This window comes from Zootoca vivipara, chromosome 3 (assembly GCF_965207765.1).
Source record: "Zootoca vivipara chromosome 3, rZooViv2.hap1.1, whole genome shotgun sequence".
Lineage (NCBI taxonomy): Eukaryota > Metazoa > Chordata > Lepidosauria > Squamata > Lacertidae > Zootoca > Zootoca vivipara.
In genome coordinates, this window is record NC_142586.1 from 68168377 (window position 1) to 68440501 (window position 272125).

Below are 272125 nucleotides of genomic sequence, written 5' to 3' on the forward strand. Positions count from 1 at the left end.
TCGAGCATGCTCTGTCCTTTGTCCTCTTTAACCTGCCTCAGTCCCGCAGGAGCTTCTGCCGGGCCCCGCTTCGCCTCGCGCAGATCTTTGCACGCCTTTCTGGACCTTCCGGGTTCGAGTCACTGGCAGGTTCTCAGCCAGAGGCAAAGAAAAACCTCGCCTCAACTGACGGCAAGACAAGAACGCGAAGGGCTTCAGCTGCTGCTACCGCGCGTGCGCAACGAGCCCAGCTTCGCGGTATGTAGTGTCGAAGCTTCCGACACGGGCAACATTCTCGAGCTGCACATGCTCGTTGTTGACGCGTCGCCTAGCAACGGAGTCCCTAGAAGCGAGTTGGTGTTAGAAACAGGCCAATCTTTTCCCCCTCCCCTTCCCTTCCTTCATCCCGAATCTACACAGAAGCCTGCTGCGCGGGGGCTGAGGAAGAGCTGATGCAGGGGGACGGAATTTAGGAAGGGGAGGAGTGTTTAAAAAAAGAAAAGAAAAAAAGGTAGTTATCGGTTTTTTTGTTTTTGTAAATTTCCGTCCTCAAGTTTTTTTTTTTTAATTTCCCAGCCTCCTCCTCCAGCAGCCACCTGAGGTGATGGTGGCGGAGAAAGAGGGCTCCGGCCCCCAGAAAGACAGACCCCCACAACTGCAGGAGCCGCTGAGGCATACCAAAAGATGCAAGAAGCAGGTCAGCGATGGATTCACCGTCAAAGCCATGATGAAAAACACCGTGGTATGTGTGACCAGCCAGCTGCAGCTGGCTTTCGGTTCATTTGGGTCCCGTCCCCCCCGCCCCCTGGAGCCACACCGGGATCGAAGGGGCTGCAAACTCTTTCGCGAGAGGTGGGGAAGGGCCAGCCTGGGCATCCTTTGCACACACCTTCCTCCAAAGGAACTTCACACTCTACGGTGGTCAATGCCATTTCAGCTACACTTTAACCAGTCAACACTGTGTGTGTGTGTGTGCTGGATTTACGTACAAGCTCAATAAGCTATAGCTTAGGGCCCCACTCTCTTGGGGGCCCTCAAAAAAATTTAGAGGAAAAAACCCTGGATTCCCCCCCCCCCAAAAATAAGATAAAAAACAAATAAAATAAAACCTACATACAGCAACAGTGGCAAATGGCTTTAGATACCTATTAGGTCCATAAATTACCATATAGCATATATTCAACACAAAAAAGCAACAATTACCTTCATTAGTTTAGGGCCTCATCAAACCTAAATCCGACCCTGTATATATACACAATCTCCTGTCATCATAATATATCCCGCCACACCATACTGTTTGAAACTGTTGCTATAAAATCAGGTGATGGCAAACATTTGGGAAATCACCTCACCTGCAGATCTATGGCCAAAGCAGCTTTCCCTTCTCTGGTTTTAATTAGAATCATTTCTATTTCTATTTTAAAATCTCACGGCTTATTTTTATACAGGCTGGAGCTGTGGGCCTTGTTTAACTTCTATTATTATTATTATTAATTAAATTTGTATGCCACCTTATAAACCTGTAGATATCAGGACAAAGCTTGCAAATTGGTACTTCCCCTGTGTGTTACCACAAACATTGTTTTTAAATATTTCATCGAGCCCACAGAATTCTGTTTTTCACAAGGATTGCTATTCAGGTTGCTTTTAGGATTATCAAATTTTAGGCTTAAACTACACTTTCACAAAGTTTGGCAAACTACTGCTTGCATTTAGGAAGATTCATTGATGTAGAAGTGATAATTCAAACATTCTAATATTTTGAACAAAGTGTAGAGAATTACTGTGCAAGCGTATGCAAGTTTACTCAGAAAAAGTCCCACTACTATGGTCAATGGGGTTTACACTGTAGTGTGTTTACAGGCCTTAGGCTGCAAGCTTATAACATTTACCTAGCCGTAAATTCCATTGCAGAATATTTACATCTGAGTAGACCTGCATAGGATTGGCTAAATTATTGTTTGAGCCTACTCTTTCCTCAAAAGTAAGTCCTACTATTTCAGTGAGACTCGCTCTCTAGCCCATGTGCAGTACATCACCATCTCTTCTGTTAACCTGGGCTCCTTTGGGAAGAAGGGTGGGATAGAAATCTTAAAAAAAAAAAACAATAATGCTTTCTGTGGCACTTACAGGACGTTTCTATATGAAACAAGCCCTACTAAATTCAGTGGGACTTTCCCCCAGATAAATCTGTGCAGGTTTACAGTGTAGTGTGCAGGGCCGTCTTAAGCACCTTTGGCGCCCTGGCGCCGTGGTGCGACAGATCCCTCTGCCGCCCCGCCGCCACCCCGTTTTCCAGCACGACGGGCGGGCAGGCGGGCTTGCTGTGCGGCAGAGCGGCGGGCAGGCGGGCCGGCGCCGTGGCGCCCCCCCTGGCGGGCCGGCGCCGTGGCGCCCTGCGCCATCCAGACTGGCCGTAGAGCTGGCCCTGGTAGTGTGCAATCCATAAATAGACTGTCCTGCTATCTTTGTGCATATCCAGCAAACCCCACCCATTACACCTTACCCTGTATGAGTCACTTCTTTGAATGGGATCCTGCCCCTGTATTGCAAAGACATACTGTATTAGGATTCATGTATGTGTATTTCATATACAGTACAGTACATGTAAAAAAATCAAAGGCCTCTGGTTGAGACACTCTATGTGAGGTGTGAAACTATTTTTTATGCCTACTCTATTTGGAAGAGAAACATTGTAGCTGCTCAAGGCATGGCATCATAAGCAAAAGCATAGGACAATGCTTTTGATGGCAGGACATTATTGAGTAAAGGCTGCTGTGTGCAGAGTTATGTGTAGGTTGCACCCCTTCAGCCACTTCCTCAGAAGTAGTATCACTGAAGTCAATGAGACTATTTTGAAGCATGTGATTTGTAGCTATAAGTATCAGTTTGCCATCTATCAATTTTATAGCAGTCTCTCTGACTTTAATAGGACTCCTGTTACAAATGGGTTGATGATTTGATGCCTTAGCCAAAGAGAAGCTTCAGAGCAGAGCTGGAAATATTTCAAAAACCAAGTCCTTGGAGGGAAGTTTGCAGAATTGAAAGAGCCCTTGAAGGAATCTTATAATAGTTTCCAAATACTGAGATTCCCCAAGCCTGCATTGCCTGTTTTTAACAGCTCTGGGACAGCAAGTTATTATGGGCGATAGCGCCTCTTACCCCATTGTTGTAATAGTACATTATCCCACCTTGCTCCTCTGCCAGCAGTGTGACTTCATAATGTTTTAATGTGTACTATTAGTGTAATGAATTATATAATTATTATAATAAATTGAGATTGACTGTAATGCCAGAAAACTAAAGATATTGTTCAGTAACCAATAGTGTTCTTTGCATTAGAAAAAAAAAACCTGCTATATATTCCTTGAGAAAAATACTGTAGAGGCTAAATGTTGTGAGGCAATGAATAGTTTCTTCTAGTACAGTGGAACCTCGGTTTATGAACACCTCAGTTTATGAATTTTCGGTTTATGAACGCCGCAGACCCATCTGGAATGGATTAATTCACTTTCCATTACTTTTAATGGGAAAGTTCGCTTCAGTTTATGAACGCTTCAGTTTATGAACAGACTTCCGGAACCAATTACACCCATGTTTCAGTTTATGAACGCTTCAGTTTAAGTACTTCGCGGACCCGTCTGGAACGGATTAATCCACTTTCCATTACTTTCAATGGGAAAGTTCGCTTCAGTTTATGAACGCTTCAGTTTATGAACAGACTTCCGGAACCAATTGTGTTCATAAACCGAGGTACCACTGTAATAGAATAATCCTTGAACAAATTTAACATTGATGCAAGTAGTTTGCTGTAAGTTTTTGTGTTTGAGAGGATGGTTGCATTGTTTTTGCTTAATAATTTTTTTTAATCTATTTTTAATTGATAAAATACATGCCAAACAGAAAGTATTTTCTCAAAAGGGTCAATTTAGGTGCTTATTATGCTGAAGGGATGCTGCATAGAGATCTTTAATTGCCTACTTAAACACTGCATCTGCTAGCTTTTGGTCTAAGCAATGAACACAGTACAGTACAGTGCATAGTTTCTGGCCTTTTAAATGGATATATTGTTGCCAAGTAGTTATAAGAAATCATAAGACAACTAGAATTTGATAAAGAATCAAATATCTCTCCTATAGTGATACAGGTTTCAGAATTCCAGTTTAAAAAATGGACATAGTTTTCATATTGCAATCTTATTGTAGTGTGTGTATGCACATTCATAAACACAAAGCAGAAATGTACTGATTTTACTAAATTCCGTCAATTGCCACCAGCAAGGAGATAGCACGTGAACAACTTGCAAAGAGACTTAAAGATACCACTTGCAGGTGCCTTGCATTACAGAAAAGAGCGCTTGGAAACTTGGTAAGAAGCTTTAGGTTACCTCAGATATAGGTAATGCATTAAATTACAGGAAAACCTGCTAGACTAGTTATGAAAAAATAGAGCAGGTCAAGTGAGATACTGCCCCTTCATAGAAAAGAAGTCCTTCAGTCAAATCTTTCACCACATAACATAGAGGATGTATGTTTTTCCTCAGTCAAGAAGCCCAGTTCATCACAGACACCTTTCTTTTGTAACAGTTTCAACTGACTTTACATAAAGCAAACCAGTTTGGTGCTTAAAGCTTCCATAATACATTATTTCTCCCTTCTCAGTTTCTGACTCTCAGTAGGTGTCCTTTTCCTGGAATTTGCAGTCCTTTCCGCTAGTTGTTTTGCTAGTTCCAACACTGGGATGAAAGATGGTCCTTCTGCAACAGATAGTGTCCCAGTGGTCCAAATCCTTCCACTTTGGACTGACTTCCTTCATGTAGACTATTAGACACTCTCTGCCTCCCTTTCCCTTGGCTACATCTGCTCTTTATACAACAATGGAGGGAGGGTATCAGGTAGCCAGCTGCCACCACGCTGAGCCAGTTATGACCAGACCACACCTACAACTATTTGGGCTGTGGCATGGAACACTGTGAGCTGAAGCCAAAGTTGACCTTCCAATCCACACCCTCTAAAGACGCCATATCACAGGTCTGAGCAGCTGGGGAGATTAGAGGCTGTATCCCTTGTATGGGTCCACTTGTGCTTCTACCACTCCAAGTTTGGCAAGAATTAGGATCAACAGTAAAAATTCAGGGAATGTCAAGTTGTAGCTTAACAATATTTTTTAGCCCTCATGCTGGAGAGATAAGTTTTAAAATGTGATAGCAAACATTTCTGAAGGGTGAAGCATGTATGTGTAAGTAGTTGGTTTTTCCAATGCCCATGCAGTAAATAAAACATCCAATCCAAGTTTTTGCCATAAAAACTGTAGTACCTACACAACTTTAAAATGCATATTTAAAGGTTCACTTGTTCATCCTCAGTTCTCACTACCCTCTTCCCCTGTTTGATGTGCAGCAGAATAAGATTACTGCTGAACAGGTAGAGAAGGAGATTCAGCAAAGCGATGGTGTGCTAGCTGAACACCTGCCTTTCCATACAGATCAAGGACCTGCCAACAGCAGTGGTGGCTGGTGTTCATTGGAGCTGGTAGGGCAGAACATAGTGAGACCAGCAGTGGTAGGTGCTAGAGCCAATGACAGAGCCAACTAGTTCTTCTTTTGTCCCTACCCTCCTCCCTGCTGAGTTATACAAGGATGGCATTAAGATTAGGAGGGAGCTGATAGGTAGTCCCCCCCCCCCCAATCCTGAGCTGATTCCAAGTAAATAGACAGGCAGGTGGGCACTGGCTGAGGGCAGGCTGAGTTCGATGGAGCAGTGTTCCATTGGTCCTAATGGACCAGCCTTGACTGGCTGAGCACTTACATCTTGACACCAGCAAGACTAGGGGGCAAGACATGTCTTGTACTTAATGTTGGCCCCTCAGTTTATGCTTTAAAAAATGACTGCCAAGATTGGTCAGTGTGAATTATCAAATATGAAGAAGTACAGGAGCAAGACTTGCCCTCTTTGACCACGGCAATTATGTGTAAAGTTTTTTGAACAAATGTGTAGAAAATGAGGCCAAGCTGAACCACGTATAATGATGTTTTCCTTTTTGAGTCAAAAGGCCAGAGTTCTTATTTATAAAAGTGGAACAAATTGCCAGATTGTCAGGCTTTACTTTAGCTAAAAGCCTTTCCAACATGTTATTTCACCAACTAAACTGATATCTGAAATATTACGGATTGTTGTTGTTATTTTACTTAGTGTGGGAAGGGAAAGAGAGAGGCTTTTAAAACAATTTTAAGTGAGACTGCAAGACCAAGTGTCATAAATAATAGTTTGACCTTCTCCCCCCAAAAATAGCCTATTTGTACAATAAATGAAGCTCTGTAGCTTTTGGAGACTAGTGTTTGTGGTAGAAGTATTACTATTTGATAGTTCTACCGGTTGTAGTGAACACATCCTAGATAAAATGGAAGTGTGTTTAAAGTGATAAATGCAAAATTTTATTGCTGCAGAAGATTTTTCAAGTACAGAAATCTCTAGGTATCAGCAATAACATGTAAGGTGTATGAATTGTGTAACTTGTAGGTAGTCATATCTGGGGTTGGGTGAGCTATATGCCTTAACACACACAGTCACGATTTCCTTCATTTCTCCTCCTCGGTTCTTTAGTGAATTAACTTTGGCATTTCAGTGTTCATTCAATGCTTCAGTTGGTGTGGTTCATAATACAGATGTCGAAAAGAACTATTCTGGGCCTCGATCAGCTAGATTACTTACACAGCAGTGGGTTGCTACACATACATTATTATTTTTTTACTAAAAGCCCAGTTTAAGAGCTGATGTGTAGCACAATCCTATTTGGGCAATGAAAGAGCACATACTCTCCAACATTTCTCTGATTTAAATAGGCATGTCCCATTCCATAATGATAATTTTACTATTTACACCCCATACGTCTTACTTGGTTGCCCCAGCCGCTCTAGGCAGCTTCCAACATATATAAAAACATAATAAAACATTGAACATTAAAAACCTTTCCTATACAGGATTGCCGTCAGATGGCTTGTGGGTCGAATAACTCCATACCCTCCAACATTTCTCCAGTGAAAATAGGGATATCCTAAGGAAAAGTGGAACATTCTGGGATCAAATCAGAAACCTGGATGGCTTCTCTAAATCAGAGACGTCCCTGGGAAATAGAGACATTTGGAGTTTGGCAGCAATGTTGTTCATATTTAGCATGTAGAGTGTAATATCAGTGGCACAGAATTAGTTTGGAAGTCCATTGTATATCATAGTACTTCATAGTAGCTTAAGTGCATAACTGAAGGGTATAACTGAATTTGTGGAACCCTACCGTTGCATACTCTCGAGGCATATTTGTCCGCCTCAGTTCTCAGCCTGAGATGAATGAATATTCTCACTGGAATTTGTTTGGCTTTCTGTCAGATGTCTGAGGAAGAAATGGTGGAAGTTAGCATACATCATGGTCTTTGGCATTAAATGCTAGCATTGGTCTAACAGAATAAGCCCTTTTTTCTCAGTGCCAGTAAGGGGAACCATGTTTCAAGCCCTACTGTGAAGAATTCAGAATGTCAGGAATGAAATTTATGTGGTGCTGAAGATGGTATTCCCTCAGCCTTTTTGGTGACTTTCCAAGACTGAAATAATTAGATGTTAGATGATAAAGGAGTGAAAGTTCAGACTAAGATGGTATTTTGTAGTAGAAGAAAATTTCAAGTTTGCTGCTCTACTGTCCTCCCCCAAGTATGACTGCTTAAAACTATTAGCAAATGATCCATGCTATAAAATTGCTTCACTAAGGCAGCTAAAATGCAGGTAAGATTTTATATAGTTCTTTAAGGTTCATTCTACAGAGTAAACCAAATTTTGCAAAATAAGAATAAAATAGTTCTCTGTGGGACAAAGGCCACAATTTATCAACCAGATTCTAGATTACTTTTGTCAAGGAAGATTAATATTTTCTCTAATAGTGAAGTATTGATATGTGGGACTTAGTAAGCTTAGTGTGATAAACTGGTCTGTAGATAAGTTTAACTTTGCTGTCACCGACACCAGTTGGACTTGATTGTCATCAGGCTATCAGCACAGAACTGTGCTCGTGTCACACACAGCTACTGCAGTGCCGACCAAGACATGGATCACTCCCTGGTGGTGAGCAAGAGCAATCTCCAGCCAAAGAGGGCCCATAGTACAACGCATAAAGTGTGGCCTTGAATCAACACCGCCAGAACATCCATACTTCAAATTTGTGAACGCTGCTCTGGTTTTGTCGAACATGCTCTACTGAACCGCTCCAGAGATAGGTGTTGAAGGAAGGTAGGACAACATCAAAGAGGCAACCTACAACACAGCTATGTCCTACTTTGGCAAAAGAGAGCAACAGATCCCCAACTGGTTTGAGGCTGGCATAAGGGACATGGAGCTTGTTATTGCTGCAAAGTGTGAGGCTCTTGTGAACTACAAGTGTGCACCCTGTGAAAAGGCACTTGCTCCACTGAGAAAGGCAAGGAGTGGAGTGCCAATGGATTGCTAGCCAATTTGCCAATGACTACTGGCTAAAGCTGTGTCAGAGAATTCAACTCACTGCTGACACCGGTAACACTCTCACAAGCCCACATTCCCAACGTGTTCGGACGCCTGTCTTGGCAACAGCTACACTGGCTTGGCCATGTCCACAGAATGGAAGATGGGGGGATCCCAAGGACATGCTCTATGAGGAGCTGGCTTTAGGGACTAGGACTGTTGGCAGACCAACTCTGTGTTGCAAAGATGTCTGCAAACGGGACATGAAGGCTGGCAACATCAACCCTGCTATGTGGGAATCCCTTGCAGATGACTGCAGTGCCTGGAGACAGGCTGTCAAGATGTGTATCCATAGCAGCGACCAGAGGAGAAATGACTGCTGGGAGGAGTGAAGGGAGAAGAAACACTGTGGTATATCTGCAGCAGCACAACCGGATGCCTTCATCTGCCCCAGCTGCAACAAAGCATGTCTCTTCCTCTACACTGCAACTTTCTAACAGTTTGACTTCACCCTAAAGGTGCACTTCTCCATTGTCTTCTGAAACAGAGAGGTGCCAACAATTATTATGAAGAAAATAAGTTATGAAAAGTGCAGGATCTTAATATAATTTTAGTACTTGGCTAACATGTTGTTGGGTGTGTGTGGAAATGGAAGTAAACGAAAATAAAATATAAGTGTTACCTTATTTTGTGAGTTTTCCACCCAGGTATTCTGTGGTATTTCATGTCTTATTCAATACAGTGGATAAGGTGCCATCTATACTTGAAACAGTAGCTGGGCATCCAGTTTCTAACAGTGATCAAAACTGATTATTTTAAATGGGAATAATTTTAAATGAGAAGTGAATTGTTATTGAGTAATCTTTGCCAGTAACAGTCCTTTGAGTATCTTATCCCAGAATGAGAAGCTTTTCTCACATCTGTAGTGCTACTTCATTCTTTTCAATGAAGGCTTTAAGTAGGATTTAAGTAGGGTTGCTATATTTCAAAAAGTAAAAAACCAGGACACCCTGAAATTTTTTGAATTTTTTTTAAAGAAACCCCCAAAATTGTCAAGCTTTTTCCCTGGGGCTGGGAAGGGCAGTTTAACCTCTGGTTTGCTAGTGAAACTGAATTACAGTGCCGGGAAATGATACATGTCTAAAAAGTGTGTCACCAACATAAGCTTTAAGGAGTTGGCTAAATATCCAGCACCTTTCCTCATATGGTGATCCCAAGGGCAGGTATTGCTGCTTTAGGTTTAGTTATGGACACATCCAGAGAACCTGCCAGGGAATCCTAAGCACAATGTAATAAATAATCAAGCAAAGCATAGAGGAATAAATTTAGAAGTCTAGTATGGTGACATTTTAACAATTCATATGTGTGAATAATCCATAAATTTGGTCTATATATTTATTTTCAGATTCCATTAATCCTCCTCTGTCTTCTTGCCTCTGCGTAGTAAATGTCCACTCTGACCTAATTTATTGAATCCTTCACTAATAATAATGAGTATACAAAGTCCAAATAATTTTCACTATTTACATACGGTATTTCTTTCAGTACTTTTGTTTAAAATGAATTCTATATCTATAGGCAGATGCAGAAATGGAATGACATATTTTATTTTTGTTTAAGTCGTTGAAATTTTACAGAGTGTTACAGTGCTTCATAAACTGGAGACATATTACAAATACTAATGAGAGAGTTCATTATTTTGTCTCAAATTTTATGACAGATTTGGCTTGCTTTCTTAAGTAATAGAGCCTCGGTAACGAATTAAAAAAATAATTGAACAACAGGCTATAGAGATTATGTATTAATCATAATGGCCCTGGAGCTACATGGCAGAAGTCAAGTGCTTCTAATTTTCTCAGTTATTATTATTACCTTACGATAAATGTTGTCCTCAAGGTATCTTTCTGGTATTTAATTCTTGTATAGCGAAAAGGGTTTATTCTTTGATGGCCTGAGTAAACACACACGGTACAGGATTTTGTGCTCCCTTGTGGAGATTGCCCACAATTGCCTTGAAAAACTGCCTCTCCAATTTTCTTCAATTGAATATTGTGCAGCCTGATTCTAGAAAGGTCAGTGAGACTAGCAACTCACTTCTGCCTGGTGTCCTTGAAGATCTAGACTCATGTAACATGTGCAAACATTCCTCTTTCAGGCCCTCTGGAGAGCAGCTATCATCTTAGACATTGCTGTCTTTCCACCATTCTTTGATTGAAACTTATGTCGGCACCAATCTTAAATATGGTTTATGCTAGTTGGAGATTGCTGTTAATCAGGGATTTGAAACGCGGTTCAAAACTATTTTCAGATCACTGCTTAATGTTGAGTGCTGCTTAGCCTTAGCCATTGTATAGGTGAGGAGACATAATGTGATAAATGTTTGGGTTGGGGGTTGGGGTAGAGGAAGATTCCACAATTCCAGGAGCAGCTTTTAATTCGTTAACCATGGTTAAGAAATTGGGAGACTTAACTCTGCCGAACCCTAGAAAATGTTTCCCTTTCAGTGGCCACTTGCTGATTTTACTATCTCTCTCTCTATGGGCATCTGTACCAACCAACTTGCTTTCATTGTAACATGAATTACTGTATTAGAGAAGAGAAGATAATTGCACAGGCAGTACAGGAATCCTATCTTCTCTGACAGTGAAAAATTGTTGGGAAGGCATGCCTTTGCCCCTTCCTTGCTGGTGTTTGGCAGGTGCAGAGATAAAGCACCTGCTAGCAATTGCATGAATGAGACATGGTATTATTGTCTACCAATCTGCATAATTACAAACAATTTATATTATATGCAAAATATGTTATCATCTTTCATGGGGGCAGAGATATTGAAAGCCTATTCTTCAGGTGTGCCTACCAGAAAAAATTTGGACACATCTGAATGTAAATGCATGTGAAAATGAAATGCATGCCTGTGATAACCACAGTGTGCAATGCTTAGATAATAAAAAGGGTGGATAGACTTTTAACAACTGTCACTTAAAGAACTTAACCTTTTAGTTAAAAGGTTATCTAGAGAAAATTTTATCCTCAAAGGTAATTTTTTCAGTAAATTATAAAAGCTTGAAAGTAATAATTTTGTTAAAATAGTTTCATCAGCCTTAATAATGATATGCAAGGCTTCTAATCTCTATTTTTAAATATATTAATTTTCAGATGTTTTTAATCTTCTACAACTGTAGTTAATTTGTAGTCTGTAATATTGTTTTGCTTGGAAGAATTATTCTTCTCTGATGTGGGTATTTTGACCACATCCTGAAACTGAAGATGACAGATATTCAATCTCCTTTTTTGTTTTTTGTTTTTGTTTTACTGAATTCAGATTTATTTATTTAGAATTCTAGGCCACATTTGGGCTACAGGGCTAGGCTATAGTAATAGCATAATAATTATCATTAATATATTAGTTCATAAAATTATTGAAAAAACACGCAGTGTCAGTCATTTGCTAAAACAGGAAGAAAGTCCTTTTTCATCCCAATGGAATGAAAAAAAACAGAGCATGGCTGATTCACTTCCCTACAACTGGAAAAGTTCAATTTCAAATACGGTTTCATCTTACTTCAGGCGATGGAGGTTCCTGTGTTGTTGCTTAAAATTGGGCAGACAGAAACTGATGAAAGCTAGAAAAAAGGGAGGGATGAAAGGAATCTGGAGAGAGCCACCATTGTTCAAGGACTAGGCTGGACTGCATAGTTCCCTGTCCTCCCATCATTGCTATTTGGCCAGTCTTCTGTTATATTGAAATTTTAGCCATTTTTTAAAGTACTAATGCTGAAATCGGAATATATTATTTGAATGTTTTAGATGTAAAAAAATTACTTCACTCTCTTTTTGCTACAATGTGGGTTAAGCCACAGAGTCTAGGGCTTGCTGATCAGAAGGTCGGCGGTTCGAATCCCTGCAATGGGGTGAGCTCCCGTTGCTCGGTCCCAGCTCCTGTCCACCTAGCAGTTCGAAAGCACCTCAAAGTGCAAGTAGATAAATAGGTACTGCTATAGCGGGAAGGTAAACGGTGTTTCCGTGCGTTGCTCTGCTTCACCAGAAGTGGCTTAGTCATGTTGGCCACATGACCTGGAAGCTGTACGCCGGCTCCCTTGGCCAATAAAGAGAGATGAACGCCGCAACCCCAGAGTCGGTCACGGCTGGACCTAATGGTCAGGGGTCCCTTTACTTTTTAAGTATAGCTTTGCATTTGATATTCTGACTTCTAGCATCAAATGTGAACAACCACATTATCAAGCATGTGTTATCTCTACTGAGTATGCCTTGACCATAGTCTTCTGGTGATGAAAATGATTCTACCCAACAATCCACCTCCCATAGCTTGTGGAAACTCTTCTACTGACAGAGACACCAGGTTGTCCCCAGTATTGGGGCGGCCTGGCATGCGGCGTGCATGTGTGATGTCATACAAGTGGTGCACGTCATGCACTTCTGATGACAAAACATTGCATGATGCATGTGTGGGATGTCATGTGAGTGAACTGAGCACAACATCGCGTCATAGAAGGCTGAGTGCTCTGGAGAAGGATGAGTGCTCTGGAGCAGCCAGCCGCTGAAGCTATGACAAGCAATGTCATGCGTGACACATGCCAGGCCCCCTCAACATTGAGGGCGCCCAATCCCTTTCCAACAAAAATTGGAGTTGGCGCACTGTTTACTGAAGCCTCTGCTCTTCCCTGCCAGTCGTCATCTGGTGACAGCAGCTGTGGGAAGTGCAGCTGGAATAGCATTTTAGCAGCTATTCCTCACCCGACCTCCTTAATGTAGGCTACACATGGACAACAGTGTCATTGGCAGAGATTTGCTAGGGATATGGGGCCTCAGTGAATCCGTGAGGATGATCCTCACCCCATGCACAGAAATGTGTCGTGGGTTCTACTCACATTTGAAAGGGGGAGGATTGTGCCATATGTTGTTTTTCTGGCATGGTAGATCTTTGCATCTCCTATCTTCATTGTTAAAGTTAACAAAAAAAGAGAGAAACGACCTTTTGCTTTCTTTCTTTTTTACAAAAGGTACCTTACTAAACTAAGGCATTAATTACAGATAGTAGCAGGTGGTGTATTTTCCTTTGAAAGTTGTCACGTATTGGGCAGTCATTAGAAACAGGAGCCATATTTTAATTTATGGTATTCATTCAAACTTTAACTGCCCTTGATTAATAAAAATCCATGTGACAGTGCAGCATATCTCTGTTTTTAAGCTGTTAAGAAGAAGATAAAATGATTATAGCGTGCAGTAAATGTTGTTATGGCTCCAATATGTTTCCTTGGGGATCAAGCAATCTTCTGCTCTTTTCTTAAGACTGACCCTCTCACCTTGAAAAGCAGACATGAAGGAGAGCTGCAAATGCAAGACCACCGTCAGGTCAACCTGTCGTGAAGCTGACACGTCTCTGATATAAAACCCAATTTACTGTTGAAGAAGCACATCCATTATCCTTCTGATTTTAAAATAGAACATACATCAGCAAAATGATAAAAAGAAGTGCTTAAGAATTATGAAAGTCAAGGACTATTTCATATCAGAAAGTCACAACCTTTTTTTTTGCATTTTACTGATTAAAATTACACTTACCTGTAATGCTCCTTCTGTATATGTTCTTTTCTTCCTCTTCAAGGAAGCTAATAGAGTGTGTCAGTTTGATCTTTGCTAACTCTACCTCCAGAACTTAGTGACAGGGCTGGGAAAAATCTGAAGTGCCTGAGCACTCTTCTGCCTAAGAACTTAGCATATTTTATTCAGATCTCTGCAGAGCTAGCATTTAAGTGTTTGATGCTGGCTCCTATCTTATTGATAGTGGCGTGGTCCCTGGAAATATAGCTGTAGCACCTCCATATGCTTATATTTGTGAAGTCTCCAGGTTTACCTCCCAAGGACTGTTGAGGCAGGCTACATTTACAGAGCAAAAGGCTTAGAAAAACTATTCAAAGGTGCAGCCTGGGAACCATAGCTGCCAAGTTTTCCCTTTTCTCGCGAGGAAGCCTATTCAGCATAAGGGAAAATCCCTTTAAAAAGGGGATAACTTGGCAGCTCTGCTGGGAACTCAATTTACACAGTCTGGGGAAATTGATCCATGTTATGACAAAACAAAGCAAAAATGAGGCAGGCAACAAGACTCAAACAGCCACACCAACTGGATGTGTCCTACTAGTGAGACTACTTATCTCAAGTATTCCTGCTGATCTTGTTATTACCCAGAGCCAATCCTACAATTCTCTGGTTCAGAAAATGAAGGATAAGAACGTGGTGTCTTAATACCATGTGTGTGGGGTGTTGTTTTTGCTTCAGGTTACGAGCTCTGCTAACCCGGAAGTAGCTGCTCCTGGTTGTGAACTTTGCCCCAGGATACGAAAAAATCACGTGCCAGAGGCCCCATTAGCAAAAGCAAGCCTCAGGATAAGAACGGTTTCAGCTTAAGAACGGACCTCCGGAATGAATTAAGTTCATAACCAGAAGTACCACAATAATAATAATAATAGTAATAATAGTAATAATAGTAGTAATATAATAATAATAATACAGCAATTCCCAGCAACAGAGTTACAGTAAAGTTATATTTTTTATTAATATAAAGGAGGACAGCTAACACAAAGTAGATTCTGAGATATTACTGTATAAAAGTTTTAAGTCCATATGACTTTTAGTGCTATATCATTTCAAATACAGTGGTACCTCTAGATACGGACTTGTTCCAGGGTGGTTCGCACCCCGAAAAGTCTGTAACTAGAGCGCCACTTCTGCACACATGCGTGGCGTGATAGAGCACTCCTGCGCATGTGCAAAGCATGCAGAACACTTCTGCACATGTGCGAAGTGTGTAGAACACTTCTGCATGCACGTGTGTGGCGAAACCCAGAAGTATACACTTCGGGGTTTGCCGCATTCACAAGCTGAAAATTCGCAACATGAACCTAACATGAGGTATGACTGTACAGTATACATACATGCAGACATACATGTAGGAGTCTCAGAAGAGAACCCATTAATTACACTGATGCAGTTCCACTGAAATCAATAGAATTAATCCAGTGTAAGGAATCCAAAAACATTTATTTGTTTTCCAGGAATAATAATAATAATAATAATAATAATAATAATAATAATAATAATAATAATAATTTATTTATACCCCGCCCATCTGGCCGGGTTCCCTCAGCCACTCTGGGCGGCTTCCAACAAAACAGAAATTCTAAAATTCTAAAATACAGAAATCCATCAAACATTAAAAGCTTCCCTAAACAGGGCTGCCTTGAGATGCCTTCTAAAGGTCTGGTAATTGTTGTTCTCTTTGACCTCTAGTGGGAGGGCATTCCACAGGAATAATGCTGGACACAATAAATCCATGATATTCTCTCTCCCTTACCTTGCCCCCCCCATACACACAAACACATACACACATATACACAGAGAAAAAACAAGTTGTGTCTTTGTAATTCTTAAAAATGAAAGAGGACTTTCAAAGTAATAGTAGCTCAAGTGCAAAAGAATAGGAAATAAAAGAATCATTTATTGCTTCTCAAAGAGCTCTTTACCCTTTTACTTTTCCATAGTGGCACATAAGCCTTCTGAATGCTTTGGCTCCAAGAAATCAATAAAGCAAGGTTTTTTCTTTCTTTTTTGGTATTGAACAGAAATTTATTTGTGCTTGTAAATTTAGATGCCCAGAAACTTTTTCATTGTGAAAAGTCATAAGAGGATAGCAATTAACTTGTAAGGTGCTTCCCCCCTGCATGTCTCAATTACATATACAATATATTATTTTTATTTATTTATTTATACCCTGCCTTTCCCCCTAACAGATGGATTACAAATAAAAACAAGAACTCCTAAAAAAGAAAAAAACAATCATAAAATTTAAGATTGATAAAATCAAAACTATATATAAGAAGAAGATTTAACAATGAAAAATATTAAACAGTATTAATAAAATCCGGATTACATCACTTTGATCAACACTTCATATTACATATACAGATACCAACTTGCTTTCAGACTACCAAGTCTTTGAACAGTGGGCTGACAATTGATGGCATTTATTCTAGAGCTTTTCAGAATAAACAGTGGTGGTAAAATGGTTAAAATCAAATTCTAAACAAATTGCACTTTCATCATAATAGTTACAGTACCAAGTGAAAAGGTCAGATTTGAGAAACTCTAAATTATTGCAAACAGAATGTAAAAATATGCCATATTAAAAGTCTCTGGTGATAGTTATAAAATGCTTGGTTTTCTGTCTTCAGTTAAAACAAGGTCAGCCATTATATATGCAAAGGGTGTAACACCCACCAGCTAGTATTATAAAAAATCATGCATGCAAAATAATGAAAATGACATCAGTGGAAATGGCATTTAGGCTTTGCCCTTATCCAAGATTATTCTCTCAGTTCATTTACCTGTAGTCCAAATTTGTGCAATCCTAGTTAGCAAAAAGCAGCTAACAGATCAATCCTAAATCCCATTTATTTCAATGGGAGCTTACTCCCGATTAAGGGTGCACAGCATTACACCGATGGCTTGCCGTCATTTCCTAACACCGGATGAAGAGACGTCAATAAGGATCAGAATTACAAGAACAGTTTTGCAAAACTGTTTATTTCTAAAACATACTAATAGCATCATTTGCAAGACTTTACATTTAAAACCATATACAAAAATAAAAGATACAAGCCAGCAATACCATAAAACTTTATATTAATGCATGAATGAAATCTCTTCTCTCTCACCCCTTGTATTTGACTGTTCTACAAAGCAGTTTGCCAAAATACATAACTTTGCTTTCAGAAGCTTGTAAAGGTAAAGGGACCCCTGACCACCAGGTCCAGTTGTGTCAGACTCTGGGGTTGCGGCGCTCATCTCGCTCTATAGGCCGAGGGAGCCAGCGTTTGTCCGCAGACAGCTTCCGGCTCATGTGGCCAGCATGACAAAGCTGCTTCTGGTGAGCCAGAGCAGTGCACGGAAACACTGTTTACCTTCCCGCCAGAGCGGTCCCTATTTATCTACTTGCACTTTGATGTGCTTTCGAACTGCTAGGTGGGCAGGAGCTGGGACCGAGCAACGGGAGCTCACCCCATTGCAGGGATTCGAACCGCCGACCTTCTGATCAGCAAGCCCTAGACTCTGTGGTTTAACCCACAGTGCCTGCTGCTTTACAAGAACTTAAATCAGATATGATTAATTGTCTATTATGAATTCTATATAGTAATTGTCTGATCACATTTAATTGCAACTGCAACTTAGAATCCCCCCCTAAATACGGGAGGGTCTTGGAAACATCATACTCCCACCCTCCCAGGGTTGCGCAGAGCAACCTTACAAGCAAGTCTTAAGCTTGGATGCTGCTGACTACTTTCCTGCCCCTTTCACCAGTGGCAGAAGTGAATAATGCAACCAAGAGTTCCCATTCTTATTTGATCCATGGAGCCTTTCTATAAACCTCTGCAAAATTAAAGTCCCTTTACTCTTGTCAAGGGAGGTTCATATGCAAATTATAGAGCAATCCTAGTGAGGGACTGGGGAGGTGAAGGGCACAAGATCCATTGCTACAACACTCACACCATCTAGGGCAGAAGATAGGGACAGTTCCCCCAAGTTTTCACTGTGCCATCTCCAGGCTGGTGGAGCTGATGGACACGAGGAACAGGCTGCTTGGGGGGGTTCACAACCCATTGGAGCCAAAGCTGCCAGCCTGGTTCTCCAAAACATCCCATTTTGGGACTTTGCATTGCCTACTGCCAGTGGGAGAACCTCTTGAGGAGCTTATTGCCTGCCTGGGTAAAGTTGAGGCCTCTGCTATGGCAGAACCATCCCCAGTAGTGCTCCTCTTCACCAGTCTGCATTGGCCAAGACTTCATCTTGACCCAAACAGGCAATAAGTTCCTACAGGTCGTTTCCCTCACTGGCAGAAGCTGGTGTAGTGGCAAATAGGTAGCCTGAAGCAAGATGAGCGCTGCACCCCATAGTCAAGTTTGACTGGACTTAACCGTCCAGGGGTCCTTTACCTCTACCTTACTATACCACATTAACACATTTGTCAAACAGAGGCAATGTTATTAAAAATCAACTTGTAGTATGGATTTTGGTGTTGCTAAATCACACCTGGGGCTGTCTGAGGGTTTCCTTCGGTGTGAGTTCATGAAGAAGCTGAGGCTATTAATTGGATCCCTTAGTAGACCAAGCAGACATGTATACAGTACCAGTGATTGTAACATAGCCCACCCTGTGACCAGAAAAAGTAGTTAAAACAGTAGCAGAAACTCAACAGCAGTAATGGAGATGAATCAAGGGATTGTAAAGGCTGGAACTAGATCTGTGTTGGATGAGCATTGCTTTCCTTCATCAGCTTCAATGAAGAGTTGTTTGAGGCTGGTGGAATGAAGAGAGGTGAATAAGCTTTCTAGTATATAAGCTGCAAGACTTTGAGAAACTTACAGTACAAGAGCTGGTGATAAATAAGTGATAAACAGCAATGTGAAACACATTTACTTCTGTAGTATTCAGAATATAGTTAATACAATTATTGTCAACCATGTTGGCTCCCTGTACATTTCCGAGCACAATTCAAAGTGTTGGTGCTGACCTTTAAAACCCTACATGGCCTCGGTCCAGTATACCTAAAGGAGCGTCTCCACACCCATCGTTCTGCCCGGACACAAGGTCCAGTGCTGAGGGCCTTCTGACGGTTCCCTCGCTGTGAGAAGCCAAGTTACAGGGAACGAGGCAGAGGGCCTTCTCGGTGGTGGCGCCCACCCTGTGGAACGCCCTCCCACCAGATGTCAAAGAGAAAAACAACTACCAGACTTTTAGAAGACATCTGAAGGCAGCCCTGTTTAAGGAAACTTTTAATGTTTAATAGATTATTGTATTTTAATATCTTTCTGGAAGCCGCCCAGAGTGGCTGGGGAAACCCAGCCAGATGGGTGGGGTATGTATAAATAAATAAATAAATAAATAAATAAATAAATAAATAAATAAATAACAACCCTGTTTCCCGCGTAACACTTGACACCCTTTGGGGTTGTGCGATGGCTAAGTTCAGCCAGGACGCTTTAGTTTCAAATTGTTTTCTATCCACAGTATGATAAAGTAGCCACTGACAGAAATTCTGCAGTTGTTTCTTAAGCTATATCCTAAATAGTCACTATGCCAACATTTTTAGCACTTGTTTTTTGACCAACTTGAAATAATAATTTCTACTAATAAAAGTCACACAATTTCTATCTAGAGTAATCACAGTTTAAATGGTGCCATACTTGTTTTTTCTTTTGTTTATGTCAGAGCAGAATGCATATTTCATAGTAAATCTGCATTCTTCCTGTTTTTACACTGCATTTCAGAGCTTTGATTTGTAGAGTTGTTCTTAAAAGGTAAAGGTAAAGGGACCCCTGACCATTAGGTCCAGTCGTGACCGACTCTGGGGTTGCGCGCTCATCTCGCATTATTGGCCGAGGGAGCCGGCGTATAGCTTCCAGGTCATGTGGCCAGCATGACAAAGCCGCTTCTGGCAAACCAGAGCAGCACATGGAAACGCCGTTTACCTTCCCGCTGTAGCGGTTCCTATTTATCTACTTGCATTTTAACGTGCTTTCGAACTGCTAGGTTGGCAGGAGCAGGGACCAAGCAACGGGAGCTCACCCCGTCACAGGGATTCGAACCGCCGACCTTCTGATCAGCAAGCCCTAGGCTCAGTGGTTTAACCACAGCGCCACCTGGGTCCCTTAGAGTTGTTCTTATTTACTAGCTATTAATTAGGGTACTTTCCCTTACTTTAATGCACTTGTGGTGTTTAATTTCTTGTGAATGTTTATTTAGTACTGTATTCTAACAAGAATGAGAAGGATAAATTGTAGCACTTTTAGTGTGGGGCTGTCATATCGTGTGCTGTCACTTGAGCATTAAGTTGCTTGGCACATCTGCATTTTTATTCATGGGCACAGCTGTGCCCTGCCTCATGACCCTCTTCTCTTTGTGGCTCCTGCAGTAAAACCTTCAACCAACACTTTTTTTGGGGGGGCGGGGGGAATGCAAGAGCACAAAGGAAAAGGCCCAGTAGCATTTTAAGATAAACAAAGTGAACATTTGGGTTCAGTTCCTGCCCACCTAGCAGTTTGAAAGCACGTCAAAGTGCAAGTAGATAAATAGGTACCGCTCCAGCGGGAAGGTAAATGGCGTTTCCGTGCATTGCTCTAGTTCGCCAGAAGTGGCTTAGTCATGCTGGCCGCATGACCCGGAAGCTGTCTGCAGACAAACACCGGCTCCCTCGGCCTATATAGCGAGATGAGCGCACAACCCCAGAGTCATCTGCGACTGGACCTAACGGTCAGGGGTACCTTTACCTTTACTGTCTATCTTATTGTAGCTACCTATAAACATGGCCACTGACTGTAAGGTGTTACAAGAGGGACCAAGGACACTTAGCCGCCAACAGTTCAACTTCAAAGGCCTTGAGCAAGGTAGGCCTTGATTGGCATGGGCCACTTAGCCAGCCAGTAGAATGAGTGACACGTAGCCAAGACAGTGCCCAAGGTCTTGAGGACAGCCTCCCTTCTGTGATTGAGAATGGGAGAGATGGGTAAATGTGAAGTGACATTCCCCTTCTCCTAGGGAAGGAGAGATGTTGGCTATGCCTGTAAAGAGGAAAACACATCTAGGAGCTCATGAAGGTGGGCATACAAACACAGGCCCAGGTAAAGAGGCACAAGGCAGGAGGAAGATAGTGGTTTCATTGATAGGGGATGAACCAAATCATATGGGTAGAGCTTATTTCAGCCTAAGAAACAAAATAACCTGCAAATTTGTGGTGGATCATAATAGATAAATGGGAGGTGAGTCTATCTCTGTGTGTCTTATATATAAGCATTAATGTAGCAAATGCAAAACATAACTCGGGCTAGTAACTCTTTTCAGTACTAGCCCCCTCCCCTCTGTTCACATGGTACATGTAGATTTTTACTCAGGAGAAGACTTTCCAGGCCTCTGTATTTCTGCCCCCATTGCAGTGTGTGCCGTGGAATATGGTAGGTGGCAGAAACGTCTTTATGCAGTACCATAACTATACATCCCTTAAGTTGGTAACATGGGCGTACCCAGGATCAAAACTAGGGGGGGCAAGGGGAGGGGCCAAGGCACGGAAGGGGAGGGGCCACAAAGTGGGCGGGAACGGCGAACTCACGCTCCGCCGGGCTGTGCCCCTCCCTAGAAGCAGGGCTGGTGGGCGGAGGCGGAGCCCAGCCCAGCGGAGCACGAGTTCAGCGTTCCCGCCCGCCGCGCCGCGCTCTCTGGTTCCCTGCCGCGCTTGGCCTTGCCAGAGGGCGCGCCGGGGAGCTGGAGGGAGGGTGCGGCGCGGCGCGGCGGGAATGGTGAACTCGCGCTCCGCCGGGCTGTGCTCCGCCTCTGCCCACCAGCCCTGCTTCTAGAGTAGGGCAGCTGCCCTAACTTGCCCCGTGGTGGGTACGCCCTTGGTTGGTAAGGTAAACTTTAATTAGGATGTTTTTCATTCATTTTTGGTACTATTAAAAGCCATCCTTTTACGCATTGTAGCTTAATAAAGATAGCAAGGCAGAGTGAAAATAAAACATATACACACCAGTGCCTTGCATTTCTGCCGTAAAAATAATGCATACTATGAAGAAAAATAAATATGTAATCTGTCCTTAGCTTTTGCATGATAGCAGCAAGAGAATGATTGATATTAGGTTAGTCATTTATTGGTGGCTCATCTGGGTTTTATTTCTGATCCTGTCAGAGTGAAAAGAACTACCAGTTTTATTAAACCTGGTGATGTACTCCATACTTGTACTTTTATTACCAGTTTGAGAAGCTACAAAATATTGGCACTCTTTAATAACAAGCACTTGATGTTTCCTTGTGTCAGCAAATTTCTTAGATTAATACCTTCTGTTTGATTGATTGACGCCTACTGTGCATTTTATAAGGTTCTGAGGTACTAATTTCACAAGGCTGTTATAGTAAAACTTATGTGATTCCAAGTGTGTATGTCATGCACACACACACACACACACACACACACACACTTTACTTAAATCACAACTTCCTTCTGTGCTGCACTGATTAACTACAATATCTGCTTTCCTTCAAAACCCCTGGGAAGTTACCATTAGTTCTTTTCAATCAGACAGCTGTACAATCAAATATTGTACCATGCTAGTCCAATTCTTATTTCTATGAATTGGGTAGCTACCTATGATTTAAGATTATGAGTTTAATTTTTTTATAAAAAAATATGTCACCAGTTTTACTGGATAGCAGAGCAGAAAAACAAAACTGAAAGAAACAAAATGCCTCCTTTTAACTTTATGACCATCCAGTTAAGTGTTATGCCAACTTGCTTGGAGAGCCATAATGTATTACTTTGTCAAAATCATAGCTACCTCTAAATATTGTTCAGACTGCAAAAGCAAGTTACAGGACAAAGGATGTCAACAGATTTATAAGCAACAGAAGGATTAGAAAGATACAGTGCTGTGACAGTGCAAGTTAATTGCAACTTTAGTGATGTAGTCCTCCTTATGACCCTTAAATTGGTGCTTCAGTAGCCTAGCTGTAAATGGACACAATGTGCCCCCTTATTATTATGTTACTTGTTAATCACACCATAATGATTCTCTGAGCAATATGCAATAAAGGTTTATTGACTGCACCACTTTGGATGCATTTTGTGGAAAGTGGTATAGAAATCCTTAAATAAATGAAATGAATATCTAGAGCTTTATTTTGGGCACAATATCCATAACCTGGATAAGTATACAATTTGGGCCATAGACATTTCCCATACACCTTCTTATTACCTTGTATATTTAAATCCATATTTAACAGTGTTTCTAAAAATCAGTAGATTCCTTATAATAATAAGCACAGTACATAACATTGTCTTGAAATTTACTGTTTCAATAATCAACAAAATTGCTTTCCAACAAATTATTGTTTTGATTGTTGTCACAAACAAAATTTGTCAGCATTGCAGTGGATCACATTCATAAACTACTATTGAGTTGTAGAAGCAGTAGCTTCACCTGTAACCACCATTTGCAATTACATGCACACAGAGACAGGAGAGAGGGCACACACGGGAGAGCACCAGGTGTTTTGACACTAATATTAATAGTAACTCAAAGTCAAAAGTAAATTTCTAACTAGCAGTCTTTTTGACCACTTTCATTCATCACTGGATTGATAGAGATATAGGGCAATTTCCAGTTCTGTCCCCTCCATTGACAGAAGACCAGCATTGGTTACCACCCAATGTAACAGAAATAAATATATTTGATATGACAGAAAGGTATGTTATATATTTCTGCATATTTCACTACTACATTCAAGTTGTAGTTTAATATGATTATTCCCCAATTTATACTTTACAGGTTTGTCTGTTAATATTTTTTCAGTTGTATGCTGTACATTATATGCTGACATTTCACAGGCAATAGAGAGTAAGTTAAAAGAAAGAAATGTGAATATACTTCTAAAAACCCTTTATTATGTAGGAGCTTGCACTCTCTAAAGAATTTCACCATGTGCCAGTGTCATATAGCTCTCAAATTAAAATATTCATTGAGTGGAAGAGAAAGTGAGCTATAATCTTCTGATGGGGGAAATCTCAAAGCTGTGTTTGACAATAGAAGACTGGTGGAAGTGATCATCATTGCAAGGCATAGAAAGAAAAAGCCATCTCACTATGAGCCCAGGAACAGACTCTGCCACTGCTATCCAGTTGAAGTCTATAGAGAGAAAGAATACATTTAAACGCTGTGCTTTATTCCTTTCCAACTTTTCTCATTTGGCCAACACACATGTCTGTGGCCTTAATTGCTAGATGTGACAGTGCATTAGCCTGGCTGTCTCAGCTGCTCAGGTCTTTTATCAAACGCACTAAGACAGATGCTAAATAGTAAGTACTAAATTGAGATCTTTGATTCTCTTGAGATAGAGTTGATAAGAAGAAGCCCACTGGTGCTAATAAAAAATGTGACCCTTTTTACATTTAAGAGGAAGAAGTGGGTAGTGTTTTAAGAAGTGATATGCTAGGAGATATATTCATTTTTTAATCTTTTCCATCTTTGTAGCATGAAGTTGAAATACATTATAGTTGAAATAGTAACACTTTTCTAAGGATTAATTTGACCCAGAGTGTTCAGGACACAGACCTTTTCAGGACACAGAACTTTTTTCAGTGTCAGAGAATGACCCCCAAGTATGTGCCATGGTCAATGGCTTCCAATGTAAAATTAAGGGAAAGTTTCTGTTTTGCGGTGGCCAGCAGCAGCTCCCCTTCCTCTTCTACTCCGCAGCCAGCAAAGAACCCTTTTCTGCATCCGAGGTCCCCCTTCTCCAGAAAAGGATGCCTCATTTACTGGTTGCAGAGGGCAGAGCTGAACTGCTTCTCTCCTGGAGGCAGCGCAGTGCCACTGCCGCCTGCTGGCTTTTCACATTGACTTTGTGGGTGTCTGGCTCCCACAATTATATTATTGTGGGTGCCCAAGCACCCATGGCACCCTATGGAACTTAGTTGGGCACAATCCATGATTTGATTGACTGTCTGGGACTACTTGTGAGTATTCCATAGATTATTATACAAACCATGAGTTAAAATAGACCATGACTTAGCATTACATACGTGTAAACCAGGCCTGTTGATGTAGAATGTCATAATACCACATAAAAGAAATATTGGTGCTACTAAATTTGTACAGTATTACAATGAAGTTTCAAACAAACAGATTCTCACCCCCCCAATCCCTTTTTGTTTACAAATACTTGGACACAAAATACATATCCCCTGATCCAGCGGGAAAGACCTGGAAACATACAGTCTTCATGCTCATCTTTACCCTATTGAACTGGCTGGCTGTGTCTTTTAAAGTGATCCATATATGTTAGTGTGCATCATTAGTTATACAGGAATACAACTGGATCAGGGGCAATACTTCTTCTTAACAAAGTAAGTGGAAACCCAAATCTTAGGAAAGGAATATTGGATGTTTCAGATCTTTTTCTTTAAGTTCTATGTCAAACAATTCTTCAGCCCTGTACTCACATATCTGGGAGTAAATCAGACTTAAATCAATGAGACTGACTGCTGAGTAAACATGGTTAGTATTAGAGCTTAAGGGTTGTTATTGTTCAGGTTTAATTGAGTTTTAAGAAGTAATAAAAATGCTTTCGGGACCATCTGATTAATAAAAATCTGATATACAAGTATGTTTCACTGTTTATTTGATTTTTGTGTGACTTGCACATGAATCTTCTATACAGTTCTATTCAAAATGCAATTAATTAAAGGAGATTGTTTGGTTCCCAAATGGATGTTTATCTGTTACACAATTAAAGAACACCAGATGGAGGGAAAAATAACTTTGCTGACAAATGTGACTCTATAGTAAAGCCAGCTTAATCAAGCCAGTTGATTCACAAATGGAAACTTGCACAAATACGAATAGCCTGAACAGTTCGTTTTGTAAATTACACTTTCCTTCAGGCAACTTTGTCATATTTAAGTGCTGAGCAGCTATGACGATCTAAGCTAATGTTTAGGGCTAAAGGAATTTAGTGAATCAATAGGCAGAGGTGGTTTAACTGTTCTCATGAATGAAACTATCTCACACCCCATATAGTAATATAATAATAATTTATTATTTATATCCCACCCATCTGGCTGGGTTTCCCCAGCCACTCTGGGTGGCTCCCAACAGAATATTAAAAATTCAACAAAACATCAAACATTAAAAACTTCCCTAAACAGGGCTGCCTTCAGATGTCTTCTAAAAGTCAGATAGTTGTTATTTCCTTGATATCTGATGGGAGGGCATTCCACAGGGCGGGCACCGCCACCACCGAGAAGGCCCCTCTTCCTGGTTCCCTGTAATCTCACTTCTCGCAGGGAGGGAACCACCAGAAGGAGCTGGACCTCAGTGTCCGGGCTGAACAATGGCGGTGGAGAAAGGCATGTAGTGAGACAGAAGCAACAAGCATAAGACTCTTGTGGTGTGCTCTGATAAAACACATACACACTAATGCATGCTCACAAATGTAGGTTGGTTCAACTCAACACATACGGCTTTCTTGGCCTTGTCAGACAACTAAGAATGCCCACAACAGTTGGAGAGAGCACGAATGCCCACAGGCTCCAAGGTCACTGGCCCAAATAGATATACCTCTGATATTCTCACATAAGTTAAGGATGAAGCAGAGCTATGCCCCTGGGAGGAAATGGGTGAAGAGCAAAGTAACAAGAGTGGTAATACTGAAGTATTACCTTACAAATTATGTTTTAAAATTTGTTGTTGTTGTTGTTGTTGTTGTTGTTGTTGTTGTTGTTAAGATTTAAGGTAGCATTTCTTATTTATACCATATGCAGTAAATAAAGGCAAAACACTAAACAGACACATGTAAAAATAAAAAAAAATCATTTTTTTAGCTCTTGGATAACAAAGAAATATGCTAACATCTATAAAAACACAATGCCCTGTGAAACTTCCTTGAACACCTGTTAAATATTTGCTGTGAGACTCTTGAGTCGCCATTATAACTTTTTAGACGGGAGCATATTTTTATATGCTGTTTCATACATCTGCCTATAGGAATATCTGCAATACATGTGACTGGTGGGCCTATTTAAAGTCATTAACATGTGAGAAATATTCATCAAGTAAAACTAGTGGTTGTGTAAATTATGCTTAAGCGGTCTGAGACAGCTTGCTTCCTGGATTTTAATGTTTCATTTATAAGTATGGAATAAAAAAATGGTTTAGAGTACAGTATGTAGTCACATAACATATTTTTTGGAAAATGTTTTAGTACTAGTCTCTTTAACTGATGGGACTAATGATACTCCAGAAAAAAGCATAAGGACTATACTCGCTAATGAGGGTGCAAAACTGAATTTTTATTTATTTAGTTTCTATACTGCTCTTCATTTGTGGATCACAGGGTGGTTAAATGTTATTAATAAATGTTATAAGCTTTTGTAAAATTATTGCCTTGAAGTGAGACGAGCATCCAAGGAGCCTCATGTTTCACATGATTAAATCCCATTGTGTTGTATTGCTTTCTCCAGTTCTCTCTCTAAAGGGCTAGTTCTGTCCCCTCGGTTTATGTCCTCATTTGGGCACACTGGCTCGTCTGCTTATTTGAGATATGACATTTGAAACCAACCCATTAGGGTTCATTGTATAGGAGATAAGAAGAAAATGAGCTAACGTTTGTTCTTTGCACTCATTTAGCTTCTAACCAGATGTGTGAGATTTTCAGTGATTCTAAGACTGTTAGCCACTAACTTCCAATTAATCTAATTTGCATTAACTGGAATAGTATTATAATTTCCATTTTGCAATTGCGATGATTCACAGAAGGATCAAGTCACGTCTCTCTTTCTTAGCTGTGACTTTCTGCAAAGTGAACAGCTTAACTGTAAACTGCTCTAGTTATGCTTCATTATATAGTTTTGTCAGCCACAATCTTGAAAACTGTTGGTTCCCCCCCCCTTGCAAAACTTTCCCCTCCCATGACATATTGCAAACTAGTTTTGAAAATCCTTTGTTTTAAAAGCAGAGTACTATCCAGTGTGCTGCTCAATAAATTCCAGATTTGCCCCCAATTTTGCACTTTTAATCATGGCTAAGACTGCGATCCTATCCCCACTTACCTGCGAGTAAACCTGATTAAATCCAATAGGACTAAACAGGATTAGGATTTCACTATAATGCTGCAATCCTGGGCACATTATTTTGGAGAAAGTCCGATTGACCTCAGTGAAATTTACTACTGAGGAGAATTATATAGGATAGGGTTGCATATTTCAATGAAACTACTGGATTATTTTTTGCTCTTACTACTTTTTATGGGGCATGACCCTGAAGTGTGTAGTTTGTAGAACTATAACTTTAGCTATGACTAGGTATATTATGGTCAATATCGATAACATTATTAAGGGCAACTGATTAAAATTGATTGGAGAACCAGTGTGCCTTGTTCGTCTTACATAATTAAGTTAGAATCCTGCTTCCCAAATGCTCACTATCTTAGCAGAATGTATGAAATCTGCCAAGAGATTTTAGAATGGAGATGTAAATATTCTTCAATGGTGGGACTTCATGATCCTTAACTGGATTTCCAATCTATGGTTTACATAATAGGGTTTACACTGCCAACACTGCATGATAGTGGGAACCCCAAAACACCATGTTAAAGATATTCATGATGGTCTAAGGCCAATCTGCTACATCAGACCAAAGGCCCTTCTCCTCAAGCAACTTGTTCTCAGGCTGGCCCACCAGATGCCTGTAAGCAGGAAATGAGTACAACAACACTCACTTGTGATTCCCAGTAACTAGTATTTACTGTATTTACATACCACATCAAAGGTAGTACACAACTATTATTGCTAGAGGCCCTTGGTAGCCTTATCCACCATTAATTTGTCTACACACCTTTTAAAGTCTTGACCATCACTACATCTTGTGGTAGCAAATTCCAGAGCTATGTGCTTTTATCTGTCCTGAATCTTCATGCTTCATGTGATGGACCAACATTCAGCTTCATGTGATGGACCAAGGTTCTAGTTTTATTTACTCTTGCCCTGCGTTCGTTTACATATTTGAATACTGGTATTTAAAGTGAAGACATAGAATCATAGAATCATAGAGTTGGAAGAGACCACAAGGGCTATCCAGTCCAACCCCCTGCCAAGCAGGAAACACCATCAAAGCATTCTTGACATATGGCTGTCAAGCCTCTGCTTAAAGACCTCCAAAGAAGGAGACTCCACCACACTCCTTGGTAGCAAATTCCACTGCCGAACAGCTCTTACTGTCAGGAAGTTCTTCCTAATGTTTAGGTGGAATCTTCTTTCTTGTTGTTTGAATCCATTGCTCCGTGTCCACTTCTCTGGAGCAGCAGAAAACAACCTTTCTCCCTCTTCTATATGACATCCTTTTATATATTTGAACATGGCTATCATATCACCCCTTAACCTTCTCTTCTCCAGGCTAAACATACCCAGCTCCCTAAGCCGTTCCTCATAAGGCATTGTTTCCAGGCCTTTGACCATTTTGGTTGCCCTCTTCTGGACACATTCCAGCTTGTCAGTATCCTTCTTGAACTGTGGTGCCCAGAACTGGACACAGTACTCCAGGTGAGGTCTGACCAGAGCAGAATACAGTGGTACTATTACGTCCCTTGATCTAGATGCTATACTCCTATTGATGCAGCCCAGAATTGCATTGGCTTTTTTAGCTGCTGCATCACACTGTTGACTCATGTCAAGTTTGTGGTCTACCAAGACTCCAAGAACCTTTTCACATGTACTGCTCTCAAGCCAGGTGTCTCCCATCCTGTATTTGTGCTTTTCATTTTTTTGCCCAAGTGTAGTACTTTACATTTCTCCTTGTTAAAATTCATCTTGTTTGCTTTGGCCCAGTTGTCTAATCTGTTAAGGTCATTTTGAAGTGTGATACTGTCCTCTGGGGTATTAGCCACCCCTCCCAATTTGGTGTCATCTGCAAACTTGCTCAGGATGCTTCCAGTACTTCAACTGCTTCCAGTACTACAACATAACAGTTTTGTTGTCTTTTTTCTTGCATGTCCTAAAACTGTAGCAATCAGTGCTGCTTTCTCTAAGTTTTCTTCAGTTTATCTCCATAAATGGACATCTATTTTAAACTTTTTTCACCTTTCCTCAAATTAACAAAAAAAGGGACCATAGTTGATCTAGTAGCCCAAGTAACTGAAGGCTTTGAAAATCAATTGTATTTAAGTCCCCTTCTTGAATCACATATTTCTCCATGACAAATGTTCAGATGATATGTTTGATTCCAAAGGAGCAAATACAGATCTTGAATAATAAAATACTTGTCGGAGTACCTCTGGAGTACATTAATACTAATTGTCAACCTATAAAATGTGTGATAAATGAGCATTAAACTTTACTTTCTAGAGTTTCCTTCCCAGAGACATTATAAGGAAATGTCACTTGTAATTAATAAACAATTATTTTAATCTTCTATTACAACAGTGAAGAATTGACATGTGGTTTGCTTATTATAAATTGCTTTTAATATCTTGTTTTCAGATCTATTATTTTTAGGGGGTTTTGTGCCTTTCACTAGATGAGTGGATCCATGTAATGTTGCTAGGTTACCATAATTTCTTGGAAATTTCCTAGTTCCTTTCCTTTCCTTTACAGTATCTGATGAATGATTAATGTTAAAAAGTAGAACATGCTTCATTACAGGAAGCATCATAATTTATATTTTTAAGAATGTATAATTTTGCCCACTCCCCTTAGCACATATTTAGCACTTAATTTGTTTATGTCAAGTATAATATCATTTTGTTTATTATTATTATTATTATTATTATTATTGGTGGTAGTAGTAGTAGTAGTAGTAAAAATGTGCAGACACTCCCTTGCACACCTGCTGGTTGACTGAGATTACCCAGAGAGACCCTACTGGTGGTACTGCATGATCCTAAAATATGTCTTGTGCCACCTGGCATAGGGCCATCAGTGTGATAGTACCTGCCATGTGGAATTGGAACATTCTCCCTTAGGAATAAGTAACACATTGACAATATTATATATATATGTATATATCATTGATCACTGTGGAAAAACAGAAACTGTATTCTTATACTGGTTATTTTTCTACTCTTTTATTATATATTGCATGTTTTAATCATGTTTATAATGCTTTGACATTTATTAAGCAGGACATAGGTACTTTAAAGTGAATAAAAATGAATAACCTGTTATGGAGAGGATCATGTTACTCACAAGATTTTTGAACCATGTGAATACAGTCTTGTGATCCATAGCTAGAATAATCACATTTGCCTTAGAAACTACATCAGCTGGGAGTTAGCTCAGACTTTAAGATGAGACTCTTAATCTCAGGGTTGTGGGTTTGAGCCCCATATTAAGTGAAATATTGCAGGGGGTTGGACTATATATGACCCTTGTGATCCCTTCCAACTCTACAATTCTATGCTTTATTCCTGCAGTAATGCTGGATGGTAATGGACTTTGTTCTCTTCTTCCACCCACTCCTTTTAGTGTTAGAAGTTAACCTGTACTCGCACTTTGTAGCCAAACTGGAGCATGTATTTAATAAACAAGTATGTGCCTGGATTGACCTTTCTGTCAGTAAGGACCAATGATTTGGCCCTATGTAGAATTCCTTTGCCCAACCTTCATAGAACAGAACAGAACAGAACAGAATAGAATTGTAGCATTGGAAGGGGCCTTGAGGATCATCTAGTCCAACCCCCTGCAATGCAGGAATATGTAGCTGTCCCATATGGGGATCGAACCTGCAACCTTGGCGTTATCAGCACTGCACTCCAACCAACTGAGCTATCCAGATGGTCAGATGTCCTCTGAAGAGACACATCACTTTGCAGAATTGAATAGCAGATATTTACTGCCGTTAGGCCTATCCCAACCCTGACAGCTCCTCTTCACAGGCACAGTCTTGGGATGGGATGGGGATTAGCAACTTCAGTTATTCAAGCTGCTGGAGCAAATGCTCATCCATTTGGTGTTAACCTGCTTTGTTAATTTTTCATTCAGGAATTTTTAACTGAGATATCATTTTGGATGCAACTTTATGCCTATGCATAACTGCCCTGAGACCTGCAGGTATAGGGTGGTATATAAATTCAATGATGATGATGATGATGATGATGATGATGATAACAACAACAAAAACAACAACAATACGGTAATAATAATAATACACACCTACCCTGGATTTATACCGGAAATCTGTACTCAGTGCTTTTTTTCTTTAAAAAACTACTCTCATTTTCCTACTCATATTGCAATACTGCCCCTCAATGAGGCCAAACTTAGATTCACAAAATGTTTACGGGTATGTGTACCACTGCGTCCCCCCTGAAAAAAGCACTGTCTGTACTACCAACTCCCAATGTATAATTTACCTCCTCTCCTAGTACCTATTCCCAATGGGTATATTACCTCCAATGTGTGCTAAATTTTATGAACAATTATTCACAGATTTTGCATCTGATGATTAACATTTTCATTAAGACTGCTCGTGAAGTGAAATGCTACTGCAAACAAAGTCATATGTATTCATTTAAAAACCACCTTGTGTTTCCTATACCTGCTAATTCTCCAAGAAAAACCCTGGGACAAATATTCCATAGAAAACACTGACAGTGAATGTTTGACATTGGTGATGTGTGGCACACTGATTTCTTTGCCAATTTGGTTAAATCTCTAATTTAATCACAAGTATATTTCTTGATACATACAGACAAATTTTATATGATGGGTTTTTAATTTAATTTTTTTTTTTAGGTGAAAGGTCCCCCAGCGGCAGGAGCATTTAAAGAAAGACCAACAAAGCCTACAGCATTTCGCAAGTTTTATGAGCGAGGTGACTTCCCAATCGCCCTTGAGCACGATACAAGAGGAAACAAAATAGCCTGGAAGGTAAGTCAGGGCGCAGCTGTGACAGCCAGCTGCGCTTATTGAAGTGACATCTCTCATTGCCAAAAAAAACGTTGGCTTATAAGTAAATAAAGTGGAGTAATTTCTTAGCAAATAGAAGATGGTGGGAGAGCAGTTAGAGAGTGGCCTCCTGAGTCAGCCATCTACCTTGGCTAACAATTAAATTATATGCTGCAAAAAAGGAAAATGACAGAGTTGCTTTGCCTTAGAGAATTGTCTCCTGCTCAATTCATCTCTATTTTTATGAGGACCTGGCAACCCAGCCTATTTCAGGCAGTCCATCAAATGATGGAAGTGGCTGGATACAGTGAGCAGCAGCCATTTATCTCCCCCCAAATTTCACCTTCCTGCAGGACAGTTCCAAATGGAAGCTTTAATTACCTAAATGGATAGGTCAAGATTGCCTGCTCCCTTGAAATGCAGAGCAGAATACAAACGAAGGCAGATTCTCATTCCACGGCTGCACTCCCAGTCTGCAGCATATGTCAGACAGCGTAATCGCTGTCATACGTGCCCCTGTTAGAGGCTGACCTCCACTGCTGAAACCATTATGGTTCCGACATCTCTGACAAAAGGTTAATTGGCTTCAAAATAAATGTATTGCCTAATGACTTCATTCTAATGCAGCAGTGTTTCTCTCTAAAAGGCTTGGTGATGTTATTTGTAAAACTTGCCAATCTTTTAAGTAACTAGAGCAGGCTTTTAAATTTAATTTGAAAAATGAATGCTGATCTTTAACCTGCTCTTTCTATTTAATTATTTTGGTTATCAAAGAATGACTTTCCTTTTATGTATGTGTGTGTGTTGGGGTGACTGTGTGTGTCTCTGTATGCAATTTATTGGGCTGGGTTCAGATTTTTCTGGAAACAGAATTAAGAATAACAAAAAAATTGGGCATTCTTTGAATGAGGGAGAAAAGACCTAACTTATTATTCGAATGCTTATGTGGGCCCTGTGGAAAATGACCTTAATTTAAGCTGCTGTAGTTTTGTTAATAAAAACAAAAACAGATATGACTAGTTGGGTCACTGAGTGAATAATATTTATTATTTATGAAATGACTAAACAATTTGTTATGTACAAAACATATCAAACAATTAGATCCTACCTGCAAGTTTTTAATATAATTTAATGGATGCATTTGGCTCCATTTTTAGATGGGCACAACCAATGATCTAACAGAAAATTGTATTTCTGCTTGACATTAGTAACAGAGTAACAACAGAAAAAAAACTTTGTATTTACTTTCATGGTGGTAACATGCCATCCATTTTATAAGAAAAGCCATGTAGTAGATAATTGAAGAAATAACTGAGAATTGTAATGCATGCAGGGCCGTCTCAAGCATACCTGGCACCGTGGTGCGACAGATCCCTCCGGCGCCCCCGCCCCACCCCGTTTCCCAGCGTGGCGGGTGGGTGGGCACAGCGCGCAGCGCGGCTGCCGCCTGGAGGACCAGAGCCCTGCACAACCCAGCCAGGCTGTAGGGCTGGCCCTGGCCCAGGGGGCGCTGCCTGCCCCCTGTTGCGACGCCCCTGCGCACGGCGGAGGCGGCCCCAGGCCTGTGCGCCTCTGGAGAGCGGCCTGAAGCCGCTGAACAGCTGAGAGGCGCGCCTGGGGCGGCCTCCACCGCGCCTCTCAGCAGGCGCCACCACACCTGGGCTTAGGGATGGCCCTGAATGCATGCTTTCTTGTATGGTTGCATGTTGCTGATTATATAAAGTTTTATATGAATATTTATATGACATTATCAATTTATGCTCAATTGGTTGTATCCGGTGATAGCTTAAATGAGCAGAAGCATTTTCCAGTGAAGGCAGAGCTACCATTAGATACATCCAATATGTTTTATTTTTTCTTAAGGCTTATGATCAATACAATAATACATTTGATTTGAATGAATACACAAAGGAAAGGGAATGCAGGGGAGAAGTGGAGAGAAACAGGAATACAAGTATGAAAACAGTTTAACTTAAGTAGATAAGATTAAAGATTTTTTAAAGTATTATTTTAAAAGGGGGGAGCAAGATTCTTATTGTTCTGTACAATAAGAAATAATGGGTTTCTTCAGTATATTTAGTCACTGTTTGCCAGTGATACAGTCTTATTATGTTACCTTGTCCTAGGCTGCAAATGCCAGCAAAAGGTAATAAAGTAGGAAGCACCATGGAAAAGCTTCCGTTTGATCCTATGGCGGGCCCAGCATCTACCTTGACATCATCTGATGAGCTTCTGACTCCTTTGCATAATTTATCCATGCATGTGACAAAGATTAAGGCCTTAACTAATGTGCTGCAAGTCTCAGGGGGGAAATATCCAGCACAAGGTGGGAATGGAGAACCGAGAGCAGCAAGCCTCCTCTATTTTGAAGGCCTTACAGGCCTGCATTCCAAGATGGCAAACCTGATGGGAGAAGCTGCAGGAATAATCTTTGTTTAGTGAAGGTGAGACACGGAGCAGAGAGAGGGCACTCTACTACTTTTGTCCAAGAGGTGCTTGCTCTCCTGGAGAGATAAGTGTTAAGAGTATGCCCTGGTTCCTCTGTCTAGAGGCAAAATTTGCCTTAGGGCCATCCTTGTGAAATTATTGTGTTCCTCTTAATGAAGGAGGATTTACTGAGCTGGGTGTGATAGAAGAGTTATCTTGGGGGGCAGTTAATGATGTAATTAGGATTTCCCCTGATTAGCAAAATAGGCACAAATAGCTTTCACTGGGGTATGAAGAATGAATGGCACAAGAAAGAAATTTGACCTTGCATTCAGTTCACTGTTCTTTCTTTGGCGATCACTCATAGCCAAGTAAGATTGCCTTCCATGAAAACGGTGTTAACATTGAGTCCATAAGTGACTGTGGAGGCTAATTCTGGATCCACATGCCCTCCCACAGTGGGGACATAGGTTTTTGGGTGGGAGTTGATCATGGTGAGGGTTTGTCAAATGTGCCTTCCTCTTATCTTGTTTCTCCTTTGTGCCTTGAGTTCATGCTTCTTCAAAGTCCACATCACCTTTGGTAAAGGCTGTTCCCCAACTGGAGCATTCGCAGGCCAGGGTTTCCCAGTCATCAGTGCTTATACTACATTTTTTTAGATTGGCCTTGAGAGCATCTTTAAACCTCTTTCGTTGTCTACCAGTATCTTTTGTCTGAGTCACAAGAGAAGGCTTAAGACTTTAGAGACCTGTCAGCTGCATAGGACTGTTTGCTAACTCTCAATCTACTCTGGGGAACATCTAGACTGAAGAGTGAGAAAGCAGAGACTTTGCTGATCTGATGCACCTGTTTCAGGGTGTGCTTTGTGTGTATGTTAACAGGTTTACTTGCTCCTCTGTTGCCTTCCCTGGCTGGCTGCAGGGTTGTGAGGGGATTTGTAGGACAGCATTCTTTCTCCCAAGTTCTTTCCCTTGTCACTGTGGAGCAACACAACGAGGAGAGCTGTGTTATCCACGTGACCACATTTTCTGTTCCTTCCGTTGCTGCTGCCGTGCAATGCAGTGAGGAGAGTTGTGTTATTAGACTGGCCAATTTGTTTCCTGGTGCTGGGTTTTTTTATTTCTGTTGGTTTCTAACACAGTTCCCTTCTATAAGCCCTTGCTTTGTGGTGTGACATGCTGTTGTTAATCATATGTGTTTACAAACATATACCTGAAATGTGCAGTACAGGAACAACAGTGGAAGGCAATTTTAGTGTCGGTATGAGTGATTACTTTGCACTTTAAACTGCACTTTACCCAACAGAAAATTGTATTCAGAGTGCACTGGACTCCTCACTGACTTTACCAAAAACACATTTCAAGTGTGGACAAATGCTGGTACTGTGGCACATCTCCAACACCTTAAGTACACATGATGTGGTCCTGTCAGTGGTAACTCTCTTCTAGTCATAGGTCTGCACATGCATTAATCTAGTTCTAGAGAATTTTTGGGTGTGTGTGGATGTTAATGTAATATTGAAATATATTCTGGTCTTAAAAAGAAAAAGAAAGATATTCTGGTCCTACGGGACCTCACCAAAGAGAAATGAAGTTGGATCCTACGGGCACTGATGATGACAAGAGTATCTCTTGTTGCCCACTGATAGTGGTTGGAGAATGTGTTAAGAGTGACAGTGTATGAGTGGGCAGCTTTTCACAGGCAGCAGCGGGACAAGGTATTCTCTGGCATTTAATCTGACATTTCCCCTACCCCATCACCCTAGAATGCTTCAAAAATGCTTTTGAGCCATGCATAAATTTTCCTTGTGCTTCAGCATTCAAACAAAATGTAACTTCAAACTAGCAAAGTATTGCGTTAGAGGAACTGAGGAGGTATTTTCTTGAATTCTCACTTTCTCCTGCACCCCCCCCCCCCATTCAACCTCCCTTGCTCCTGAAAAAAACCCCAGAGCAGATTTTCAGGGGGCGTAGCAGGAATCAATAAAAATAGTCTCCCCTCTCTTGTATGAGTGGAGTCCCACTCTCAGTAAATCTTGATCTAAGCTTATGAGTTCCTTCATATTTTGGGAACATTGGTTTGTCTTTTGTGTGTGGGCATGAAGGTGGGAATATGTGCCTGATCAGTCATGCATTCTGGAGAGTGCAAAGAGCAACAGAAAGTTTTTTTTTTTAAAAAAATAACAGCAACCACAAAGCTCCAAAACCAATATAAATCACATTACAGAAATATAAATGCACATAACTTGTTTTGCCGGTGAGACCTGCTCTGAAAATGGAAGCTGCTGTGTAAATTTGTGGATCATCAGCTGGACCAGTGCAAGCGTACATGTGTGCAGTGATCATCAAGGCACCATAGAGAGTATGACATGATGTCTAGAGTTCTGTGTAAGCAGTTGGATAAGTGGCATTTGCACAACCACATTTATTTGTAAAAGTTAGTCTTACAAAATAAAGGACTAGCGGGGTAGGTGGAGGAAAATACTACCTTTGCCACAAATATTTCAGGATTCACATAACTATGCAATATATCACCATTCTGTTATTGTCCTTTATTTTTTCATTCTGTTTGTATGTGATGCATATCATGATTCATTTCACACTTGGTAAGTCAGTGGTCCCCCCGCTGCCCACCTGCCATCTATTTCTTGCAGTGATTTTTTTGTAAGAAGATGAACATTACTAATAGCGAGGCCACAAAAACCTTTTCAATCAGGATGGTAGGATGTTGGGTGGCTCTGAGGAAAGACCAAAAACCATCAAATATCTCTCCCTTATTAACTTTCTGTTTTTGCTGATCAGTGGGACATTTTATAGAGTTGAAAGGCGGTGGGGTTCTCTCCCTCACCCTTTGGCTGTAAATACAGCCAAAGGGCATGCTCTTCCATTTAGTTCAAAGTAAAATGCTTCTAATCAATTCTTTTTTATTTTTGTAAGTGCTTTTGTATGTGTTGATCAATTTTTGAAAATCACTATCTATTGATTCTTATAACTTTCCACTGTTGTTGTTCAATTATTTATGAACCCTATTTCCAATAAAAAATAACTTTAAAGCTACTGAAATGAATATTTAGTTGAACAAAAACAAGAGTCTTGTGCCACCTTAAAAGCTAACTGATTTTATTCTAATGTGGTTTCCCCTGCACAATCTGAATTAGCTATTAATTAATTTGGTTTTAGATAAATTATGTTGTTTCCCTTGCAAATTTCCACATAATGTCATAATTGAACACGAATATATATAGAAAGTTAATGGCTGTTTTCCAGTGTTCTCAAAACTTCTCCTGTGGTGTCTTTGGTTTAACCCCTTAGGTTGTAGTTACTTACCTGGAGTTAGCCCCAGTAAACAGATCTGAGATTAGGATATTGCAACCAAAGTCTGCTATCCTATAACCACTTGCCCAGGAGTAAACCCCATTGAACTCAATTAGATTTACACATGAGTAGAGATTTATAGTGCTGGAAGTGAATCCCCCCCCAAAAAAAAATGGTGTTGAAAGGCTTACAGAAGTCTTTTGAAAAGAGAGAAATGAAGCAGTGCACTTACTCAGCAGCAGTATTTTCTTACTTCTTCAGATATAATAAAAACAGGCTGTGATCCACAGGAACAGAGATACAAGACTTGTAATGCAACAGGAAGGGAAATGCTAGAATAAATACAGTTTCTTCACCTTGGAACACAATGCATCATTTCCTCTGCCTTTAGCTGATGCTGCCTCAGAGCTGCTGCCTCAGAGATGCCGCCTTGTGTAAGCAAACACACATAAGCAGATTTGAAAAGAGTGTGCTTGATAGTCAGTCCATGCAATCAAAATTCTCTGCAGTTGCTCTATGAACAGTTGTTGCAACGTCCCGGTATTTCTTAGCCGTTTCTTTTTTTCTTTCACGCATACCAAAATTACTTTAGCACATAAACTGGCTGGTTCCCTGACTTCTGTAATTTGTATTGTAAAATCAATTTTAGGTTTTTTTTGTCTTGCAAAATCAAACGACAGTGATTCGGTGCGGATGAATTATCAATCCACTCTTGCATAAGATAACTAAGGGCCAAATTTAGATTTTATTTATCTATATTATTTGACAAGATGTATATACCGCTTAATCAACAAAAACAATTTAAGCAGTTTTCATATAAATATAAAATATTCATTAAAAATTCTAATGAAATCAAAGTTTAAAAACAAGTTGGCAAATAAATGAAGCAAATCAGCAAATATGCACAATAAAGATACACGTTAAAAGTGCATGTTGCAATCAGGGCCGGCCCTACGGCAAGGCTGGGTGGCGCAGGGCTGCCAGACAGCTGTGCTGGGAAACGGGCCGGGGGCCGGAGGGATCTTCACACCATGGCGCCAGGGCGCCAGATATGCTTAAGACAGCCCTGGTTGCAATTATATGTGGATAAGAGTGCATCATTGGTTTTTTAAAAATATATAATGAATGTATGAAGGCCCCATTTGTAGGCTTGAATTTAGCTGTTAAAACCCTTAATTGCTTGGTTCCTGGAAATATTATCTTTTCCCATATATCTTGTTAAGGTCAAGCATTCATAGTTTTTATCTTCCTCAGATGATGGTGGCAATTCTCTGAGTGGATGTTTCATTATATGTCCCGGCAATATTGTTATACAATGAAAGAGGAAACAATCCATCAAACTAAGTATTTCTGACATAACTGAAAAAATTCTATAATAACTATAGAATTCAGAGTAATTATGTTTAGGGAAGTTTTTAATAACTGATGTTTTAATGTATTTGTTATATTTTGTTGAAAGCTGCCCAGAGTGGGCTTTCACTATAATAATATTAATAATAATAATAATAATAATATGATGATGATGATGCTTGGCACTAATGGTCACAGGAGGGTTTAAAAAAATAACAAAAAAATAACTATTCATCAACTATTCATCACTTCACCATCATTTTTGCTATCTGAGCCACATAGAACTTTCTCTTATTCTGTAGGGATGAATGTGATCCATGATACAATATAGGTTGTCTTCACCTATTTCTTCACTGGCAGGAAGTTATCTCTTTTAGAAAATGCACCTTGGGGGCTGAGACAACCCCTCAAGTTCTATTTCCTGCCAGCTCCACTGCATGTTGCATTGCAGGCACGGCAAAAGAGGCGGGAATGCCATATTGGAAGGGATCCCCCCCCCATTTGTTATTCCTTCTCTGTTTATTCCTGGCTTTCCTTCTGCTACTCCTGCCGGCTTTTCGCTCTTTCCCAGCCACATAAATCCCCCCTTTCTTCCTCTTGGCATCCAATTTTTCTTGGCTTTTAGTTTGGGGCTTTTGAGGACCCACCGGCTTTTGAATGTTCTAAGTGGAGGAGGACGCCTTGGAAAGGACTTCAGCTAGGTGGAAAGGGCCTCTTTTTGGAAAGCAGAGCTCAGTCACCCTGGCCGTGGAGGTTTGGGGGACCTAAAAGGTCACCTCCAGCAGTTCCAGTGCTCCCTGAAATCTGGTAAGCCATAAAAGGGAGGAAGGGGGACCGCTCATGTCTCCCCCTTCCCCCCTAGAATGCTCCCATTTCCATCCGGGTGGCTTGTCTGACTGGGAGAGGCCCTGGGGCTACCTGTAGCCCTCCCTGCTTGCCCCAGGTCCATCAGGAGCCCTACTATAGGGGCAGTCACAGGGGAAAGACCACAAGGAAGCATGCATGGTTGCAACACACTGTTTGTTCTTTCCTATTCTTTCATATTTATAATTCAAAACACTGAATGAAATGTCTTTCCTGCCTCCTTAAGTGAAGTACCATATTTGTTAAAATAGTGACACATACATTGATTTAACAGTTGAATAATCTGTTTCTCCTAAAGAACAAAGGATGTTGCCTTGGAAATGCCTATATTACTTTTTCTTTCAATAATGGACTCTGTTAAAAGTTGACTTCTGGCTGGTAGGAGTGTGTGTGTGTGTGTGTGTGTGTGTGTGTGTGTGTGTGTGTTGTGTGTATATATGGCCTATTAACGGAAGTGGATAGTTTACCTGACTTTTGTAGTGAACAGCAACAATTTCTCAATTATTAATTCTTCTATTCATCAATACATGTGGTTTAACTAGGATTATAGAGAAATTGCAGTGTTTTAGAAGCCGATTCTGTGGTTTTGTTTCTTGTTTACAGAATTCAAAGCTATCCTCTTATCTGATGCAAATTGTCATTTCTTGAAACTGCACAGGGTGAAAACCTCCTGTATCAGAAATAGCTTTAATTTAAATTTGTTAAATGACCTCTGAAAAATAGATGATTTTTTTCTTCTGCTGAATGGGCTGGTGCTCTCTGCCTGTATAATTTATGTGAGAAATTAGTGCAAATGGTTCACTTTTATGGAGCTGTGCTGCTTGTAGCAAGCCTGCAGAAACAATTTCCCCCCAAGCCTCCATCTGTTCTTCAAACCGGGGCATATGCCATCTCATCGAGCTTGAAAGTCAACTGATTTATAACTCCTGAAAAGTGCATAGATTGAAAAGAAAGGTCGGGTGCTGCTCTGTGACAATGATTTGTTAGGCACTTGGATAAAGACAATTCACATTACTATGGACCCAAGGGGAAACATGCAGTGTTATAAGCTTCAAAATGTGGTAGATTGGCAGCCAGGAGGAAAACAAATGGCCCCTCCTCTTTCAGTTAAAACAGCTACCTCTTCTCCAAAAAGGAAGAATGCCTGGCAGGTAACTGGTAGCATTGGGGCAACATCTTGTTATCGCAGTGTGCTTCAGACCTGATAGCCTTTTCTCCCCCAGCTACAAAGGCTGCCATCTACAAGTGTCTGAGCTTGTTGCACTCTAATCTTTAAACCGCACACGGAAGCATCAGTCTTGAAAGAGCTGCTTGTTGCTTGTCAGGAAGTAAATTTCTCTTCAGTGTTACCTGAAGCTTTGATAAATTTTTCGATTCTGCCTTGGAGGTGAATCCAAAGACCTGTCCCAATTAGAAACATAATGAATGGCTTGGTCTCTGTCCTATCAGCAATCATCCCCCTTCCTTTTACTCAAGGGCTACAAAGAAAGAAAGAAAGCATTTTGGCAGGTAGCAAACCAAATGAAATTGACAATGTGACCATCAGGAAAATCAATGTGTGTTTGATGTTTTCATTTGCGCTGGTGCAAAACTGTCTATTCTGATGTGACACTATTAGCGGAAGAATGACTTTCCAGATCACTTTAATCTCATACTGGTTATATTTTTAATCACCCTATACTCTCCTGGTGTTCATACATACAACAGATTTTAATCAGCCACATTGTGTCTCTTCTAAAGGCATGTCAGAGAAATGTGATACCATAACTACTTCTGTATTGTTGCAGTCTACAGTCATAGTGTTGTATTATACAACAGAAGATATCTTGGGCAATGGTAATTTCCAAATGCTCTTTTAAGTGTAGCTTAATAAAGGAGAAACTGGGCAGGTATGTTGACTTGGTTATCAAATGAATCCATTCACTTAGATATAATACTATCTTTATTACTAGGCAGGGTTGGCCCTTCCACACAAGATCATGGCAGGGTAGAGCTGAAGGAAGAAATTGGTGTCTGAATAGTGTACCAAGCCTTTTTAAAGTGGCAGGGGCACCATTTGGGCTGTGCTTCTGACAGCAAAATGTTTTGTGCCAGCACTGCTACCAGGCAACCCGAAGTGCAGTAGTTTTTAGGAGGCAGCATCATCATTTAGTCTCTTGAGAGTCTTAGTCTGTGTTGTCCTAATGTTGGAGTGGTCCCCCAGGATTATGTGTTAAATTCATTTTCGCGGATATCAGGAAAAAGCATAGGCTGTTGTCCCTCGTTCTTCTCCCCCCTCCCCTGTTCATAAAATAATGACTGTAGCATCCTACATTGCACTTTCAGACTTGTGAAAGCACAATTAGCAAGAGAATCCATTATCACGGAGGAGGCAACTATGATTCTCACCATTTCATGACAACTTTTCTGCTGCCTAGAGCAGGTGTCTTTTGCCTATCCTTGAACTCTTCATCATTCATACAGGACATTTGAACTGGCACTTTATTGCTGGAATTACAGCTGCTGATGCATTTGACTAGGGTTGTAGTATGTACAAAAGGTGCCATAGTATGTACAAAACTACATAATTAGTACTGGCAGTGCATCTTTAAATTAATGCTGAAGAAGAAGAAGGGAAAAAGAGTTTGGATTTGATATCCCGCTTTATCACTACCTGAAGGAGTCTCAAAGCGGCTAACATTCTCCTTTCCGTTCCTCCCCCACAACAAACACTCTGTGAGGTGGGTGGGGCTGAGAGACTTCAGAGAAGTGTGACTAGTCCAAGGTCCCCCAGCAGCTTCATGTGGAGGAGCGGAGGTGCGAACCCGGTTCCCCAGATTACGAGTCTACCGCTCTTAACCACTACACCACACTGCTGCAAGAACCACAAAGAGTTTGCCACTGCTGTTGCTTGAGAGAGACAGAGTCAAACTACCTCTGTCTTCATGAGCAAGGTGGGATTAGAATTCCTCTTTAGAAAGGGAGTCTGGCCCATATTCCCCCCATCAGAAAATAAAATATTCGCTGTTTTGTTCTCAGCCTGAGAACAAAGCCGAAAGGGATAGCAATAGTTTGCTTCCCACTGTTGTGGCAAAGTGAAGGGCTTTACTACAGACATTATAGCTGCATTAAACTACTGCTGTTCAAAAAGATAAGTGCAATTCACCTCTGGTTTCCTAGGAATGTACAAAAAAAGTTGATTGGTGCATTGCTTCCTTGCTGTGAAGCAATTTGCTGGGCAGGCATCAGAATGTAAGCACTGCCTTGCTGAATCACACCAAGGGTCCAGCATTCTGTTTCCAACATGGACCATTCAAATGTTTCTCAGAAGCTCACAATTACAACATAAAGGCAATAGACACCCTCCTTAGTTTTGTCCCCAGCTTCTGGTACTTACAAGTATACTGCCTCTGAGCATGGAGGTTTCAGTTTGTAATCATAGTCTAATTCTTGTATAAAATATTCCAGCTGCCAGTTACAATCCCATCTTGCAACTTCATTATGCTCTGAGTGCAGAAGCACACAGAAGCATTCATTCCCCAAATTGCTGAGGTTCACTTGACCATGATGCGAAACTGAGCCTTTAGTGTCATCACCCTGTGGTGCAATGAGTCTGTGTGTCTGGCTGTTAACCAGAACATTGGTGGTGCAATGTTCTGTGGGCAGTGGACAGAATTCCTTTATTACAGGGAGTTGAATTAGATGACCCCCGGGGTCCGTTCCAACTCTACAATTCTGTGATCCTACAACCTGTGGAACACCCTGCCAGTAGAGATTCTGCAGGTGCCTTCCATGTCAAATTTTAAAATGAAAACTTTTCTGTTCTGCCTATGACATGCAATTAAGAGCACATCACCCACAATGGTCTACTGATGTTTGTTTATAATTATTTTGCTTTTAACGCATTTTTTATTTTTTATGATTTAACTGTATGGTTTTATGGTTTTATATTGTTGTAATGTTTGCTATTAGTATGCCAGATTCTTTATGTGATATTAAACATAGCATAACTTTACTGCAGTATTACAAAGAAAACAACTGAAGAATTGATTAAGGTAATCTCTACATTCAACAACCATCTAACAATCCTTGACAAAAACTGTACATGTTCAGTTTTATCTTTTTATATTTCTGCATAGTAGTATAGCAGGGTATCTGATCAGTCATTTCTTTCTTCTAATTTGTTGCAGTATCAAACAAGAAATGTGTTTGCAATAATTTTAAGGCATAATCACTAAAAACTTCTTTAGTGTAATGAAATAAATTATGTGCTGGAGGACATATTAGATGCTTGAAAATTGGTATCACAGTTATAACCCAAGGCTAATGAATTAACAAGTTATATTTTAATTAAGTACATATTCAAATTAAATGCTCTAATTAAAGTGTCATAAGTCAGCCCTGTTTCTGTGGGTGATTTTTTTAAAAAAGGATATTATTCATGGGCAGGGAAGTGTACCTCATTTAAGGAGTTTGTTGTATTATTTTAAGTTCACAAAATGCTTCAAAATGGTCTATGGCCAGAAATATAAAATGGTTGGTAACAATAATGATCACTAATGTTCAATGAACATTCCCCCCTAAAAGTTATGTTTTGATATCTGCTAAATCAATAATGTCACTTGCAGGAGATTGCTGTGATACTTCTCTTTCCAGCTAGAAGCACATAACTGGACCAGAGGTCATGTTTAGTTAATAGGAAACATGGAGGTCACATTGCAAGTTCTGTGGCTGCTATTAGGTGGTACTGTGTGCAATGCAACAAGCTCTCTCTCTCTCTCTCTCTCTCTCTCTCTCTCTCTCTCTCTCTCTGTGTGTGTGTGTGTGTGTGTGTGTATCTCTGTGTGATTTTTGCTACTGTACTTAATGCCTGGGCTTGCATTAAGAGCTGATTTGTGTGACATATGGGTAGCAGGAGGAACTCTGTGTTGTGCAGGGTTCCCCCCCCCCCCAAACTTGGCATCTAATTTAAAATATTGTTTTTACCTCGCCACTGGTCCCTTTATACAGACCGTTCAACAACAACAACAACAACAATTAATAATAATATTTTTTTAAAAAAAAAACTTCAGGAACCCAGCAAACATTGTGCTACCACTGTGTGCACTTAGCCCCATAGCCATGCTACTGCAGCCATAGGTAAGTTAGGGATAGGTAAGTTAGGGACAGCTCTGTAGGGCTTATAGCAGGACTATATATTTGCTTTTGTATGCAGTTGGTGGTGCCCTGTATTCTAACATTCAAAGTAGCTAGAGCCACCAAGTGATATACTTTTAAAAGACGGCCATCTGAATTTAACTTTGCTTTATCCATAAAGTGCCTAATGCATATGTTGTTCTAGCTGTGATGCTTCAAGGTCTTTCCTGACCTGACTTTTTCCTGCTTGGCTTTTGACATATGGAATATTGGAAACATGGCAGTTGCCATTCCCAAAATGCATTAAGCAAAAAAATAGTTCAAAAATTGAATTGTGCCATCATACTTTTGTTCAAGGAATGGAACAAAAGTCACTTTCAGAAGTTTAGATCAATAAGTCATTTACCAGTTATATATAAGATTTTCACAAAAATACTAACCAACACACTTCAAGCAATTCAGATACAATCCACTAAGGGGAAAGCAGGCTTAGAAGCAATTACAGGACTTTCATCCATTTCTAAGATGCCCATTCATTATTCCCAAGATTCAATAAAAATGTATATTTACAGTTCATCCATTATAATGTAGGAAGTAAAATGTCATATGTGGGGAGAGGAAATTAAGGGAATCTAACCCAGTGTACAAGAATGCTGCAACAGAGACATAAAGAAAATAACATTAAAAGAGGATTATTGCAAGTGCATAAAGTATCTCAAAAATTCTTCATATCAGTATTGGGAGAAGATAAATGATTCTGTTTTGGTGAAAAGTAATCTCCCTGCCCCAAGAAGTCAATCAAGAATCTTTAAATTCATGAATTCACATTTAAATAGTAAATTGTACATCAATGTAAATTAATTAGTTATTAGAGAATCCATACAAATCAGGTGCCTCTTGCACTGATGTTCATACAGTACTTCAGTATATGTACAGTGGTGCCTCGCTTAACGAATGCCCTGCTTAACGAAATTTCCACTTAACGAAAGGATTTTTCGAGCGGAGGTTGCCTCGCTAGACGAATTCGTTTTATGAAAAAATTGTCTAGCGAATCGCAGTTTCCCATAGGAATGCATTGAAATTCAATTAATGCGTTCCTATGGGCAAAAAAAATTCAATGCATTCCTATGGGATTCGCTAGACGAATTTTTCACTATAAGAAAAGACCCGTGGAACGAATTAAATTCGTCTAGCGGGGCACCATTGTAGAATGATAACATACAAACACAAAATTTTATATAGTTGAATCAGTGACAAAGTAAATGAATGTAATAAGAACTTTGACATTTACATTATGCTGCATTGCACATTAATTAAATTCTGCAAATTCAAATTCAGAATAGTCATGTCGGTGATACTTTTAATGATGACATCTGCTTAACCCAGCTGATTTAAAACAACAACATCAGCAACAACATTATGTCTTGTATGGAACACATCCAAGAATTAAATTGAAGTAAGCAGAGGCTTAGCTTTAAAGATGAACTTGACTAAAGCAAAGCAATTTTAGCAAGCTTGTAATACAGCTTATAAATGCTAGCAATTTGCAAAAGAAATAAGCCAACAATTTTGAGCAGCATTTTTGACAATTCATGGAACATAGCTGAATAAAATCCAGACATCAAAACCTGAAAATTTGAGTATTTTTGGAATATGATTATGTACAACAATAGAACAATATCATTTTGCTTAAAAGACTATGAAATTATTGTGAAGTCTGACAGCTATACGACACCAGAACTTTGCAGACACTTTCACACTGCACATAAATATATGAAAAGTTGTATGGCTATGAAAAGGTATAAATGAATCAAACCCCAGACCAAAGTATGCAATCTCAGTTCAAGGGCTGAGATGTGAATGGCTGAACAGAAAATTGGAACCTCAGTCAAGAATGTGTAAAAAAGTACTTTGAACCCCATGGAAGAAAATTGAGTTCTAGGGCAATACAAGGTTACCCAAATGTCTTCAGTCAGCGTCCTTGTTTGACTAAATGTTCACAATACCATATGAAAGTTATTGCAGCATATGCATTTATTATAGATACCAATATCAAATTATATTTTTTCCTAACAATCTTCTGGTCCTCTTGGTAATTCTAAAAGATATATCTCTTCTCCGAGCAATTACGATGAGTTAAATTTTACATTTTCTGCATTTTCTTAAGATCTCACTCGTTTGATCCCGGAGAAAAAAGAAAGAAAAATAATCTTGTCTCACTTAAAGAAATCTCTCAGAGGACAGGTTAGAAAGTTGTTAAATTCAGTCACCAAAGTGAATGAAGCATAGTTAGCAAGAGGTTGTTGAATAATCAAGATATTTCTTCCCAGTTAAGCGGAATCCAACTGTCCAAATTAATAACCTTAATGAGCCCAAAGAGGCATTTTTCTCTACACCAGTTTTTAAATTAATGTTTGATTCCTTCTTTGCAGGATTTAAAGTAGATTAAAATATAGACTAATTTTTATAGGAGTTCATTTGAACTGAAGCCTCTGTTGTCTGTTGGTAGTGGGCTGTTTCCATTTGTGTCCTTCCACTCTTGGCAGGCTCTTTGTGCTAGCACAAGCTTCCATGAACAGGAAGGCAGGAGATAATTTCTGTATCACTTGTCTCCTTGTTACCTCCCATGTTTCCCAAAGGGTCTCTAATCAAATGAGTAATAGTGAATCAGCAGAAATCACCTCATGTTCCATTTGTGGAAGCCTCCACTGAATGAAAGAGCTTTCATTGAGTAGAAGGGTACAACTGGATACAACACTTTGTGTTTTAGTTTTCATCAAAGCAACAGCAGACAGAGAGTAGTGTTCTCACAAGTTAAAGGCTGTATTTGTTCCTCAGTTGCATCTCAGATCTGCAGATAGCTATGATACACATTAATTAGTAACTGTTAATACTGTTATGTGTTTGGGGGATTAGTCTGAATCACTTCTAGTTCCTGGTGTCCTGGATCCAGTAAGGGTTAAAATCTAATGGAGAATTCAATTGTTGAATTAGCCAAGCAAGTGTTGCAAAGGTAAAGGGACCCCTGACCATTAGGTCCAGTCGTGACCGACTCTGGGGTTGTGGCGCTCATCTCGTGTTACTGGCCGAGGGAGCCAGCGTACAGCTTCCAGGTCATGTGGCCAGCATGACAAAGCCGCTACTGGCGAACCAGAGCAGCACACAGAAATGCCGTTTACCTTCCCACTGTAGCGGTACCTATTTATCTACTTGCACTTTGACATGCTTTCAAACTGCTAGGTTGGCAGACTTAGTTATCACCTAAGTCTGGTTGTCAGTGTAACAAAGGAAGCTGCTCTGTGCTAGAGAGCAAATGGTGGGCTCCCCTTTCTCACCTGGCTGGTAGTGGGAAGGACAAAAGCCAAGGCAGTTGTGAGCTGAGGGCTAGAAGCAGGAAGAAGGAACAGAGTGAGAGCCATGCTTGATTTCTGTTTGATTCCAAGGCTGTGATCATGGGAGAATTGAGACCTTCTGCAGTGTCAATGCCACGAGCCCTTCCATCTTAGGCTCAGGTTGTATATATGTGTAAATAAACCATATATCCGAATGACACCACAGTCTCCACCATCCCTCATTCTAAGGAAACTGAACCCAAAGCACTTGGGTCCAAAGCTGTTTAGGACTTGGACCATCTTCAAGGGTACATGCAAGTGCATTGGAGTAGTTCAGGAAGGAGGCCTTAAGAAAGAAAATCTATTGGTAAGCAGTATTGGACAGATGCACTGCTCTGGTTTCGCCAGAAGCGGCTTAGTCATGCTGGCCACATGACTCGGAAAAACTGTCTGCGGACAAACGTTGGCTCCCTCGGTCAGTAAAGCGAGATGAGCGCCGCAATCCCAGAGTCGTCTGCAACTGGACTTAACTGTCAGGGGTCCCTTTACCTTTAATATAATTGCAGTTCATAATTCTTTAATATATTCCACATGAAGATATAAAAACACAAACTGGCAGTACAAATATCATTTTATTTGTTTGATATGCCACCTTGTTTGCTAACCTTACCTTATTGTGCGAGTATTCATGGATAAATATTTTCACTGTCGAAACAAAATAAAAAAATTCCTTCCAGCAGCACCTTAAAGACCAACTAAATTTTTATTTTGGTATGAGCTTTGGTGTGCATGCACACTTCTTCAGATACACTGAAGCAGAAGTCCCCAGGCACTTATGTAGGGAAAGGGTGGGGGGGTATCACTCAGAAGGGTGGTGGAAATGGGTGATTGACTGACTGATAGCTGTTGACGACTGTGAATGACTGCAAATGGTCTTGCATGAAAAAGCAAGAAAATTTTCACTGTAAGATATTTGAAGCGCAAATGAACTAATAATGCAGCTTATAGTGACAATGTTGAACTTCGCTTGTGTTAAATCACAGCCTCCCCCCCCCTTCTGTGTAATTGGTATTAAGTAGTTATTTGACATTTTTACATATACATACATTTCTGATATGCTTGGTATAAAGTTAAGTGTAAAAATACTCCAGGCTTAAGAGATTTTCCAATCTTAACTAAAGACTGCTGTGAATGCATCGTCTTTTTTCCTGTCCCAAGACTGTTTAAAATATTAGTGGGGAAGTATCCCTTCAGAATTCAGGAAAGCCAGCTCACTAACATTGTCAGCTACATGGGGATTATATGTAGGCTTCATAATATGTAAAAATGAAGATAATAATACTCATAATTTTATGTATTTTTTTGGATCCTAAATATGATGGGAAAAGATTTTCTTTCTTTTTCTTTTAAAAACAATTATAGATACAATTCTGATATTTGTAAATAGGGCCATTTTAGAAAAGATGAAGGCTATCAAACTGATCACAATTAATACTAATTTTGTGTCACACATTTTCCATATTTCAGTGGTCAATATTTTTAAAACTCCTGTATTAGCTCTCTCTTTTTAGCTTTTTCTTTTTAGACACACATTAAAAGTAAACATTTACCTTTTAAATGACATAGATTTTAAAAGATATGTGATTATTTAAATAAAAATTCTCCATACCTGACATTTAATGTACTGCTAAAACTTTCTACTCTTAATCCAAGTGGTTGTAAAACACATTCTGATATTAAAGTGGGATCCAGCTCAGGTCATTGTTCTCCAAAACTCATATTTTCTCACCTAATTTCCTCTACTTTGGCAAAGGATTTATCTGGATTCCTTTCAGTGCTTGTTTTTAAGTCTCCCGCTGGAGTTTTGATAAGAAATATTAAAGGAGGGAGAGACTTTGTCACCATTAGATGGCTCACTATGAATGTACTTCTGATGGCACCACCGATGCCCGCCCCCCTTTGCTTTTGAAGTCCCCACTGTGGGGATTGTTTTCGACAGTGCATGACTCATTCACAGGAAAAATGCCCAAGTTCTAGAATAGTAAGAGACCCAGGTCCTGCTCCAGGGACAGTGTTCCCAAACTGCAGCCGAAAGCAAAGAGTTCTATTTGCCTCCTGTTACTGCTGGCTCCTTTGTTTCTTGTGTCCTTGGCAGCAGCTGAAAGAACTGGGCTTGTAAGGCTTGGGTCCTGTTGTGCCACTTCAAGAAATAATAAGCCATTGTCTTCATTAAGCAAGCCTTGTTTTAGCAAACAGAATCCAAATGCTTGAAATGGGAACTTTTTTATATATAAAAAAAAAAGAGTGAGAGAAAGAAAGAGAAAGAATTAAATCAGGACTGCTTTGCAAAATTCCCTAGAGAAAACCGCTTTTTGTTTCCCTTTCTTAAATTGCCGCTTAGTGAGAAGATTCATATTCAAATAGGATAGGGTTGTGAATTGGTCGTTTGCACATTCTCATGCACCCAGGAAGTCTATGATTATGGCTAATTACAATGCCGAATGAAATACTAAAAAGAGCGCTCAATCAAATTGTTGTTCATGCATGAGGTAACTCAGGCCAGCCAATGGAGGTGTGATTTTTGGTAATTACAAACAGTGTGGCGAGTTGAAAATAGCTTAGTAAATCTATTCAAGACAAAATAAGGCCTAATTAATCACTGTAGGTTCTGAATTCCCAGATGATCAGCATGCTCTATTCATTTTGGTGCTCTTTTAACAGACTCCATCTACAGGAGATGAATGCCTCCCTCCTTACTGCCTACATTTTTGCCGGCTAGAGCAATGCAACTGTTTCAAAGTACTTGGAGCTTTCATTTGTACTGCAAACTATTTTTACAGCTAGGAGATGGAATGCTAGAAAAATAAACACAGCAATATTTGCTGTGTATTGGAGGTAATGTTACTGTGAGATGTTATCTGACATTTATTTCAGTGTGAAATGGAGGAGACTTTTGGAAAGTGTAGAATTCTGTTCAGCGGTAGCTGAATGTTTTGCCTTTTTCTTTCGAATATACCATTTAATTTGTGTTTCTAGTATGTTGTAGTAAGATACATGTTGCCATGTATCTGAATTTAGTACTATAACACCATGGGAAATTTGAGTCATGTTTATATTTTATATTCATAAAGATAATTTTTGATATTTTAAGAACATACTATCGTAAATTTAGTCACATACAACATTTACATTTTAAAATCAAGGCAGGCTAGTAGATAAGGGATAAAACATTTACCGCACAATTCTATACATGTCTGCTCAGAAGTCATATTGAATTAATGGAATTTACTCCTAGGTAGTATAATAATAATAATAATAATAATAATAATAATAATAATAATAATAATTTATTTATTTATACCCCGCCCATCTGGCTGGGTTTCCCCAGCCACTCTGGGTGGCATCCAACAGAATATTAAAATACTATAATCTATGAAACATTAAAAGCTTCCCTTTCCCCCCTTAATTGGATATGATGGTAAGCCCCCCTTTTAAAAAGGGAATTCTGATATCCCAATTCTCAGTTTCAGACTTCTTCCCTCATTGTCAGTTTGATTTTTCCTTAAAATAATTCAAACACTCTATGTACGGTAACATTCTTTTTGAATGACTAATAACATCATTGATAGACAAGGTGATGCATTTTTAAAGAAACCTTCTTGTCTGCAGTTGATTTTTTTTTTAAGGCTTTTGCCTAGGACTGCATTTTAAAATAAAATAACTGTATGCAAGAGTGCAATATTACACCCACCTCTTACCTGAAAGTAGATTCCACTGAACTCAATGGGGTCTACATATGAAGTAGACATGTATTGCAGTACACTGTAAAACTTTAAGAGCATGCATCAGTGTCTGCTTTATCATTCAGCTTCCTCCTCCTTCCATGTTCACATGCTACACTGATATGTCATTATCTTAGTCATAAGACCATAAGAAGAGCTCTGCTGGATCCAGGCCCAAGGTCAGTCTAGTCCAACATCCTGTTCTTGCAGTGGTCAATTAAATGCTTATAGGAAGCCTGTTTGTCTCCCTGCTTATTTAACTTATATGCAGAATTCATCATGTGAAAGGCTGGACTAGATGAATCCCAAGCCGGAATTAAGATTGCCGGAAGAAATATCAACAACCTCAGATATGCAGATGACACAACCTTGATGGCAGAAAGGGAAGAGGAATTAAAGAACCTTTTAATGAGGGTAAAAGAGGAGAGCGCAAAATATGGTCTGAAGCTCAACATCAAAAAAACCAAGATCATGGCCACTGGTCCCATCACCTCCTGGCAAATAGAAGGGGAAGAAATTGAGGCAGTGAGAGATTTTACTTTCTTGGGCTCCTTGATCAGTGCAGATGGTGACAGCAGACAGGAAATTAAAAGACGCCTGCTTCTTGGGAGAAAAGCAATGACAAACCTAGACAGCATCTTAAAAAGCAGAGACATCACCTTGCCTACAAAGGTCCGTATAGTTAAAGCTATGGTTTTCCCAGTAGTGATGTATGGAAGTGAGAGCTGGACCATAAAGAAGGCTGATCGCCGAAGAATTGATGCTTTTGAATTATGGTGCTGGAGGAGATTCTTGAGAGTCCCATGGACTGCAAGAAGATCAAACCTATCCATTCTTAAGGAAATCAGCCCTGAGTGCTCCCTGGAAGGACAGATCACGAAGCTGAGGCTCCAATACTTTGGCCACCTCATGAGAAGAGAAGAATCCTTGGAAAAGACCTTGATGTTGGGAAAGATGGAGGGCACTAGGAGAAGGGGACGACAGAGGACGAGATGGTTGGACAGTGTTCTCAAAGCTACGAACATGAGTTTGACCAAACTGTGGGAGGCAGTGCAAGACAGGAGTGCCTGGCGTGCTATGGTCCATGGGGTCACGAAGAGTCGGACACGACTAAACGACTAAACAACAACAGGAAGCCTGAAAGCACAACTTGAGTGCAATAGTGCTTAGTGGTGGTCGTTTCCCCAAAATAACTGTTTGTTTGCTGCCCTTTTGCATGTGGAGACCCTCTATCCCAGGCCTAGAAATAAATTCAGACATGACTCATACTTTTGGTTTGGTTTTTGGCAGAATTTAGGCCACAACTTTATTGATTACAAATCAAATGAGTGGTTGCATAGGCTCTGGGTTCGACTAGCTACCTAGGGTAGCACTGACTCAGGGCACACCTTGAGTCAGCAGCCAGGTGCACACCTGGGACGGGGTTACTCGACTGGTGCATGCCAACCAGGCCCTGATTCCCCCACATGTGCCCAGAACACTGGATTAGGGCAACCCCGCTTGGGGGGAATACCAACCATCGGTCCATGGATTCCCTTAAGAGGAATACCTGAATATATAAATATAGGGTGGTAAGGGATCATACCCCCCTATCAGCATGAACCAGAGCCTAGCCGCCAACCTTACAAGTTGTGACAATTTGCTATGTGGCAGGTGAAACCCAAATGGCAATAGCCAATCAGCCAAGTGTGGAAAATTCCTGCCGTGCCCCTGCAACAATGGCAGACCACATACGACGGCATAGCAAGGTCAAGCGAAAGCCCTAAAATTAGGGAGCGGTGGGCAGGTGTTCCGATGCAGCTCAACCGGAGAATGAGGATCTCTACGGTGAGTGCAGTGTTTAAATACTGGTCCATCTGACTCTTTGATTGGCAAGCCCTCAGCCCAATTGCACCCTGTCAGATGGACCACCAATAGGGTGTTGGCTGCTCCAACTGCTCCAACTGTCCCGCCCCAACACCTAGACCTGGTCTGCTGGGACCCACCGCAACACGTGCCCTCTCTTGCAGGTAGGACCCGATTTATGTTACTCCAGAATCTGACCATACCTAATGGTGGAACCAGCTCTTGTTCTAGTGGAATGAAGGAAAAAGAAAGAAAGAAAGAAAGAAAGAAAGAAAGAAAGAAAGACAGAAAGAAAGAAAGAAAGAAAGAAAGAAAGAAAGAAAGAAAGAAAGAAATCTGAGCAGTTTGGTGGAAACAGGCCAATGCATGTACAAACCTATTATTTGGATATGCAAGCTACTCAAGAGGAAAAAGCTTATTTCTGATGGGGTAAGGGAATCTCTAGATTTTGGCCTGTGTTGGTGAGATTACAAATAGTGGTCCAGTTCATGCATGTGAATGCATGAGCATCCAGGCACTCAGAACAAAAACTGAGGCTGCTTCACTCCTTCCCAGTGTGGTGTAGTGGTTAAGAGAGGTGGACTCGTAATCTGGGGAACTGGGTTCGCGTCTCTACTCCTCCACATGCAGCTGCTGGGTGACTTTGGGCTAGTCACACTTCTTTGAAGTCTCTCAGCCCCACTCACCTCACAGAGTGTTTGTTGTGGGGGAGGAATTGAAAGGAGATTGTTAGCCGCTTTGAGACTCCTTAGGGTAGTGATAAAGCGGGATATCAAATCCAAACTCTTCTTCTTCCCCTAACTGTTACTGTGCTAAACCATGATTTGGCTTAGTGTTACTTCTGAACCCAACTTGTGGTTTGTCTACTCCAGACAAACTACAAGCTGTAAACACAAGAACAAACCTTAGTTACAGCTTGTGGTTTGTCTGGAGTGAGATAAACCACAAACCTCGGTTCAGATGTAACCCAAACTAGCACCGTAGATGGACTTATATAATGTAAGTAGCCACACGCTCATGTGTTCATTCGGAGCCATGGTTTTGCATGTTCTGTTACATGCAAACTAGGCCGCTGACAGAAAACTCAGAAGGAAGAAAGTAACTGAAATTCCAGGATAGTATTTATATCAAATAATATGGATCCTCCATTTATCTAGTGTGCACCCTGGATAGTATTTTGGCCACTCAGACAGAGCACATGGAGTCGGCAGCAAAATCAATGTATTATCTTCATTTCAAACATTTTAAGTATTGGTTATTCTCATAGTTAATTAAATTTTGTACAAAATGCAGTATTTTGTAAATATACAAATTTTAGGATAAGCTCCTTTTCTGTCCAGCTATGTAAAAGACTGTAAGCTGCAGAATAAATGGCATTTATTTTCAACCTTTAACCTTTGCACCAGTAATCTGTCCACTAATCTCCTCTGGGACTACTTCTAACATTCCATACATGTCAGCAGTTTCACTCAAATCTCTTATATGCCACAGGCAGGGGGGAGGGGGGAGGGGTTTTTTTTTTTTGGCTAATATGTGGATCAGATAAAAATGGATTGAAAATTTATACTTTTGCTATCTGTTCTTTTTCAGTGAGAAGTCTCCCTCTCCTCCTTTTTTTATCTCTGCAATCTTGTGAACTGTCAGGGCCAGAAATGAGAAGGCTCTAGACTCTGGAGATGCAGGGATAAATAAAAAGCACAGGTCCAGTAAACTTTTTTTTCTTTTTAGCCTCTATGTTTTCTCTCCCCAAAATATGGTATGACCTATACAACCCACTCATAATCTTGCTGCTGTAAAGCTGCTGTCTCCTGATCTTCCCAACTGAAAAAACAATCTGAATAAAATGCTTCTTCCTTCTGTGTCTGCATGAGAATGCCTTTCATAAATGTTATTTACTGAAGCCTCACATAATAATTCGATAGCCATTTTTCAACTAAGGTTTAAGGTAATAAACCAGTTACCTACCTGTAACTGGTAATAAAATTGGCTAGGAAGAAAAGGGAGGAGTTATGTTGCAGGTTTGATGCTACACTCAGTATAAACCAAGTCAGGTTTATTAAAGTGGCCATTCCTTTTTTTTAAAATGGTGGCTATTAATAAGTTGCGGAAAGACAGAATGCTACATGTGGTGGAGGTGTTGCTCCGTGACTATTTTATAAAACACCTGCCTCTGTGATTGATAGGCTGCTTGGTCAAACTCTTCTGTGCCCCAAAGCATTATTGTGGCAAACTGTTAATGCTGTATAAATAACTGGAGTAAGAGGAAGGGCCATACATAGGTCAATGGTCTAACACATGCTTTCTGTGCAAGAGACCCCAGGTTGAATCTCTGGCGTCTTTGGGTAGTGCTGGGATTGTGAAAGATTCCTGTCTGGAACCCTGGAGAGCCACTGTAGAGGTAGTACTGGGCTTGGTGGACAAATGCTCTGACCGTGTTTATCTTCTTTGACGATCACTCGTGGCCGAGTAAGATTGTCTTCCATAAACACGGTTTTGGTTGGGTTTTTGGAAGAAGCCTGTGCGTGAATTTGTTTTAATTGTGTAGATCAGTGCATGCTGACCAACACACAGTCTTTGCAGTAGGGCTCTGTTCAGATGGCATGAAGTAGTCATGACAAACCGGTAGATTCCTATCTGCTGCAGCCTTCATGCGCCTTCACAGCCGTTGTAACATACCACTTCTTATCATCCGCCTGTTCTGCCATTGAGGACTTCTTGGATCATTCTTTGTCTAGCTCCTTCCCTTTGACCTTACCACCTTGGGTGACCCTGCTGGGAGTGCAAGATTCCCGATGGCTTCGCTCACAAGGGTCATAGGAACATGCAAGCCCACTCATCATGACAAGGTGATGATCCAGCGAGTGGGACTGTGTTTATAACGCAGCTATGAGTGGTACAGTACCTAGTAGTCTTGATCTGTGTCAAGCTGAATGTCCTTAGGGTGATTGTTATAATTTCTGAGACCTAGGGTCTCAAATATAGAATATGACACCCTAGAAACAAATGTAATACTTTCTGTAGCATATACTCCTTAGAAAATCCTGAAAAACCAAGGTCTTTTTTTAAAGCAAACTACTGTATTAAGCCTCTAGTCTAGCCCCTATGTAAAGTCTTCCTTACATGTTTCTCAGTGGAATCCACCAGGGGGTGTGCTAGCACAGCACAGTCCCTTGCAAATCTGGAAACATGGGAGAATGCCCTTTAGGGGAGAACAAAAGCACATCAATTATATTCCGATGAGGGTGTTGTTTCCTGCAGCTTCTGAATTTGGTGGTTTGGTGTCTGCTTGCCTAATTGTGTGGCAGCAACTTTCAGACAGATCAAGCCTTCGATCAAAGATTGTACATACATGTCATTGTTTTTGAACAGATCTAGAACCTAACAAACACTGGAATTTCCACCCTCTTTTTATTGAAAAGGATGCATGGTGCTTGCATTTAATGCAAAGCAATCATGAAAGAGTCAAGGAGTTAGGCTGCACTTGTGAGCAGACTTTTTGTAATAAACGGAGGGGTTTCATAACGTAATTTGGTCCTTTAGCTTTTATAGGCTGAACATCATACCAATGACTTGAGGTTTGAACAAAAGAAACACCCACATTAGTATTTAGAATATCAACATATAATTATACTTTGTAAAGGAAGAATAACACAATTGATAGTGGAGGAAAGGCTCATAAATATTAGTCTTTTCAATGTTTTCACAGCAGTAAAAAATTATATATGGTAACTTTTCATGTCATATATCTGCAGTTTTGGCCATCATACAACAACTGCAGTTAAGTTATTATGTCACAAGCAAACTTATTTTTCCATGTTACAGACATTTAGAAGGCGGGATTTATTTACTTTTCATACACATTGGCATATTTGTGGACATGTGCACTTTCATTGAACTTGGAAGCTATTCCAAGTATTTTGTTTTTTAAACTTTCTCCTCCACACCCCACCCTACCCATGGGCTTGAGTCTGCCATGCCACTGTAATACAGGCACTTCATGTGTAAACTCAGTCCGAGGCTATAAAAAAAATAACACATAAACTCCACTAAATCCAGGGAAACTAATTTGAATTAGTCTTTATTTATTTATTTAGCATTTCTGTTTCACTTCTTGGCTGCCAAAAGCAGTGAACAAAAAAGGGTCATAAAAATCATTTAGGGGAAAACATACTAAAATTATTTCTAAGCCATAACACCCAGATACACAATGAAGAGCAGAACCTAACAAAATGGTAAAACAATGCATTTCAGAGGATCGTCCAACCATGGAGCAACTTTCCAGAAGGCTGCAGCAGGAGCTGGAGAATATTACCTTCTCCCCCTTCTTCCAGCAGATGTCCTGGGAGTAGGACTCCACTTATGAGAATTCTAGATCCACCCCACGCTGTAATGCCAATAGGAAAGTGACCAGCTTCTCCTGCCATAGAACATATTGAGAGTGGTGCATACTAAGTGGTACATGTGTCTGGGAACAGGACAGCTTCATTCTCTCCACCTAAGGGTCTTGAAGACTTTTATTTATGTTCTACTGGCTAGAATCTAGATCATTTTGGATCATCCCTTCTTCTCGCATTTTATTATATATGTGTTGAAGCTTGTATACCACTCCAAGTACCACTTGCAGTAGAGACCTGCAGCTGACACATGTTGAAAATTAATGAGAATGAATGCTATTTTGACAGCTCAGTGTGGAGTGTCATACCCAGCTGTTGCCTTTCTTGTTGAAGGCATGAACAGCCATGTGCAACAGCATTCCACCCAGAATAATTAAGAAGACCAACAGCTGAATTTTCCCTTATGACAATGTATGCTACACAACCTAACAGGAATTGACATGCACTGGTTGCACGGTAACCTACAACTGCTCCACTAAGAATATCCTTCAGCCAGTGATGAGAAGTAAAGGCATCTTGAAGTCTTAAGCACAGTCAAGTGGAAAGTGAGTTAGCTCTGCTGAAACTCTACTAAAGCCAGGAGCAGTCAAACCATATAGGAAGAGTTTGTCATCAGTGAGTAGAGAACTAGGAAATAGGGAAGCAAACGCCATAATGAAGGAAGAAAGTGACTGGGCTCTCAGCCAGTCCACAGTGACCAATATCTTCCTTTGCTGCCTTGCAAAATTTGTTACAAATAATATTTAACATTTCCCACCTTTTCATGTGTGAACAGCCCCTTTTGAATCACCACACCTTACTACAGCATTACAAATAGCAACTTTTTTTACATTTACATCCTACCTTTACTCTAAGGAGCTCAAGTTGGCATACATAGTTCTTCTCTCCCCATTTTATCCTCACAACAACTCTGTGAGGTAGGTTAGGCTGAGAGTGAGCAATTTGCCCAAGGTCATCTGGTGAGCTTCATGTCTAAGTGGAGATTTGAACCCTGATCTCCCAGGACATGGTCCAGCATTCCAACACTACATCACACCGGGTCCTTTTAGTAGATGTAGATAAAATGGCACCATTGGAGACTCTAACTTCAGGGCTGGAATGAATTAACAGAAGAGTTGCATCAGAAGGTCATAGGGAAAGAATGAAGCATCCCTCCCCTCTAACAACATCTTCACTCCAAATTGCCCTCTCCTGAAATGGCTTTTCTCTAACAAAAGCAGCTGTTTAGATTTTGTGGTATGTATGTGTTTTCACTGTTTAGATCCTCATTAAGACCACAAAAAAAGAGCAAAACTTTGAGATAACAGAACTTATGTGGAATGGCAAGTATAGAAAGAGCTCCTTTTGTTGTTGTTCCATAGGCTGTCGTATCAGAAAGCTTGTATCCAAACTTTTTATGTAAAACATGATATTATCTATCACAATAGAAATGTGCTTTTGAAAATGGCAATTAAATAAATGTTGGTGATATGCTTTGTAAAAGCAATTGTCATAATGCCATGATTAAAATCTTTAATTTCCCATTAGACATAGTCTCAGGAAAAGAAACAGGAAATTGTTGTCTGTGATAAGTATACACAAAATGCTCCTTTGTATTTCCATATTGAGGAACACATTCTTAAAATCACAGTACAGAACGGGATGATATTTGAGTCATTTTCATTTGTTGTGACATAATATATAAGAATTCTTAGAATAATTCATGGCACAAGGGTGAATTATGCATTTATTTTCAGCAGTAGGAAGAATGGATTAAGTTTAAGTGGGACAATTCCTACATATGGCACATACAGATTAATGTGACTTCTGATATCACATTTCTATATAACTGTAATAAATTTGATTATAGAGATATATTGAACTAGATAATTTTTCAAAAGTGTTTTGGTGTGTATGTTTTTAGAGCAGCAGCCTTCTATTCCAATACAGTACATTTTGTTTTTTCATGTTATTTCCCTGTTCCAATCAGCCAGCATAAGTAAACATCACTTGCTGGATGAGAAAACACACATTCAGATAGGTGCTGTGCATATAAGTGCTCCGTGGAGCCAGCGCTGAGACTGTGATAGCTCTCTTCAAAATCCTTGAAGGTAGGAGGAAGGCTGAAGCCCATTCCCTCTTCTTGGACTTAGTTCCTCCTTCTTCTAGAAAACAGCCGAGTAGCATAATTATGAGGTGTCTGACTGAGCTGAATGCCAGCAGCCATGACAGCTTTAAGCATACATATTTGAGTCAGGGCCCACAGCTTCCCATTTTGAAATGATCTAGTTTGTATGCAAGAGTCATTTTTTGTACATCCGAGCATCCTTGGATTCCTGAACATGAGCATGAAAGTCACCTTTATTCACTGCTTTGACCATTGAGTTTCCACATGTGTTGGCTTGTTTAATAAAGTAAAGTTGCCCTGTCCTTGTCACCAAAGACCCATCTTCCTGATCTTTCCTACTCTAATCTCAGTAATGCTTTCTGTTCATTGATATTGAAAGCTCCTCTTTCATGTTCCACTTCACTAATCTTTTATATCTGTACTCTGACATTGATATGATTATTTTATATTTGTGAATTGCAGTTCCACTTGTATTTTAAATAATGTGCCTGTCTGTTGTGCGAGTAAGCATTTGGTACATCTCCAATGGCAAAAACCCTTTTGTTGAGCAGTAGCAGACCTCAGAATGACTCTTTCTGTAGAGTCTAGAGGTCTTTAGATTGTGTATATAAAAAGGAAGCTAGTTTGTGTGTTAACCACATCCTGCAAGTTTGTGTGTTAACCACAACTGTAGAGAAGCACAAGCACCTTATTTACAGCACAATCCTACCAAGAAATAATTATCATTAAGTTCAATGCGACATTTCCCCAGGTAACTGTATGTATGCCCCAAGACAGATTCATATACAGTATAGGCTTGCAGATTTAGTAGATTAAAGTTTGGGTTTTTTTAGAATGAAATTTGGATTCTTGAGTAAAAATAGATTTTATATCTTGCATTTCTTAGGGCTATGGACCAACAGGTTTTGATTGATCAGTGCTATTCTTGGGAATGGAGTTCTGTTACATAGTAGAGATTCAGAAATTCACTTTCAGCACTTTTTTCAAAAAACGTATTTTCTTATAATAAGTTCAGGGTTTACCCAGGGTATAAATGTCTTAGGCTATTTGTACAGTACTTGAAAGAAACTGACTTGACCTTCAGAAAAATATTCAAGATGTAGTACAACCTCAAGGGCCAAAATATCATGTTGCTGTATTTAACTGCCTCCTCCATTCTTGAAACCTTTCCATATTGCATGGGGAGGAGAGGTTTGTTTGTTTTTGAACCTTATAACATATTGCTCCCTGACCATAAACCTCTCTCTAGGACAGCCTCAGCAGTTAGGGATCTGTCAGCTCATTCTCCTTCCCCTTTCCCTCAAACTATACCTTTAACATTCCTTTACTCAACCACACTTAGTGTCCCATAGGCTTGCCCACCCTCACCCCCCATGTTTCTTTTCAGGCTCCCAGCCAGTCACTAATGCCATCCTCCAGGATACAGCATTCTATTCCTGTTCCCTGGCCAGCTTTTTCTCCCCAGCACAACATACGCCACACATTCAGCTTCTCATGCTCAACCCTCATTGGGCTGCTTTGCCTTATGTACACATGCACATTTTAGGGCTCTTCAATCTTGCTGATAGAGGACATCCCCCCTGTGGGTGTGGATGGTGCCATTTTGGCTGCCTAAGGACCTGCACTCAAGGAACTGAGTTTACTATTGGTAAATGGTGATGACAAGTGAGGACCTGCAACAAATATTGTAGCATGTCCTCAGTCCCCTAACAGAAGTGCAGCTCCTCATGCCTTAATCAGCCTGGATCATGAGCCATATAAAGTTGTTTGGGGCTCACAGATGATATTTTTCCATCTGCTTGTAATATTCTCCAGCTGTGCTGTCCAGCTGTAGACCTGGTTTATTGCTATATAGTTGGTCATGTTGTTGTTTAGTTGTTTAGTCGTGTCCGACTCTTCGTGACCCCATGGACCAGAGCGCACCAGGCACTCCTGTCTTCTGGTCAAACTCATGTTGGTAGCTTCGAGAACACTGTATCTTGTCCTCTGTCGTCCCCTTCTCCTTGTGCCCTCAATCTTTCTCAGCATCAGGGTCGTATAGTTGGTCATATATACTGAGTATATTAGCTAAGTATAGCATGGGAGGTGCTATTTTTAACTTCGTGATATACATCCCACTTAATCACAATGCTCTCCTGCAGGATACTACGTTGTTAAGGGCAAAAGCAGGCCAACCCCTCCCTCTCCGCCTTCATCCTTCCCTACCCCTGCATTTCAACTGAGATTTTAATTCTATGACCAAGAGAAGCTGAGCCACAGAGTATTCAATTTCTAGACTCATACAGTCCTTCTTGACTTCTTGTTCCTTTAACCCTCATTTATCCTCTCTGTCCCAGGGTGAAAGTGACAGCTGCTCATAACAAACCATGGATAAATCTAGGATTATAGCATAGTTCTGACTTGACAGCTGCAGGGGCGGATTTTGGTAATATGGTGCCCTGAGAGAGGACATTTGGCACTCCCCCCAAATTTTCATAATAATTCATTTTGGTACAGTTTACTTGTATGAATATAGGTACTACTACTGCTACTACTACTACTTTGCACCCCTCTGCAGCACCCTTAGTCTGGTACTGACAGTTGCATGTCCATTCCTACCCCCCTCACAAAAGGAAGAACAAAGGCAGACATTCGTCTCTTTAGCTTTCAGTGTGACCCCAGAGATCCTTCTCCAGACAATAAGATGATTTTTTTCTTGTCTTTTCTTATCTATCTGCCCACAATAGTCCATAGCAATTTTAATAATGATTGTTCTGTTTACTTTCTCCATTGTAACTCACCCTAAGGTCTAGGCAGTGCTTTTTTCTGAGGGTACGCAGGGGTACGCATACCCCTAAACATTTTGTAAATCTTTGTACTTTTGTCCATTTACTGTATTTACTTTTTCCTGATTTGAACTCTAAAATGGTGATTTTCTTGAGTCAAAATGAGAATACCCCTAAACATTTTTTCTCCAAAAATCCACTGGGTCTAGGGACAAAGGAAGGGGAAATGAATTATAAATGTAATAAAATTAATAGGTCCTGAATCTCACAGTGTAGTTTTGCAGTTGGGTTCAATATTTGTTTGTTTTTAAATTGACAATCTTTTGTGTTTCTCCAGGCCTAAGAAGTCCCCCATGTAGCTAGAAATGACCACTGTAGTTGGGTAGATCCATTTCTCTTCCAAACTCAACAACTGAAAATTGCTATTAAAATTATTAATATTTCAATATGCAAGTAAGCTAATGACAAGCAGAAATAGTTATTTTAAGATAATTTCATTCCCATCATCAACAATTATTATTATGTCAAAATTTCATCTTTGATCCATTTTGAGAGGGCAGGAAGCTAAAGACAAGACATTGCAAATGTGGGCATCTAATGCTATGCTGCTGTGTTAAATCACATGGAATTCAAGTTGGAGAAGGAATTTAAACTTATTACTCTTCTCATAAAACAGTACTTGCATTAATACAACAAATATTTTATTATAGAAATTATGGTAAAATAATGGCTGATTTTCTGTATACATATATATACAATTATGAAATGTGCATCAGATATTACACACTTTTAAAACACCTGCAGCTCTCCAATTATAATTTTCCCTCTTTGCACCACTCTTTTAATCTCTCCTTTTTCCTTGTATGTAAAGGCTGAAAATGCAGTATGTTTAAATTGTGCCAGTAGTTAAAAATAGGAATCGGTTACATCAAACAATTCTCAGCTGCTGCTTTAAGCAATAAAAAGTGATTTATAACTTGTTAACCTGGATCTCATGGATATCCTTTCAATAATAATGTGTGTAGACTGTTTACTGTCTAAATCAGACTTGTCAGAGAAATACTCTAGTGATTTTTTAACGTCAGACTGAAGGGAAGCATTCTGCTGTGTTGTCTGATTATGCAGTCCAGAATGGCTGTTTCCCTTCGTATAGCTGCATATTGAATAGGAGTAACAAAGCTTACACTCAACAGAGCTTTTATGAACATTTTATATCATGCCTGTGATTGTTGCTTATATCAACATACCTCAGGTATTTTGATGGGATATTATAGGGGTTATTTCTTCTCCCAAAGCTACCTTGGTTGGTTGTTTTTTTAAAAGTACTTTATGATGTTATTTTTGCATTTCTTGCACTCCCCCAAATTATGATTTTGTTATATTGTGAAGTGCTGCTATACTTTGTTACTATATGTGCTAATATAAACAGATCAACTGTTGGTATTTTTGTGTGAATGTAAACAGCAACAATAAACAACTTAACAGTGGCACAAAATTTTATGGCACTGAATAAAAGTTATAAAACCCTATTAAAGAGACCCCAGTAAATGTCAGAGAATTGGCATACTTTTTAGAAGAAAATTACTGGGCACAATTGCTCAGATATCCAACTAAATTAGAAGATTAAAATGTATATTACTTTGAGGAAGAATTGTCATAAACACTTAATGTTAGATGCTTGGAATTAACTTTTCTTGAAATATAAATGAATGGTGTTGCCTGCTACCCTATCTAGTTCCAGTGCAAAGTCCCAATCTTCCAGTTCTTGTTAAGCATCCTTTCTCTTGGTTATTGCTGTGCTACTTATCTGTGCAGAGCCAAATCCAGAAGTCCATATTCAGAAGTATCATTAAAGGGACTCAAAATAAGGAGGAAATAAATACATCAGGGTTTTGTTCACTGTGAAATGCGTTACTCACCCCACAGTGAAGATAGAAGAAATGTATACAACATCAAAGACATAACAAGAGATGCACATTACTAAAAATGGCTTAAATTGGGGAGGGGGGTTGTCAGTGGGTAAGAATATGCTTTGAAATTGTATTCACTAAGTACATAAAGCTACAGCTGCCAAAATGGGCAGAAAATAGAATGCACCAGATGCAAAAGATGAAAAGCTTGCCGTTTCTGCTTTTTACTTAAGTCACCTTTCACTCTTAAAATCCAATGTTATGAGAAAATATTATGTGGTCTGCTCCTGTGCTTTTGATGCAGTGTGGTGAAGCTGTGCTTGGCACTGCTTGAAGTGGTTCATTATTTCTTGGGTCAGCAGAGGAAAGATGGAGACAGTGGGAAAGACTGAGTACATTAATGCAGCTTGGAAGGACAAACCTCCATGGGCAGGGCAGGAATAGGGTTGCCGGACTCAATAGAAGACAGGACTTCTGTGCCTTTAATTGCCCTGCTCTCTTTTGAGTCTGGAAACCTTAAAGAGAAACCAGCAGACCCTTTGCTTGGAAATTAAACAAAGGGTCTGCTGGTTTCTCTTTAAGGTTTCTAGACTCAAAAGAGAGCAGGGCAATTAAAGGCACAGAAGTCCTGTCCTCTATTGAATCGGGCAACCCTAGGCAGGAATGGGAGCACCAGACTGGCTCTGCCAGTACTCCTGCACAGTCATGACCTTGACGCTGCCCTGCCCCAACCCAGTCCTCATAATATTTAGCAATGCTGGTGTCTGGAGTGCAACCCTGCCCCACCATAGTAGCTGCTACTAATGCTGACCTCGCATGTGGAGAATCTCATTTTACATCAGAGCTTTCCAAAGTGTGTGTTGCAACACGTTAGTGTGCCGGTTGCAGTGTGTAGGTGTGTCGCACAAATGCTCTTATAAGGGGTTCATTTAACCTCCTGTTTGCTAGTAAAACTGAACTACTGTGTCGCAAAATGAGGCATGTCTAAAAAGTACGTCACCAACATGAAAAGTTTGGAAAGCTCTGTTTTGCATTACAATCTACAGAGTTGAACTTCTTTTGAGGGGCAGGATGACATTTGATCCACAATTTATCTAAGCATCACAAGCAGGATACATTCATATCCTGAACCAGGTAACTGCAAACTTTGATGACAGGCATTGCAAAGTGCAAGAAGCATGACTTAACATGGAAAGGGGCAATATTCCTCTCTTATGAGAATCTGCAAAGTAGGAAGGCATGGGTGGACTGAGCTCATCAGACTCTGAGTATTCAGAAATGGCCTCAGATCTATCTCCAAATGAAACGGAAGATCAGAAACCAATCTCTGCAAGTTCTTCAGTAGTTTGTTATAAGGAGCAGCTGTTGAGAATAATTCAAACCATAGGAGTTCAAGTCTCTGAGCCTCCAGCAGATGAGACTGACCCAGTTTTCCAGGTCTGGGCTTCTGGGGGAGCCAGTCACTGAATATCCTGGATAGCAGCATAAGATATGTAAGTCAAGAGCATGATTTTTAAAATGAGCATTTTATTTTGGGCCTTTTTTGTTTTTCAGTCATGATTTGTTTTACTGTTGTTTGAGAGTATTTTGTCAATGATTTGTTGCTGGGATTGATATAAATAATCATACAGTATTGTTATTCATGAGCCTCAGTGTTTAGTGAAGCCTTTAAAAAAACAAAAAAACTTGCCAATGCATACATTACTTAAGGTGGTGTAACTACACTGCAGTTCATATTGAGATATAATTTTGTCATGAACCTCATGTTGGGCTTGCAAATTTAAACCTGGTTGTCTGCCCTGATTATATTTTGTATGCCTGATGCAACCAGCTGGCCTGTAATGCAGGTGTGAGTAAGATTATTTCTTCCTTCACTGGTTTTGTCACTGCACTTCTAGGCAGTGTTATCATTTCTGAATCTTATATTCATTTGGGTTTACGCCTGCAGTTGTAACACACCTGAATCTCCCATTTATTTCTATAAGCTGTTGTATCTTTAGAATCTTTGAGGCCCTTTGATAGCACTTTGAAAATCTGAGCCTGGATTTGATTTTAGCATACCACTCTTTTAAGACAAATAAGGAAGTAAAGAGGTAATGTTAACAATCTACTAGAAACAGGTAGGTAGCCGTGTTGGTCTGACGTAGTCGAAACAAAATAAAAAAAATTCCTTCCAGCAGGACCTTAAAGACCAACTAAGTTTTTATTTTGGTAAGTCATTTAAATTATTTATAAACAAATGAAATGGACCACTTCACAGTGGTGCAGCAATAAAACTGCTAAGCACATTTGCAAAGCTGAGCAGAGTCTGGTATGGTATGGTTTCAAATTGGATGGGGTACCGTGTGTTGAGATTCTTGCCTTGCAGGGGGTTGGACTAGATGATCCTCGAAATCCTTTCCAATTCTATGATTCTGTGAAAGTGAATTTACTTGTATTTTGGACAGAGACTTTTCCCTACTATAAACAGATATGTATAAGTAGTGAGATTAAAAAAAACTTTTAGGATTTATTTTTGCAACATAACAGCAGGGCAAATCAGTTAGCTAGGGATTTCATCTTTGACTCAAATCTACCATAAAAAAATTCCTTCAGTAGCACCTTAAAGACCAACTAAGTTTATATTTTGGTATGAGCTTTCGTGTGCATGCACAGAAGTGTGCATGCACACGAAAGCTCATACCAAAATATAAACTTAGTTGGTCTTTAAGGTGCTACTGAAGGAATTTTTTTATTTTGCTTCGACTCAGACCAACACGGCTACCTACCTGTAATCAAATCTACCATAATAGTGCTGTGATTTTTAAGATAATCTTTTAGGGACACAAAGAATGTACTGAGGGTTAATGAGGAGAACCAAATCAAAGGATATGATCAAGAAGGAGGCATAGAAAAGGAGGCATGTATTTCTGACAGCAACCACCCAGAATGATCATTTTTATTACTGGAGACATTAAGGGAGTTGCTAAAGGAGTTTCCCATATTCCCCAATTCATGCTTTAGCACACAAAGTTGAAGAAGCGAAACCAGTGTGAAGAACATACAACACACCATGGGACTTGGAACACCAGTATGATTCTGATCTTTGTGTGAACTGGAATGCCAATGCATAGCTCATGATTCTGGGCACCTGTCATGTGGACATCTGCCATATGTTTTGTGGGCAGCAGAACCAATGACTTTCACTTTGCATTGTTACTGAAATGTAGGCTTGCCATATTCCTGACATGTCCTGGTTTTCGGGTGTAAAAATGGTGTCGGGGGAATTTTACCGAATTGGCAAAATATCAGGGAAAACCTAGATGTCCAACGCGATGGAAAAAGCAGTGGAAACAGCTCAGAAAGCTTAAAATCACTAATTTTGGGTTAGGTTTCCTAAGAAAAGCTCAACAACTTTGCGGGCATCAGGAATTTAACTATTTGAAATATGGCAGCCCTACTGAAATGGGACTCTATCCTTTGTGCTCTCTAAGAGTTTTTTGCAGGACTAAATCATCTATTTGTGACTGCCAACAAACCTATTGTGTGAGATTCAGACAACCATGGGAAAAGTCCTGGATCCCAAGTGACAGCATAATGCTTCACCTACAATTTAAAATAATAATGAGCGAAAGGGAGGCTCCAGCCATTTCCTGTGCCAGATAAGGCAGACCTATTCTCCTGTACTTAGTGAAATGGGAGTGAGAAAAATATCTTGCTTTGCCATTGTCCATGCTGGTGCTCATGTTTATCTATATTAGCACAATTGTGAATGAGTGTGTTCACCTCTTCCAGTCTTGTAATTGAAGGAAAGGGAAGTCATGTTGCGTACATTCATTCATTTCGAAGTCAGAGTGGCTGTGAAATTGGCTTCATTTGGTTTTGGGGAGAAGAATGGAGCCACAGCATAATAATGGAGTAGGAATGAAATAGTTCATTATAACCTGTTTACACTGTGTGTACTTTTATTTTTAAAAATCCGAACTATATAACTTGTTCGTAGTTTGTTTAGATTATAGTTTTGAAGGGTCCAAAAAAGTAACTATGCTCCTATACAGCAAATCAATCTTTCCTTTTAATACTGCTTTCTGCAACAGAATCCTTGAAAGTAGTTTGAGCTTGATGAAATTTTCTTATTTGTTTAAAGTTATCTGGACAAAACTGTAGACTTCCCACACAATTTTCTCTGACAATTTCCACTTGAGTGATAATAATATAGCGCCATCCCACACATCCCACACTTTTAAAAGTTGAAAGACAAGCAGGGAATTTTTGCAATGAGCTAGACATTTTAAATGCTATTGAAGTGGCAATCCTACATATACTTGCAAAGGAGTAAGCCTCATTGAACCTAGTAAGACTTACTTTTGAAGAGGCATGCATAAAATTGTGCTGCTATTTGTTACATCTGTTTCAGTATTTTAGCTCTTGTTTTTCAGCTGCTTCATAAGAGCAAAGTTGGAAGCAAGGTATCAGGTGGTGTGGATTGTGCCTAGGGGCTGAGGATGCTTTCATCCATAGACATAGTTTTGCATCTATGCCTGGAGACCACACTCATTATATTTCTGAGGAGAAAAGCATTTTCCTCATTCTTTTTTTTGGCCAGTGGCTCTTGGCTTCTCAGTTTGCCATTGAAGATATTTCTTGCCCTGCTGTATATAATATTTATTATTACGGTCAGAGACCAGCTTGTAAAACACATAATGGGACTGCACTCCCAAAAGCAAAGCAGACATTCAAAACAATATACAGCAATGGCTTACATGTTTAAAAATGTGCTAAATGCGTAAACACATAAAATCTTTGGGAAAAACTACCATAGAAAATTGGCCCAGAGTCACCTGTCGGTCCGATTATGGATATTTTCTTGAATTTGTATCGGGGAATGATCTGCGCCTACAGATCTGTAGACAGAATCTGGTGACCATCCGGGTTATCTTATGATCTTTACCTAAAAGGAAGAGATTGAGTTTGTTTTTTCTGGGATGTCAGCAAGCCTCTTCAGCAAGTGGTCAATAGTATCTCTACATGCCTCATTATAGAAAGGACATCTAAAAAATAGATGTTCGGGACTTCCTATATCCCCCAATGGGCAGGCACAAAGTCTCTGGGCATATGGGACTTTTTTGAAGGATCCTTCCAGGACTGGGAAGGGCAGAGCTGAGCTTCTGGCAAGTGTAAAGGCCCTTATTGCATTTTTGGATACAAGAAAATAGAGATATGCTGCCGGTGCAGCAACATATCTCTCAGTTTCTTGAATTTTGTTGCCCTGCTTTAGCTTTTTCAGCAGCCTTCATCAACCTGGCACCCTCCAGATGTTTTGCACTTCAGCTTCCAGGGATGCTGGGACTTGTGGTCCAAAATATCTAGAGCACATCTGTCTGACAAAGGTTCTTATGCAGTGACACACTGCTTCTTCTTCTTCTTCATAATGGTGACATGCTGCAATTTGGATGCTATGGGCGGGATTCAATGAAGTTGTTGTTTGCACGGAATGAAGTCCACTTGCACAACAGAACTTTTCTTCTTCTTCCTTCCCCCTAAATCTGCTCTGGAAGGTTGGGGGAAAAATCCCAGAAGGAAATGTAAATGGATTGGAGTAGGCCCAAAGCAGATTTGGAGGAAAGAAAATTAGAATGTTGCTAGACATCCTACCCAGTAATTTTAGGAAATGGGCAGTATTAATTTAATGGAGGCAGGTGAGATTTATTTCCTCTTCTATGCCAGCAGTTTTTAGATGCCCTCTTGTCTCCTGCCACCAGCCTGTGTTCTTGTTTGGTTCTTAAAACATGGTTAGTTCTTTGAAAGGCTGTGAGCTTTTTTGACAGCTTATGTTCTAAATGCAGTGGCTTTGATATAGATCAGTTCCAGGGAACCTCCATCATGACTCCCCATTTGGCCCACAAAGCCATTTCAGTCAAGCCAATCTCACCTGCCCACACATAGGTGTGGGGATGGGGCAAAAGGGTCTCTGCAGGTACTGCCAATCAGGTGCTCAGCAGTGCCTGCAAAGCGCCTTGCACAGCAGAAATTTCAAAGGGCTTCCCAGCAATATTCTACTCAATCAAAGTGTCATTCAGCCTAAGGAGTTTAAGTATTAGCACCACCAATGTCTCTTTGAAAAGTACAACCTCCTCTCACAGATTTGAGGAGGGAAGACATGATTAGGAACAATGAGCTTCAGAAATAAATGGCATGAGCATGCACAGAGAGCATAAACAATTATTGGCATTTCACTTGGTAGGGCTGGTTATCCTAATGGACCATGACATACGCCTACTCCCTCTAGCCATAATAAAAACAAAAAATAATAGCACACAAAACCAAAATATCACAAACCCTCCCCCCCAAAAAGAAAAGAGAGTGAGACATAATTTGAAAAAACCAAAACCAAATGCTTTTCTAGCTTTTTTTCTGTGCAGATGCACTGACCATTGATGAAAAATCTCACTTTTATGTAATAGAGTTGATACTAAGCATATGACAAAATCTGTATTGGTTAACAAAAATTGTATTTTAGCAAATGCATCTCTTAATTGTTTAAATTTGCAGGTCTAAGTTGGGAATGTGTGTCACAATTTCATCCAATGTGCATCAAGAAAGGTTGCTAAATGCCAAACAATTAACAAATATTAAGCTAAATTTTGAGGCCTGAGACCCTGGCCAAAGAGATCTCCTGCTGCCGCCCCCTGCCATTTGGCCCTGATCCCATCCTGCTTCCTCTTCCTACCCCTTGTGCTAGACTGGATATTTATACTGACACTGGAGATGAAACTGCAGGTCTGTTGGCATGTGTTGCTGTGCAGTAGCTCTCATAGCTGTCAAGTTATCCCCCCCTTTTAAGGGAAATTCCCTTATGCTGAATAGGCTTCCTCATGAGAAAAGGGAAAACTTGACAGCTATGGTAGCTCTTAAGGTCTCACAGTCTCTGAACTTAGCTGTCAAGTTTTCCCTTTTCTCGCAAGAAAGCCTATTCAGCATAAGGGAATTTCCCTTGCGTGTGGAGGTCCCCAAACCACCCCTAAATAAATCACAACGTACACAGAATTAAGTTTAATGGTTTTTGGCATGAATTTGGCCACAACTTTATTAAAATCCAAAACAATGTGTGAGTGGTTGCGTAGGCATTGGTTCCCAACTGTCACCTAAGGACAGAACTGATAATAAGATAAACTTGCCTTGTCAACACGGGGAAATCCCCACAGGGAGAGACGGGGACCGGGTGTACAGAACTCTCCCCTCTCCCTTCAGGCTCCCAGAGGCTTCAATATGCCGTCCTGGCCCCTACCTCGGGGTTACGGACACAGCATAGAGCCACTGTATACCTGACCAGGATTTCCCCACCACAATAAGATAAACTTGCCTTGTCAACACGGGGAAATCCCCACAGGGAGAGACGGGGACCGGGTGTACAGAACTCTCCCCTCTCCCTTCAGGCTCCCAGAGGCTTCAATATGCCGTCCTGGCCCCTACCTAGGGGTTACGGACACAGCATAGAGCCACTGTATACCTGACCAGGATTTCCCCACCACTCAGGCATAAACTTGGGGCCAACTAATCTTTAAGACCCTTAATACAAACATCATAACCAATGCCTAACCGCCACCAGAGCCGAAGGCTCGACCGCCAAAACCACTCACAGACCCAACCAAGACTGCAAACAGCCTCTGATTGATTCCAACCATAAAACATTACCCATTGTGGAAAGATGAACCCCATCGAGACGATAAACCTGGGCAGCGTCAAAAGAAATATGGGGATGAGCAATGATCAGCCCTCCCAATTCCCTGATTAAGTTAACTACCGCCCAATCCACCCGTCTCCTAGCCCGTCCGGTGGCAGCGAGGGATCGACTCCCCCGCCACTCTCTTCTCTGGAATAGACGGGACCAAATTAATCGTGTAGCTGGCAGCAGGGCACTCAATTCATGGATGTCATCACAAATTGAAAACCGCAATGTGCGACAGTCCATGGTAGGCAAATCATTTTCACCAAACTGCACCACAATTGCCGAGGGGAGTCCATCAGCGTGCAACTGCTTGTGCATCAATGGGAGAAATTCGCCCCACAACATCCCTTTCCTGGCCAGCCAAGACACATGCATGTGCAACGGGCGTCCGAGACTGGAACCAAGGCCCAACTCCTGAGCTCTGGAAATAAATTACTGGAGGAGCTATGACCCCCCCCCCCCGCAAAGTTCCTGGGCTGTCGTATTCACTTCTTTAGTGGCAGCTGGGCAGCGGGTACCTTGCCGCACATTTGGTCGCCCAAATTAAAATTAAATTTTCTTTATCCCGGGGGCACTGCCAACAGCTCATCCAAGTCCGCTTGCTGCAGGACGCAAACTTACTCCGGGCGAAGACGGCAAAACATTCCCACCCAGAGCATCACTAGCGCTACGGGAGGACCGTTACAGGCCACTCAACCGCCCAGCTGCCCATCACCGCTGCAGGAGGACCCTCGCAGGTCACACTCGACTGCACCAAAGGAATGAAATCCTCCTAAAGCATTCCCAATCTGGACATCCAAGATACACTTGCAAAGGCAAGCGGCCGAGATGGCACCCCAGTCCAGACTTGTCAGCAGGCTTGCCAGCCCCAGTGCATGAAGCTGCGGCAGACAATCCAGTTCACAGCGATGGTCCTATGAAAACACAAGGAAAATAACAGACAGGCATTAGCTCAGGCATTACTACGACACTTCCCAACTTAAACCTTTATCCGTGTCACCCTTCCAATGAACCGTATGCACAATCCTGTCCCCTGACAGGTCCCCAGTGCCCAACCTTTGTAGCAGCCCTGCTTGGAAGGAATGAGGCACGTTCAGCGAAGGACAAGCATAAAGCAGAATAACTGCCACCCTAGGTGAGCAATAATGCCTGGCTAACGGGAAACCTTTTAATCTTCGCACTGGGAGCAGGCCAGTCCCCCCAAGAGGATGAAGAGCGCAATATCTCAGGTATCCCTAACTGGGCAAGGGCCCGCTCCACCTGTGACCAGAAGCCTGATGATGGTACCCCTGCCCGCTAGGTCTGTCTTAGAGCTCCTGACTCTTAACGGCAAGCTCCAAGGCTGTGAAGGAAAGTCCTGAAGCAATAAGCCTCCAGACTCTCAACCCCGTGCAGGCTCCGACACACTTACCCCAACCCTTAATGCTCCAAAATGCAATGGCATGAGAAGGGGGGGGGGTCCGCCTAGATACTTAACCCACAGACAATCTTAGCTATAGCTGTGGGATACTATAAAGAGGACAAAATGACTGGCTTCCCATCTGACGTCTAGTGAGGTTGGAACCTATCCCAACCCTCCAAAGCCCTGCGCATGACAAACCATATGCAAGGGTCACTGAATAAAAGCCGCACGATAACAGACATAGCAGGGCTGAATATGGGTAGTCTCCTGATCACCGCCATTCTGCAGCAAGTAAGCCATGACTTGCAGGACCTGCTCAGAAGGAGAGGACAAGTACCTCCGAATGTCCGTGGACTGCCAGCTAAATGCCATAAGAGCAGTTCAGGCCTTCATTAAGACCTTAAGCTGAAGGGAAAATGGAAGCTATACCTTGTAATTAGTAATTATTATCAAAGTGACACAGGTAGGTTGGAAATTACAGCAATAACTGAGGGACCTGAGCCCAGGATCCAAGGCGCTTCCTAAGCAGGCTGAAAGGAATACCAGCCAAATCATTAGAGGATCCTGGAATAAAGCGAGCAGCAGCACAAGAAGTATATGAAAGGCAGTGATATTCGCTGTAGCGTGAGGGCTGTTAAGCCAAAATGCTCACCACTACCAGGTATCGCACCAAAAGCGGACCGCCAATCACTGGGCTCCCTGGGTCCAAATGTGCACTGCTACTACAATGGGGGGGTTAAGGAAAGTTATGACAAACGATTATGTCACCACCCCAAGGGCGAAGCCATACCTGCATCCCCCCTAAAATAGGACCAAAAGTCAAGAACTTAGCATCATAGTGAACCTGAAGCACTGAGCCGGTTCAAGGCATAATGCCATGGTGAACTACCATAGCATTAACATAGGAATTGCAACCTGGGCATGGGTTCCACCTCGACGTTTCCTGTAAAACAGAAGTGGCAACCAGGGGCAACCACACTCATTGCAAGATACAGACCACCCAGCCAGAGCAGATCTGACAAGCATCACTCGCTACAGAGGAAGTATTACAAAATAACTTCCTCCAGGGCAGACAGCTCCTCCAAAGGCAAATGGAATATTCAAGCATTGATGACCCATTGGTTTCCTAATTAAAAGGAAGGTCATCGGGCCCTCTGTCTAACCGCCGCCCACAGAACCCCCGACTCCTCAGTGGGGAAGAAGAGGCGACCAGGGAGGCTGTGCCGATGCAGGTGACACCTGATCTAGCCCAGAAAGCAAACAAACGCTATAATGGGTCACCCCAGTGAACCAGGCCAAACTTGAGAGGCCCTATGAAGGAAAGTCCCAAAAGGACTAGAATACTGCACAAGCGATTGCGCAGCCCATTGGCATCACCTTACAATAGAAAAGCTATGTCCCACTGAGAGTGCCGTGTTGCCTTGAATGTGCTCAACCACCTGATCCAAGGATGTATATTTGAGGACTTCCACTGGAATGGAGTCGGTTGGGGGGGGGCTGTGCGATGCAATCAATAATGGATCAGGCAAAAGGCAGAAGGGATATACTAGGTATAATCCCAAAGGGGACAAATAAAATCAAAGATGAATAAAATCAGTGGGGTGCCACGAAGGGCAAGGGATATTAACAAATGTTTATCAACCTCGGATCAGCCTGGGGAGGAGGTGATTTGGGTTGCTGCAGGGGGGGGGGCACTCTATCAAAAGCATGGTGGGGGCCCTGCTGATAGGGCAAGCAGTGTATGACTGATACCCAAGGGCACCTCCCACACAGCTGCGTATGTGTGTGTGTATATATATATATATATATATATATATATATATATATATATATATATATATATACACACACACACACACACACACACACAGGGCCATGGCTAACAAGAACCGCTATTGCAGACCCAAATTCTGCTGCTAAACCGGCTTCCAGCACGTCTGCCTCACTCATAATGCTCAGGGGAAGCCATTCAAGAGGTGGAGCCCCATCGGAAGTCCACCCAACCTTGTCCCCAAGACCCCTGCAGGGCGCGTTTTGGGGAAAGTAAGCGTAACCCTGTAATATTTGAAAGCCATTAAGCCAAGACTTTAAAGATTTCCCCACCTGCGATGGGCCTGAAGGGAGGGGATGCCCCCCCCCAGACCCCTGTAGAGGTCCAAGGTACCAACTGAATCGCATCATAGCCCATGAGGGATATACATGCCAAGGTAGTGGAATCGCCATCCCCACCCCTCATTATACTCATCTTGGATCACCGACACCGCTGCCGCTTCCTTCCCGAAGATGGCACCCGGTGTACCAGCAAGCATCCTCTTCTGGGATGCAACCTCTGGAGATGTCAGTGGTTTCCACCTGGATACATTCTAGCCGGGACTTGGAGACTGTCAACTGCCAAAGACTCAGATACAGGATCCTGTCTGGAGGTGCCTGGGCAAGAGCATGTTGGTAATTTTAGAAGTCGGCGTAAGAATTGGCTTTGAAGCGACTCTAAAGGTGAGAGATTTGCAAAGGCTGCCCATAAAGGTGCAGCATAGGCCATTGTGGCCAACACTTTGATGCTATACACTTTCAAGGTCGCAGGGATGAATAAGGACTGGGCGAGAGATTGCATTTGCTGCCCGAAAATGTTCTGGCCGGCACTGGCAGAGTGTCTTCCGCCAAAGACCCAGATCCTTGATCCTGTCTCAACATGCCAGGGCAAGATGACACTGATGCCACTTCCCTCCAGAAGATGGTGCCCGGCGGACCAGCAAGTCATCCTCTGCATGAGATGCAACCTCTAGAGACCTGGGAGAGACTGGCACAGACTGACGATGAAGTGGAATCATCGTCCCTGCTCCTCTTTGCCTCCTTCTGGATCACTGCCTCCGATGACGCTTCCTTCCTTCCTTTGGGAGAGGCAACCTCTGGAAGCATCTGAAAAGGCCCCGCCATAATCTGCAAAGAACTAAAAACATGTGAGGAACCAGCGACACCAACCCTTCAATGCACCACTAGGAGACGCTACCTTCCTCCCTCAGGGCCTAGCTGGGTTCTGGAAAATTAAAATTAAATTGTGAATCAGAAAAAAGGGGGCCAAAAGGAGGAAAATCCTCTCCCTCTTTACTAGAGATGGAAGGCCCCTGAGCTTCTAATCCTTGTTGGAAGCCGCCCAAAGTGGCTGGGGAAACCCAACCGGATGGGCGGGATACAAATAAATGATAATAATAATAACCATAACAATTATTATCATTATTATTACTACCACCACTACTACCATTATCATCAGGGCAAAACATACTTTAAGAAAATAAACTGGTTCAGAAATAGCATAGTTAAAGAGCATACACAGAGTGCTCATAGTCATTGAAGGCACAGAGAGTCACTGGCTCCACTCTGTCTGCCACAGATATGCATTAGCAACAACAGCACATTCAGGCAGTTACACACACACACTGAGCCTGCAAGCAAACAGATACATTTTAGAGCGAGCACAGTAGCAGGCTTAGGCTTGAATGATCTGTATGGGCCGTGTAGGCCTCACTGCTTCTGCACTTAAGAATCTTTGTCTCATGACAAGCCTCACACCCAATGGCGATGGCTGCGAAAAGAAGCAGCCCAAAATGGTACTCAAGCCCCAAGGCAAAATTAAAATTCAGCCAACAAATGCTGCACACACCCAAAATAAAGCCAACCTTAGGAATACTATAAACAAAAGAGATTCCAGCCAGGCTTGGAACAGCCCTGACTAGCCTACAATTATGAAACGGGCAAAATGGGGAGGGGGCACCTTTTTGCAAGAAAGCCCCTATCAGGAAAGGCAAGCCAAGGAGGGTAACGCATGGGTAGTGCTCAGAGGTACAAGGAGAATCTTCCCAAAGGCCAGGTAAGAGGCCAAACAGCCTCCTGGGGTGACAAAGACCCCACCAGGGGAGGGGTGGGAAATCAAGCAGAAAAAATGGGGGGAAGGGGAGTTAAATTAATTAAGGGACTGGAGAGGATTAGAACAAAAGGGGAAAATAAAGAAATGTAACCAGACAATGAGAAGATTGCTCCGCTGTCCTCCAGAAGTGCTTCGAGTGAGCAAGAGAAGAGGAACCAAAAGGAATTAAAGCAGAGAGAAATAAAAGGGGAATAAGGGAATCAGAAAGAAGAAGGCAAAATACAACCCGAATATCTCTGGAGCTGAAATGGTCACAGTTGTGATCAGAAACGCAGCCAAAGAGAAGGGTCCAGAAAAAACCAACGTTAAGCTTAAATACACCCCAAGGTTTGATTCACAAAATGATACATACCAATTTGCCCAACAACAGCCCTTAACCAATCAAACGGTGGCCACTCATGCCCCACCTTTGCCATAGGCGTGGTTTTCAGCCCCCACCGCAAATCGTGCTCTCTGTAATGGAGAACCCGTCTTATAAAAGGGAAAACTTGACAGCTATGTCTGAAGCTATGTTGCCACATTGGAATGAATGTGTGCCTTTAAGATCGTGACCATGCAGCCTCATTTGAGAATCAAGCTGTATATGTGGTGATTTCCAAGATGAGGAGACTGACTTGTATTCATACTCTTCACCATGAAGTATTGCAGTATTTACCAGAATAATCAAATTCAAGAAAGAGCATCTTAAGGAAAGTGCTTAATTTTAGTCTCTGTTGGAATGTAGCAATGCCGCATTGTAATATGAACAATAAAATATTCTGCATTGTATAGAGATTACAGAACTTTACAATCCAAATTGCTGGGCAATTATACCTAAAGTGTCCTGTAAATGTTTTCTTTTTCATATTTAAGAACTATTTCTTACCATTTTCCTTTCGTACGCAAATTATTTTGTCTGCTGATTTTTGTGAATCTGTTTCTCCTCTTCCCCCTCTTTGTGAGTACTGTTTGTCTGAAATTCCTGGCACGATGGCATACTTCAGAGCTTTCTCCTTTGCAGAGCCCCACAGAATCTAATTACAATTAAGGCTAATTTAGCCTACACCACTAATCCTCTGAGAGATGGAATGTGTCCAAGTTCTTTACTTTTCAGTCCATCCTGACTAAAGGCCAATTCACATGACCCTTGTGCTTGTGACGAGCCTCCTTGTTTTCAGTCCTAACTTCAAAATATATTTACTGTGAAGCAGCCCTGTGATTGTGAGTCGTTTCATCATGACCACAGCTTTGCAACCAACATTTGGAAGGTTTGTGATTGGAGTGCAAAATTGTGGTCTGCCTTGTGCTCAGCCTATTCATTTGATGAGTTCACCACAAACATGTTTGGAGCCTGAATTGAAAACAAGTGGCACAAGGAAAATGTCCCTGTGACATTACCAAGGCTTAATATTTTGGTGATGCATGAGAGTTTAGGGGCAGGTGACTGTGGGACACCAGTATCTCCCCCTACTTCACCCAAGATACCCCTTGCCACCCAGAGTGGCTGGGGCAATCATCTTGAAAATGATTGTTAGTGATCACACATTTTCATTGTGTATTGGGTGTGTGTCTGCCTGCCTGAATATGTGTTTGTTGAACCACCTGGCTGAAAAGTATGCAGGCAAAGCCCCCAAAGCTCTGCATGTGGCCTTTATTGACTTCAAACAGGCCTTTGACCGGATTTCTAGGAAAAAGCTATGGACAAAACTGGCTGCCACAACAATTGATCGCCGTCTTCTTCATCTGATCATTAATCTGCATACGAACACCTTTCTGATAGTCAGGCTAGATAATAATGGTCTAGTGTCTAACCCTGTTACCACCTCTAGGGGAGTAAGACAGGGCTGCCTGTTGGTCCCAGCACTGTTTAATTTCTATGTTAATTCGCTGGTGGCCCACATGGCCAATAATGCTTACTACCCCCCTAAATTAGCTGGTCGATTACTAAATGTTCTCCTGTATGCGGATGATGCCGCACTCCTAGCTAGATCTCCCACTGGGCTGAGGAGAATGCTACAAGCACTCCATGAATACTGTGTACAGCATGAGCTTCAACCTAATTATGCTAAGACCAAGATTATGGTCTTCTCCGCCCGACCAAAATTTCACTTGTGGTCGATGAATGGTACTACATTGGAGCAGGTTAACTGTTTCATATATCTGGGACAAGTAATTCGATCAAATAGATCATTTCTGGCTCATAGAGATTATATAACTACAAATGCAGCTAAAGCAGCCACAATGATTAGTTCTCTATATGCTAAGAACCAAGCTCAATCAGTGAAAGTTGCCTTGAGACTGTTTCAAATGAAAGTCCTTCCCCTCCTGTTGGTGGGCATTCCCCTGGGTGCCCGTAGGGATTTTCTCAGATTGGAATCTATCCAATCATGATTTCTTAGAGTCATCCTTAGGATTCCCCCTTCTGTAGTGGGGGCAGTCATGAGACTAGAGGTTGGTTGGCAAGCATGTGGCCTTGAAGGCAAAACTCAGTCTATGGCTCAAGCTATGCTTCAACCCGGTGGGCATGGCCCCCTTGATATTGAGGGATGATTTCCAATCACCGTGGGAAAAGGAGATCATAAATGAAGTACAGGCCTGCGGATTGTCACATCTTTTCCTGGAGTCTATGACATTTAGTCAAGGCAAAGCTGTGATCTCTCAAAGACTGAGTGACATTGCTAGACAAGAGGACATTGCCCTTGTGAAACCTGGTATGTTCTTGGGGGATCAGATGTTTCAGATTACACCAGCCCCTTATCTTGCGGAAATCCACTATGTAGAATACTGTAGACTCCTCACTGCTGCTAGGTTAAATGTCCTGGAATCGGAGGTATTGTTAGGAAGGTACAGGGGAGTCCCATATGCCCAGAGATTTTGTTATTGTGCCCTGGGAGTGGTTGAGTCAACTGAACATATTCTTTTGATCTGCCCATTCTATGCAGATTTTAGTCAAAAACTCATAGCTCCACTCCTAGGCCAACTTAGCCCTGTAGCCAGAGAAAGACAGGTTTTGTTTCTGATGAACAAGTTTACTGGAACAACAGCCTCCTTGGTGGCCAAATTTCTTTTTCTGGCCCTTAAGGCGTCGTAAAGTCAAAATTGACAGCATTGACATGAGTCTAAATGTATAGCCTACTTCTTACTGTCGGTTTATTTTTTAAGTTCCTTTATATGTTTTAATTTTTGTATGGATAAATGTTTATTTCTGACTGACGGTTGAATAAAATCTGATTGATTGATTGATTGAATATGTGTTTGCGCCCACACCTGTGCCTCTATGTATGTTTCCAATCTGCTAAGTATGTGTGTAGCCATGTACAGGCTGCTTTTCTCTCCCCCTACCCTGTGTGTGTGTACATTTGCTAGCATGCAGACCTTGAAGTCATGGTGAACTCTCCATGTGGTTTTTGAGCTCCAAAAGATTTGCCACTGCTGCCCTAAACCATATTCACATTGTAGGTTATTTGCCATCCTTTCTCACTGTGGCCTCAGGATATCTCCCAAAGCAAGCCAGTTAAACCAAGACAAAATAAAAACAAAAGTTTTAATGTTAGAGAAAAGATGTTAAAGGATTCAACAGTTCAAACATTTTAACTTTCCATTAGCCTGAACTGGTTGGTAGCTGTAATGATACTTCACATTTCCTCCTTCAGTTCTAACACCTACATAAACGTAGGCTTGTGCAAGTAGAGAGATACCAATAACGTTTTCAATGTCAAGAAGTAATTCTGATCATGGCAGGAGAATAGTGTGGGTGGAAACTTTAATACATTCAAAGGTTCCATTTGTGACTTTGCCAAAGTTAAATAAGGTTCCCCCCCCAGGGTCCATTGAATGGTCTGGGAGTTTCTGAGGCTTACTGAAGTAACACAGTAACACTTACTGAAGTTATGATCAGGGGAAATCTATGGTAGGACGTTGACGAGGGTTATATTTTGGGTGGCCTGACTATACAGAAGTTCTGACTTGAGCCATTTGGATGGGGATGTTTTAAGGAGTATTTTTTCTTTCTGCTAAAATATGGTGTAATGAGCTAGACATTTTAAATGCTAGTGAAGTGGCAATCCTACCTACACTTGCAAGGGAGTAAGCCTCATTGAACCCAGTAAGACTGACTTTTTATAAAGCATGCATAGGATTGTACTGTTATTTGTTATATCTGTTTCAGTGTTTTGACTATCCATAGTTACCCATATTTTGCAATGCAGTTCTCCAACCAATGATTACACGGTACCATTGGAGAAAATTTTGGTGAAAATATTATGCAAAATGGCATTGCTTTAGGGAAATTTGCTTGCATGAACATTAGTCATATAACAATTATTTATTAAGAGGAATTCACACTAAAATTCTGGTGAATTTTCATGAGGTTTAAAAAAAGAAAATCCACAAATTGCTGTAGAATTGCTGTAAAATGTGGAAAACTGAATTTAAGATTGGAAAAATGAGAACTTGAGAGAACCAAAATTGACAGATCCTTCTATCCATAGTCATGACTAACTTGTTCACTGATTTCAGTGGGTATAGCCTGAATGTGACTGAAATTGCGTTCAATGACTTCATTGTTTCATTTTTTTTAATGAAGTAATGCAAGACACAATGTAGTGCTTAACTTTTTTGGGGCTTGAGACAGGAATGAAGAAGTATATTTGATGCTTCCCTAATGCACATGCAGTAGTTCCATTCATCTTTATTAAGAGCTTTGTCTTCTGGTCTTTTGACCCCCAATAATGTTTCACTCGGTGCATAAACATAAATGTCTCTTAGTGACACTGAGTTTCTGGTTTGGTGTGTTTTCCTTCCTTTCTATAGGGTGCCCACCTACAGCAGAATACCATTGTAAACAACAGATTTTCATAGGGGAATCATAGAATTGCAGAGCTTGAAAGGACCCTGAGGTCATTTCCTCTAGTTTAACCCCCTGCTATGTAGGAATCTCAACTAAAGCATCCATGACAGATGGCCATCCAACCTCTGCTTAAAAGTCTCCAAGAAAGGAGAGTCCACCACCTTCTGAGGGAGTTTGTTCCTCTGTTGAAGAGCCCTTACCATCAGAAAGTTCTTCCTTTCTTGCAACTTGAAGCCATTGGTTTCATTCCTACCCTCTGGAGCAGGAGAAATTAAGCTTGCTCCATCTCCCTGCAGCTGTTGGCTACTTATGTATACTCTTCCTTCATGATTTCCCCTTTCTTCCATTTCTTATACATACCCTTCTTAAATCTCAGCTCATCTGTAAGCTCCATATGTAGCCACATGGGTTTCTTTAGCTGCCTCCCATTTTTCTTTCTAGTTGGAATTGTCTGCATTGTGCCTTCAATATTTTGCCTTTAAGAAACACCCACCCATCTTTGACTCCCTTCTCTGAGTGTTTCTGACCAAAAGACTTCACGGTTCCTTAACCTTTTTTGAAATCAGCCTTAAGTCCAGAGTGCATGTCCAGCTATACTCAGCTTTCTCTTGCCTTTGTACCATGAAATCCAAGGAAGGTAATGAGCATATGTGCATTCTATATATAGAAATCAGTCGTCTTTGTCTATAGCCTTCTGTAGACAGAGAGATCTGCAGTCCTCTGTCCCCTTCTAATATCACACCTCCCTGTTCTTTCTCTTATGGAAGAGAAAAGTTCCTCTTCCATAAGTGAATGGTTCCTATTGAATAATCCTAAAGGGCTATACTCAGGAAAGACTGTTGAGGTGAAAGCAAAATATGCAGTCTTTTAACACCATCTTTTCTGTGTACTAGGTAGGGCAACATCTACTTCCACCTTACCAATTTATTTGAGGACAGCCTTTTTATATTATTCCATACTCAATAGCAACCATTCATTTCTATGGAGGAAGGTAAAACTGAAATCTGAAACATTCTTAAGCTGGAGACAAACCCTGGTTCTTTTTGCAAGGGCAACAGGATTCCCTCCTCCATTCCAGTAGCTCCACTGATTACAGTCATTTTACTTTGTTCCAAATACCATAGGGATGGGACAATTCCTGCTCCCATTATTTTAATGGGAGAATATGTAAGTTCCATAATATTATTTATGTACATTTCATTTGTATTTTATGAATAACAGAAAGGAGGCATGAAAGCCAAAGTATTTGTGGATGGGATAATTTTTAATGTGGGAAGAGAAGGACATTTACACAAAACTATGAACCCATTTATAATGCAGCTGTGTTTTAGATTCTCAATTTATTGGAAAGTGACCAAGTTTTATCGCCAGTTGTTTTGTTTACTAGTTGACATTGAAGTTTCTTATTTACAAACACAACAGAAACACAAGCCTCTCTCCATATAAAATGGTGCTATATTGTACTCACAAACATAATAACTTGGCTTATAAAATTTTACAGTAAGGCACACAGAATTAGCCTGAAACATATAACTCATGTAGCACGTATTTGGTTTTTATTCACAGCTGTCATGCAAGAAAATACTTTTTTCCTGTTGGTCAAAGACCAAAAGCATTGTGGAGTCCTTAAATATTTGCATATTTGGTTTACATTGCAGAATGTTTGGGGAGAAATATCAACTAATTCAGAAACCAGTGTACCAAAATATAAGTTTGCTTCCCTATGTCTTATTGCATTTTAATACATCACCCAGCAGTACTTTCTTTGAAAAGTCTTCTGTGCATCAGTGTATCATTACCTGCACTGCATTCTTAATATGAAAAGGTTTGGTTTATATAAAAATCTTCTATAATTATCTTCACACACTTCTAAAATTAGTAAAACCTGCAAAGGCAGTTTAATTGCAGAGGACAGAATATTTCATATGAAAATATGCTTGAAGTTCAAGAACAACATGAAGACAAAAAAAACTTTGACTTTTAGAGTTTTAAAATGGTTACATAAAATCAACTATATAATTACAGTCACTAGAGCTGTTAGGGTTTAGAGATGCTCTTGAGATTTTTTTTCTGCAGCTGATGGTAAAAAGTACTTCAGTTTGTTTAATGCATTTTGTGCATTTGTTTTTTTGCATGTATGTTTTATTGTTGTGAAATGCTTTGTTATACTTTTTCACATACAGGAAAAGGATGTAAGTTTTTTGAAAAATAAATTAAGACATTAATAGCCTGTCTGGAGCTGTAAGGTTATATGATTGACAACATGCCTGCTTTCTCTTCCTGCTGCTGTTACACCAGTGAATGTCAATCACTCATGTTAAACAGGATAATAATAATGGCAACGCTGTCTGTTCTTAAATCTTAATGCAGATTTTTAAGCTACTCTGAGCAGCTCTTAAATGTGGCTAAATGTAGGCAAAGGAAATGGTACTATGAGGTGACAAAAGTTTGGAAAACAGTGGCATTTATATAGTGTAAGAACATAGCAGTGAAATGCAGTATTAGTTTGAGACCCTTTTAATCAGGGTGGATGGAAAGGGCTTTTTATTTGGACATGTTGCTTTATAAATGACCAAGGAGGAGTCTTGGGATCCAAGATTACAGCCCTGTTCTACAGCAGTCAGTGAGAGTTTTGCCACTGAAATTAGCATATTAAATGCACCAGGGCCGGCTCTAGGCCCGCCCCCGGTGGTGCAGGGCGCCAGGCCACCAGGGGCGCCGCTGCACCCGCTGAGAGGCACGGCTGAGGCTGCCCCAGGCGCGCCTCCACTGTTCAGCAGCTTCAGGTCGCTCTACGGAGGTGTGCGGGCCTGAGGCCGCCTCCACCGTGCGCAGGGGCGTCGCAACATGGGGCGGGCGGCGCCCCCTGACCCAGGGCTGGCCCTACGACAGGCTGGGTGGAGCAGTGCAGCTGCGCCCGCCCACCGGCCGTGCTGGGAAATGGGGCGGGGCGCCGGAGGGATCCGTCGCACCACGGCGCCAGGGCGCCGGGTATGCTTAAGACGGCCCTGAAATCCACCATCTCAAATATAGTTCCTGGATTTTAGACTTGGTGATAATATCTTTTGGAAATGATTGAAGTGAAGAGGCTATCCAAATGCAACGTTTCTCTTTGTGAAAGTTAATCTATCATTGCTTGGCCTGAAAAGAAGGTTATTTGGGTACAAACATTTAAAAAAGAAAAACTTCTCGCTTTAATTACAATATTTTCAAAACATCACAGGACACCTTTTTTGTGTTAAAACTCATTCCCTTTACATTGTTCATGTCTCTAGCATATTAACCTTTCACAGTATGCTGCCATATCTGCCTCTGATGTCAACTTTGGCTTCGGTCCTATATGGCCTTACCTGGAAGCAAACCCCACTCAATTCAATGGGACTTACTTCTTAGACATGTACAGGACTGCACTGCTAATACCATGTTCTGTGGATCTGTTGCAACAGGTGACATGCCCTGTGCAATTCCTAACCTTTCATTTGCTGGCATGGGGAGTCTTAGGGAAATGACAGTGATTGCATACTTTCTGACAAAAAGACTGGAGATCGACAATTGCTTTTTCAGAGTGTTGAAAGCAGAATTATAGAGGCAATGTGTCCTGTGATATACACACTAATTTCATTTGTCAAAGCTACCAGCTTGGCTCAAACAATCTTTGTAGGCTTTTTGAAGTACTTCAAAACCTTGCATATCCTGTAAACAAAGACATATGTGAAGTGTGTATACACACCAGTGGTGCTTCAATGTTTGCTTGAAAGCTGTTGTAACTGTGCCAGTCAGTTTCAGCAGCCTTCAGGAATATGTGAAATTTATCTGGTCTCAGGTGCCTGTTCTGGTTATGGGAAGAGGGTCACAAAACAGTGCAGCTGTGTGATTAATACCTTTGTCACACTTTAGTTATCTTAACATATAGAAGTTGTAAGGGAACTACATTTCCACACAAATTGATGTAATAAATTTTGAAAGTTAAAAGCAGCTTTCTTTGGAATAGTGTGAACTGGATTGGGAGCTTGTGGGGAGATGGTGCAGACAGTGGCGTCACAAGGTGGGGGCAGTGCGCCCCGGGTTCCAAATCTGGGAGTGTGACCTCCCCTGCCACCCCGGCACGGCAGCGCAAGCAGCCATCACGCCGCTGCAGCCACATGTGGAGGATCCTCCATTTGCGGCTGCAGCCGTGAGCAGAGGATCCCGCCACCGTCTGTACGGCGTTTGAGCGGCACCGGTGGCAAACTGCTACGTACAACGCATGTGCAGTGTCACACACATGCACTGTGCATAGCGATGCTGCACATGCATTGTACATAGCAGTTTGCGACCAGCGCTGCCCGAGTGCCATATGGATGGTGGTGGGATGCTTCCTTCGCTGCTACAGCCACAAGCGGAAGATACCTCCTTCGCCACTGCAGCCACGAGCAGAGGATCCCACCACCGTCCATATGGCTCTTGGGCGGCGCCAGCAGCAAACTGCTATGTACAACACATGCGCAGTGTCGCATGCATGCGCTGTGCGTAGCGCCGTCGCACATGTGCTGTACATAGCAGTTTGCAAACGGTGCCACTCCAGCGCCATACGGACGGCGATGGGATCCCTCCTCCCCAGCTTGCTGTAAGCGGCTCCCGCTTTGCCGCTTTACAGCAAGCCAGGGAGCTGCGGATGGAGCCACGGCTCCCCCTCCCTTCCTGGCTCACTATAAAGCAGCAAAGTGGGAGCCACTCATGGCAAGCTGGGGGCCCCCCTCCCAGCCTCCCTCCCTGGCTTTCTGTAAGAGGCTCCCGCTTTGCCACTTTACAGCGAGCTGGGGAGGGAGGCAGGAGGATGGACGGGAGCATGGCTCCAGAGAGGATGAGCTACACAGCTTTGCCAGCACCTGGCAAAGCGGCATAGCTCCCCCCTTCCCCCGACGGCTCGGGGTACTTGGGAGTCACGGGGTGGGGGTGCAGAGGCGTAGGGAGGGGGGGCGGATATTTGGCGCCCGCCCATGACTCCCAAGCCTACCCTGAACTGTCGATGTGGGGGGAGGGGGTGACAAAAAAATTTCTGCACCGGGTACCACCTGGGCTTCCTACGCAGATAATTTACATTTGCAAGATTCAACTGGACCACTGTGGCAGTGACAGGAAATTGGGGTAGAGCAGAAGAAAACAGCCGACAAGGAAAGGATTAAGCTTTAAGCACCATATTTCTAGCTTCACCACACACACAAAAAAGATTATTGCACATATTGGAAACAAAAGCACAACTATAAATTATAGGTATATACCTCTATTTATGATTTTGTAATATGTGTTTTACATGCCAGCAAGTTCTCATAACACACAGTGGTTATAAAGTCAGAACTCATGAACTATATATGGTTCTATGTCTCATCATTAGTTTTTTATTTATAGGATATTCTGGCTGATCTCATAAAATGTGATTGAAGTTTATGCCATAAGAATATGTAAGATTATAACATATTGCAAGACTTGTGATTTTTCATTTCTACAGATTCTGGAGAAAAAATATCTAAATATGCATAGGATAACTTACACTTTGTGATCTATACCTTTGGAGTCCTTTTAATAAAAGGGGAATTCACATTAAATAAATTCACAAACAGGTGTCATCAAAGACAAGGTGATCTATCATATTAAAGGATTAATCCCAAGGAAGTTCCCTAATCCAGCTCTTTCAATTTAGTCTTAAAATATAAAAATGCAACCCATCCACTGAACAGAGTATTGGTACATGTAGACAAGTGCCTGGTTTTATCAGAACTATACAGCTAAGGCAGCACTTGCAGACAGTCTGGCCTTTTGAGATTTTTCTTTATTTTGCAAAACTTACCTTCTCTGAAAAGGAATACTTATGTGATCAGAAGTATCTCATCCTTTTGATATACAGTGGTAGAAAACACAATTTGTGACATGCCAATTTAATTCAGCTCTCATAACAACTTGTAAGAGATAAGGAGGTTGTCAGAAAGATACCATTGGATGTTAAGGGACTGCTTTTGAAGTTTTTCTGAACTGACAGCTAATAAGAAGTTCTCTTTGATAAGTTATTTTTGAATGTACATACATTCTACTGTTATGTTTGATTTTCATCTAGAAGATGTTTTAACTATGTGCTTTGTTTGGTGTCTCTCTAATGTAGAATCAGCTACCTAGCTGAAACTTTGTTAATTTCCTTACATATTTTTCCTAGTGGGATTCTTGCTTAAAATACACCATGTAGAAGAAGACAGGAACTGTGGATCAGCACTGAAAGTGTTTGGTTTGACAGTAATATATATTTTCTCTAAAGATACTGAATTATAGGTATACAACATAAAGGTAAAGGTAAAGGGACCCCTGACCATTAGGTCCAGTCATGAGATGAGGTGCTCATCTCACATTATTGGCCGAGGGAGCCGGCGTACAGCTTCCAGGTCATGTGGTCTACATGACTAAGCCGCTTCTGGTGAACCAGAGCAGCACACAGAAACGCCAGGTATACAACATAAGATGCATCAAATATTTGGTTTTACAGTCAATCAAAAAGTGTTAATTTTGCCTGCATATCAACTTCATGAAAGATTTTTACTTAATGCAGAGACTCACTGATGATGAATTCATTGTGGATAAGAGGACTGGGCATTGCAAAGAGCAGGAGGAATAAGATCTTGCAGTCGCTGGTGTGGAGTAAATTTAGGATCAGCTGGTTCTGTCCTGCTTCTTTGTACAGTGTTTTAAAAGTTATTGTGTGTAGTTTTCAGAGTTTTTTTTCTGTGTCAAGTGAACACCTTTAGCATTCTTTTCTCCTGTTTGGTAAAACTAATATGCTGAGAAAGCTAAAACAATTCAATGATTCTATGAGCTTTTCTTATCTGCACAACCCTGAAGGCGCAAGGATCTCTTTACATCCATTTAAAGCAATGGGGGAGAGGAAGGAGACTTCATTTGGGTGTGAGTTAATTTGGACCAAGAGTTCCACAAGAAGTGTCTACAACTTGGTTTTTAAATTAGCAATTTAAAAAGTAGTAACAACCTAGCTGTATCTTAACGGCATATACAACATTTTACATTGAATGCCAAGTATTTTGTGCCCAGAATATATTATGCAATTTTGAACACATAGAATTTCTGTAATTATTCTGGCTGTACTACATATACACTCGCAGAATTATAAATCATTTTTCCAGGGCACAAATAATCAGGAAGCCAGGAGATAATGGGATAGGATCCATGGAGAAAGGCTGATGGAAAGGGATAGCAGAGAAACATTTCCGATGAAAACTGACTAAAGATGCATTTGGTTTCAGAGGGTGATATGCAGGGCTTTTTTCAGCAGGACTTCTGTGGAACTCAGTTCCAGCATCTCTCAGGTGGGTGCCATTGCCATTCTAAAAGAACAAGGGAGGTGTTCATTTCCACCATCTCTTTTTCTAGAAAAGATGGCACTGGTGATATCCAGCATTAAAGCAATTCAGAGTAGGTTCAGATCATTGGACTTAAGTCTACTCTGAGTGACACTTGGATTTCACACAGAATGTTTAACATGCTTTTCCTTTCTGAACCATATGGGTAAAAACAAAGGGCTTTCTCCCACATTGCAGTTTTTAGATATGTCTAAGGTTTTTAATTGTAGATCTAAAAAGACAAGCAGGTTTTTGAAAACATGTATGTCATGCAGGTTTACTCACCGGAGAGTGATGGTTAGCTGCAGTACCTTGTTGTTTGTTCTTCTGCCAAAAAGAAGGGAAAAGGAAATACTGTAGTGTGTGGGGAAGTCATTCAGCTCATGCAGTGACTTATTTGGAATACAACCCTTATAATCTAAAATACACGATGCAAAGGGGAAAACAGGTGAGAAGGAGTGAGAAAAAACACTGATTCTTCTTGTAATGACCAGCTGGGATGGAAATAGTTCAGGTAGCCTGATGGAATGGCTACTGCTGGGTGACTGATGAGTGAGAAGAAGAGATAAAGGCAGGTGCTTTTACACTCAGACATAAACCTAGGTTTGCTACTATATTATTTTTTGAAGTTGCAATTTGGCTACAAAAGGTATTTGATAAACAAGAATGGAGGCAAATTAGTCAAGGGTTCGGGGAAAAGGGAATAGAGCAGTGCGGTGTCTTTCCCCTTCTCTTACAGATCAGCTTATAAAGCTGTTGATCCTCTGGTGTATTGAAGAACCTTGGCTCAATCTAGACACATCAAAGAAGCGTTTCAGTTTAAAGCATTGTAAATTTAAACAGGGAAAACAGGTAGAGAAAAACAGGAGCCCACGTTGCCATCTGGTGGCATAATGTTATATTGCACATACAACACATATAAATTGCTTTTTCTTTACCAGTTTAGCTGAGTCCCTGGTGTAAGTAGCTCCACACTCAAAGGAGGAGGCGTACTGTTGGGTGCTTTCAGCTGTGCGGCATGCAGGAGTGTGCATGGAACCTTTCTGCTCTGAACTCTACACAAAGAGGGAATGGATCTCAGCGATGCCTCTGAAACACAAAAGCAGCCTTTAATCAAGAGCCTAAGTGCTGTGTGGAGTTCATGCAAAGGAAGAGGATTTTAAACTTAATTTGAAACAAGAAACATTGTACTGATTTTACTAGCATAAAAATAGGTCATTAGACCTTCAAGCTGTCCAGATGCACAGTGTCATAGATAAGCAGTGAACTGAACACTGAGAATCCATATCCAGAACTCCACAGTTTTGACTGTCTCTCGGACAACACACCATTTGACACAGTTGCTTTTATTTCAGAGGGTTTATATAGCTTACAAATATTTTTAAGCATTTCTGCCGTATATGGTGTACTGTCAACAGAATTATCTATGAAGAGTGTATACATATAGTTATCCAAAGAGTAACATGATATCTGCTATCTGAGGCATTGTGTTTGTGTTTGGAGACCAGGATAACACCAATGATTCAAAAGATTCTTCTGTAATGAATTATTCCACATATAGTCAAGGGAGAGAGAGAGAGAGAGAACGAAACTTTGGGTAAAGTTTATCTAGAACTTTGTGACAAGTTATATTTACTATCAACATGATGTCTTCAAAGGAGACAGTAAAGGTCATATCATTGTAATGGCATGTGTGCCTCTGAAGGAAACGGCATGTCATCATATGTCACGCATGCCGTAAGTTTATAACATAGCACCTTAGTCTCAAAAGCCAATATAACAGGTGTGTGGCATATCTTTCATTTCCCTGGCACCCCTGGGAGGTGACACACAAAACTGAATCCTGCACTTCAGCCAATAGAATATCCTTTTAAAAAAACAGATTAAATGTGAGAAAGGGGCTTCATCTATCCAGGGTATATATGTGAACTGAAAATTCACATATCCCTTCACCCCATCAACTACCTCCCCTAATTCAAGAAGTGTTTGCAATCTCTAACTCATTTATATTCTTCTCCTTATTATGTCTTCATGATGAAAACAAAACAACGCAGAATATTTGCTAGTTGCCTATTTACTAGCCATGCCTACTTTTCACAAATTTGCAGTTTCCCCTAGAGACTTTTTTTAAGTGTGGGAGGAAACCGAAACCCACCCATAAATACATCCTTAGAAATAGCTGGGCTGACCTGGAATAGCCCAGTGTACATGGTATGCTTCTTTAATACAGAAGGGCCGGTTCCAGAGAGTGCTAGAATTAAGCAAGATCCTGCCCAACAGCACCATCACTCTGCACTGAGCATTCAGCAAGTTGAAAAGATTCTTAATTTGCATGCCCTCCACAAAAAGAAGGACTGCTTAGGTATAGAAAGTTGTGTACAATACGTGTTTCATTGTAGGAAGTGGGGCCTCAGAGCAATTGTACACCTATTAATAAACCATTTGCTGTTTTTAAAAAGTCTGCTCTTGACTAGGTTTTTGGCTGAAATACTTGCTGTAGCTTCAGAATTATATATGGCACCATTTCCTTGGAAAGTGAAGGCACCACTATAAAATTATGGCCTTGCCCCCACCCCCGGTGCTCCAGTTATTTCACAAAGATATACTGAATTGATTCCACTACTGTTCACTCTTTACTTTGATGTCCTCTAAGAAACAAGACAATAGGGCAGGTGCATTGCTGTGAGAATTACTAGCACAGAAATATGTGGCTAGTGAATAATATTGGCACAGTTGTTTTGTTTTGGACTGTGATTGTGATTACTTCTTGGTCTTACTGCTTTTCTTTTCTACTAAATTATTGGGAAATGTGGTAAAATAAAATGATTCAAATGTCTTCCTTGATAATCGCTTTCCCCCTGCAGCCTCCAATGCTGCAATTAACAATTTAAAGTAACTGTATTAGTTCTTGTTCATGTTCAAGCAGTGCACTGAAATCACTGCTTTTTTATTTAAAATAAAATGTATCCAATGTGAGTTAAGATTTCTTGTCCAATAGCATTATGACCAAAAGTAATCATATCCCAGTACAATGGTCATGCTGTATACCTCTGTATGTATAACTGGTGAGAGCTCAGAGTTGCACCCTTATGACACCTGACCAATGCATATTTGATGTTTGTAGCACCAGCTGTTTGTAGTGGATGTTTGTAGCAGAAGGCTACCAGTACACATGCCAACATGTATGGAATCCAAACATGCAGTGTGTACCCTTCATTTTCCAGGAATTTAGATTGTGTGTACAAAGATTCTGTGTATAGGTTACTATGCAGGCATTGTGGAGGCTGTGTGCAGCAAGGGATGAGCCCATAACTTATATTGCAATTTACCCCACACATATGTACAGGTGCATGTAAGTTTTATCTTTGCATTCTTGCTCTCCTCCAGTTATAGTTTTGTGGGTATATATATATATATATATATATATAGCCCACGCCAGCTTGCCGTGTTTAGTTTTAGTTCTGGAACTGTTTTCAGTTTTCCCGTATGGTATCTAAAACATTTCCCAGCAATAGTTCCAAAACCAACACATTAACAAAGCTGTAATTAATAATGTTGGAAATGAATAATAATTTCTTATCGTTCTTTCTTCACATTTTTAATAGCAATCAGTGTTTATTGTGCAAAGAAAATGTGACTAATTGAGCAAGGTGGGAGGTGACATCAGTTCAAAATGCTTAAAATAAGCTGTAGAGCAAGAAAACACAAATTACACGAAAGCTTCAAGCACCCAGGGAATTCGAAAAAGTTTCAGGTTCCACAGTAGCCTTTGCGGGTCAAAGGTTATTTAACTCATACCCATTTTACATACTAGCTTGATTAATGCTTGATCTATTGCAAGGCTATCACTATTTATTTGTACTATGAATATTTTACAAGGAGGGACAAATTGCCTGCCTGCCTGCCTAGCAGTATATTAAATATCGTCCCTTTTGCATGGAATCCAGTTGAAGTTTTTTCTTGGCAAAGCAGCAATGGAAAAGAGAATCAATTCCTCTCCCCCCCCCCTTTTGTAACTTTCTTTGTATCTCATAGCAAAAACGTATGCATATCTACTCAGAGGTAAGTCCCACTAAATTAAATTAGACTTACTTCCAGGTAGGTGTGCATAAGATTGGAAAGGAAATATCTGTACAGCCCACCATAATGACCCCAGGCAAAATGTTGTTTCTTTCTTCCCTGCCCACTGCTGGAATTCTTGCATATAACAGCAAAGAACAGAGTTTCTTTATATACATTTATGGGTGGGAGGTTGAGAATCAAAAAAGTGGAAAGTACCAGCTCACCTTGGTTCATGACAGGATCCTCTGATTTAGCTGGAAGAGCTGCAGAAGGATAAAAGATACAATATTTTTCTGTGTATAAGACGCCCCCATGTATAAGATGACCCCTATTTTTTTAACCCAAAATTAATAAATCAATATTTTCATAAAATCAAATAAATCAAGATTAAAATATCAATATCAATAAATCAAACAGAGCAACTTTGAGCTTTTTGAGGGGGGTGTCGCCCAAAGTTAGGGTTGCCATATTTAAAGAACCTGGGCTGCCCGTGCCAGAGTCCAAGCCTGAACCGAAGCCCAGGCTGCCCGCACCAATGCCAAAGCCTGGGCCGGCAAAGCTGGAGCCTGAACCTGAGCCCAGGCCTCCTGTGCCAGCGTTGGAGCCTGATCCCAAGGCTTCCCAAGCCCGAACCCCTGTGCATTCACCATCTATTTATAAAACAAGCTCTAATTTTTGACTAATATTTTTTTAGCAAAAAATGTGGTCTTATACACACAAAAAAACGGTAACTGGAAATTATAAATGATACATGATTAAGATTGGAGAGCAGTGCACGTATGTATATGTGTATGTGTTATGTGTGCTGTTCTACACATGAAAAATGGTAGTAGATTGCTGAATGTGGTTTTTTACACATTCCAAGCTCTTTGCATGTCATGGGAGAAGATGGTATAAACCCTTTCTAATATGCTAATTTATTACCTTCAGTTTGTTACCTTTTGTTTTCAGTGTAAGGATTCATAGAATCATAAAATTGTACAGTTGGAAGTGACCCTGGTGTTCATCTAATCCAATCCCTTGCAATGCAGGAATCTCAACTAAAACATCCATGTCAGATGGCCATTCAACCTCTGCCTAAAAATCTCCAATGAAGGAAACTCTATTAAAAAGTCATGTATTTAGAGCACCAAACCCACAGCCATGTTTCAGTGGGATTTAAGTGCATAACTCAGTGAATGATTGCAGTTAAAGATAATGAGCTCTGATTATTCTTTACATAGAAGATACACTGTTAACAGAAATAGATTATAATTCTTCAAGTCTTTGACCTAGTTTGGAAAGCAAAAGTATAATTTTGTTTCTGCTTCCTTGATGGAGGAGATACTAAGGTGAATTTTCACTTGTTATATTTTCCAGATATTTGAAATATTTCAAATTATTAGAAACACTAAGCTATGGATTCCATAAGTAAATGTTGCATTTTAAACACAGGATTGACTCTATACCATCTTTTCTAAAAAATAAAATAAAATACAGTGTTCATTTCCAAAAAGAACTCTTGATATGCCTTAAAAGTCAAATATTGACAAGACTCTTTATTTTGAGTTCTTGTACCCTGCTGGTCAGCCCAAAAGTCTCCTAGAGGGGCTTACATACAATCAAAACAAAAAGGCATGGAAAAAAACATGATGCACAAAGGAAAAGGGACAGGGAGGGAAGAGGAATATCAATATCAAAACTCTGGCTCCAATTTCTAAACAGTTGGTCCTAAAACGGCCAGCTGGCACAGTTCAGTGGCAAGAGATGCCCAATGGCACTGGGCCTCCAGCAAAGCTGATTAAATGAGCCCTGCTTCCTATCTCTCCCACTGAGGCAGACCTCTTCCCCTTTGACCTTCCTCTCTTCCTACACTGGGAGCCTTTGCTGGGTTTCATTCCCCTCCATGGATGGAAGCAGCCCAACTCTGCATCCAACTCATACAATTTAATATACTGTACTCCTTAAATTGAGATTGAACCCAAGTACAACCTGTACTACTAGTTGACAGGAGAGAAATACAGCTATATGTATTTAAAACGACAGGCAGATGGGCTTTGTAAGCAATAAACTAACATGTAAAAGCTACAACATTTGAAATAGCTTCTAATTTATTTGCTCTGTAGTTGATGTTTAAACAAGTTTTAGCCCTCGAGGGTTGGAAGGGGGAAGAGAAATTAAATAGTACAGTAGTTTACTACTTTAAATCAATCTAAGAAGGCTATCTGAATTAATACACAGCTCCAGGCAATAGGATATTTTTGTCTGATTTGTAAATCTGTGTTTTCACCATCCAACCCATGACACTGTGTGGAATAGGACTGCTGCTTCTGCTGGCAGCAGGTTGGGTGGAAGAAAATCATTGGTTAGTGTTCTATTTGATTCAAATGTATATATTTTGAGAATTCCCCATTAGCTCCTATTAAAGTGCTGGTAGAACGGGGAAATCTGATTGTAGGATAAATGGCAACTTTTAAGAATATAATATAAATGTTCACTGTTTGCTCAGATATACTCCAAAACAATGTTTCCTTGTCAGGAGGTGCTGGGGGGAACATGTCACAGAATACTGTACTTGATATTCTGTAAACAGGACATTAAATCATTTACCCTGTGATCCTGAAGCTGTTAGCTTGAAAAATCTCACAACCTAGAATAGTGGGGAATTCATGGAATACTGACACCATCCCACAAAACTGAAAAATAATTACATATAGAGGCTTCAGGAAGATTTGATGCAACACAAATCTACTACCAATATTTCCATACTTGGAAATAAACTACTGTACAACAAATATTAAAATCAGTACAAATCTAGAGGGAAATGGAGTTATAACTGAAAACAAGTATGTTTTGATAAAGAAACTTTGGTGGACTAATTTGGTTTCTCTTTTAATAATGAAGCGGACAAAGTATGACCTTTAGGCGCTTTATAACATTTTTCTCCAAATTTGCAAACTAGAAAACATACAATAATTAAGTGGCTGGCTTTATTTATTTTTTGTTTTAATACATTTATCCCACCCATCATGGTAGCACTGACCTGACCTAGACCTGCTTCTGTCGGATGGTGGCAAAAGAACATAAGAAAAGCCCTGCTGAATCAGGCCAAAGGCCCACCTGCTCTAGCATTCTGTTAACATGGTGGCCCACCAATTGCCTATGGAAAGCCCACAAGCAGGACCTGAGTACAGCACCACTCTCCCCAGCAACTGGTATTTAGAGGCCTCTGGTAGTGGAGTAGAACATAGCTATCATGGCCTCTTTTTCTGACAGATTGGTCGGGATCACTGAGGTCAAGGCTACATTTAATTCCTGTAGCCTCCCTTTTCTTTTCACAATTTTGCTAACCCCTCATTCACTCTTTATGCATGACATACTTTATGTATGGCCGCTGGGGATATAATTATGCTTTCACTCTGTGATTCTATATCTTTGACCAAGGCAGAAGGGCAGAGTAATCCTAATCCTGGGCAGGAAACAATTAGAGCTGCAGAGCCACCACTGCATCTGAAACCTTGCTGATTCCTACTGGTCAGGGTGGAATGCGAGGGAGGAGTTTCATTGAGTTTTTGCTAGACTGGACCCCACAGCTGGCAATGGTTCATCTCCCCAAAAGCCCCATTTAGGGGCCTTCTATCACGGTAGAGCCCCACCTTTCAGTAGTGCTCCTCTTCACCAGCAGAGGGGTCCATGTTTCATCTTACCACCACCCTGCTCCAAGCCATCAACATTATGGGTGTAGGATTGATCCCCAACTCAAATAACAATACAGATCTTAAGGTTCCATAAGAAGGCTATTAATTTTCTTTACAATAACCGGGAAATAGCTGGCTGCTTATCAGTCAGTTCTCTTCCTCTTCTTGCTGGTGGTAGTGTGCTCTCTTCATGGATATCTGTCAGCTTGTTGTTTTTCTTACACTTTGTAGGTGAAAATCAGGAAGATTGTAAGATTTTAAATATGGTTTTTAAATAAATTTAAGTAGCAAGCTACACTGATTAATGGAATGAGCTCATCTCCAAAGTTTACTTGCTGTATGGCTTGGTTTGCTGCTGAATCACTTGCTTCTCCATCTCAAATACTGTATGTGAGGCTTTAACTAACCTTTCTCTCAGGAGGCCATACATAGCCTGGGGTTAAACTTGGAAAAATCTTCTATGTAGAGTTCCATTAAGTTAAGACTCCAAAGAGGACCTCTTCAGTACTGAATTATGGGCCTGAGGTTCTGATCTCTCTGCGGGAGACAAATCAGCATGTCATAAGCTTTTATTTCCCCCCTAGAAGATTACAAAGGCATCTGTATATCTCTTCTCTCAATATGTCAGTAGCTGAGCTGTGCGGTTTGGGTGCTGCTGCATAGTATGAGCAGTCTGATTTCTCCCCACCCCCATAGTCCAGACTTTCTGTTTTGTACTTGGTGTTGGGTGAACATTGGATCACAATTACATTGGGCTGGTTGGTATTGTGGACTCAAATGATTGGCCCATTAATGGTTTGTTCTGAGATTTGCAGCTGGGCGTGAGTGGCTGGCAGTTCCAGAATTTGCCTTCAAAATATGTGCTGGATTTCAGTTCCTCGTCTGCCACAAAGTATGTTATTTGTAGACCTTCATTGACCGTGGCCCTTTTCTGTTGTTGCTTAACAAGAGTCTGCATGTCTCTCTCTTTCATGTAAACCATGCTCTATGGCTAGCTTTTAAGGGACTCCTCAGGGAGATCTTTAGGGAGATACTGAAAAAGAAATGGAAACCAGCAGAAAAGAGTGGGATTTTTCCCCTACTGTGAATTCTCACTTTGACATATGTACATTAGCACTCACATATGAGTAAAGGAAAATACAAGTCATGCTTTTCAATATCATCACATTAGGATCTCTGCCAGGAGAGCAAAGTAATTTTATAAATAATTGCTTAGGGTATATACACCTCTATAACATCTTTATACACCTAGAGACCATGCCTTTGTGGTCCTGAGCTGCATATTTCTCTCTGTATATTTCTAGGTCCTATGACATATCATTGATTCTAGCACAAAGTGGCTTGCATTCTCTTTTCTGGTATTTACTGAGTAGAAATATTTGTTGTTATTGTTTTAAAAAGTTGAGGTGCTAAGGGTTAATAATGCAATTTCTCCTATGATACCAATATAAAAAGTGAAGTTTGATGTGGCATTTGCATCCTAGAGCAATTCCCATGTGTGCACTCATGTAAAAACAAATGGGTCATTCATGCAATTGGATTGGAGACAATTCCATCAATGACAAATAGCCAAGAAACTATCAGGAAGTTGCATGAATGATTCATTCCAGTGATATGTATGTACTTGGAAGAATGACCCTGGAAGCTACCCTGAGGATACAAAACGTACTGAAGTTCACTTTATAATAAATATTAAAATTTACACATTTAAAATCACAACAAATGAAATTTACACAAATTCTTCTATAGCTCTTCCAGCTAAATCAGAGGCTCCTGAGCCTGCTGCTACCTCTGTCTTGTGGGTGGGTGGTGTTATTTTGGCCATAACTCCAGAAGCACAGGAAAACTTAATTTGGAAATAAATGATGGTGAGAAAATTCAGAGAAAGGGCAATTGCTGATCTTCTGCTTACTGTTTGGCTTTGTGGTTTATACATTTGTTATATGCATAGTTTGTAGTAACTTTTGTTCTCTTTATGAGAGGGAATGTATACAGACAGCTGTTAGCAGTGTTTCAGCAGATACAGTTAAGTGCATCCAAGGATTTTTTTAGTTTTGATTCAGAATAGCTTTTGTGGGAGGAACTGAAAAATGTAGAAGCATGTTGTGGGTGTTAACAAAAAATCCTATTTATCTTGGCATGTTTGCTTAATAGACACTTTTCAAGGCTAAATAATAAACACAAAAGTAAAGGGTTTCACACTGTGGAATTTAATGCTAAAATATTTCTGGATTCCATGTTGTGGGAGGACATTAAACACTGTGAGATAAAGAACAGTTGGCTTCACACCCGCCCAGCAGATTCTTCAAGAAATCCAATATCATTTAAACCGTTACCAAAGTGGTACCAGTTGCTAGTCGCAACAAACGTTGGGGACAGCTGTTTCTTGGAAAGACAACTCTCAAAGAGGTTTTGCAAATCTAATCCAAGATTGGCCATTTCTCATGAAAAAGCTAGCTAGTTTAGTGCTGGTCAAACCAGGAGAATTATTGACCAACTATGGCGGCAGTCAGCTGAAGAGTCCTTAGAACAGGGCCCCCCCAACTTACCCGGCTTTGGGCCGGTGCCGGCCGTGCCGATGGCGCGGCGGGCTGGAGGGCGGGGGAGCGCGCAGGAGCGCACGCCCATACACATGCGATTTCCGGAAATAGCTTGTGCGCATGCACATGGGCCTCCTCCACGCGCACAAGCTATTTCCAACGCTCCCCCAACCCAGAAGTGCGCCGGAAATTATGCTTGCGCATGTGGCACAAGCTGTTTCCGATGCTCCAGCCACCCGGAAGTGGGCAGCCGTGCCGCTCCGGTACGAACGGGCTGCTGGGGCCCCATAGATGAGCCTTGCGGGCCACATCCAGCCCGCGTACCATAGTTTGGGGAAGCCTGCCTTAGAATGTTGCTGCCATTCAGCTGGATGAGATGAGCTCTGCTTCTGAAATGGCCCAAACATCCTTGGAGGTGCCTTCAGTACCACCATGGAAAGCTTGAAGCATAGAAGTACCATTCACGGTTTTCTGTTGCACGGGGGACAGGGGTATGCTAGGGGTATGCACTCAGTATAAAAAAACAACCACCTTGTCACATTTTGGTTTCCTTTCCTCAGCTATGCCATGATGCTTTGTAATCATGATTTAACTCTGTACATTTCTTTTCTTTTCTTTTCTTTATATGCCACCTTTATCTTCCAAGGATCTCAAGGTGGCACACATGGTTCTTCCCCATTTCATCTTCACATCTGCAACCTTGTGAGGTCGGTTAGGCTAAGAGATGATGACTGGCTCAAGGTCACCCAGTGAGCTTCATGGATGAGTGGGGATTCGAACCCTGCTCTTCTAAGTCTTAGTTCAACAACTCTAACCATTATTCCACACTGGCTTTTTTCAATTTTTCTTCATCTTAGTGTAAAATTATATATAATAAAATAATTATATATAAATCTATAAATAAAATAAATAAATATTAATGACCCCCCCCAACCCTTATTTCCTTGACACCCTCCCTAAAGGCCAAGAACTCTGGAGCTGAGGTAATTTCCCTCCCATTGGTGTCATTGGGTGGGTGGGTTTTGATACAGGGGAAATAAAAAGGGGAAAGCTATCCCATTTCTTATTCTTGCCATATTGAGTCAATAGGCTTAAGAAATGGTAGTAGCTCTGCCAAGGATTCTCCCTCCCCCTTACTTCCATGGGATTACTCTGTATATTAATGAAAACAATAGACAATAATTTGAATTTGATAATAGTTCTGAAGCAATATAGTCTGTTGTAATGAAATAAAGCCAAATTAAACTTGACTTCAAAGTTGTGTTTGATGGACTTGGTTCTCTCGCATTGAAACTATTAATCTAGAGGGAGCATTCTTAGATGTCAACATTATTAAAAATGTGTTCTGCAAGATGCTGGGAAAAATGGAAGAATGCAGGGTTTTTTGTTACTTCAGTGAATGACTTATCTCATAATTTAAATGTCAACTTCAATAAAATACATGGTTTATTCTCAATATTTGCATTTATCCTTTCAAAATGAAGGATTGGCATTGGTCTAGACATTATATCCAATTCCATGTTGCAGAATGTTGCACAGAAAATGCATCCTGACTACAGTTGCTGAATGCATAATCCTAATCATGTCTATTCAGAAATAGGTCCTATTGAAGTCATTAGGGCTTGTTCCCATGTAAATGGGGTTAAGAGTCCAGCCTAAACCTGTATTATTCTAATCATTATGTTTTCAGCTAATTTATTTATCTGATAACTTCCCAGAGATACAAGATCAGAAATTCAGATGTGTACTTTAAGAGTTATCAAAGTAAGCATCTAAATATCTCTGGTTGAATCTTCAGTTGTTGTGGTCATATCATGGATATTCTTATAGTTATAACTGATTTGACCTTTCAGTTGTGTCAGACTTGTTGTTTGTTGTTTAGTCGTTTAGTCGTGTCCGACTCTTCGTGACCCTATGGACCAGAGCACGCCAGGCACTCCTGTCTTCCACTGCCTCCCGCAGTTTGGTCAGACTCATGTTCGTAGCTTCGAGAACACTGTCCAACCATCTCATCCTCTGTCAGTTACTTGTTAGACTCAACTTTATTTTTCATTAGAAGGATACCTCCATACTGATGCAGTGCCTTTTTCTCTGGATCAATCATATCAAATAATATTCAGAAATAAGAATGTAAAAAACAAATTTCTAAACATCATTGCTTTTGTTCTACTGGGCAGGAACTAAGGAATCCATCATTCTGCAAACATTACACTTGGCATATTGCCATATTCTAGTGGACACTAAATTTTGTATTGCTCAATAAAACTGTGCCATGAGTCTTTTGGTTCACCTGGACATCATGTAGGCTTAATTTAGATTTCTCTCTCCCCCCCCCCCTTTGTGCACTTTCAGGTGGAGATAGAGAAGCTGGACTATCATCACTATCTGCCATTGTTTTTCGATGGTCTATGTGAAATGCAATTTCCCTATGAGTTTTTTGCTCGGCAAGGCATCCATGACATGCTGGAGCATGGAGGGAACAAGATCCTTCCTGTCATTCCTCAGCTCATTATCCCAATAAAAAGTAAGTGTGCATATGGAGGAAAGCTAACATTGAAGGTATATATTCAAGCTTTTTGACAAGTTACTAATTAAGCAATAAAGCATGACAGGCTGCCAAGCGGATGATGCCAAATCTGAGTCAATTGTGAGATAGAAGACCAGAAGCCTTTTGCCTTCAATCACACATTTGGTACCTGAATCCCATAAAATTGTGCTGTCTGAATTCTCTGACTCTTAACGCTGCTCTTAGTAAATAATAAATTAAATTACCGGATTTCTCTTTTTCTTCTGGTCCCCATCCAACCATCTTATGAAAAGCACTCAGAAAAGAAAGGTGGAAAAGTAACAAAAAAGTTTTTAATGGCTTTATCTTCATTTTCTTTGCTATTTTTGAGCACATTAGTCATCTTTATTCCTAACATCATGTCTTTTCACATCAAAATGATAATGGCCTGGTTTGGCTGTATATATTAAACAGATATGTATGAGACTTGGTTCTCATATGGTTCATGTTTGCATCACTCCTTCCCCTCTCTCTTAAAGGTGGACTGCAGTTCAGCACTTCCTGGGTTAATTAACCATAGTTTCCTGTTACACATGATCCCTGAAACTATACCGTAGTTATTAAGATCAGAAGAAACCATGGTTTAAGATCCTGGCTTGTTCCAATCATAGTTTTCCAATTCAGATCTAATGGAGAATGAGAGTTAATTAAACCAAGAAGTGTAAGTGTTGAGATGAGAACTCAGTGAGAACAGTAGGGCATGTATGGTGTGGCAGAGCTCTCCACACTGCTGCTTACATGAACGGGACTGCAAAGGGGTGGTGATGAGATCAGGGTAGTGTTTGTACACTACTACAAGCATAAGATTGGCAGAAGCAGTTGCATTGGTGCAACTGTGTGGCGCTGACCTCACTGCTTCCCTGCCCCCAGCTCTGTCTAGGTAAGCAGCAGCGATGCCGCTCTACTCCAGACTCCACCACACGCTCCTACGACCTTGAAATATTTGTGAACTTTGTCCAATTTTTATCTAATCCAAATAATCTGCTGACATAGTACTACTAGGTAAGTCTCCTTTGGAAATCTCTCAAATATCCCTCTCTTTCAGCTCCCTATATTCACAGATAATAACAATTTCCAGAGTGCTTGTCAAATGTACAAATGCTGCAAAATATTCTTCTGCTGTCAGTTGAAGCTGATGACTATCTGAGTATTTTCATCTTTCTCCCCCTCACCCCATTTTGCTCTTCTCGTACCAAGGCTGAACGCAGGGAGACTCCCATATTCTTCCACCTCATAAGTAGGGAACAATAATTGGGTGTCCCACCCCCCCCCCACCACCAAGGGCAGTCTGAGAAAAAACTGATAGAACAAAAGAGCTTCACCCCTTCTGGGCAAGTATCTGAGCCAGCCTCCAGTAGCTATAAAGCAGCTGATTCCCATTGGAAGGTTGTTTGAGTGAGGGTGGTTGAGAGTGTAGTTATGGAATGAAGATAAACAAGAAAGGAATAACAAAGAATTAATTCAGCTCTTGCAGTTAAAACTTGATAATACAATTAAACTACACCCAAATGTGTTTTAGGCTTCATGTAATCGACTCACATTGTTTCACATTTTGTAAGACTCCACTGCCTTTTTGGCCTTTCAAAATGCCTTGTAAAAGTATTTTTAGAACACATGAAAACAGCACAAGAACAGGGAAGAAATTCAGGGGATGGCCCGCAGGGACTGATATATCAAGAAAGGTTAAAATATATAGATTACAGAGTGCAAATGTTAACAGTTTGTAAATGTACTGTCTAGGGAGGTGGATATTTTACTTTATCTTAACTGTTTAAATCAAGACAAGATGCATTTCTAACAGAATCTAGATTGATCTGGGAATTTCTTGAAATCCAGCTCTCTGTGCCTTTGAGCTTTTCCAGATAAAAGTTGTTTCACACAGGAAGGGCCAGCAGAAGCTACTTTGCTGCTCTAAATGCCAAAAAAAGTCGCTCCCTTCATGGTTCATTTATCCCACCCCCTGTTTGAAGCCCTTTTGCACTGCCTCCATTCAGCTAAATGAAGCCAAGTGTTCATATTTGTATGAACAAAGAAATTGTACTGTCATTTGAAAGACAAAAGGACCTGTAACAGGGAAACCTTGGGTGGTGATGGAGAACAACACACAATTGGTTCCACATGTCAGATCTGTTACCCCTAGACTCTACAATGTGTATGTATTGGGGTTCTGTTCCCTACTGAGGGATTTACAGAAACCTCGAATTATACTGCCCATATAACCTAATTGTTTGGACAATCCCTGCATACTTTAAATTCACAGTTGCCATATGTTCATGGGTATCCTAATATCTTTCCTTCACATGTTGTAGGAGTATTGCATTTCCCCAATACTCGCATCATATTTTTCCTAGCTAGTGTGTCCTAAGATTGAGCACATTAGTTTCATGTGGAAAGTGGTTGCATGCTAGAACTATTAAATGGGTGCCTATGACATCACTGTTGAGTGACCAAACTCTTCCTCCCCAATTGTGCCTGAAAAATTGTTGTTGTTTTTTAAACCATTTGGAAGGGTTGATGTCTGTCCAGGAGATCAGAATTGTTATTTTCCTGCAAATGACCCCACATAACAAGGCAAATTGGTTGTTGCAGCACCAAGGAGACCTCCTGGTGAGCAAGTGAAATGAGGACTTTTGAGCCTCTGCCTCCATTCCATCTCTTCTAGGTTCTGCTCACTTTTGGAGAACTCAGGTCTCTTCAAAGGCCATTCTCTGGCCCATTGATGGACATTCCTCCTACCTTCCCTAGTGTCCCACCTGGTGCTTCCTTGTGCTGCTGGACTGGTGAGGTTATGTGGGAGCCTGGGAGGCATTTGGTTCCTAAAGTCCAGCAGACCACTGTGATGGTTCCAACTCTGATTCTAGAGGCCCTGGTGCTATGCCACCTGGTTCAGTGAGCTCCTGCTTACCTGCTTCATGTTATGTTGTCCTCTGATCACCGCCATCAGACTCCTGGCGGCTGCACCACCCAGTTCAGTGCTGAGCCATAAAAAATTGTTTTAGCTTTGCTTTTTTTCAGTGCTGCTACCAGCAAATATAAGCCTCTAATGCTGCTTGGTAAGATTGCAGGGAGCACTAATGTGGTGCATTAGGGCTACTTGCCCAGGACCCCCTCAAAGCTGGCACTAGAAACTGGTGTGACTTAAAGTGCTTAACTTTGATTGGATTGCAACCCTTGGTTCTTAATCGATTCCCTATTAAGGAATTCAGGCTCCATTAAAATCAATGGTGTTTTTATATATATATATAAAAACAAATTTGACCTAGATGACTTATCTTGAAGTAACCATCTCTTTTATCAAAGGTTGTGAAATACTGGAGCATTGACATTCAATAGCTGAAAAAGTGCATTTGCAATTACCATGTCTAAATTGGATTCTGTAGCTTAGAAAAAAAGTCACTTCAGCAATTCTTAGTGTTGTAAGAAGCAGAATTTCCTGTTATCATTTCCCATCAAGCATAGCTACTATATGAAGCTACTGTCACAAGTATATTAAACTAATGCTTCTGCACAAGCATGTCTGAAGGGTTAATTAAATCCCAGTTCCTCTAACAATTGCCGAAATAGAAACAAAATAATAATCTTGGATAATCTTGAGGAAAAGTCTACTATAGAAACAAGGAACAGAAGGAACAAAATTCAGGTGTTAAGAACAACTGGAGATCAAATTAGCAGGGGAAAAATTTGGATTGGAGAAACACATGGTCATAGAGACTGAAAGGAAATATGGAGCAGAATAAATAGAAGCAAGCAAACAATTAGCCAAATTGGTGTGTAGCCATAGTTTTGTTCCATCAGTGGCAATATTTCAAATGAAAATGTTACTCCAGGACTTGCAGGGTGTTGTTTTGAAAACAATTTTTAGTATCAATGCATAGTTCGGTGATGATAATTGTATTGATTCCATATTGATTCAATACTACATAATAGGATGTCCTGTGTTAGTCCAGGACTTTATGAAGCTCATTAGCCATCTCTTAACACCACAAGGTTATTGTGATGATGATGATGATGATAATAATAATAATAATAATAATAATAATAATAATAATAATAATAATTTATTATTTATACCCCGCCCATCTGGCCGGGTCTCCCCAGCCACTCTGGCGGCTTCCAACAGAAGAATAAAACACAATAATCTATTAATGTCTTCTAAAAGTCTGGTAGTTGTTTTCCTCTTTGACATCTGTTGGGAGGGCGTTCCACAGGGTAGGCGCCACCACCGAGAAGGCCTTCTGCCTAGTTCCCTGCAACTTGGCTTCTCGCAACGAGGGAACCGCCAGAAGGCCCTCGGTGCTGGACCTCAGTGTCCGGGCAGAATGATGGAGGTGGAGACGCTCCTTCAGGTATACTGGACTGAGGATAAATTTTGCGGTAGGGAAAATCCATGTACTCTGCACCCTGGGTAAAATAATAATCACAATAGCATTAAAAAAAAACCCAACAAACATTGCAGTCACTATAATAGCAAACACAGTATCATAAAGCAAATAGCAACAAATTCCTCAAAACAATTAATACAATTCAATAAAGTCATAGTAACTCATTGTATTGTGAGGATTCTTCCGAATCACATAGAACCATAATATGGACATTTGAAGAAAAAATAATTTGATCTGGCATTGTCTATATACTCTATGATTTCCTTGAGGGAAAGTGAGCCTTCATAAAATTGTTTTCATTAAAAAGATTCTCAGCACCACCACTAACACTATTGTAATGTTTTACGTTTTTAATGAGATTGTATATTGCAAAACACAGACACATTCTCCTGTGTAAAATTCTGTTTATCGAGAGAAGGTAGCATCATTATTTTTTACAGTATTCGGCATCTTAGAGAGCGACAGATTCCTTCAAGCTATCCAACAACAACAACAAAAAAAATCTGCTCTGGTTGGTTTTTGTCTCTTTATCCATTAGATGTCAAAACCATTACTCAAGGAAAAGGAACAATCTTAAATGATCCGGAACACTTAGAGTATATATACAAGAGAAACTGCTTTTGGTCAGTGACTTACAGCAACAAATAATGAAATATGGGGAGAAGTTAATTTTTTTCCTTTGGCCTGTTAAGAACTGGAAGGTTTGGTACTAAATAGCCTTGTGAAAGGTTATGCACTCAAGCTGTTCCTCTCTGTTAATGTTCTCATATGGCCCTAAGTGGAACATCTGGTGATTATTATTTTTTACAAAACACATTACAAGGCATAAATAAGGCTTTGAATTGCCACAGTAATGTATAATTATGTTGAGTAATACATTAACAATGGGACGCGGGTGGCGCTGTGGTCTGAACCACTGAGCCTCTTGGGCTTGCCGATCAGAAGGTTGGCGGTTTGAATCCCTATGATGGGGTGAGCTCCCATTGCTCTCTGTCCCAGCTCCTGCCAACCTAGCAGCTTGAAGGCATGTCAGTGCAAGTAGATAAATAGGTAGCGCTGTGGCGGGAAGGTAAACGGTGTTTCCATGTGCTCTGGTTTCCATCATGGTGTCCCGTTGCGCCAGAAGCGGTTTAGTCATGGTGGCCACATGACCCGGAAAGCTGTCTGTGGACAAACGCCAACTCCCTCGGCCTGAAAGAGAGATAAGCGCTGCAACCCCATAGTCGCCTTTGACTGGACTTTAATCATACAGGGTCCTTTACCTTTACCTTTTTTACCTTAATACATTAACACCACAATCCTATGCATTCAGTGGTAAGTCACATTAAGCTGAATGGGGCTTACTCCCAGATAAGTGGGTATGGTTTTGCAGGCTTGTTGTAACTCCTCTCTTGCTCCCACAAGTCAAAATGAAGCTAGGCTTTGACAGGGTTATCTCTACTTAAATCCTTATGTAAATTAAATTCTTAACGCTGGCATTTTTATAATAATTAAATTACTACAATCTTACATAAAATAGTTTCTTAGTGGAGCAGAGAGAAATTTTTTGTTACTGGGAAAGTGGAGGGTTTTTTTTTTACTTCATAAAGAAAGGTATAAAATGATATTTAAATTGTAAGAAATGGCATGCCAACTGCAGCAGTTCAACCATTGGAGATTAAAGTTGTCTCAAATGATGAACCTACAAGGGAAATGTTGATTAGCTAAAGGGTGAACTGATTTTGCCAGGGGGACATCTTCCCTAGTCTGTCCATGCCAGTCTCCCTGGTAATACAACAAAGTTAGAGTCACACCTCTTACATGCTATCCTGAATAGTTCATGTATCACTCCACATTCTATTTAATAAAGCTGTGAGCTATTTAATTGCGATTATTGATGTTTGCATCTTCATTTTCTTCACATGGCCATCATTCTATATTCATAATATTCAAGTTCAACCATATATACATAGCATATCCCTTCTGATTTCTTTTAGACTGTGACATCTGCAGTGTAGGGTAATGATATTTTCAAATTTAGTTGTTATTTTGAAAAAGGAATTCAAAATGCAGAGCTTCATAATATGCTAGTCCATCAGTATTAGACAGTCCTCCATAACTATACAAGTGGGCTTGAAAATTCTGCTACAACTTTGCAAAAATGTGAATGCGTGGAAAACATTTAAACCTACAGTATTTAACATTTGTTCCAAGGCTGCATAATTTTGGAGGGGGAGGCCAATAACTTGGATAATTTGTATTCAAATTATACATGTGAAAATATACAGTAATTGACTTTTAAGACAAGGGAGAATACAACATCCTCTGCCTTTAAAAATGAAAAATAAAACAAGTGAATGGAGACAAAAGGTATTATTGAAAGACATAGCAAAATTCAGCTGCTTGAAACTACACAAAAATTTCTCAAGTAGGCAAGAATCCTTATTCTTTATCAGATTGTTTGTCTTTTAAAAGAAGCCTACAAGCTTTTCTCTGTAAACATTTGTCTCATTGTGCTGGTTCTTCAAATACTAAGAATTGTTAATTGAAATGAATAAAGTGATTGCTAAGCAAGCAGATACAAACAGGCTAATTGTTGCATTAGAATGTCTCTATTGTCAACATTTGCGGGTTGCCTTCGCGGTTCCATTAGTCCCAGTGGTACTTACTGATAGCTTTTTTTCTTTCTTTCTTTTTTGGAAGCAGTAACATAGGCAGCAAGGAGGAATAATGAGCTGCCTTCTTGGGGTTAGTGAGGAGTCAGCACAAATTGTGGGAACAAATAACAGTCAGACAAGGCAGTGTTTTATAACATTGGGGCTGCAATCCATCTTTGGGTTCCTTCAAAGCTGGGCTAATAAAGGCCCACTTACAATCCCCAGCAGAGTACAGTTTAATTAAATTTGTCCATTAGAGGATTTCTCCCCCTCCCTTGTACATTCCTGAAATTAATTCTTCTGTTTTCTGCTTGTCTCTTTTCCTTTATCAAAGATGCGCTGAACCTTCGAAACCGACAGGTCATCTGCATCACACTCAAAGTTCTCCAGCACCTGGTTGTGTCAGCTGACATGGTGGGGGAAGCCTTAGTGCCCTATTATCGACAGATTCTCCCCATTTTAAACATCTTTAAGAATATGAATGGTGAGTGATCCTAGCAGTTACCGCATCTAGCAAGCCCTCCAGCCAGGAGGGGCTTGAGGCAGGGTTAATTAACAGCATAGTTAGATTTTACTACTGCATATAAACTAAAATGTATTTGGCACCCTCTCCTGTTATTCCCCAGGGATGGAGCAAAATTAACAACTTCATTTATTCTTACTGGTAAAGCTTATTCAACACATTACAGAAGCACTGGAGCAGCTCTGTAATCTACCAATAATTAATTTGTAAAGTTTTGTAGCACTCTTTTAATTCATTAATAGATTACACACACCCCTGCACTGCTTTCACCTGACAAGTTAAGACTCCACCTCTTGATCCTTCTCAGAACTTTTCTAATTAGTAAAGTTTGGTGTCATTATTTCCTGGCTTGGTACCCAATATAAGTAAAGTTTTAAACTGATTTATTCAGTTTGGAGGAAAATTAAGTTTTATTATTTCAAATTCTTTACATTCCTGTTCTTATAAAGTTATGTGCATTGCTCTACCTAATCTGTGTAGTCTTGGTTGAGCAGTTTAAATATTTTAGCAGGGAAGTATTTCTATTTTGTTCAAAATCTCATTTTATGTCTTTAAAAAAATGAAGTTTACGTAATGAAGATTAGTGTTTAACTCTACATGCCTCAACCCAGCTGACATTCTTTCTAATATATGATTTCTGTTAAAAACCACTTGATATATTGTTGGACTGGTCACTTTTAAGTAATTACCTTAACATTTTGTGCTGTTATTTTAGTATAAAAGGTAAAGGGACCCCTGACCATTAAGTCCAGTCGTGACCAACTCTGGGGTTGCGCGCTCATCTCACATTATTGGCCGAGAGAGCCGGCGTATAGCTTCCAGGTCATGTGGGTTGTTGGTAGCTTGGCTAATTAAGATAATACAATTTGCCAGATGTAAAAAAATAATAATATTCTGGTATTTCAGTAACATATTCACAAGCCTTACCTTTCACTCACATTGCCACCCTATGCATAATCTTATTTAGTTCATAACTTACTTCACGTCCCATAAAGTCTAGGTGATGCAGCAACAGTAGTTGTTACTTGGGGAGGAAAGGGCTATTAAATGAGTTGGGGACTTTTGATCGATGCAAATTGTGTATCATTAGCCAATTAACAATTAAAATGCTATCTGATGTGGCTAGAAGAATGGGAATGAGCAGCATCAAGGTAATACCGTAATAATAATATTTTTATCAATTGTACCCCACCCACAAAGTCACGAAGACTCGGACATGACTAAACGATTAAACAACAACAACAACCCCACCCATCTAACTGGGTTGTCCTAGGCACTCTGGGTGGTACAGAGAACTGTGGAACATCGATGAAATGTGACAGTTCATTGCTCTGACATACATGGAATTCCAGAGCAAGCAGGTTTCTCTCCATTCTCTTGCATGGATGCAACCACTTTCTGTATCCATCTCTTTTCATGTGTGGTGCTACCCCTTCTCTTGAGAAAGCGAAATATAAAGCAAATTAAAAGTTTAAAGTAAATAGGGGTTACCCAGTGCAACCTCCCCCCCTTTAAGTCTGGGGCTATTCTCTCCAGAATCATATTAAGAACTCATCTAAGGAGAGGGAAGAATTGAATCAAACTGGTTTTCTTGTAGCTTTTAACACTATAAAATTATGTTTTAAATAGATGGAGGACCATGTAAAAGTAACTTACACTTCTGCACTCGTCAGACTATTAGAATTATGAATAACATATTTAAGGCAATAAGCTTTTATAATTGCTGTACCAGTGCTATTTTTCTACAAAAAGAGGTGCTGAAACTCATGAGCGAGGCCTTGTTCTCTTTTAATGGCAATGGGCCCCACCTGAGAGGTGCTGAAACTGAGTTCTGGTGAGTGCCAGCTGAAAAAGAAAGCCCTGGCTGTAGGTCTGTTAAAGTTGCACTGCCATATTTTATGGTATCTGGTTTTACTTCTTATTCATTGAGAACCCAATAGTTAAATCTTTCTGGAGATTAAAAGATAAGAAAAATATAATGTCTGTGACATGGCTTAGATCTGTTGTTAACCCTGTGACACCACTTGAATCTATTACCTTCTTGAACTCAATACAGTACCAAAATTTGGTATTTCTTTACAAGGTGCATTTTAAAACAAATCAAAGGGGGAAAAACACATTTTTTATTATTTGAAAGTGTTTTATTTTTGTTGTTAAAATAATGAACCCTTGTTGTGCAGTTCATATTATAAATGGAGTTTCGTGAAGGTGCCTGAGGTAAATAAATGCTTAAAAGAATTAGGAATTCATTTTATGGTTTTTAGTGAGAAGACAGAAATTATGATGCAGGAGGACCAAAGGGAATCTTCAAAGCTTAGCACTGTCATGTGTTGTATTCTATGGATATTATATAAAGCATAGGAAGTAGAAATTAGTTTGATAAGTGTTAGACAGTTGTATCAAGTAAATGCTTTTTGCATAACATAGTCAGGTAAATGAAAATGCCATTGATCTGCTTTAACAACTATTATATGCTGTCAAGTGAAAACAACTGTAATGGCTTATGTGCATTATAAAGGAAAAACATTTTCATGTCATCAATTTATCTTATTCAGTAGTGATCAATAACTGTTTGTGAAATGCTGTGCAGATTAAACAGCCCAGAATATTTCGAAACAAAACCCTGTCAACCTCTGCAGCATACAGAGTAAAGGCACAGATTTAAAATGTATTAAATTAAGTTAATCATTTTGATATCTGTAAGCCCTGATGTGCTAAAACTTAAAACGTTAAAAGCTTCTTTTGTAATAGAAGGCCTTCATTGTTGGTCAATAAAATGTTGACCCATTGAAATTAATGAACCTACCTTAGTCATGTTACTTCATTTCACTGGGTCTACTCTGAGTAAAAGTGAGTAAAACTATCCCATGAAAAGACATTAACTTCTGGAATCAGAACTTTGAACATATGCAATACTTACTGACAGTTTATCTATAGATTAGTGGGGAACCACTAGAGTTAACTATAAGACTTGTAATCACAGTTGTGGAATACAAACTTACTTTGCATATTAAGTGTTAACTGGAACACTCACAGAATCTATAGTCACTGACCGTCTGGGTTTAAACACATTAAAGTAAGTCACACAAAACTCAATAATCTGGTTAGGGCCATCTGCTGTCTAATGAAATCCTGCCTAAATCGGTGGAATTACGGTAGCATTCTAGTGTTAGTAGTTAGGTTAGAATAGAATAGAATAATTTATTGGCAAAGTAGTTTGTAGTCTAAAGGTATCTGACAGTGCTATTTTATAAGGTAGCATTATTTGAACACAAGATTCCTTCATTTTCAGCTAATCCCCTCCCCCTGTACTGCTTCCGCATATGACACAGCTCACTATTTTTGGTATACCCCCCTGACCCACTGGAGGGACTTTTCAGCAGTTGCAAGGGCCAAAGGGGGGGATATCTGCTATGTGAGTTTACCTTCTGCTCATGCAATGTTGGATTCCACTCCCTAATACAGGGGTAGTCAACGTGGTACACTTCATAAATATCGGATTGCAACTGTAATCAGTTCTGATCATTAGCCATAGTGGTTTGGGCTCATGGGAACTGCAGTTCAAAACATATGGAAGGCACCATATTTGCTATCCCTGCCATAATACTTAGCAGCCACCAATAGGTTACTGCAATGCATCATACGGTATGTGGGGCTGCCTTTGAAGATGATTTGGAAACTGCAGCTGGTGCAGAATTTGGTGGCCAGGTTGCTCACTGGTGCAAGATGGTCTAAGCACATGTATCGCCAATCCTGGCCTGATTGCACTGGCTACCAATTATTTTTGGGTTCAATTCAAAGTGCTGGTTTTGTCCTATGAAGTATCATGCATCTCAGAGCCCCAGTACTTCAATGTAGGAAGCTGTCTTATACTGAGTCAGACCATTGGGTCCATCTGACTCAGTATTGTCTGCACTGACCGGCAGCAGCTGTCCAGGGTCTCAAGCAGGGTTCTTTCCTAGACCCACCTAGAGGTGCCAGGGGTTGGGACCTCCTGCATGCAAGCAGATGCTCTACCATTGAGCTACAGCCCTTTCCCAAGGGCTGCCTCTCTCCATAGGAACTGACCCAGGCTCTTCTCCATGTGCGCCTACCACAGGAAGTCTGGAGAGGGGGACATAAGAATGGGCCTTTTCAGTGGTGGGTCACCACTTGTAAAAAGGTTTTCCTCTGGGGGGCTTGCCTAGTGCCACCCTTGTCAAGTTTCGGGTGCCAGGCGAAAACTTTCCTTTTTATTTATTCTTAAATATTATTTATTTCCTTTAGATATAAGACATGCAACAGCTACATAAAATGAGAATTAAAATTAAACAACAGTATATGCTCGGATAAACCTTTCTGAATATATTAACAATGTTTGTATGTATGTATGTATGTGTATAAACAGATCTGAAATGATGTACTGTACTGTATAATAATGTGTTTGCTTAGATTGCTGACCATTTGTAAAAGGTATTTTGTTTTTAAAAAACACATTTCCTTTTTACCTGCACTTTTGGCCCTCAGTTTTCTGTGTTTTAAATAATTTGTGTCCTCTTTTGTATCCATGCCATCAGCTGATAGGTAGATGGGTGTGGTTTGGGGAAATGATCTGGTGGGCCAAATTGGACCTGCTTTGCAGGCCAATATTGGTCTGTAGGCCAGAGGTTCTCCACCTTTGGTTCCACTGTAGCTGTAACATGAAAACTCTGCCAAAGTTACAAGCATTTTCTATGGCTGATTAAATGACAGCTTTATTTACATTCCAATCCTATGCACATCTAGTGAGAAGGAGGTCCTATTGCTTTCAATGAGGCTTACTCCTAGATAAGTATGAATAGGACTGCAGCCTTCATCAGCTTTCCTAACCATCTGTATTCGGGTTTTTATAACATACCGTCTAACACATTTGAAAAACTATAACACTTCCTATTTATTATTGCTGTATAATTTGTAATTACTGACTTAATTTCTTAGATGGAAATGCAGTATTAGCCTGTGTGAAATAGAACTGACTCAGCAGTGATTAATAAAAAGTTATTAATACTTAGCAGTTCCTTCTGATGTGTTAATAGCCTAATTAGTTCAGCATCTTAAATGACTGAAAAAAGAAAATAGAAGATTCACCAAGTCAGATGATGTGCTCCATTTTGACAAATGTAACAACATCAAGGCATTTAATATCAACTCAATATAATGATTATTGGCTAGTGGATATAAAACACTGTACGGCCAGACGAGAATCCTGAATTCTGCTTCCTTTGAAACAAGTCATGTTTTAAAAACTGGCCAAATAAAGTATACATCAGATAAAATGTAATTCTGTAATCCCTAAGTATTCTGGGACTACCCAGAAGTCCAGAAAAGTGAATGCAATGCTATGTAGTACATGAAACATGGTACAGTACTGTAGTCAAAACAAACAGCTCCATGTTGAACACTCCTCAAGTGGTACAACTTAAGTGTCTTGATATCATTACACTACATATTTTTTTCTTACTCCTGATCATTGGCTGCTGCTGTCAGAGGTAAATCAGCACAATGATGTAAAGACACATAACGGAGGAGGAAACTCAACAAGGTTTTACTGTTGTTGGTGGCAGTGCCATTTTTAATAGAATGTAGCTCTGCCCTCCTTTCCAGAACTTTCTGCAGTCACTGGGTCTGAAAACTGTACTTGTGCTGTTGACTGATTTTCTAATAAGGATCAAAAGAGTCACTGGGACTTGTTAGATATGTTGTTGGCCTCTTACCATGCTTGATTGAGGACATGCATCAGAATCTACCTCTGAGTTGAAGGAGTCCCTCAGAAATAACAATTGACTGAGGGAATTAGTAGTCTGATGCTGAGATAACCTCTTCCAGCTTCAGGTTCTGACTTTAATAATGCTGGGGACCAGACTACTTGGTGTTCAGTAGAGCTGGCTCAGCAAAGCAAATTTGCTAAATTTAAAACAGTATAATTTCATCTAGATCGTGGAGCATCAGCATAGAACAGGGGTGTAGATATCTAGTTCATGGGCCCAATTAACTCAACCCACAAGTCTGTTTCACACAAGCCATCCCTACCAGCCGTGCTGTGATGTACAATGCTAGGTGTGGGGCAAGTAAAGGATGATTCTATGTTTTAGTATTGTTCATTGCTGTGTTTCTTAGGAGAAGATTTGCCTATGATGATTTTAAGAATGTTCTATACTTGGAATAGGCTGGCACATTTTTCTTAGGACTCCTTTTGGAAAGCAGGTTAAGTGATTTACAGGAAGTTATGTTTATTTTCTGAATGGTTCTTCACTTCTGTTGCATGTTTGTAAACAAATATGTTACATCTCAAGGGGACATATGGTTTAAAATTTGTTTCACTACTTAAAGTGACATATTTCTATGTTAAATGTGCAGCAAAAAGTTGTCTAATGATTCAAATGGGTTGTATTTATTTGTCACACATATTTTGAATTAATGTACTCAATTAAAATTCTATTCTAGGGAGAATATTTCTGTGAAAGACAGTGCAAAATTGCTATGCTCTGAAAAATTGGTTTTGCTGTAACTGCACCTGGCTTTCAGAATTTACAGAACAAAAATGAGAACAGATTCTAAAAGTTGTGGAACATCAAGGGGGGGAACATGCCCCACCTCTCCTCATTTCCAGTTCCATGTTACAGTCAGTCTTTAAATTTTGTCATAGCTGGTTACATAGACAGTACATATAAGTAGTATATCCCTTATATAACTCCAGATGTTGCTACATATTTCATGCACTTTCTCCAGTGAAGTCATGGCTGCCAATGGGGACATGAATAAAGATGCTTTGAACATTTAACAGAATTGGTAACAAAGGGTGCTTTCTCTCGCTTGCTTCCAGGTTGTGTATGAAGGGAGAGAATCACTCACTTTCACAGGGAGACACTCTTGTCCTTGTCCAAGGTGGCCCCAGGACTGTGTCTATTGAGTGGTGCATCATCTGTATTCTCAGTGGAATAAGCGACCAAAGACTTTAGAGAACCTAAATGGTTTCATAGCCTTGTTACTGCACTTCACTCATGAAAGGGAGTGGCTAGTGCTGTGGTCTAAACCACTGAGCCTCTTGGGCTTGCTGATCGGAAGGTCAGTGGTTCAAATTCGCATGACAGGGTGAGCTCCTATTGCTCTGCCCCAGCTTCTGCCAACCTAGCAGTTCAAAAGCACACCAGTGCAAGTAGATAAATAGGTCCTGCTGCGGGAGGAAGGTAAATGGCATTTCCGTGCGCTCTGGGTTCCATCATGGTGTTTCATTGAGCCAGAAATGGTTTAGTCATGCTGGCCACATGACCCGGAAAGCTGACCCACATGATGCCCACTCCCTCGGCCTGAAAAGTGAGATGAGGATGGATGGCGGCTAACAGATTGAGGTTGATTCCTGACAAGACAGAAGTACTGTTTGTGGGGGACAGGAGGGTGTGGAGGACTCCCTGGTCCTGAATGGGGTAACTGTGCCCCTGAAGGACCAGGTGCACAGCCTGGGAGTCATTTTGGACTCACAGCTGTCCATGGAGGCGCAAGTCAACTCTGTGTCCAGGGCAGCTATTTATCAGCTCCATCTGGTATGCAGGCTGAGACCCTACCTGCCTGCAGACTGTCTTGCCAAAGTGGTGCATGCTCTAGTTATCTCTCCCTTGGACCACTGCAATGTGCTCTACGTGGGGCTACCTTTGAAGGTGACTCGGAAACTGCAACTAACCCAGAATGCAGCAGCTAGACTGGTGACTGGGAGTGGCCGTCGAGACCACATAACACTGTCTTGAAAGATCTACATTGGCTCCCAGTACGTTTCCGAGCACAATTCAAAGTGTTGGTGCTGACCTTTAAAGCCCTAAACGGCCTCGGTCCAGTATACCTGAAGGAGCGTCTCCACCTCCATCATTCTGCCCAGACACTGAGGTCCAGCACCGAGGGCCTTCTGGCGGTTCCCTCATTGCGAGAAGCCAAGTTGCAGGGAACCAGGCAGAGGGCCTTCTTGGTAGTGGCGCCCGCCCTGTGGAACGCCCTCCCATCAGATGTCAAAGAGAACAACAACTACCAGATTTTTAGAAGACATCTGAAGTTTTATTTTTCTGTTGGAAGCCACCCAGAGTGGCTGGGGAAACCCAGCCAGATGGGCGGCGTATAAATAATAAATTATTATTATTATTATTATTATTATTGAGCACTGCACCTCATAGTCGGCTTTGACTGGATTTAACCGTCCAGGGGTCCTTTGCCTTTACCTTTGCTTTTTACTCCACTTGTTACATTGGTTTAACCCAGCATAACATTTTGTCTATTGCTTTGTTTCTGATTGGTATTCCAACACATGTATGAAACATAATTTATCCAAATGCCTTTTAAAGCATATTACTCTTTTTTTTTACCACATGTACTTTCTAGCCTTTGCCTTTGTTTCTTTACACCCACACACCCACACCCACATAGTGCATTTGTGCTTACTGCAATTCTCACTGGCTGATATACTGCTGGAGTTAACTACATGACACATGCAGCCCCTTGTTGACCTATGTGTGAAAATTCTGATGTATCGTCGAACCATACCACTAAATCAGCAAGTGCACTGCATAAACCATTTATGACTGAAACCTCACCTGGTGATCCATGTATCCAGGTCAACAGTTTATGGGTGAAATAAAGCATATTTCTGGTTTGCAGACACAAGTGATGGAGAAATTACTATATCCCTTCCTAATCTTGTCCCATGGTCAATTGCCTTCACTGCTGGAAGAAAAATACAACATTCTATAATTTCCAGTCATGTTGCTTTTCTTTTATTTCCCAATACTGAATTTTGTTGTTCCAGCTCTATTAGATTGAAGAAACTGCTGCTATCAGGCAATTCTTTCCCCCCATTATCGGCACTCAAGGACCATAATTATTTTTTCTTGTTACATTTTGCTTTGATAAAACATCATTTTGCTAAACAGTTACATTACAAGTAAGTGTGCTTTACAAGTGATATGTGTACAAGTGTTGCATAGTTGATGGGCTGATGTAATATAATGACAGTTGTTTATAAATCAACATTTAAGATCAATGATTGTGGAAATTTCCCCCATTTCTTGGGAAAAGAAAATGAGCAAGAACCACTGAGTCCCAATTTGAGTTCAGAAGAGCTCTGTTCATTTATATACAGCACCAAGATAGCATTAAAGAGAAGTTTACATTAGAGTAAAACAATACACAAGCTACCCGAACCTGGAGCAACGGCTTATACATGTTTCTATGATAGAGAAAGTGTGGGGGTGGGCAGAAATATTACTGTTGCAGTATATGTACTTCAGGAAGGTGATCGGGGGGGGGGGTGACCTCTCAACTCCAAGTATTCTTGGCAGATGTTAATTATCTGGGTTTAGATTCTGACTAAACATACAGAAAAAACCTTCTGACAATAAGAGCTGTTCAGCAATGTAACAGTCTCCCTTGGGAGGTTGTGGATTCTCCTTCCTTGGAGGTTTGTAAGCAGAGGTTGGATGGCCATCTGCCATGGATGCTTTAGCTGAGATTCCTGCATTGCAGGACGTTGGACTAATGACCCTTGGGGTCCCTTCCAACTCTATGATTCTGTGATCGTGGCACTGAATCAGCCTGGCCACTCTGATGGATAACCTTTATGAGGAGTGAGACAGGAGAAGTATAACCCTGTTGGTTCTCCTTCATTTCTCATTGGTGTTTTGTACCATTGACCATTTTATCCTTCTATATCACCTTCGGGGAATCTGAGTTGGGGACACTGTTTTACAGTGGTTTGGCTCCTGTTCCCAAAGCAGTTCCTATTTCAGAGAATAGTGTTTGGTGATGATTCATCAGTCTCTTGTCCCCAATGCTGTTCAATATCTATATCCTCTGATGGGTACATGCACTCATTTCCTGCTTTGAGGGCATGACTTCTTCAGCAAGACTTGTTCTGCTTAGTAATTCTATCTTTAACAATGCTTTTCTCACGGACATTAAGCTAACCAGTCTGTAATTTCCTGGATCCCCTTTGGATCTCTTCTTTGGATGTTGTTTGGTGTTTCATTGGCCACTTTTAGTCCTTAGATACTAAATAAGGAACTTGGGGACAAGTTACTTATTTTGTTATATGATCAGCATTTTCTCATCTGAATTCTTTAAAAACTCTTGAATGGTTGACATAAGGACCGAGTGATTTGTCATTTTTGATTTGTTAATAAGGGCTAGAATTTCATCACTTGTCACCACTGTTTGCCTCCTCTTAATGTTAGTTCAGGCAAAGAAATCTACCCTACATCTACATTTTGCTGTGAAGCTGATCTTGTTTTGATATATAACACTCAGGTGCCTGAGAAGCCTCTAGCTCCCTTATACACCTGCCCAGACTTTATGATCATCAGGGGACATCATCATCACTTCTCATGGTGCCACAATCTTCTTGAGATATAAGGTGTGGTAACATGTGAGGGGACATTCTCAGTTGTGGCACCTCTACTCTGGAATTCCTTCCCCTCTCAGGTGCAAAATGTTAACTTTATGAACCAATGTCATACCTATATTCACCAGCATCGGAATATTTCCTCTACATTGTCTAGTTAAATTAAATGATGGTAAACATAAAAGTGCACCTGGCTGTCTTGATTTTCGGAAAGGTTAATATAGAACAGTCTTTGCCCGCACAGCAGGTCATGTCTAGTTTTGTTAAGGATCTAATACATCTCTTTATTCCCATCTGCTGTTATCCTCTACTCTGAAATTAAACTGATCATAAAATGGCTATTCAATATCTATTAAAACTTTTACATGCTTATGGCCTTTGATTATTACCTCCCAAGGTAGCCTACATCACCATAATGCTGGCCTTCAATTTAATGCTTTGTTAGTAAATGCTGTATAAGCTGTTCTTTACTAGGATACTGCAATCCTTTGTGCTGCTTAGTTGTTTCTCACAAGATTTGACTCAATTGTAATTTATTGCCACACAACATTTACACAGTTATATACTTTGTATCGGTAATTACAGGGTGAGTCCTTTAAAAGAGGTCCTGTGGATACAGAGTACACGTGTTCCACGGGGCCTCTTTTACAAGACTCACACTGTATATTATTATTGTATTTTGTATATTTATTATTTTATATGAAGTGCTTAAATACTTTGACTTGAAGTGACATGTATATCCAGATAAATAATATCTTAAGTGCTGAGGCCTTAGTCCGTCAGAATTCACATGGTCAATGGTGTGTTCCATGGTGAAACCACTGTAAGAATGAGACATTTAAAACTAACCATTTACCACATAGACTTTTCATGTGTTCTTTACAGAGGAACATCCACTATCTCTTTCCACCTCTAGAAAACAAGCTCCCCACTGCTTTGCCGCTTCCCCTTTCGGTAAGTGGGAGCAACATGTCATGTTGGGAAACCAGAAGAGCATTGCTGTACCTGCCCTGCTTGCTACTGGATCGTCAATGGGTATTTACCATCATTATGACAAGGTTTTTAAGTGAATCAAGCCATAGAGGTGCATTTTTCTAAGTTCGTGTCAATCACAGTAAAAATAAGCAATTTTATCCCACAGTTATGGCCTTCCTCCACTTATATTTTCTTAGATAATGGCCATGCTGTACTTTTCTGAGGTGAGAAAAACAAATTTAATGTTTGTTATAACTTGAAAGATTCCTATAAAATGATTGGCCTAATGCTAATTTTATGTGGGAATCGTGTGTCATGTGTGAATGTAATTGCAAGTACTACCACTTATTAGAGGTGCCAAAATGGCAGAATTTACTACTATAAATTTGGATTAACTGCTAATCCTAATTAGGATTAACTCCTAATTCAGGATGGTATCTGACTTAAGTCATACTCAGAGTAGATCCATTAAAACAGTGGACCAAGTTAATCATGACAAACTTGTTCATTGATTTCAGTGGATTTACCATAGTTGAATATATTTGTGATAGAGTGATATATACGCACACCCTCCTGGGTTAGTAATTTGAACCTTTGATCTTATTTGCTGAAAAAATCATTTTAGTTTAGAAAACTAGAGAATCACATAAATGCAGATACTGTGTAAGAAGAGACATCTTTTAAAAGGACTGCTGTAATAAATATATTGTGGTATTCAAGATACAGTACAGGAAATGAAATGCTATCTTCAAAGATATGGTCTTTTTCAAAAACTAGTAACTGCATTTCTAGCCCTTTCATTCTCTTCAGATTTTTTAAAACTTCAATTGTAATAGATCATTGTATATGATCCATTACAGCATATGATCTATTACAGTGCATTTGAGAAGGGAAGAGAGATTAAAAGCACTAAAAATGAATGCTCATATTTTACCCTTTGGTTTGCATGTAATACAGGGAATAATTGCATAAGCTTTTCTATACCTAATAGAATGGTACCTCCCTCCTCCTATTCCTTAAATCATTTACAGACTTTCTAATATTATTAGATACTATTGGTGAAATATATCTTATTTTCATTCAGAAAAAACTCTGACACTGCTCAATGTAAATGCTGGGTTTTCTTTTTCATTTTTCTTTGGATTATTAATGAGATTGCCTTTAACTGCAACTCAATTGCTGAAATCATAAGGTTAAGGTTTTCAGGGTATGGAGATAAGCAATATTGTATACTAATCTGTGCAGATCAAGTTTCTGTGGGCTGGTTAAAAAAAGGTGTCAAGCCCTACTATCATTGTTGGTATCCATCTGTCTCAAGCTACAATGGAGTGTGCCTCCAGGGGTGAAGTCAAACCACTGTGTTAGCTGCACCAAAGTGACCTCCCAGGGGCGCAAGTTGTGTATAGAGGTTGTGGGCTGCCCAGAGTACAAGACCGCCCTCTCAGCCATGCTGATGTGGCCCACAGGAAAGCAGAGCAATCCATTTGACACCAGCTTTGCTGCAGGAGTTGGCGGAAGGAGACGTACAAGGTACCATTCAACTATCTTAGGGACTCCACTCTGGGTTTGTGTAAGGCATAGGTTGGCAACGTCCGGCCCATGGGCTGGATGCGGCCCATGAAGGCCGTTTATCCGGCCCACGGGCCACCCATGAACCGAGCCGCCCGCTCGGCAAGTCCCCTGCACGCTGCGCTAAACCGGCACAGCGTGGCACGGGGACTCGCCGAGCGGTGCTGGAAATTGCTTCTGCGCAGCCGCAGAAGATGCGGACATACGCAGACGCCATTTCTGGCGTTCCGGACATGGGCAGCATGGCACCAGAAATTGCTTCTGCGCATGTGTGGCCCATGTCAGGCCCACAGACAATAGTCTGTGCAAATGCTCTGGCCCATGGCCAGAAAACGTTGCCGATGCCTTTTGTAAGGTTTACTCCTTAGATGTTTCTTCTCCCAAAGAAATCCCAGAGTTTTCCTTCTTGATGGGTTAAGATGGGCTACCTTCCCAGGTTGATGAGCCCCATCTGCCCCTCACTTCCCACTATAGCACATGCAGAAACCCTGATTTCTTGACCATTGGACCCACTATCGATCTTGTCCACTCAATCCACCAGACTCTGTCTTTGCATTCAGGGGAAGTCCCTAGCTCACTGAGGGTTTGAGACCCATCTGCTACCTTCACCTGGTTTAGCCGGCCAGTTGAAGCTTCTTTCCAGGCTGTGGTTGCTGTGGCATGCTGGCAGCTTCTAGGAGCCATGGGTGAGAGCTGAGTGCAGGGTGTGGACCAGAAGGAGCACAACATGTATCCCACCACAGGCACTACCAATTCCCTAATACCCCATTCACATACAGATTATAAACACATCTGATAATATGATTTTCATGTCCTTCCTACTCCATGGTTCTAAATATCTAGGTCTCTGGGTTGCTGCCACTCTGGGTTGCTGCCACAAATGTTATGTGCTGTGAACACATAAAATTTAAGCCTGACTATAGACATGCCAACCTAGCAGTTCAAAAGCACGTCAAAGTGCAAGTAGATAAATAGGTACTGCTACAGCGGGAAGGTAAACGGCGTTTCTGTGCGCTGCTCTGGTTCGCCAGAAGCCGCTTTGTCATGCTGGCCACATGACCCAGAAGCTGTACGCCGGCTCCCTTGGCCAATAACACGAGATGAGCGCCGCAGCCCCAGAGTCAGTCATGACTGGACCTAATGGTCAGCGGTCGCTTTACCTTTTACCTCTAGACATTTCAGGTTGCCTTTTCTAAAGATGCCAGAGTAGACTTAAGTGGTGCCAGCTGCCATTTCCAAACCACTGTGAGTTTGCAGCAGCCAGAGCGAGAGATCTGTGCATGTCCTCGTTTTTTTAAAACCCTCCAATTGAAACCAAGAGGGAGGAAATTAACTATGCCAGCTCCAAACTGATGTAGTTGGTACACCTGATCCTGGGGCCTCCCAGAGGAATGAAGGGGCTTTGGATTCAAGGCCATCTCTAGCCTACTCTTACCCTATCCACAAAATGCCCTGTTTCAGGACCTACTGACAGCAAAAACATGACCCGCAGACCCTTATGATGTGTACTGAGTTGCTTGTAGTATTATGGATTCTACTCTCCATAATACTATGGAGGAAATTGTTAATTTTAAATTCTGTACTTTGAAAGGATTAAAGAAATAGAATATTTAGTTTTGTAAAGCTGGAGTGGGGGGAAGTCATCAGTCAGGATAACAAGCCAGGATTGTTCATGAATTGAAATTGGGTACTGAGTTTTGGCATTCTTTTCCGTTCATTGCTCTTAGGACTATTGTTTAGGGCTATTTGATATTCTGTGATGGCTCACAAGAGGGGAAAATGTGATGAAAGTTTCCATAGTACCTCACAGTGCATTTCATACTTTCTTAGCCTCTTATTCCCTCTTTGTGTGTTCATGCATATGTACATTCAGTCTCCACTCAGTTTTGTTTTAAAGAATATATGAGATTGTTCCTACTGTTATATTAACAAGTATGAATAGAGATTTGTCTTTGATATTCATGTACATATTTACCTCAAGAATTCTCCTATCTGCGCTCTTTTGATAAGTACCAGGAATCTGGGAACAATAAATAGGTTATGAGAAATTCTCAACAGCACCAATGTAAAAAAACAGCAACAAAGCCTGAAAATTGTCTGATCTTAAGTTGTGGTAAAGCCCTCTTTATAGATGCTGTAGAAGTTCAGCTACTAAATCTGATTTCTTGAAAAATGCATTTTGTTGAAAAATCCCACTGGAAAAGACTGAACACACATTTATATGGTGCTTACTTGAACAAACAGGCTTTTGTAATTGCATTCTATAATTTTGTCCTGGAAATATATACAATGAACAACTAGTTAAAATGATTGAATATCAACTCAATAATCAACACAATTTGTTGATTTGTTTGTCCCAGTTCTGAACAGAATGAGTGTCAAATATTTTTCCTTGTCCTTTTCTGCTATTTGAATTGTTTGCCTTCTAAAATTCCTTCCACCTTTATATTTGTTCTGTCACATGCCATGCTATTAGGCTGGGGTGGCCATACTACATATTAAGACTTTAAAATAAAAAAAATACAGGCAAACCGCATTCAGATGGTTAGTATGTCATTATATTCACTTGTAGTTTTTGTTGTTGTTTTGTTGTTTAGTCGTTTAGTCGTGTCTGACATACTACCTGATCATTGTAAGTTGTAAGTTGTATTATTATAAGTTGTATTATATCTAGTAATCAAGAACTATGTTGAAAGACATTGATTTGCTCATTACCTGCAGTAGCATAAGTTCATAATGTGTTGCTACATATTACGCCCCAAGATACATTTCAATGCAAATATTATTAGTAACTAAGAAATAATAGCTTTGTGTATTTGTTCATGCCTTAGTGGTCTATATTGCTTATGTCACTCAATTATTTATATTATTGGAGATGGTTATTTGGCCTTTCAAATGTGTTTGTGGGAGAGGGGTTAATTGGTTTGTTTTTCTTTTAGTATAGGCATCCCCAAACTTCGGCCCTCCAGATGTTTTGGACTACAATTCCCATTATCCCTGACCACTGGTCCTGTTAGCTAGGGATCATGGGAGTTGTAGGCCAAAACATCTGGAGGGCCGCAGTTTGGGGATGCCTGTTTTAGTATGTATTTTGTGTTCTCATTTTCTATTTTTATGTTGTGAGCTGCCCTGTGCTCTTTGGAGAAAGGGTGGTAAAATAAGTAAAATATAATATTATAATAAATACTTTGGGATTTCTAAAATAGTGGAGTATTGTGCAATAATGGTGCTAATCTGTATTGTTGGTTCAAGTGCTTGAACTGATATCATCAAATAGTTTTGCCCCCTTCAGTACTGCAGTGTTTGAGTGATATGAGGCAGCAAACATTTAACAAGTATTCCTGTTGTGTAGTTGTTATTCAGGTTCTCTTTCTGGTGAATGGACATTCTAGAAAGGATACCTATAGTTAGTATGTAATGTAAGATATTGAGCAATTGAATGATCACCACTTTTTCTAGTTTAGAAATGCCAGTTTTTAGGCATCATTTCCATATCATTATCTTGTCCTTGTGACCAATACATGCATCCATACGTAAAGTGCAAAAGCACTCAAAGGGTCACTTTGATGCCTCATTTTCAAATGCAAAGCTATTTCTATGCTCCCCTGGATGAAAAGAGCATTAAAATTATAGAGGGTATGCTATGCTTGAAATTAAGCAGTTCACTAGGGCTGAGTTGAAGAGGGGCTGCATTTTTAACATTTTCTCTGCCTATAAAATGCACCCCCTTTCAAAGATACTTAATGTCTTTTTCAAGGGGGTAGTACAGAGATGAGGCACACCATTTTCTTACATGTACAATTTTATTTACTGATAAGATGTATAACCTGCCTTTATGAGTAGCTCACTTAAGGTGGCTTACACAATAACAGATAACACACAATACAATACACAATAACACACTTTTCAACAAGAATACAATACTATACAATACTTCCCATAAAAAGGTTGCAACATTAGGAAAACCATCAATAATAAATACATAGCCAGTTGAAAGTCCATCTACCCAAAGGAGCTTAACAGTAGCATAGAGAATCCTTCATAAATAAACCAGTGAAAACAGGTGGGCTATCAAGACCTTTATGAAGTCCTGAATTGTAGTAGCTTTATGCAGGTCAGGTGGCAATGAATTCCATTTGGGCTTTAAAATTTCATCAGTGTTCTGTGTGATGCCAGAATTCAGCACCCCCACACAGAACACTTCAGTTGCTTGTCATTGTTGCAGTGCCCCCTGTGGCGTCCTCTTGGCTTGGTGCCCAGTGTGGACTCCCCTAAATTTCCCCTGATTTCAACTCTGTAACTTGGTCTGCTCCCTCCCTTCAAAACCTAGCATACAAGCAGTGACAGCAGCCCTCCATTCTGACCAACTTCATTGCCCTGGTTTCCAGCAGCTGCCCAGTGGGGAGAACGATTGCTGTTTCTGCAGTGCTAAGCAGCAGCTTAGGCTGCTTCAAGATGTTTGTGTGTGGCTTTTGAACATCAAGAGCACTGGGAAGCGGAGGTTTTAACCTCCTTCCCTGCAGTCTCACTGCAGCCTAAACTGTGGGTGGTGAGAGATTGTGTGAGGGCAGGTGGGTTGAATATTTGTGTTTAATGGCCTCGTCCACTGGCAGCATCAGCCATGCAATCACACCCACCAACCCTCCACTGCTTGTGGCTGATGGGGCAAAAGGTTGCCCTTCCTTGTAATTGACATAGGTCTCATACACATGCACCCACCAGCATAGGCAACCAATGTGCACAGAAGATTGGGGGGGGGAATGAAGACACATGCATAACATGGGGACAGGAGCTAGGGGGCGGAGCCAAACACGGCAGCAGTGCAGCTTTATTGGCCGACGGTTCATCCTCCCTCGGCCTCTGGTTCCTCCACCATCATTGGCTGGGGGCTGCTTCTCCTGTCTTTCTCTTATGAAGCAGCAGCAGGAGGAGGTAGAAGAAAAGCCGCCAGCCACTGAAGCTGCGCCATGCTGCGCTTGGCTCTGCACTCTGCCTGCTCCCCTCCTTGATTGTTCTGAACTTTGGGGAGACCAGCAAAAATTATTGGGAGGGCCAAAAAGGACTGAGCCGCTAAGAGTTGGCACCTACTAGGGTTGCCATATTTTGAAGAGGAAAAAAGAGGACACATTTTCCGACTTCTACTTTTAATCGCTCTACCCATGAAAAAGAGGACGTGTCCTGGAAAAAGAGGACATTTGGCAACCCTCTCAGAGCTCACCTTTTGGGCCTCAGCGCCACTGAATATGAACTGAGTGTGAATATTAGCATGCATGCAATATTTTGCTATGACTGTAAATTTCAGAGGAAGACCAGTAGTCGTGAGCAAGCTGTCTTTCAGCTATTCTCACTGAGCAACTCCTCATAAGCTTGCAAAGAACCTAAGGTACTCACAAATGTAATACCAAAACCACAGATATATCATATTTGACAGTGGTCGGCGTGCGGCATGCAATAGTATTTAATATAAGTTAGTAGATGATAGTTGGCATATGATAGTATTTAGTATCTGACAGTACGGTATTTAATTAAATGCTGTGCTAAGGAAGGCAATATTTGCCAGTTGACAGCTTCAGAAATTTCATATTTGAAAGATGCAAAAACCAATACAATCAAGCAATGCCACAAGTATCAAGTATTCAAATTCATTTGAATGCAAATTCAAAACGTACTTTGAAATCTCTTGAAGATTTGTGTACTAAAGTTAGAAAATCCAGCAATTTTCAAAAATTGGTAAATATTCATTTTGGTTCTGATACACAGACCATATGCAATATAGATGAGCCTATTTTACATTACTGTCCAGTATGGCCAAAGACAAACATGTTTAGGTTCCACTTATTTCAGTGGGAAATATTAGTTCCTGTGCTGAAAGCAGGGTACGGTTTAATTATAGGTGGATTGTCCCTATGGAGAGTCATGTAATAACATTTAGAAATCCATATGGTAAACAATGAATGGTCTAAAAATATTATCTTCAAATGTTTTTCCCCCTTTATACATCCAAAATAATTACTAACTGACCTTGCAGCATTAACCTAAACAACAACAAAAGTCATTTGATTTTCAGGCCAGATGTTGATAGCCCCAAAACAGTCGCTGCAAGCTGGCGATCAAAAGCTTTTTTAAAATTGAGCGCATCCCTTGGTGTCCTCATTGCTAGCCCATTATCAGTACTACATTCCAATGGGAGAGTGAACTAGTCAAGAACTGTGCTTGGGGCAAAGCCAGTGTTGTGCACTCTACTGCACTAATTATAGAGTCTTGATGAGATCGTTAGAGGACGATAAAGGAAAATGAGAGCAGTTTGCAATATGTGTGGACAAATTAACTATGCTTTATACTTAATTAATTAATACTTCAATTTAAGAATTATTCTTAAATGCGGGGTGCAAAAATTCCAATTCTCCCCCCCAAACCTTCACAGAATGTTAAGATTGAAAAAATGAAATAATTTATACTTTCATTTTTATAATAATAATAATAATAATAATAATAATAATAATAATAATAATAATACTTTTGAGTTAGCTTTAGTCTTCATTTGGTTTTATTGAATTTTAAGTTGTTTGCCACCCTCGGCACTCTTCAGGGAGGAAGAGTAGGATACAAATTAATTAAATCAATTATACAGCTTCCATGGTCTAAAACAAGTAGCATATGAAATATTACATTAAAATCTATTTTCTCTCAAATATAAATCTCCCCTTCCTAAAGATAGGCTCACTATGATGCTGTAAAGTGATATTAGCATAGAGAGATTGAGTATGCCGCAAATTGGGACAAGCCTTTCCCACTAGTCCCTTTCTGCCTGTTCACCATGTCACAACTGACTCCATAGTGGCTTAAAAACTATTTGGGGTGGCCTACGAAGGAGTTGTAGCTAGATGTACTTCATAACAACCTGACTTTGTCCATTTATATGTGATGTTTTAACATGGATCATGGTCCCTCTGGTAATAAACATTCCTATCTATAGATTGATGCGATTGGTATGACACCTTAATTTCACTTACAAAGCTGACACCATGGCACATTTATGGAGACATAGTGGACACTGCACCCCACACTCTCTTTTATTTTCTTCTCACTGATGTGGAGGACTAGGCTTTTAAAGATAATCAAATAACATCTACATTTAATGAATACTATGTGTCAACCAATGCATAAATTGACAGTGTAATTACTTTTGAATAGAATCTTTTTGAGCCTCTGTGCAGAAGTTCTTCACAGGCTGAAGCTGAAGCTGAAGCTGAAGCTTACTTTTCACTGGTGCTGGAGAGATTGAACCAGGGAAAGTAAGCTAACTAGGTTACTGGAGGTCACATACTGAGCTACCCACCACAAAACACTGAATTCTAGTATTCTTCTTGCTGGCAAATTGAAGAAACTTTTCAAAAAAACCCACATCTTTATTGCCGTTTCCCCCCCCCCCAAAAAAAACTATATAAAAAAGTTCAACTAAATTGCATGTCTGTGCTTGAGAAGTTCATGAAGAGCGTCAAGCAGCCTTGAGCTACAGTTATATGAGTTTTTCTGAAACTTCTGTATTTCATCTTATTCCTGTTTCATCTTATTTGGTTCTCCCTTCCCCTATTATCTGCTCGACTACATCAGAGCAATCAAAGTACAGAGTGATGCAAACCACATTAGAGCGACAGCCCTTAAAAAAAGATTTTGGTTAATCTGACGTGGACAAATTTGGGATCTTCTCTAGATGGCAGATTCCTACACTGCCACAAACCTAGATGAGTGAAGGACATATCAGTCCTTGTTAGACACTATTGATACTCTGTTAGGATTAAATGGAATTCAATAAAAGGGAGAACCTTTTGTGAAGTTTTGCATGGGTTATCCCCCAGTCCATTACTCCATGCTTACAATTTTTATATTTTGTGGTTTGGAATCTAAGTTGCTCCTTGTTACTTTGCACACATTCAAGGTCAAACCTGAGTTTAAAAGTCTTATCCACCCCATTCAGATTATACTTAGTCAAACTCTTTTCTTTGTTCACACAGAACACTAAAAATCATTTCATATGCAAAAATACCCTTCCTCTGCCCGCCAATCAGGAATGTCCATGTGGATAAGATGTATTGAACTATAATGTATGTTTAACTATTATTAAGACACTTTTTGAAGGAATACTGTGGTATAATGCTAAAGAGGCTAAAATGTATGACTCCTGTTCTTTGTTAATATTGTTACTTTATTCTGAAAACAAAACATATTGAAAATTACTTCATAAATCACTTTGTATCTCCAAATATCCAAATGTTCTCCCCATATATTAGATTGCCTGAGGGCAGTGGGGTAGGGGGAAGAGACTCCCAAAAAAATTCCCACAGTTATACCAAATTACAAATATGCAAAGATTCTTTTGGCTCAGACTTTACAGTCATGGCTTCTGGAACCTTTGCAATAAGTTATTACTCCTGCTCAAGTATATTTCAGTTGAGCCATTTCAGAGCTGGCCTAGGGACTTGACAACCTCAAAAGTCATGTGAAAGTGCCTTTGCAGAGGTAGGACACGAGGGAGAAAGGTTTTAGCCAGTGCTATTTTTCTAGAAAAAGAGGTGCTGGAACTCACCATGAACGCCTCTCTTCTTCTCTTATAATGGCTGTGGTGCCCACATGAGAGGTTTCAGCTGAAAAAATCCTGGTTCTAGCATATATGTTCCCCTCATCTACTAGCTTTGTTCAAGCAAGGAGAATTTTATATTGAGGCACGTTCAAACAATCAATCTCAAATTCTTCCTGCAGTAGTACAATTTGTGCACAATTACAGCATATGTGACTTGCCCCTTAGTTACAGCTCAGGTACCAGCAGCAGCAACAACAGCTGGCCAACCCCTTTGGGCTACAACATGATCACACTTCAGTACCATTTGTTAGTAAATTTAGAAATACACTGCCTATCTAAAATATATTCACAAAAATGGATGGGTGACAATTCTTTGTAGAGAAGAGAACAGGGTTGAAGAGTATTGAAATGCAATTTTGACCCAGAACCATAAATTTGAATTTTTGCCACTAACTCCAATTGGAAAATGGTTTTCTCTCTTAGACTGAAGGGGAAAGGAAGAACTGAGAGTTGAATAGGAAAGTAAAAGTCTAGAAAAGCTCAAAAACTGCATTTATATAGGATATTTTAATACAAATTTTTAAGACTGATATGATTATGTAAGTGAATTACGTAAATGGATCCATAAATGATGGAGGCAGGCTAGACGATCGCTTAAGCAGCATCAGAAGGTAACACCTTCCTCCCTTCATTCATCTAGTGATTAGCTGTGGTGCATGAGGCAGGCCATTGCACTGCCTTCGTGGCTATAGCAGTGCTGTGCTTGCTAGGACCAAGATGAGGCAGGACAAGGGTGGAGGAAATTTTTTATTCATTTATTCATTCATACCCCACCTATCCAGCTGGGTTTTCCCAGCCACTCTGGGCAGCTCCCAACAGACTAAAAACAGAATAAAACATCAAACATTAAAAACTTCCCTAAACAGGGCTGCCTTCAGATGTCCTCTAAAAGTCAGATAGTTGTTTATTTCCTTGACATCTGATGGGAGGATGTTCCACAGGGCGAGTGCCACTACTGAGAAGGCCCTCTGCCTGGTTCCCCGTAACCTCATGTCTCGCAGTGAGGGAACCACCAGAAGGCCCTCGGAGCTGGACCTCACGTTGGTGATGGTGACGTTCACAAGTATGCACACAAAAACCAAAGCCCCACTACCAACCTAGTGCTCCATCCACCAGTCACTGACTTTATGCACCACATCCTGGCCCTCCGAAGTGGCAGAGCCACAGCAGCTGGGAAGGCAGCACCCCAGCTCACATATCTCAAAATTTCTCAATGAAACATTTTTAGGAAACAGTTCTGGAACTTCTTCTGTACATGCTTAATCTGACTTAAACCCACAGTCTTCAAAATGGAGCCTTAATTTTTTTTTTACTGATGTCAAATAAAGGGATGGCGTAAATTTACAGGAAACCCAACAAATATTCTTCAGGACTCTGATTCATAACAGTTAATGGGATCATTATGCTTTTGCTTTTCTGTTAAGTTCAGGGTGTTGGGGAAAGGCATCAAGGACCCCACTCACCAAAATAAGCAGGATGACCCCCAAACACAGCAGCCTTGGGTGGAAATACACATTACTCTCTAAAGAGAGCAAGATCATTTTAGAGTCTGACAAGTTGTGGGTAAATAAATATGCTTCATATCTGTCATCCAGATGATGTGATACAGTTTTAATTCTGTTATTTCATTTGTTTTTGTTTTTATTTGATTATGTATATTTGTCTTGGCATACCAAATGTCAATCCTAACAAAAAGTCAAGAACTCTGGAGATTCAGTGCTTTGCAATATAACTTAGAATCATAGTAGACTGCCCTCTGTAAAGCAGGGTATATAGAATCATAGAATTGTAGAGTTGAAGGGGGTCATCTAGTCCAACTCCCTGCAATGCAGGAATCTTTTTGCCCAACGTGGGTCTTGAACCGACGACCTTGAGATTAAGTGTCTCATGCTGTACTGACTGAGCTATCCAGCTATCATTCTTCTCTGTGTTCGGTCAACTTCCAAGATGAAAGTTCAAAAACCTATGCACTGTTATGCCTTGGTGCTCAAAACCAATTCTTTGAAACTTGCCTTGTAACTGTTCAGTTACACAGGAGCAAACTTTCTTGTCCTAACATACAGCATTCTTACAGCAGTGCAGCGTTTCTTTAACATCTCATTGGGATTTGTAGAGAAAATGTGTGGCTAAGTAGCTGATTATTCTTTACAATAAGAAAAGTAAATAGCCTTTTTCACAGCTGACCAAATTTGCTCTAATAGAAAAAATGAACAAAAAATTATTTCTCTTATTAATGTAGTAAATATCCTTTACATCCTCATCTGAAAAGCAAATGGTGAATTTGGCTACAGTGATTTAATATATTCCCCTTCCATGGTTATCAACAAGCAAGTCAGTAACAAAAATAATAATACAGCAGGTGCAGTTAATCACTAAAACCCCAGCTACACTCATCAGAAAGCAATAAAAGGGGATTAACAGGCAAAGAGAAAGCTTTCGATTGATGTTTAAAAGGGCCTTCACTGAATGGAACTTAACTTGTAAATAGACAATATTGGAGAATCTTAACCACTAGAGGGGCATTACTGGATAATATAGGTCTATTACAATTCTGTTTCTAGTTGATTATGGAAAGACAATACTCAGCAGTTATCATGGACTGGACGAAGAGGAATGGTGGGAGGAACCAGCTGGGGAACCACCAATGGAAGAAGGCTCAGAGCGCAGGAAATCTTGGTGGGACAATGATAAGCAGTCAGAGGGAAAAGAGGGAGAAGACTGGGAAGAGGAAGTGTCAGAAGCTGAAGGCGTAACAGGGTTTAGTGAGCTGGGAGGGTGTGTGGCAGACAGCAGTCAAGAATCAGAAGCTGAAGCAGGCAAGTGGGATGAGGGAAGCCAAGAGGCACAGATCAGTCGTCAGACTGGTGAAGAGGCATGGGTTTCTCCCCCTCCTTCTGTGCCAAGCTACCCTGCCCCCCCTGTCTCCCAGAAGCAGAAGAGGAATGAAAGGGCAGAGGAGAGGTTGGCTGCACGCAGGCACAGTCTGATTGCTTGGAGAAAGCCCTGAGGCGGCAAAGACTTTCAGTCTTGGCAACTGATTTTCATAGAGGAACACCACCGTGAATGAGCTGCTCTGTTCAACCAAGTCTGTGGAGGTTGCGTTTTTGCTAATAAAGAGTTGACTCCATCTTTGAATTGTGTGGTTTCTGACCGACAGGCTCCTGTGACAGCAGTGTGGAAATCAGCAGGTCCTGTTTGAAAGGGTGGGTTTAAATCGTGTACCCACAGTGTGAACAGTTTTAGAGTAGAGTGTTTTCCACTCACTTTATGACCACCTTCGCAGAAAATGTTGGATGAGTGCCTCTTTCAAATAGAGTATATTGTTTATACAGGAATATGAAAGTGCTGCTCACTTTTCTTCTTATCGTGGAAACAAAGCAGTTTTTTCTTCCACTAAAGTGACAGTGTGACTAGTGAAAGAATGAAGTAGTAATATTATTTTTTTAAAAGAAGCATATAGAAAAACACCAAGAGATAGCTTTAGCTGAAGCAGTCTTATGATAGATTTAGTTACCGTTTAAAAGAATATAGTGGAATCAATGCATTCAAAAGTTCTCTTAACTCTATCAAAGTTAAATTACTCATGAAGCTCTGTCAGAGACAGTACCAACTTCATTACTGAGAACCTGAGGTGAGGCTGTACTGTATCAATAAATATTGAAAATCCATCTACCTCAAAGCTGACTCATTACATTCTAACAGTGCTTCTAATCCTTGGCCTATATTTGCCTTGGGATAAGTTTTCAAGTGTATATGAAAGTCTGGATAATTAATTTACCAGTGATGATGGGCATACTCACTTGAGGAATAAGCAAGTGGCAACTTCACTTAGGAAAACAGAACATTGGAGCAAGAAGAGAAAGCAGAACTTTAGAGGGCTTTGCTAGTCATATAAGCTACAACTAGGATGGAGAAGAAATGTGATTTGGTTCACACTTTTTGAAATACAAGAACTGAAGCACAGCCATCCTTTCAAAATCACTCTTCTCCAAATTTAGCAGTGCAGTCCTACAGCCAAGTAATGTGAAACTTCATATATTACTGCATATAACATACAAAAATGCATAAATTAGAGAAACTTGCTTTGCAAAATGGTGTATATTAGGCAAAAGTGCATGCCAACCAATACATTAGGACAAAATAGCACTGAAATGCTTATAAATTTCCATGAGAACTTTAATTTAAAAGTAATGTGGAGAACTGAACTTAAGACTGAAAAATTAGAAATTGAGGGAAGCAGAAATTGATGGATTTGATTCCAACACTTTCCCTTTTTTGTTTTTATGTTTTCCTGAGGATCAAATTAAATGACCCACACAGCAGAATGGTAACAGTCTCCTGATGTTTTATTTTACTATGAAAAGCAGCAGTACAGGCTGTGAATTTGTTTGGCGCGACAGCAAAAGAGAAGCAGGGAATCTACATTTTTCCTGTGAGCCACTACATACATCTTTCGTCATTTATCTTTGTCCTACCTCACTGCAATAGATGAATAGGGAAATGGCTGAGATAATTTTGATTACAAGTACAAGGACACTGGGGCACTGGCTAATAACCATGGGCTTCACTGCAAAGTTTTTGCACTCTCTTTCTCAACACTCCTCCCCCTAAAAAAAAAAACTATGGATGTTGTAATAAAAATAGGTGTCATGGATTATTATTTGTAAGTAAGGTAGAGCTCTTTATTCAGGCAAGTGATTTTATATGATGGGCAGCAGAGGAGTCATGAAACAGGAATTCTGCATCAGGGTTAAAAGTTCAAAACTGGACAGAAGCAACAAAGCTGTCCCAACAAGTTTCCCTGCCCCTCCCACAAGCTTTTAAAGTCGAGGTGGAGTGTGCTATGTTTACTTGCGAGCCTCTCTTGCCTTACAGGACTAGTGAGACAGAAAGTGTGCATTCTTTCAGAATGGATGGCTCTGCACCCATCTGTGAAGATGGTGCCTTGTTCTAGGTAACAAGGCTCCAGCCTGCTGTTCAGACTCCTGTTCAGTTGCAGCTATCTCCTGTTCAGCTTCCTCCCTCAGCTGATCCAAACCATTCCCAGTCTCTACTGAGGCCCTCCAGTCCACAGAAAGTTAGGAGAGGAGAGCTAGCACCCCTACCAAAGCAACTGAAGCCAGTTTGGAAGAAGATCCCTTACTTTCCAACCTAGGTTCCTACAATTCCTCAGCCTGGAGGAGGAGACAGCAAAACATCCTGGGCTGGCCCTGCCACATCACTAACCATAGAGATGTTATGTTTTCCTTGTGATTTTCAGCAAGATGAATATTGACAGAGAAGTGTTAGAAAGCCTGAGTGAGGGACAGATAAGAAGGATTCCCCCATCTCTGCGTTATATGTGTATTAGAGCCATGAAAAATACTCAAAATGTTGGGATTTTTAAACAATAAATATTTTAGCTATTTGTAAATTGCCATAGCAGCCACCTACCACGGTAATTATTTTGTGATTTCTATCTTATAATCATTTCAGGTTGATAAGGTTGAACGCAAGAGAGAGAAAACTAGTTTCTTTGCTTTCCAAATAACATTCATCACATGGTATATATCTGATTCTATTATATATGAAAGTATTATATATTCATGTGTGTAGGGTCTGTGTGTGTGTGTGTGTGTGTGTGTGTGTGTGTACACACACACACAATCAGTAAGGCTTTCCCTTATCAATATATTGTACCACCATAGCATGTTAGCTAATTTAAAGTTCAAAGACTTACAAAGCTAAGCTGCAGGATTTATTTTTTTCCTTAGCATCTTCACACTGAAAACGCTTAACACAAGGAGGTGTTGTGGAATATGATTCACAGGCTGCATGGGGAGGCACGCTTGTGTAATTTAGAAGGTTTCTGATGTTCAAACAATTTCCACATTTATAAAAATGAAATGAAATTACCTTGGCATATATATTATTTACAACTACATTGCTCTCAAGTTTCTACAATATCTACAATGGGATTGAACATTCTGGTATTCATGTAAACATGAACAAAAAGACTGTTCAGTCCCAGAATGGGGGGAGGAAGTATTCTGATTAAAGTGTGTGTTGTTTTGCCTGTGGGCCCCCTAAGAGCCAGTCTCTGATGGGAAGCTGATGCCTTGCATTCAGCGATGCATGAATTCAGACTCCTTGCTCTGCATGGAGGAGGGAGGAAATCTGTGCACTGCCATTTCTTTTGCACTGCATGTAAAAGGTTATTGTATTTGATCCCTCTGCATCTGCACAGAGCTGACATGGAATCTGTCCTCTCTCCCTTTTCTCCATCAGTGTTTTGTTTTTGCAGATTAGAATCAACCTTTTGTCTGCACAGTGGTAGAATCATTTTGTTAATTGGCATATTGATATCCAAAGAATTGCTTACTGTGCCAAGTTATTAAGTATAAGTAGATGAGAGGCAAATTAACTTGGAATCACCTGTTCCTTTGGGCAAATTACATAAACCAAAATGACAGCCACCAAATGTCACATTTATATAGCACACACAATTTATCTTCTAAAAAAAAGGAAAAAAGCAATTGACAAAAGATTTGAATTTGCTTGTGAGCAAGTCATAGATCCCACTTATAATAGTAAAGCTCTCTCTTCTAGACTCCTTAGCATAATTAGATCATATGGAAAAGTGTCACAAGGCAAAATGAAGTGTATTTATTTGAGCCATATCCTCCCGCAGCATGACATGTAGACTTAGAAACATCACTAAGTACTTTATGCCATCTGTGCATGTAGGATATACATTTATAAGCCATGTCATTGTGAAATATTCCTTTATGAATTACACATAGACTGCTTATTCATTTAACTGTCTAAACAGAAAAACCCACAAAAGACAGACAGCCATTAGTACTTAGCGCCATTTAATCAATTTCTCAACTACCTTTGCTTTTTCAGAAAGAACTTGAACATCCTTGTGTCATTTACTGTTCAACACAAATTGACAGAATATTGCTAGAAACTGTTTTACAGATAATAAGCTGCAGATTTTCTTCTTAATGGGGAGAGGGGAGCTCAATAATAAATGAAATTTATCAAGAAATAAAGAAGACAGCATATATGTCTTTACATAAAGCCATCCCTACACACCCAGCCTCACACTACTTTATTCCCAAATGATGTGATGGGTCACTTAGCTACTGTTTGTAGAAGGTTCTGGGGACCATGGTTTGTCTAAAATTGGGGGAATCAGGGGCTGGGAGCTGTGGATTTAATTAGAAGCCTCCATACCTTTCACCCCATAATTTGAGCACTAGTTACATAATTAGATGCAATTCAGTAGCAAAAGAGGTTTAACTGGAGCCGGCAAAATTCTGCATATCCTGTGAAGTGTCTCTGTCCTGAAGTATCATTTGGGAATATTAATTTAATCTACACATACGTTGACATTTTGGTGAAGTCAGTAGAGATCAGTTTCCCTGATCAGGAACCCTTCTGAAATACCTTAAAATTTCCATGTCCATGGGGAAAGTACATGAGGTGTTGTTTTTCTGTGATGATCCCTATCAGCATTCCCCCATTCCCGTTTTGTTGTGTTACACAGTTGGTACAAGGCTGTAGTTCAGATAAGTCTCTAAAGTTGTTTTCTCTTACCTGAATGAAAATATTTTAGCTTAAGCACCTGCCATTATGTGATAAAATAGCCTTTGAACCATGTCATTCAGCCTCCAAAGAAGGAGCTGGGGAAATGACCTTTTGCCCCAGAGAATTTAAAGAATTTTAAAAGGCTTAAATTGGTAAAAGATGAAGACGCTTTTAAAACATTCTACACATGAAAAACTCACCTAATTGCTTTGCACAACCAGTGGACTGGATAAGGATCAGAGGTCCTTAAAACAAAACAGAAAATCCAAAACTATTGTAATCATAAATGCAAGCAGCTGTAGTCTTCTTGGATTGAATTTACTGGAGTTTATATAGAAGTTTTATCAGGAACCTTCTTGAAAGGAAAACACAGTAATGCCATTAGTCAATGTTTAATTCATATGCAAGTCTTGACTTCCTGATTTATGAGTCCTGTAAATTAATTTCCTATTAGTGTATGTGACTGAAACCTCCCCTTGCTTATTCCTCTGGCAATGCAAACAAAATGGATACATAGCAGCCAGAATAAAACAGGGATTTAATACAACCCTGTATTAGTTTGTATCCAATGATGTTGCTCAGCTGATGGCAATTCTTTCTCCAAATTCAACCGGCTGGGGCTACAGGGAGACAAGGGTGGGGCAAAAAGCTTCGCTCCCTGTTTTGCTGATGCAAGCCTTACCATCAGCTAAGTGGCACCACCGGAAGCAACCCAGTATCTTCACTGAATTATTACTTCCAGTATTTGATTGCTCACTGAGTATATGCTGATATTGTTCCTTTCAAGTACTTTTTTGAATTTTGTGTCTTTATCTGTAGGTTTGTATTCTTCCATTTTGCTCCATCATTACCAAAACATTGTAAGGGCAGGCCCTGTTATTTATTTCATGGCAATGACAAACTTAAGAATGAATATACGGTAGTGTGATTTGAAAGTTTTAGCAAAAGCAGCTAACACATTATTTAGTTCTGACCCATTATTTGCTGTTAAATATCCCCACATACCACACCCAAGAAGGAAATCTGAAAACACAAATGCTCTCTCTCTCTCTCTCTCTCTCTCTGTGTGTGTATGCTATGTTGAACTTGACTGATTTCATAGGTTTGCAAGTTTGATTCAATAAATCAATCACTTGATTAATAAGTAAGAACAAATTTTCATTGGTGGTCTTGGGAGTCAAGGGCACACATTTATTTTTTAAGGCCTAGTTGTATATGTGGTATAGTTTAGTATAACAAGGAATCGAAAAGGGCTTTTAAAATAGCTTTTCCTTCTAAAGATGTATGGTAGGTAGCTTTTGTTCATTAAACATTTTGTTCTTTCAGTATCTTAAAAAATAACACATATTGAGGTTTCAATTTTTTGCAAATGCTTTTAAATATGATTAACTAACCAGCTGGATGATTAAAAACATAAAATTATTTAATCAGTAGATAGCTTAAGTATTTAGAACAATCTTCTTTGGCTGACTGAACCCATTGCTAAAGAGGGTTATAGAAATAGATGAAATTATCTGTCATTGCCTAGATACATTGTGTCATGAGAATTCCACATGATTTTATAGTCACATATTAGTTTGAATCCCAAGACCTTGAAATTACATATTTGAAGTGTTTCACTTGGAAATGTGATGTCAGAGTAACTGTTAACTATTCTGTCTTTGGCTAACGCTTCTATATCTATTCTGTAGCAGTTAACACTGCTTTTGTTTAGGCAATATGGCCCCCTTGCTATTTACTGTTGGAATTTCTGAAATCTATATTCAGTTTTATCTGGAAAGCATACAGTGTATTTTTCTGGAATCTTGCTATGTCTGCAAGAAAGATATCGGATAGGAGTTGCTTAGCAATAGTAGTTTTATGCCGACATTTGTCTCCCTTTTCTGATAATGATTCATCCTAAGGAACTAGTTTGCAGAAAAGGGCCACCTATAAAACATAGGATAGAAAAATTGGCATAGATAAAAGAATGAAATCATAGAATCGTAGAATTGTAGAGTTGGAAGGGAGCACAAGTATTATCTAGCCCAACCCCCTGTAATGCAGGAACATTTTGCCCAATGTGGGGCTTAAACCCATGACCCTGAGATTAAGAATCTTATGCGTTACTGACTGAGCTACTCCAGTTCCAACCCAAAATAATGTGTGATGCTAAATTAGAGAAATTCTAATCAGGCTCAGCTTGAGAGTCACAAATTGTGTATCAAGCAATGTGTTGAAAAGGAAAATATGCACCTAAAATGATATGAATACAATCTAACCTTCATAACAACCAAATTCTGGTTTAGACATTCCATTCACCTATATCAGGCATCCCCAAACTGCGGCCCTCCAGATGTTTTGGCCTACAACTCCCATGATCCTTAGCTAACAGGACCAGTGGTCAGGGAAGATGGGAATTGTAGTCCAAAACATCTGGAGGGCCGAAGTTTGGGGATGCCTGACCTATATCATAAGAAAAAATATACCAGTGCAAAATGAAGTGTTCTCTTTAACTTTTTTTAACTTGCTGTGATGACATTGAATGGAATGCAGTGTTTAATTTTATCAAACATTTATTATTACTGTTTGATAAGGAAGTTAATTTTTTACTAGAAAGTGGTCACAGAGTTACATGCAGCATGAGCCTATGCATGTTTACTTAGACGTACATTCACCCAGGTCATGGGTAAATAACTCCATTCATTTCTGACCAGGGTGGATAAAAATCAATGATTTTTTGAAAAGAAAAAGAAAAAAAACCCAGATTAAAAAAAAATTAAATTGGATTTTTTAAAATCAGGTTTTTTTTTTATTTAAATCAGATTTTTAAAATCTTCCTAAAGATAGTTTTCTATTTAAGTTACATTGTAGTCCAAAGGCTTTTCATCAGGAAATAACGATTTAAGCTTTTCATGTGTGCTAAAACTCAGTCTAAGTTTGATTTTATTGCTTTAGTTAAATAAATTGTTTAAATTGGTATTAAGGAAATTATTATTTTTCTCCTTCCAATAAAGTACAGCAGAAAAGTTGTCCAAATATAAACAGTTAACTTATTAAACCTCACAATAATTTAATATCTGTCTATGTATTTCTAATAATATAACCAAATCAGTAATTTTTGATATAACTGTAAAAACTACTCTGAAAAGTTATTATTCCAAAATTGAAACCTTCCTCTGGTTATAAATATAAAGATTAAACCAGCAAGAATGAGCCTTTCTGTTAAAAAAAATGAATTACGGTAAATCAAGTCTTACTGACTAGTGATTTAAATCAAGCCTTACTGACTAGCGATTTAAATCATGATTTAAATCTACAGTATTTGATTTAAATCAAATCCACCCTGTTTCTGATAGACTGAAACCTAGAGACTGGACTGAAACAACAAGGCAGCTCTCCTGTGCAAGCCCTGTTAAAATGAATGGGATCCAAATAGAAGCATTTGGGTACTTTTGCACACTTCTCATTCACTTCAGTTGTGCTTCTGCAGGAGAACTTCCCAGTGGATTATGCTCATTTTTATTCCAGAGCTGAAATAGATGTTAAGGGCAGAGAGATGGCACTTGTACATCGCCTTCAGAAACCTAGTGAAGGTCTTCGACCTCATTACACTGCTCAGCAAGATAGGATGCCCACCTAAGCTTCATATGTCCAGTATGAAGGGGCATTCTTGGACACCTTCCCTAAAGAGTGGTATGAAACAGGGCTATGTTTACACCCAAACTCTCCTTGGAGATGTTGTTTGCAGATAATGCAGCCTTAACATCTCCAAGGAAAGTCTAAGGAAGTTCTGCTAATTTCAGAAGAACTTTCTGAAATTAAGAGCTGTTTGACAGTGGAATGGTTTTTCCTGGGGAGGTTGTGGACTTTCCTTCCTTTGAGATTTTTAAGCAGAGGCTGGATGGCCATCTGTCACTGATACTTTAGCTGAGATTCCTAAATTGCAGGGGGTTCGACTAGATGACCTTTGGGGTACCTTCCAACTCTATAACACTGTGATTATATGAAAAAGTAACTTGGAACTACAAGAACTCCTGGATTCTTATATAATGACTGTCTCTGTTGAATATTGTTGCAACAGCTATAATTAAGTTTTTAAAATGTTCATAACTTTGCAGTTAGCCAGCTATGGATTTAAGTCAGTTGAAATATCTAGCGGTACTGTTTTTTTTTTGGGTTTTTTTAATGCATTTTTAAAATGCCACAGTAATACACAGTTTTGACTAGAGCTTGAACCCTCATAAACCTGTTGAACGTGCTGGATTTCATTTGTAGAAATCGAGTATTAACAGACATGCCTGCAGGGTTCAAAGCCAACTTGGATTAACAAACTGAAAAAATAATATGGAGAAGAATGTTGGTATGTAGCACAGACATCTCATTTTTTCATGGGTTAGTGTCTGGAATAAGTGCACATTGATGTAGAAAAGGGTGCTTATGATGTTGATACCAAGGAATGGGATCTTCTTATGCTTTATGTGGAAATTGTTCAGTTTGGTTGTGTACTTTTTGATGTTTCAGTTAATGTTTATGACTATTTATGTTGTAATTATGTATTTCTTCTTCGTGTTTTAAACCTCCTTGAGCATGGCTTGAACTATGGAAAAGTATGTATGTATGTATGTATGTATGTATGTATGTATGTATGTATGTATGAAAGTTATCAAGGTAGCCAAAGAGGCAACTAGCTAGTTGGTGAAACCAACTGAGGTGGAGGTGGATGGAGAGGCTCAGCTCCTGTCATCAAAGGTGCTCTGCAGTCTGCACCAGCATGAAGAGACCCATCAGATCCCCTGTAAGGAGTGCTTGCTTCCAAGCACAGCCTCCTTGCTTGGGACAAGAACCACATGACTAACTGGTTCCACCATACTCCTTAAAGGCAGAGTAGGAGGTTCATGTCAAGTATTGGCACAGTGTGTTTGCTTACGCCAAGTCATGTGTCCTAGAACCCTGCTTATGAATCATTAAACCTTGTATCCTGTACTTGGAGCTGATGTTAAGATCTGTATACTGATTTTATGATTTCCCAAGCCAAGATTCTGAGTCTTTTGTCTGAGACTGGGAGCCAGAACATCAAGAGCCAGCCCAGTACTCCTGCCACTTAATTGGACTGGTTTTGTCTGGACAAAGCTAGATTAACAAGATGAGGATAGTAGAATGAATAACATTCTTAGATATATTTTAAAAATCTTAACATTATTATGCCCACCCCCACACCTGTTTCATTTCTTTGGTTCAAGTCACTTTCAAACTTATGTTTGAAACGGATTCCTAACTATGGCAGTAAAGATTTATGCAGAGGTATGTTAGGTTGATTAATTATAATTCTGCTACCTCTTTGTAATCAAAACAAATTTTAGCTATCAAACTGAGTTCCTCTTCTTGTTTAATTTTGTGTAAGCAAAGGCAGTAAGTTGAACTGAAAAGAAATTAATGTTGATGGAAGATACAATTTAGTAGGTAATTACTCCCTTCTGTAAGATATAGATTCATAAACAGATATTTTTGATTTGTATTTTAAGTTTTGTGTGTGCAGAAAATGAAATCTGTGAAGCATGCATCATTTGAGAATGTGTTCATTAATGAAGCTCCCCAATATTTTATACGCTGCTCATTTGTTATTTTGTGAATTAGTTATTATTTACTTAAAGTAATTTATAGCCTGGACTTCAGCAGCACTGATACCGTAACAGGATGGGGCACAATGTAAAACAAATTATAAGCAAGTCCCAAACCTTTTAGCACTGTGGATCCTTTTGGGGGCAGTGGTGGTTGTCGACAGCCTTCAGACTATATGTTATACTAATACAGTATATCTATCACATTGCATTCCTATTTATTGTATTTAATATAACTCTTGGTACAAGAAGGAGCTTCGTACATCTCTGCACCATGCTGATTTTGTCATAATTTTCTAAGATTAGTGGAACCTACTATTCAGAAAATGCATATTTTTCTGCATTCTCCTGCATTTTGTCCACATTTCAAAACATGCACAGAACAGATATCTTTCAATGCATTAGGGTTCTTAGTTTTTAATATTTTGAAAATAGTATTTCAATCTGTTTTTATCCCATAACACCTTTATAGTCAATGTCAACTTTTGCTCCTGCTCATCCAACCACCCATATATGCCAGGAATTAGTTCTAAAATATTTTTAGGAACCAGAAGATCTTATTGGATATGGAATAATATTAAAGCAGTGGGGGACATTTTTCAGAATCTAGCTATGCATTCTTAAAGGTAAGGTCAGTAATCGGGTTCTTTTTTGTTTTTGTTTCTGTTAACCAGTTTCCCATCCTCATCTCTTTTTCTTTTTAATGCTTCTCAGTGATATGACCAACTATCAGTCTTAAGAGGCAGCTTCAAATACAGAACTGAGTTACCTCCAGAATGTATTCATTAAAGTTCTCCTGCTAGCTCATAATCATTAGGAAAAAAATAGATGGGCCTCATAAAGAAAAGATGGTTTCCCCAGCCACTCTGGGTGGCTTCCAACAGAACATTAAAATACAATAATCTGTTAAACATTAAAAGCTTCCCTAAACAGGGCTGCCTTCAGATGTCTTCTAACAATCTGGTAGTTGTTTTTCTCTTTGGGAGGATGTTCCACAGGGCGGGTGCCACTACCAAAAAGGCCCTTTGCCTGGTTCCCTGTAACTTGGCTTCTCACAGCAGAACGAATGGGGTGGAGACGCTCCTTCAGGTATGAGGAAACAAAATGATTTGTATTTTAATTCTCACGACAAGCTTAAATGTTGCATTTCAGTGTTACAGTGTTTTATCATTTGCTTTTAAATCCAGCCTTTAAGAATGTTTATCAGGTTTTCCAATCAAGAGTTGCTATCTGCCAGCTGAAAAGTCATTTCAAGTGGAACTTTGCAAGGGTTATGAAAACTGAATTCCTGAAAATGTAATATTTGAGAGAATAAATAATTTGTGGTGGTTTTTTAATGAATCATTTTCATGTAAAATAATAGAGAAGATACCATGTATGACACTGACCAGATCCAGGAGGAGGCACAGTCATATAGCTAAAGTTGGTAAAAGGTGCTCCATCTTGGATTTAACAAATTACAAAATGATGAAACCTAACTCTAATTCTAATGACTCCTCTAAACAGTTTCATATCCTCATTGGTCCATTCTGTATATGAAATTTTAAGGTGACAGACTGTAGCTCAGGGGTGGAATATTAGCTTTGCAAACAGAAGGACCAAGATTCAGGTTCCTGGAATCTCCAGATAGGGCTCAGAAAACTCCTGCTTGAAACCCCAAATGAGCCACTTCTACTAGGTGTAGATAATTCTAGATGGGTGATTGGTTTCACTATGTATAAGATGGCTTCCTAGATAGTAAGCAGTAATAGTGACAATCAAAGCTTACAGTGTTCTGTAACATAATTCCTTCGGGTGCTGTAATGTATGCATTATCAACTAAATAACAGGGCCCCTTTAAGAGAAACAGCTGTGACCTAGGAGGCCAGCTCCTGGAGACCCCAATTCAGAGGTATGGTCTGGCTGGAGAAGTTTGTTACAAGTCTGTGCAGGTCCCAGGGACTCTTCAAGAAAAAAAACAAGTTAATTGAATGCTAGGGGCTGTATCCCTGCTCACTCCACACACCAGCCCTACCTCCCACATTAATCTTCTAGAGATTCCCCTTCCTTTTCACACCATGCAACTACTACCGTTAAGCTCACTTTTCACCTTCCCAGATCTCATTTCTGAAGCTACTGCTTCTATTCTGCAGCCCCATTTTGAAGCTATTTTCACCTTCACCCCTATGTTCTCCCCTTCCCTTTCTGAAATCCCTTTGTACACAAACCAACCCCATGGTAACCTTCTGCATCTTCTTCCTCCCATACATTGCAATTAATAAGCAACCTTTTCATCTTTTGTCCAATTATTAAGCCACCATTGCTGCCGGTTCTGCAGAGCCTTTCATATCCCTGCTTTCATCTTCAGCCCCATTCCCATGCCTCCTACTCTATTTGTCTGGCAAGGAACTAAGAAATTAAAATAATAATGTCCCAAGTCATCACTGGATAGGTTTAAGGACAGTTTCTCCCTCCCCATTTCCTCCTACATATACACAACCTGTCCTTTCCTCCCACTTCCCTCTTTTTCTTAGGAAGCAGAAACTGTCCCCATACACCTCTGTTATTTCCTCTCTGTCTGTACTCCTTCAGAAGACCTGGGCTAGATTACAAACAGCTGACATACATGGGGAGGCAAACAGCCTAAGCATCTCCTCCAGCCTCATCACGGCAGACATCCAAAAGCATCTAGCACAAGTGAAAGGCAGGACTCGTGACATATCCCACACCATTCCCCTGAGCCTCAGGATTGGCTTTTCACGGGGCGTTTGGGACCAAGGCAAGGAGTAGGAGTGTGGTGAACTCCCATCCTGCAAAAAAGCAAACAACCCCCAAAACACCACTCACAGCTCTGTGGATTTAAGCTATTGAAAACCAATTAAGTTCTGACAAGATGAAGAGCAATTTGGCTACATTGTGGAAGCAATCAACACTCTGGGGAGTGTTTTTACATTGTAGAAGAAGCAATGAATGCCCACGGGAGAAATTTTACAAGGATAGAATTGTGCAATAAATTCTTGGACTGCAACAGTATCTAGCACTAGGTTATGCCTTGATGGGCAGCAATGGTCTTAATAGGCAAAGACTTACTGAACACATTAGGATTGCGCATTGATTAATCTATTTTTAAACGGCTTACACTCTGTGAAGCATTCAACTAGTCACAAGCCAAACCATAGTTTGGCTATGGTTATGTGCTTATGCCCTGCTAATTTAAATATCCTTTTGATCTATCAGCAATTAAGTCACTGAAAAAGAGTAGAAATTGAAAAGTATATGGTATGCTTTTGGACATTTCTAAACATTTTAGTGACACATTGATTTTTAGCCACTTGTGAATGTAAATTTTAGGTGTAATTGAACTACATTTAGTAAATTTGCTGTTTGTGTAGATTTATGCAGCAACCCCTATAGCAACAAATTTTTAAATGTTCTTTTAACATGTATTCAGAGCTGCAAGCCTTTTGCAGATTGCATGCACTCTATTATTTTAAAATTTCTCACTTTCTATATTAAAATATCCCTATTTGGTTGCAATGTACAAAACTTAACTGATGAGGCATATTGAAAATGCAGCCGGGGGGGGGGGGTTAAGCCCTTCCAATCTTTCAAAGTTTGAGTGCAGAGTTCTCTTAATTCTTCTTTGTCGTATCAGTTTTTCAATCTCCACCTTTTACCCACGTTTTTAGCTTATTATTTGAAATTATATTCTGTGAGATATTTTGGGGAATGAACTGATTTATTTATTGAGAACAGAGAATGTAATTTTCCCTGGGTTTGTTTTAGAGGTTGTTGAGGGCTCATAGTATTTGTAGAGCCGTTTATAGTATTTTACTGTCAATAAATAATACCCTGTTGTGTAATCCTGTCCATGACTATTCAGATCAAGTCCCACTGAGTTCAATGGAGCTTACTCCTTTGTAAGTGGATACAGAACTGTATCCACTTACTATTATTTAGAGCTTGGTATTAGCCCTGTAACAACTATTTACATCTTGTTTCTTGCTGTCTTTTAATTTAAACAGCTAGAGGGCAATGTAGTTGATTGCACAAATTGCTAAATTTATTAATCCTGAGGATTGAGAGCAAAGCTCCAATTTGGGGGTTCCTTTGCCTGAGCGCTATCTTGAGTTCTCCACTTTCTTGGCTGGTGGAACAACTGGCAATTTTAAGGCAGGCTGATATTATTTGATGCTGGCAATAGAGATTACAGGCTTGCCTTCCAGATCAAAGGGACAGTATAGCTCCTGCAGCTGTTGGGAAAGAGACTGAATGGTAAGTGAGAGTAAAATAGTACGCAGTGATCTCCAGAACCCAGCTGACTGCTGGTCAGGCCAGGTGCAGGCAGACAGAAATTCCTCAATGATGAAAAGGGAGAGGCAGAAGCACATACTCTGTGGGATGGGGGGGGGAGCAGGGATAAACAAAACATCCTTTCTTTTGAGCCCTGGAATATTATCACTGGAAGAATCCAAAGAATTAATCCAACTCCCTTGTTGACTAATTTGTGTGTTCTTCCTACTGATATTTTGTTTAATAGGCCTATTGTTTGTTTTGCTTTCCACTGACACAGTATCTATTGTTTCAGAACTATAATCACAGCAACACATAGCTGAGAATGTGGGACTAGCTGTGTTTCTTCCTCTGGTGAAACACTAAACACAATGTACTTTTTTGTATAACATAGCCCTTTTGTGAAGAAAGTACTGGCTTGCTTTAGTCAAATCTATGCTTTTAGACTTTGTAAAACATTTCTGTCATCTTTAAAATGGTTGATTGATGGCAATTTTGCTGGCCACATGTCAGGATACACTGGAGACTGGGGTACTGGGTATATAAAACTTTTAAATTTAAGACTTCACTACACTTTAGATACAACAGTACACATTACAGCTTTTTTACTCCACCACACATCCTTCCTCTGCTGACATCCCTGAAAACAGCATCCTTCTAAAACAAAATATTCCAGCATGGGAGCTCTTAGAGCAGGCATTCCCAAACTGCAGCCCTCCAGATGTTTTGGCCTACAACTCCCATGATCCCTAGCTAACAGGACCAGTGGTCAGGGATGGTGGGAATTGTAGTCCAAAACAACCGGAGGGCCGAAGTTTGGGGATGCCTGTCTTAGAGGCTAACAGTCTTTGGTAAAGACAGAACTACAAGGAATATACAAGTGCATGCATAAGCTCAACAAGGGGACAGTTTGGAGCAGAGAAGCGATGTTATTCACTTTTTCTGCACCTGCAGTTTCTACATTCCAAGTAGCTTTCCAAGCTGCTTCTGTACCTTTGAAGGGTTCAAAACTGGTCAACTGTGAGGGTTAATTTGAAACCCAGAGAGTGGGGCAGATCTGAAACAGAGGAGTGGCAAACTAGCAAAGGACTAAATATCCAAACAACAACAGGAATCAAATGGCTTAAAAAATGTGGAAGTAAAACACTCATGGATGTGTGAAGAGGGGACTCCCCCCCCCCCGCACACCCTGCTCTAAATTTCCCCCCTCCAAAGCTGCTTTTCCTCCAGGGAAAGACAGGCATTTGGCAAATTGTTACATGCAGCATGTAGGTCCTCCTTATTTAAGATTGTCAGCTGATCTAGATTTTGCTGCTACAAATGATTTGACCTTGTTGAGTTTCTGTAAACAGCCATTCTTAGATATACAGTCACATTCCCTGGATGATAGCAATTTGAAAAAGTGATAACTTGAATTGATGTATCTGTACTCAAACTTGTGTTACATGTGTTCATTGTGAGTTTAGGATTGCAGTCTCAGTCACAAACTTCCTTTAAAAAAAGGAGAAATAATGTTAATCTCTTTCATAAGATATTTCTGTTGACTTGTATATCAATTGTTTGCTGATAAAATAACACCTAATAGGCAGTCCTCCCTGTGACTAGATCTTCAAATCTCTCTGAGGCACTTGCTGAAAAACAGTCCAATTTCAACTTCTGGAGTAAAGCCAAGTTAATTTGCTATATAAAACAACAAAGATTTGTGGCACTAAAAGATTTATTGTTGTGATACTATACTTCATAACAAGATTCCACTCAAGCATACAGCATTGTGGTCAGAACTTGTTACTGAACAACATGGAGTTGTTTTCAAAAAAGGAAGCCCCACATTTTCTCCATATCTCCCCATAATATATTGGGATGCTCAACACATGACATGACACCATGCATCCCACCCTCCCAAAACAACCCTTTTCAGTAAAGCATGAGATCAATGGAGGAACCTCACATTGTTAGTACATCAGATTATACAGTCAATATACCTGGAAGCTACATAGGAGAAGGAGGTATGGGGTTTGTTTTTTGTTTGTTTGTTGTAACATCGCATTAGTAACACCTTATACCATACACACTGCAGTAGGAGTGATGGTCAAAAGAGGTCTTTATCAAGTTGGAGGTACTTGTGCCAAAGACTCACTACACCAGGCATAGGCAAACTTGGCCCTTCAGATGTTTTGGGACAACAACTCCCATCATCCCTGACCACTAGCCCTGTTAGCTAGGGATGATGGGAGTTGTAGTCCCAAAACATGTGGAGGGCTGAGTTTGCCTATGCCTGCCCTACACCAACCTGGTGTTAGCCAATGCTCTATATGGGTGGGCAAACACACACTGGGGGGCACATGCCAAGGGCGGGGCACAGAGGGTGAACAGAGCCCAATGCACCATCTGCAAAGGCCTGGCCTGGCTGCAACTTGGGTTGCCTCTCTGCAGCTCTGGCCTCAATGAGGGAGCCTGCTGTGGGGGGTGCCTGCTTGCTCCCCCATGTGCCCCCTCAGAAATCTGTGCCAGAGCCAGAGCCCTCTTCCCCCTGCTACGCTCCTGAGTACACGGGACAAACTACAAAATGCATGAAAGGTGTTTTGTTTTTTCTTGTAGCCAACAAAGTTGGTGACCGCTTTGCTAGTGTTTTATTATTATAGGACGCTGTTTGGTAAGGATGGCATTTTGCCCAAGATTTATTGTATTTACTCATCGGATCTGTCACTTTCCTTTGTTAGCATTATCACAATGGCCTTGTATTTCACTAAGTTTGTAGAAACTATTTATAGCTCACAGGGATGAAAATTTGTCCTTTCCCAATCATTATTTCCTTCAGTATGTTTGCAGGATGTTGTGGGTAGGGATTTGGGTAAGGAAGAGGAGGTTAAACAAAACCAAAAACAAGATGAGGAGACACGGGTGGGGAGGGGGTTAAATCCAGCATGGTAATAAAAGATGGGAACAAAGAAGAGAACAGACACATGGATATTAATGATAAACTGAGCCTCAGTAAGGTTGTACCATACATTTTAGGATCCATCCTATTCTTTTGATGGTAATTTGTTTTAATTGATTTTAATATTGTATTTTTAAATTATATTATATTATATTAAATTATAACTCACTTAGGAACCTCATGGTGAAGGGTGGGTAAGGAGTCTAAGAAATAATAACAATGGATGTTTTGCATTTCCCCCCTAACATTAAGTAAGAAAGACATACAGTACTATATTGAGTTTCAAAACAAAAGGGCTGTCCTTTCACAAAGTGCACAGTGTCCATGAGTTTCAGTTTTGAGCCAACCTGAGAACAGCATGTATTGTAGACAGAGATCACATTGTGCGAATTAAACAACAAGATTATTCTTGCCAACAAAGTAGCCATAAGCTATGTAGCTTTCTCACATTAAATTGTGAAGTAACGTGTGGATATTTCCGTTTCAGAGTACGAGTATGTAATAGTTTTCATATGTATTGGACTAGTGGTAAAACAGTAAATTAGTAAATAGTTATTAAACAGAACATCCTCTCTTCATTCCTTAAACACAATGTTCAAAATATTCAGAATCTTCTACAGTTCTTGTTTTCTCTCCAGATTATATAGTCCTCTTTGTTTGATTTCTTCTTTTGTATTCCAAAGAGGCAACAGCAACCTTCATTGTATCATTTGCCTTTTTTATCTGAAGTCATGAACAAAAGGCCTGACCAGAAATAACATGTTCATTATCCTATCTAAAAGGTGACATTATGCTATTTGGCTCTGGTAACTGTTATTTGTCCAGATGGCTGTGATGTTTGCCCTCTATCAGTTACATTTCATCACACCGTAACATGACCAAGAAACCCAATCCAGAATGAGCTGTCAAGACAGGAGTAGGTTTTGTTCTCAATGACTGGGGTCACCAGGGGCAGGGGGCAGGCTTAGCCCTTGCCCAAACGGTGTCCCTAAGTATATACAGTAATTTTCCTTTTACACCATCTCACAGAAATAAATGGCTGCCATTCATTTCTATGGAGGCAAAGGGGTTAAATAGTCTTCTCCTCCCCATCCCAGCCCCATTATTCGTCTTGCTCAGCCTTATAGTCTATGAAGCTGGTTTGGCTTGGTTTGGTTTTTTTAAAAAAACAGATGCAAAGTAACATGGAATTCCATGTACCAGTAACATCTACCTTAGCTTAAGGGCTCAGTCTTCAGCTGCCAGTGTCTTCAGCTCTCTTCTAACTTCATGTTCACCAGTTTTTGGAAATATGCATAGATGACTTTCATAGAGGTCTTCTCTTTATTACTTTTATAAATCTCAAGTAAACATCTATATAACCCGCAAAATAAAATAATGTAAGAGAAGCATTAGTTCTTTCCATTCCCTCATTCTGCTGCAGTTTTTGCTACACAGCCCAGATTTATTTACTATTGTTCTGGGAAAAGACACACTGAATGAATAGCCATTTGGCTTTCTCTCTCTCGGCTTATCAAGGCCTCAAATATAAACATTTGCACTGGCATCTCTGCCTGCAGCACTGCTATAATGCCATATTTTGTGAGGCTGTGCTGGCACTTCCCAACCTAAACATGTATGTGCCACTTTGGCAGATAATCTGATTTAGCAGCAAATGTCCCAGAGATATTCATTTTGCTTTTAAAAACTCTATTTGCATTGTTTACATGATAACAGTTTCTAGAAGTATGCATGGCATGGAGACAGTGGATAGAGAAAAGTGCCCTCCCCTAGCACTAGAACCTGTAGACACTGAATGAAGCTGAAAGTTGGAAGATTCAGGACAGATAATGTACTTCATCATGCAGCACATAGTTAAACTATGGAACTCACTCCCACAGGAGGCAGTGATGGTCACCTACAAAGATGGCTTTATAAGAGGATTAGACAAATTCATGGAAGAGGGGGCTATCAGCTACTAGCCATGTTGCAGGTTATTAGCAATGTTGGCCAAGCTCTGCCTCCACTGTTGGAAGCAGAAATGCTTCTGAATACTAGTTGCTGGGAACTAATGAGGGAGAGTGCTCTTGTGCTTGCAAACCTGCTTGTGAATTTCCCACAGGCTTCTGGTTGGCCACTATGAAAACAGGATGCTGCGCTAGATGGGCCATTGGCTCGTTCCAGCAGGGTCTTCTTACGTTCTCTCTCTCCCCATCCCAATAGCAAATATAAGGCAATTGTTGTTTGGACTTGTAGTTATTGATTTATTTATTCTTCTGCATAGTCATCTCAAGACAATGTACAATAAAAACAGCAAAACTTCTTCTTTTTGCTGTTTTTATTGTACATTGTCTTGAGATGACTATGGGACGGGGAGAGAGAGAACGTAAGACCCTGCTGGACCGAGCCAATGGCCAGAGACCATCTTGCCTGTCTCTTAGTGCAGACCCAGGGAATCAAGGCTGAGCTTCCACAGCCACCATGAACCAGCATTGGCTGGATTGGCAGCAGCAGCAGATACATTCTATGCTTATGTTGGTGCTGACCTTTAAAGCCCTAAACAGCCTCAGTCCAGTATACCTGAAGGAGTGTCTCCACCCCCATCGTTCTGCCCGGACACTGAGTCCAGCGCTGAGGGCCTTCTGGTGATTCCCTCGTTGCGAGAAGCCAAGTTACAGGGAACCAGGCAGAGGGCCTTCTCGGTAGTGGCACCCGCCCTGTGGAACACCCTCCCACCAGATGTCAAAGAGAGAAACAACTACCAGACTTTTAGAAGACATCTGAAGGCAGCCCAGTTTAGGGAAGCTTTTAATGTTTAATAAATTATTGTATTTTAATATTCTGTTGGAAGCCGCCCAGAGTGGCTGGGGAAACCCAGCCAGATGGGCGGGGTATAAATATTATTATTATTATTATTATTATTATTATTATTATTATTAATTATGCTGCTGTAAATGTGTCATTATGCTGTTGTAAATTTTATATTTGACTTTTATATTTGAACAAAATAATAATAATAATAATAATAATAATAATAATAATAATAATAATAATAATAAACAATACTAGGAAACAAACATGCAAGATTTGCTGAAAAATTGCATCAAATAGTTGCATCAAACAGAAATGCAATCCATTTCCCCCACTGGATATTTTAATGATACGCTAGATTACATATCTCTTGACTGTTTATTATTCACTTTCGGGTGTCAGCTTCATGTGCTGTGTGTCATGTTGCTTTGTTGCATGATTGCAATGTAATTTTCAAGTGTTGTTCCATTTGCTCTGACTGGTTATCATATATTACTGTCTTTGTTTCCATCTATCTCTGTACATGATCATTGCCTTGGATGCTTGACAAAACCGCTGATCTCTTAGTGTTTGTTATTGGCAAAGCCTTCCACTCTTTACCATCTAAGCTTACCGTACTTTAAATTTGACATAAATGTTTCTTGGGAGACAACAGCTGTGTAACAGATCTCCCCATATGTTCCTGTGTTTTTGATAGCATGGTCCAGGAAATAAACCACAGGATATAGACGAGCCCACCTCTTAGCACATTGCCACTGAAGCTTCAGCTGTGTTTCCCATCTCTGTGGATTTCTCTTTTGTAGGAATCTAGAATGCTGAATGGGTCCTGTTTACTTTCTCCACTTGTCTTTAAAGCTGCGGCTTCCAGATGACATGATAATCACATTGTCCTGGAGTATGCAAGTTGCAGACTTTTTAGGGTTGTTGTTTAGTCGTTTAGTCGTGTCCGACTCTTCGTGACCCCATGGACCATAGCACGCCAGGCACTCCTGTCTTGCACCGCCTCCCGCAGTTTGGTCAAACTCATGTTCGTAGCTTCGAGAACACTGTCCAACCATCTTGTCCTCTGTCGTCCCCTTCTCCTAGTGCCCTCAATCTTTCCCAACATCAGGGTCTTTTCCAAGGATTCTTCTCTTCTCATGAGGTGGCCAAAGTATTGGACCCTCAGCTTCACGATCTGTCCTTCCAGGGAGTACTCAGGGCTGATTTCCTTAAGAATGGATAGGTTTGATCTTCTAGCAGTCCATAGGACTCTCAAGAGTCTCCTCCAGCACCATAATTCAAAAGCATCAATTCTTCGGCGATCAGCCTTCTTTATGGTCCAGCTCTCACTTCCATACATCACTACTGGGAAAACCATAGCTTTAACTATACGGACCTTTGTCGGGAAGGTGATGTCTCTGCTTTTTAAGATGCTGTCTAGGTTTGTCATTGCTTTTCTCCCGAGAAGCAGGCGTCTTTTAATTTCGTGACTGCTGTCACCATCTGCAGTGATCAAGGAGCCCAAGAAAGTAAAATCTCTCACTGCCTCCATTTCTCCTTTTTAGGGAGGAGGTACCTATTATGCTTTTGCATCAGTGGAAGTCTTTTAAATCAATAACAAATGTTTACCTGCAGATGCAAATGTAACACAGGGGAAATAACCCTGTTTTCAGAAGATGGCATGTATAGTTATGGCTTAACCTTTGGCAGCAAGTTGAAAGGTCATTCATCTTCTACCACAAGCCTGCACTACTTGTGAACCACTAAGCTGCTTGAAGCCCACCAGCAGTGTACTGTGGCCTGCAATCAAAGAACAGAAGGTGCAAAAACAAGAGGTATCACTTCTCAATTGAGTCTCTGATTTACTTTCTAATTATGAAACAAATCAGGGATTGTCAGAAGGTTCTACTGTCAGTAAACAATCAAATCTTCAAAAGGGTGCCAGTCTCCTGCCTCTCTCAAAGCCACTTTAATCATGAGCATGTTGAATATGTCAGGAGATGCTCAGATCTATCAATTATGTCAGAATGATGAAGATTGATGTGATCTGATGCAATTGCCTTAGTAAGAAGGCACTCTGAAGCACTCACACAGTCACTGTACCTTCATATGCTATTTAAATGAGAAGAGCAAATAAAAATACTTTCCATAACTAGAAGTATACTAGTGCCTTCCTTCCTAAGTAGACTTAAGAAGTGAAGTCAAGCATTTTCTTTTCCATTGTATTAGGGACTCGTTCTTTAGTAATGTCTGTGTAGGGGGTCAAATTGCTGTATGACATGATAATCATATTGTCCTGGAGTATGGAGTAAGCTATGTTCAGTTTGGTGGGTTACAAGTTGTGTAGGCTTGTTCAAAAAGCATTATGGGAACCATGCCTAGCAGGTTATTTCTAATTCATTAATGTGTTGTTGAGCTTGATGCTAAAATTGCTGAGTGACATTGTTGGGGCTAGTTTATGTTGTCCATGGCAATGTATGTGCTTCAGATCATTGTGCAAGCCCCATCCTCATTTGTCTCCTGATATGCTGTCTGGTGTTTCATTCATTTCATTTACAAATTGCTTCCCATAAAACATGGCAAACCAACTGAAGAACAAAAACATATATGAAGAACAATATCAAGTCCAATACAGGTACAGACTGAAATTAAAATCTCCACTTAAAAGAACTGATTGAAAAGGAAAGTCTTCAATAGGCAATGAAATGATAATAGAGACAGACAGCAGTACATAGCAGATACATAACAGGAGCAAGTTCCAAAGCCTTTACCATCATGCTAAAACCCTGATTCCTAGGTCATATGGAATGGACCTCCTAATGAGATTATAATTGCAAGAGGCCCTTGCCTACAGTGTGCAGTGATTGGTTTGATATGTGAAGGGAACAGACGACCCTCTGCAGAATTTTTGAATGTGCATATAGAACCTGTTGCCCCAATTTTATTTATTTATTTAGAGAGATTTCTATCCTGCCTTTCTTGTGCCTATGATCTACTCAGAGTGGCTCACAATCGTTTAAAAATCACGGCGCTGTAAAATACTATATATCGCACAGGATTCATAGTCATGTTAAAAGGCTGCACTTAGGAATTCAGAGTTCACACAGAGGGCTACTTCATGCTAGGTCTGCGCCATCTGAAAAGCTAATTGGTAGCCCCAAGGAAATACTGCAGGGGCCTGTGCTGCTGAAGCCAGTGTGAACCAGCTCTGTGTGATACACAGAGTTTGTCTATGCAATATTGCTGCTATTCTCTGGCATCCCAAAGTGTGTTTCTGATCTCTGATTTGGGTTACTTCTGAATCAAAGCCCAATTTAAACTTAACAGGGGTGGCATCTTCTTGTTCAAAGCCTGGGCTTGATTACCCTACCCCAAGTTGAAGGGTTATTATAGGTTATGGCTGAATGAGGCTGTGTGTGCTATTTGTTCAAGTTATATTTTATGTAATTTCCCAATATGTCATTTCTGATTAAACTGCACACAAAGGCTGTCAGTGACTTGAAGATTTGTGACATTTTCTCTGTGCCCCTCACAACACCCTCTTGGAGCACCGCAAGCATTTGCATGTAATCAAGGAAAACAAAAAAAATATGATACTTTTCAAGCAATGTTTAAAGATCCCTCTGCAGAATAATTTCAATATTAGAATTCCACATGTCACTTAAATCATATAATGGTGCCTCAAGCTCTTAGGCTAATCCCAATAAGTAGAACTCTCTTCTCCGGTTTTGACATTTGTGGTGCTTTACAACTGCAAGGCGGAAAAAAAAAGAAGAATATTGAATCAAACCATTGAAGTAAATTACTGCTGACATTAGATGAAATAATTCATCCATGTAAAGCAATTTAGATGCACAGTCAACAGGTATCTTATTTTAACATTTTATAGCTACATGGAAATCTTTTGCAGAAATCCAACACTCTAAGCCAGCACATGGGTAGCTTTAAGAGTGCATGATGGATTGCCGTCAGTGATCCCTAGAATTTTTTTTTGATGCCATTAGTAGCTGTCGTCAATAAATTTGAAGAAAAACCACTTGGTAAATTGAACTATTCATGTTCTGCATTCAGTACTGGGTAGCCTCCACCATGAGGACTAGGGTCCTTTGTCTTTTATTTATATGCACCTTCTGCAGGAAATTTATCATTACCTGTGTCTGGCTGAAGGTCATTCACAGAGCTTTACAGCTGAGCTGGGATTTGGACTTCATTCAATATTAGGGTCATTTCATATCAAGTGATCCAACCTTTTTACCTCATGTCATCCAATATTCTTAATATGTTGTACACTTGTGGAATGATCAAAACAGTTTAAATCTAAAATTTCATTTTTAATTAAATCTAAAATTTTAATTTTTATCTCATCCCATTTGTGAGTTATTCAAATTCAAATCAAACTTTATTTGCGTAGCCGACAGGCCATAGCATCAAAAGGACAAACACTAACAAAAATACATTACATATATGGTTACCAATAAAACCTATTAACCCTATTAAAACCCAAGGTAAAAGCTGGGTTATCATTCAACCATTTGTGAGTTAAAGGGTTTGACATTTCAAAAAGTTGACAATTTTTGCCTTGTTGGATTACACAAAAACCTTAAAAACTCAGCCAAACTGAGATATGTCAAATCTAATAATACTGATATAAAGTATTAATTGACAAAAAGGAAAGGGGTGGATTAAATTTACCAGATCTCAAATTGTACCATGATGCGGCTGCCCTATTTTGGCTAAAAGAATGGATTGAATTAAAAGATAGTGAAGTTCTGGACCTTGAAGGTGCTGGGCTGGGGTTTGGCTGGCACTGGCATTTGTCAAGAGAAAAATTAAATGTCCATAATGCCTTGTGGAACAACATCATTAGGAAATCAATCTACAGAACATGGATAAAATACAGGGGGATATTGGAGCCGAAGACACCGTGGTGGAGATCACCTAAAGAAATAATATCAGTTAAAAAAATAAATATGGAAAACAATTGGCCAACATATAATGAATTATTAGAAAAGGTAGATGGAAACTTAAAATTAAAAGACTATAATGAAATTAGAAGATATTGCAATGTGTGGTTACAATATTTTGAAATTAATGAAAGATTTAAAAAAGATAAGATAATTGGCTTCGAAAAAGAAATGTCTAAATTTGGTAAAATAATATTGGAAGGGAGAAATAAATTTATAAAAAATTTGTATGAATTGATTCTGGAATGGGAAACCAAAGATGAATTAACAAAAGATGTAATGGTCAAATGGGCACAGGATGTGAGTAAACCAATAATGTATGAAAATTGGGGAAAATTGTGGATAAGGGACATCAAAATGATAACTAGTTATGATTTAAAGGAAAATATCTATAAAATGCAATTTAGGTGGTATCTAACCCCGGTGCGTTTGGCAAAGATGTACAAGGGAAATGATAGGTCCTGCTGGAGGTGCAAGGAAGAAATTGGAACATTTATACATGTCTGGTGGTGGTGTAAAAAAATAAGAAATTTTTGGGATGAGATATACAAGGAGTTAAAAAAGATAACCAAAACATCATTCAAGAAAGATCCGGAAATATTTCTTTTGAGTATGCTAAGTGATGAAATCAAGGTTGAAAATAGATGTGTGGTAATGTATGGTACCATAGCCGCCAGAGTCCTAATCGCACAAAATTGGAAAAGTGATAAAATTCCAAATATAAAAGATTGGCTATTGAAAGTAGTGGGATATAAAAATTTGGCTATTAAAAATGGGATTTCAAAAGGATTGGGCAGGGAAAAAGCGGGCAAAAATTGGGAATCCTTCGAATCTTATATGAAAAATAAGGTTGGATAAGCGAATCTTGTGGCAGAGGTAGGAAGGGCAAGGAAATTAGAGAGAAGGAAAAAAACCAAATCGAGTATGCATCAGAAGAAAGAAAGATAATCAACATATAGGAATGACTGGAAGTCATCAGGGGGAGAGGGCAGGGGGAGGGCAGTTAGCAGTTAGCTTTTTAACACTAATGGTCAAAATGATTTAGATTAGAATTTGGGAAAATAAGGGGCCAAGTATGGATGACCTCCGGAAAGAACTGTATGATTTGTCTATTCATATCTGGCCCTATCATAAGTTTTTATGTTCTGCTTGACGATTAAGGTTTTTTTATGTCAGTCAACTTTTCTATTTTTGTTACGTTATAATTATGATTTAGATATATTATAATATCATTACATATTATAATATTCTGTTTAAGTTATTGTTTTTGTTAGCTTTTTCTTTTTCTTTTTCGTTAACTTTTTTTTCTTTATGTTAATGTTATATGTGTAAGTGTATGTCTGTAAGTGTATTGCTTAAATAATCATTAATAAAGTGTATTTTTTAATAATAATAAAAAAAAAAACTCAGCCAAACTGAGATATGTCAAATCTAATAATACTGACTGTTGTGAGGATTACTGAGTTAATGTATGTGAAGCACTTTTGAACACTAAAAACACACACCATATATAAATGCTGGCTATTATTTACTTTGTTTTGGAAATTAGCAGAGCATTTAAAAATGTTGTGACTTTATCCTAAACATTATTTGCCGCAACTGGCAGGCTACTCCAATTAAATATATTGTTATTTTTCATACCATGGAAATGCTAATAAATTCATTAGTGCACCATAGTTACAACTTCTGGAGTGAGCAATTAAGAGGGAAGCTACATAGACTCAGTTTTGATGTGAGGAATACAAGCAAAGCCTTGTCACTGCTTGTTTATTCATAATTAAAGTGTAATTGCTTCCCTGCTCCATTTCCTGACAATATCAAATAAACATTATAGCTTGAACTGGAATGGAACAGGTCTATCCTTTTTCATATAATTTGGTTGTTGATTTTTTTTTACAATGAAGCGGTGTATCAATTTTATGAAATACCGTGTTTCTCATATTATAAGACACGTCTTATATTTATTTTTTCCTCAAAAAACACACTATGGCTTATTTTCAAGGGATGTCTTATTTTTTTCCTCCTCCTCCTGCCGCGGCCGGCATTGCTGCTGCGCCTATCACTATGTCTTATTTTTGGGGTATGGCTTATATTCCTTGGATGCTTAAAAATCCTGCTATTTTATGGGTATGTCTTAAAATATGAGAAACAGGGTACTAATAGTGTTAAGGAGCATGCAAAGTTATGTGTAGGATATACTGATTATGCATGATGCATAACTATAAGTCATGACCTTTTGAGGATACAGGTGCCCATTTTTTCCTCCAGCCAAGGTGCCTGAGTGGTTGAGTTGGCATGTCCCCTGCCCCAACCTCCTGCAAATATCTGGACCATATTACTGTCTGGGCCGGGGGATATGTCCTCACCTACCTTGAAGGCTGCCAAGTTAGTATCAGCACAATGAAACTGTCATCTGGATAGTCTCCAGAGTCCAGCAAAGTAAGTGGCCAGCATTCAGTCATCTTCTTAGTCCCCTAGGGCATGTCTGTCTAAAGCGTTTTTTTTAGATGATCACATGCTCTCAGCCAGCCTTGGTTTCCTGCCCATCTGTGGAGCATTCAGGGGTAACAATAGAACAAGAATGGAATGCTCTGTCTGTACAGCCCTGAGCATAACGTCAGTGAGATTCTTCCATACCACTTTGTATCTTTTTCAGCACCCTTCAGACCTTTGCAGTCTCCCGTAATGGCAATCTTAGTGTGATTTGAAGCATGAGGACAGTGTGGAATTCAGTTGTGCTATCTAGAATTACATTAGCAGCCTAACTTGCCTCTCTAAATTACTAAAAATAACATGGGACTACATGCTCAATAATGGCAATGTATTTCTCAGAAATCATGGCAATTCAGATTCTCATTATTATGAGAATAATGTTCAGTTCTGTGATTTAATCTTTTTCACACTCACTTCAGAGTTTCTTTGTTTTTGTGTGTTGGCTGGATTAGGAGGAAGTCGACTTCCTTGTAATGTGTTGGGAATGGAAAATATTTTTGAAGGGAAAATCACCCAGAGGTTCATCGTGACACTCCATGAAATGGTTAGTGGAAGAGATTAATGCACCAACCTAAGTTTTTTCATTTATTTTCAATATTCTATATAGTAAGCATCTTCTCTGAATCTGAGAATATTTGTAGGTGCCTTTATTATATTTGTAGGTGTCTTTATAACTGTGTCAGAGACGCGGGTAGCGCTGTGGGTTAAACCACTGAGCCTAAGGCTTGCTGATCAGAAGGTCGGCGGTTCGAATCCCCGCGACGGGGTGAGTTCCCGTTGCTCGGTCCCAGCTCCTGCCAACCTAGCAGCTTGAAAGCATGTCAAAGTGCAAGTAGATAAATAGGTACCACTACAGTGGAAAGGTAAACGGTGTTTCCGTGTGCTGCTCTGGTTCGCCAGAAGCGGCTTTGTCATGCTGGCCACATGACCTGGAAGCTGTACGCCGGCTCCCTCTGCCAGTAACGCGAGCTGAGCGCCGCAACCCCAGAGTTGGTCATGACTGGACCTAATGGTCAGGGCCCCTTTACCTTTACCTTTGTAATTGTGTCAGAAGTATTTCAGTAAAGCTGAGGAAAACTTTGTTGCAACAAACTATTCTTTGAAATACATCATATTGCATTGTATCAATCTCTTTTAAAAGTTAATATTACAGTGCTGTGATAAAGCGACCAAAAATAGGCTGAGAGTTTGCATTTGCTGTTTTAAGATTATCTATTTTCTCTTAGAAGTGGTTGTGTTAACCTGTCAGCAATCCATACCCTCATTAGTAAGACAGGCTAATTTCTTTCCCTGATCTTTGGCTCTGTTTAGAAAAAAATAAAATGGCTGGAAATGCAAGCTGCCTCTTTGTGTGGCTACAAATAGAAGTGCCAGTTGAACATAATCCATACACAAACACGTCTTGCATTCATTTACTAAATAAGGGTGTGTGACTAGGATTTGTGCATATTCCTCTGATAACCTTTATTGTTCTCAAGGACACTGGTGAGTTTGCTGATGGAGGCGTGTAATGAGCCATTGTTAAACTTAAAAAGCAATGCTGGGTTGGAAGGAATCAGCCATTAGTTGCAGCTAATGGCAGGTTTGAGAAAACAAGTTCACAAAGTTTTTAAATAATTGGAATGCTTTCATTCATAGGGTACTTCTGTAGCCATTTAGCAACTTGTAATACCTGATTGTGTTTAATAATCATTGTGAAATTTTATCAGTACAATAAAATAGGCAGATCTTCACTGTCAGTATTTCATTCATTTGTGATTTCTGAGTAAATTGATAAATTGGTATGTACTAGAGAATGTATGCAACTCCAAAAGCAAATTAATATCAACCAGTTACGTTTTAAGAAGTGTTTTATTTCATGGCTTAAGATATACTAAACATTATGCACATTCTAAATGAATATTACATTTCATATCAGTTTCAAATTACATAAATCAGGCTTGTCAGTCACTGTTATTTTTTTTTGAAAATTCTTAATTAGAGAGACCAAGAATATATTTCCATGTCATTCTTTCCTCAGTTCAGGATTGTTTAATTTCTACATTCTTTTCTTCTGCTTCCTGTTTGTCACACTATGGTATCCTGCAAACCATAAATTAACCTCATAGAATATACCTTTATTTGCTCTGGATGCAGCCCCCTGTCCAGGGAATTGTAAGTTTGGAATGCATTTGATGCTGCATGAGGGGCTGCAATTATGGGTGTTTGGGGAAAATAACCCCCCTTATGAAAGCAGAAATACTTTTCCACTCATTTATGGTACCATTTGATCTAAGACATAGATTTGGGCATGACCTAGGGTCCAGACAAATCTGTATATGACATTTTTATACAAGTGCTGTTCACTCTGGGTTTTATTTTTTTCAGCTTATGGTCAAATTTATTATACTTCCCTGTATAAATTTGTTGTTATTTAGGGATCCCTTCCTCTGATTAGCTATTTTTAAAACCTGAAAATCTTTTGTTTTTTTCATATCTCTCAGTATCAATCTATGTGGCAATAAACATTTGAGTCATTCTTCTTTCCCAACTTCGCCCCTGTTCCTAAACAGTTATGTAAGCATCCTTGTCTGTAATGCCACTGAAGTGTCAGTTTTATAGTCTCTAGGCATCCGGCTCCTACGACATGCCATCACTAACCAAATTTATATTGCTTGTCTTCAATGTAAATAGAAGGCACTGCAGAGTCTGGTACTAAAGAGTTTCATTGTTTTGCACTGCCCTTTGTGTACAAGGGAATCCTTGGGTTCTTCTGGCATAGCAAGACTGTGGAACTGTCAGTGCTTGAGAGAATTAGCACAGAACTGTTACATTTATAAGGTAGATTTTTACTGATTATTATATTTCATTACTGAGGCCCCATTCGGGTCTGAACTTGATCAGTGCTTTAGCATCAATAAACAATTACTAGCATCTAAGCTTTTCAAAGAATAATGTGATGTAAGAAATATTATATTATATTTAATCCACAGAAAGAAGCTTCCCTGCAATATGTATTATCTACATGTATTTGCTTTATTAAAAACAGATCCGTCAAGAATCAAATATCTGTTACATACCAAGATTCCAACATATTTCGCATTTTGACCAATATCATAGGTTCACCAGGGAAAACCAAACAAACAACTTAATATTCAGTGTCTTGAACGGAAATACATTCTGCTGTTCACTGAAATAAAATTAATGGATTGGTGTACTTACTCTAACAATTGCCTTGATTAAATTAGGTGTTCAGTTGTGTAGCTCCCTCTCTGGTTCCAAGAATCGCTACTAGTGACCTCCATTGTATTAATTTAAAATGGATATTCAGACAGATGCACCTTTGACTTTTCCAGCATCAAGAATGCTTGTAAGGTCCCATGTTGAAGCAGAGGTTCCTCCTTCAGTCTCTTTATCCACATTAGTCATCTGCGAGAACAATACTTGAGAAGAATGCAAAGATGGCCTCTGGGGAACTGGAATTGAGATCAAAGGTCACATGTTAAAAAGCCATTTATTTCTGGTCCATTTTTCTCTTAGGCATTATTCATAGCTGTCTTTGCTTTTCAAACAAAAGGAACATCAGTTCTCACAGGAAGCTCAAATGTATTGAATTGTGCTGGATTAATATATATTATTTTTCTCCCAGACCTGACTAAAAGTATTTTGGTATTCTTTTCATGTAAGTCATCATGCTTTCATTCCATTTCCTCTTTTTCTTTGTGGTTCTTTCTATAATAATCATAGTAACACACCAGATCTGTGCATATTGGCCATTGTGCCAAAAGCTACAGTAAGGGAGATCTGCATGCAAAAAGAGCCTTCTGCCCTGCTGTGTCATGCTACTCATCTAAGCCTCTTTGACCTGTCAGTATGCATCATCTTGTGCATATTAGGGCATGCATGGACATCCCAATGCAGGTTTGCTGGTTATTATGTGCATCACAGACACACGTGTCACATAGCAAACTGCTTTGGTAATATCCCAAACTTTTTTTTTTTTTAAAAAAAATGGGTATCAGTGGAACTTGTTTCCATTAAATATGGCCACTGCAACCAATGCATTAGCCCAAAGGTTCCCAAACAACTCACCTAAATACACACGACAATATCACACAATGTCATAAAAACAATAAAAATTGTAAACATCATAAAACGACAGGCATCAGCAAAAATTCCAGTTTTAAATTCAGTTACCTCTGTACATCAGACAGAGATATTATCTAAAACTGAACATCTGAATAAAAGTTAACATGAAGGAAAGCCATTTCAATGGGAAGGAATTCCACATCTGGAGTGCCGAAACAGGGAACGTTCTGCTTTGTGCTGTCACACAGAGGACTTCAGTTGTTGGAGCTACAGGCAAAACCTCTCCAGCAGATCTTGCCATCTGGGCTGGCAGGTAATTGGAGAGACACTCTTTCTAACACTCAGGCCCTAAGCTCCATAGAGTTTTATAGATCCAATACCTTAGATTGGAACTGATAGCAAACAGCCAACTAGTGTAGAGCTTTGAGCATTGGTGACTCGCAATCCTATTTGTGGCACCAGCTAACAACCTGGCTACTACATTCTGCATTAGTTTACAGCAGGCATCCCCAAACTGCGGCCCTCCAGATGTTTTAGCCTACAACTCCCATGATCCCTAGCTAACAGGACCAGTGGTCGGAGAAGATGGGAATTGTAGTCCAAAACATCTGGAGGGCCGAAGTTTGGGGATGCCTGGTTTACAACATTCAACCTGACTTCAAGGACAGCCTCATATAGTGTGCATTGTAGTAGTCTAAGCAAGAGGTTACTATGTCACACACTTGAACTGTGGCTGTAGCTTGAACTGTGTATGGACTGAGAAATAGCTGTGGCTGGGCATAGCTGCTCCTGGCTACAGAAGCTTCACATGCTTTTTATTTCAGTGAAAGACAGAAATTATACCATACCTGGTATAGTCTTTCTTTTTTCAATTACAGAATGCACATAGCAAATTACCTGTTGGAGCCCATTCAAACATTTTGAAAGCTTTGTGCCACTGTTGCCTAGGCTAGTACCACTCCACATTGCACATTTAGATGGACATCTTCCTGACATGGAAGATTTCAGCATGTAGAGAAATTTTGACATGAGGCAGACCCGGCTCTACGTAGCCCCCCGGTGGCGCAGTGCACCAGGGGGGGTGGCCTGGTAAGCTGGGCGCTGGCCTGGTAAGGAGGGCGCTGCACGGCGAAGCCGCGCGGAAACCAATTGCGCCCTGCGAGGGCGGGGCGGGCGGCGGAGTGATCTCCGCCCCTCAGCACCAGGGCGCGCGCTCTGCTCAAGACGGCACTGACATGAGGCCTGCATTCATATAATCTCTCATGTGCATACTGAGATGGTACTGCTCAATGAGAACCATACCACACCATTCCCCCCCCCCAATGTTGAAACTGGATAGAAGCTGAAATGACTAAAGGAGATGATCAGAAGTTCAATCTGAGGTAAGGAAACAGAAATGGGAATAGTCGGAGAAAGATACACTTTGCAAGGCAAGGAATTCAGTGCTGTGATTTTCAATGAGAATTTTGGTTGAAGTGTAAATTAGGAGCAGTACACAGAACAAGTATGCAATTTCTTTTATTTTTCTGTGTTGGATGGCAATAGAATATGAGTTCCATTGTGAGGGAGGAGTGATATATAAATACATCATAAAGCTACACAGTCACATGGCTTTATCAGGACCAGGGCTTATAAATCAAGGAATGTAAACTTCACTCCATTTGAAATCACTATCAACACTTTATGGGTTGGATGCATAAACTTTTCCACAAATCTCTCCCCCCCCCCAGCAGCACTAGCAACCCCTAAAATGACTCTCCAGGGGTTTAAGGGGCTGTGCTGAACACAGGAAATCAGGTGGAGACTCTTTCCATGAGCTACAGCTTGGCTCACAGAGGGTGCTTACATCCAATTTTCTACAATCTCTCCCTTCCCATCAGCCCCTGATACCACATCCACCCTAATTCAGCCAGTTTCCCCAGTCCGAGGGAAAGCCTCTTGAGGGGGAGGGAAGCTCATTCCCTTATGCAGGCAGATCTCTATATAGTCTGTGATACTTAATTCTATTATGCACCTGGCATACAAAACACAGCCCCACCCTTTGAACCCAAAACAGATATATTATTATGTCAGCTGCAAGCTGTCAGCTGTTGACTGCGACTGTGAACAAACTTACTTTTGGGAAACTCAGTTGGTAGAACTGTGACTCCTTAATACTGAAATAGCCATGGAGCTCTCAGTGGAATTAAGAAAAATAAAAATCCCAAGAGTGCGGTAATCCTCATTTAAACAGAAAATTATCTGGAGTATTCCTGGAATGCTCTTATTATTGTTTAGGAGGGGGAAGGGAAGCTAGAGGGTTTCTTTTCTAATTGTATATGGTTTTCTGGTAAAGTAACTTCAAGCAACAAAGGGAACTTTTCCAATACTTTGTACTCTGAAATTTAGCTTGGACAGAAATCCCACTATGTTCCTTGGGATATATGCCCAGATAAGTGGGCAGCCCTAGATATTCAAACTATTTGTATATCAAACTATTTGTTCAGATGTTATTAACCAATGCCATTGTTAAGCTGCAACAACGCTGGCCCCACCATTATGCAGGATGAGGTTGCTAGAGTGAGAGGTGAGAATTGCTGCCCAAGCATGTAATCTTATCCTAAGCATGCTTACTTGGGAGTAAACGAGCTCAGTATCTACTTGTTTTATGTTTGTGGTTACAATCTAATACATTTTCAGTTAGGTTAGTTCAGCTGCTGTTTTTATGATTATCAAGAACAACAGTCTTCTCCCTTGCACTATTACTGTGCAAAGTGCTTTTAAACATTTTTGCTTAACAGGAAAACAACCAGGTGAGATTGTTAACAATTTATTTGTTGGGAGATGAGGCTGGAAAAAAGATAAAATGTTGCTTTTCTTGTGATTTACAAACTTACAGTATAAATTTTTGATTTTACAAACTTACATACTCCTGCATACCTGAATACCCCACTGCCTTTTTTTTTTAGTTGTCCCATTTCACATCCAGACTGACATTCCCTTGACTAACCCAAGTTAACTCGTAGAAGGAATGATTACTTCCACTTTTAGTTTGAAGACAAATGCATTGTATGTCCTGTTAAAATTCCGAACATCTTCCAAGTGTTCAGGAAGAGGGGACATGCCACAGATACTTTCATAAACAGCTGTGGAAGCTAGCATTTCCATATCTTTTCTATAGTTCCATATTAAATACTCCTACTAGTTGGGGGGTGTAAACTCTATCATTGTAAGCTGGTAGCAGTCACTTCTTTTTCTGCAAATACAGAATATAACTAGAATATAATTGAACCCTATATAGTTTATATTGCAAGTATAGTTAGGGGGTTTTAATATCTTGTGACTGTTTCTGTTTAAAATGTTGAAGTGAGTGGAGGGGTTCCTCCTCCCAGCTCTCATGCCTAAGCTGGGGTCTGGCCTCCCACTTCCACCCACCCAACGTGCAGGCAGAAGCGCTGAGACAAGGTGCCTGCTGTTGGTAGCCAGAAGGAAGCTGTGGAACAGGGCCTCCCAGGGATGAGGTGGGGCTGCAATGGATTCAGATCTGTTGCATCTCAAGCAAGTCTCACTGCTTTAATGTAATTGCATGGTGCCTTATCATTGTGTCAGCCCCAGGCTGGCATGGCAATGTTACTGACTTCCCACTTTCTACTCTAGCCACCATGAACAGGAAGGCCGCAGATGTGGTGGTGGCCTTGCCACCCTGTAAAGCCCTGCCAGTGGTTGGTGGGGAGAGATTTGGATTTTTATATTGCATATAAATGAGAGAAATATACTTTTTCATGTATAAGACGAGGTGTTTTTCTTTTACACTCTGTTGTTGTTGTTGTTTAGTCGTTTAGTCGTGTCCGACTCTTCGTGACCCCATGGACCATAGCACGCCAGGCACTCCTGTCTTGCACTGCCTCCCGCAGTTTGGTCAAACTCATGTTCGTAGCTTCGAGAACACTGTCCAACCATCTTGTCTTCTGACGTCCCCTTCTCCTAGTGCCCTCCATCTTTCCCAACATCAGGGTCTTTTCCAAGGATTCTTCTCTTCTCATGAGGTGGCCAAAGTATTGGAGCCTCAGCTTCAAGATCTGTCCTTCCAGGGAGCACTCAGGGCTGATTTCCTTAAGAATGGATAGGTTCGATCTTCTTGCAGTCCATGGGACTCTCAAGAGTCTCCTCCAGCACCACAATTCAAAAGCATCAATTCTTCGGCGATCAGCCTTCTTTATGGTCCAGCTCTCACTTCCATACATCACTACTGGGAAAACCATAGCTTTAACTATACGGACCTTTGTCGGCAAGGTGATGTCTCTGCTTTTTAAGATGCTGTCTAGGTTTGTCATTGCTTTTCTCCCAAGAAGCAGGCGTCTTTTAATTTCGTGACTGCTGTCACCATCTGCAGTGATCAAGGAGCCCAAGAAGGTTTACACTCTAAACTAATGTTAAAAAATGGGGGTCGTCTTATACACAGTGCATAGGGGGGATGGGTGATTGGTTGCAGGAGGTTGTCAGTGGCGATTTGGTTGGTGATTTGTGGCTGCTGCAAAGGCTGTTTTGGATTGGTTGCCGCAGCAAGGCTCTTTTGGATTGGCTGCCCCTGTGGCAATTGGGCGTGCGATTGCTGGCTGCTGTTGGCTTAGGCAATGGGAGCGATTGTCAGCATATGTCAGTCGGGTTAGTGATTTTCGGCATTCCCCCCCACCCCCGAAGAAAGCTCAACAACTCTGGGTCATCTCCCCCCATTTTCTTAAATTTGAGTCCCCCAAAATAGGGGTCGTGTTATACACGGGGGCATATTATACACGGAAAAATATGGTAAATAAAGTTGGAAATTATTTTATTCCTACCTACAGTTTTTAGCTAAAGTTACTACATTAAAAACAACCACAATGTTTTACTATTGTTTAAATTTATTAAGGTGGAATTAGATCATAATATTCTAATTCCTCGAAAGCCATGTCACTGGGCATTTGTGGCAATCCAAAGGCATAATGACAAGTGTAACATATTAAGACCTGGGTTAATAGTGGTGGCCCACATTATCTCAGCCAGCATAACACAGTAAAAGTTAATTCATCAAAAGTTAATTTGTCAACAATTCTTTTTTTAAAAAAAATAAAAAAATCCTTGCCATCTACTATTTTGACATCCTGATCCAATCATTCATTCATTGCTTGTCGTTGTGATTGGTTGAAGAAATTTATAAGGATTTAATAAATTAGAGTAAAGACTAATGGCTAACAGATGTAGAAGCACTATGCACTCTATTAATTAATGCTGCTACAGATTATGTGGAACTAATGCAAATCACTATACGTGGGATGTTTATATATTTGAACATTGCTTGCATGTGTATTGGTGCAGCTGAGGAAAAGTATCTGACAGCAGAATACTGAAACTGCAGAGAAGTAAGTTCCATTGAATTCAGTGGGACATAATCCATGTGTATAGGATTGCAGCTTGAGACATATCCAGGAAAATGATGTGAATACAATCTCTGTGACATTTATTTTCATGACCTATAAATTCTAATTACCTTTACCTTACTGTGAAATGTCTTGCCTGTCCAAGGAAGGGAAAGCAAGTGAATGATACAGTTTTGCTATCGTGCTCAAACAGATACGGCAGTGTCAAATTCCCCCATGGTTTAAACATAAAACATTTACAAATACAGAAAATTAGTATTGCCAATGGAATGTTATCTCAACAGACTCATTTAATAAAGTAACCAGAAAATTTGAATATGTATTAAGGCATGCCATCTTCAGAATCCTAAACAGATTACTGAGTTGTATCATTTAATGCTAAGTGTTTTCAGGCTACAAGAGAGAAAATTATTATTTTTTAATTGTTTCTTTTCTTTTTTTAGTTTAATATATTACATGGAATTGTTTTTATTTTTGTGTTCCCATGAATTCAGACCTGCACTAACATTTAAATGCAACTCAGTCATGAATTGCAAGCTGCAGCTGAAATGAGTATTGTTTTTGTTAATGGTTTATTGAAAATCCAATTGTCCCATTCACATCAGTGGTATGAATAGTTGACTAAATGCCTTTTTTGTCCTAACAAGGAAACACTTGTTTGGATAAATGAATTAATTGCATGAGCATCTCCTTTGGGTTTTGAACAGTCTTTAACATTTGGTACCATCAAAGTAAAATATTGGAAACGATCCCTTAAGAGGGTTTTCCCTCGTCCTGCCTTCTTCTTTGTTCCTTTTATTAGATGAACATACTCACATAATCTGAGGTGTGCATAATATTTTGCCTTAAATCAGGAAATGAGATGACTCTGCCAGGTGGCAGTGCCCAGAAAAATCAATTAACTTTCATCTAGATCCAAACAGTTGTCTATAATATCAGCTCCACGATGAGCACCACTGCAGAATTGGGAAAGGAGCCCGTTAGAGGTACCTGGAGCAAGCTGGGGTTTAAGCATCACAATACTTGCTTTAATTTTAATTTGAAGGTGCTGTGTTTAAGAAGTATCCACATTTTATCAAACAAATCTCACATTTGACACCCCAGACTAGCTAAACAGAATGGGATTTATTATGTGAGTTAAAATATACATAATTTACAAAGGCTTCTTTTATTGAAAGCTTTACTGTTTAGTGTTTAAATGTATCTCTTTATCAGTGCCAGTGTGGTTGCACTCAGTACTCACCATAAACAGTGCCTTTATCTGCACAGAACTATTCATGGATATCAGGCAAATGAAAGCAAAATGCTTCACTTTGTTAGGAATGCCTCCTTCTACAAACCAGGTTTGAATGATATGAATATTGTCTATTATTGAGGACTTTTTAAGCAAGTGCCTAGAATGAGTTTTAACACCTCCCTCATTCTTGAATTTCCACACTGATAGCAGCTTATTTCTTATGGGATGTTTTAAAGACATAGCTGCACTCTCAAAAGTTATACTTTTATCTGAGCACACATGCTGCTTTTATGTACTAATGGCTGTGTACGAACTGTGAAATTGCTCCTTATTTTGGATCTTCTCTTAGACTCAGATTACATGTAAACACACAAATGATAAAAAGCCTGTTTAGATTGGAAAATGCAGGGGGAACTCCATGGGGAAAGCAACTTTGGGGACATAGAAATTATAGATAGGGAAAGGGTTTCTCATCTAAACAGGTTGTTAGCTACCAATGTGCATACAGTGGAACCTCGGTTTATGAACACCTCGGTTTACGAATTTTCGGTTTACGAACGCCGCGGACCCATCTGGAACGGATTAATTCACTTTCCATTACTTTCAATGGGAAAGTTCGCTTCAGTTTATGAACGCTTCAGTTTATGAACAGACTTCCGGAACCAATTACACCCATGCTTCGGGTTAAGTACGCTTCAGGTTGAGTATTCCACGGATCCATCTGGAACGGATTAATCCACTTTCCATTAGTTTCAATTCGAAAGTTTGCTTCAGTTTATGAACGCTTCAGTTTAAGTACTCCGTGGATCGTCTGGAACAGATTAATCCACTTTCCATTATTTTCAATGGGAACGTTCGCTTCAGTTTATGAACGCTTCAGTTTATGAACAGACTTCCGGAACCAATTGTGTTCATAAACTGAGGTACCACTGTATTTGCATGTAATGTGTATTTTGAAGTGTGGGTGTATGCTCACATTAAAGGTAAAGGGACCCCTGACCATTAGGTCCAGTCGTGACCAACTCTGGGGTTGCGGCACTCATCTCACATTATTGGCAGAGGGAGCCAGCGTACAGCTTCCAGGTCATGTGGCCAGCATGACAAAGCCGCTTCTAGCGAACCAGAGCAGCACACAGAAACACCGTTTACCTTTCTGCTGTAGCGGTACCTATTTATCTACTTGCACTTTGATGTGCTTTCGAACTGCTAGGTTGGCAGGAGCTGGGACCAAGCAACAGGAGCTCACCCCGTCATGGGGATTCAAACCTCTGACCTTCTGATCGGCAAGCCCTAGGCTCTGTGGTTTAACCCACAGTGCCACCCGTGTCCCTAACATGCTCACATTACATTTTACAAATTGTGACTTGTTACTGAATGTGATATGAGAACCTATCCTCCATAGTCTGTATTGGATTCCATATACTGGGGAATTAATGATTAGGCTTTTATCCAGATACTCATGTTAAGTAAAAAAAATATTTAGGCTTGGGCAGATAGGCCCAATAAATCACACTGGAGTCAATTGGGCTTCTGAAAGTGTTTGGTGTTAGGGTGTTAGAACACAAGCTGTGCTTCTGGAATGTTAAGACCTTTGGAAATGAAACCCCACATGCCTTTTCCCATTTCCACGTTTCCTTTGGTATCAAAGCATGAAGGTTATAATTGCTTTTTATTGTTGTGTGTGTTTGTTGCAGCAAAAAGCCTTGGGCTGCAGTTGCTCAGATGCATGAAGTGGTCACATAATGGATAGGTGTATATATAAATATATATTCAGAGTACTGAGAGAGTAGAAAAGGGAGATAATTCACAAAATGACAATGAGAAAAAACATTTGTTTTCTACTTCTCTTTCCTCAGGGTGTATACATTTGGGCGACCACTTCACACACCTGACAAATCCGGGCATGAAATCTTATGCCACAATATGTTTGAGGAACTTCAAATCCTATGCATGTTTACTCAAAAGTAAATCCTGCTATATTGAAGCAGGGTTTACTCTCAGGAAAATAAACAGACTCTCAGATTTAACCTAGTGCCACAAACCCTTTGCTGTTTAAACTGTTTGCTTCTTAGCATTTTGTAATTCTGAGGCTGACCATAGCTTATACCGAATCAGGCCATTGGTCTAGGTAGACCAGCATTATTTGCTCTGACTGGCTCTCTAGTCTAGAGGTCAGCCATCTGTTTCCTGATCCTTTTAGCTGGAGATGGGCAGAGTCTGAGCCTGGAACCCTTTTACACAATGCACCTGCTCTGCCACTGAGCTCTAACTCCTCCTCTTGCTGAAAAACTGCTCCAGGTAGGCATAGCATTTAAAGACTATACAGTACTGTATATAGGCTTGGATGCATGTGTAATTGAAGCCTTCTGTGCAGAAGTTTGTTCTAATGGAGCGTGACTACTTCTATTAATAAAAGTGGAAAATAATTGGCTGGTATGTAATCTCTGTACCTACTTCAGAATTAATAACTACTTTTACAGATACTTTTTTTTATATACTTCTGGGGTTTTTCCTGAGGTTTGAATGGTACTGGAGAGACATAAATACAGTCCCTTACTCTTGGTTCTGTCTCCAAGGGGAGAATATATCTGTAGTTTACATTTGTGTTTAGGCTTAGAGGGCCTTTATGAAATTGGAGACATTCCCAGCCCAATCTACACTCCCATATTATCACCATGTGGCAGTCTCTGGAAATTCTACTATGTAGTGGACATTCTGTGCAGCAGTTATGCTCCAGCAGAGTCACACATGATGATGATGATGATGACGACGATGATAATAATAATAATAATAATAATAATAATAATATTTATACCCTGCCCTACCCAGTCAAAACCGGGCTCGTGTGGTAAGTTTCTCTGAGGCATTATGGTAGTTACCTTTGTTTACATGTATACCGTAGTATATGGAGAAGAATGCTCACTGTGTGAACCAACTGTCCAACATGCCTGCCCTACAGTAAAAAAGCAGCAGCAGGAAACTTCCTTATTCAGGAACAAAACAGAGAGAAAACTAGAAGCTGGACTTTACAGACTAACTCATCCTATCCAATTCTAACTGGTTTAAGGAGGAAAAAACGACCACCCAATGAGACTGTTAGAGTCTAAGCCTGCACTTAAAAAGGAATATTATTATTTATTTAACAAAATTTATATACTGCATGATTGTTAAAGAAAACCCCTCTAAGTGGTTTTACTACTCATCCACAAAAAAGTATTACTGCTACATGGAATCAGCACAATGCATATGATTTTCTACAGGCTTCTGGGTTTGCAGCAACAATGTGAAATTCAATCTTCCCTCTATTTTTGCTGCTCACACATATACGCCAAAGTGAAGCCAAGATTGCATAGATGGATAAACCCAGCAACAACTAATTTTCCTCCCTTCAATATCCAGTGTTCTGAGTGGCTCAAAAATGTGGTTTCAGCATTTTAAAGAGTGCATTGCCCAAATAGAAGTGTTAGCTGTGATTCAGAGTTCACTTGCAAATATGGAGGCTCCAGTGTGCCTGTAGACAGTATTTGATGAGACCAAAGCTTGCTGCAATTAAAGTATCCAATCTCACTGTACACAGCAGAGTTTGGAATAGGAAATGTTGTGAGCATAATTGGCAGCCCACACTGGCTTTCCAGTGATGAGCTTTTTATCAGAATAAAAAGGTGGCGATGGAAGGGAACACCAAGTTAGAGGAAACAAGGTTATAACTGACAGGTGCATGCTTTAAAACTGTTGTCTTGGAGATAAACAATAAAAACACTACATCTAAACTTGAGTTTATGGCCATTGAGCTGAGACAAACATTATCTTTCTCTGCTAAGAAAACATTTGTCATTTTCAAAATGCAAAGTATCAGTATCTAAAATGTCAACATTTGACATTGCCTAAAAACGCTAGGTTGTTTATTTTAGACATAGGATAAGCTACTCTACTTGAAATGCAGGCTAATGTTCCTCTTTTTTCCTCTTTCTGCAAATGCTTGTCATTATGGTTAATGTGGGAGTCTTTAAGCTGAGTATTGGGTTTGATTACAGATTTTGTTGCTTGTGGTGTGCATGTGTAACATTTTAAATTGCCTTGCGCCAAACATTATTATGGACCTGTTCACTTCACCTGCTTAATATTGTTGTTTAAGGCTCTTTTCCTGTCTTTCTTAATATTCCTATTTGCATATGCCTCATTCTCCCAAACAACTCTGAGCTTGTAATGATTATCAGTTTTCTGACATCTTTATTATACTATTATTTCTTGTGTACCCCTTAAATCATCAGGAATATGGCTGAAATGAAAGCTATCAAAACTGGAAGGAGAAAGGGAGATGGGGCCATCTGATTTCAGTAACTATAACTAATGAATGAGACTCAAAGCAATCATTCACTGGAACATAAATTCGGCCAGTGAAAACAAAGGGGGGGGGGTTAAATTCCACTGGAACCTATTAGTTTAGTTTTGGCTCATGAGCTATTTCAGTCTCAAAGATCATCAAAGCCTTCAAGAACAGCTGAAGCTTTAACTATGGTAAAATTAACTTTCCTGTTGCATGCCTCTCCTTTTAGAAGTTTGGCGTCAAGGATGCTAATCTCCATCTATATCTAGATTAGAGCAGGCTTTATCTTCCTAACAGTTCCTGTTTCCTTTATACCTTCCATAGGCAAATTCTTTCATAGGACAACAGTGTTCAACCAATCATGGCTTTTCAAGTATGCTCCATCTCACACTGTTTTAGTTATTGACTTCAAACAATCCTAGAGATTCCCTAAACCCACTTATTACTTTTAAAGCTGCAATCCTAAACAAACTTATTTCGGAATAAATTCCATTGAATTTAGTGGCACTTACTTCTGAGTCAGCATGCTTACGGTAGGCTTGCATGGAAGATCTGGCAGCTTCAGAATATTCCCTGTTTTTCCCCCTACACTTTGGGTGTTTTGGATTTAGTTGTGAGTCTTTCCTGCTGCAGCCCTCTGTGCCTCAAAAAATCAGTTTCAGAGAGTTGGTGGACCCTCCAGAATAGTGTGGGGATAGCACAAGTGGGGGTGGGGGCTGTAGGAGCAACTGGAAACAACATCATCTCTTCTCTTGTGTGTGTCTCCGCCACATCCAAAGCAGTTCTGAAAGTAGAACGGCAGCCCTGGGTTTCATTTCCCTCCCCTGCATGGCCTTACTTCATGTCATTAAAATATATATATTGAAATGATCTGGGGGAGTTTTCCTCATTTTCTTTTTCCAGCTCTTCCAGCTTATGCACACTCCATGCCTACAAAAGCTTTTATTTATCATCAATAGATTTTATTGCTGTTTTAACTTATAAAATAGCTGGCATAATAGATCTTCAGTAAGACTGTAGAACAGCCCATTTTAAACATATGAAGCTAAAACATGTAATTTATTATCTAAGCCATGCGGTAGGTTATAAAAATGAGGAAAAGCTACTGTAATCACAGTTTTGCCTGCTTCATTACCCCGCCAAACACCCAATTTCCGACAAAGTTATGAATCCATTCGAAAAAAATCAATGTGGTATCTCCTATTAATTAGATCTGCAATGTTCTTGAACATTTACCCCCACCCCCAGGAGTGTGCATCCTTCCTATGGAGAGTATTCCCCAATCACTGATCTTTTTTTGTACCAAGGGTTTTTTATTGTATGAAAAAGTACTTCAAAGGAATATGTTTGTGGACTTGTGTGTTGGTTACTCAGGTCCATTTGTACTTCTGACTGTTAGAAAAACTTAAAGTTCTACTCAATGAGAAAAAACAAACTTTTTTGCTCAAGTCTCTTGGTTGTTTTATTGGTTTTGTTTGTTTGTTTTGAGTTTTTTTTACAATATAATAATATTTTATCAGACAGTTCATAATTCAGCTTGTAAATTCAATTCATGTTTACATATGTTTACAGTTTGTAAGGCCAGCACTTAGTTCAGTGTGCTTGAGCTCAATGAGGTCAGTGGCCTTTAGCATATTTAACTCTATATTGGATGTCACCAATATTTCTACATTGACCCATAATATTCATATTTGTTACATTATCCCATTATTATTATTACTCTTAGGTAAAACTAGGTGTGGTGGTGAATATGCCATTTGAAATGCTGTGGTTTTTTATTTATTTTTAATTACATTGTTAATTAAAGGGAGATATTTTAATCAGGACTGCAGTGCACATGGTCTAAACCTTTCTCACCTACCTCTCTCCTGAAGGAAATCTTCTCTTTCCCCTGCAAGCAGTTATGAGCCCCGGAAGACAAGCTCTCATGGGCGCTTATGAGCCCTTGCTTTGTACAGCTAGTAACAGATGTGAAAGGGCATTTTTGTTGGGACTGTGGTCGGGGAAGATAGGGGCAACCCCTCCCCTCACTATGAGCCATGGACCCAGTGAAAATCAGAGGGATCTATGGCAATTATTATGTACATTTAATGCAGTTTTGCAAGCAACATAACATTTCCCCTTACTATACACATTTTATACATAATTTTATCTCTGGTCTGTAACTAATAAATTGATTCTGATTTTATTTCACATTTTTGGTTGGACTATTGCATTGCAAAATTCAGAAATGTGTGTATTTTGAAGGATAGGCACATTTCAGTTCATGTATTGTTTCAGAAAGGGTGAATTATTAGGTAGGCTTAACATAAAATGTGAACCACACCAAATTATTCCCCATCCCTACTGTGTTCCTCCAAATATTGAAAAATTCCCATCAACTCCAACCAGCACGGCCATTGGTGAAAATGATGAGAGCAGTGGCCCAATAACATCTAGAAGGCTATGCCTCTTCTACAGGTCTGTTAGTCATTAAAAGCTGATGTTTTTAATCAAAATTTCTCCATTCATTCCACCACTTTAACCTACCCTTGAAGGAAGTGAAAATGAATTACGTAGCAAAAACTAATAGAACTGTGGATGGGGAACACTGATTGCTTTACCAGGTTAGCAAACTTAAGCCCATTGATTTCAGTGGATTGACTGTAAGCATGACTAAGTCTAGGTCTGGCATGTTACTCTGGCAAGGGCATTACTTTGGAGTTACAAAATAGTGCATTAGTGCAAGTTTTCAAGTTTGGAGTGATAGCAGTTATTTATTGTCACTGCAAAGAAAATCAACCAAAGAACATATGAACACCCTACTGGATCAGGCTGAGGCCCATCTAGCCCAGTGTTTTGTTTGCAGCAGTGACAAGCCTATGGGAAGCTTACAAATATAGTATAAAGGCAACATCAATCCCCTATTGCATGTCCCCCAGCATTGAACCTTAAAAGTAAGCTCTTCTCCAAGCAAGCCCCCTCTTTTTATTACCAAGGCTTCACCTTCACAGATACAGCAGATATCCATCTATACCACGTAAATGCCTATGGAGCATCCTGTAGTATCTGTGAATTTGATACCTGCATTTATTCTACTGTGTGTTCACACACACCATTTTCTGTTTTCCCCAGCGTGAAAAAATGCATGGATCCACCTTTCAGATTACAATATACAGATGTAGTACGGTATGCTTAGTGTAAGGTGTGAAAGTGTATATACAATAGTTTGAACCCATTAATAATTTGGAATGCGTGTGAACTAACCTTGAGAGAATATAGAGAACAGGCTGCCACATCATTAAATTAAAGAAATACTGTGACTGAATTACATGTATCCTCTTGTGTTCAAAGAAGTCATGCCAGTTGGTTGGTATGAGGCAGGGTATATTTATAAATGCTAATCATATGACACGCTCTTTCCTTCTGCAGATGTATTTTCTAAGCCACGGAGGATAGGAAAGATAACACCTTAAGTATATATGTTTTTTATTGTTTCTGAAAGAGCAGATCACTTCCCAGAAGCCATAAAGTTTCAAGCTTACTGTATTTTCTATTCCTTGTCTACTGCAGGAAGGAGCACTCATATTATTTAATATCGTTTAATATGATGAATTTTACTGCCTTGTATATTAAAATGGAAGCTAATTAAGCAAAACAGAATGCTTGCAAATTAGAGAACAGAACACCTATTTGTGGTTTTAACCATCGGCTTATCTAAAAATGCATTTGAACTACTAAATACCCAAGTATTAAAAATTAAGTAAACCTATTGATTGTTGTTTTTTAAAAAGCCCAGCAACAATATAATAGCTGTTAATTGTTCTTTTCATTTAGCAGATCATGATTTTTTCCTATCTTTTGTGTTTGATTAGTATGTTCGTAACCCATTTCTTTAATGTGTGCTTTTGAATATGTAATTTTGATAGTGTACTGTATATAATTTAAAGCCAGTGGTTGAACATCAGTGTTGCTATAAGCAAAAGAACTTAAATCTGAGATGGCTGACTATAATGTATAGATCCTAGTTAATGAACTTTTTGATTGACAGTTCATCTTATTATATTTTATAGGATCCTGATTAATAAATTCTGCTGCTAAACATTTAAATGTGTACAGTTTGACAGGAAAAGAAGATGTTCAGCACGCACCTTCTGAAACTTAATCAGTTGAGGTCATTTAATGTACCTGCCACTTTACCTCTGTTCTGTTAAGTCATAATAGAAATGCTGTTATACTCTGTCACTGAGTGAAGACAGAACATTTTTAATAACTTGCTTGCTTGCAGTTTGGTACTGACTCAAACCCAGCAATGCTTGTTCAATGCCTTTTGATGGTTGTAGGACACACCACACAAGTTGTGCAAGGGAGGAAGCAATTGAGAGTTGTAACATGGAGGCTAACAAAGGAGATGGAAATTTTGAACTTTGTAGCTATCTGGAAGAAAGAACATTGAGGGCAAGCTTAAAGTAGGTACTACTTGTTTGGGGGGAAACTGATGCTGTTTCCAGCATATCAATCTCCACCTGGGTGTTGGGCCCCTCTGCCATGAATGTAAATAAATTCCATAACTCCACAGTTATCTCTCTCCACAAAGAAAGGAAAGAGACTCTTGAGTAGCTGTCCCTGGCATTCCTTATTTATTTCATGGAAGTGGGGAACCACATACACACCAGTAGTTTGAGCTGTTATCTCCTATGAAATAAGGTAAGTTACCAAAAGGTATTTTATACGAGCCTAGATTACTCAGGACTCCATGCACAGCTAGTTGTCACCTGAAGACAGTGGGATTATAGATTGTACATTTACTGGATTCCTCGAGATAACATTATAATTTGACCTTGGATTAGCTGCCTCAAGATAGAACACTCTGCTTTATTTAAGCTTCAGTCTCCCCAGAATATCTGTCCTGGCACTGAATCTGCAGAGCTTGAATTCAGTGTCCTGCTGCCACTTCAACAGGTACACATTGGAACACTGAGTTCCTGAGGCCTCTAGCATGGTAACCAGGTACCCTCCAGTGACTGTTCACCTACAATTCCCATCAGCCCCAGCCAGCATGGTGATTGGTCTGGGACGGTGGGAGTTGTAGCCCAACAGGCTAAGGAGGGCAACATGTTGGCTACCCCAGCCTAGATTCATGAAGGGGTGGAGCAGAGGATCGGCATTCAAAGAGCACTTGAATACAGAGGACAGTTGTAGAGATACCAGCCTCTCCAAAAGATTTTTGTGTGGTCCTGAGGCCTCTCATTACTGGTTCCTCATCACCCTGGACAAAGTGACAAATGGGGTATCACATAGTTCTGTCCTAGGCCCTTTGTTCAAAGTCTTTATAAATGACTTGAATGAAGGAATTAAGAGGATGCTCATCTGATTTGCAGATGACACCAAGATGAGACGGGTTGCTACGGTAATGCCTCAGAAGATGGGATTCAAGGTGACCTTAACAGATTGGAAAACTGGGCCAAAACTAACAAAATAATTTTTGTTGTAGGGACAAATGCAAGATTCTACATTTGGGCTGAAATAACCAACTGCACCAATATAAAATGGGGGACACCTGGATAGCTAGTAGTACATGTGAAAAGGATCTAGAGGACTTAGTAGACCATGAGCTTAACATGAGTCAACAGTGTGCTGCAGCAGCAAAAAAAGCTAATTCTATTCTAGGCTGTATCAACTGAAGTACAGTGTCCCGATCAAGAACAGTAATAGTAGCACTCTATACTGCCTTGGTCATACCATACCTGGAGGACTGTGTCCTGTTCTGGCTGGGGAAAAAACCCTTCTTCAACCATGCAATTCTATGATTCAGAGAAGGGCCTCAGAATGTGAGCTCAGTGAATGAATTGATCCTTAGGAGAGCAGGTGGTCTATTAAATACATTTTTGTCTCTAGGCAAACCCAACACTTTGACTTTTTCCATAAATGCTCAGAAATAGTTTTCACAATTTCAGCTAATGCTAAATGGAAGTGTATGTGTATAAAAATAGATAGACAATTTCTGGATTCTCTTTCTCTGCCTCCTTAACAGTGCTCCTGATTGCCTTCTGTTTATTTTCTCCTACAGAACTGAGTGGGAGCTGCTGAGTTATAAGACTTTTAAAAAACCAGGTAGCATCTAATTCAGGACTGATATTGTTTTCTCATAGGTCAGGGCTGCTGGACCATATAAGTAGACCAAGTATGCGTCCTCTGTAGAACTGCAGGTTCTGTAGTCTGTTGCTTTGTATTGTGTAGCTCTTTTTAGTGTTATCCCAACAGGGGACCCCAATAATCCTTTTCAAACAATGTTATTGAAGAGCATTCAGTGCTCAGCTGTTGCACTTAAGTTCACACCATGTCTTCAAGGCATCAAAGAGGATATGCCATAAAACAATATTGTCTCTGCACTTGAGAGCATTATTCAGTCTCAATAGAATCTCTAGGTATTCCAACATTTTTTTTTCATTTAACTCTTTACTGGGTTGTGTATCAGTTGGAAAAATGTCCTGAAGACTGATAAATTCCTCACTTCTGTGCAGATGTCTGTGACTGACAGCCTAAAGGATTGTGTGACTCTTCTTAGGGCTTTTCTAGATAATAAAAGCTTAGCACAATGATATTCTAATCTTGTCATATAGACCCTAATTCAGGAACAATAGCACAACATCCATGCCACATATAATGATGTGGATGGTAGCAAGGACAGCTGTCCTACATGGTTTAGTTCAGGCATCCCCAAACTGTGGCCCTCCAGATGTTTTGGCCTACAACTCCCATGATCCCTAGCTAAGAGGACCAGTGGTCAGGGATGATGGGAATTGTAGTCCAAAACATCTGGAGGGCCGAAGTTTGGGGATGCCTGGTTTACTTGAACAGGCAATTTGGCTATTAGGTATGCCAGTTTTGGGTTTTTTTAATAGTTGAGAGTCCTATTTCATAGACCAGCACAAGAGCCAGTGTGGTGTGAGTCTGGTGTAGTAGTTACAGTGTAGCAGCAGGACCCAGGAGACCGGGGTTCAAATCCCATTCAGCCAGGACGCTCCTTGGGTGACCTGGGACCGTCACCATCTCTTATTTTGACATATTTCAAAGAGTTGTTCCAAACATAACATGAGGAGGGGAGAACCATGAGCTCCTTGGAGGAAAGGTAGGAAATAAGTGTAATAACTAAAGAAATAGCTGGCATTTTAAAAATCTCTACTACCTAGATGGAAGCTGCTTGTCCACGCTTGTCCATGCATATGTCCCATAAAGCTCAGAAAAAGTTTTAATGTCCAAATGATGTGATGTGTGTGCACTGGGGAAGGGGGGCTGGAGTCTGACTTGGGAGAGGGGCTCAGTGATTTGTGGGGACCTATACCAGCCAGGTGGCAAGAGTCGGAAGCAAGGGAAGCTTCAGAACTGGAGGGTGGAGCACAGGGTGGGTCAGAAGAAGAGGGGGAAGAAGCAGGTCATGCAAGTGAAGGGCCTGGGGCTTCCCCACCCTCTACTGCACCGCTGTCTCCCAGTGCCAGGACAGATTGAATAGGGAAGAGCAGAGACAGCTTCCACACAGGCGTAGTCTCTTGCTGCATGTTTGCAGCTTGTCGGGGGCTTACATAAACTGGTGGAGTGGCTCCTGTTGCTGCAACTGCTCCATAGAGTGCCTAGACGCTGGACTTATGGGGGTGGTGGTGGTATTCACAGCCGTAGAAATGACTGTGTCAGTTTGACAATAAAGAGTTAGCTATCTGCCATGTGCATTCTTGGCCTTGACATGTGGGTAGCAGCCAGTCTTGTGCTCTTTCCTTCAGCTTTTGCACTATACTGGGAGAATTTGCCGATTCTGTAGGAAAGGCAGAATCTCCGATCCTCATGGTTGGCTCTTGTAAATGTTCTCATAGGCACACTGGCGCTCCTCTTGCAATAAGTGGCTCCCACATGACTGGAAGAATGTCTAAACGGCATCTGTATTTTGATTTATTTTGATCACTCCCCATATAGATAGTAATTTTTATTCGTGTATCTAAACAGTTATTGCTATGCCTGCTAATTATTTAACATAAAACGCTCTGGTATTATTTTTTCTAATTATCTTCACATGGGAAAACATTTGCTTGCTGAGTCTTATTAGAACAGTTTGTGTGTAATAGATGTAATTGTTGTTTTTGATTACATTTCCAGTCAAGTAAACTTGCTACTTAGCTTCATTTGCTTGATTAGCATGGTTGCAAGCTTTGATAGCCAGGGATTACTAGAATCTGAATCAGTGACCCAGAATCTTGGAATCATACATTTGATTTACATAATTATCCAGTGCATATGTCAAAACTAATGTATGTTCGGTACTGAACATAAACATAATGCTGGTGACCATGAACATTCATGTGAAGGCATTGCTAATACAAACCAATACAGTGAAAAAGGAATTTTGCACTTTGCCTGGCCGATATTGAAAGCCCCCCCCCCCCATGTTATTATTGGAGAATGTGTACATCAAATATGTGCATTGGCCATTTGGTGTATGAATTCTGTTTCGAAATTATGCAAATTGCTCAGGCAGGCTATGGAACTGATTGGGCCAATATAAAAAATGCCTTTGACCAATGTACATTTTCCGATTGTTCATATTGACTGACCAACATACAACTGTTTATCACTCTGCCTTATTGTCTTTTTGTGTATATTTCCTGCACCTTCCTGTGTCTGTGCAGTCATTGGGGTTTTTAATGCTCATTTAACAAGAATACTACTTGAGAATGTTAAATGATCAAGCTTTCAAAAGAAAATTATGGCACGAGAGTTCTGTGATTTTATTTTGTGTTCTAGATAGGAAATACACAGAAATAATATTTTAGTGGAACTTTTCTAGACACAAACCACCAGAAACATCTCTTCAGCAGTCTCCCATGAAATGAACATTTCTGGTAGATTGACCCTTTGAGAATTCTCATGCCAAAAGTATACAGGACAACCAATATTGCATTAATCATTGTGTCCCCTAAGTTTTACTGTGTAGGTGCTTTCTTTTACTATTTCTTTGCTAAAATCACATTACCCATCTTTCCTATAGTGCCTTTTATTGTGGGTTGCATTTCTTGTTCTGTTTGTCTTATAAAATATATATAATATCTCTTCTGTGAATGGGCAGTCTGTGCTTTTTGAGAAATGAAAGGCTGTCCATTGTGGCTTGAGAGGGACAAGATAAAATAATTGCCATATCACAGATGGTTGGGAAAGCTGCTATGCACTCTATGGAAGGGTTAAAAACATGTTATTAGGAGGCAAGGGAAGAGAGCTGTCATATATAAAAGCAGCAAAGGCAGCTTCCCTTTAGGAAGGGAAACATGTCACGTAGAACACAATACAACAGTTTCAGGTGTTACTAGACTCTGAAAGAACTTTTGCATAAAAATATACTAAACAGGGAGTATATTTTTGCACACAGCACGTGATATTGGGCCAACATTGGAGGCATCTTACAATGGAGCCCCAGGCAAAAATGCTGGGATGCATATTTAGGATTTCTTTCAAAGGCCAAATCCCATGCTGTGTATGTTGTGACATTGTCTTTCCATTCTTGGCCTGAAATTTATTTTCTTCCATATTACAAGCTGATGCTCCAGTGAAACTTGCCAATCATGTTGAATGAGGAGAAAGCTGTGGTTATTTTATTGGATTATAAAAAATGAACAAAAATGAGATTAAAGCATGCTGTATTTAGAATTTACTTTAGTAGTTAGGCATGTCACATGGACATGGATGCTTAAGTGGTATATAAATTCTGTGAAATAAAAGAAAATACGAAATTGTTGTTTGCTGCAAATCCTTTTTGTGTGTGACTTGGTTTTTGTTTTCGTATTGGTAAAATTCAGCTTCAGTGCTCCACTGTGAATAGTGTTAATATTTGTGAGTATGTAAATTAATTCCTGTTTGGTAATAACAGTGGTCATACCTGTCCCAGGGTGAGGAGGAAACAATTCCTTCTCCCATTTTGCAGCATGAAAGGCTGATAACAGTCCATCAGTATACAGAATGAGCCACCTGTGATGTTTTCTCTGATTTATATCTTCCCCCTTCATATTAATAAAAAAATTCCTTCAGTAGCACCTTAAAGACCAACTAAGTTTATATTTTGGTATGAGCTTTCGTGTGCATGCACACTTCTTCAGATACACGCGTGTATCTGAAGAAGTGTGCATGCACACGAAAGCTCATACCAAAATATAAACTTAGTTGGTCTTTAGGGTGCTACTGAAGGAATTTTTTTATTTTGCTTCGACTCAGACCAACACGGCTACTTACCTGTAACTTCATATTAATGTTATTCTATCAGAGTTCTACAGTGCTGCTGAGCCATATTCTTCTTCTAGACTCTGTGAAAGGATTCTGTGGAACTGTACAAGCTCCCATATAGATTTTTATGGACTTTATGAACATACAAAGACACAGGTGGAATAGACACTAGTACATGTATGGACCTTGTGGATGAACTGATCTGTGTATGAACTGATCTACTGGGTCTTCTGCTTACTCCGTTGAACTCTATGAGTTATTTCCGTTGAACTTCCGTTGAAGTTATTTGATATGATATAGTGAATAATATATTTTATTTATGAAAGAGCACAGTCGGTTACGTCTTGTGTGTTTGGTGAGTGTATTTTACGTAACCACAGGTTTGATGTTGTTTTGCAAATATTCTTCCTCCAGGCATTGATTTATCTTTTCGTACAGGTCACTGATTTCATTATGTGAATGAGATTTTGCCTTGGGAATAATTAGCTCTGGTGAACTTCATCTCGTATCGTTTGGAAATATTCAAGGCTAGTTAAGTAATATTGTTCTTGAGTCAGCTTTTGTGTTTCATTAACCTCCAGTGTGTCTGTGAAATAAAGGAAACCTGGAACAGTTATTCTCCTTTTTTGGATGCAGCAGTATCACATGGGATGCTAGTCTTTTCCAATTGTCTCCTCACTCAAAATTTCTCTGTAGGCTGGCTTGTCGTATTGCCAGAATCAACAAAGCCTTGATATACTGGGAGGAGGCTCTACAGTAACAGAGCTTTAAGAGTTCATAATTCAAATCTGCCAAATCTTGCAGCCAAAGCACTGATGCCATAAGAACTATTGAGCAGCCAGTTTAATGTGGGTTTCTGCCAAATTCAGTCATGCTGAATGTTGCTGATGCTGAAAAAGATGCTGAAAGAGTTTGAATTTTGTATTAGTTCAGATATCTGTAGTCAGAGGTCATGCAGCAAAGCTGGGCTGAATATACCCCCCCCTTTCACTGGAGCACTATTTTTTCCAATTCTCAGGGCAGGCAAATTCTAAGAATTTTCAGGATGTGGTTTTAAATTTAAAGACAAGGTGGTTGAGGGTCAGCCGCTTTCCTTCTTTGCTTCCTTAAAAAAAAAAGTTTCCCATCACTTCCAACAGAGGTTTCACTGTCCTCTGTAGCTTGGAAACATTCCTGGGACAGAATACCCCATGGGATTGGTGTGAAGTAATGACATTGCATCATTCTTGTGGGCATTTTTAGGAGGAAAGATGGTCCAACACGACCACAAAGTACTTAGTTGGAAGATTTCATTTTAAGTTAATGAAATTCTCGGCAGCCTCCCCATGCTGCCTGTACAGTGGCCTCTTGACAAACAGGAAGCATTACTGGTCTCCTCCCACCTTTGTTCCTGATGTAGATCTTCACTCACCCCTTCTTCTCTGGTAGGGGTGAGGGTCACCATTTTATGGTTTGCCTCAGGTGTGAAAAATTATTGGGCCAGCCCTGGTGGGTGTAGTCACCATAGGGACCGCTGGATTAATTTAATGCAGTCCCTCCCAATAGGAATAGGAGGGTGTGAATATGGTGGATACTTTTAGGCCAGAAGCGTTCTTTTTGGTGGTAAGTTACTGTTTTGAAATGCATGTTGGGCACCTTCCCTGATAAAGAAGAGTGTCTTTCCTCCTTTCACTGGCCATCTTGAGTTGCGCATTTTCTTCAGAAATGAATAAAAGACAGAAGTCTTGTCCACTGAAATATATTTTGGTACTTCCTGCCTTTCTGTGCATATGCCGTGTTTCTAGTTTCCCCACAAGACAAAGAAGCAAATACTATTCCCTTGTCAGGGTATTCTTGCATAGCAGGCACAATCATTTTCACCAGGCTACCAGTGTTTAACTTGCCCTGAAACAGATACTGTGGATTTTTTATTCCTGAATATGTTAAGAGAACACAACTGTGTTTTGAGCTGTGCAGAATTTTAAAAGAACGAGGTTCGGCATAGGGCCACACCGAGGTAATCTCAGATATTAAGCTTCACCTTGGACCCAAATTTGGCTATGGCCTCAACAGACCAAAACGCCATGCTAAGATAATGTTCCATTGATAATGAAATATCACTGCAGAGCCATCATTCTCTTCCAAAAGACTGTAGCAAAAAGGCTACAAAAATCAGTTTGTGAACTTCCATCAATCAACCTGACATGGACATCTGCTACTCAACCTATTTCATTGTAACCACTAGTCATTTTTTTTTATATTTCTATCCCACCTTTCAACACCCCAGAATTCCCTAGGTGGCTTATATTAGAAATACATGAAATATAACTACAGGGGCCTCCAACACCTGCAAATATTTCTCCCCCTTACACATAGGAACTCATTAGGAACAGGTGTAGTTGAAAATGAAGGCATATTCTGCCGAATAGAAGATTAGACATATGAAGGAGTGAAGCAATGGTTATTTAGGTGTACAATGAAAAACTTTGAAATGAACATCAAAAGCTTTGCAAATATGCTGAAGAATGATCAGATTCTGACATACATAAGTGTACTTAACATGGCCTATGGAAGAAACCACAGCAACAAAATAATGCAGACTTATACGTGGCGTGTCTAAGGGTCCATAGAAGCAACACTTGAAGCCCTCTGTGCTTTTAATCCACACACTGTAATTGGGAATGAAGAAGCAATGAAGAAGCAATGCCCAGCTCTGTTGTCTGTGATCTGCAGATGCGGCTGCAAAGATAAGACAGATGCATGTACTGTTACATATTTTTTTAAAAAGGCTATTGCAACATTTCAGAGATAAGCTGAAAAAGGATGCAGGTAATGAAAATGAGGAAACATTAACTTCAAGAGCAGTTTGAAACTAGCAGCTATATGGGGTAAAAGGTAAAGGGGCCCCTGACCATCAGGTCCAGTCGTGTCCGACTCTGGGGTTGCGGCGCTCATCTCGCTCTATAGGCCGAGGGGGAGCCAGCATTTGTTCGCAGACAGCTTCCAGGTCATGTGGCCAGCATGACAAAGCTGCTTCTGGAGAACTAGAGCAGCGCACGGAAACGCCGTTTACCTTCCCGCTGGAGCGGTCCCTATTTATCTACTTGCACTTTGATGTGCTTTCGAACTGCTAGGTGGGCAGGAGCTGGGACCAAGCAACGGGAGCTCACCCCGTTGCAGGGATTCGAACTGCCGATCTTCTGATCAGCAAGCCCTAGACTCTGTGATTTAACCCACAGCGCCACCTGGGTCCTAGCTATATGGGGAGGAACCACTAAAAAAACACACACATCAATAACAGTTCCTAATGCAGCATTTGATCTTCATTATAAAAGTTGAAAAAACTTCCCACCCATTTTTGCCATGGTAACAGAAAGTATAGAAGCAGAACTAAAATTTATTCACACACTTTCTGAGTTTTCCAGATCCCAATACATTTAAAGGGCTATTAGCGAGGTTGAATGATTAAACTTCTGTTATTTTCCCAAGATGATGTTTATGCTGCATCAAATTGGGATATGAAACCATGCAAACATCTCCGACTTGATTTTGCATTGAAAAGCAGCAGCAGCAACAAAGCTTTGGTATTCATAATTGTCTAGGACACTGCGTCAGCTGTAACTACATTGAGGAAATTGAGAGTTGACTAATATTTGCATCAATTTTTAATCAGACTCCCCACCCTCGCTGCCTTTAACCTCACATAATGAAATTACTACCAGAGTTAATAATTGGAGTTGCCTGGGATAATTATGAGGCATATCCTGGAAGTGCTGATAAAAAGTCCTCTCCATAACACAAGTGGTTCTGCTTTCAGAATGATGTAGGTGAGATCTTAGTAAAGGGAACTGGTTACATTTCAACAAAAGTCTCATTACAAATGAGAAATTGGTCAGGATTCTGGCTCACCCACAGATCCCATATAAAATCTGAGGGCAGCCATTCCACCACCCCACAATTATCACTGAATGGGATGTAACGTAACTCCCATAGTTCTTTGGGTGGGGGGGCAGCTCAAACTGCTTGTGGCAACAAACAGCCCCATGTGCTAGAAGCTCCAGGCTGTGGGTGACTTGTTTGGACCTTTTTAAAAGACAAACAACAGCAACGGCACCCTGCTACCAGACAGAGGCAATGCTGCAGCCATCGGACTGTATTATCCAATGTACAGGAGGGACTTGGTCTCATCCCCATGCAGAAGTGGGACAGATCAGACTTTAATAGGTCCATCCATCCCTACATGTCAGGACATACTTCTTTGTCCCCTTGCTTACAGGTCATTATTGCTTACAGTGTGTTCAATTTCCCCCTTACATTTTGTTTTCTCATAACAGTGAGAATGCATTGGTATTTTTTTCAATATAACCCAGTGACTATATTATATCTGGACTATAAATTGTGTTTACTTTAGAATTTGACATTTTTATATCTGTGTTATACTCCGACTCAAATTATTCCTACTGCCTTACCGTAGACTATTGCTTCCTATGCCCCCAGAAGCAATACCTACTAACCTCTTTCAACCCTCTGTTAAGCACAATAAATAGGGGTATCAAAACTGTTGATGTGGTGATATGCATGCCACCTGTGCATTGCATAATTCTTAACAGTGTAAAATGTAAGAATATTTACCGATCAAATTAGACGAGCTAATTTTGAGCTTAGGCAAGTGTAAAATACTCAGATTGGACAACATATTATATAGGCTGGTGATCTGTGCAACTGGCACTAGTTTCACCTATGTATCTTATGATATAATGATTGGCTCATTTTTATGTCTGCTAACAGGGATCAAATTAGTCCTCCAACATCATCAGTCAATTTGGCCACTATTTTGCAAAAAACATTATCAGTTTCATCCTTATTAAATCAACATTGAGCCCTAGAGAGGCTTTTTCGGGGTTTTTTTTTAAATCCCTGACTGTCAGGGACTGGGCAGAGGAGGAATTGGGGAGACCGTCTCCCCAGCTTGACCCTTCCAGGGATGAGAAAGAGGAAGACAATTTAGATTTACAACAGGGGTTTGAGGGAGGTCACAGCTCAGAGGCAGATGAGGGGGAAAGTTGGGAAATAATGGGAGAGGAGGAAGAGAAAGCACCAGGGGGGCGACAGATGACAGACACAGTATCTTTAGAAAGCATTCCAGACCTGCCCTCTGCCAGAACCCGGTGAGCCTTGAAAGTAGGACAGCAAAGAGCTCAAAGAGAGTGGGGAAACCTGAGGCAAACCTGAGGCTTCCCATTTCTTGTTCATAAAGTGGGATGCCATCATATCTTCTTATGTCTGAACTGGGCTTTATCCTGTTAATGGAAGAACACCAGTACTCATAGGTTTTACATAAACACAAGTACAGTAGATTGGTTTTTTCAAATATATACAACATACCCCAGCAATTGTCATGTATATGATGCAGATCTCTAAAATACAGGGGTGGGTGGGAGATTGCATGTTACAGCTATTAATAAAATTATAGTTTCTGTTTTGGGACATTAGCCTATGTCCTAAAATTTCACAAACCTTTTGGAACTTAATGTGTCCCCCCCCTACCATCTTATTTAAGATCAGGGTAGTTTTATGTGGTGGTTTCTTCTATGGTATTTATAATCTTTCCCCAAAAAGAATTAGCACATGGAATGGATTCAGTTGTTATTGAAGCACAGAGCTTCCGTAGGGGTTTTCACTATTAAAAATGAAATGTTTTCTAGGGTTAAGACTAGCTCCATGGAGAGCTTAGAAACTTAAAGAGTAATAAGATTAGAGAATTTAAGTTAACTAGGGAGCTGACGGCTTCTGGCTACTTAGCAATCAGAAAGTGGCTTCAAATTGCTTGTGATTATTTCTGGGGAAATAAAGTTACAGGCTGGAGTCCTGTACCCACTTACCCAGAAGTAAGTATGAGTGAAGTCACTGAAGCTTGCTTTTGAGTAAACTTGAATAAGATCGCTCCATCAATAACCCAGCTTGAGAGAATGTATGAAATTAATAATGTAGGTAGTCTCTGGTAGTAACAGACATTGTTCAATGTTCTGTACACCAGTGTCTCCAGTTGCAAGCACAGGAGTCTAAGGAATCCCAAGATGTCATGGGGTAATGGACAGCATTGGGTTTAGATGCATAAAATGCCATTACCCTTCCTAACCAAATTAATAAAGTCCCTTGTATGAAGAAATGACTTCAAATGCCAGTTGTAAATAAATATGTTGAGATGCTAATTTCTCATTGTAGATATAGAATAAATACCACATCAAACTTTAATGTGTTGAAAACATAGGAACTGAATATACTTTGCTCAGCATATCATTCTTGTGTAGGTAGCCCAAGAAATATTCTGAAGATGATGGCAAAACAAGACACTTGCTTGCTAACACACATATTTTTAAAAGTATCAAAACAGAACAAAGACAAGAGGGGATAATGCTAATAGGTGTGTGACTTTCATAAAGTACAGGAGATTATTATCTAATAAAAATTCATAGTTTATCAGAAGAGAATGAAGGAGTTAATTAAATGTAGGGATTATGTTGTGACAAAAATATTAGTCTCTTGGAAAAGGGGTTCACATCTGGCTGTCTCTTTCCCTGCACGCTGCAGATTTACAGGGCCATAAAATACAGAAAAGGAAAGAAAGTTAAACTCTTGTTAATTACCATTACTCCTCAACAGGGGAAGGGGCCTCTTTTGGAAAAATCAACATGGGCCTTAATTTTAGGCTGCTGTCAAAATCACCTTTGTACAAAGTGAGCTTCATGGTTGAGTGAGGATTTGAACCCTCACCTCCCAGGTCCTAATTTGACATGCTTTAACCACTACACTACACTGGCAACTAATTGAAGACCTGTTCCTACACAGAGCTATTGCTAAATCATACTAAGAGCACTTAAATCTACCCATCAACATTACCTGTTGAATATGAAAGCTCATCCTCCGATGCCTTCTCTATAAAGCAGGCTGTGTTCTCGCCCCAAAGCTCTTTGGCATATTCTTCTCCCGGTTGCTCTCATATGCCTTCAGCTTGATTGAAGATGGTGTGTACGTTCATTCAAGGAGTGACTGTGATCTGTTCAACCTGGTTCAACCTTGGTCTCCACACCAAGACAAAAGTGTACCTGTTCTTATCTGAGAAACGTTGCTTTCAGATGATGCAGCCTTGACTACACACTCCGAGGAAGCTTTACAGAGACTCACCAACCATTTGGCCCAAGCCTTCAGGGAGTTTGGCCTTACTATCAGCCTGACAAAGACCAAGAACCTGGGTCAGGATGTCACCATCGCTCCATGCCATCAGCATTGGTGACCACAAGCCTGAGGTGGTAGACAAATTTGTCTCTGTGAGTTCCACTATAACCAGTAGCCTCTCCATCAAGGCTGAGCTCGATAAGAGTATTGGCAAGTCAGCTATGGCTATGGGTCACCTCTCCAAAGAGGTATGGGAGAATGTGATGCTAACAACCAATATCAGATTTGCATGTTGAACATTCTGCTTTATGGAAGTGAGTCGTGAGCAACTTGCAACTGTCAGGAGTGACGCTTCAATGCCTTCCGTATGTGCTGTGTCAGGAAGATTTTGGGTATCACATTGCAGGACAGAGTTTCAAACAAAGGTGTGCTCTCCCAAGCTCATATTCACAGCACACTCCTCTCTTAGCAGTCTCTATGCTGGCTTGGTCATGTCCACAGAATGGAAGATGGCAGGATCCCCAAAGGACATGCTCTACAGGGAGCTGGCTTCAGGCACCAGGTCCATTGGCAGACCCACTCTCTGTTACAAAAAAGTCTGCAAATGTGACATTGACATCAACTCCACAGTGTGGGAATCCCTTGCAGATGACCACAGTGCCTGGAGACAGACAGTCAGATCGTGTATCCACAGCAGTGACCAGAGGAGGAATGGCTGCTGGGAGGAGCACAGAGAGAAGAAACATTGTGGTGCATCTGCAGCAGTACAATTGGAGGCCAGGCATCTGCCCTTTGGCTGTCTTGTACCATTCTCTACAGCCACAGCAGGCACTGCAACCTTCCAGCAGTTTGACTTCACCTGCAAAGGTGCACTCCTCCACTGTGTCCTGAGACTGATGGATACCAACAACATCTTAGAATTTCTCTGGACTTAATACCCTTACCTAAGCAGTTAATTAGATGAGGAAATGAATACTTCTTGTCAAAGGTGGTGGTGTTTTGGTTTTGGTTTTGCTTTGCCCTGTTTTTAGTGCTAGATTTTAATAAGAAAGTACCTCTATACAACGATATCGCATCGTGCTCTATAGTAATACAATTACAGAAATATTATTCTTCCAGAAGATCAATTATAAAGTCCTGTGGATGCTACACTGATTAGATAATTGGAAGGAATCAAGGAGAATATAATTGATGCCTAGTCCTGATTCGTAATTCACAGTATAAAATGAGTTTCAAATGTATACAGCTCTTGCTCATTTGTAATGATAATTTTTAAAAAATTAAATTACTCCTTCTGTGGCATAAAAATATTTAATATACCAGTCAGGCATCAATTTTTTGTCAGATAAAAATTGGATATAGTAATTTCCAAATTAAATAAGTTCTGGGAACTCTCATCTGTGTGGTGAAACAACTTTTTTTTTCGTTGATGAACATGCTTTTCACTTTCTTGCCTTTTCTCTGCTGCCTGCATTGGTGCTCTCAAACAACAGTGGACTTCTTTAAATTCAATATTACATCTTGCACTCAGTTGAGCTTGGAGCACAGCTTGCTCAGAGGGATCAAGTGAATACATTTTGCCACACAAATGCAACTGACTTGTGGTAAAAGCCTTCCTTACCATTTGGAAAGATGATAACAGATAGCCAGGTTCTCCTGAGATAGGCACAAATAGTGTTGAAAGTGGAGTCTCATATGACCGACCACCCCAGAACATCATGGGATTCTGATAGACTTCTGGTTGGCCACTATGAAACCATATTAGTCTATTTCCCCTGGCTCTTTCTTCATTTCCCTTGACTTTTATGCAGTTCTCTCAAAATTCTTTTAGACTAACCATTAAGTGGCTTGCAGTTTATATGATAGGTTCTTTGAAATTTAAAATTGTCGTTCTCGGCACAAAGATAGCAGAACTTCACGGAAGCATAGCTGTTTCTTTTTATGGATGTATAATCATTATTCCTCATCCACCCACCCCTGCTCATTTACATTGAAAAGCAATTAAACTGTACAGGAAAATGGTGAGATCATGGGATTCTGATGCTGTGTTTTCTGTCCCACAAAATTATCACTCTGGGAGCCGTGACCTTGGTCTCCATATATTACCACTTTAATTTTAATTTTTAAATGTCCTTAAAAGGATTTAAGTCCTTTCTCTTTTATCCATGGGTCTTCACATAGATTCTGCTCTTCTGTCAATACATTTTAAATCTGTTTCTTGAAAGAAACATTTTGATTTACAGAAATAAGCAAAGTGATTCATTCAATGGGAGGCTCAGGATCATCTCCAGGTTTTTTTTTTGGGGGGGGGGTATGGCAAGATGCCACCTGATGGGCTTCCTCCTGATGGGCAGCAGCATTCTGGTCCATGTCGTTGTATTACTTTGCCACAAAGCTGAAGAGGCCTTCCCAGGGAGCCTGTGCAATCAACTCTTGAAATTGCTCTGACAATATTTTTGTAGCATTTTATTTATTCTGATATTTTTAATTGTAAATCGCTCTGGGTGTCTTGGCAAAAAAAAAAGCGGTAGATAAATGCAGTTAATAAAATAAATAAATCCCAAGAGCAATGCTTCACCCACTTTCTGCAACAGATTTCATTTCCCCCCGGCTATAAAGATAAGATGGTGGAGAAAGATCCAGTTGAATTTCTGTCTGTCACACAACCTTTTAAAGACACACAAATTCAAAGGGAGAAAGTGGCAATCCTAGTTTCTGCTTTTAGTAACATGAGTGGTCTTGAAATATCTTGGTCTTGAGTGGCCAGGAAATTATGACTCTTTGTATGGCTTTAGTAACATGAATCCATAGAGACTTGCATAGTTTGTTCCTTCCTCTTTAGTATAACGTTCATTGACTTTTTGCCTCCAAAGGCCACCATTCTGCATCAGCTGCTATATTCACTCTTCACTCATCTTTATTAATATTTTCCGATACAATGCTTCCCTCTGAATGACTTGGAACTGCAATTCCAGCATTGTTAGCCGGTTGCATCCAATATGAGTGTCTTTCTTTATAAATATTTTGCAGATTTTACCCAAAGAAGCAGGGGAAGTATAATGCAATATTATGACTTTTAAATATTCTCATGAAGACATCAGAAGAATTAGCGTTCTAAAAACCATTTGAACTAGCCTTGCTTTACTAGCATATATTATTAAAACCTAAATGTCTACACAAATAGCTCTTCTTTTGCTTCTAATGCAGGCTTATGCATGCCCAAGGATGATCTTCCAAGTGTAATGAAGCGTATTTCCAGTCAGTAGATTTCCTTGACAGCTCATACTTTGTGTGTGTTATAAGATGGGAAAACTTAAGCTGACAAATATTCAAACAGATTGCACTCTGTGGTATTATTTAGTGGTTTTCCTGACTGCTAGAAACTAGGCAGTATTGACCTAAAGTGCAGCCATCCACATCACTCTGTGCTTCTCACCAATGCATGGGGTGTGGAGGGGGGGTGTACCAATTTTATATTCACTCTATCATGGGTGGCAGAACCGAAGTCTCTGAATACCAAATCTAGTTTGTAAATTGCAGGCCCTTCCATAAACATGAAATGAAAGAAAGCAATATGCACAGTGTGTTGACTTGTACGCCAAAGCGTATGTTCTTATGGTATCAGAAATATTTCTAGAGTGGTATGTTGTTATGTACAAGTGCCAGTGTCTGGGAGGAAATGACATGATGTCTTGTGACAGGACAAGGTTCCAGAAACTTAGCAAAGAAGGAAGGTGTTGATTCTGGTCACATTTTGCTATTAGTGTTATGAGTTTCAGCAGTGCTCATGGGTTCGTGGCTACCATTTCTTTCTGAGATCTATTAAAGACTGACATTTGAATAGGATCCCAGACCTGGCACTAGTTGTGCAAATGTCTCTTTCAAAATTCCTGGAAAGCTATGGCTCTTTAGGGGATGTTGGGCTCCAACTCCCATCAGTCCCAGGCAGCCTGGCCCAGTGGTCAGGGATATTGGGAATTGTAGTCTCACAACAGCAATGGGGTTACAGGTTCTTGCTGCGGCAGAGCTTTCCAAACTGTGTGCCGTGACATGTTAGTGTGTCGGCTGCAGTGTGTGGATGTACCATGCAAACACTTCCCGCACTCCTCCTGGGGCTAGAAAGGGATTATTTTAACCTCTGGTTGGCTAGTAAAGCTGAATTACTGTGTTGCAAAATGATGCATGGCTTTTAAAAAGTGTGTCACCAACGTGAAAAATTGGGAAAGCTCTGCTCTATGGGGTTGCCAGAAGGAATTGCAGCTTCCCCAATGCTTCCTTGTGCTTATCCACTCTGTGCGCACTGAAGTGGGGGAGGGGAGACCCTCCTTTGTTTCCAAGAATAGGTGGGGACTTGGATGGCACAGTCAACCTCCAATCTTTCTACACAACAATGACCTCTCCTGGACACTTCACCCTCTTCTGTACCTTCTATCATGATGAGTGTGATGATGAGATCCTAGATTTTGGGGTGTAGGGAGGAATCAGCTATTTATTGTTCAGGTCAGAGGCTTGACCTCAGTTTTCCAAACAGTTTTTCATACTCCTTTTTGATGGGGTTTCTCATAAGGATGAATAGCTGTAGTAAAATTTGTCCTGTAGGCTACTAGGCCAGTTTTAGATGATATCCATAGGGTAATGGGGGGGGGGGAAATCCCAGCCAGCTCCCACCAAGAGAAGACAACCATCCTCCATCATTTCATCCCCACGTTTTAGCCTTATTTTAACTCTGCAATATATCTTTTAGTGAAACTGAGTTGGGCAGTAGTGTCTATTTTAGCATTTTGCACCAGTGCCTCTGTCCCTGCCATTATTTTATCGTTATTATTGGCTAACATAGATATATGTGATGGTAATGATTAGCCCAAACTGATCATGATCACATAGCCTAAAGTATAAAGTCTGCAACTTCTGTCCACATTTATAAATTCAACGATAAAATAATAAATGGAATTCTTAATCTATTAATCTGGAATAAGGTCCTATTAATCAGTAATTAAGGAGGCATTGTTTAAGGCAAGAGTGCAGAAACCTGTGACCCCCCAGAGGTTGTTAGAATGCAACTCCCACTAGCTGCAGCCAGCATGGCCAAGACAGAGGGTTGATGGGAGCTCAACAGCATCTTGAAGACTGCAGGTTTTCCCTGGTCTAAGCATATATTTAAATGTTAATTTAATGTTGTGGGGAAATGTAGAAAATGCAATCGCACCCCCATATATATCTGGATATTTATATCCAGAAATTACAGCTACAGCATTGCTCACCATTACATGGCTTTAAATCCCACTAAGCTTAATTGGACAGGATTTGCCTGGAGCCTGCCCAGGGATATGCAGGATAGAGAGGTACAAGGGCTTGAGCTTGGGTTGCATCCCTTCAACTCATGGTGCTTCAAAGGTTCAGGGGTTGCGGACTGGCATAGGCAACAGTCAAGAGTTTCCTCAGGAATTCATGTGCAGCCTGCTAATTGACACCCATCATTGTAAACAAGCACTTTGTTTTCATATACTTGGAGGTAAAGTGTGCATACACAGAGTTTATATTTGAAAAATAAAGACACTTTGGAACGGAAGCTTTTTAGAAAGAAAATCAATGTCTTCCCCCAAAAAATAAATAAAAGAAAAGCAGCAAATTTGAGTCATCACGACTCTCGCTTTGCTCCCAAAATAAACCAGACTAGTGAAGGCTGCCTACTTCTGACATATTACATGCACTGGTTTTGTTGAAAAGCAAAAGCAGAAGCCCATAACAAAATATAAAGGGAAAACAGTGTAAAGAATTAAATGCCAATCCCTTTTGCCCACCCACAGAGGTCAGAATTAAGGTTATGCCGTGGATTTATAAGGAAACTCATATTGCAGCTGTCTGGACTATACCTGGCTTGAAGATAAATCAGCAGGGTAAATTTCCACTGCTGCCAGTTCTTTAACCTTCTTAAGTACAAGTGTTGAATTCTGGTCCAGTGCTTTGGCAAAAAAAAAGGGGGGGGGTCTCAAAGTCTGTGCAGCCATATCTTTCAGAAAGTTGATGCCCTTAAGCTCCCAAGGAAGCTTTTTAGGTTCATGTCTCTCCTACCCTCCCTGAGTGATCTGAAAATAATGATGAATTGGAAATAGTAGCAATTCTTAATAACTGTGTGCAACACACACACACACACACACACACACACACAGAAGTAGATCAAAATTATGTGTATAGGCTGGAATCAGAGGGGCCATGAGGTCCTGCTAATGGGACCTTCATTCCCTTTTTAAACAAACAAATTACTGATCTTGCCTGTTTTCTGAAGATGCCTTCAATTTTACAAGGCACCCATCTGCTAGTCCAATTGCTTTAGCAGTGTATGTGCTGTTTCCGTTGTGGGTGAGAGCATGGAGGTTGCACACTAGTGCTTGCTAAATCATCTTAAATTTAGCTTAGGGCTCTTAACTAGATGACTCCTATCTATGCAGAGTCGTTCCTTGTGGTGAGCCACTCAGAGGCTGCTAAACAAATGCTTAAGGGGCATTCTTGTCTTCCCTGGCTCTAACATAGCTCTAGAAACACCCATCTAGTTTTTTCTGCACTCACCTAGCATGACTTAGCTATCAATGCTTCCAGATCACCTGCTCCCATAACTTTAAGTGTCTGCACCTTCTTCTCCTCACTTGATCAGCTGCCAGCATCCTACAACAGAGCCCAAACTGAAGGACTCTTTCCATCAGCATTCCATGTAGTACAGGAACAATAAAGCCTACAGAGAAGAGGCACCATTCATCTTAAAGCAGGTTCTTATGTTACTTGAGTGCCAATGTCACTCTTTCCTGAGCCACTTGAATAATGTAAGAAGGTCCCAAACCGTGTGGCTTTTCTCCATCCATGTCAACCCTCTGGAATCTTGGGTAACATTAATATGAGGAGGCACTGCACTATAGTCTCCTGGCATGTGGCCTGAGGCATCTTCTGTTGCTCTGTGAGAGGGAACAGCACTACAGCATTTCACCTGCCATTGGGTTAACCAATTTATAAGAACCAATTTATGGAATCCCAAGGGAGAGCACTTGCATTTTTTAAAAAATGATTATAATGTTTCTGCACAATTCTGGTTTCCTTTGAAACAAATTGCCCTAGATGGACCTTATGCTTTGTTGCTTTACATTACATTATCAAATGAATAGTGCTTGTTTTGTGTTGTTTTTGTACTGTGTGCTTTTAATTACAAATTAATTCAGCTCCATTTACAAGTGAACATAGTATCAGACATAATATGCAACAAAGGCATTTCAAACCATGGGCAATTAAATCCATTCAGTCTTTGTCCATATAAATAAATTGTGTAGCTTCTGTATATGAGGTTTTTCTTCTTTTGTATGAATTCCAACAGATAACATACAGGGAGAAAACGTGATCCCTTTGGTCCTTTAAGTGGGATTTGTGCCTTACTTCATTGTTTTGCAACAGTACAAAGGCTGCACCAAGGCCACTGAGATTTTTGCTTCGTGATTCTGAGCATGTTGTTTGGCTGAGATTGCTGGAGAAGGGCAAATACTCTAAATGACAATCATTTTAGGAAGACCTTGTCCCTCCCAAATGGTCTCTTCTTGGGACAGACGTGTTTGCATATGTCATGTGTCATTAACAAAAATATGTGGCTTTGTTTTCATTTTAGTATCTCAATTAAGAAAAAAAATGGGGTGGGCTGGGCTTCTGGGCTTAGAATGGATTGCATGTGATGTTGCTAATGTTTCCTGGAAATGAAAAGCTATGATAACAGCTGCTGTCCTGGCTCCTTTTCAAGATTTTTGTTTAAACAGCAGCCATTTACAAATAGTTAAAAACTATTTCTAGTGCACTCACATTGTTACCAAAAACACCATAAGGCATTGCAATTATTTACCAAGAATTCTTTGCAATTCCTTACCAAGTTGCTGGTCCCCCCCTCCCCCACCCCACTTATAAGTCTGGTTAAAGAAAGTGTGACCTCATAGTTGGGGGTAGCTCAGTGGTACAGTGTGTGGCTTGCATGGATCAAATAATGGGAAAGACCTCAGAGAGCCTCTGTCAGTTGATCTAGGCAATACTGGGTAGATGGCATAAAGCAGCTACATGGACCATTTTGGCAAACTTCTTTTTTTCTGCTGTCTCTCCCTCCTAGAAGTGTTGATTCCATACATGTTCCACACTCCATAAATACCCTAAGGGCAAGGGCATTGTATATGGATTTCCTTCCTCCCACTCCTCTTGAACTTTGCCCTTGCAGCTTTTTGGTTTTATCCTATTGAATGTAATGGAGCAAATTCCTCCATTACATTAATGGGGGTTAAGAACCTGAGAAGCTGGCAACTCTTCTCTTGCTCCAATTTTAATGTGAATCAAAGCATTTGGGGGGTCATAAAGCTCATGTCCTTTGAGTTGGGCTTTAATGAGCCCTGTCAATTATGTCCTGGGCTCAGGAGAACTTCACTGCCATCTCTAAAAGGTATGCACAGTTCAGAGACTTCTGACTCTCACAGTAAAAACAATTTTAAAAGCACTTTTCCACCCACAACAAAGTGTGACAATGTCTGTTAGCTTAGATGACTTTGAAAAACAATGAGAAAAAGTATGCCTAAGCAAAGTTAATTATTGTACAGGTATATTTATATATTTAATGTATCTGTACCAACACAGGTGGCGCTGTGGGTTAAACCACAGAGCCTAGGGCTTGCCAATCAGAAGGTCAGCGGTTCGAATCCCTGCGCCGGGGTGAGCTCCCGTTGCTCGGTCCCAGCTCCTGCCAACCTAGCAGTTTGAAAGCACGTCAAAGTGCAAGTAGATAAATAGGTACCGCTACAGCGGGAAGGTAAACGGCGTTTCCGTGTGCTGCTTTGGTTCGCCAGAAGCGACTTTGTCATGCTGGCCACATGACCTGGAAGCTGTACGCTGGCTTCCTCGGCCAGTAAAGCACGATGAGCGCCGCAACCCCAGAGTCGGTCACGACTGGACCTAATGGTCAGGGGTCCCTTTACCTTTACCTTTACCAACACCTTTACCAACACATACAACCTATTTCTTGAACCCCTAGTGTCAAGAATTTCATGTAAATTGTTTGAATGGAGGTTGCATGGGCAGAAATGCATCTGTCTCCTTTAGATGATAAATACATGACATACTGTGCATTTAGGGCTGACCTTTGCACTCTGTATCACTGATTCTTTGACCAATTTAAACTGATCAGCATAAACAATGGATCGGTTTAAACAATGCTGATCATGTCTTCAATCTTAGTTTTCCTAGTTTCTACAGAGAAAATACAAGTTTGATAAGGGAAGAATTACCTTCTGACATTATGAGTGGGTTTTGTATTTGTGTTTTCAGCATCTAAATGGGAAGACCACCGATTTCCCTGGTGGGGTGAAGATTTTGGCAAAGTCTATAGTACAGGAAAGATTCAAGTTTATTGTTTATTGAATTGCATTGGAAATATGCAGACTGTGCTAAATGTAATATAAAAGTATTGGGAATACAGGTGAAACTCGGAAAATTAGAATATTGTCGAAAAGTGCATTTATTTCAGTAATAGAACTTATTATTATTTGTTTTTCTTTTAATTTTTACAAATGTTTTCTTTTGGAAATTCCACAGTAATAAAACAAATTGTTAAAATAATACAAAAATAAACATCTCTATTACATTTCAATAATTACATTCCATTTATAATTGACGCGCCTAACGACAAATAATTACAATTACAACAAATAAAGGCTTGACATATCTTACTTGCATGTCATGCATCTATCTCATATATTGGTTTCACCTTTTAAATTGCATTACTGAAATAAATGCACTTTTCAACAATATTCTAATTTTCCGAGTTTCATCCGTAGCTCTCTATAAAATGGCAGTGTTAGCTTGTATCATTGACCAGTCTTGCCTTTTCAGAAATTAGGTATATGAACAACTAAACATACTTGATATAAGTGGAAGGTACTTCTCTCCCTAAACTTTCATTGAAATCCTGATCTCTATCATGATATCACCTTTGGAATAAAAGAAAAGAAAAAAGCTTTGAGGCAGGGGCTGTAGAGCTTGGAGTGTAATTTCCAGGCATTTTGGAGCCTGAGTGAATGTGGAAAGCCCTTAACACAACATATTAAACTGAAAGGTTTTTTGTTCATTGAATATATTTATGCAGCATGCTAATTTGAGTGGAAGTTTGAAAACTGTAGCACAAGGTTTCCCACACATCCACAAAAACATTGCTTGTTCAGCTGCTATTAAATTTTGGGAAGTGCAGTAGGAGGCAGGGAACTTCATTTCTGTAAACTTGCATAAGGTAAGAGATCCTTACCTCAGGATCCAAGCCACAGACGGCAACAGTACTCATGGCCAGTATGTAGTTGAGGAGAGAGAGAATCTAGCTAGCATAAGCTGTGAGGCATCTGATGATAGCAGTTATCTTTGCACGAAAGATTGCCTTGATTTGTCCTGATTTGATGCATGAAGTTGGAGAATTGATCTTTCTCTGTGCTTTGTGTGCATCTCTGTTTTAATTACATGTTTCATGACATGCCTTGAACAGAATTGATAATAATGGCCACAATCAATACAGCCTCTGAGGAGCAAGACCAATACAGAACACATTTTTGTGCCTTCTCCATTGAAACGGTTGAATGGCCTTTGACAAAAGGATATAAGCTGGAACTCTAGCACCTGCTTCAAAGGATCTTCAGTAGTCTCTTTGAATCTCTTTCTTTTCAAAAAGACCCCGGGCAGATTTGAACTATTAAAATCTTGGGAAGTTACTTTTTCCACCTTTCTGGCTACATAGCCATTCCAGTTTCAATTTATGTCTTCCATGAAGTATGAGACCTTGAGGAAAGGTCTTTTCAAGGGCAAAAGTATATATCATTGATTTGAATAGAGGTGTTTGAACACATACAAAAGATTAAAACATCTTGAATAGAGACGGCTGCCTCTGCTTAGAAGTGGAAGCTAATAAGCCACAGAAAAGTCTGTAGTACATTTTATAACCATCAAGAACTTCCATAGATATGAATAGATCTCATTTACTCCTGCAGATTGTTTCCTCCAACTCAGCCAAGTGCCATGCATGCATTTCTTCTACTATGGTCTGAAGAAAGATCGGGGAGATGAGTCTCTAGCAATAAACATGACTCTGCCCCAGAAGAAGAAGAAGAAAAGAGATGGTCACTTTCCTCTTAGGATAGGAACATCCTTAAGATGGAGAAACTTTTCATCCAGGGGCTATGTGAAACAAAAACTCCTCTCCCTCCCCGCAATCTGTTATTGGGGGTGGCAAAGGGAAGACTGACATGCTTGGTAGCTGTTCAGTGCTTCTTCTCATTGTCCAGATAGGAGAATGTAGAAGCAGAGTTTGTGGCATCGAGAGCAGGGTAGTATTTGCATAGGAACCATAGGGGGAAAAAGGAGGATTTGGTAACCGTAGCCTTCATACTGTCATGTATGTGTATTGGATTGTAGTTGGATACTGATGGAACTGGTGGGTTGAGCCTTTATACCCCTTTCAGACTTTTCAGGTACATTCCATTTCTGGTCTCTACAATAATAGGTGATCTATATTACAGAAATCAAGGTTTTGTTGTATTTATGAACACTTAAAAATAATAATATTCATTCTTAGAAAAATGCCCAGACAAAAATCTGAAAATTTTGAAGCAATTTAAAATCCTCCTCCATTATTAGCCTGACAGGTAATGGGTCCTCCTTCTACATCAGGCAATAACACAAGCATTTAATCTGGTTTACATAAGAACAGCCTGCTGGATCAGGTCAAAGGCCTATCTAGCCTAGCATCCTGTTCTCACAGTGGCCAACCAGATGCCAATGGGAAGCCAGCAAGTACCGTAGTTGTTGACATCCATCTGTCTCAAGAGACAATGAGGGGTGCCTCCGGGGGTGAAGTCAAACCTCTGCATTGCAGCACCAAAGTGACCTCCCTGGGGCGCAAATCGGGGCAGTGTGCATGGAGGTCCTGGGTTGCCCAGACAACAAGACCCACTTCTTGGACTCACTTTTGTGGTCCAAAGGAAAGCAGAGAAATATGTTTGGCACCAGCTTGCCTGCAGGAGTTGTCTGAAGAAGGCGTAGGGACTGAGCACAGCAGCACTCTCTCCATTTTTAATTCCCCGTATTTAACAGCAGAGGTAGAACATAGCCATCCTCCATTAATTTGTCTAATCCTTTTTTTTTTAAGTCATCCAAGTTGGTGGCTATCACTGCCTCTTGAAGAAGCAGATTCCATAGTTTACTTATGTGCTATGTGAAGAAGTACTGCTTTTTGTGTGTGTGTCCTGAAACTTTTGTTTGTTTTGTTTCTGATTACACTATCTTACATTTCTTCAAAGGATTTGAGTGATCATACCTGGGGTTTATCCCATTATTTTCCCACAATACCCCTTTGATGTATGATAGGCTGAGACACAATGACTGGCCTAAGGAACTTAGGGTGCTTTCATAGCCCAAAGATGGGATAGAATTGCCTAAAATAAATAAATATATTAAAAGATGATCCAGTGAACTTCATGGCTGTGTGGGTCTCCTGGCCTGCATACAGATCTCTAACCACTGCATCATACTGTCTGTCCACAATCACAACGGAAGAATTGCCTCACCTCTGGTACCATCATCTGAAACAGCTCTTAAGGGATATAAAAATGCAAACTCACCTTTTAATATAATAAGCACCTTTATGTGGATAATAACAGACAGAAGCCTGGTGCCCTAATCTTGGAATTACTTGTAATTCTAGCTCCTACCATTTCTAATTCCAGTTCTCTAGATCAGCAGTTCTGCCCAGCATTGAGCAAAATCTTTTCCTATGGACAGTAATAATAACACTGCTGCTTCCTAGGACAAGAGCCCTTTGCTGCATGCTGCGTCTGCAAGACATTTCACTTGGGGAGTGTGGCATGACAGATGTGCTCTCTGAAAATTCCTTCATGTTGATTAATTCTCTGCCACTAAGGGAAGCTTCAATAAACAGCTTGAATCCAATCCAGGTTCTGGCATCGTACGTAGAGCTTTTTCTGTGGTTGCCCACATGTTCGCTATACAATAAATAACACGAAAATAACATTACACTAGAGAAGGGCAGGCTGAGACTGCTGCGCACCAGTGGCGAGGGTTCTCCCACCCCTCCATGTACGCATTCTAATTATTATTATGACTAGATACTTAGCCTTAGGTGTGCTGAGGAAATCAGTATGACTCATCTGTCTAATGCTGGCAAATGCAGGGGTGGATGTTGTCCTGATGGGTAATCATCCCCATCTTTGCCTGAAAGATTTGCTAATTCCTGTAGCTGTGTAGGGCAACTATTGTGGAGCATAGCGGGAGTCTTCTTTGCTGAAATAGCCTTTCAGTAGCGTCACTTATAAACTGTGTCATGAAATTAGAAGGAACAATGGCTGTCTTGAGGATACGAGCTCTGCATGTGGCATGCATTGTCAGTAATGATAGTCTGTGCATCACTTTGTGCCATCCTTTATAGCTCATTCTCTTATGCCTGACCCTTTCAGAGTATTTTTTTACTCAGTCCTCTGAGCCGTCATCTCTTGTAGAATTATTTTGCTAGCCTGGCATCCTTACTGATTTTTGTCTGCATCAGATCAAGCTATCACCATGTCTCACCATCAGCACAGTTGCAAAGGATGTTTATCTTCCCCAGAGCTAACCCAAATCTCTAGCTTTGTGTCTTTGCTACTTTAGAGTGGTGAATGTTTTGAAAGGGCAAACAGAATTGTGTTTTTTTAAGACAGACACATGTTTAAGGGTGAATGCAGTAGTCAAGCCTAAGGGCCGGTGAGAACCATGGAGACAGGAAGGCCAAAATTAGCCAGTGGCACCAGGCTGACCCTTCAGTGGCACTTGATTTCACTGTTGTGGGAATGCCCTAATGTGGAACTCTTTGTCCTTCCTTCCACAGCTCCACTGGTGCAGAGATCCAGTGCCTAACCTGAGCTTGAGTTCTGTGGCACCTGAGAGGGTTCCATGTGCAACTTTTTTTCCAAAAATGAAGAACTAATAATGTGAAGGATGCAGAGAAGAAACCAGTATTTTACTGTTTTCCTTTCAAGAACTAACACCAGCAATTTTCCTTGTGAAAGTTCACATAATAAATGATAGGTGCCAGAGTTTCTCTTCAAGGAAGAGTAACATTTAAACCATCCCGGACTCAGCGTTCATCATCAGATGCCAGGGGTGCCAACTTGAATAAAATATGGGGGGGGCAGGTACCTCCACCCCGCATAATCAGTCACAAGATGCAGTGCACACACAGCAATTGAATGGCAATGCCCATCAACTTTGGGGGAAATATCATCATAACTCTACATTGCACTGGGGATCCTGTTTAGGTATGAAGATGCAACTCATGACTTACACTGGCACAGATAAAACCGATGAATGGATTGGAAAATCAGTAATAAGGTGTTGGCATAAATTGTTTGTGAAAGGTAGCCCATATAAATGCTTATTTCAAATGGCACCTGGTCATGCTCTCACTATCATGAATTTGTCACATTAGACCTGGGAGTTGCATATAATCTATATGTTATGTTTACACCTTTTAACTGTGAGCTGTTTATCTTCTGGACTGGTGTTCTAGTTCACTCCTTTTGCCAATGCTCACTGACCCAGTTTTGATATAACATTGTTGTGTTTTCTTAATGTGAAAATGTTCAAGTCCTTATGTTCTCTCATGAGGTTTATAAGAGCCTATTTCATGGACATTGGAATGGATAACTCCATGAGATTTGCTCCTCATGTGATTTATTGTAATGTCAGAATGTGTTGGATGGGTTCGGAATGCTGAAAAGCAGTAACACCCAGGGAATCAGAGGTTGCTGACATCATGCTTGGGACATGTGTTTGGGAGGGAACAAAGCAACCATTGCTCAAGGCCTCCAATAAAGTGCACTGAAATAACCGTTGTTGATGTAATATAGCAAAATCTCACACTATGTGTCATTGTGGCTCAGCTCCTTGCAGAGAAGCATGTGTTTTATTTTGGGCATGTAACTCAAGAGACCCACTTCAGAATCAACCTACTAATCAGCTGCCGTTGGAGTGAAGAACTGTTAAAATGCTGCTTTGTTCCTAGCATTCTACTTGGGATGAGTCTAAGTTCAAGCAAAGGAGGAAAGTAATAAATTGAGAAGATCCTGTGCTCAAATAGACATGGAATCTCCTGCTTAATTTCTGAGTACAGTAAGAGAGTTCATTAGCCTGATTCTCACTCCTGACCTAGGGCAATTTCACACCATACATTTAAAGCACATTCAATGCACATTTAAAGCACATGACTTCCCCAAAAAATCATGGTAGCTGTAGTTTGTTAAGGTTGCTTGGAATCTATAGCTCTGTGAGGGGAAAACCACAATTCCAAGGATTCTTTTAAGGGATAGTACTATGCTTTAAAGGTGCAAAGCAGCATCTGAACAGTCCCTGAAGTGAGGCCTCAGATCAGATCTAATGGGCTGTGTTTCAAGAGACATGACTGAAAGAAAACTGTTCTTACACCCTCACTGCTCCTTGGCTCCAGAGAGAATGTCAAGCAAGGAGAAGATTATTTGGCTTCCTACATGATTCTTCTGGCTTCTCTGACACTGTCAACAGAATGGATAAATAGTGTTAGGAGGGACGTTGAGTTTTATGGTGAGGACACCTGTCTGCTATTAACAAAAGTGAGCCCAACCAATGTCACATGAGCCATCAAATAACCTTCAGGCAATCACTGTTTTCAGTCACTATATATCCAAGCTGGGTTAGAGCCAGAGATATACGGGACTAAAAAACTCTGTGTTATTGCCAAACCTTTAAATCATCCAGTACTTACTGCCAAATTATCTTTGGTATGATTCTGAATATATTCATGCTGAAGGGGGTTGTAGGATGTTCCCTTATATGGCCATGATATATGAACCTTTTACTCCAGAGTAGTCACATTATTTTCCATTGAGATTACACTGAAGTAAGGGCTTGGAAAATAATTTGGAAGCAATTCCAGTGAAATCAGTGAGGCCTACTTCTAAATAAATATGTTTAGAATCAGAGTCCAAGTCTCATCAAAGTCCTGGGCGAAGGCTTATGTATCCAAGTTTTACATTTGTTCCATATTTGCACAGGCATCTAGACTTTCTTTCTTGCAAGAACGGATATACTATCTCACTTCAGAGATGTGTTACCAGTTACTTCCCAAGCTGCCTCGCAGCAGAGTAAATGGAAAAGACTGTTATTCCATATACAGTAAGGACTCAAATAATTTGCCCTATTTATGCTGACTTAATTTAACACATTTTTTTCCAGAACCCCAACATTGATTGTGTTGTGTGGTTTTCTTCAAAATGACTGTTCTGCAACAAACCACAGCTCCCTTTCTTTCAGTCTCAATAAGCAAATGGATCTGGTGTTTGGCAGGGACCAGCCCCTTGGAATAATCTGTAATGTGTTCAGCCCTTTGCCCTTTTCTCAGAAGCATCAAGTTAGAATGCAGTTTCAGAAAGTGAGGCAAAGACTGCCTGGTGAGCTAGCCAGAACTCTGTGGGATCAGGCCTTCAAGTCCTCTTCAGGCTGGTAGGAAATAGGTGGACCCAACACAAGCTGCTTGGTTAATAAGGCAGCCTCCTGATTGGCCAAACTAGACATTAAAACCGGGTACCTGGCCTTTTGTAATTACCTAGTTGAGAGAGTAGTACATCCATTCTCTCTTGGCTCCTGAGCTTGGCCTACCTCAGCTCATCACCCTAACAGGGACTTCATAGAGCAGGGGTAGCCCACACTGTGCTCTCCAGATTTGTTGAACTACAGTTCCCATAATCGTTTACCATTGGCCAGGCTGGCTGGACTGATTGTAGCTGGAGTCCAGCAACAGCAGGAAAGCAGAACATTGGCTTCCCTTGTCATAGGCATGGACACGTAGGACCACACCAGCTGCAGTGTCCCCCAATGATAGAAACCAGCAGTGGGCAGATGAAATAACTGGGGAAATAAGAATAGGCTCAAGTTCTTTCTGTAAATAGATCCCTAAGATTTCATGATTCTGTCCTTATGATATTGCTGCAACAAACATCTGCAGCCTTAGGGCACATAGAGATGGCTCTAATTTCCAATGGCACATGTGCCAAGCTAATCTACTGTACAGAGAGAAGCTACTTTGGCAGAACATGGTCTCCTGCTGGTACGTATGGCTGATAAGATGAAGTCTGCATGGAAGGCTTTCTGACAAGCTTGTGTGCAGCAGAACCAGGGTGTTGTTGTTGTTGTTGTTGGGCACCTCCTATATTTTCAGATGAAGATGAATTTACCATTATTATGCACTGCTTGTAATGATTTTCTAGAGCAAAGGTTGCACTGTGATATCTCCACGAGACCATCTAGCCTAATATATTCTTTCTTTTTTTTAATCAAACAGTTAATTCGGGAGATGGCATTGACTACAGTCAGCAGAAGCGTGAAAATATTGGAGACTTGATTCAAGAGACACTGGAAGCTTTTGAGCGCTACGGTGGTGAAGATGCTTACATAAACATTAAATACATGGTTCCAACTTACCAATCATGCCTGTTAAACTAACAAACAGAAAGAGTGAGGCTATTTACATTCTCCAGCTCTGTCAAATGTTCTGTTCCTCATTCTTTGCCTGCATCTACTAAAACAGCAGCTTCTGGACCTTTAGACTGTGTGGTACTATTGTGAACCAGTCTTTCCAATACATAAATAGTGCCTGTTTCTTTGATTACAATAGTGTACTGTGCTTATTTGTCCTGTGAATTGCTTCTTTATCACAAAAGCAGAGTGGAGCAGGAGCCAGAGTTGAACCTTCAGTTGTATGGACAATAAAACTATAATTTTCGTACGCATTTTGGCAATAGCTCTTCTGTGTCCTCTTGCCCTGGGGGCGATGTCAGAGACTGTAACGAGGAGAGTTTATGCTGACTGCTTAATAGGAGAAACAGTGGTTCAGCAGTGACTCTCTAGCAGCTGGTCAGAATAATGGTCTCTGACTCACAATAAAACTTTTAAGTATATACCAATTACAGGAGGGATTTTTGTGTAGCCCATTAGAAAGCACCTTCATAAACTTAATTAATGATTTGAGTGCACGTGCCGTCGAAGCTTCCAGATGTTTGTATTTTTCAGCACAGAATATAGGCTCCTACTTCTACCGTATTTAATTAAAACAAGAAAACATGGCAAGGTGGGCTTAGGGGGCCTTAAAACAAAATGTGATAGGAGCGAAATGTTGCACCATTGTTTGTCTAAAAGGGCCGTTGTCATTTTCAAGAGGTTTCTGTCTCTGCGACCGGCTATTTGTAGCACTTGCTCCCCAGAGATCCCTCTCACTGCCACTGATTTGGTTTGGTTTGCACCCATAATGTGCTCACAATCGTTTTCTCTGATAGCCTTGCCTAGGATAGAGCCTGTGGACTAGAACAAACCCCCAAGCAATTTTGTGTGGCACCTGGCAGCCACGTCAAAACTTTAAACACAGTGCAGTAAAAACACGCCTGGAATTTCATACATCCAGAAAGCATAAGTTTACTATATCTGATCCTGCCCCATCCACATTCTGTGGTGGCTCTGATCATGCTTGCTGGGGCTGGTGGTCAAGCAAAATCGAGAGCCACAGGGTTCTCCCCCCTCCCACCCCCTACCTTAAAGGATTACAGGCTAGCTAGGTAATGTAAAGGCAGACAGGCTGAAGAGCTGCTAATCTTGGCAAGGTCTATGTAACTGTGACAGGCAGGGTTTTCCTAAGCAATTACAGCATAACTCAGAGTGCTTTACAAAGTACAAAGGCAAGGCTCAGGTACTTAACACATTAAAACCCCTTTTCATAATGCTTCTTTCACATGCATTGCTTAACTGTTCTTCTGCTATGAAAACAAGAAAATTGATTAAAAGAATACAGGATTCCACCCCCACCCCCCATTTCTTTCTCGTAAGGAATGCTGACCCTCTACCAATTCTCGGCCCTAATATTACATAGTGACACAGTTTACAGAAAAGTACAGTGGTACCTCGGTTTAAGTACACAATTGGTTCCGGAAGTCTGTACTTAACCTGAAGCGTACTTAACCTGAAGTGAACTTTCCCATTGAAAGTAATGGAAAGTGGATTAATCCGTTCCAGACGGTCCGCGGAGTACTTAAACTGAAGTGTACTTAACCTGAAGCGAACTTTCCCATTGAAAGTAATGGAAAGTGGATTAATCTGCTCCAGACAGGTCCGTGGAGTACTTAAACTGAAAGTACTCAAACCGAAGCGTACTTAAACTGAGGTATGACTGTATATGGCTAGAACAATAGGAAAAGCTAGGCACTAAACCCCCCCCCCCCCGCCAACACACACACACATTGGTATTTAGGGCAAAGGGTCTGTTTCAGCTTTTGGCCCTCTTTCCCCATCTGCCCATCCCATTTGCAACAGAAGTGCCAGTTCAAAATGTGATGCATGTAAATCTGGTGGGCCCCCAGTTCCTGATTCTGATATTGGGCAGGGCGGGTTAAAGTAAAACACCAGAGGTGCTGCACCAGCTCTTGCTGCGAACAGAGCTCTTTCTTCATGCTAAAAGCCTCCAGGCCCAGAAGAATCAATGCATTCACAACAGAGGAACTGCATGTACATTATGGAGGCTGGTAGTGCTGGGGCTGCCAAAGCAATAAACATTCCTCAGGGCACACCCTTTCTGGCAGTTTTTCCCTGATGGCCCATGCGGGGAACATACATGCAAACAGAGAACTTAAAAAAGATCTCACAATAGAGAGCTGCGCCCCCCCCCCAGCTGATCTCAAAATATTTTGAATGACAGATAACTAATGTGTGGAAATGAACTGTTTCTGACTGAAATCAAAGTCCTAACTAACACTAAACCCAAATCTTAAAGAAAACATGAGAATAGGAGAGGTCCTTGTACGTTTGCAAAGTTTGTTTTAAAAACAGCACTTAACCTGCACACAGTGCCTGAATGAATGAGAGTAGTTAAAACACAAGTCAGTTAACGTTCAGCATTTTAAAGTCTTGTTAAATCAAATGGGAGTGTTTTAACTCCCCACTGAAGTCAGAGGGACTTAAAAGTACTTAACTGTCTGAACTATCACCACTTGCGCATATAAAACAGCAGAATCCTCACTGTTCCATTTTCACTAATATTGTAGGCTTATTTTTTTGGTCTGTGAAAATACAATAACGCTACCAGGAGGAACCCATTTGCTTAAGTCTTCTGTACAAACAAAGAGAGAATAGCTAGTTATAATAATGGCTCTCAGATCTAGTTACACCTTTTCTCATGTATGTCCTAAAACACTTTTATGGTAAGATACAAACAGGACAAAGTCAAAAGTACAAGAGTGTTTTTTGTTTTTTTAAAAAAAAATGATATTAGAGCATAGAAAGAGCCCACCCAACAAATTTCAAGCAGCTGGACTAGTCAGATGGGCAGGGAGGATTACAATCACAGGTTGGTATGTCCCTCAGCAAGTATTCCCCCCCCCTTTTGTTCCATAGCACAGAAGGAAATCGGCACACATCACCCTTACAAAAATAGAACTAATGAGCAAGAGAGGAAAGTCTAGAGAGGCCTGCCCCTCTCCTCCACAGTGTGCTTCTCAACAAATGCACTGCCAAAGCTGAGATGTGCACTGGTTTGAGTGATGTGCCCAGATGGTGTTTCACTAGGGAGCTGGGCTCCCATGAAACTTCATTACAGCCTAGATGACAGCAGCATCTAGGGCCCTGGTGAGCTGGGAAGCGATTTATAAATCATGATAAACTTCTTAGGGGTGACACGGAATAAAGAGACCTTTTGCCTTCATATAAACCTATAGAGCCCCATCACTTAAAATACTGATTGCTGCACCTAAGAATATATATTGTAGAGATGGGAAAGGCACAGCAAATGGCAAGGAAGAAAATCATGGGGTTAGAACAATTCCCCTACAAGCAAAGCTTGCAATGTTTGGGGCTATTTGCTTTCTAATAAGTGATAGAAAGTGGGGACATGATAGAAGATGAAATTATGCATGATTTGCAGGGAGTAAATACAGAGAAGTTTCCCCCTCCCTCCTAATACTAGAACCAGGGAGTCGTCCACTGAGTGGAGGCAAACTCAGGCCAGGCAAAAAGAAATACTTCTTCATACAGCAGAAAGTTAAACTATGGCACTCCACAAGAAGCGGTGATGGCCACCAACCTTGGCAGCTTCAAAAGAGGGTTACACAAATTCATTGCGGATACAGCGATCAGTAACTGTAGGCCTGGCTCTGGGTTTCAGGTTCCAAGCAGCAGCAGACACAAGAGAGGGAGGCTCAGGCAAGGCATTAGTTCCAATAAACTCCATGAAATGCTTGGTGCTGGAGTCAGGCCTGAATGGTTGTTCATCATCATGGCTATACACTGACTCAACTACTGAGTCCTCTCAATGGAAGCCTGGCAAAAGGACTTCCGCTTATGGAATGGGACTTTTCTCTGCTGTCCTCCCTACGCTCTTGATGGGTTTTTGAGAACCCCAGGGCGGAGCAGAGGGATGAAGGGAGGGATTGTTCCATCTGGTTAGCCAAAATGCTCACTCTAACAGAACCATCACCTTGGCGTGCTGTTGAATTCCTCCCACTGCCTCCAGTATCAGACGCAGTGGGCCTCTGAATACCAGTTTCTGGGGCTCACGTGTTGGGTGGGGGCTGCTGCCCTCATGTCCTCCTTGTGGTCTCCCATGGACATCTGGTTGGCCACTTTGGGATACAGGACTACATTGGTCTTCATTCTGATCCAGCAAGATTCTTCTTACATTCTTATGAGAAAGTAGTGAGGACTGAAGCCTAGGGGATGGACTCCAGTCGTCCCAAGAACTCTGCTGTGGGGGAACCCTCTTTAGCAGCTGCAACTGAATTGTAGAGCATCTGCTTGGCATGCAGGAGTCCCAGCTTCATTCCCCACCATCTCCCGGTGGGACTGTGAGAAACTGAAACCCCGGAGAGGGGCAGCCAGTCAGTGTAGCCAATACTGATTCCATATAAGGCAGCTTTCTGTGTTCCTGAGTTCCACTTACTATGGCCCCAGGCTGTTTTAGCTTTTATAGACTGAAGCCAGCACCTTAAATCTGTTCCAGAAACCAAGTGGAAGCCAGTGAGGAACCTTCAACACTAGTAAGTATTAATGGTGGGTCCTGCTGTATTCAGTGTATTCTGGGTCAGCTGCAGTTACCAAACACTTTTCAGAGGCAGCTCCATGTATCATAGATTGCAGTAATCATGCCTAGGCAGTACCAAAGCATGAATGATGGTCACAATATCAGCTCTATCCAGAAATGGATGCAGTGGACACTTCAGTTGAAATTGCACTCCCAGCTACAAATGCCTCAAGTGCATCCATTATTGTGGCTGGATCTAAGAGGGCTGCAAACTTGATCTTCTTATGACTGTGTGTGCATTCCATCCTGTTATGGTAGGGGACGTCATGACCTGTGCCGGCCACACATTCCAATTGACAATATATATATTTATACTGTTGTTATCAATATGTATTGATTTATCAACTCTGTCCTAACAAGCTCATTTGGCCACTGGGTTTGGCATCTTGTGCCCTCCCACCCTCCTAAACCCCTGGAGGGGAGTCAGTTACAGACTTCAAACACCATTATTTTTGTGGTGGGCAGGCTATCCCTTGTGGTGGGATAACATTAATTACTCATCTAGCAAAATGTTCCTTTAACTGTATGGAAATAAAGTGTTGAATGAATGAGTGTGGGGTTTTTTGGTGTAGCCCAAGGTTCCAATTTCTCTGTCTCTTGAATGTTCAGAATGTTTTCTGGTTGTTGGAAGAATTTATTATCTCTGTCCTTCATCAGCTGGATGACCAGTTTCTCCCTCTGGCTAGAAACAAAAGTCTTTTTACACTTAACATTTAATGCAGGATGAATTTTTTTCATTGACTGTACAAGATTACCAATTCATAAGCAATATTATAGAAGCATTCCAGTATAAATATATGGTCTGTGAACAGTTGCCTGTACTTCAAATGATTTTAATAGTGTGCACATTGTATGCTATAAAATGCGTAAGAGCTGGTCAGGAATATAATAAACTGATTCATCATTTGCTCCTTATGAGCTGGGTCTTGCTTCTCCTGTTGAAAAGGAAATGTTAGTTGCCATGAGTTGACTTAGACTAAGCACTCTAGGTCCCACCCAAATTTCCTATTTAAAAATTGTTTGTGAGCTATATTTTTCAACAGACCTACAATCTTAGCGCATTCAGCTTCTAAGCACACCTTTCCAGGACAAGGATGTCGGAGAATTTCAACAAAAACAGAAAAGGAAGTAGAAATTGCTGCAGTTCACATGTCCACCAGTGGCCAGGAATGGACATTAGTTAAGTGAATACAATCAGTATTCACTCACATCATTGAGTGATGTTTTTAAAACCCACAAATTTTATAATATGAACGGCTTTTTAAAATGTTTTGATGTTTCCTTTATATTAAAATGAATGCAAGTTACATAAGTAGTTACATAAGCTGTGATAAATATGGTAGACAGCGAGACAGATAATGTGGTGCTCGATGGAAACTGAACTGTAGTGGAACAGAAACAGTGCTGCTTGTGATGAATATAGGTCAGAGTGCATAATGCTTTCTTCTTAGATCCCTACCCCAAGATCAGGACAGAAACAACAGTAAAGCTCATAGCTTTTACTACAAAGGTAGAGCTCAGTTTCCTGTTTCAAGTCTGCATGCATTGCACTCGTGCTGGTTAAGTTCCTAGCAGCTATGAAGCCATTGAAGAATTGAGTTTGGAGCTCAATGCACAACAGGAACTATTTTGTAAGCCACCTTGAGTCCCTGTTAGGGGGAAAGGCAGGGTATAAATAAATTAATGATGATAATTAGTAATAACAAAATAGAAGAAATTGTTAAAGACCACAATGCGCGTGCACACACACACTTTCCTCCCTCATTAGAACATAAAAGAGACCTGCTGGATCTGACCAAAGGCTCAGCTAGTTCAGCATCCTGTTCTCACAGAGGCCAACCAGATGCTGATGGGAAGCCTGAAAGGACCTGAGCACAAATGCAGTCTCCCCTCATGCATCGGGATCGCTCGGATGGTAGAAGATGAGACTCTTAATGTCAGGGTTGTTGGTTCGAGCCCCACGTAGGGCAGAAAGATTCCTGCATTGCTGGGGATTGGACTGGTCCCTCCCTCATGGTCCCTTCCAACTCTACAATTATATGATTCTATGATTCATCCTGCCTCCAACTCCCTCTCTCCTTTCATATATGGTTCACAGCTTCACAGGATTGTAGAGCCACTTTCCTGATCTCTTCCCTATGGTTGAACAGATATAATACGTATAGGCCCTGAGCTGACTGTGAGCAGCATATCACTGTCAGATAATCGGCCATCGCAGAGATAAGCTGTTTAGGGGGAGCTAAATCCAACCCCTTCTTCTTGCTACTGAACAGCTGGTCGGTGCTATTTCTTATGAGCTCACAAAGCTATGTGCATGAAACACTGGCTGCTGGACAAGGCTGGGGAATCACAACTGTGGTGTCTATTGAACCTTGTCTACTAATTCAGATTCCACACAGATGTGGGTAACAAATGGGTTTATAGTCAGGCCTGGATTTGAGAAGCATCATATGTTGGTGTCAGAGTTTGTACCTTTCATGCAAAAGATGCCAGTTTCCATGTCTGGCGTTTTCAGGTAGAGCTTGGATGGGCATCTGGAGAGCAGCAACTTGTGAGTGTAGACATTGAGCTAGCTAGACCAGTAGTCTGACTTGGTATCCCGCATTCAGGTAACAATACAAACGTGGGAGCTTGCTTATGCACTCATATGGGGCTAGATTGTGAGGCTAGTGTGTGAACTGCCTTATACTGAATCAGGCCCAGGTCTTGCTCTGTACTGTCAACTCTGGCCAGGGATACTCAGGCAGGGGCCCTATCCAGGCCTGCTTCCTGAACCCATTCATTTGAGATGCCAAGGATTGCACTTGGGGGTTTCCCTGCTTTAGAGCTCCCAAATTCCTCCTCCCACCAGTTGTAGAAGAAAAATGCTTTCCTAGAGCAAAATGGAACAGGCTTCCCCCATCTCCACAGCTCGGCCATCAGATTGCATGTAGCATAATCAAGCCCCACAGCAAAACACTTCACTTTGACCAGTCCCAGCCCTTGTTTTGGGAGGCACCTGAATGAATTCTGCTGTGGAATGAAAATGAGCACTGAGAAAAATCAAGCTTAACTAAATTGGTCTCTGCATGATCTATAACCCTTTCTGTGGTATAGCGGTTAAAAGCGGTGGATTCATAATCTGGTGAACCGGGTTCGCGTCTCCACTCTTCCACATGCAGCTGCTGGGTGACCTTGGGCTAGTCACACTTCTCTGAAGTCTCTCAGCCTCACTCACCTCACAGAGTGTTTGTTGTGGGGGAGGAAGGGAAAGGAGAATGTTAGCTGCTTTGAAACTCCTTCGGGTAGTGATAAAGGGGGATATCAAATCCAAACTCTTCTTCTCTATTGTATTCTTGGGAAGAGAACCTGGAAACATGTGTGCTCGATGCACCATTTCACAGGGTTTGTTTTATTTTTCAGCTATTCCCTCTAAGAAGTGTATGTTCAAATTCTTCCCTATTTGTAATAATACAGCATCCTTTTTGTTTTGTTTTTAAGAACAAAAGAAGGAATTGCTAGCGCAGTGCCTCCAGAATCCAAAGGTGAACATCTGGTTCTTGCATGTATTCCCTCCTTGTTGTGCATCATTCCAGGAGTCATGTGATCAGAGATTTTAAGCTTTTCGCTGCCACTATGCAGGACTATGGCAAAAAGTATGTGTGAGGACTTGAAAACCGATAGAGGGGCTGGAAGATGTTCTCTGCATACAATCAAGCTCATGTGTGCTTTGATTCAGTGAAGGAACACAATAGGATCATTCAAAAAGTTTGCCTTTGAAAAGGCCCTTTGTTCACTCCTCCGTGTTCCTGGGGTGTGCAAAGATGTAAAAATGCAATGCAAAGAATGGAGGAGAGGCAGAGAAATCTGTCAAAAATGTTATTTTTGAAAAGCATGCATTTTTTGCAAGCCAGGCGTAGGCCAGTTCGCATTCAGCTTCAGTTTATTAAGCTGCATTTGTAGACCTGTTAGCAAGCTAGTAGGCACAGCCCACATTCAAAGGAATGTACCAATAAGACAAATAAGGCTGAAAAGACATTCCAGAACCAAACCCTTGGATTGTTGGTTTCTTTTTTTAATCTAACTTTTTGACAGCTTTTCCCAGTCAACTTCCTGGCTGGTGTCCTATACAGTGTATAGGATTGCAAATTGCTACCTAAATGGGCTCCTCTTAATAAACAGTTGTTAAAATGCTTGACGAATGTACCTGTTAGTAAGCCCCATTGATCTCAGTAGGGCTTGCATTTGAGTAGGATTGCGCTATAATTTATACAGGAAATGGTTTGCTTTACTTTTATTCTCTCCTGTCCTTTTCAAGTGCTGCTATTGGCAGTTGACTTAATAGATTGAAAAGGATCTCCAGCCCTTGAACTCTCCTGCTCGGAAGCCCCGGCCATGTCACATGCGTGGCAAAGGCCACATATCTCCCGAAATGCCACCACTTTTCACAAAGGAGGTTTAAGAACCCCAATTGAATAAAGCTTTCTCTGTGAAATATCTTTATGGAACTACAAAGCAGTTAAACCCTCTCCAGGGGAAAAATTGTAGACATCTTTTAGAGGGTGACAGTAGCAAATCTAACCACCTCGGAGGCTTCATTAATAAGATCTCTCCCTTATCAGCAGGAGGAGAGGGGATAAATCTTCATTGCAGGGAAGAAAACTGGTTGCAATCCTGAAAGTAAGTCCCATTGAACTCAGCGGGGCTTACTTCTTTGTAAGCATACATAAGACTGCTACGAGGGCTATGATCCTATGCAGGTTTATCTAAGATCAAGGCCAGTTGATCACTGTAAGATTTTCTTGAACAAAACATGCACAAAATCTGGATAGAATGTTACATCGTTGTGATTAGAGTCCAGTTCTCTGGGTCACAACCTGGCTCAGATGTGCCTAAACTCTAAAGTCCACTAAGTGACAAAATAAAGAAAAGCAGGGTATGTTGATGTTTCCATTTTATTCACATCACAAAGTTATTTATTTAAAGATTCATGAATTATATTAAAAGCCAAAATATTCAAATGCTTCATGAGGTCCTGCTTTAAGCAGTGCTTTTTTTCTATATAAAAAAAAGTTTAGGGGTACTCTCATTTTCCTACTTATATTGAAATACTGCTCCTCAATGAGCCAAACTTAGATTCACAAAATGTTTAGGGGTATGTGTACCCCTGCGTCCCCCCAGAAAAAAGCACTGGCTTTAAGTATTCTGTTTGCAAGATATGAGCTAATCTAAGCCTGCCTGCTCGCAACACCTTAGATCTGAGCTTGCAATGTTGCTGTGACCTTGTTGCCACTGATCTAGCCGCCTGGATCCTGCAAGGTTTTGCTGTCCTTTATTGCAGCTTGCTAAACCAAAGCAAAATATTGCAAAATATTTCCAAAGCGCACAGCAACACTACACAACTCAGGTCCTTTCCAACGCAACTGGTCAGCAGAAGACTTTATGTACTGTAATGCTTTGATCTGGCTAGTGTTGCTGCTCCTCCCGCCCAGCTCACTACCAGGGCAGGTTCTAGGGGTAGTCTGGGTGGTGCCGGCCCGGTAGGGGGGCGCTGTGCGGTGCGCTGCACCCGCCCACCAGCCGCGACAAGAAACAGAGCTGGGCGGGGGCGCCGGAGCGATCTCCACACCACAGTGCCAGGGCGCCCGACGTACTTGAGACGGCCCTGCTCACCACCCCAGTCCAACAGTAAATTCTTGAATGGCTGTGGAAACATCTATTGTGGATGCAGTGGTTTCCAAAAGCAGCCATTTGAATCCATTAGCTACCATTGCCATGCAAATCCACCTTCATAGGCCAATGGGGAAAGTCCAGAATGCATCTTATATCTATTCTACACCATTGGTGGGTGGTCAAGACAACTTCTCCTTCTACATTTATTATTACATTTACAGTCCACTTTTTACCCATGGAGTTCAACACAGCACACATGGTTCTCTTCACCCCCATTTTATTCTCATAAAAAGCCTGGGATATAGGTTAGGCTGAATGAAAGCAACTGGCCCAAAACTCACCCAATCTTGGGAGTTTGAGCACAGGTCTTTCAGGTCCTAATCCAGCCACTACACCATATGGGTCAGAGTCATTCTAACACATGAATCTTTCAACTCAGTGCCACATACCAAATCATATACCAAAGGAGCAGAGCTATTCTTCTTACTGCATTTTCAGCTCACTCATCTCCCAGTTGCCTACAGCACTGTCCCTGTCATTCCATTGTATGTCAACACTCTTGTCCAGGCCAGACCTGGGCAGATTTCAGACTGGTGAGATCTCCTTTGTTTTTACTAGAGCCCCAGGTCCACCAATCAGGCCAGGTGACTGGGGGAGGCATCAACTATTGCAAAAACAAAACAAAGCACAGTACCAGCAACACCCTATGAGCCACACATTGGAATGACCTTAACAAATGGAAATCGACACTTGAGTCCTTACAGATCAGGTATTACAATTCTAAAAAGGGAAGGGGGAAAATGCTTTTTGGATGTTATTGTCAAATAGCAGAGACAGAAACTCTTGTTGATCTATTGCAAATTGTCCAAGGTGTAACTAGTAAATCCGGGTCCACTTCTGCCCATCCCTTCCCCAGGGTACACTGTGTACAACAGCCTTAGGATGAATTTATATGTGTGAATGCATATAAAGTGTCTGGTTTCCCCACTGAATCACATCCACTGGAAGCTTCTCTCTTGGGGCTAATAGCAGCTTCTGGGGGGAGTATTTTTATTAGTACAGTGGTGGAGGGGAAAGGGTTGATCCCATTCATTCTGTGCCACAGTCCTATTCCCCTCACTGTTATTTACAAGAGGGAATTAGACATGTTAAATGCATTCACACAATTAACATACTATCTAGTTTGCCCCACCCCCACCCCCAAAAAGTTAGCTGTTGGTGTACCAAGAGAAACATCGGCATGATCTAGACTGCTGTATTCACAGCAGTCTTGAACTGAGTGTTTGTGACAGAGGAGGAATACCACATTGGACACAATACCACAGCATGATAATAACACACTCTCTTGAGCCAAACAGAGAATCCATAATTCCCAACCCATATTCCCAGCCCTCTTTTATTATTATCCCCCCCCCCTCAGCATTCCTCGAATCTGGTCACTTCTCCTCCACTTGCCACCTTCCCTTCATACTTGCAAATATTTCTGATTTTTTATTGCCACGATGTAGCGTCTGGCTGCCTTCTTGCGTCTCCCATGTCTTTATATTAGATTTCCCTCCCTTGCCTCTTTCAGCCACTTGTCATTTTATAACCTGATCAATAGAAGGCAGTTATACAAACAGCACCTTTTTAATTTCCAGGGGAGCAACATAAAGAGGCGAAGGTGAAGGACAGCAGTTACTCAGTCACATTTTGATGTTTAATTTTATCTATCGAGTTCAGATTGTCATGAAATTTTTAATATTGCTCCTGAATTATATAGGCAGTTTCATTTGCTCTGCCTGGGTTTTATGAAACAACTTTGCTCTATGTCTGTGAGCTGGGCAGTAAGTTATTTATTCTCCACAGATATACTAGTTTGTGGTGTGCTCAGGGGGGTCCCTGTGATCCGAGGCCCCATATGCACTCTACATTTAAAATCGTATTGTACACAGAGGTGCGTCTTCATTATACATACAGCTTTTGACACTTGAGAAGTATATTTCTAGGACCCACATCATTCTTGTAATTTTAGTTGTTTTAAACTGTTTTAAAAAATGTGTAATATTGCATTTCAATATTAATGTTACATTTTAATTGTAACCTGCCCTGGGACCTTAGGGTGAAGGGCAGGTAATAAATAATATTACCTGTAAAGAGTGCCAGGAGTTGGTTGGAGACCTCTATTCCCTTTATACGAGTTATAATATCCCGTGTTTCCTGTTAAAGAGGACTTGATTATCAAATGACTCCATGTACTGCAACTCTCCAATTTGGGGATCATTTTACCGATTTAGCTTACAGAACATGAGGATGTCTCATGTTAATGTATGCGAAGATTCAGGAATGGTTGTGGTTGTAGTAATAATAAATATATTAATAATATACAGCTGTTATGTACAGTACATGATTCAGGAGGCAGTATTGGTGTCACATAACAATAATTCTTTAGTTATCCTTTGATAATCCTGTTAGTTTTCGAATGAGGTGAATTGGTCTGAAAGCCTTGAAAATCCATTTCACTAAGCTGGGACACCAGAAGCAAACCAACGCATAACTGTGTGTGCAACAGGACGTTCCCCTTCACTTCTCCTTCCAGCTCCATGAAAAGCTAGTATCTGTGCACAGCCCAAGCTACTTGATGAAAGACTCGCTTCCCTGTCATGTTCCAATGGGTAGTCTGAGAAATGTCAGGAAACCTCAAACCAACATTTACAAGAGCTCCAGTGGCTGAAGCAGAAGACAGGAATGTGTCTTGGCTCTGAAAGAACTGTGCTGTGTGCCTTGGAACAAATTAGTTATCTTCCCTGCACTTTGGCCTCCTAGACAAGGAGGAGGAACAAGAGTAACTGCTGTGGGAAGATAGCTGATAGGATGGCTGCATAGTCCTTTATACTCTTGAAAGACCTGCATGAAAAATCTCTGTTCTTATGATGTCTCCTGAAATATCCATCTCTTTTGTTCTGAAAGATTTGCATCGGCTCCCAGTACGTTTCCGAGCAGAATTCAAATGTTGGTGCTGACCTTTAAAGCCCTAAACGGCCTCGGCCCAGAATACCTGAAGGAGCGTCTCCACCTCCATCATTCTGCCCGGACACTGAGGTCCAGCGCCGAGGGCCTTCTGGCGGTTCCCTCACTGTGAGAAGCCAAGTTACAGGGAAGCAGGCAGAGGGCCTTCTCGGTAGTGGCACCCGCCCTGTGGAACACCCTCCCACCAGATGTCAAAAAGAAAAATAACTACCAGACTTTTAGGACATCTGAAGGCAGCCCTGTTTAGGGGAGCTTTTAATCTTTAAGAAATTAGTGTATTTTAATATTTCTGTTGGAAGCTTCCCAGAGTGGCTGGGGAAACCCAGCCAGCTGGGCGGGGTATAAATAATATATTATTATTATTATTATTATTATTATTATTATTATTATTAAGTTGGATGATAGGACCGTCTTATCCTGTATTCTCTATACACACTTGCAGTGGCTCTCTAAGGTTTCACACAAGAGTCTTGCGCAGCCCTGAAGATTCCTGAGACTGAACCTAGGCCTGTTTTAATTGTGAATTCCACCACTCAGCTATGGCACATTTTAAACACCACATTGCAGGAGTGCCAACTTGAATAAAATATTGTAGGGGCCCAGGTAAGCCCTGCCGTGCATAATTGCTTACAAGACGCAGCACACATACATCATACGTAAGGGCCCAATGCTAATGATTTTTCTTTTTTAAAAAAACAACCACTTAATATCATCTTTACTATGTATTTCTGTCCTTCCTCAGAAGGTCAAGCCAGGCCATGCACATATTCTTGTTCTTCACAGACCAGGCACATAGATCACATGCTTCTTGTGAAATGCTCCATCAGTGGCAAAGTTTCAATCAGGGTGAATTTATGTAACTTTTAAAGGTAATAATCCTAATTCCTGTTCAGTTTATTAAAGTTCACTGCGATTACATTTTCTTTCTTTTAATACACCTGAAATTGCTCTTTTCCTGAATAAATATTTTATTTATCTACCCTTTCAATCTGCCAAATAGAACTGGGAAAACTATATAAGGATTGTTGTTGTTGTTTAGTTGTTTAGTCGTGTCCGACTCTTCGTGACCCCATGGACCAGAGCCTTCATGGATCACTGCCTTGTTGTGGTGAAGGGGCTTGAATGACTCCAAGAAGCTATGAGCTATGCCATGCAGGGCCACCCAAGACAGACAGGTCATAGTGGAGAGTTTTGACTAAACGTGATCCACCTGGAGCAGGAACCGGCAAGCCACTCCAGTATCCCTGCCAAGAAAACTCCATGGACAAAAACAACAGGCATAAGGATTGTTACTTGTTGGTTATCTATTATCCCATTGGAAAGCACAATATCAGTATATCAGCATATACTGATGATCCAAGCATATATAGATAGGTGAGAAGCGGGAATGAAGAGAGGCTGTAGGGGTACTGAGTCTTCACATTCCCCACAGATCAGAATAAATAAAAGATCTGTCACAATTTCTCTAGTACACAGTAACTGCCTTTTAAAAGGCTAATAGTATATGTTGATTTATGAAAGATCGTGATGCTCCAGCAGCTTTTACTGTATCATCATAAAACCACAATTCTGCAGAGTACTTTAAGCGAAAATATTCTGTTTGCTGCTTACTTGGTCTCACTGCAGACTCTTGTTTTGTGCCGTGTGTGAAAAGAAAAAGAAGCTGTTCTAAACTGGCCACCAAGATTAGACAGCTGGAGATGTCTAACTCTTATTTCATAATGTGGCATGTGGGAAAAGGTGAGAAAAGGACTGATAAATAGACTATGATAAATACAAAGATGTCATGAGCAGCTGATCTTGGTCCAGATTAATCCCTCTCTTTTTTCATGGAATGCATTCTAGGGGACATCAGGGTAGCTGACAGCAGAATTCAGCCTTCCAAATGCCAAAGAGAATAAACTGGTTATAGGAACTTTTCTGCAGTTTATTGGTGGCAGTGATTTTGGGCTGCCAAACACGAGCATTTCTCAAAGTATACAAAGATGCAATTTGAGCACACCTGAAATTATATGCACATGCAGTTTTCTTAATTATCAATCATTTTAATGTATATTTGATATCTTATATAAACTGTAAACCGTTTGTGATAATTAAGTGGTATATAAATCTTGCTGAATGAATAAATTAAATGACAATGCCCATATTTATCTTGCAACTCAGTGACTCAGTTTCCCAGCCTGGGACAAGACAATAATACTGTGTAAGCAATCTTGGCCCAAAATTAAGCTAGCATTAGGTAAGGAGCCTAGAAATGCTTCAGTATTAGGATGCTCATATATTTAAGCAAGTTTCCAAAAGCATTTTCATGCCACCTTTCTCTCCTGTCTCTCCGGGGGGGGGGGGGTATCCTCTTTTGCAAGTGCAATGGGAGGAGAAGGAGGGCAAGCACTGCTAATACTACTTTGCCACACACTGTCAAGTACTTATAAACTCTATTTATAGCTACAGTTAAAGATTCCGATATGCAAGCACTCCATTAAAAGACCACATTAATGAGCCCTCAGAGAAAATATCTCACAAAGCCTTTGAGCTCATAACTGCTTGGTTGTGTGGGGCTTCTTGCTTGTTAACATTCATAAAATATAAATACTGTGTACTAAACACCAGCACTTTGTAGGTCTCGGTGACTGATGATGCTATCAATGGATTGTGTTATGCCATTTTCAAATGCACCGCTAGGATTTAATTGCCTGGTGTCATTTATTTCTCTGCATTCCTGTTTGGAAAGTCTTCTTTCCATTTGGATCCCAAGTACTCACTACATTAGGGTGACTCACTAGAAGAGTACTATCTATGGATATTGTCACAGAGATAGCAGCCAAGCAAAGCTTAGGTGTAGCGCCAACTCAGAATTTCAAGTGCTGACCTTATGGCTGCAATAAACAAATAAAAACCTTCCTTTTTGCAGGATTTAAAGAAATGAAGCAAAGTGTCCCTCTGACACAAGGGACCCCATAGTATTACTACTGGGAGAAGCATGGCAGCAGTGGGGGAAGGGAGCCCAGTGATAAAATAAATGCAGTTGAAAAAATGGATTGGTTTTTTCCTTTCTCTGCAGCCCTTTCCCTCTTCTTATCACCCCACACTTTCACTACTGATATTGATTTAAAGGTATCTATTCCCCTTCTTTTAAGACAGCATCTTAAAAAGCAGAGACATCACCCTGCTGGCAAAGGTCCGTATAGTTAAAGCTATGGTTTTCCCAGTAGTGAGGTATGGAAGTGAGAGCTGGACCATAAAGAAGGCTGATCACCAAAGAATTGATGCTTTTGAATTATGGTGCTGGAGGAGACTCTTGAGAGTCCCATGGACTGCAAAAAGATCAAACCTATCCATTCTTAAGGAAATCAGCCCTGAGTGCTCACTGGAAGGACAGATCCTGAAGCTGAGGCTCCAAATATTTGGCCACCTCATAAGAAGAGACGACTCCCTGGAAAAGGCCCCTCTGTTGGGAAAGATGGAGGGCACAAGGAGAGGGGGACGACAGATGGTTGGACAGTGTTCTCGAAGCTACCAACATGAGTTTGACCAAACTGCGGGAGGCAGTGGAAGACAGGAGTGCCTGGCGTGCTGTGGTCCATGGGGTCACGAAGAGTCGGACACAATTAAATGACTAAACAACAACAACAACAACAACAACACCCTTCTATTGGCTATATAGAGTTCTTATTTCAAACCTAAGTTCAGCATGGGATGGTCAGGGACAGGGACCCTGTGGCTATCAGGGAAGTCTTGTCCAGCCACACATGATTGGTACACATCAGGACAAGCTGAAGATGGGAAAGGGGAGGTTGGAGACTTAGGAGGCGGTTAAGGGACAACAGTTCACAGGAGCCAAGGGAAATGGTCACATCATCAGAACCAGAAGTGCCCCTGCGGCATCAAAAACAGTGGGCAGTGCACCTTAAGAGACTGAGGCAGGCAAGAGAATACAGTCCAGCTTACTAGTTGATCTGATGAAGATCACTAGACTTGTTTGGTCTGGGAGGAGGTGTGTGGCCAATCAGCTCAGAGCAGGTGAGGATCACATGCTTCAGTAAGTGGAGAGACTCAGCTACTCAGCTGGAGCAAGCTCAGGTGCATCAAGTAAGATAGGAAGGAACAAAAGAGAAGGCTCAACTTCTACCATTGATGGACTACAGCTTGACTGTTTTGGGAACTCCACTAGACTGTGCTATTGGGACACACCCTGGGATGCCAAGCCTGGATCTTTTATGGAGATGGGAACCTGGCCTTAAATTTGTTTTTGAGCCTTTCACATTGCATTGGACCTGAGCCTGTATTGGATTACTGGGCTCCCTGACTCCTCTCTAGCGTTGCCCTTGACTGTATGCACTTTTGGGACTTATCTCCTACTTCTGTGGTAAGGATTGTTACAATATGATGCTTGTGAAATGTAAAAATGCTATATAAATGTTAAGTATTATTAATTGGGAAGGGTGTGTCACAGCTTGGTCCTGTTCACACATGGTCTATTTATGTATGATCTATATTAACTTCTCTCACAAAGAGAGACATCTATGCACTTACCTGGGAGTATGAGCCACAGGATTCAGCGAGGCCTACTTCTGTGCTGATGTGTATAGGTTTGTGCAGCAAATGCAGTAATATCTCAGAGTTCTCGCCTTCTGGGGTGTATGGGGTATCAGGGGAGGGGTACCAGTAGTACATCTGGTGGGGGGCCATGCCATGCTCCTTCTGGGGTAGTTTGTCAACATTTGCTCCCCACTCAGCTCTCACCAGTGGCTCCTAGAAACCACCAGCATGCAACAGTGGCCACAGCTCAACTGGCCAGCTAAACCAGGTGAGGGGAGGCGATGGGTCTCAAACCATCAGTGAGTTAGGGACTTCCCCTGCATGCAAAGACTGGTTCTGGTGGATTGAGCAGAAAAGACCAATAGTGGGTCCAATGGTCAAAAGGGCAGTATCTGCTCGTGTGGTAGAGGGTAGTGAGGGGCAGATGAGGCTCATAAACCTGTGAAGGTAGCCCATTTTCTGCCTCGTGGGATATCTTTATTTGCACTACAGTGAAGCCAGTGGGACGGAAACGTCCTGTTGTCTGGACATTCCAGGACCTCCATACACGCTATCCTGGCTTGTACCCTGAGGAAGAAGACCCTTGGGTGCTTCTAACATGGCAAAACAATGAAAGAGGTAGTTACAAGTTACCAGTCTCTGCAGCCACAGCAGGTGCTGTGATTCTCCAAAGGTTTGACGTCACCCCCGCAGGCGTCATCCATCATCTCTTGAGACAGATGGAGGCTAACAACTCTCAACCTCTCCACTCTCATAAAGGAAGTATAATTTCCTTTGTATGTCAGGGATGGGGAACTCCTGTCAGCCCCAGCTGCCATGCCCCAAGAGTGGTGGTGATGGAACTTGTAGTCCAGCAACATCTGGAGGGCCACAGATTCCCCACCCCACCCCACCCCACTCTGTGGTGAACAGAGGCAGTTTAGGAGAGGCGGAGTGGGATGGAGTCTTGTAGCAGTTCCAGGAACAAAAAATGTTCAGGAGTAGCATATTCTCTTTGCTCTTGTCTCTTGTTTGGTGACAGCTGAACAGAAAAAGGCTGCAGTCCTAGTGCACACTTACTTGGATCGAAGCCCCATTGTGATCAGTGAGGATCCCTTTTAAGTACACAAGCATAAGGTTAGGCTGTAAATAACTGTTTATGCAAACATGCTGTTCCTGTCTGTGCATGCAAGCGCAGGATGCAGAGAGCAGTGCAGAACCTTATATTAACAGCTCATCACTTGGCAGGGAGCCTTAGCATTAAATCAGGTTTGAGAGGTTTCCGTTGTACTCCATACTTTTCAGACCTGGGACCCATGCTAAACTCTAACCTACAACACATTTAGGTTTTCAGAGCATGTCTCTCAACTTCTTCCTTCTGTTACTCTTTTGTCCTTCTCCTTTCTCCCTCTTCCCCCCTCTTTCTTCTACCTCCTCTTAAAAACAAGCCCTTCTAAATCTCTCTATGCACTGTGAGTACCTATTACTTAATTCATATTTCTTTACTTGCAATAACTGAATTCTTTGTACTTCTGTCTTCTTGTACCTATACAGATGGGTGTGGGGGAGAGATACAACAAAAACAAACCTTGTTAAAAGTGTCCATAAGGTTTGCACTTGGAACAAGGCCACTCTCACTTCCCTCCTTCCAAACTAGAAATGAGTTTAAACATAAGTTCAAATTACTCCGAGCGTGCTCAGTGTTGTTCTTCCATTGCCTGTATTTGTAAAAAGCAAAATTAACCTGAAAACACTTTGATGGAAGGTGAGGTGGATAGAGAGAGACGCCTTAACCCTTTCCCCTATAGTGGATAGGCTGTCAGGCCAGGCAGTGACCAGAGTGGCCTGAGGTTGACCATGAATTTGAATGGCTGTGGCCTTCAAACAGATGCTAAGGGGAAGGACGGCAATTTAGAGTGGTTTTTGAGGGGGATCTGGGTCAGGGTCAGAGTCCCAGAGACTGCTTTGTTGAGAGCAGCAAGAGGAACAGCAGCTAGAATTTGTTGTTGACGTTATTATATTGAATATGCAGTTTTAGTAGTTTTATTTTTGTTGGTTTGTACGCCGCTTTGAGCATTCTTTTAATAGAAAATCATAGTGTAAATATTAAAGCTAATGAAATCTAATCACCTTCCTAAAACTGCTTTTTCACCTGCAAGAAAAAAAGGAGTGGGACCCTAAGCCTTATATTTTACTTATTTGTTGGAGAAGCAAGTTGGAGAGGGTGCTTTTGAGCAAAAGGCTGCAGGGGAAAGGGTTAAGTAGCTTCTCTCCCCAACTCATAAAGTGCTGACCTTGCTTTTTAAAAAAAGAAAAACAGTGGAGAGGAATACAGAACTCTGAGTAAAATGTGCTTTGAGCCTTACTTGAAAGTGTGAGAAGTATAGCTGTGAGGAACTACTGAGAAATAAGAAAGTCACCATAAGGGAAATACTAGGCCGGCACTTATTTAATTGATTTATTAAATTTATATACTGCCCTTCATCTAGGGAGCTCAAAGTGAAGAGGTACTCTCACATCCTCTTTCCCAGGTGTCACTTTCTTTGGACAGATGTAGCAAAGACAGTGTGTTGTGTCCAAGAGATTGAGCTACTGTACACTGTAGTGCATCATTATCTATCATTAACATCTCAAGCAGCCATTGAGGTACGCAATAAATAGCAACGGTCAAACTTTGCCCTGTATCTAGAGTGAAATCCAGAGATTTAAATCAATGTATGCTTTGCCATTAACTGTGATGTGGATTGTAACCCTAGTTTACGTTGATCAAAAGAAATGCAGGGTGGAACTGAAGCTTCTGGAGTCCCAGGACTGGCGGGAAGGATTTCTACAGCCCTATCAAAGTTAGCCTTCAAAACAGATGATCCCTTTCTCCCTTGTCTTATTCTAGCCCCTGCGAGATTTCAGAACTCCTACTACTTCTTCATTGGAATCAGTGTGTGGACCTTTGAGTTTAACCAATCAAGGCCAGGCCAGGTGTGACTTGGTGGAGCAGAAAACCCCTCTTAGATACTAAATTCTCTCTGCGCTCATAACCCCAGAGCTACCGTACAGCACCCAAAGGAATCAAGGCTTTTCTGCATTTGACCACTATTTAGCTGTTAATCCACTTCCCCGAGCACTTGAATTAGACTGCCGTGGTCCATACTTGCACATATTTGAATCTCCATGTTGATTTGTGGTATGTGGAACAGCTCTGGTCTTTCCTGTTCATACCAATGTGCCCTTTTGTGTTTGTCCCCACATTCTAATTTAATTGATTGTACTTTTGGTGATTAAGTACCCAGAGGGCATGCACAGGGCACTCTTTTTTAAAAAAAAAAAATTGCCTGCCCAGGAAATGCACAAAGACACCAAGTCAGATAAGTATAAATTCTCAGCACACAATTTCTAATGTGGTTTGCTTGCGCAGTTTACTGGTTTTGTATTTTATATCAATAGAAAATATATATCAAAGACTATGCTCTATGGAAATAATAATGAGCACAGCCAGAAAAGAAATGAAAGCATTAAGCAGTGGGTGTGGAAAGGGGAGTAGCCAGAAAGTGACAATTGATCCACCCACCCAAACAGTCTGTCACCCCAGAAAAGTTTGGAGCCCAATTTCCCCCAACTAACTGGATAAACCTGAATTTACAGGGGGCAAGCGTCAGGATTGTTGTTGTTTGAGGGCAATGTCATGTGGACTAAGCAAATTAAATGGGAACTCAAAACAGTAAACTCTGGGGTGGACAGGTCCCCTGTTGCCCCTATTGCACCACTAAAAGAAGAATATATTAAAGCTAAATAGAAAGTATTATTGTAGTTTCTTCCATTCAGAAACTAACCCTGACCTTATACTGTATCCAACACTAAGGTCTCACAACAAATGTAACTTACGTATCTGTAAGAAAGACTGTACAACCTGAAAAAAGATACAAGGCATGTACTTTTGTAAACCAAGAAAACCTTTAATAAAAATAAATAAAAACAAAAACTAGCCCTGCACAATTGGATTACTTTCCATATTCAGACACTAAAAGAATCCAAGCGAGAGCCATCCCATAGGGTTCTGCTTAAAACTTTCCCCTCCACCACTCAACAGTGAAAATCTAAAATGGAATCCAGTAGTGTGAAGAAATATGGCACATCTCCAGAACCTCGTACAGATCATGTGCACTAGGTGATCTGAATTAGACAATGCATTCTTCTTTCTCTGTTTATTTAAAAAAATAAACAGATAAACTTTAAGGTGCTACTGAAGGATTTTTTTTTATTATTTAAAAAATGTAAAACGGCGGGGATTTATTTTACAAGTGACATGAAAATTGCTTTAATTGTTATCTGCAAATCGTCAATGACGTTGCCATCATGTCAACGGATGCTCATTGACTGCATTGACAAGTGAAGCTTTTTTGATGTAAAAATTGCCACATTCTCCTTCAAATAGTGTGTAACCCCCCCCCCCGCCTCCGCAGAACATTTCTTACTTCCACAGTCCTCTGGGTAACGTATAGGACAGAGCAGTTTAGTAATAATTGCAACCATAATGTGATATTATCTTAACTATCTGGTAATTACTTGCCACTGCACTTCACATCGCTTATGATGTTAGCTATGGGGCAGGTGGATGTGGTTCAAATACCAAGGAAATAATTAGAAGACATCTGAAGGCAGCCCTGTTTAGGGAAGTTTTTAATGTTTGATTTTTTTAAAATATATCCTGCTTTTGCTATTCCGCTGGGAGCCACTGGGAGTGGCCGGGGAAACCCAGCCGGATGGGTGGGGTATAATTATTATTATTATTATTATTATTATTAGGAAACAACCTCACAGGCCAAATTAAACCTTTTGTTGGCCTTTATGCCCATGGCCCGGAGGTTCCCAACTACTGCTTCAGGTTATTTTATTCCAGTTGTCCCACCCCACAAGTGTGAAATGCTAAGGACTTTAATCAGTCAGTTTCTTCGTTTCTTTGGAGATCTTACTGTATTGCTGCATGTGTGTTATGCTTATTGTTGTTGTTGCTGCGATGAAAGACCCTTGCTTCCGTCTTATTTATTCTACCTCTCACTTATTGCAGGAATTAACAGGGATGGTCTGGGGTAAACTGAGCCTCCCCCCTATTGCTCCCCTTAGCCTTTCTGTATTCCTTCATGCACTTGAGGGTTTTATTCTATTTCCTCTTCTTTTATACAAAAAAGAGTCCTCTTCCAGCACAACCGTGGCCAGGTACCTATTAAAGTTCAGGGCTGTATCTGAGACTATCCCTTGTGTCCACAGGATAGGGAGTAATGCCTCCAAGAATCCCTTTCTGTAAAAGCTTGCCACTTCCCTGTTGTAACTTTATGACACCCTGGGTCTGTCTGCCTGGCTCGCCCTCTTGGTGCACCCCAAAGATACAAACTAACAGTTCCACTCTTGAAGGAAATGTCTTTTTAATGGGTGTCCTCATGAATGAGTTTCATGTACCTTGGCTGGAAAAATAACACAGACGATTCTCTGATTGGCACTTTAACACTGGAAATTATATTTCTCGATAACGTAATGGTTGCTTTAAGGTATTCCTGTTGTACAAGCTTAGTTTCAATGGTAATAACCTTGTTACTCAGGTACTAGATAACCTAACGACTACCTAACCTAAACCTACTCTCCTAGATCTTCTTTACAACCACCCTCACCCTCCCGCTCCCCCAGCACCCTCTCAACTGACAAAACGGCTCTCCCTTCTCTTTAAACATTCAACCATTCCCCTCCCCTCATGGAATGTCCAGTCTATTGACATGGAGTCTGAGTTAACCCTTGATGGGTCGGATTGATAAAGCTATAACAAACAGTGTAAAAACGTCACATTGCCCTTATTTTTAACTTCATTTCAAAATAAAATTCCATGGGGGGGGGACTGAATGAAACTGGGCTTACTAACTTGAAAGTCCAGCAAGAGTCCGATGAAAAGGGTTTGCTCTAGAGCTGAAAGTGAGGGAAAATAGGTGGCTACTTCTTCTGTTGTGGAGGAAGGGAATGAAGCAGACATACTTAAAGCGAAAGGAAACAGCAGGGGAATAATCACATGGCCTCCACCCACCCATCCCAGCCATCAAACACTGTTACTATTAAACTGCAAATGTAATTACCTTGTCGTGAAAAGACAGAAAAACGAAATACATGATCACTGCTATGTTTCTGTAATCCAGTTACTTGATACTTTGTATCCTGTGCAAAAACAGATACCAGAATCTTCATTAGCTCTGCTAGTGTCAACTTTTCTAATGGAACTTGTCTTTCTAGCGCTACTGCTGACCTGCTTCCATCTATCTTCTGGAATGCATATGTTAGGCTGTTATTTTGGCTCCTGTGTGCATATAATACATATGTATAAGGGACTAACAATGGATAAATACTGTTTGGTAAAAAGAAATTCCCATTTCAAAAGCCTGCCTTTTGAATACAGTATTCAAAAGATGTCTAAAAGAAGGCAGAGATTATTCCTGCTGGAGCTCTACGGGCAAGGAGTTCTGTGGAGCGGGGCCTGTCTGTTACAGGCACCAGTCCCTGGGGCAGTTTGAGTGAACCTTAGGGACATGGACGGTGCCATTGAAAGTGCTCCGTCAGATGCTCTCAGTGACTGAGGAACAGCAGAAGGCTGTTCAGGTGATCCTCATTATTGCCTTCTTATCCTGTTCTGCGTTGTCTCAGCCCTCTTTCCATTTTCCTGGCTCCCACTTCTCGCTTGGCTCTGTCTCCTGTTGCCTTCTTGACACGGTTTGGCTTTCCGACCTTGGCGTGAGGTCTGACCTCGCAGCGTCTGGGCTAGCTCAGATTACATCGCTTGTGCCCTGGCCTGACTCATCGGCTGGCCTGACTCAATCCCAGTTGTGTTCCCTCCAGCCGTCAACAGCATTCCAACCCTCAGCACTTGGTTCCATTTCTGTCCCCTGCTCTGGTCAGCTGCTGTGTGCCTCGAAACAGTCTTTTAATGGAGCTTCTCATTTTCCTCAAAGGGAACAAAGGCACTGTCAAGTTTGCATTTCAATACATAAAAATACATGGCTTTTTTTTTTTAAGTGTGCAGGATCCGTCAACATATTGCCTTGTTTGTAAGCTTCTCATCTCGGGAACATTGGGCTGGCCACTGATGGAGATGGTTATAGGTGAAGATGGAGCTTTGACCTCATCAAACAAGGAAGGCCCAATTGTTGGAATGGACTGTTGTTTGCTAGCAGCTCTCCTGATAGTTTTCAAGGTCAGAATAGTTCACCCACCCTTGTTTGGCACTGACCTGAAATCCTGTGCTTAGTTTTACCAACAAAGTGCTTTCAACCTTCTGGCTGATTTCAACCTGGGAAATGTCATATTATCCGAGGACATTCTCAAACATGCATTAATTCACTGCACAACCCTGTAGATCAGGCATTTATTCTCACTAATTTGGGATGGTGACAATACAAATTGTGGAGCAGACAGCACGGCCAGTGCCTGGGCAGAAGACATGATAGGAGAAATTAGTTTCCGACCTAAGATGCCAGGGGTACTCCTAGAATTATGAATATTGCCCCACATTTTTAGGGCTTTAAAACATGGTGCTAAATGTGTCAATGCCAATCACAGCATAGGTTTTAATGTATCTAATAGTAAGCACAGGAGGAGGATTTTTATAATGATCACAGCATGCTGGGATTTAGAGAAAGTTTTACCCTTCTCCTCCATTTGTGATATTAATGAAAATTGTGACTCGTCTCATGTGGCAATTCATAATACGGTAATTGAAAAGTTCCCATTGCTGCCGGGGGGGGGGGGGGGCTTTCGCAGAGCTAATAGATAGCAAGGAAAGGAGAAATCCTATGTTTCTGTATGTTGTGGTCCTGATAAAACTGGGGCAGGAGGTTGTTTCAAATAAACCAACTCTTAAATAAGTCAATATAACCATTGCGATGCAATGCAGTCATTATTATTATTAAAAATACAATAGTCTATTAAACATTAAAAGCTTCCCTAAACAGGGCTGCCTTCAGATGTCTTCTGAAAGTCTGGTAGTTGCACAGTTAGGCCATAAATGCTCCACTTAAAAGCATGGTTTTTTTAAAAAAAGTTTTGAGTACTTGATTTAAACTTCTTTCAGACAGGCAGAAAGTGGCAGCAAATGAAAGCTGGCAAGATTCATTTCCCCTTTTTATTATTGGGGAGAGGGGGTGTCAACATCTCATTTCCCTAAAATGCAGCTAGTGCTCAGTCAAGAGTTTCTCTCTTGGCTCAAGTGATGAGCCCACAGAGGCATTTAAACTGAACAGTGTGCAAAGAACAGGGTGTCGTTTTCCCCTGGAGCCAGAAGCTAGGAGCCATCTCCCTTGGCTCAAGATTTATTTCTCATGGCTTTAGCCATGAAGGCTGACCTCGCTACTCTGGGAGAAAGCTGGGATTGCATACTCAGAAACCTAATGAACCTTTTGCTGCCTGTGCAGCGTTTTCTCACCCTCTGCTGCTAACCACACTGTCTTTGTGCAAAAGGACAAGAAGGTCCCTGCGCAGATTGTGTCATTTCCTCTTTCTCCAGACCTTAATGTATATTATTGGCCTTATCCACTGACAACTGGTTTGCGGAGGCAAGGAAATTGTCAGCAGTTACTTGAGCTGCTCAGGGGTAAACCCATAAAATCATCACTCCTCTTCAAACTCGGATCAGTTGACAGTCTTGTTACTGAGCACGGTTCTCAGGATTTATTGACTTGAGAGAATATTCCTCTATAGATAGATCCAAGCACCTTTGCTGGGTGGTCCATTACTAAAGACAAGAGTTAATTTTGTGGGCAGCTCATATAGAGAAATGAGCGTCTCTCATCATGTCTGGAATGCCTTTTTGTGCTCAAAGGTGAGACCTTGGTGATATCCATAAGTCCTAAACTCTGACTTTCCATTTAGACAACACATCCCACCCCCATTTCTAAAAACAATACACCTGCTCTGACCACATATATTTCAACCATTGGTATCCTTTACTCACCAAGTTACTAAAGTCTATTCTAAGATGTATGGGATAAGCATGTAATTGTTCAGATGAGAGGGCACGAGAGCTATTTTTAAAGCAATTATTGGACATAATCTGCTTCCTCTTTAAATGAATGTGCGAACTCCCTCCCCAGTCAGCTGACAATAGAGGAGCTTCAGTAAGTTATGTTTTCCATTTTTTAGACGCTACAGGGTGCCTTTTCATACTGAATAACCATAAAATGCCATCCATGTGAAGAAGGCCAGCATAATGAGAGATTACTCTGTAGGCAGGAGTCCCTGAATCGGAGGAGTAGAGTGAGAGATGTCAGGGAGAAGAGAGATGTTAATAGTTCTTAGATGGATTACTGGTTTTAGCCAAAAGTAAATGCCTGCCTATTATGCACAGGTCATTCAAAGTCAGTTATTTGACAAGCTGATTGGAATCATAGAATCATAGAGTCGGAGAGGCTTGATGCAGGAAATCTGGAGCTAGAGCATCATGAACACATGGCTGTTCAGCCTCTACATGAAGTTCTCCAGGAAGGGAGAGCCCACAAACCTTCGAGGTCATTGGTTCCATTGCCAAACTGCTCTTAAAGTACATAAATTCCTCTGAATGTTCAACCTAATTCTAATAGGCCTGTGATGCTAGGGAAATGTACTTCCACCTACGGTGAGTACAGGTCTGTATGTTTTGGTTCTTGGTTTTTGGACATAATAATAAAATGGTTACATTAAAAGATCTAGTAATGTTTTTAATGGTTGCTGCACACTTGTCCATCATTCAGAAATGGAAAACATGACAGGACTTCAAGCTTATTCTTTGGTACAAGACTGTTTGGAATGTTAAATAAAAAAAATCCTTCAGTAGCACCTTAAAGACCAACTAAGTTTTTATTTTGGTATGAGCTTTCGTGTGCATGCACACTTCTTCAGACACACGAAAGCTCATACCAAAATAAAAACTTAGTTGGTCTTTAAGGTGCTACTGAAGGAATTTTTTTATTTTACTTCGACCCAGACCAACACGGCTACCTACCTGTTTGGAATGTTGTTATTTTGGATAAAGTTACACTCCATCTTCGAACATTGCAAGGCACAGCTATAGTGGATGCTGTTTGTGATGTCTGGTGGAATTTTATTTTGTCCATGAATGAATACCGCTTACAACAACAACTTACACCAGCTTCTTGTGAGATCTGGAACTTTTGGGTTAACTTTCCTTTTGTCACAGAATGCAACATTTGATTTGTGCCATGCTTCTTCCCTGTGGTTCCTTATTATTTCCTGTTTCTTTTTGTGTTATACTGTTTTTTTGGCACTAAAATCAATAAAATATTTTAAAAAATTAAAACCAGATATGGTAGAACCTCCATAAAACTTTGGGCAAGCAAATCAGGATCAAAGGTGACTAAGCAGGCCATCTTGACTGTCTGAGATGTGATGGCAACAATAAAGATGCAAAGCAACTATAAAGCTGTAGTGTGTGTGTGTGTGTGTGTGTGACTTAAAGTGCAGCATGGGTGGGGAGAGGGGAGCTGAGTCCTCCCCACAATGCTCCCTACACTTATTTTTAGCCATTTTCCTCCTGGTGGGTCTCTGTGACTGAAAGTCACCAGGGATAAGAATGTCTAAAAAGCCATTGAAAGGCATGGGAGGGGTCAGCTTGCCAATTCTGCCTAACTTTGCTTCACTTGAATTCATCCATGTGCACACACATGAACACATGTGCACACCGCTTGACAAGAAATTGGCAGTACTCAGTTTGGGTCTCTCTGATGTCCTGTCTAGTTGCACTGTTAATCAATGACAAAGAAAGAGAAGTCTCAATTAGTTAAAGAGACTATTTTAAAATAATAATAATAATAATAATAATAATAATAATAATAATAATTAATTTATACTCCGCCCATCTGGCTGGGTTTCCCCAGCCACTCTGGGCAGCTGCCAACCAAATATTAAAAACAATACAGCATCAAGCATTAAAAACTTCCCTAAACAGGGCCACATTCAGTTGTCTTTTAAAATAGTTGCTTATTGCCTCGACATCTGCTGGGAGGGCGTTCCACAGGGCAGGCACCCACTACCAAGAAGGCCCTCTGCCTGGTTCCCTGTAACCTCACTTCTCACAGCGAGGGAACCGCCAGAAGGCCCTTGGCACTGGACCTCAGTGTCAGGGCTGGACGATGGAGATGGAGATGCTCCTTCAGGTATACAGGGCTGAGGCTGTTTAGGGCTTTAAAGGTCAGCACCAACACTTTGAATTGTGCTCAGAAATGTACTGGGAGCCAATGCACATCTTTCAGAACAAAAGAGATGGATATTTCAGGAGACATCATAAGAAAAGAGATTTTTCAGAGTGGTGAGCTAATGACACAGTGTCCTAGGCAAGAGCTAAGAAGTTACTAATGCCAAAGGTCTCCCCATCCCTAGCCAGTCATCTGTTAGCTGAGGATGTGACTAAACTGGCTTGAAGGGAAAGGAACAGCATCAGCTGGGGAACAGCTTGCTCATGGTCAGCGTATTTTAAAAATTGCTTTCCCAATATGTTCAGTAAAGTGCAAGCACCTGCGGTTCAGACCTTTCCTTCTTCTAAGCATTTCGAAGATCACCCTCATCCAAGAAAGTAGAAGAGGAGAAGAAGAGATGGGAGAAAGCAACCCTCTAGCTTTTAGAATTGTCACATCATTGTAAACTGGATCAGCAGAGATTGTTTCCAGTGCTGGTTTTTCAGAAAGAGAGATGCCAGATTCTTAACGTGTGCCCTGTTTATAGTCTGAAGGCACGTGGTATTACTGTGGCATTGTTGTAGTCCATCCATCCTCAGGCTGGGGCATTATTACTGTAGATGGGAGCAGGAAGGGAGAGAGAAGAGAAATATTGGCTGAGCGGAAAGGCCAGCTTTTGGACAAATTAAAGATTAAATTCCAAAAAGAAGTATATTTTATTCAGAGCATTTGTTGCAGTTTCTCTTTTTTAATCCATCGCGATCAGTACAGCGAAGTTTTCAACTGTTAAATTGCCGCTTTTGTTTGGGGCAACCAAAAAACAGGAACTGAATCAAGAAAGAGAACATCAGGTTTGCATAAGCAAACTTGCATGTATCAATGCAAATTTAGAAATAATTAGTCCAATTTAGAGGACTTTGACCAGGCAGGCTGTGTCCCTGCTCAGTTTGCTGTCACGATGCCTGGGCAACTCCAAGGCCCTTCCTCCTCCTCCTCCTCCTCTTCTTTCTTTGGGTTCTTAACCTTTCAACTGCACTTGGCCAAACAGCTCTTCAACCAGAGGGTGCCTTCAAATGGCCACCTTACATTTAGGCTGCCATCCTGTGTCTACTTACCTGGGATCAAGCTCTCCTGAACTCAGTGGGACTTGCTTCTGAGTAGACCTACATAGGATTGCACAGTTCTTCTTTTGTAACAAAGGACATTCAGTTGTTAATAACTAGTGGGCTGGCTGGAGGTGTATGTGTTCCCCCCAGCAAGCTTGAAACATGTGTGGGCTTGGGGGGGGGCAATGCTGTGTATCTCTGTACACCCCTGTAACCTCCTCTATGGGATGTCAGTAGAGTAATGAACAAATAATGCTCCCTTAGCAGCCATTCCTTGTGGCTTGGGAGTTCTTATCTTTAATCTGAGATGTGTTTGGCTGCTGCTAATGCCTCAGCAGGGAGGAAAAGGAACTCTTCCTTATTACTTTATATGTTCAAGAGTTGAGTTCTGGTGCTGAAGACAAGTTCTTTATTATTACTTTTCGCAGAGCGAGGCTGAATCTTGGCATTCAAAGGAGGGTTTCAGGGCTAAACCAATGCTTTTATTTCTCCAAGGAAATTAATAAACCAAAGAAGACTCTTGAAAATAACACAACTTTAGGAGTAACCTTTATTTCTCTCTCCTGCCCTTGTGTAGCTGGCCAGCCCGCTGGGCACCTAGTGGGAAAGTGTAGGTGACCGCAATACCATTATATGTTTTGTCTCAAACAACAGAGCAGCTGTTCCCCAACCTGGTGCCCTCCAGATGTTTTGGGCTATAACTCCCATCAGCCGCAGCTAGGGGGGGTTGCGCTGTGTTGAGATAAGAAGCTGAACCACCAGGTTTATCCATATGAAAGAATAGACTATAAACATCCAGAATGGAAAATGTCAAAAAGGGAGAGCAAGGAACAGGGGTTAATTTGAGCTAGATTGATTATAGCTTTGTCCTGGAAACTCTCTTCAATGCTACTGCACATAGAAAGTAATAATAGAATTGAGACAGGCTTTTGAGCATGTGTAGAACGCTTTTGTTTTACCACTGGGCAAATATTTAGTCATTCATTTGAACAATTTGTATACCGTTTAATCACAGTTGTTCTTAAGTGGTGTCAGGGCCGGCCCTACGGCCTGGCTGGGTGGCGCAGGGTGCCAGGGCGCCCGCCCGCCAGGGGGGCGGTGCGCAGCTGTGCCTGCCCGCCATGGAGCTGCGCCTGCCCACCCGCCACGGAGCTGCGCCCTCAGCAGCCGCGCTGTGCGCTGCGCCCACCCGCCCGTACGCCAGCCCGGCCGCGCAGATCCGCCCGGCCGCCGTGCTGGGAAATGGGGCGGGGCCGCCGGAGGGATCCGTCGCACCACGGCACCAGGGCGCCAAATATACTTAAGACGGCCCTGAGTGGTGTCTATGAGAAGAAGGTTAAACATGAGTTAAAACTTTGAAATTTGAATCCACTGGAATAATAAAAGTATTCAATAAGTCTTGGAAGGGGAGGGGAAGGGGCAGTCTGTTCTCAACTGGAAGGGAGCTCAGCTGGGCTCAAAAGGCATGACTCCTGGAAGATATGAGTTGCGCCTCTGAACTAACAACCACATCCACAATCAGGGGGCACCACTGAGAGTGACTCCCCAAAAGACCTCATCGATTGAGCAGGGATATATGAAGGATCAGGCGATACCCAAGTTGTTAAATGCCTCATGAACCTTGAATAATGACCAACCCCATTCCTCACACATCTGGATAAAAAGGGAAGCTTTGAGGGCTGAAGACATAACACCCAGCGTTTGGGGAATAATGCACTGGGTGTACACAGGAAGATGCTGCATGAGGATGTATCACAGCTTCTTGTAGAGAAATGGGTCATATTTAGGAAAACAAATCTGGATGGTTTATGGCTAAGAACATGAAGCATGAAGCACTCACTTTCCTGTCTTATAGCAAGTAGAAAAATCTTGGTAAGAGACACTTGACCCTTTTAAGTATCATCTCCAGGCCATAATGGCCTCTCATGCATATTTATGTACAGTGCTTTGCTTTGATAATGGCCACTTCAAATGAAGCTATGTGAAGTGTGGCAGAAAAAATACTCTTAGGTCCAAATATCAGAAGTGCCTCTGATAACCTCCTGCATACCAGCAAATAAAAAAACAACGAACACTGCATCTAGCAAAGTAGGTGACAGTGGGCATTTATGCACTGCTTGCTAAGCAGTTGTGTGCACTTATCTTATGCTGACCTATTAATAGGAGGTTCTTGGTTGGGAGCCAAAGTTGTACGTTTTTGCTAAATAATTTCAGGAAAGGTCTGTGATGTGACACATTTTTCAGAAGGCAGCATCTATTTGAAGAACTGTCCAGTACAAGTCCATTTGGAATATCAAGAACTGCAAGAAGGAAGAGCAAGAGCTTTGAAATTGTCCATTAACACCTGGATGGTTGACACACAAGTCACCTGGGCCCAGACATTCACTATCTATTATAGCACCCCACCTTTATCTCCAAGAACAGGCTTCCTCAACCTCGGCCCTCCACGTGTTTTTGGCCTACAACTCCCATGATCCCTAGCTAGCAGGACCAGTGGTCAGGGATGATGGGAATTGTAGTCTCAAAACATCTGGAGGGTCAAGGTTGAGGAAGCCTGCCCAAGAAGGAGCAATATGGAGTATATGGTTCTCCCACTCCTCATTCAATCCCCACAACAGCCCTGTGAGGTAGCTTAGGCTGAGAGGCAGTGGCTGGCCCAGGGTCATCCAGGGAGCTTCACAGCCAAGTGGGGATTTAAACTCTGGTCTCCCACATTCTTGTCTGATACTGTAACCACAATAGAGATGTATTGTATCTCTATTTAAATTATAGTAATTCTTTTTAGATTTTCATAAAAATCAGCATGCTATTTTCATGCAAATACGTACCCTCATTTGTTCTTTTATTTATTTATTATGAATTTCCCCTTTCTTGGCAGCATCTAAGTGGCCACTCCATTTCTGTGGTAGGGCAGTTTGTTTTGTAAGTTCCCTTTTTTGCTACAAAGAACTTTGCGTTGTTCGTTATGCACCCAAAGCAAAATCATATGACTCCCATTTCCTAAGAAACATAATTATCTTATTGATCCTTATGAGGAGAACACTACTTTGATTGTTAATAAATGCTGCCAAATCTGGTTATGCAAATCTGGATAGGGGGAAGTCTGGTGTGTGTAAGTGGGGAAATGCTGGCTAAAAATAAATGTCATACGAACATCATTTTGCATTTTCCTTAGTTAAAACTCTTGTTTCCAACTGTGGCAAAGGATGTGACCTATGGACATTTCATCAGTGGGAAAGAAATAGAGACGAACAGAACACAGAAAGAGTTCTGCAAATACCTTTCCCCAGACACCCCTCCCCAACAATTCCAAAAGTAAAGTATTTTACAAAGCTGAAGAAAAGGGCCAGCAACTGCTTGTGAAACACAATCTTGATGTTTTAAACTCCAAAGAATTTTGGGGGAGTTGGATGAGAAGAGTGTGTGGACTCCTTTCCAAAGCATAAGCTATTTTTGAAAGCTTTCTTTAAAAGAGGGAAGAAGAAAAGTGGAAGTAGGGGTGACTTCTTCTTGCACAGATAACATTTTTCGCCTGTCCCTCAGTAGAGACAGATCCATCAGTCGTAGAATGGTTTCTTGCTTCTTTCCGTTCTTCTTAGCCAGGGCTCTAATGAAATTCAAACCTGCTACATCTGCTGCACCACACTGTTAATTAGTTTTCTATTTATTTAGCAGATCTAGAAGTGGAAAGCAATCTATTGCCAGTGAATTGTTTGACTTCTATGCTAAGTAGGCTGCATTCCAATCCTCTGATGTTGAAACTAGCAGGAGCCCAACTTTCATCTCATTGCCATGTCAAATTAGCACCCAGCAGATTCTAGATACCGTACAAAAGCTCATCCCCCCAGCCCACCCCCACCACTTTTGCCGGTTTTGCAAAAGATCGTCTTGTTCATACCGGTAGGAGTAAATATAAATAGGCACTGGGAAGTAATTTGCTGTTGCCATCTCTCTCGTCCTCCTTTAAATTGATGGGTTAGTTTAAAATTGGAATACATAAGGCACAGGCATTTGGTAAAAAGGTAAAGGGACCCCTGATTGTTAGGTCCAGTCGCGGACCGAATGGGGCCAAAGTGCAAGTAGATAAATAGCTACTGCTCCGGTGGGAAGGTAAAGGGTGTTTCTGTGCACTGCTCTGGTTCGCCAGAAGCAGCTTTGTCATGCTGGCCACATGACTTGAAAGCTGTACGCCGGCTCCCTTGGCTAGTAAAGTGAGATGAGCGTTGCAACCCCAGAGTTGTCCTCGACTTGACCTAGCTGTCAGGGGTCCCTTTACCTTTAAGGAAAAGTGAGGAATTCTGGGATCAAATCAGAAACTGGGACAGCTTCTCTAAATCGGGGTGTCCCTGGAAAATAGGGACACTTGGAGGATCTGTAATACAAAACAATCCCCCACCCTCCACCATAGTTATGCTGAGACGTGTATATTTGAGATAGCAGTTGCGCATGTGCAGATAACATTAATTGAATAAGAGTTCAAAGCGTTGTGGGTGTGAGGAAACTTCTGGCAAATACCACCAACTATCTTGCTGCATTTTAAGCTGTTATTTAGAGTTGCCACTGCTTTTCTAGAGACGGGTGGCAACCCTACCACTAATGTGTACTGTACATGACTTTAGTTGTACCTGATTCCCTTTGAATTCAATGGGCCTGAAAGTTAAGTCAAAGCTAATTCGTCCTATTAGTTTCAATTGTACTTAAGTTCAACAAACTTAGCCTGGATCCGACTCATTGTATAATGCTTTGTAAAGGGAATGAGTAGAGACAGGACTTCCAACATAGCAGGGCGGGGGAGTCTAAAAGCTGTACCAAGCACATTACCTAAGTCCTTTAGGCAGAAAAGGAAGCAGTGCTGATAACAAGAGTACATGGCAGGTCTCTGAGGCCTATTTACTCTGATAAAGGACCATCCGTGTTTATTATTATTATTATGAACGCTGTCAACTGAATTTTGCTAATGGAAAGAAAAACCCTTGAATTGTCCATGACCACTTTTCTTCTACTTGCACAAATACATATTCAGCAGGTGTGCTACTGCTAATGCTGATTAGCATAACTCTTTTCTTAAATAAATGTTACATTTTAAATGGCAATGGTTGGCATTTTAGTAGCCAGGAGAGGAGAGAGGAATCTTCTTCTTCTTTTAGTTCAGCTTTTCAGATGACCACAGAGTTAATAAGGTGAAACAAATAGCTGAGTCTTTAAGGCAGAACGTGTGAACTGGGGTGGGAATAATGAAGTACTGCAATGCGTAAGCATGCCATGGGATGACGAAGAATAAATCCATGAATTTCGGGATCCTTAAATATACATGGTCTACAGTTCCTGCCTGCCCACCCCGAAGAGCTAAATTATTTGTACAACATATGGGACAATTGCCGGGAAAGGAGGGACTTGGGTACTTCTTGCAAACTATATCAGAATCTTTCTACAGATTCTTTCTACACCATATTTCTGTCCATGGAAGGCCATCACAGTTGTATAGGAAATATGAGCAGGTAATATTAACACTGGGAGGCAGAAGCGGTTCTGGTTGGTGCAGGAACACTGCACTTGCTTCCGGGTAGGTGAGTCATTGTTGTTCACTGAGACAGAGGGGTGAGGTAGCGGGGAGGTTGGTGCAGCACGAACGCATCACCAGAGGCCACCTGGTGCTTCTGCTCATCCGTGTAAATGGCATTGATATCCCTGCTTGGAAGCTAGCAGAGTGACTCCACACCACCCTGAGAGCCACTTCTGCAAGCAGGAGGCACAGGGTCATCATACATGCCGGCCCTGGGAGGCCTGTAGCTCAACTGCTTCACATGCAGAAGATCTCAGATCTTTACATAGGGCTGAGAAACCTTGGAGAGCTGCTGTCATCACCCAATGTAGGCAATACTGAGCTTGATGGACTAATGGTCTGGCTCGCTATAAGGCAGCTTCCTACCTTGCAATGATTCTGGCTCCACCTACTCAGTCCCTGACTACCTCTTGTTGATTGAGAAAGGTCTGAAGGGGATTTTTTAAACCACGTCCGCCGCGGGCCCTGCATTATCAAAGCCCCTCAGGTTGTCATCCCATTGGCCCACCCCAGCTTAAAATTGGAGACATATTTCTGTGTTGTGCTCAAAAAGATAGATCAGTGTGGAGAACCTGCAGCCCTCCAGATGCTGTCGAGTGCCAGCTCCATTCATTCATTCATTTACATTTTGATACCACCTGTCCTCCAAGGAGCTCAAGATGGTTCCTTTTCCTCCCCATTTTTATCTTCACAACAATCTTTTGAGGTAGATTAAGCTGTGAGTGAGTGAGTGATTGGCCAAATGCCATGAGGTGAACTTTGTGGCTGAGTGAGGATTTGAACTCTGGTTTCCCGGGTCTTAGTCCAACACTCTAACCACTACACCACACTGGCTCTCCCCTTAGCTCTAGCCAGGATGCCCAGTAATGATGTGAGTTGTAGTGCAGCACCATGTGGAAGACCAGAGGCTCCCCTCCAGCACAATGGCCAGACACTCTCCTTGCAATAGTGGGATTGTCTATTCATGTTTCCATCTAGCACCCCACACTCCGCTTTGCCTAGCCTCAAGACTGGGTCTATACTGGGAAATGTGAAGTTCTTTTGATTTCCCACTCACCTGTAAGCTTTAGAGTGGACAGTATCAAGAAATCCTTGGGCATACTTGGCCTTCTCTGAGCAGTAATGTCACTGTCCTCATATTGGCCTCCACAGTCACTTACGGACACTCTGTTAAAACCATATTCATGGAAGACCAAGGGTTATGGAAGCTTCAGAGATGGTAGCTTAATGTAACACAATGGCTACGAGAGTGAGCTGAGAATCAGAAAGTCCCCAGTTTGAATCTTGTCTCCACCATGAACCCAGCAAGTACAGTAGCCTTAGGCAAGCCACACTCCCTCAGTCCCCCCCACACCATCTGCAATATGGGAGACAACAATGGAGACTGATCTTACAGGGTTCTTGTCAGGATTACAGCTAGATAATTCATGTGATGCACTTTGAGGACTTGAAAGTTATACAAAAGTTGAGCATTATTACTTCAACCCTTCTTATAGCATGCTGGTGTGCCCTGGGACACAGTTTGGGAATCATTGGGTGAGGTGGAGGAAAGAGAATGGAGAAAGCTGCACAAGTTTTCTATATTGCCGCTTTTGTTTGTTTGCTTGTTTGAGATATGTATTTGTGTTCCATCCCGTGCTCTGGTGTTTTTTTTAAAATGAATTCGTCTTTCCTCCATATGCAGCAAACAGATGCCGGAGACGAGGGAGCTCGCATAATCAATGAATGATAACTTATAAGATCTGTAAAACTGCAGGAAGAAATCTAAATTTCAGCAAATTTCCATCTTGTCTGGCTTTTCAGTTTGATCAACTAGAGAAAAAAGCCAGCTGAGCATAAAACTCCATCTGTTATTATAGCTTCAGTGAATGTGTGTCTGGCAAAAGAATTTTCAGGGGGACATTTGAGAAGTGTTATGAGGCAAAAACCCTGGAAATTGTAAATGGCATCAACAACACGCTGACTGAGTAACAGTCAAGGCTATAGTAAGTGGTCTGGATTCAACTTGTCCTGGAGGAGGCAAACCGTATGCAAGAGGAAATGTATGTTTTGCTATTGATTTATACCTGCTTAGATAAAGCTATACCCGGCACGGACAGACTGCTATGCCTCCCTTTTACAGCAGTAATTAATTTGTTTATATAAACTCTCCCTCTGATTCTTGTTTATGCAGCTGTTCCACCGAAGCACTTATATTGATGCCCGGCAGTGTATAGTCTACTGAATTGAGAGGGCTACAGAATGTTAGGAATGGCTTCACATTGCCCTAAATTAACCTGTGAAATAAATCTATTTATTTATTTGTCTAGATAGCACCATTATTCACAATTTGCTGAAGAGGGCACCAGGCTTACCTAAACTGGTGCTCTCATAGATGTTTTGGACTACAACCCCACCAACTGCACCCAGCAAGGCAACACTGTGCTTGGAGGGGAGGCCTAGAGGGAATCAGTCTAAAACATCTAATACAGTGGTACCTCGGGTTACAAACGCTTCAGGTTACAAACTCCGCTAACCCAGAAATAGTACCTCAGGTTAAGAACTTGGCTTCAGGATGAGAACAGAAATCGTGCTCCGGCGGCGTGATGGCAGCAGGAGGCCCCATTAGCTAAAGTGGTGCTTCAGGTTAAGAACAGTTTCAGGTTAAGAACGGACCTCCGGAACGAATTAAGTTCTTAACCAGATGTACCACTGTACAGTAATCACTTTAGAGGCTGGTGTAAGCAAGAGAGACAAACTCCCTGTCCAAAGAGTTTCCATTCTAAATTTCAACAGTGGGCACTTGTGTAGTTAATCCAAGGCTAGCCAGTGTGGTGCTCTCCAGATGTTGTTGGATTCCAGATCCCATCAGCACAAGCCAGCATGGCTATGGTCAGGGATAATGGCGACTGTGGTGCTATAACATCTGGAGGACACCATGTTGACTGCCCCTATTCTACTCTGGACATACAAGTGCTCCCCTTCAGATAGTGATGTGTAAGGCTTACTCTAGATACTTGTAGGCCTACAGGGCAGTGGAGTATTATTGGGTAACCTTTGGTGCTGCTCCATCAGCATTCCTCCTCATGTGTTTCAAAGCTCTTGTCTGCTTCCCTCCCCACACTCATCTAGTCTCCCAGATTTCTGTCCCCAAGTTCTCTTCTAACAGTGCTACTGGCAGAGAAGGTAAAGAACTAACGGACTAACCACACATTGCATGGACAGGCGGAGTCCCCCAAACCCCCAGGCAACCCCCTGAGCGGAATAAAGATGCAAGACAGCATGCTATAGGATTCAAATTGGCCACAACTTTATTAAGATTCAAATGTAGGGAGACCTTGGATCCGGCATTGGGCGTTATCCTTCCCAGTCCCCAGCCGGGGTTCTGGGAGGCTTTGGGCTTATCCACATGTATGGGGGTTGGGGCTGGCTCTGGAGAACATATGTTCAAGCAGAGAGAGCCCGCCCCCCCCATTCACCGCCGCTGGAAGGGGGAAGCAATGACGCCTATTGGCATGGTCAAGGCTTCCCCCGATACCCCGATCTTGTCGCCGCAAGGGGGTGAGGTCTCCGCCTCACGCCCCTCCCTCTAGGAAAATCGCCAAAGAATTCCACCCAAGGCCTGACACTTCCAAAGTTGTGACGTATTGTTACGGGAAAGGCAAAACCTGCCAATGCAGGAAAATTCCTTTCCGGCCCTTCAACAGTGACCTTGATGTAGCAGCGCCTGTGTACCTGTGGAAAAAAGGTTAACCTGCAAAAGAAACTTGAATGAGGGTGTGGAGGGTGGGAGAAGCTCTGGAACCAACTGGTGCTCGGAGGTAAGATTCAAATTATATTGTGTGAGCTGGAAAGTCCCTCCCCTTACCTGGCCACCCCCTGGCAACACCTCCCCAGGCAGGATTGGACGCTAGACTGGGGTAGACGGAGACCCCTGGCATCCTACCTGGGAAGGCGGTGCCAGCCCCGAACTACCAGAGAGTCGCCCTATGGGATCAGGGGGCTGTGTGTGACCATGCAAATGTCGTCCCCCGTTTGATGTGTGGAGCGGTCATTGTGCTTTTCCCAACATGCCCTCCTCTTCCAACATAAAACCTTAGAGCAGTGTTAAATTTCCTTATTTTCATAATCTTCCTCAGTCACAGAAGAAAAGCTTCCCTGGGTTTTCGACCTTCAACACTGGAGTAATTTGAAGTTCCAGAATGGTTTTACATGAAGAACAGCCAAATCACCCATCAGTTTCTATAATCTCCTGTCAATGCTGTGGCCATCCTAAATCATCATCACCATTGTCGTATATATAATGCAGCCTTCCACAAACTGATTCCATCTAGATCCTTTGGACTTCAACTCCCATCATCCCTGACCATTGGCCATGCTATCTAAAGAACACTAAGTTGGGGGAGGTTGGTATAATGCAGGCATCCCCAAACTTCGGCCCTCCAGATGTTTTGGACTACAATTCCCATCTTCCCCGACCACTGGTCCTGTTAGCTAGGGATCATGGGAGTTGTAGGCCAAACATCTGGAGGGCCGCAGTTTGGGGATGCCTGGTATAATGCTTTGGAATGTTTGAAGCACTTCACATTCATCACTATAACCCTGAGGAAGCATAGTCTGAGCCCTGACCAGGACCTCATGCAGAAACAACATGATGGAAGAGAAAGAATGTGAACAGAGCCACTCCTGATTGGCCATTTGCATCACATGGGAGGAGGTTATCTGTGTGGTGGTGGAGGGGAGGAGCTTCTGCCAGTCTTCCACCAGGCTACTTTATGCCAACACCTAATGAATACACAAACTGGACTGAGAGATTAACTTGCCTAAGACCACAAGGTAAGTTCATGATAGGGGTAAGACCCAGCAAAACAGAATATGACCGAAGGCTGTTTCTCACTTTACTTTTTCATTTTTTGAAGGAGGATTAATTTACTGTAAGGCTCAAAGACCTGAGCTTGGATATGTTCAAGATTCAATGGCAACGAAGCTGTGAATTGTAATAGGATGCGTTGTGGTAGTGGTTTTTATAGCTCATGTTGAGTAAAAAAGGAGAAATATTTATATGATCTGAAGAGAAACCTGAGTATATTGAGTATATCGAGGTCATCCACACATCCTTTGGCAAACACACCTGGTATTTATATAAACATTTACTGTACGTAAATCTAAAAATAGTAACTCCATCTGTAGAACTACTAAGTGGGCCAGAGATACAGGTATTTCTGATGCCTCATTTCTGAAATATGAGAGAGCGGGAATAAAATTGTCCGTCCAACAATCCTAAGTGTTGCATTGGTTCACACACACACACACACACACACACACACACACACACACACACACTGTATCAGTTTGTCAATGTGAAGACTTCTGCATGGGAATTAAGTATTTCCAGAAGGTACATGACTCCCCTTTTGTACGCCTCTGATTTTGAGAAATTCCTCAAGATTACCTGACGCTAATGTCTTGTGATCTGCACAGTCAATTTCCTAGTGTAAGACAATGCATGGCATCAAGTTTGTGGAGCAAGTTGTGCATGTTCTCTTTGAGTTACACAGGCTACCAGTAAAGTTCAGTGTTTGGTTTAGAGAAGCTACAATACTTTTAAAAAGATGGTATATGTAATACAGCTTTGACTTCTTCCTCTTGAGGTTTCCCAAAGCCTCTGCTTCAGAGATGCACCTTGTCTGTAGCTACTGTGCAAAAGTAGATTTCTTTGCCTTTGGAGATTCAAACTAAAGTACTATTGTTCCAAAAACGTTCTTCTTCTGCGCAACCTTTTCTTAAAATCTTTTTTATCCTCCATATCCTCACCACCACCATATGGCTTCTATAACATAAGTTTTTCACATGGCAACTTCAGGTTATTCAAGATAACATTGATTTTTTTCTGACAGGTACACTTGTTTTGAAAGGGGGGGATCAAAAATCTTTTTTAAGGTAATGGTATTAGAAATGGAATTGAAACCAAATTAAAACTTTGCAGAAACCCAGTAGGCAGGTATTTTATTTCATTTTGTTGAAAACAACATCACAGCCCACAGATCCACATTTCATAATAACTCATGATTTGGACCAGTATCACTGGATCCTTTCTGAAGATGGAAGAAGTAGTCTGCACATTCCCTTATCCTTTAGGTTAGGGCCAGCTGATAGCCAAGTGAGTGCTCTTGATCCAAAATAGTGGTCTTTAGGGGAGAAGAGCATTCTTAGAAACATGAGTTCCAAGCTACTTTTCATTTCATAGGTCAAGCAAGGGCTGCCAATATGGTGGCCAGGGGCCATAGCTGCCAAGTTTTCCCTTTTCTCGCGAGGAAGCCTATTCAGCATAAGGGAAAATCCATTTAAAAAAGGGATAACTTGGCAGCTATGCCAGGGGCACCCGTGTGCCCAGAGGCTTTCTCTGGAGCCCACAGGGCCTCCTCTACCATCTCTACTCCCACTGAAATTAGATTTTGGGGGGGAAGCATTCCATTGCAACTGATAGACAACGTTGCAATGTGTACGAAGTTGTGGGGTTTGTGGGGTGCCCACAACAGTTCCTTTGGTTGGTTTGCCAATGTGTCCATAAGCCCAAAAGGGACGCGGGTGGTGCTGTGGTCTAAACCACTAAGCCTAGGGCTTGCTGATCGGAAGGTCGGCGGTTCGAATACCTGCAACGGGGTGAGCTCCTGTTGCTCACTTCCAGCTCCTGCCCACCTAGCAGTTCGAAAGCACATCAAAGTGCAAGTAGATAAATAGGGACCGCTCCGACGGGAAGGGAAACGGCGTTTCCGTGCGCTGCTCTGGTTTCTCCAGAAGCGGCTTAGTCATACTGGCCACATGACCCGGAAAGCTGTACGTCAGCTCCCTTGGCCAGTAAAGTGCGATGAGCGCCGCAACCCCAGAGTTGTCCACAACTGGACCTAATGGTCAGGGGTTCCTTTACCTTCACCTTTTACCATAAGCCCAAAAGGGTTTGCAACCCCTGGGTCAAAACCTCCCTGGAAAGTTATAGGAAGTCAGGACACATTAGGCAGAACTGTGACAGCCTCCAAACTGAATGCTAAATGAACATAACTTAGCAAAACCTAAAAAGAATAACACCAAATGGCTCAAAATGAGAGGCACAGAATGGCAACAATGTTTACATGGGTAAGCTTCTTGACTCTATCCACCACTGACAAATTACAACCCAATAAATGTAGGCTGGGGGCCTTGTCACCATAGACATTTTCTTTGTATCTTTTATATATTATCAAATTTTGGTGCACTCTTCTATAAACTTGGAATATGGTAAAGCAGAGGAGGAAGTACCATTTGATATTCCAAAATGAGTTACAATAAAATTCCAGCGTTCTTCCCCATCCCTGTTTGACCAATAGACAGTAAAGCTGGAATTTGGCTATTTTCTTCAAATAAATGGAGTGTTAGCTATTGCTGAGGTTTACAAATTTGTGTCCGTTAATTTTAATCTCTATTAAATTATGTCTTCGGTGCATTCACTCTCTTGTTATTACATTTTATTAAACCATACTTATCAAAAAAGGAAACATTTATTGATATCTTGAAAGACATGTGTGTCTAATTAAGGATGAGTTTGCTCTGCATATTTTACCTTAAAGCCAAGCAAATGCTTTCTGCTCCTTTGAGTTTAACCATGTCTGAAGGGTCTTAATGAGGGTCTGGAAGCTTTCACTTGAACTGGATTTTTCTGACATAATAGCAAAATAGACATTTAAAAAGTTTACCTTCCAAGACAAATGTTTGTCCAGATGAAATGGTGGCAGTATATCCTAAAAGGACCCCCAAAAGATACTCAATGATATGTAACCCTCAAATTCTGATGGTTTATTTAACAGATTTCATATACTGATTGATTGTAAGAAAACCTCCTTGTAGTCTACAGAAAAATATTAATATGGTGGGTCTGCCATATTGCTTTTTACCTTGCCAAAGTATTTTCTGTGATAGGTTAAGTAAAAGCTTCTGTCAAGACCAAGTATGAGCTGTGAGCCCTATTTTGTATGCTTTAGCACAGAGGTAGCTAATGCGGTATCTTCAAGATGTTGGACTCCAACTCCCCTCAGTCCCAGCCAGAATGGCCAATGGCCAGTGGTGATGGGAGCTATAGAACAACATCTGGAATGCACATTGGCTACCATTGCTTTAGCGGGGGCATTATTAAATTCTGTGCTATTATTTTGAAATGGCTTCTGTAAAACTATAGTGAAAATGTGTATAGGAAGGCACTGGTATAAGGAGTGTTGCTATAATCTTTTAATGTTTCAAAGACATTTGGAGATTAGCATCAAATGATACAGGATAGGTACTTTGGGATAGGTACCTGGGCTTACAAAATTTGCTTTATGAGGACTGGCTGTACTTGCTCATAAAGAAATGCTTAAGAGGTTCAGGAACTGTATATTATGCATTATGTTTCATATCTATTTCTTTAAAGCACAGGTGAGAAACTTTTTTGGGGGGAGGCACATGCCAGGGTGGCCTGGCGGGACGCAAAGGCGGCAGGGCCAGAAGGAAATGTGAGTAGAGTGGCTTGTGACCTTTCACACAACAGGTCTCATTCCAGCCATGCGAAACCAGGAGTTTCTAATCCCCACCTTACATGTATCAGGGCTGTATTCTTAGTTTTAGATTTTGATTTATGTGGAAATTGTTTTCCATTTGGTTTTGATGTGGTTTATGTATTGTTTGTGACTTTTGTAATTGTGCTAATGCTGTATTGTTTTAATACTCAATTGGGAGCCGCCCAGAGTGGCTGGGGAGACTCGGCCAGATGGGCAGGGTACAAATAAAAAAATATTATTATTATTATTATTATTATTATTATTATTATTATTATTATTATTATTACATACCTGCCCATTCTCCATTCAGGCAGGTGTGAAGCATTATCACAGGTCACAAACAATTCTGGCTAGGCAAAAACACTTGAGGAGAGTGTGAAACAGGACCAGTGAGCTGTGTGGTGTGTGAGGGGAAATGAGGGTCAGAGAGAGACAGCTAGAGAGAGACAGCTGGAGGGACACATCTGACTCCCAGACCTGAGGTTTAAAGGAATATGGACAAAGATAGGAGATGGCATTGAACAGGCATGATGGCTAAAGGAGGTGGTGTTCAACATTGTCTCCTGAATGTTTTCTCTCTCTGGCCACCATCAGAATGTTAAAAGTTCCTTGTTTTTGCTGGTGATTCTAAGTGAAAATTAAGACAAACCACCAGAAGGGTTGCCCCTGATAATATGAATCTACCGGCATGCAGATTCATATTTTAGAGGGGGCTCCTACTCTGTATTCCACACCACCTGAGGTATGACTGATCATGGTGGGCATGAGAGAGCATAACTTCTTAACAATTGTACCCAAGCTAAGGAAGCTGCTTGCTGCATGACATTTGGGTAAGCACGCTTTTAAAATCTCCCTCTAGAAGTCAGCTAAAACCTTCCTGTTCAGATGTGCTCCTCTGTAAGGTATTCCTGATTTGACATCTGTTGTTGATTGCTGCCGCCTCAGTCCTTTTATCTCTTCCTTTCATAATTCTTATGGCTGCTGTTGTTCTATTGTGATTTTATTCAGACTGTGAGCTGTGTCGTAGAAGGGTGGGATACAAATGTGTTAATAACTGAGTAGATAGATTGTTAGTAAAAAGGAAAGATGGGCGACTCCTGAAATTAACTTTTCTTCTTTTAAAAAAAATCACCAAAATTAGATCATGTAATTAGCACTCAGCTTCTGAGCACTGACATTTGTGGGATTACATTTATGCAAACAAATTCCAGTCATGTAGTTTTGAAAGACTGAATTATTTCTTAATAGAAAAATAATGCTCAAATTGAGGTTTATGCAAGCTTCTCTCTTTAGTATTCAGCAACTGAAGAAAAACTAGGAAAACATATATATGGGAGAATACCAATAAAAACTTTCAATTGGGAAAAGTACAATGCAGAAAAATATATTTTAATTCAAGTCAAGCATGAATTGATGTCAGGAATTACAGTAGATTGTATTTTAAAAAAATCTAGAATCCCTGTAGTTCACCAATGATATCTGTACACTTAATGCTTAGCTAAACTGGATTAACAGATTCCAAGAATGAACCTAAGATGTTATCTGTTGGATCAGATCAAGGGAATTGTCCAACACACCTTGCAAGAGTTTCAGCAACCAGCAGGCACCAGGTAGCCCACCTGAAGTTGCCCAGTGGTCCTTCAGTGGACCATGTTCTACCCCTGTTGTGATAGTCCCAACAAACATGCTGCTTATTTGTGTGTGTGTGTGTGTGTGTGTGTGTGTGTGTGATAAAGTTTATGCAAAGGGATCCCCAACCATGACAAAACTGCTGCAAATGATGCAACAAATAAGCAAACATGAATGTAGTTCTGCTGCTTAAAGCAGGGGTTCCCATCAAAATTTTCTCGAGGACCCCTCATCGAGCCGCTATTGTGACAAGGACCCCCATTAATTCCTAATCCTAAATCTAATTCCTAATTCCTAATCTAATTTTTCCAGTAAGCTTAACACTGATCTTGGAAGGGTTAGGTTCAAGGGACGCCGACGATTTAGGTTCAATGGACACTGACAAGATCGGTTCGAGAGTCACTGACTTACTTGCTTGAACATCAAATGCATTATCTTCCTCTTCATCTGTAGGCCTTTGTCGTTTTAACGAACCACTTTTTAACCAACGGTCCATTTTTAACTACGCAAACTGTAGCTTCCGCGAAAAACAACGCTTTGTTTACAAACACTACTGTTTTGCAAAGAGGCAGCGCGTGCCAGGGAGGAGGGAGGGGAATGGAGAAGACAGGGTACCTGTGCAGTAGCGCACAAATGAAGCCGGCGCGCGCAAAGCATCTTGGGGGGTGAGCGTTAGTAGAATGTGCGCGCTGCCGCTTTGCAAAACAGTAGTGTTTGTAAAGCGCCAGCTAACGGCATACAGCAGAACTACTGCCTCTATCTTACTCTATTCTTATTCATGCAGGAAGCGGCCAAAACAAAAAATATGTTATCATATGAAATATATTTAATATATTTTTTATTCTAATAGCATCTTGCGGACCCCTCTGGCATAGCCCGCGGACCCCTGGGGGTCCCCGGACCACCTGTTGGGAACCACTGGCTTAAAGAAACATGCCACTATCAGGAGACAACTAAATAACATTTCTGTTCATTTCCAAGGAAATATACAGAAAATGCCTAGTTGATGGTGGTGATACCTCACTTCAAACCTCACTTACAACTTGTGAACGTACATTGATTTTTTTTAATCCTCTGTGGGGCAACTGGTGCTTTAAGCAAGATTTAAGAAACTATGGCTTAACATTGGCTCAGTGTAATGTGTGAACCCAGCCACTGTAACGGTTCTTGCTCATCTTGCTAAGACTTATCTGGCATTGCAATAGTTCCACTGCAGGCCCCTGGTGTGCAGCAAACTCTGCGCAGTAAGTTCATTTTGCATTGGATCTAGCTCGGAGCGAATTTTCATTCCACAAAGTCCCTAGCAATGTAAATGTAAATGGCAGTGTCAATATTGAGCCTGACATAAATGATAGCCTTTGAACAAATGAAATGTAGATCGCTTTATTGGATTCAATTACATATCAAATTGGACAACTTGAAAACAAAGCGCAATAAAAACTGGAACACATTTATTAGGGTAACTGTTTCTGAAATCCCAACAGACATAAATATAAATAGGAGTTAGATAGTAAAAATCCTATTGTATTCAAAGAGCAAGCAAACATTCTGCCATTGCCAAACCATTTTTAAAATGGTAACACAAGACAGCATGTTTTAAAATTCCATATCCTGCTGCTCTGTTGTGAAAGGAAACAGAAATTTTGTACCACCTTATGCTTAGGTTTGCGAAGGCCAGAGAATAAAATGGGTGGAGGTAGGGTGGACAGTGACAATTAAAGATTGAAAATATTAGTCTTTTGCCATAAAGTAAAGCAGTCTATTATTTCAGTTCCAGTATTTTAATAAAATGTGTTCACCCATGTGTAACATTCTGCATATTTCATTGTAATATATGGTTTTGCACTCATATTAAATGTTTAAATTAAATTACAAAGATAGAAGACATCATTTAAACATGTTATGCTGTCAAATTGGAAAATACCTGCTATTTTTTTGGGGGGGGGGAGTTTCCCACTAAGTAGCTCTAGCCATTTGATTCAGGTGAGAAACTGTGTACACAGGACTAGTTACTGCAAGTTGTTCCCCATCTACCTGAGAATACACACAGGAACCCTGACAGGACTGCAGGTGAAGGTGTTTGTTGTGGACATAAGTGATGTGGGAAGCCAATTTAAGTATTTGAACTTAAATATAGTTAAATATAGTGTCCTATAGTTTGAGTGACTAGAAAGGTTTATCGTTTTTGGCAGTGGAGTTCTGAGGCAGGGAGAGGTCTGATGCACGACAAGGGAAAGTCTGAGGAAGGAGGCTTGCAGTAGTCAAGGCAGGAGGTGTCCAGAGCATGAGCTGCTAGCCCATCCTATGCATGTCTACTCAGAAGTAAGACCCATTGAGTTCCACGAGGCTTGCTCCTAAGTATATATAGAATGACGGTCTTAGTCAAGCGTGGACCAGAGTTTCACAAACGTTGCACAAGGAAAGAAAGAACATAACGTCATACAATCCTGTCCAGTTGATATTTATTTGTATACAAAATCCTCAGAGACAAATAAAGTATGCAAGAAGATAAGCAAACAAGATCTATGCCATTTGCTAACTTTTTGTTTTGGGGTTGCATTGATCCAAGCACAATATAGGACTTCTCTCTGTGCTACTGAGCAGCTCAAATCAGTTACAGCATTTTAAACAAACTTTTAATTTGTATATGAATGTGTTTCACTTCAGCTCCCCACCCCACCTTCCGCCCCGATATGAAACAAGACACTTTTATAGCCAAGGAAAGCAAAGATGCAACTTTGTTCATCTTTTGTAAAACCTTTTCTCCTGGCAAGATTTTGAATCTGTTTGCCTCTCTCTCTCTTTTTCCATGGGAACTGTTTGGTAAGAGCCGACATTAGAGCTGACAAAGCTTTGTGTGTGTTTTCCCCCTTTGCCGGGTTTCTGTGTCTGTGTGTGCAGGCATGCATTCATTAACGTAATTCCTCTACATTCAACAACGGTGCATCATAAACCAGAGAGAGCGAGTGAGTGAGAGAGATCTCATAAATATTTAGATTCTCCAGTCTACCTTCCAAAGCTAAGTGGGTGGAAAAGAAGAGAGCATTTGGTAAGGACTTGGTCAAAATTAATCTGCATGTGAACCAAAATGGGTTACAAAGGGATGAAAAGGTGGTGGAAACTAGCATACAAACCCGCAGTCTCCAGGGGGTCATTCATCTTGTTCTTGTCAATACATCCCACTCTCACTGCCTAGCTGCTTTCTGCGCATGACCAAACAGACAGGCTTTGCACAGACAATATGGCAAAGGACTGTGTATTTTGTCCCATTGTGCAGGGCATTTTTTAAACAAGTGAAATGCTTTACATTTTGGGAATAGCTGCTTGGCTTTACTGCATGCCCCCTCTTTCTGCTTGCTATCTCCTTCCTCTGCAAATTGGCATCTTTGCCCAGTACTGTACATATATCAACCCAAAGGGTCCTAATTAATAAATTCTTGGACACTAGTAGTTAATGCTGGAAGAGGGGGGGGGGTAAAAGTTAGATCATATGGCCTGATGAGTACAATTTGAAAACAACTTAGAAATGACCGTTATCTATAATATGAAACAAAACTACAAAAAATGCAGGTAGTTCTTCTCTCACAGTGATATAAGTAAAAACACAATAAAAAATATCCACCTTAGTTAGCTCATGTGATTTATATCTTATTGTGGTACTGACAAGAAAACAAAGGAAGTAACAAATACTTATGCTTATTTGAGAATTAACATGAACTGATATTCTGCTTTCACACAGAGGATTAATGAGGGTTTGTTTCAAGAATATGTGCCATGCTACACTTGAATAATGCCACTGCATAAATCAGATAGGAAGCAAGAAACATACTTAATGCACACACATCAATTTGTATTTATGTTATACTTTGAATTGGCTTAGCTCTATATATTCAAAACTTTCAGATTGCCCAAAAGCATTTGCAGGGTTTCTCTTGCAATCTGGGATGAACAGGGTTCAAAACTTTGCTTCCCTGTGAGGTTCTCTGAAAAATTACTTTCTTTTATTTTTTTTAAAAAAACTTTCTTTTGGTCTAACTTTCCGTGCAGGATTGCTCTGAGGATAATATGCACAACTCCTGTATCTTGGGTGGCCCACAGATGTGATAGAGCAGGGGTGCCCAAACTTTTTTCAAAGAGGGCCAGATTTGATGAAGTGAACATGCATGGGGGTCGACCAAACTTGTTGAGCTCTTTTTAGGATTGAAGTTGATGAGCTTTTTAAAGGATTTGACCCCGATAAATAAACTGCCACAGGGGCCAGATAAAACTGGCTGGGGGTGCAGATTAGGCCCCCAGAACGGACTTTCGACATGCCTGTGATAGAGCAATAATGTGATGATTCTGAACTGAGCATGTGAACTGTCACCACAGAGGTTGTCAACTCTATTTGTGACGATGCATGATGGTTGATTTACACAAAGGGACTCAGTATTTGATGTTATAATCAAGTGATGAATGTGCATGTGCAGACCTTGTTCAAATCTATTACTTCCATGTTTACTGTCTAGGAGACAAATTGAATCAGAACTGAAAGCAGGAGACACACACACACCACAGTAGTCCAAATTAGCCCTTTCCAGTTTCCAGTAGAGTTGTACTATTACTTCCGCAGTCACCTGTCCATAGATACAATCTAAATGGCAATGGCCATTTCCCCACAGCACTATATCACTAACTCGTGTTCAGTTTTTTATCTGCTATAATTCTAAGATTGTTCTGGAAGTGTTGCTTTCTTGCTTATTATCCCCCATCTTGTACTTTGCATTTCGAGGTTTATATGTGTAGGAATGTGTTATACATGCCTTTGCAAATCTCATTTCGTCACTATGTACAATGGCTGGAATCTAAAGAGCTGCTTAAGATTCATGCAAAGGACTTCCATCCTTGTTTGAATAGCTGACCCCAATGTCACGGCTTTTCATTTTCAAAAGAAGTTTGCCATGCAGCATAAGGTATTTAAGAAAAACAAAGTCTAGAGCACTCTTCAGCTGATAGAACTGGTTGCATAGTTATTTTAATTCAGGAAAACATTTTGCTCAGCAGTGTTGGAACTACAGAAACCACCTCAAAATGATTCAAAGCTATTGAAGGGACTATCCAAGTTCCTGGCATTATGGAAAATGGAAAGAGAACTGACAAATGCAGTGGAGAAGATACATGGGGTTTTTGTTCGTATTAGTATACAAACAGATTTTATACAAATATTTGGAGCCAGACTTTAGAGCAGTGGAGTTCTGTGAACATGACACTCCCACTGGCAGAAGGGAGATGATTTTGAAAAAACATATTTTCATGAATTCCCTCTTCTCCATGCAACCCATTGCTTCTGAAAGTCTATTCTGGAATGTAAGAGAACTTTCTGTACCTGGGAGGGGCATTTGGGCCTGCAAGACAAATTTAGAGAAAATAATCCCTTCCCCTTCTGCCACTGGGAACGTGTTGGATTCGAGGAGCCCACTCATTTGCACAAGGAGGGCATGTCTGGATTTACCCTGTGGATAATATTGAACTTAAGTTTTGCTCAGACCAGACAAACTGAAATGAATGAAAAATGGCTAAGTAGGTCCATTAATTTCAGTGGGTCTAACTCTGATTAAAACATAGTTGAATACCACTTTGTATGCTTTTGTTACTCCCAGTCCAACATGGAGAGAGACTTATAGTTAAGTCCTAGAAGTCTTTCTTCATTTGTGTTGGGACTCGGAGTAACAGACACATGTAGTTAAGTTGTATTCAAGTCACAACTTTCTGAATCATCATGGAATATGCAGGGGAGAAATTGTGCTGGACCACCAAAGGGCAAATTTTTCCATCTGTCTGCCCCACCCCTTGACTGGGGCCTTAATAAGAAAGAGCAGCTCCCTAAGGGTTTTCTCCTGCTCTCCCTGACATTTTTGTGGGAACTAAACTTTGCCTATAGCAGGATTATGAATGTATTTTGCTTGTAGTCTTTTTTAATGTATTTGTTGTCTTAAACTTTTCTAAGCTGCATTTTTCATTTGAAATTTTTTTTTTGTGCATAAATCTTCATCTACTGCCTTGGGGGTCTTTTTGGCAAAAAGGCAGTACAGAAATAAACTCTTATTTATTTGCCCAGTACTGATATCAGCATTTCTCAGAAAAAGCAGTATATGTCTAGATCAATCAGAATGGGAGTGCTGATTTCTTGATTCTGAATCAGTTTACACATGTCTGGAGAAATCCAAGCTGCTTGGCTACTTACATATTTAGTTCTTGAACCTGGACATTATGAATATTCTTAAACCTCTAAATAGGGTCAATGCCATTTGGGGTGGTGTGAATCCAAGGTTACGTCATTCTAGAACTAAAAGTATGTATGACAAGCACTGGGCTAACTGAAAACATAAATCTAGAGCACTGAAAATACAGCTTCAATTATTTGGAACCAATTTGTTCTAGTTTCTGACCCATTTTTTTCACACGGAAACTGCCTTGATGGGTGACCTTCACTGGAGAAGTACATTGGGAGTACATCTCCACTAATTTCCCAATTCTATGTTTCTTTCAATACAATCAACCATGGAATCCTTCTGGGCAGGCTTTCTATACAGGGAGTTGATGGCATGGTGTTTTGCTGGTGGTTCTCTTCCATTTCTCAGGTGCCCCTAAAGTTGTGGAACTCACTTCTCATAGAGTTGCATCTGGCACCACCATTATGCAGCTTTTGGCAAATGCTGAAGATGTAACCCTTTACCCTAGCTTGAGATGTATATTTGTAGGGCCAACCTTATTTCTCTAATTTTAAGTTGGTTTCAACTATTTTTAATATTGGTGATACCCACCATGGGACCCTGAAGGATGGGTAATAGTAGTAAATAAAAATAATAAGGATAATAAGGATAATACCTGCAGAGCCAATTGAAGAAGGTGGTGCTGGGAAAATACTGTGTAATGCTGTGGCATTTATGCTATGGCACCCCACGAGATTATCTTGTCCTCATCTACATAAAATCTTTGAGAGGTAACATTCAACTCTCTCTCTCCTTTATATAAGATTCAGATGAGGCAACGGAAGTACTGAATTAGGGCCCAGGTGACCTCAATGTGAGTGAACAAATTGAAGCTCCGTCATGACAAGAAAGTGGAGGTGAACACCACATCCCATAGTCGAATTCGACTGAACGTAACCGTCCAGGGGTCCTTTACCTTACCTTTGTCCTACCGTACCGGTTGCTGTGCTTCCAGGATAAAAATATATGAGTCATGTTTTTGTAACCTCCAAATTAGGTACTACAGTATGTTGTACTTGGGGTTGCCATTGAAGACTGATATGGCGTCATTCAGAATACAGCAGCTAGGCAAGAAAAATGGAACTTAACATTAGAAATATATCTTGCCTCCTCTGGCTTCAGGTTCATCTCCAAACACTATTCATAGCACTGATGCTAAACTTTAAAACCATATATGGTGAGGGACCTGAGCACCTGAGGGAGCATTACCCTGTCTGTACACTACTATCTTTTTCAGGTGCTTCTGTCATCTGAAGCAAGTGCCTGTGGAGAAGATACCCTGAATTGTGGAACTATATTGCCATAGAGGCTAACTGGTGAAAACACTCATTTTTTTGGCATCAGATGGAGACTATAAAACTGAAGGATGTTATAAGGTACAAAGATTTTTTAAATAAACAAGTAGAAATGAGCTTTTCACTGTAATTGATAATTGTATTTTCAATTATTCTTTGGCGATCACTTGTAGCTGAGTAAGATTGTCTTCCATAAACATGGTTTTAACAATGTCCGTAAGTGACTGTGGAGGCCAATTCTGGATCCACACGTCCTTCCACAGTGGGGACATTGGTTTCTGGGTGGGAGATGATCAATTGGTGGGGATGGGTGGTACAAAATTAAATTTATTACTATCTCACAAGAGACTGGATTTCTAAAGCAATTTCCCAATTCTGTAAGTGAATAGATGACCATGTGAAAGGCATACATTCAAACAACAAACAAAACCCTTGCTTAAAACAAACAAACAAACAAACAAACAAACAAACAAACAGGAAGGACCTCACAACTCACACTCATTTTATATTTGAACTCTAGAAGCTGGTTCTTCTGTTATATGAGCAATATATTGCATTCCCTTTTCTCAACCAAAAACAGAACAGCCACTATCTTTTTTTCTATAGAATTAATTTAAGTCTCCACACAGTAACAATAAACTTTTTTTTGCAAAGAATACTAGCAGGTGATTTATTTGGTGGCCTGTGTAAGGTGAGTTGCCACTTTGCTAAAAATTTGACCATCCAAATGTGGAACAAAGCTGAAAATCAGGTCAGCACTTGTAGTAAGTCAGATGAATGTTTCAAGAGTGTCAATAGACCTTTGGCAGATGAAATGATCAAAATGAAGCCAGAAAATGCTCACAGTTCCTTTTTTTGTGACCCTGTGGAGTTGCAACAGTGAAGAAAGCACTCTTGAGAAGCACTTAAAAGAAGACAGAATATGATAGACTAGGTAGGTGCATAATGTGGCCCTCAAGGCACCTGCACTTGGCCACTATTAATGTCTCAGTTAGCTGGCAGATTCTGCAAAGATTATTACAAACCGGAGCCATTTTCTATTTTAGGGTAGGAAAAGGAAGGAAGCTAGCCAAACAAAGCCATGAGATTGGGTCACACCCAGGGAATGTGTGATCACTAGATTTGATGCGACAGGGTCACATGGAGAATTATGTCCCCCCTTTGTTGCCATTTCAATGGGAAGAACAGACTAATCCCATGGCAATTTGAGCAGTTGCCTAGTGACAATATTAAACAAGACTCATGAAAGCATTAGGATCTTCCTGAAAAGAACATGAGAGCAGGCAAGTTGTGCACATGTGTAAATGAGGGGTAGCCACATGGAGGAGAGTGAAAGAATATGCCATTGGATTCATAAACAAAGCAACAGAGGAGTAAAAAGAACAGAACTCTAGATTAAACAAATGCCGTTTAGAGAGCCTACAGAAGTACTTGTGCACAGACAGAGGTCTTTAGCCTAAACAATGTTCATTGATCACACTAATCATAGAATGGTAGAGTTGGAAGGGGCCACAAGGGTCATCTAGCCCAACCCTCTGCAATGCAGGAATCCTTTTCCCAGCGTAGGGTTTGATTCCATGACCCTGAGGTTTAGAGCCTCATGCTGTACCAGCTGAGCTATCCCAGCTGTATTAAATCAGCTGAACTCTGAAGGAACAGTTCAAAGACTTCAGGCTCTTCAGATATTTCCAAAGCTACAAACAAAAAGGGCCAAACTAGACATGATGGGATCCACCATGCTAACTGCTCATGTCTGAAAACAGGGTATTCAAAGTGGGTTTTACAACAAAAGTTGAGGTGAATGCTCAATCTTATTCTGTCACCACATACATTTTTATCCCAGCCTGGCTGCAATCACAAAACATGTGAGAAATGATGGTAAGAAACAATGTTTGAAGTGATGGGGAGTGAGTGGGTGGTGGTGATTGTAAGCAATCGTAGGGATGTTATTTTCACCCACGGGTCCCTCTCATTGCAAAAAGTGGAACCTCAAGGTTTTAGATGAAAATGGGGCAGACATGAATAGCCAGATGTGGCTGCTACTGTTACATCTAGTTTGGCCCTGTAGTACATGTTTTAACAGGTGACTTTTGTTAAAGTGCTTATCTCTGGGCTAGCCGCTAGACCATGCTCCATTACAAACTTACCTCTAAGCAAGCATGTTTAGGATGGGGCTACGAGATACTGTTTTTTCTAGATCTGAAAATAAGAAGCCACATTGAATGAAAACATTTTAAAAGCTTAGCCTATACATTTGTAAAGTTTGTTTTTCTATCATATATATTAAGCACAGATGCAAAAAGAAGGAAAAAAATGTACCTTACACTTGAACACAAGATATATATATATATATATATATATATATATATATATATATATATACGGTGTATATGTATGTGTGTGTGTGTGTATATATATATATATATATATATATATATATATATATATATATATATATATATACCTTTAGTAGAACTAACATTATTAACAGAAGCTGACACAACTTCCCTCTAAATTTCAGGGCAGATGTTTGACTGAATTTAACATTAGCCCTGTAAAGCACTAGTACTTACATAAGTTCTTGGGGGAAGTACCATAATATTTTGATTCACAAAATAATTGGATGCATTCATAAGAATAATACTGTATAAATGCAGTTCTTTAAAATAGCTTTGCCAAGTAATAAATATTATCAATATCTCTTTAAATATGGAGAACTGCATAAACGAACAAGAACTTCTCTCATATTTACCTTAGTGTGTTTTACACATCAATTTTAGTAGGAATTTCTGAGTATAACACTCTAAATCTGAGCACACTTCTGTAGGGCAAGACTTGTGGAACAAAGTGCAACATGCTTTTGAATAAATAGGGGACAAGTGCTGGGCAAGTCCCTTTGAATTATTTTCAGGAAAATATGCCTCACCTAGAATAGAAATCTGTCTTGCAGTCTGATCCTGGGTACATTTTCTCAGAATGCTTCGGAGAAGTTAATAAACACTTCCATGAAAATGTGTATGGGATTAATTCTGTTTATAAGGCAATTTTTTTGGAGGAGGTAGAACATACACTATATAAGGTGGGAACCAACATGAATGTTAACACCGAAAAAAGTAATACATGATCAGACAGGTATGTGGGTGTGACGACTGAAAAAGAAAAGGAATCCGGTTACTTCGGTATGAGCTGTTTCACGTGTTGCGACTGAACAAGCAGCAAAAAAAGCATCCACCTTCGAACAACGAAAGAAAGGCAATGTCTGCCCTCTGAAATACTGCTTATATTCACATTTACGTAAATATGATGTAAATACCGGGTAGGGGTAAATTTAAAAGGAGAGAGAACTGTGGCATCGATGCGGCTGCGGTATGCGTTGGAAACCCTGAGAAAGAGAAGCGGGTGGAGGAAGAGAAGGGAGAATCCGTGCAGCCCGTTTGGGTGGGTGGAGGGAGGGCGGTCTAGAGGCTTGCAAATTCCGCGGACCACAATGACAGTTGCAGGATCAGGTAACACCCGTCCTTTGCTGAAAGAGACGGGGGGTGCTTAAGCACTGAAAACCTGGGGGGGGGGGCAGCAGCAGGTGACGGTCTTCGTTTCGTTTGCCAAGTTGCCTCCTTGGTTGAGCATGCAAGAGCCGGGAGGAAGGCGAGGACGGCCACGGCTTCTGCGCTTGGAGGGAGAGGGCGGTCCTGGATGGGAAAGCAACAGTCCGCGCCTACCCAGCGCGACTCCCCACCCCCTTTAAGGGATGCAGACAAGGTGGCCGTGGTCGGCTTGTGTTTTTGTGCGGCGGCCGCCGGGCACGCCAGACTTCAGGGACACCAAGAGAAAGTCTTTGCGTGCTGGGCTGGGGAGCGACCCCCGGGGCATTCCGCCCGGGGCTTGCCCCCAAGGAGAGCACCCATGGGGGGGGAGGAGGGAGCCGAAGCCGTCTGGATGGGGGGAGCAGGCGAGCCACACGCAGGTTCGTGCCTCCGCCTCATTCACAAGGATGCTCGTCCCGTGTGGCCGCGATGAGGCCGTTAAAACAGCGCCAGTCTGCAGCTCCCCCGGCGCCTCCGAGGGGAAGGAAATGTGCTCCTGAGGGGGGGGAATCCCGCGAGGCAGAAGCAAGCAGGACCCGGGGGCAAAAGCCAGCCTCGCGCAGGGAGTCCCCGTGTGAGACGATGGGGCGGGGTTTGAGGGCGCCCGTGAGCAGCGCGCGGGAGGGCTGAGGTGGCCGCGAGGCGCGCCAACTGCCGAGCATTGCGCTGCCACGAGCGGCTGGCTCAGCGGTGCTGCGTTCCTGTGGCAAAGGGACGACACAGCTCCGCGCGTCAGGAGAGCCAGCGGGCGACACGTGCACACTACATATCGCAACCTCGGTGGGGAGTGAACGCGAGCCGAGCAAAGGAGAGTTCGCCACGGGCGCGTGTGCCTCCAGTTCCTTCCCACCACGGAAAAGCCGCTCTTCCCCCATGCCGCTTCAAGGGGATAGAACAAAATTACTCTAGTTTTTCGCTCTGCGCAGGCGCACGGGGATCCATTCAGCCTCGCCCCTCCCATTCCATTCCATCGCTTGGGGAGAGAGACAGGGAAAGGGGCAGGGCCGCGGCACAATTGAAAGCGCGCACGAGGGAGCGCGCGTATCCGTATCCCTCTAGGCGCATGCGTCTTAGTACCGCGACAGAACCAGGACTTCCCCCCGCCACCGGCACGTGACCGGGCCCCGCCCCAACGTAAGATCGGTGAAGTAAGAAGAGTTTCTTTAAGGAGTTTCTAATCTCATGCGCTCAG

The 272125-nt window shown here is 40.8% G+C and overlaps 1 protein-coding gene and 1 long non-coding RNA gene across 4 annotated transcripts; one reads left to right on the forward strand and one right to left on the reverse strand.

Moving 5' to 3' along the window:
* Positions 1-318: 318 nt before the first annotated feature.
* PACRG (parkin coregulated) lies at positions 319-214260 on the forward strand. Of its 3 annotated transcripts, XM_088666304.1 has the most exons (6): positions 319-721; positions 32803-32937; positions 104031-104202; positions 111597-111746; positions 164433-164524; positions 213813-214260. In XM_088666304.1, exons 1-6 carry the CDS (start codon positions 584-586, stop codon positions 213870-213872), a joined length of 747 nt encoding a protein of 248 aa, XP_088522430.1. In that variant the 5' UTR covers positions 319-583; the 3' UTR covers positions 213873-214260. The 3 variants fall into 3 exon arrangements, with proteins under 3 accessions (XP_088522430.1, XP_034964487.1, XP_060128785.1); XM_035108596.3 differs by lacking the exon at positions 164433-164524; XM_060272802.2 differs by lacking the exons at positions 111597-111746; positions 164433-164524.
* Positions 214261-261172: 46912 nt separating this feature from the next.
* Positions 261173-269552, reverse strand: LOC148686290 (uncharacterized). Its single transcript, XR_015949027.1, has 3 exons — positions 269497-269552; positions 266976-267118; positions 261173-262157 (listed from the first exon to the last, which is right to left on the reverse strand). It is a non-coding gene; the product is annotated as an uncharacterized LOC148686290 (long non-coding RNA).
* Positions 269553-272125: the final 2573 nt, after the last annotated feature.

What these genes read in the sequence shown, in the direction of transcription:
- PACRG (XM_035108596.3), top strand. Translation starts at nt 584, where the DNA reads ATGGTGGCGGAGAAAGAGGGCTCCGGCCCCCAGAAAGACAGACCCCCA. An exon ending in CCATGATGAAAAACACCGTG is followed by an intron (nt 722 to 32,802) that starts GTATGTGTGACC and finishes TTTTTTTTTTAG; the next exon opens with GTGAAAGGTCCCCCAGCGGC. An exon ending in GAAACAAAATAGCCTGGAAG is followed by an intron (nt 32,938 to 104,030) that starts GTAAGTCAGGGC and finishes GTGCACTTTCAG; the next exon opens with GTGGAGATAGAGAAGCTGGA.